Below are 213,557 nucleotides of genomic sequence, written 5' to 3'. Positions count from 1 at the left end.
AAAAATCGAATACACGGTTACCACCTGCTCGTCGTTAAGGTGAACGAATATCTTTATCCTCGCGAATAGACGAGTTTTTTTGGTTCCTCAATCGTCTCCCGACTCCCTGTTCCTTCTTCGTCTCGTTCGCCATCATGCTGCGACGAATGTGGAGACTGAAGACGGTGAGTACCGAGTCTGGATCACGAATACGCTTGGCGTGGATCACGCGGATCCTAAGCGTGTCAGAGTTATAATAAAAATACTACTAGAACAGCGACGCGTTGACGCACGAGTTCCGTTGTTTGTATAGCGTCGCGACGTATTTTAATATATACATATTAAAAAAAAAAGAAGCATTAACGAAATAAAAAAAATAGCGCGGGAGATTCTTAAAGCGCGAAGGTTCTTTTTTTAGACGAATTACCTTGTCCTAGGTTGTTTAAGAAGAAAATCAACGACTATCGGATGATTCCTCTGTCTAATTAAATATAGCTAATTGATAAAAGAGGCGAAACAACAGGAGGATCGACCATTTCGACGAAGCGTCGCGACTTTTTTTACCAACCGGTTAAATGTTCAGAGGAGTTGTGTACACGTTAAAGGTGCAAAATAAAAGTCGTCGTAAATCCTGTTTGATTACTTATTTTTGCACGACCTTTATGCGTGAACGATAATAGGTTTGGTTTCAGTAAAATGGAATTTCCTGTTTCACGTAATCAATAATGGTTCGAACAGTTTCGAAGTTTTGTTCGTCAGCTAATGTTTACGATACCGATAAGGGGATCGTTTAAAAAGCGATATGTATCTGAAATTTAAAATTCCGACATAATTTGCACAATTTAAAACTCTGTTTAAATTTTGATTCTACCGATCGAATGATTGCATAAGCAATTATCTTGTTGTGATCAAATCGATCCAAAACACCTTAACAAAAATAATCTTGCAATCTTATCAATGGTCGTATCTACCGACCTCAGTCATTCCAAGCGAACATTTGGCAAATAAGAAGAATATGTCATATCTGATCGTACCTGGGTGAGCGCTAATCAGGAATAAACAATTCTTTTTTTTTTTTTTTTTTTTTTTAATTTTTCTATTGGCAACTTCAGAAGTGCCGCCACACAATCACCACACTATAATCGCCATCTATCGTCGACTAGTAGGAAACAAAATACGTCAAAGCCGCAAAAGCTTGGCTGTCGCGGACAGTGAGCGATCGCAGGGTTGATAATCGCGTGCGAACGATGCGAAATTATGCAAAAGCAGAGAAGAACCGGGCGAGTTACGGCGGCGAGAGGTGTGCATAGCGAGAAATAATCGTAAACGGTATACCGGAAGGCGCAATAAAATGATTAGTGGCATTCAAATTGCCCTGAAGAATGCCATTGACGTGGTGAGTGTGTACGACAATCCTGATAAGGCTCGTCATTCCTCCCGTCCTCGCCTCTACTCTCACTTATTCAAATTTATTTTCAACCTTCGAAATGTTTTCTATTTCTACGCTCCTATCCATTTTTCTATTTTTTTTTCTTCTTATTTTCTTTCGACATGATAATCAACACGAGACTCGTTTTTAAGGCTGTGCTGATCGATCGTAGCGCTGCGCGTGTTGTATATATATTTCACTATGATATTTCTTTCACACCGTCACACGTGTCATTGTATTTATTTACATACGTTCTATCCGTCGATACGTCATGCAATTTGGAATAAATTAATTATTCTTTTATTTCTCTCTGTATCACGTCGAAGAGGGTGCGCCCACTCAGTATTCCAAAAATATAAATAATAAACGTAATCGAACGTTTGACCAATTAAGGGGAACACGTTCCTGTTCATTTCTATCGAATCGCGTATAGACGTCGTCAAATCATTCGAACATGTACGTCGTTATATTTAGCCGGTTATATAATTATTCAAACTAGCCTCGCACCTACGGACTCGTCGAACCACGATTCATTAACATGTGTACATTCAATAGCCTCCCGTGTTTTGCATCTTATTTGTTTTTCCTCAATAACGATCGGGCGGATGTAATACCATCTCTGACTAGAGTTACAATTGTCACCTCTAATGTCCTGACGATTCATTGTTTTTATCCAGATAGCACCGCCAGCCACGCCGCTGCAAGACTTTACCTACCACTGGAAGCAGCTGATGAACTTCTACGTGAACCATCTAACGAACTGCAAGGTCCCCATACAGTCCACCGGTATACCGCGTCACTTGGAAAGATTGTTGGAGATTCTATTAGAGGAAGAGAAGAATGAGAACGAGCCAGGATCCTGTTTGGAGTACCTATTGCAGCACAAATTGCTGGACTTACTGGCCACTTTGGCCAGCGCTGAAACTCCTCCCGGAATGAGAACAGTCTGTCTGTCCTTTCTGAGAAAATTACTAGGGAGATCCAAGTATCCTCTGATACATCACACGTCCATCTACAGTCCAGTCCAACGGCTGATAGCCTTGTGCAATGGGAGTCCACCCTCGCCCATGGAGGCCGAGGAGATCCAGTTCCTCCTTACAATTTGCTTCCTGGTCTGCAAGTATCCCCACGTGACCAGTCTCATAAACGACGCCCCATCGGTCCCGAGGCAAAGCACGGCAGCGAATAAGAGCATGGAACGAATAGAAGTGGAGAAGGTCACATACGTGCCGGACAGAAAGAAGAACTTCAATCCGTTGTTCGAACCGCTAGATACTCAAGCGATCACCCTGATAAATCCTAATTTGTTCAGCTCGGAGCATGATAGGTGGCGGTCCCAAAAATCGTCCAGCAAATCCGATCCAGCCCGTGGGTCTTCTAGTCAATCGAATGGTTCGATATCTTCCAGAGGGACCGAGAACGCCTCGCAATCTTCTAGTCCTGTGACTCCGAAGTTGATTAGCGATAGTAGTACCAACGTGTCGGAGCAAGTTCCTGATACCCAAGACGACGAGATCTCGCACAAGTGCGAGGACGTGGCTCTGATGAACGAAATAGACGCGCATCTGCAGAACCTTCAGGATCTACGGTTGGACGTTGAGTATAGCGGAGTTTACGAGGATGCTAGTTGCCCGGAGAACGATCAGAGTTCGCTTAGATCGAGGATGGCGCCAAAATCCAAATGCCTTCTACTAGATGCCTTGCTGAGTTACATAAACACAGCGGTAAGTACTGTCCACCGATGACAAGAGGCAAGAGGGTATACTACGCATACATCGACTGACCCTCTTGTTTTACACGAGCCTAATTAGTAGTCGTGATCATTTCGACAAATCATACGTCACGACCGAAAGTACCGTGTGAGCTGAGGTTGAGTCCGCAATAGGGAGAATGTTTTATTTTCAGGACAATACCGTAAGGATAAGAGCGTGCGAGGGTATAATGGTTCTAGCATCCTTAGACGATCCACCCTTCGCTCAGATGATAGTCAACAGTGATCTAACGAGCCTGATATCAAATAGACTGGAGAATCTCTTCAACGCGATTCCAGCTCATGTTGATCCAACGGAGATCGACGGGGTGGATGTTACTTGGGGCCTGGATTCGCCAGTTTGGACGAAGGAGAAGAAATTCTCTGGATGTAGACAGGTGGCCGCGTTTTTCATGTGGTTCGACTACTGCAATCAGCTGATAAGGGAAGCGCATCCGGACGTGGCTGATGCGTTGGCGAAGAGTATCAGAGTGAATTTTTTGGAGAAGATTGTGACACCGGCCCTGGCCGATCATCACGTTGTTCTTATCACTGCGCTGATTACTAAATGTTTGAAGGAATTAACCTCGACTACGTTGTGTACAGGTACGAAGATTTTCATCGTTTAAACTTTAGACTCCGAAGACTTTCAGAACTTTAAATTCGTGATATGTTAATTCTGTACGACATTTTTTAGAGATGAGTTACTGGCTTGTGGGACAAGACAGAGGCCCCGAAATACCAAACGTATGGACGTCACCGGTTTTGCACAGGTTGATAGACAACTGTTTCACGGACAGCGACGATTTAACTTTGGAAACGTTGAAACTGTTTGAGGAAATGATAGAGAAACGAAACGAGCATATATTACACTGTCTGGTGTTGGTGTACTTATCGACGCGAGGCTATTACGATAACACAGCGGCGGATAGCGCGATTGCGTCTTGGAGCGACGAGGAAGACGAAAGAGAAAGAGAGAAAAAGGGTTCGCTGGATCTATCTTACGAGCAAAGTCACAGTCGAACCCTGGCACCCAGTAATATTCATAGAATTGTAAATTGGTGAGCATTTCACTTTAATTTCAGCTAACAGTCTAAAGGTGTCTCAAGTTTTTCTTGACAAATTGCGAAACAATCTGCTAGAAAATGACGAATTTTCCCTAACGTGGCTGAGGAATTTGTTCAGACAAAATCAGAGTTTAGTCAACGTAAACCCGCTTATCTGCTAATTTGCATAGCGGATGTACGGTGACTGAATCTTTTTGTTTCGCCAACACGAACAGATATCATCATCGAGCTGCTCAACAAATTCTTTTTTGTTTTTTTTTTTCCAATGCAACAAGGTGTTTCGCGCTGGCTCAATATCAAAACACCGTTTCAGCTTCCTGTCCCTGATTCCGCGATATCTACAAACGGACACGGACGTGAATAATTACGAACGATACATGGCCGACCTGGAGAGGCAATATTCTACGGTGTTGACCGACTGCTCGTTAATGGCCTGGCCGTTGGAAGCGGTGAGCGTCGACGATACGGCCAGTTCCGACTCTAGACCGGAAGCTGACCACTGTTCCGTACGGTTCTATGTGGGACCATTTATGACGATGCTGTTCGAGAAGGTTGCCAATATACCGAGACAAAAGTACGAGATCAATCTACAGTTAACCGTGGTGATCTCGAGGCTGTCACTTCTGCCGCATCCGTACCTGCATGAATTCTTATTGAATCCTTTGCTACCGCTGGCACCGGGCACAAAAAACTTGTTCACCTGCTTGCAAAAAGTCGTCAAGCAGCTGGTGAACGAGGTACCAAAGACGCCGGATCACAGACAGATGCTGAAGGAGACGCGAGAACGATTGCTCGAGGATTGTTCTCACGATGGGTACGTAAGAAATGAACTTGGCTCCTATCTTACCGATAGCTGATTTTCTGTTTATTATGTTTCAGAGAGAAGGAGAATATACTGTTCGAGAGCGTGATCGTGACGGAGGAGTTTTGCAAAGAATTAGCCGCGATAGCGTACGTCAAGTACCATCATTCTATGTGATAAACCGATATCAAAGAGAATAATGTAAATTCTAGGTGTAATTAGATGTAACATTACGGCCGAGTCTTTTACTTAAAAGTCGTTCTAGATACGCTTAAATAGAAAATTGGTTCTTTTTCTTTTCTTTTGTGATGAATATTTGTAAGATACCTGAAACTATTGATAAGTAATAGCGAATATTATATACATATGTATATGTTAATGTTAATATTTGCAATCGACTTATTTGCACTATTCAATTTGTGACTCTAATAAAGAAAACATTGAAAGTAATTGTATTTTAATGATCAATCAGAAATTCTGTGAATTTCTTTCCTTATATTTCATTGTTTTGTAGTGTATTTATATTGTAATAGAATGTACTTTTGAATTCATTCATTTTGAGAATTGGAGCAAACAAAGTCAGCTGAGAGGCAATTCAAGGTGGTTCATGCTATAGCAACTTCTCACATATGGAGTTTCAAATGGAAAATACATCCATTTGTATACAAACTCTAATTGACAACATAACACTGTACCTATGTGGTAATACTAGTAAAAATGTTTCAGTCATAAAGGTAAATTGTGATAATTTAGCAACAAATGGTGAACTGTATTTTTTACCTAGCCTTAAAGTGTGGAAACACTTGCTGCAAGGAACAAATAAATGTGATGGGAAATGTACAACAATTTTGCAACATTTTCTACATATTCGGGGCTGTGAAATGAAGAACAGAACTGATGAAGATATTACAAAAGAGGTAAAATGGAGCAGAAAATACCAGCTTCAAGAATACTCACATAACCTAATTTTAAATGGAGTACATTATTTTCTACAGGTCCTACAGTCACTAGTATCATCTAGCTGCAATTGGTTAATAAAGATACAAAGGTACGTGTTGGAAAAAGAACGAATTTGTTTGTTTCTACATCGTACTCCACTCATAGCAAATTCAATAAAACTAGCTCTCACATCTCAGTGTAACTTTGGAAGGACTTTATTATTGAACAAAGTGTTTAGCTTTAAATCACATCAAGATGGTGAATCAGAAATCACAACAGCAAGATTAAATTTAATACAAAGTGTTACCGAAAAAATTGTAAGGCTACATGGAGGCAGAATATCAGATGAAGGATCAGATTACAGATTTATGTTCACCACTAAGTCACAAGGAAAGGTGGAAGAAAATTATGAAAAATGTGTATGTGGTGTTGTGAAAAATGCGGAAAAAAATTGTAAGGAAGTAATGTTAACCTGGGAGAAGTACATTAATAATAAAATTAAAGAACTAAGAATGCTCAATGAACACAAATATTTTGAAAATGAACATGACATAAAGACAGATGATTGCTTCATTGAAAATGTTGCAAAAGCAACAGCTACATTTGAATTACTCTCTGTAAAACCAAGTCGTTCTGTTTTTATTGGATCCAACTCTGTACCTAACAAAAGTACTACCAATACAAAAGGTTCTTCTCATTTACAATTTGATATAAATTCCAAAGAATTTCTAAAGGAACAATTTCTATTATTATCAGTTTTTAGGTGCAGCTTTTATATTATATAATACTGCTAGAATCTCAGCAATTATTAAGAAATACAATGACAAAAGATTGAAAGGAGAATATCCTAATTTACCACACGTTTATGATGTAGATTTCTCTTTACTAAATCAACAGGTATTTTATTTGAAAGCTATTTAAAATTAATCATCAGCTAACAAATCTGTATTTACAGGATGAATGGGAACTTGTATATAACTTCATTATTGGGCACCAAGAAGTGATCAAAGAATGCTTGAAATGTGAATCAGTATTTCAAACAAACCCCCAAGTAATATGCATATTTTTATCAAGACTATGCAAGAAATTTAGTATCTATTATCGTACAACTAAAATTTTAACTGTAAGTATAATCATGAATTTAACACAAAATTATTGTTGCTATGTAATTTGTAATTGATTGTGTGTATATTATTTTATTACAGGAAGGTTATGATCATTTGATTCCAACAATGATCGCAAGATTGTATATGTTGCATGCATTACAAATTATACTTCAAAATTCATTGGCATTACTTGATATAATGCCAGTACCTCGAATGTAATCAATCAATTTGCAATTTCTCAAATAAAAAAAATCATGTTTTCAAGAACTAAATAAAGTTAAAAAGAAATGAAATTCATAACAGCAAATGAAAAACTATTTTCTTATATCTTGTATCTCTTAATTTTCTACTTCAAGAGGTTATTTTTGTATAGATTTTGTATCATTTTAGACGATTTAACCCTACTTAATCGATATGAAGAATGCTTTGTTAAAAAAAGAATATAATTAGAAAATGTAATTATTTTCAATTATTTTTCAACGTTTAAATTAACAATTCAATATGATTTTTTGTGATTTGTGTAACATCATTTTGTACGTGCATCACTATTTGCACACACACGAAAAGTTTTTCAAATTAATATTTCACTTACATATATAAAAACATTTTATATGATACGTGTGAATGTTTTTGAACATATCAAATGAAAATATGTAGCAACATAAAATACGATACAGATACTTACAAACTTCTCGATAACGGTCGTAACAAATGAAAATCGGCATACCTTAATACCAATACAAGAAAACGATAAAAATCATAAAAGTACACACATTTATAAATATGCTGCTACAATTTTTCAAATGTTATGTTCTTTTGTTGCAATTAAATAAAATTTAGAGAAGAAACAATAAATTTCATGCAACTTACTTTTTAGTCAGTTACGTCGCGTACAAGCACCTTCGAAGAAATCCATTTAACCTTTGGCGAAAATTGCAGAAATCTGCTAGATTTAACGTTCTTCGTTTTCTCCACACGTGTTTTATTTTCCACAAACCAAAAAGTTATTGTTTTTCGAATCTTAACTTGAACATGTCACATTCAAACGCCATTCTAAACACAGCGTGGACCACGACGTACTCGGAAGTACCGATTTGAAAAAGTAATGGTTGACAGCAACCGGATGTACAAAATGGCGCGGTCGTATAAACTTTCAAATGTATTTTTCTTAAAGTATCCGAAATCAGAAATTATTAATTGACATTTTCTCATTCGCATGCATAATTAAATATACATATCAACGTATAATCTATTTTTGTTAGAGATGGAATAAATATAGTGATAAAAAAGTATATAAACAAATATAAAATAATTAAAAAATCGATAACATCAGATCGCAAACGAAATCGGTAATAGCGTGTTTTAATACATTACTTCGGCATATGTAAATTCTTACCTTTAACACATTGTAGAAAGAAAAGGGGATATTTATTTCAGGCATATCGTGCTCGAAAAGTACACGCACGATAGCGTGCAAGGGAGCGAGGCGAGGAACACAGCCAGCTGTTTGTTTTGTTTTCGGGCATGAGATTCACGTGACACCGCCGGTGCTGGTGGCGGCTCGTACGGCAGCGCCGTGTTATCAACGCTGATTGGCCGAGGCAGTGCACTCGCGCACCGTTCGGCCAATCAGCGATCCCGTAAGAAACTACGTCTGGTGCTTCTACGGTGCAGAGACGTTTGACATCGATAAATGCGTGAGAGTGCTCGCGAAGTGCGGAGGTATCAGGCTGTCGCTCGTTCGTCGGCTTGTCGTAGTCGTCGTCGTCGTCGTCGTCGTCGGGGGCTCGTGGGCTCGTCGTCGTCGGTCAGTTCGAGCCTCCTTTTCTTTGTCCTGACTAGCCCCCCCACTCTCTGCTCCGCGAAAACCTGTGCAATAGTAGTGTTAGGCAGTGCCGATCCACAGTGACCGTCTTTCTTTACGTCGTCGCTCAGCTGCGCCTACTTTAGTGTGCGAGCGAACGTATCCGGCGTGCCAAATGTCACTAGGTGGACGATAGGGTCGAAATACACTCGATCCTCGACGTCGTACATACGCACGCGTTTACCAGTGCATGTATACAACGTAGAGGTATCAGATCCGCGTTCGAGTGTTGTCAGAAACGTACGTTAATGTATTTGTCAGATATACGCGGCACGAACCTCGTTATATGTATTCTTAAGGCTGCTCCGCGTATTACGTATCGCTACTCTCGCGTACTGTGCTCGTGCAACGTCTTATACAGTCCGACGTGTGTATGCACCACCGTGCTGCCGTTGTTACTCTCTCGTATGGGAACCACACTCGTTTCCAATCACATACCACGTATTACTCCGTGGCGTTATTAACCGTGTTCCTAGGCGTGTTTGTGCGGTGTAATGTGCATGTGTGCTAAAAGTCGCTTGCTCGCCACTCGTGAACGGAGAATCAAGGGAGCGCCTTTCTGTGTGTTCATCGTGAACGGGAAACCAGTACAAACATTACCATGATCGGACGCGTATGACGCGAGTTTCTAGAAGATTTTACCGTGTGTTTTGTGCGTGACAACGTACGTTTTCTCTGACGAGGAAATTGCGGTTTTATTGGCACACACACAGAACCACCAACACGGTAGCATTACGCGTGTGTTCGTGTTCGTCTGCCATCGCGAACTGCATATTGCGTGAGTCTGATGGAAATCGTTGACCTCGCGAGAAGTTGACCGAGTTACGTGCGTGAATCACGAAAAAGGACGATTGCTTGCTACGCGTCGAACGTTCCTTTTTTCTCTACTCCGTTATTATACGTTCGGTTCCACGCGTAGTCGTTTCGTGTACTCTTCCCTATTCAAAGTCCAGTTCGAACGCAGAAAAACAATTCGTTTCGTGGTCGCGTCGTCTCGATAGCACGTCTAAACAGTCGAAATATCGTAAAATCTAGAGACATTCTCTTTGGAGTACACCCGTGTACACGGCTTCGCAAAGCTGTGTGCGTTCAAGGTCGCAGTAGAAAACAAGTAGCCGGCACGTAAAGTGGTCGCATGCACATGCACGCTGTATGGGTACTACCGTGTCCTGACCAAAAATAATAGAGTCGGTAGAAAGCGGGTACGGGTCTAGAGAACCGGCCGCTACCGATCGAGGTCAGGTTTTTTCGCGTCGGTTCGTTCGCCCGTTCCGAGTTGACGATAAATTACCAGCGACACGCGTAATCTCTCAACCCTTTCGATTCGCCTAGTGACTTTGCTATAGTCTGCCTCCTTCCAATTGTACCGTTTGCACACGCACGCTCTTCTCTTTCTCTCTCCATTATCACGAACACGGTCCGGGTTCGCTCGCACGCGACTCCGTGTATGGAAGTGTGGAGCAGCGGTGCGTCGCGTAGTATTCTCGCTTCGCAATACGCGTCTGTTGATATTTTTCTTTCACGTGGTTTGCTGTGATCCTAGTGAATGTTGTGAAACGAAGGTGAAGAAAGGAAGAACCGACGAAGTCAGGCGGAAAGAGAAGGGAGAAGTAACCTTACGAATCTAGTGAAACGTCGTTGAGTAAAAGGATAAGAGAAAAAAATATAAGTAGAGAGGGATAAACTGGCTTGTAAGCAGACCAGGCTAGCAGAAGTTACGAGTAAGAAACAGACGCGAACGAGATACTCCTAAATCGAAATTCTTTGCACGTGGAACAAACGACAGAGTGGAAACGGAACAGGAAGAAAGATCAAAATAAAAAAAATAAAAAAAACACACACACACACATATATACACAATTCTTGATGCGTATCACGGTTGGAGAAGTCTGGCCATCGATTTGCCGTCCGCGAATCTAGTGCGCGTTTGAAATCGTGCTAGCCTCGTGTGTGTTACGTGCACATAAGCTAACGCAGCCAGCGAGGCGCGTGGACGGTCGAGAAAAGGAGGAAGAGGTGGCGGTGGAGGAGGAAGAGAAGAAGGAGTGGCGGTTGAACAGGCGGGTGGAGAGAAAAGTTCGAGAAGCGGCGGTAGCGCCAACCAACAACAACATCAACAACAACAACGTAACAGAGGGCCGCGTTGTACGGGGCTGTTGGTGGTGCGCGTTTCTGAACGTTTCTCTCGCGTTGTGTGTCGTTGTGAGTGGCGGGATTGCAGGGAAAGAGGTAGTGAACCGAAGCCGCCAGAATTACGCCAAACCGGGGAAATATGAGCATTGCTGCCCTAATACAGGCCGCCGAGTATATTGAACGAAGGGAAAGAGGTGAGTACTCGAAGCTATGCATTACGTATTTTTCATCTTCTTTTGAGTCGCTCTGAAGTTGTTCATCGCTCTGAAGTTCCGTCGTTGCTCGTGAGTGTACATACGCCATGTCATTGGCACATGGCAACGAACGCGCGTGTGCTGTAGTTGGATCTCGGAACGCGAACGTTGTTATTACGCCTTCCATCGCTTCGTTACTTCGTTTAAATAATACTTTATAGAGAACTGACATTGTTAACAGATATTTCAGGTAAAAATCTTGTATTACGTTGTAGTTTTGATTCGGAGCAGGTTAGCTTTTAGATGGCGGACCATGGAGAGAGTCCCATTTGTATTACACATTATTTTCATTTTCTAAATTTTACACGGTTAAAAATTGTGTAATACATTCAATTTTAGGTTAATATCCTTGTTTGGGTCACGATTCAGGGGTTAATAATTTGGGTAATAAAAATATGTTTTTTTTCGCGGCGTATATATGTGCGAGTCGAGTGTCGTTGTGACGCGTAGGTTGCATCCGTTGCTGCGTGTGCGTCAGAGAAGCGGTAACGATGATCTCATTTTATCACTCCACTTTATAATGTTGCTACGTCGTAGCCGTACTGAATTCGCGTGTTATCATTTTTTCACGTAACGTCTCGTTGAATTTCGGTCTCGATTTCTACGAGTTTCTGGCGTTCGATCACCATTTTGTAACCCCGCGACGCGGTTACCCCCACCACGGCTCCCGCCACTGACGCGGCGCGCTTCCTAGAAGGATTCGAACGTTAATGGCGTTTTAATTGGGAGCTCGTTATCGACACGGTATATTATTAGCCACGTTTGCATAAATATCTCATCAACCGTTCTGTTCGCGATGATTCATCGGCACGTGGTATTTTTGGTAAACAACCATTCGTATATTCCACGATTTTCAATCGGATTTCAATATTTTTTCTTTTATCGCGTTTTTCTTGCCCGTTACATCACGTGACTTTCTAGTCATAACCAATACTACCAACCTTACGGATCTGTTTTTCACCGGTGCGTGACGTAAATAACGAAAATACACACAGATCACAATAAACGTTTGTCGCCTTGCATTTTTCCACGTTTCGCTTTTGAATAGTTGCTCGAGATTTACGCTGTCGTAATTCTTTTCTGTTTCTCTTAAGATCCCCGTGGTACCGGCCTCGTGTCACGTACATAAAGCGCGCGCGCACACGTGCGTCCATGTTCAAACGAACACCTCGAAAGAATGGTTTCTTTGTTTTCTCCTTTCCCTCTGTGCTGGTGCATCGATCTTTCCTTCTACAGCAACTGCTGAGCTTCATTCAAACGATAGCTCTTATATTTCTTTTTTTTTTTTTTAAATTAACGTCATGTAAATTAAAATCTTCAAATATTAGTAACCTCTTGTTAGACATAAAAAGGGAATTAAAAATTTCACTCCAATTAAGTCCGGATCAGAGAAAGAATAGAAGTCTGTTCACAAAAGGGGTGGAAATTAACTCGTAAAAGGTCAGAAAGAGGTCCCGGTTTATTGGCCATTCTTCTCGTCGACAAGAACACGAGGGAATCACGTTGATCGAGCATTAACTATTATTGCTCGAGGATGCGCGAGATAAGGCTGTTACGTTATTTTAATCGGTCTATTTGGCACGGTTTCCCTGAAAAACGTTCCCGAACGACTCGACTCGGACTCGACTCGACTCGACTCGACTCGCCCAGAGGAACGATTATTATCTTTTTAGAGTTCGTTATGAAACACGCCACGAGAAGGTTTTGAATGTTTGCAGAGGTCGTCCCGAATCGGTCGTTAATCGGCATCTAGACTCCTCGTGTTAATCCTTCTGTTAATAATCCGAAATAATCAACCGAAACCTTCGTGTTCCATTCGAGGATTTAAGTACCTGGCGAAACAACAAAGCTGGTGATTTATAATTTTAAATCGGTAGAAGTGGCTCGCAAAAAATCATCGACAATTTGCACCGTTTCGTAAGGCTGAGTCACGATTGACCCAGCCGGCAATTCCTTATTAGGTATAAAATATCGTCGAATCGTTTAAAGTACGGATACAGGTTGAATCTGCAAATTAAATTCCCCTCGAGTCGAAGCACCGTTTCCTTCGTTTCGCGATGAATTGCTCCGTTGACGATCTCGTCGTCGACGCGTTTCCAATTCCTCCTTCGTCTCTGTAAAAAGACGACACGGATAGAGGAAAGGAAAGACAGTGTTCGAGAAGCTGTAGTACGGTGGGAAAGAGGAATAGAGGGATAAGGGTGAAGGAGGTGGTATAATAGAGAAAAGGGAGTACAGAAGGGAAGAGTGGAAATTTTTATTCGAATCGTACACCTACGATGGGTACGTAGCTTTGGTAGGAAGGGTTCTTGGTCGATTCAAGCCCGCAGAAAAAGCTTACACGTGTTCCTGCTGCTTAATGAAAGGATAGTCGTTCGTGTGAAATACACGTGACCGCTAACGAGCGCAGTGCACACAACGACATAGCAGATATTCGGGAATGTAACTCGTTCACACCGTTTTACTCGTTCCTTCTCTTTACTTTCCAAAGGGACAGAGGAACGTTTTGTTAATTCACGTTGACTCTTGTCTCATTTTGTTGCCAGTCGAGATGCTTTGCGATCGTTGAATCTCTCCTCTCAGTTAAGTGCCCTTTGGACTCATTTCGAGTGCCACTAACGCACGCGAGAAAATGAGTAATTTTCAAATTAAAATTAGTATATTGTACAAACGAAGTGAAGTAACTTACCTTTGCCATCGTTCTCGAAATTAGCCACAGGGCTGGCGAACGTTTATTAATTACCAGTGTTGCCCGCTACTTCATCGAGAACTCTTCAAACTATTTATTTATAGCCGCACAGACTCTCGTTCAAGTCGATCATTAAACTCTGCTAATGAGGAAAACGAAACACTCGGGAGAGCCTCTTCGTCGACGTGGTAGCAGCTTCGTAAAATAAAATAGAAAAAAATAGTCTTCCACGAAGAAGAATAAAATCAGGAGTATTCTTCTTCGGGAACCTTTGTTCCACGATTCCCATGTAAAACGCAACTGCTCTTCCAGTTTTGCTCGAATTTTGGAAACAATCGTTTGCCGCTGGTAACCCTTTAGCTGGACGTGAAAACGAGTTTCATAAGGTCCTTTCTCTTTCCGTATATGCAACTTTGCTACAGGTTCAACTGGCTTTATATGGTAGTACAATTTGCATAAACTAGCGTTATTGAATTTCTGCAGGTTTCTAGTAATTGAAACTAGTAATTGCCTCGTTTAGCAATTTCTTTAACTCGTCGACTACCACGCCTCTAATTTTAATCCTCGAAATGGAGGCTTAAATTTGGAAACGAATTGTTCTTTTAATGATTGAAGCTTCGAGGTGTCCGACTAAACGCGTCCACTTTCACTGCGCCGCGAAAAGGCGGCTTTATTCAGTAGACGAAATTTCTCTTTTGCATGACGCGAACTATGCTTTATGGTCATGGTATGCGAACGAGACCAGACGAGACCAGACGAGACGTTTTTCTTCTTTTACGAGGACAGATGGTCGATGTCGCGGGTGCGCCCGTTCTTTTTCACCGGTTGCCATTAAGTCCGTTGTACGATGACGAGGATCGGACGAAAGACGAGGCCAAAGGAGGCATTTATAATTTACACCACTCGTTATGGCTGGTACTAGTCTCTCTCTCGTTTCACCTCGTCCACTTCTTTACCCGTGTTCGTGTTCTTCACTTTGTGACTTCTATCTACCTTCTTCGTTCACCTTACATAATATCAATTTCTCGACGTGACGTCGGACAGCAGGACGAGTTGTTTGTAACGCTCGTCGGTTGCCATTTCGAGCGCAATTTTCGTGATAAATTACGGCCGGTGCTATTTTTGTAACGTTGTTTTGCCGGTCAACGTCTACCGGAACCGTGAGCCACGAGGAACGTTTGTCCTCGCACAGATTTCACCTTTTCTAAGCAAACAGCCTTTGGATTCCTACGTAATGCTAGTGGTGAGAGTTTTCATACGGCAAAATACTCCAAAAATGATAAATAATTAATTTTTTAAATTATCCGTTCAACCCTTTCACTGCTATGGACTCACATATGCGTTCATAATTTGCTTCTTGTGTATCTTAATCATAATCAAATAAAAGTTATCAATGTATATTACTAATTAATAACACACAATATGGTATCAGATTACAATGATAAAATAACGAAAAAATAAATTAAGAATTGAAATGAAATAAAAAATAAAAATGATAAATTCTAGTGTACTCAGCAGTCAAAGGGTTAAATAATCGGGTGATTTTTAAGTCCGATTGGAAGATCGTGAAAATTCGTGTAAATTCGTGAGGCGCGAATTACTTCGGAAAATTTGCCGAGGCGAAGATTTCGGGTCAACTCGTGTCCGTTCGCGACCGCCGATCCAGAATCGGAAGGTAAATATCGTACGGAAAGTTCATTCGATCGCGGACGTTCGGTGAGCGCGCTCGTAAACATTTAGTGTCGCAGTAAGTTACTCTCCGAGGGCAGAACGTGACTTTATTCCGTCGTGTACCAGCTTTAACGAGCTCCAGTCGTGTTTCCCGCGTGTTAGTCGCGAACGAGTGCCGGCCTTTTTATCCGTCGCACCCTTTTGGAATTCGCACGATGCCATCCGTCGACCCCGTCCACTGACCGTCGATTGGTTTGTCATTGCAGAAGCTGAACATGGCTACGCTTCAACGATGCCGATGCCCGATGACATGCGAACGGTCACAAAAAGGCCCAAGACGAAAAAATCCCAGGGCAGCAGGTTAGTACGCTCTTTTATTTATAATATACTTTGAATCGTGTACTTGTTTTACTTTAGGTATGTAGCATTGCAAAAATGGGTTCGTTAAAGTAAGTAAACGTTAACTCTTGGACGGCGGACCATGGAGAGAGCCCCTCTTAAAAATGATATACTTCATTTTGGATTGATACCTTCGTATACCTTCCGTAATTACGGGTTACTATTGACCCAGGCTCCGCTGTTCAAGGGTTAAAAAATGGAAAGATTTCTTTCGTTTTGTTTCTCGTATCATAAGAGAGTTCAACGATCCATCAGCAAGGTCGTTCGACGACTCAGAAACACCTACTAACAAGAACTTAAAAATACGTGTATCTTATCAGTCGTTCCAAAGACCAACACCTGGAACAGCTGTCTTAAAACAATAACAAACATCAAGGTGTGCTTTTAAGATCCTCTAATCGTGTATCTGTTACATACGATTCGCATAGATAGGTCATCGAACTCTTTCAAATAGAAATACCAAAGTCCTTTAAATGTGTACCTTTCGAATCATTGATCGTGTATTTCTTTCTCCCTCTAATTTCTAGCTAATTGCGATGACTAATACGAGACTAAAAACTGTCTCTATATTTTTAAATTATACAGCGCGAGTAGTCATTAAAGCTAGACAAACGAGTAGCGTGTTTAATGTTCATGCATTACATTCAGAAGCGAAAAATAATATCAAATATGCAAAAATATGCGAAACAGACATTTGAGTCACTAGTATATGTGCTTTCCTCTTTACCTAGAGGTAAAGAGGTTTCTTTTTATTTTCAAAAATCACAGGCGCTTCTGTTTAAAAATTGCAGGTGTTATGATCGGTTTAAAATGTTAAATATCCGGTTGAATCGAAAATTGACGATGGAGTATTGCCATTTATAAAACAACGTGTAAAAGTTTGATAACTTTCGGTGGAGTTTGATAAATTTTCATCCGTGTTTATTATACGTTATCCTTTGAAAGCGGATTTGTTAATTAAAATTTTCAATACGTGTTCAAATTTGAATGAAATCATCAATTTTTCAATGTAAAACGAATCTGCATAAAAGCAGTTGAAATTTTCAATCCACGTACAACTTCTCGGTAAAAGTTTTTCAATTTTCTTGTTTTTCCTTATTTGTTCTTCGTGCTTGGTTTAAAAGAAAGCTTTCACGTGTAATGGAACGCTTTATTTCCCTCCGACAGTTTTAATTTTCATTTGTGCTTCGAACCACGTTCTGTTTTCCTCTTCTTCTTCTTCTTTCCCTCGTCTCTTTTTCTTCAACGTCGCAAAGCAAACGATTTCACCGCTTTGAAGTCTAACAAGAACGTTCTTTTTCCATTGCAGGACGACTCATAACGAGCTGGAGAAAAATAGGTGAGTACTTCATTTATCTCATTATCTTAATCCTATTCAACGGCCTCTCGTTTTGTTTTTACTCGTACAATTAGAGAACGTGGCGTGCGTAGAACACGCTCAACGTAAACTCGTTCAACCTTATTTTACAGATTTTTATTTTATAATTTTCAGTAACAAAGTTTAAATTCATTTCATTACACGTGGCTACACGAGCAAACATAGTTTAACCCTTAGACGGCGCAATTTCAATTTAATTTTCACACCCCTTGTTCCCTTTTTATGGCGTTCGAAGTGTTAATTTTATTTCTCTACGAAAACAGGACGCGTGTAAAGTTTTTTTTAAACGTAACGTTTGTAACGCATACAATTTTCCTGATCTCGAGTCTGTTTGAACGTTGTTATTTGCAACAGAAGGTCGTTGAAGAGGCGAAGAGATGGAGAATGTGTTTCGCGATCTCGCCGGACAAACGATCGTCCATCGCGTGTTAAATTGAAAGCAATTCACGCTTATCTTCGCGTCGTTGCTCGCCACGTACAAAAGGGCTCGGTGTTGTTAATTAACATGCGTGATACGTGTGATTAGAGCCGCCGACCCTTTTGTACAACGGGGCGAGGAAAGTTCGAAACGGAGAGCTGTAGTACAATGGCCGAACGGAGATGGTCCGTTCTGCTTTCCACAGGTTTCCAAGGGTTGCCTGTACTAACCCCGATTGTCGACGTGATTTATAGAAGTCGCGAGCCATACCGTTCTTGCTCTTTTCCTGTTGTATATAAAGGAGAAACGGTTTACCAGATAGTCACCGCGAAAACGTGGAACTTTTGATTTGTTACTCGTTTAGGACCGTGGTCGAGACCTTCGCGAAGACTTCGAGCAGAGGAGAAAGGGTATGGTTTATGGCTGTTTACATCGAGGATTTTCGGGGTGCGGGGGTAATTGAGGGAAGGGTTTACAATTTGGGAAATAGGGAATTTTATTGGGATTGGAAATTTGAAATTTTATTGGGGTGCAGGATATGAGGTTTGGAAGAAAATCTCTCGGAGCTCAGATTTGAAAATTGAAAATTGAAAAATAGGGTAATTTTAATGGAAGTTCAAAATTGAAAAATAGATAATTTTAATGGAAGTTGAAATTTAGAAGAATTCTAGTTCGTGAGAAGTTAGAACATAAGAGTGCTATACCGGATGTTAATAATCTTCTTTTACAATTCTGAACAAACAACCTACTTACTAGGCTGAATCGATTAACTGCAAATGATCATTACTTATTCACAGATAAACTATGGAAAATATTGATTACATAGTGTGCGTTTACTACACTGATATGTACCGAATGAATCATAGTAAACACCTTTGACCTGTAGTAAATGGAACACACTCTGTATACTGAAACGCTTTTCTTGCACCAAGCAAACAGTAGTTACAATGTTTTTCTTTTAAATACCCAGTAGTCTACAAGAGAAGATGTAGATGGTAGTATGATGAAAAATTTGTTTGAAACTCGGTTCACCGAAACTGGTCAGGTACGAGGAAGATTCCCAAGCGCAGTCCACGTCTTCGTTCTCCTCGAATTAGAAACAGAAGCCACGGACGTGCTTAGCCGACTAACTCGGGGGCAAAGGGAAACAAACATTCGATAAACGGTGCGGTTACTCTGCAAAGAGCAGAAACAATTTCAACCGAAAGGATACCCATTAAACTCTGCTACCATTTCACCCTTCTCTCCTTTTCCAAGTATTTCATCTCATCTTTGATTCTCTCGATTGTATAAGCATCATCGATTTTTAATTTATTTCTTACAATTCAAGATAATAAATGTTCAAGAACGACCGCAGAGGATTAAACTTTACCATCCAACTGGAAAATTAGTCATTTTAAAATACTCTGAGTGAATGGTTAGAACAATTGATCTAAAGAGGGCAGATGTGGTCTTCCGAGAATGATGTGCTCAAATACTCGGGATTATTGGAATAGTTGAACTGTTGGAAGTTTTACAAGGGTGGGTCCGGTGTGTATAAACGTAAAAATAAAAAAAAAAAAAAATCGAGGCTTTGTCGTCGGCTTGTAGAGCTTTTTGTCAGAAACAACGAGAGAAGGAGAAGTTTGCATGGTAGAGAGCATACGGGGACAGAGAGACGGTTTGCAGCAGGGGTTACGGTGGAGAGACGAGGTGAAATAGAGAGAGGGTGAGAGTGAACCACCGTGGGGAGAGAGAGGGTCTATCGATTTTTTTTGTCCCCAAGCGACGAAACCATGGACGGGTGGGAGGGAGGGAAGGTGGTGCGTGGCACAGAAACGGCCAATGTAAAAGCCCACATCGCCGACCAAAGAGCCACGTTACACCACGTAGTTAGGTTACATAACGAAACGCAGGCCACGAGACGTTCATGGAATCCGTGGCACACGAAGTACCACGCTTCGTCGACCTCGCAACGTTTAACATCCGCACGATTTTGCTATTTTCGAACTGGTGCCTCGCGAAATTCGCTTTTCTACCAACCGGCCTGATCCGTCTTCTTTTCCAAGCGTTTTCGATCGATCCTGATGGGTATTCAGCTGAAAATGTTACATTTCAAAATCCTTCGAGCGGAAATCTGACCACCGCCATATTCGAATCCTGAAACTTTGTTACATCTGATTATTATTTAGATGAACTACAGGTATGAGGTAGTTAGAACGGTACCACATGGCCTGGAATAGGATAACTTATCAGATAGGAATGAAGGAAACCGAATTTAATCCAGAACTAGTCCAGATCTATTAGCTCCAAGTGGTGATCTAGCTACTGCTCGCACGAATGTAGAAACTTTGTTACATTCGCCGATTCGTTTGCGAAAATACCAGTGTGCTGCTTCGAATAGTATCGTGTATAATATAGAAGGGGATAGGTTATCAAGTAGGGACGATGGAAACCGAATCTGACCTAGACCTAGTCTACATCCAGCTTAATAAGTAGATGCAGATATGTTTCATCCTTGAAGTCCATACATCAAACTCTGCTCAACGTATTCGAATCGCGAAACTTAGCAGTGCTTAGAAAGCAAATGTAACTCAGATTCACTTTCCTAATAAACGGATCGAAGTTCGTACCGATACAATTATCGATGAGATTTCTCAGTTGGGATTCAAGTCCCTCGCGTTTTCTCTGTGGAATTAGCAGGCGAAACAGGTCGGGTAATCATACTCTAGGAAACCGATCCGCATTCACTGCAGCTCTTGATTTACGTTTCTTTAAACCTCAAATAGAAGCGGTCTTTATACTCGATAGAATTACAAGCAAAATGGGTCGAATAATCACGCTCTCGAGGACTGATTCACGTTCACCGCAATGGACAACTGTTCGTCGAGCTACCAAGCGTTATTTAGACGACAGAGAATAGTTGAATTTCAAGTTAAATGAAAATTTCTTTTTCAACCCCTAAGCAAAATTAAAACCTCTGGAATTTAGTTTATTAGAAAGAAAAATTCTAATCGCTCAAATGTGTCCGTAGAGTGATAGGCGGGGAAATTTGTGTTCGAAGGGGTTAACAGGTTAAAACGGTATGTGTACGCGGTGTCTGTCGATTTAACGGTGTAGGAGAGGGTGGACGTGTTCGGTTTGCGCACGTGGTTGTTTTAAAGCGTTCTAGCTGTCGGTGTGACATGCGTGGACGGTAATTTCCAATCGCAATAGTATGTCATCAGGAACACGACAGAAGGCCTTTGCGGAGGGTGCATGCAAAGTGACCGCGTCGCGGTTCACGCACGGTTTCAGGTCTGCGCCGGTACCGACGGATAATGACAGGAATTTTAATTAATTGCTATAATAACTGCGCGTCGTGTTCACCGTTGGGAGGGTGAATTTGCATTTGTTTTCACCGGTAACAACAACAGCAACAACGATAACGAACGGTTCGCGACGATTGTCTCCCTCGTGACGATTACCGGAAGCGTACGGAAGCCCGGCAACGAAATGGAAATTTTCATTTTCACCGATCCGTCGAACGATAAATTATGCTCTCACGGATATTTCCCTGCAAAACGACCTCTTAACCGTCTAATAATCACTGTAATCTCGTTACTCCGATCAGGGAACGTTATTTATCGGCTGTCGCTGTCGTCAGGATTGTTAGAGACGAGCAATTCAGTTAAGTTTATGCGTTGTTGTATTTTAACGGACGATTTCGTGGATCCTGCGGAATCGTAAGTGGATGGGATGGTTGGTATAAAAGGACCCACCAATTTAACGCTTACATTTTATTTTTAATAAATTTAATTTATTATCTAGCTTTATGGTTGAATAAAAATTTATACACTCGCGTTTCATAGTAAAAACTCGACTCGTCGAAAGAACGATAAACTATCGTTCGATACGTTCGAAATGACGAAGTTGAAATAACCGAGAACAAGCGAGTCTTCGTGCGGATATCTCGTTACGCCAACTTCCGTTGGGAAAGATTCGTGCTCCGTTGATACGAAATAACTACATGATGTCTGCTGCGTGTTAACGAAACGATACGAACGGAACTCTTTGTCATGGATCTTCATTTTCTCGTTTCCTGGCACGGTTCAAGTCCACTTCTATGCGTTTTGTCTGATCGAACCTGTAAAATTCTTCTCATTTTTATAATTCATTATTTTAAGTTACAACAATCATTTTTGGGGGCTTTTGACTTTTATATAGTTCAGGAATGATTAAAATTTTCCTTCTTTTCTTTGGAAAGAAAATTTTGAATAAAATTGACAAAACGATTCGTTTGCGAAATCACGAGTACGTCTAGGGACACTAGGCTTAATGTTTTCTTCTCGCGACCGATTGATTTCGCCCGTATGACGGGGACGTCGCGAAAGTGGGACGTCGCAGGTGCATATGTATGCAACTCGCGCGGCAAACGCGCAAACGACAGGGCCAATGACACGTTGTCCTAAATTTGGCGCGTTGCGCCGCGTCTAAAATAAATCCGCGGTCAAACTTTCCACGGGAACGCGGTGATTTGTTAATCGACGTTTCCCGTGCACCGTCACGCCACGTTCTTCATTGTTCTCGCTGGTAGGTCGATGTTTTCAAACGAATACTTAAACGGAGACCTTGATTCCACTTTGATTATTCAATTTAACCAGCAATCCTTTTTTCTTCAATATTGAGCATACAAGATGCATTTGCAGTAATGATACACAAAATAGTTGTTGTCATTCTAATTTTATTTCATTACAAAGCTTCTTTTTCTTCGAGATAGAATAGAATTGAAATAGAATTATTAGGATAATTATTGACCCTTAGCTGGCACTGTGGGGTACGAGACGACCCCAGATAATTCAGCCTTTTTTCATTTTTGGTTAAAATTCGTTCCTTCAACTCTCCAAATAAACACCTTTTTTGAAACCTCGATTTTTGTACTATTCTTTCCCTTAAAATGTTCAATCTCAAGAGTGTTCAGAAAAAGTTATGAATTTTTTTGTCAAGACTTTTTCGTACTCAATATTAAATTTTACTAAAATTAACTATGAAAAAATTGGAGTAGAATTATTAAGGTATTTATTAAATTGGAATAGAGTCCTTTGATTCTATTGAATTCAACTAGAATTGTTTTTATGAATGATGGATGGTAGTTGAGGATGTAACTTCGAATTTTCAAAACAAAAATGATACACTCCAGAAATCATGCCATTAGTAAAATATACCCAAAGATGATGATGTGGCCATTCAATGGCCCTGTACAGAGAGGAACAACGGCTGTTAATAAACTTAATGCCTACCTGCTGTATCGACACGGTGGTTGCATAACGATAAACAGACACTAATGTTCGTAATTGTAGTTAACCGACGCCTAATGCGGGCTTATTAGCTTGCAGACACAGAAAGGATCCTCGTTACAACGATTGACGAACAATGCCTGTTCCCTGGCCCGTTTCGATCCTCGATTTACGCTCCCTTTTATTACCCACCCGATTGTTCATCATTCTCGTAAACACGAATCTTCGTTTATTTACTTTATAATTGGATTTAGCGATAGACGCAGTTAATCCAATAAAAATTTAATGATTTTAACGCGTTATGATGGCAACCGTAAAAATGGAAAATTCGTGAAATAAAAATACGAGTCTCGAGTAATTTTCCAGATCGAAAGGGTTAAAATAACCACTCGTACAGTTTCATTATTAAAAACGTGCAGGAAAGATTCTCAAAAAGCAAACAGAACGATAGCAGGCTGTTCCTATCTCGTTTCTCGCAAACACTCGGTGCAAAATTGAAGCCCAATTTCGAAACGCGTTCCTTCTTCTTTTTTCTTTTTATTGTGACAAGATACCACGTTGTACAAGTAAACGAAACTTTAAGTAACGGTAATAATTCTTGTTGAAGTTGTTCGCGAAGTAGAACGCGTAAATTTTGAATGGACTTAAAAAGGTGGGAAGGAAACACGGAATCGCGCGGAAGGAGGAAAAATCATCGGTAGAGGCGAAAATTAAGCGACGAGCGGGAAGTACAGGGAACACGACAACCAGACAATTCCTGGCCAATTTGAAATGCATTGAATTTTTAAGCGGCCTCCCCTTTGTGTCGTTCCTGGCCGCGCTTTGCAGTCGACTTCCGGTTAGGCTGCACCGTAATTTTTGGCCGAGCGAAAAGAAATAACCGTTCGAGACGATTCTTTTTCCCCCTCTTGTCAAATGATTCCAAGAAGAGGATGTATCGAGATGAATAAGTCGAAGATTTATCGAGAGAAACCTTTGCCCTGTGAGATATTGAAAATTCTTCGAATCGACTGCTTATTTGCGATCATACTGTCTTCGATTGATTTCTGTCGCTCGTTGAGAATGATTTCCTTTTTTTTCGTCCTTTCTTGAGCTTTTTTAACAACGACACTGTTGCTTTTCATAAAAACACCTAGACAAAAAAATTTATGAATGAGAATAAAATTTTCTTTTACATCCAAGTGCCATTCGGTATATTTTATTTTCCTCCGTTAGCTGTACTTTCAAGTACTTAACACAGTCATTCATAATTACATAAGTAAGATGGTTCTTCATAAAATGGGTCAGCAAAACCGTGGCTGACACGGCACTCAAAGTATTAAACATCGCGTTTAACTGTTCCTTCTGTTAAAACTGAGCGTTCGAGATAAAGAAGCGTTCGCTGGGAAAGAATGGAGAGAAAGTACCTCGTGTCCTATATAATCTTACGACAGAATTCGCTTCGTTATGCTCTCTACGTTTGCGTTACAATCGGATACCATTTTATTTAAAACGATTACATTTTTCAACGCAGACGATTTTTTCCCATGGAATACACATTTGCATGGTTTGACAAAAAATAGGAAAAAAAAGAAAATAAAAATCCTCGGTTTATTAATTTTTTTTTTAAATTTTCATTCAGACATTGTGTTGGAAAAGGAATGAAAAATTTGTAAGTTAGCTTATAAATTTCGATTGGTGTGCACGTTGGAGAGGTACGATTTCGTTGCATGCATTAATGGCGAGTAAGCGCATACATAAGTGCATGCATCTTTTAAATCTGATAAATGCATGTACTTAGGCGGAGCATAGTGATGAAGCAGTGTAAATGCACCGCTCTGAACCGTGTACGTAGTAGCTATATAACACGTATATGGCCAAGAATAAACGATCGATGTTATTTGCGCGGTTGGCCCGATGTTAAATTAATTATTTGCCACACGCCACGATACCCTTACGCGATGTATTACGTTCGATGAAAATCGTTGAATGAATATTCACTACGGGATGACGGGGACGAATTGTACGTTTTAGACGTTTCGATTCTTTTGATCGATCGCCCACGTGGCAATACAAGAATTCTCTATTTTTTCATCCAATTCTAAAGGAAAATTCTCGTTCGCGTCAACGTTACGTTGAAAGGCTATCGATAAAATATATAATCGTGGGAGGTTTGCCCGTAAACAATAAAATGAAAGAGAGTTTTGATCGAATTTTCTCTGACGTTGTTACTCTCCCTCTTTGTTTCTCGCTCTCCGCGATACTCGTGTTCCATGTGTATGCACTTCTCTTTATCTAACTTTCACATATTTTACCGGCTATCTTATCTTTCTATTGTTAACCACGTGATGATCACGTTACTGTCAATTCTCGACGTTCAATAACGCTTTCGAAAACAAGTGACGCGTTTTCAGCGTTCATCGCCTCTTGTTAATCGTTGTTGCAAGCGGGTTTCGTGTTTTTCGTTGCAAAAATCGTATCTTTAGGAATAAATAATGATAAATAACGATAAACAAAATCGGTGAATCGCGATGAAATAACGTTTCTTTCTGGTCGATTGAAAATTATTGAGAGAGCAATTAATTTCAGTGAAATTAATATGGGTATCTATCTATTGGTAAGATATTTATGGATCCTAGTGATATTAGTTTCGATTTTGGATATTATAATATTCACGAACCCAGCGAAATTAATATCCATGCAGGGGGGTATATTTACGAGTGCTATCGAGATTAGTACCATCCAAATACAAAATTATCGTGTTTGTGAATATTAAGTAAATGAATATTTAGAGAAAAGGCAATTAATAATAACTTTCCGATATCGAGTGATACGTTCGCGTTAATGGCATTGACCTCCAGCTTTATAAATGCAGAAATAAAAAAAAAAAAAAGCGCCGGCTGCAAACGCGTTAACAGATTGCTCGTCCATTCTTCGATTCGAGCAGCTGGCAGTTTTCGTCCGAGTGCTCGCGGGTTCGCGAGTTCCATCGTCGATTATCGAGCGACTCCGCTGCTCCGGCGAGTTGCTGAATTTAATCGTGATTGACATTCTCATTTATTTCAAGTTTGATCCACGCCAAGTACTTTCTGCCGTTCGCATTTTAATGCGTTCGCTGCACTCGTTGCCCGCCACCTCGTTGAATCGCGGGATTACCTGACTTTCCCTGTCGCGATATTCAACGAAACGGTAAATGGTTCCATTTCGGTCAACCGTCGTTTCGATTAGCGTTTTGACACTGTTTAGAAATGAAATGATTTTACGATCGAAAGTTGACTAAGAAAAAAAAAATAATTAAAAAATGGGTATCCAAGTTTGTTACTTCAGGCAATCCTTCGAAATTCGACTTTTCATTCTCCTTTCGGGGTCAGAGTGCATGACTCGAAGGATCCGGACTCGAAGGGAAGGAGGCAGGGGGGTACAAGTTCCGTCGAATCGTCCTTGACCCTGAAGCCCGGCTGCATCCTGTCCCGTGCAGTTCGCGTAGGACGAACTCTGCGCTTGCGTGCAGCCATTTTCTTCCGTCTCTTTCTTTACCAATGCCGAGTGTCGTTTCCCTCTTCCTCCTCCCCCTTTCACCCGGTTCTTTCTACCCTTCTCCGTCTGTCGTTCTGTTACCTCAGTCACCCTTGCTTCCTCCACCACTCGAGCATTTCGGGTAACCGTGTCCGTTCAATCGATTCATTGTCATTTTATTACCTACCTTTGCACGACAGGGTATCAAGAATTATTCTTACTAGAATTTTCAATTTTCTATCACGCGATCGTTAGGGTGTCCCTCTTTCCTTCGAACGAATCGAAAATTAATTTATATAAAATTGAAAGTAACGCGCGTTCGCGATGATTTTTCGCCAGTATGTTAGCCAAACGTTGCTTGCGTAAGGTCGAACGGTTGCGCTGTATAAATTACAATTTCCTGCGGCACAAATTGCCCGTTTGCGAGCGCAGTACGGAAAGGGTCGCGTCTCGTCGTACGCTCGTGGTACATCGTCGAATTCTAATTTCTTTCCATCGGTCGACTGGTTTTTTCGTGGCTGGAACCGTTCCAGGTTTACGCGGCGAATCTGCAACCTGTAGATACTCGGGGGAAACCGTGCAACCGGTGCCTTTCCACGGGGGGTGTGTTTGAAAACTTCTCTGAATCTCGAAACGTTTCCATTCTGTCTTTCGCGTGTATCTTCATTCTGTCCTGCCTATTCATTCATTTGCCGAAAAATAGCGTGATATCCGACCACTTCTGTCTGTTTCATTCAGCTTGACCATCGCCACAGTGTGACGTTTGGCCAAAAATATTGCATCAAAGATGTACTAATTATCTTCTTTTATTAATATTTACATTTTTTGATGAAATGTAACTGTGTCAGTTGCAAAATTGATTCTTGTTCCGCTAGATTGGCCAAACGTCACACTGTGGCATCGCTTTAAACGCGTGTCCTGATTGTTGAAGATATTTTACCCGATTCTCAGCGCCCACTTGAAATACGACGGACAGATATTGTGATCGGCGAGAAGAGCGTCTCGAGGCCGTGCTCTTGGTGATTTCTCGTCGGGCGTGAAATATTTTTGAAAATATCTCCGTTCCCGCCGTTCATCCGGGTGGGAATTCAACGACTCGAACAATGCGACCTTCGGGCGACTTTTGAAAGGAGTTGATTTCTTTTTTAAATCGACTCCAAGGATCCTTGGAAGTTGGGTCTACATTCTGATGAACGGGTTCGGAATCCATGCTCGATTTCGAGCAAAAATATTTCACTCCCGCCCGTCGTTTCTCTCTTATTGCAAGAATAATCTGGTGACTAAATTTTTTTCGTAGAACCACGTTTCACGCAAATACCGTTTAAATGCGTCGCGAATTGTTTTTCAACCAGTTTAACTTAGCGATGATACATCGCACCTCTTATCTTTCTCGTTAATTCTCTGTATGCAGATTACTCGTTAATTAGATAGGTCTGGTATCAGACACGAGGTTTTCTCTTCTGCTTCTTTTGTGATTCAGTGGTTCCGACCTTCGTACAGCGGATAGTATCGGGCGATAAGATCGACAGATACGAAAATAAGAGACTAATTGCTAATGTAGAAGGTTTTGATAAGCTGCTCGTGGGATTTGGAAACACTAGAGTTTGGAACCGTGTTTACTAACATCCTTGTGTTTATTTTGATGGTCGCCACACGAGCGTTACGTAAGTGTTATACGCCTACTACACGCATGTTACACGAGTACTACACGTGTAGTAGGTAGGCCAACGCTATTTGAATACTAGGCGAATATTATTCGAGTATTATGCGAATATTGGCACTGGTATCGCAAGAGTACCGGTATTCCTTAATTACCACTTGAGAATTACTCGAACGTTGCTCGAATATTTCACGAGTACCGGTACTCTGAAATTATTACCCGAGTATTACGCGATTAATATATAAATATCTGTATTCCAGCCTCGCTGTCCGAGTATCGCATGAATTTTATATAACTATCACAGAATGAATAACGCGTTTTATTCCAGAACCTCTGGCACAGTTTCCGATCAAAGTTTATACGAAATTCTAGCGTTCGTCAACGTGACGAGAAGAATACGCGAGCGTGTTCTTGGCTCGCACGAATCCCGACCTGCGTAAACTAGACGTTTACGTAAGGCGTGAATGGAAAAAGAATAATTCTATCGTTCCAGCGTACATAGATATCACAACCGACGCTCTCGTATTTTCGGAGCCGGATGTATTTATCCTCGAATATCTCATCTGACCGATGCGATGGAAGAAGATTGAATTATGTAATGTCTTTAGGAACGTGTTTGTTACGTAAATTGAGCGTTTGTCAGAAAGTTAAAGAAAGCTTAATCATCCTGGCAGAATCGATTGTGTTCCCTTTTCGAATACCGTGATTCGGAACGATTCGTTTATTTATTTATTAACCAACGAATCGTTCGGTTGAAAAATAGGAAGTATTTTGTAATATCGTATGAGTTGCTTGCGAGACACCAAGTATATGGGAAGAGCGATGGAGGCATCGCGGAGATGGTTGGTGAAAGAGGAGAAGGGCAGAGCGAGGCTGGCATATCTAGCGTGTGCAACGAAAGCGCAGGCATTAGGGACGTTGGACCCTTCGAGTCTCTCCCTTCGCACTGCTCACCATTGCCACTTTGAATCTCGTTCACCTTGAGCTTCAACATCAGTGGTTCTCAATGCGAATCGTACACCTTCTTCTAGATAACAATTACCTTTTCCACGTGTGATCAGGTAATGATGTATAGGTCCTTATATTATAATTAGTATTATCATCTAGACGTCCTTTAAATAATTGCTATAATTTTTATTCCACTCCAGTTGTACTTAAATAGGGTCATTGACACTTATCTCTGAAATTCTTAGAACTCGTCCTCTGAAGTTGATGTTTGGTACAGTATCAAAAAGATGCGAACGTAAGAACAGTGCGGTAGGTCACGCACGTCGTCGAGCATCGTATGCAAAAATCCAAGGAAAGACCTCTCGTCTTTCGTCTCTTCTTCCCGCGAAACAGCACGATCATCGTCTGAAAATAATTCTTCCCGTCGCGTTATCAGGACGCGCTCTGGCCGATTCTTGCAGTCGCCGACAGATTTTCTCGTCCCTTCAGCCAGATGGCGAAACGGATCCTCTTAATTCCCACAGTGGATAAAAAATGGTGGAAGAGCGGTGGTGGTTGGTCGTGGTAGGTGGCGAAGAAATCGGAGAGGAAGAAAAATGGTAATTAAAACGAGAGCGGTGTGCAGGCCTCGGTTCGAGTATCGGCTTTCGGGCCGGTCTGAAAACGATACCTTGCCACGCCGACGACGTCCACCGCCTCTTTTACCTTCTGCTTCTGTTCCTCTCGCGATTCCTTCTCTGCTCCAACAGCGAGGAACACGTGCCGGACTTTTAAATTCGCCTCTCTTAGCCGGAACCTCGTCGCCTCCTCCTCGCATCCTTCGCTTCTACTCTTCGCGGTTTTTGCAGTTAGCCGCGGAGGAAACGGCCGCGGTTTCTATATAGGGTGGTTCTTTCTTTCCCCAGGGGTGTCTTGCCAGTGTCTGTTTCCGCTATGGGAGTCGGCGTTCGATGCCACAGGAGAACAGGACAAGTGGTAAAAGACATACTGATACCTCTCGAATGGCGGACCATGGAGACGGACCGCGAATATTTTTCATTTCATTTTGGATTTTATCTTATCTTCGTTTTCTATATTTTTATCCTGCTCCTTTGAAAATTATATATCTAACTTCAGGATCCGTAGTTCAACGATAAAATAAATTATCTGGAAATATCTTGAACGTCTTGAAAATTCCATCTAAGGATGGCTTATTTCAGAATAGAAGGAACCAGGTTCACCCACACCCTTCTTACATAAACCATAAGGTCATTGTCTTTTTCTTTTTGCAAATGTCTATATCAGCATCACGTTGATAAAGGTGATCGAACGTGTCGGTTCTGGTAGATATTTCGAGGTCTTTTCTCAACGAAAAGAGAGAGGGTGAGGTCTTTTTCAAAAGCTCGTGTACCGCGTGTATCGATCGGGGCTCTCGACAGCCGCCTACACGCGAACGCATGCGATTCGAGCTTGCACGGATCCGCTACAAAGGTTAGTACCAGCAAGCATGAAATAGAATGAAGCAAACGATCAGGGGATGAGAGAAGAAAGAGAGAGAGAGAGAGAGAGATCGGTAGATGGAGGTTGGGGTATGCTCGATGCGGTCTCTAATTGGAGGCTGTTAACGCATAATTAACGTGGCGTTGTTATCCTCCTATTTCGCTTGCCCGCTTCCCCGCAGGGCCGTACCCTTCGACCATCTCTGTCGCCCTTGGTATCCCACAAACCCATCTCCAATCACCGTCGAAACTGTCGATATAACACGCTCCTACGAAAATTACACCAACTATTTAACCATGAAAATATCGAACCCCTTCCCCGGCACCCCTTGAATCTGCAAATTTTCATTTTCTGGGTTAAGGGGCGCGTTGCCATGTCAGCGGATGAGGCAAGCTGGAATTAGCTGTTCGTTGTTTTCAATAAGAGCAACGGAATGATCGATGAGATTAATTTATATATGGAAATGACGTTAGCGATTACGTGTATCAATTTATCACGATTCTCGATCGATCTTGTACCGTTTTTCTATGGAACTTGTGGTAATTCATTTATCTCGTTCAGAATATCTGGAGATTCTCTAGGTTCGTATTTATCGCGAAATTTTTGCGATATTTTCATTCTTTGCGAACTTAATTATGATTCCTTTCCATAAGATCAAACATCCCTATGAAAAATCACTTAAACTCTGTGCAAAAAGCCCGTGGCGAACGCGAGAAACGTTGAAATAGGATATTAATCTGTCTTTCAAGATCCCCGAGTTAGAACGAGTCGTTTGATCGATCCATCAATCCTGATCCTTCCTTAAGCTCTCGTGTCTCTTTTCTTCCACTTCCTGGACTCGTAGGACTCCGTTGATCCCTCGTTCATTAATCAACACCCCGTTCGGCCGAGGGATGGGCGCAGGGGCAGTGTCTGGATTTGTCGACAATTAAAATTAATCAGAACTCGGTCGACCCAATCGTCTTTGGGTTCTGGCTAATATTCCATCAGCTGAAAAAAAAGAGTCTACCGCGCTTCCTAGATCCAACAGGATCTAGAAAGAAACGTCCTGGAAAGGGGTGCATTAATCATAGACGAGCAGGCGTGGGATATAAATCCAGCAAGGATGAATCGAGAAGACGTTTGCTGCTGATGTTGCTGAAAACGCTCGTCCATTGTCCGATGATTAATAGCGCGAAATCGTTTTTCAGTCGAGACTGGGTTTTGTCAGGGAATTGAAAGTGGTGTTATAAGCTGACGTTGGTCTGTTTATCCTTTTTTCCATCTCTTGTTTTTGGAGAGACGGGTTTGTTAGAGATAGTTTATCGAAGAGTATCGGGCACCAATTCCTTTCGAAAGATTCTTCCGGAGAGTCGGCGACGCACGGTATAATAATTGAAGTAAAATCCACGGGACGCAACGTCAGAGAGCATTTCCCGTCCAACCCGGCCGCGACAGGCGAAAAGTATAATACCACAATGTGGAACACGATACGTTAAAAGCTTTTGAAATTTTGTATACAACGTCGCGTTCGTTTTATTCTTGCCGCGAAAACGACGACACAAGACAACCCTTTAACGAATTCTGTTTGCGTAGGTAAATGAGAAGGATATTTAAGATTTAACTTTTCACGCTTTTACAAGCAAAGATATTGTATTATGGTTTCCTAGAATTTAATAAGAGGAAAAGTAATTCTGCAGGTTGCTTTCGCTGGAAAAAGAAGCTGCGATATATATTAAACACCGGGTTTCATTCAAAACTTCCCGAGAAACGGGAAAGTTTTCTCTGAATCGTTCACCTGGTTATTCAAAACTTCCGAGTAAAGATAACTTTGCCACCTTGAATTCTTTTTAATAAAAAAATGCAACATGGATCGATCTGAACGACGATCATTCTATTGCAGGTAGACAGGTATGTTGCGATTGAATAATCTAATCAGAAATCAAAGAGCGTTCTTTAGATCTCGATTAACGTCATTATCGATTATGCCATGACGTCAATAAAATCTATCACTAGCCAAATGTTGTTTGTATTCAACGTGCTGCGATCACACTTTCCCATTAGCTTTAAAGGATCGTTTGATATTCAACATGTGCGACCATGTACGACCGTGAATAATTTTTATTGCTCCATAATTTTACTGTATTATTCCAAACGTTGTTATTCCCGTTTTACTCCAGATATTATACGTGTACTACTTTTGAGCATAATTCAAAGCTTGTGACACAAGGATTTAGGTAGAGATAAAAATCTCGAATCACACTCACTTATCTAATCTGTTAACTCAATTTCGCAAACGTTATTTAAGACCAAGGAACGATTCACGGTTTATTTTGCAATTTTATCGGACAGGATGCAACAATAATCTATCGTTTATCAAGCACGATCAAACGTAGATAAACTGATGTTACACAAGTATATGGAGAGTACGCTTGCGCGAATCTGGCCACGATTTCAAGGTGGAGGTCGCTCGAGCGTCCCCATCTCGGTTCCGGACTGGTTCCAGACCCTCTTCGAGAGCCAGCCGGTTCGATCGAGCTCCGCTTCCATTTCCATCCGGAAGTGAGGCCTCGATGAAGGGAAATCGAACGTTCTAGGGCGTACAGTTATCTTCGTTATCCCGTTTCGCTCGCCTCTACGTGTGTACCACGTTCGAGAATTTCAATTTCTCCGTTCGGGAAAAATTCGAAAGCGAGAGAGGAAACGGTAGGCAGATAACGAAAAAAAGAAAAAGAAGAAAAAATAAAATAGAGGAGATTGCCAGCGACGATTCAATTTTTCCCGCGTGAAATTTGATGAAAAATTTGAATCGCCGTCGAGCTATTTCTTCGTGGAGGTAATTAAAAAATTACCCGTTAAATGGATCACCCTCGCGGAATATGAGGGTGAATATACAAGGGTGGCTTGTAAATTCTGGTACAAGCGGAATCGGGGTATGTTCTATGGCACGAAATGAATTCAAATGAAGCTTCAATTTTCAAAATATAATTAATTTGTAAATCATTAGCGAAAATCTTAAATTGATTGGAAAGATCCTTACAGTGTAACCGTATTCTGACAGGAGAAAAAGAAACGAAGGGTAAAATGAAAGTTGTCTGGGGCCACGCTGATTGATCATCCGTAATTAATCTCAGGATTAATTGAAAATTGAACATTTCCCGCCTCCTCCGGCTTGTCGAGCGTGTGTGTAACTGAATATTAAATGCAGCTGGCCTGAGGTAATTGGTCCGCTCTGACGTTTATATTACGCCGAGGCGAGTGTTATCGTTATCGGGCTGTCGCTAATTTCTCAGCTGTTCTTATCATTCGTCCTCCATGCTTTCCGTCGGGGGTTGAAATTCTTTCGCCGTTTGACTCCTACTTCTCCAGGAAAAATTCATCCATTGTACGTATCGTAACATCTTTTTCTTTTTTAGCAAAATGGTAATTTATTAACATTTTGATTGATATCACCGATGAGTATCTTTCGTGCAACTGTTTCTGAAAATTTCGTCGACGTTTTCTGATGAAAAAGAGGGAAGGAAAAATTGTTTTTCGAGTTTTCCCCGAAGCCATGTCTGGCGCTTTTGTCTCCTGTATTTTCCCTTTACTTTTTTTTTCCATTTCCAAAGACCTCCCTTTTATCATAACCGCCTTTAACCCCTAAAATACATAGAAACATTGGAATGATATTTTTCATAAAAATATTCTCGAAGAGTAATTATCATCGAGGGTGTTCGATGATTGTCCTCGAGCTAATGACGAGGTGCATTTTCATGCTTTCTCGCCTCGTTTCGAATAATCGATGCTCGATGAGTACATTGGTATTTTCCTGCTGATACAGCGAACGTGGCCCTTTGTGGGTCTGTTCACTCGATCGCTAGAATAGAAACGGGTTAAAAGAGCGAATGATATTCATTCGCAGCGCTTTTTGTCTTTGATTCCGCATCAAATGTGTTCCTTTGTTCCGTTCGGCAAATTGTTTCTGAATTTTGAAATTCAACCGTTTCCATGTTTCCTCTGCTCGTGTTCACCTCTTGCTTGTCCGGTAAACAGATTTCAATGCTTTTGTTCCTTTTTGTTACTATTTCCTGTTGAATTTATTTCGTAAACCGGTTACAGTTCAATAATTTCTGCATGAAAGAATGAAGAAACTTGGAGGTGTTCGTAGAAGGGTGATAGAGATCCCTAAAGTGCACCAATTCGTCTCCCTCTTTCTTCTTTCTTTTTTTACTATCTCGTGGAATTAGGAGAAGCTGCTTCAGACGGACGTTGGAACGAGAGACAGGGGGTTTCAGATGTGTATAGGGAAGGTGGTGGAAAGAGGAAGGTCCAATTCCTTTCGCCGATCGGGAGAATACCCCTGAGGACGACGGAGGTCGTCTCGTTGTCGTTGAGAAAGGTAGCCTCGGACCAGATCCATAAGGAAGGAAGGAAGGAAGGTGGATGATAAGGGCAAGATGGAGGATCAGTCGGTGAACGAGGTGGTAGAAGGTGGTGTGCGATAGGTGGCTCGAGGAAGGAGGAAGAAGCCTTATCCAATAGCTCGGACCCGAATGTCCCTAACGAGCACAATAGGTCAGGTATTGCGCAAGCTTTCGCTGACTCGGCCCGATCCCCGATGTAGTATTCGAATTGGCGTGTCTTGAACCCTCGTATACAGGGTGTCCGTGTTATATCATTAAAAAATATATTACAAAATTCGCATAGTAAAATAAGAAGAATAGATTTCTGGAAAAACTATTTTCCAGGCTATTTTTGGCAAAAAATTTATCAGGAAAGCACAAGAATTCTCGTTTCCCGACGAAAACATTTATTTTTTAAAAACGAGAATTCTCATTCCTCGATGCGAACGTCTTAAGTTCTAAAATTGAATGCACAGACATTGCATAAAATATTCTATATAGAATCCCCTCGTTTCTACGTTCAATTTTTGGTATCATCAGTGATAATGAAATAATGAAACTGTATCAATTTACCATGGGCACCCAGTATGGGTAGGTGTGTGGTGGCGCGCGGCAGCCGGTAAAAAACGACCCACCCGCCGTGTGATTCGATCGTACCGGCCGGATATTCTCAGGCTGAGCATATCCACTTAGCTTCAAATTGCCTGCTGACCTGTGAAAGAGATTCGATCTTGCGGCCAGATACGTTAATACCCCCCACCCTTCAACGATCTTCTATCCCAGAGAGTTTTATTACCGGATCGAGCGTCGTCGGGGGTGCATTCGGGGGTAATGTCGAAGGGTTGGACCGAATCATCGCTCATAATCCTGGACCCTTGCGATCAGTTTCGCGGACGGGTCTTCCACGTACGCAGGGATTTCTTGCTTCGCTTCAGACGGATGCGAGGGATAGGGTGAATTTCAAGGGTGGTTTGGGTGCAGTCGAAATTCATCGGAAATCTTATCTGAATTTATGTATACTTAAGATTTATAGTAACAATAATTTTTTTTTTTTTTAATTATCTGATTAGTATTCAACCATTAGTCAAACTGAAATATTAAATAACTGAAGGGAAGTATTAATGTCAGGAAGAGATGCAAGCAAAAGAGAAAAGATCTTCAACAAGTAGCCAGCTGGAGAACAAACGGCCACGTCGATTATCTCGCGTATCCATCTGCAACCACCCTCTGTATATCGGTGATCTTTGTTTTCATCGATCCTCGGTATCAGGGGGTAAGAAAAGAAGAAATGAGATGGGATCAGGGATCGGCGAGGCTCGAGGCGACGTTGGCGAAAATCGTGAATCTCCGTGATCGGTGCACACACGTGCATTGGCACGATGCCATTTTATTTTTGCAGCGATTCTAGCCGAGGGAGACACCAGGGAGAGAGATAGATAGAGAGAGTAGAGGCCAGGAATGCCAGCCTGTAGCTCCCCACTCTATATCTCCCCCTATCTCTGTGTATCCCCTTTTCTCCCTCCTCCATTTCTATTCGTGGCTGTAGATGGCATCTCTCGCCAGCTTGAACTTGACCTTTCGAACCCGCATGTGATTGCGCCCGGCCGCCTTTCTTCTTTATCCGCCTCGACCAAAAGCATTATCCTTTAGCTGCTCCTTCGAGGACACCGACCAGAAACGTTTCCCACCTTCTTACCATCCCCTTTTGTCGACCGTCTTTCCTCGGAGCTTCTAATCCGCCAAATTTTGCGACATCGCTTTGGAAAATATACAAATTCTAAAATTTATACCGTATTCTTACCTCTCGTGAAAATGCAAAATAGAAAAATGGTTACACGGTCCCGCCACTTTAACCTCCCGCCCGTTATCCCTCCTAGAAATGTTAATTTTCATTTATAGCTTAATATCGTAAAACCGTGGTGTAACAGTTAGTTATTTCGAGTGTCTTCAAATATTTTACGAGCCTTGTAAGTTTATTCGAACGATTTAATCATTCGGAGAGAAGAGAGAGAGTAGGTTGGTATCTTTAGAAGTGACTGTAAAATGGTGAACGATCCTCAACGAAACGTGCAGTCGTCAAAACGCGTTAAATAAAGTAACATCGTTTACGTTGAAACGAAAATATCGTACAGATTGAAAATAGACAATTGTTAGTCATGAGATTGTGGATTCTTTCAAATAAACCTCTATAAATGACGCTAATATCGCATTGAATAAACGCGAATGATCCAGGAGCTACCAGGCAATCCCGTTTTCGTGCCAATCAGCACGCGATAGCGTCATAAACAAACGATAAAATCAACATGAAAAATGCATGCATCTATAACCATCCTTACCCACGAAGAAGAAGAAACGCTTGTTTACGTAACGGATGCGGTAATTTCTCGATTCGAGGATACGCTTCCACGTCATTAGACCGGAGAAAAATACGAACGATCCGATTCGCCGTTTGTAGAGCCTTGCTTGTTTTCACCGAACGGTGGATACTGGGAAAAATAACAGCATTTTTCAATTTTGTCGGTCATCAATTTAATGATAAAAAATTGATTAAACAGCGAGACTAATTACGGCTCAGGGTGAAAAATATAGATTCTGTCAAATTGAAGCTTAATATCTGATGAAAAGGATACGAACAATCCAATTCACCATTTATAGAGCCTTGCTTGTTTTCACCGAACAGTGAGAATTGGGAAAGATAGCAGCATTTCTCAATTTTCCCGGTCGTCAATTTAATGATAAAAAATTAATTAACCAGAGGGACTAATTAGGGCTCAGGGTGAAGAATAGATAGCTATAAATTCTGCTATTCATGATAAAATATCACTTGTAGTATATCAAATTAATGCTTAAAATCTGCTGAGAAAAACTGCATTGAAAATTTCTTAATATATTCAATACAAAATGGCCGATCGATTTTTCAATCGCTCCATATGTTAACAAGAAGATTTGAAAATACGAGAAAACAGGATCGCGAGATTATCCTCAGACACGTTAATCTTAGGGTGGATCGGGAGTTTCCTCTGTTATTCCGGAAGTTGGGCCATTCAGCCGGGACGGGGAAAAGGTTGGAGAGTAACAAGAACCTCGTAGACCAGTTCGGAGTTGTCGAAACTCCGATCGTTAAATCATGTTCGACCGGCTGTTTTTAATCTCGCGAATAGGTTTTTTTTTTTTTTTTTGTTGGACGATCAGCGCAAGGATAACCGTGGATTTTTCCAGCTCGTCGCCGCTTCAATGGGCCGTGCCGCGTGTCCGTAAACGAGACTTTAAAGCACGATGAAAGTTTGATCGTGGAGCTGCCACAACTTCCTTCTCCAGCAGTTGCAATTTTTACGAGCAGTCCCTCGCGAAAAAACGAAACTCGCTCCTCTTTTCCCCCTTTTTTTCCTCGATTCAGGCAAGTCTTCGCGTTACCGCCCCGTGGATGAAGTTTTGAGCAGATGCGTTTGAAAATCGTGAATGATGCGCGGCTGTGAAAGAAAGTTGGAAATTGTGCTGGTAAATTTTTCACTCCCTTCAAGAGGTATTAGGGCTGTGATTGTTTCTTCGAAAATAAATTCTGAATCAAAATTGATTTCGAAGAATTTCACTTATTTTAATAATTAAGGTAATTAGAATATTCTAATTTGAGTAGTAGATAAATTGATAATAGGCAATTCGTAATTTGTAAACTGCAAATTTGGAAAATTCAGAAAATGAAAAGCTACCTTTGCAAAATCAGAGCGTGTTTGGTACTGTTTATTAGTTTCAGTCAGTATAACGTTTGATCAAAGTGAGAACTTGAGCTTTATGATAGCAAATAATTCTAATTTTAACTATGGCTGTTATTAGATAGGAAATGGTACCATTTCCTGGTAGTGGTTGCTACAATTCCTTCAATTTATATTTATAATGTGCCCAGAGCGATGGGCGATATTTTATCTGTAAAAAAAAAAAAAAGAAAGAAAGATCTTTGAACTACCTGGGTGGCCACATTCTCTACTTTTACTTCCGTGTTAGTCGTGGTAAAAAGTGTGCTGAAATCGCCAGCGGAACGAAAGCTATTCGAGAAACTATAGATCTCCTAGTGCGAATACGAATAATATAAAAATATAATTAAGGAAAAATGATAAATTGACGGTAGTTGAAAAAATAAGAATTTTATTTGATTCTTATATCGGTAAGTCGTTAGTTCATTAATTAAACTTTAAGTGAAATGTGTATTTCAATGTTTTATTGGATAAACAACTGCGTTTCATCTTTGCGAGTCGACAATGATTTAGAGAAACGAAGAGAGTTATCTTTCTAATAATAACAATAAAACTCGCGGGGACGATAATGAGAAAGTGGCCAGTTTTATCGGACCAACAGCAACGCGTTTCGCGTTATCAATGCGATAAGGTAGAAAATGCGCAAGAATGCAGTTCGTTCGTGATGTTAAAACAATGAAGTAATAATTTTTTTTGGAGATCATGTTCGTTCGAACAATATTAACTCGAGTTGTATCTTTCTACGATAATTTATTTTTATTTTCTTCCAATTCTGCAATTCTCTGAGAAAAATGTAGGAAAATCTCGAGAAATTGTGGAAAACTTCGGAAATCATGGAAAATTTTAGAAAATCTTTTCTCATAAATTTCAAAAATTCATCTTCCACGATATCAGTGAGCGCACTGAAAAATTGATCTAGTTCGAATCGGGTAGAATTGAAATGAAATCGCGTCAGCCACGTCGAGATACGAGCGCCGGTGTCAAAGTGGTAAACGTGGAATAAAGTTGGAATCTGACTCATTAAATCTTCCATCGAAGCAAGTGGCACGGTCCGTGGCTGAACAATCGGTCGCTTTGAAGGTCCGGATCTCACGGAAATCGGATTCAATAGCCCTTTGAGAGGGCGGTCAAAGGGTGAGCCTGTTGCGGTCTTCCTTCGACGCGACCTCGACATCATAATTTATCGTGTCTGGCTTTGTTCGAAGCAAAACGGCACGCGAAATGGAACGACGTGTGTTTGCATCCTAGAAGGTCGACTATTAATCGCCAAAAGTGCATCCATTAAAAGTGCATCTATAACGGGATACAGATTTCTCCTGAAAACTTTCAAATAAATGGCAAACACGTTGTTTATCAGATTTTAGATTTCGAATTTTTTACTTTTAAATAAAAATAAAAATCAAGACTATTCGAAGCCTTCAAATTAATTAATAATAAAATTTATCACCTAATAGTGTATTTTTTTTATTTGTTTCAGGTGAGTCTTTCATTCAAATTTCTTGGAATATAAATTGATCAACATCGACCAGGTTAAGGTAGTAAAATTTGTTATTTATCATATTTTTCATAAAATATATTTGAGGTCACGAGTACCTCGGCGTTCGTACATAAAATCGTACGAGTGATTAGAAGTTTAGTTGAGAAATGAAAGTAGCTCGTTTTTCTATACCTTCATTACACTCTCATGTTAGAAAGTATCTAATTCATTTCACCAAACTGTTAATATGTACAAGGTGTCTCGTAATTTTTCTTTAAAGAAGTATCTTTTATTCATTTAAAGACACTATCGCGGAAGATTGTAATTCTAATTTATAATCATGAAGTGACGTTCGAAAACAAGATTCCCCAGCAACCGAGAAAATTTCTCCGGCAAAAGTTGAAGCCGTAATTGCAACATATCCGTTCGATTGCCGGCAAACACCGTCTCGTTTCTTCGTCAAACACGACGATTCTTTTCTCGTCGACGCTGTGCCTTTTCAAACGGATTTCCTCGAAGCATCGCGAGCGAAAGCTAAGAGGGAAACCCGGCGAGCAATGTTACCTCGTAAAAATCGTTGCTCGAATTCGTCAGCCCGTATTTCTCGTTCGTCTTTCCTTCGAAAAGTGTTCGCGATCCTTACTTTCTTTCTCTCCCTTTGGTGGCACGGAAATGCACACTGTCTTCCTTCGACCGGCGACGATTGCCTTAACGAAACGGAAGGTCGGCTCGCGTTCTCCGCAAATCCTGGCCGGATTTCTTCGGGGATGACGACGATCGTTCACGAGGATATTGGAATTTTGAAAATCCCTCGATGCTGCTACTCCGTGGTCTATGCATTTCATCGGACCGAGGGAAATCCTTGGAAAGAACCGTGTCCTTCCTCCTCCTTATTCCCTTAAATTCTTTCCTATCCACTATCCTCGCGAATAGCCTCGTGTGTATTTTTTTAAATATTTCAAAGCCAGTTAAACCGATGGTGTATAATAAATTTGATTTACCGATTAGATAAGTTAAAGAATTTCTAATAATATGACTGATGGATTTCTGTGGAGTGACTTGGCAGCTTTCAAGCAATTTATTCGATGAATCATAGTTTATAATACTTGCTTATCTAATTGATAAAAATAAATATTTTCTCGTATCAAAAGGGAAAACGGTTAACTGAATTTCAAACTCGAAGAAATAGCTGTAAATGAGAAAAAGTTTATCATGGTTTCAACGGGAGTGGTGGAATTCGCTTTCCGTTTGGTCGTCGATTTCTGGATCTAGGACGATTGAAAAGGTAGTCACGAGGATCGATAAATAGATCCTGGACCAGGGGTGTATTTGATTTCTCAGTCACGTTGCAACTGCGGGAATCGCGGCGAATTCGATTAGGCGGGAGCCGCCGTGCTGCTTTTAAAATTTAATTCCCCGTTCGAAAATGAAATCGGCAGAGAGACTCGGCTAGACGAAATTTAGGTCGTCGAACGACGGAATTCATCTACGTCTCTGGTCGAGTTTTCCGTTCCACGATTGTCCGAGGTAATTTCTGTTTCGATGATACTTCCGCGAGCGAACAATGAGAGAGTAGCATTGAATTTAAACTTCGTTGTAGGAGACGACGATTAATCAGTTTTATGAGTGATAACGAAATTTATTTCACACCTCTTTCAGCACATTCTCTGTTAAGAATATCTTAAACCCTTGAAATAGCTCTTCTGGAACGTCTCCCTTTTATAATAACATTGTAGGTCAGTGGATCCAATAATTCCTTCCCTTACAAAATTCCATATTACCTTCAGTATTTAAAAACATCCACTTGAATTCAAACAAATAATTTTACCATGGTTTAATACTGAATTAGATTTTCAAGGTGTCACCCCATCAGCCCTTCAAACAGCGTCGCTCTTATCAGTTTCATCCCCCAAGACCCATTCAAACATGACATCCTAGAACCCTCTCTGTCCGATTTCCCTGGACGATGCAACCCTGCCAAAAGGACGAAACTTTCTCGTCTGTGGAAAGATCCTACGATCCCTGCTGCTCGAGCAAACCATCTCCAACCAACGCGTTTCCTTTTTATTCCTTCATCTTCTTCAGCATTTCAGATCGATCGTTGTATTTTGATTTTCAAATACCGCTTGTTCCTCGAATAATGATCCACTCGGTCAGGGAACTCGTAAAAACCTCACGGTTTGAATTTTTTTAGGGGGTAATGGACAGGAACGATGGTTCGTCTCGAGTTGTACAAGATTGTCCGGGAATTTCGTGCATTGCTGAGTAATTACAGAGTCTATGGGACAGGAAAAGGGGGGAGGGGCAGAGATGGTGTTCTTGTAAGAAGGAAACAACCCTTCGGGCTAAATAACGCAATTCCGTGGCACCCTCGAGTCTGCGACGTTGGTGAATGAAAATAAAAGCGCGGCCAGACCTCTCGAGGGGTAGTTAAGGGAAATGGCTCGCTATGGTGGATGAATCTGTCCTCCTGTTCGAGATACAGGGGGTTGGAATCGTTGGTAACGGTTCTTTCTTGAGTACCGCTGAGTTTTGCTTCGAAGTACCTGTCTAGATTCGCTCGGGTTGGAAAGAATCTTATCTTTTTCTTTTTATTTCAATTTTCTTGTAAATTAAAATCAGACTTATTGTTTATCTCGATCGAAAGGCCGGTTATTGTAGTATTAAATAAATGACGAGAAAATTAATCGGACAAAGAGCGACACTGTAAGGAGTTATATAAATTAAAAGAACAAAAACTGTGAATCGCTTTTGTTACGAGCTGTACTTCGTCTAATACGAAGGTAAATTAATTACACGGCTATTGTCACTTTCGGAGAAGCATGGAATCTGAGAAACGTTCGATCGATCAGAAACACGAGTTTCTTACGCAAACAGGTAAACGTGTGTGTACATGAATTCAATAGACGGGTAAATATAGTAAACGTAACAATGAATTCACAGAAACGACGATAGCGATGAAAAGAGAAATGAAATAAATTAAGAATTTTTTTTTTTAATTAAGAATCTTTTCATTACCTCTCTTCTTTTAACGTTTTTCGGTCCCAAGGAGAGAAGGGTAGTCTAAAAAAATTGCATAGTTCCTTTGTCGAAGGGGGCGATTAAGTTACATATGCAAATAAGGGCGAAGCGAAACGTAAGCGGCTACGTTAAAAGCAAATTTCACGAGGTGGCGAGAACTAGCGAAGCGGTGATAAAGCTCGCGTGTTCAGCGAATCTGAATTAAGTAAACATAATTCACCGAAACCGTACAGGGTCCGCCGATACGTGATAGAAGCCTTACAGGGAAGCATTAACACGCTTTGCTCCTGCTATGAACTGACACCTTTGAAGCGTAGCGGAAAGCTTAATGTCTCTGATTCTTCCTGACAACAGGAACTTCCTTCGTCCAGAATTTACACCGGTGAAGCTGAATTTCAAAAAATTAAAAATACCAAAAATTTTTAATCGAATTAAATTTCTACCTTTCGATACACAATATTTCTAATCGCTTATCTAGCTATCTTTAATTTAATTTCTTGATTAAATTTGTTCGTTATGTTTCATCGAGCGTTTCGAACACGTTCGTTTTTCTTCCATCTCGCAACACACCTCTAACGTTTTCCCACGAACGTTGATTACATCGAACGCTCACCTTTCCCCACGCACACCGGTGTTCCGCTTCTGCAGAAGCGCGTGTAAACCGTTGCTGCAACCTGCGCTTCGTTCGTTCACTCGGCTTCGCCCGCGGATTCAGCTTGCATCACACACCTGCGAAACGCTCGCCATCTTCTCGCTATTCTCAATCATTTTCCACGTTGTTCTACGCAACTGCACGGCAACGTTTCTTTACCTCCTGTTACGAAGAAGACCGCAGTGTCATTCATGCTTCGATGACACAGGTGTTCCTCGCCTATATTTATTCAATTATAAATAGTCTGAACCGTTCGTTTCGGGATACCCAGTCACACTTGTGATGCAATCAAGAGAAGCGAAATATGCATATTTTGCATTTCTGAATCCTTGACTTTGTAAAATTTATTTATTTGTTATTATTACACGGGTAAAGGAATATCATATTTTTTAACGATCCAAATCACGTATGGATTGAAAGGTCGTTAACCCCTTCGCCTATTTTTTCAATTTTGAAACAAATAAAGAAAAATTAAATATCATGCATATTATAATTAGAATTAAATTCAAAATTCAATCATACTAAAAGCACCAGCCAAAGTCACAGTTGAACTCTAAGTTGGTTAATTGATTAAAATGAATAATATGGTATTTGCAAGCGTTGAGAAATAGTTTATTATTAAAATGTGCATTAAATGGTCCATCGACGTTTTACGGTTCCGGTTGAGAAACGTTGGAACGGAAATGGTCAAGCTTGTACGGCTGATGTACGGATGAGAACGGGGCCTAAATATTCGAAGGATAGACGATGCCAGGCTCCGTACGTACAAGGACCACCTCGGTACGTACGAGGGCGTAAATTAAAGCGGAGTGGAGTTTCATGAATAATTGAAAGGTCCGGTCGTCGTGCGTGTACGGACGTGCAGCAGACGAAGCGAAGCGTGCATTGCACGCTTTGAACACAGCCCGAAACCGAAATTTCATCCTTTGCATTCGGTAAGCGAAAAAGAATGTCGCTTTTAGTTAACAGAAGAATTAGATTTCACCGACCTGGAAAAGAATATGGTTTTTATCTTGTTTTCGCGAGCTATTTCGTGCAGCTCGGGTTTCTTTCCAAAAATGGAATAGAATTAGAGTTACGTTATATTTGAAAGCGGACGAGTTTATCGAACGAAGTAGAATAAGGATTTTCCACGGTAATTTCTTCGCCACTGTCCCTCCGCTCTCTTCTCCCGGCGTTTCTTCGATCTCGAACAAGATGAAGAGACCAAAGGGAGGCCCCTGGTACGGAATATACATAATGAAATTCACGGATGCGAGGAGATTGTGCGGGTGAATCGGAAATACGAGGAAGAAATATACCGGAGGATCCTGGTGAACCGCTAAGAGACGTCTGCGTTTTTGAATTTTACATATTGTGCTGCGAGCTGGGAAGAATTTCCGAGTATGTACATTGTGAAAACCGCGAGCAAATTCATAATGGCCGAGGAAATTGAAAAGTCTTTTACTTTCTCTATTACGATATGAAAATTCATTTATAAACGAACGTTGGACTTTCGACAAAAATGAATGAAATTGAATAATTTCTACAGAATATTGAAAAATGAAAGAAGTAACGAACAAATAACGAAACAGCCCTCTTAAAGAAACAGAGTATTGGAGAGAATCGAGAAAAAAGCTGATGAAGTAGCGAAAGAAAAGAAAAGAAGAAACAGACGATACTTAGGTACATGTGTTTTCCTTTTCCTTTAGATCTCGTGCCGCTTGACGAGCTTAAGCGCTCTTTGATTTTCAATGGAAGTTACTCCCTTTGAGAATCCTACGCCGAGACAAAATATTGTTTCGCGGGCTTCACTAAATCTTGCTCCCAATATCCTCTTCAAAGGACACTTTTGTACGCCATCCAACGAATACCGTTCTACTAAAACACTGCGTTGAAACATTCAGCTGCAATGTAAACTCCACGGGAGAGGATAGGAATAGATGGAAACCGTGCGTCGCCGACCTTCCGGACGAATTCTTGGTACCTCGATACAGAGGGAATCATTTGTAATTAACCCCTTTCGGTACGATTTAATAATGAAAAACTGTGCATGAAATAACTATTTAATTTTTATTTCATATTCAACAGTAACTTTAGTCGCATCACGAGTGTAGCTAGTCATTCTGCGATATGGCATGAAAAACCAATGACGAGCTAGACTCGTCATTTTACCGGAAGGGGTTAATCAACTGGCGCTACCCGTGCTCTAAGAAATTCCACTTGAAAAATGGTATAAGAAGGAGAATGCACGATTTTCGGTCGAGATTTTGCCGTGGACGCAAGTGGAGCGTGTTGCACGCATCCTGTCCGTTCTGCGAACGAGCGTGGACAATGCGTCCGCGAGCGTAACGCTCATTGTGTCGATCGCATCGGTGCGATCGTTTCATGGAAATTTAATGCTCGACACGCAGCTCGTTTTTCCGGTTGCGACAGAATCGACGAAGAACCGTAGATACACCTGTTTAAAGTACAACAAAATGGTACCCAAAAGTATTGAATCTCTAAAATAATGAAGAAGAAAGGAGCCGTATCTGAAATAACAGTTTAAACGCGTGAAAAACATTGAAGATCCGTTGAAAACATGTACGTTCCGGTTCTCGCGACGTTAGAATGGCCCGTGCCGGAAGTCGCCGGAAGTGGCAGCGTGTAAGCTTCAATTCTCCAACTTCCACGCGACTTTTTCCCATCTCCTTTCATCGCGAACGATTCAAAGAAACTTGAGTAAGAATTTTCTTTCCAATTTCTCTCGATCCTCGTATCTTTCTCTTGATTTTTTATAACATGTGATATTCTTGAATTGAAAAATAAAAAAAAAAAGAAAAGATCGAAGTGGGCGTGGGACACGGTGATCCATCACGGCTCTCATCAGCCACTGTTAACTGATCCACTTCAAAAGGTACACCAATACCGACGCCCGATTGTGCAACTATGTGAGCCGCTGAAGAGAAGCAAACGAGCAGTCACGACAAGATTGATGTGCATTTTCGGTGCACCGACGAATAATTGATTTTCGAGTCGACCAGCGATCTCGATCATCCTGCCATTCGAGAGATGAACGGGACTCGCGATCTGCATCGTATATTATCACGCTGGTGAAGAGAGAAAAAAATCGAGGGGAGAGGCAGGAAAAAATGACAGGATGTTTGTGTACTATCACTTCCTTCCTTTCAATTTTTCCTTTTTTTTCCCCCTTCCTGTTGAGTGGATATCTATTCTTCCACTGTGAAACACTTCTCGGGTGTTTGATGAGCCTTGTTTGTTCATTTGGGCGAGAAAAAATAGCGCGGGGGATGAGTTGATGGATGGAAAAGCTTAAGCACCGTGCGTCGCCGACCTTCCGGACTACTTGGTATAATGCAAGAAATTTCCAAGTCCCTATTTTATCAGATTAATAAAACAAAGGTTGAATATCGTGGATTCCAAGGTTCAAAGTCAATGTCTCGTATGTTGTAGATCCTCTGGAGGAATCCGTTCTACCGTGATAAAGAATGGTAGAAAGGAGAAGGGCGTTTAAATGCAGAAGTAACGATGAGAAATTGAAGCGGTAGAATCTGGCAGAGATCTACAATTTTCCATAAAAGTTCCATCGAAACGAAGTTATCCTCGTTTCACTGAGAGAAGAAGGAAGTCATAGAATAGCTGATAAACCGTCCTCGATAACCATACAATTCGCGGATTTTCGGGGCATGCTCTCGCGTATTCATATTTAAATTCAATTTCGTCTAGACGCTACGGCTCCGAATAAAAGGCCGGCCCAAGTGTCGCTGGGACTACGGTAGAAGGGAACTTTGACGAATGAATAACGCTTCGCCAAAGAAATTTGCCCTTTATGAATTAGACAACTGCGAGTCGACGACTTCGCCCTTTTCCCTCATTCAGAATGGAAATCGTTGAGACTGCGGAGGCTGTCTCTCTTGAAACAGCCAGTCGACGGAATAATGTTTGCCTTCTTCTGGATGAGCTGACTTCAATAGTCACGCTGTTTCTCCGATTCCAACAGTGAACTCTGCTTCTGTGAATCTTTTAAATCATCACTGACATCTTGGAAGCTCGCTTCTTCCTTTTCTATGATAAATTAACTATCCTTTATCCTCAACGAGATCGAGGAACGGTTTGAAATCTGAAAAGCTTAGAAAAACAAATATGCTTTTACGTATCTTCTCAAATAATTATGCTTTAGTCAGCAGAAGGTCAGATTCGCAAACCAAGAATTAAACAAAAATTTCTTTTCTCTTAGAACGAGGAAAAGACGATTCAGGGAAAACGATTCTATGTCGATAATGCTCGTTAGAGTTCACGGTTGGGTTGCTTTGTTTTAAGGATTTCGGTTTTACAGTCGGCACGTGTTCTCGACAGAGGGATCCAGGATGGAGGGAAAGTGAGCGAGGTTTATCGTTGGAAGTTTAGAATTTTCGTTTCTGTCTTTTTCAGCCTCGAACAGAGCTGTCGTAAAAACCGGGAGTTTTCGACGGGAAAGGAGAGATTCGTTTTAATGGTTCTTGGAATCGAGCGAACAGTATTGCGGTGAAAAAATTCCACTTGACGAACAAATGACCGTTCCGTGGAAAATAGGATGACCAGAAGGGGAAAAATTCACGGTTAATCGTTGGCTTAATCGGTGATCGTTGATCATCCGTCGAGACACGGGGAAAAACGGAATCGAGCTCTTATACACTGATACACCGGTGTGATTTTGGCATTTGGACCGTAAATATTCAAAATTGTTAACAATATTTCAATTATATTGTTCCAACGATTGAACAATGGCACTTTGTTGTTATCCTCGTGCTCGGTGCATGTGCAATTGCATTCTACAAATGCATCGATGAATTCGTGAATAAAAAAAGTACAATCGGATTGTAAATATTGTTAAAGAGTTATAAAATAATAATATAATTCAGCTGTATGATATTCTTTTTTACGAGTGCATCGGTGCATTCATAAAATGCAACTGCAATTGCAACTGCACCAGACGCGTGAATAACAGCGAAGTACCATTATTCAGACTTTAAAACAATATAGATACTTGGAATATTTGTAATAACTTCAAGCAGTGATAAAAATTTGTATTTATAATGGAGCTCGTGCATTTCTGCATGTCTATATTCTTCTACATACGTATTCGGTTCTTGTTTGGCCGAGATTCGCCGGATTTCTTCGTTCCATTTTTCATCGTGCAGATAAGACCCAATCCAATTGGCACAGCCGTGCTTCCTACCCTCACATGAATTATAGAAGCTTTGCAATTTACGATATCGCGACATTACGGAATTCTGATGGTCCACCATGGGGACCTAGGAATCAGCTCCTGCATTAAAGCAGTAACTCACCGGTAATACTTCTTTTTCTGCAACGATATTTTTCTGGCATCGTTGACCCCTGTTCAACTCTATTAAGCGAACTATATTCTAGATATCATTGCAAATTATACTTTCATGATTTTTTTTACAAAATACCAGTCGTTTGTATATAATACTATTTTATTATTATTATAAAATTTGTAAATTAAAACGTCCAAATTTTAACTTAGAGTTGAACGAGAACAGTGAAAATACATGGTCAGATTAATTCCACTTTTCATTCCATTCTTGCGCGTTTTGAAATTCAATAACAGGTGCAAACAAGCGGAACTCGTGGTCGATTGGTCTGAAAAAAAGCGTTAATTACGCGAGCAGTTAAAAACAAACATTTCACGTAACTTCTTTCCCCTGTTACTTCGTTTTTTCGGAAATACACATCAGTTACCCTGTTCGAACGAGCGACCGTGAACTTGCGACCGATCGCTAATTGCAATCAAGCTTCGCGGCGGCAATTAAGGAAACCGTTCGATCCCAGCCGTCTTCTCTCCGTTTGCGTCGTTCGTTTTTCCAGCTGTTTGTTGTCGCGTGAAACAAGAATTCCATGGAACGAGAAGGATTGTTTATTAACACTTTCGATCCGGTTACTGTTTTCAACCTACCAATAGTCGCTACATTTTTCTAACAGATATTTAAAAAATTTAGAAATTTCCTTTTTAAAAATACACAGATCCGGTTGTGTTAATTTTATAGAGTAGCAAGTGGAAAATTGAAATTGGAAAATAGCTGTGTCACGCCGTGTACGTCCGTTTCCACTGCGGCGTTTAACGTGTTAACCAAAATGATTCGCCCCGAAACATCCATCAGCACTCCATCAGAGACCGCTGGTACAAGTTCCGATGGAAAAAACGCTCATAAACCGAAGGGGGATTAAAAACGTCGGGATTGAACGTGTCCATTTGAACGCGATCTCTATGGATCGACCTGTACACGCGATTATCGGACTCTAGCTAACGGTTGAACGTGCTCTAGCGAGTAACTGTATCGAAAGGGATAGATAGTCGCTAGTGATGGGTTCAAGTTTCAATTTTAATAACAGAAAAATAAAATAATCCTCGCACAATCGAAGAATAAAGAAGGTCGTACACTTTAAATGGTCGGAAAACAAAAATATTGTTGAGAATCTTTTTAATATTATACAAATTTTTCGAATTTCTTCCTAAATAGGCATATTTTTGGGATATCTATAGATCGAAATGACAAACTTCAATTACAGAAAATACTGTTAAGAAATTGTACAATAAAATTTGTAGCTCGTATCCATCGCTATCAGGTACGTGCTCGCGATGAGATTACGTGCGTTCAGCCTCGGACACGTACACGTACGTGCGGAACGCGCGGCGAGCCCGCAAGAAGACAAACGGCCGCAGAAATTACGCCGGGCGTTACGAATGCCAGCGTCTTTTACTCCCGCTAACGTGGAAACCAGAAATTGCGCGAACTGCTCACGCTTACGACGAATTAACCCCCGACGCTGCGTTTTTCGGATTCCTCGCGAGCCTGCCCTTTACGCTTTTTATCCCCCTACACGCAATCCCGCTTCGTAAAGAATTTGTTCTTCCTCTACGCGAGATTAACCCTTTCCTAGCGTATCGTACAAAGGATTGAATCAGTGTAGGATTGAATGGTGAAAAATGTGAAAAATTAAGAAGGTATATAGAATAAATGCCATCGCCATAGAACGCGTTATTTCTTGTGGCCGGTGCGCGTGTTTCTTGTAAGTGCGAAGGGGGATGGTACTAAAAGTCGTGTTCAGTCGTGAAAAGTTGAAAAATCGAGCTCACCGGGCACAAAGCCCTTAAAAAGACCGTCAGCCGTCTGAAAGGTACAAACGCGACAGCGATTTCCGTCGCACAGGGTTGCTTGGGGAGCGTGTCTGGACGTCTGCCAGCAACGACCCCGGTATCGTGCCTGTTTATTTTAATTTGCGAAGCGAACGCCGGTCATAGCAGCTTCTACTCCTGCAATTGGCTTAAGCGGTTCTTCCGCGGTTCCGCGAACCAGAAAGCACGGAACGGGATAGCGAAGAGGATGAACCGACAGTAGCAAATTTTCACGAAGGTTTGATATACTTGTACTTGAAAAAGGATTTGTGTTATATTTTTAAAGGATTCTCAGAATTGTATTTCTATTCCTTGGGATTCTCTAAGGGAAGGAAATTTACTATTATTATAATAGTATTTAATTTTTCCGCTCTCCGTGGCTGTAGACGCGTCGAAATAAATGGGAAAGTCTATGCTCTATTAACTTGTCGATTCCACGTGAATCGATCGTGGTAGGTTTCAGAAGCAGAGAATCGAGTAGGAAGAAGCTCGATGTTGGCATGGTCGTGTGCACGATCTCTAAACGTGACAAATGGACAGGAGATCATGGCTGTACGTCATCTGGAAAGATAGGAAAATCGATGAACCAGGCCGGTAAGGTTCAGATTGCGAAAAGAAATATTCCAGTCTCCTTCCTTCCGCTCTTTTTCTCCCGGTTAGAGGACACCACCCTACGGTATACAGGGTGTCCTTTCATCGGGCGACACGCGATGCCAGAACGTTTCGTGGCTATAAAATTAATCTTGCGTGCAAAACGGAGATGGAACGGAGGAAAAGGAGCAGAAACAGATGGAGAAAGGGACGCGAAGACGGGTTGAAGAGATAGAAAAAGAGTGGTAGAGAGGAGAGGAGTCGTTCGAAACGATTCTTCTTGCACCCTCGCCAATACTCGCACGTTTCTTTTCTACACCTTCGCCCACTTCTTTTCTTCTTTCCCTTATCCGTTCCAGGGATCTTCCTCTGGTTTTTTTCGATTTCTTTTCAACAAAACCGCGAATTTGATGGTTTGCCACCTGGTGCCAAAAGATACCGCGATTTATAACGCGATCCTTTCTTATACCTGGTACGAGAACACCCCCTTAATGTGTCTTGTCGTTTACAATTTCGGAATGTTTAAATCGCGTTACCGATTCTCGATTGGAAATTAATAACACGGTGATTCGATGCTTTCAAATATCTACTTACCCGAGTACATTTCATAAGATACATAGCGTCATAAATATTCCATGGATCATTATTTATGAACACGGTAAAATAGATAGAGAAATAGTTTGCGGCCAAGAAAGGAAGAATTCGAGCAAAGCTTGAAGCGTGGCACGTCTTGAATTCTTTCCAAAACTAGATTCCCTTGAAATCCGCTGGAGCAAACATCTTCTCCGACAGGATTTATCACTTGTACCCTCTCAAAATGTACGTACTTCGAAGAACACAACTTTCTTCAGCTTATATACTTTACATCCTCGCTCTACTATTCAATACAGTCTACAGAATGTATAAAAATCTAGATTCTTTTTGCTGAAACAAAAGATGTTTCTTGGAGGTTCTACATTTGGCTTTTCTTTGGGGTTTGGGGGTTTATCAGGGATTCTTTCTAGGCCCTTTTTAGATTCTCCTTAGGTTCTCTTTAGGCCCTCCCTAGATTTTCCCTAAATTCTCCCTAGATTCCCCTTAGATTCCTAGGCCTTTCTTAGGGTCTCCCTAGGCCACCCTCATATTCTACTTAAATTCCCCTTAAATTCACCGTAGCTTCACCCAGCAACCATCGAATCTCCGAAAATTTGTAATGCAAACCGAGTCGAATCCAGAATCCACGAAGACGAGTGAAATCGAGGCAACGATCGTACAGACCGCGGAATACGATTCGAGTGGTTTCGTCCAGAAGTGGCCTCCATTGTACATCTTTGTAACCTCCGGTAAAATTCGTGACCGCCTAACCAGCTCGGCGTGCAACTCGCGCGATCGTGACTCGTGAACGTCGTGCACTTTAGACCTCCCCCTTTCCGCTCGGTGGCCGCGAGCTGGCCAAGAAAATCATCCGTCCAGCAAGAAGCGGCTGGAATCAACGAGAAGCTTGGATATCGTTGGCCAGGCCGCTCGTTCACGACTGGATAAGCACCGGAAATAAAATGCGCTTCAACGAGCCAGCTACATTTCGTTCGAACTTCTTCTGCTATGTCTGTCGTGGCTTTTTTCCCCTCCGTCTCCTCTCTCTCTCCGCGTAGAAAACAACGAGGTAACGAGTGGACGAAACAACAGTATTTCCCGTTATTGTTTTACGTCCGACAGTAAAATGAACTCTGCTCGGTGAGTAATACCTTCGACCCATTTCCGTTTCGATGCCTCGCTTTCTGTTCGCGGCTAGAGTATTCCAGTCTCTTGCGTATATTACGCGCGGTTCAATCCATCGAGAATTTTTCATAAATTCGATCGCACCATCGAGGTTTCGATGATCTTAGGAATCATGAAAAATCTACGTTGCACTCGAGTACACACCGATATTCGTAAAGATAATCTATAAGCTATAAAGAAAAAAATGTTCAAATTCCTATGACTCTGCGACTGGGTTCTTAGATTTGATTCAATGTATTCGAAATCTCAGCGGGAATAAAATTTTACACGCGTCGATTCGAACGACTTCATCATCCTGTCTGCATAAAATTTCTATTACGTTGAACGGGAAGGAGGATCGCGAAAGCATTTGCCTGGCAATCGTCGGAAAGAATCGTACGCGTCCACGATTCAAAGAACGTTTCTCAATTATCCTGGCTGTCATCTGGAGGATGGAAGTTCGCATTGACGGTAATCGGGAACGCAACGGAGGATGCATCGAATCGCATTGTCTCTTTCTCTCTGTGTGTGTATGTGGGTGTTCGTCGAGTTTCCAAGTTTTCAGCGTCAACTCGAAGGCACCTTTTGCTCCTGCCGGCTCGTAAACTGACGCTAATAGTGTCTTCGAACCATCGAGGCCGCGCAACAAATTGGTCTTTCAATTCGAGAACGTCTCTTATTATTTCCGTTTCCCCTGGCACCGTCGTCGCGTACTTATCTTTTCACCCGAATTGCTTCGACGGCCGTCGACCTCTCCGCGTAGTCGTCCTCGGTACACGTCTGTCGATTTTTTCAGTCCAATTAAAGTCGAGCCTTGCCTCTTCACGTTCCTCTACCCTGTTCCCTTCCTTTCGCGACCTTTCGTTCCCTCTTGGATCCTTCAGATCCTTGTCGTTCGATTTCATCCGCGCTTTCCTTCCTTTTCCTCGAAATACCGATCTTCCTGTCCCTTAAGAATCGCGACAGGAAAATATTGAACCGATCGAATTATCGTCAAGGAATTTGCTTTTCAAAGAAGCACGATCATTCCTTTGACTGTTGCGATTAAATATAATTATTACTCAGAAGGAAAATGATAAGGTTTCCACGATAAGTCACGCGTTACTCGGCTAACCAGCGATCAAAGTGCACGTAAGTGGGTCGACATCGAATATCCAGAAGAAAATGCTCATCCTCTTTCTTTCCGAGTGCTGTTTAAGCATGCAAATGCAGAAGCGGCTATAAATCGGCCAGGATAGAGCACCGGGCTGCTCTTTGTCCGATTAACAGTCGGGAATCCTGGTTGACAAAAAACACGGGACACACGGCACTGTCGTCTGCCCATTCTCGCCCATAAAACTCTTGTATCAGCTGATGTACACGGCTATTATGCGATCCGGCTCGCCGCTTTATCCCGGATCCTGTAAACCGGCTGCGGAACAGAACCGCGAAACCAGGATGAAATTCCTGTCTGCCGGTTCAACGCTTCAATCCAACCCTTTCTGCCGATTGTTCCCCTCTGTTTTCCGTTCGACGGTGTTCCGAAAAATTTAAGAGACCTCTGCTTCTTCCCCCTTTAATTTTCTTTGCATGGAAGAGCTGGTTGAATTTCGAGATAGCAAAGATTTCTGGATCGCGATACGACGGGTCTGGAATACTGCTAAGGACACGGTGAAATTTTATCTAGTCGTTGAGACGAGGCACGTGGAACATCAAGCTTCACGACTTTTGTCTTGGCCAGGAATCGTGGGACTTTCTTTGTTCGACCAACTTCCGCGAACCGATGGTTCATTGGACCTTGGGGCTACCAAGAACCGTGAAGAGGAACGACAGTCCGCTTGACGGTACATTACACGAAAGGATCACGATCTGGATCGACGAGGATACGGAGAAACCTCGAGGATCGATGATCTTTGCATGCAACCTTGTTAGAGCATTAGAACATCGTAGAATCTTTTTCTGACGAACCGATGTCGAATTCAAATGGTTAGAGCAGTGGTTCTTAACATTTTTGAAGTCACTAATTGTTTAAAAGATATTAATAATTAAAGTTAGTTACTACTTACATTGAGAAGTATGACAAACTCACACATACAACTCGCAATCTAGAGATCCGCGGTTCAAATCCTTGGTTCTCAACATTTTTTTTTTTTAAATGATAAGTTGTCTCTTTTTGAATAACTATTACATAAAAATTACCATAAGAAAAAAAAAAAAAAAAAAATGTTGGGAACCAAGGATTTGAACCGAGGACCTTTAGATTGCGAGTCACGGATCCGCTCCGTGGTTAAACAATCTGAAGGTCCTCGGTTCAAATCCTTGGTTCCCAACAATTTTTTTTTTTTTTTTTTTTTTATGATAATTTTTATGTAATAGTTATTCAAAAAGAGACAAATTATCATTAAAAAAAAAAAAATGTTGGGAAAATTTTCTTGGCAAAATTCTTCATTAGAATTTCTCAAAGACATTTCTATAGATCAGGATGTAACAAGATTCATCCACCTACTTTCCATCGGTTCGTCGCGCTAATTTATCCTCGGAGCGATCGTCTAAGATCCTTGGAGTGAAGAAAATAAAAAGTCGATCCTTGCCTGTTTTCTTCGGCCAATAAACTAACCGTAAAAGCGAGTTAAGTGATTACAACCGCATCGAGGGAACTGTTTTTTATTCCCTCCGCCTCCGTTTCAACCTTGCCCGCGTTTTTATTTATTTATTTTTTTTTTTTTTTACTCCTGCCTCTTTACGTTTTCCACGTAGGATATCGTGATGGGTTGATTTATCGATTCGCGGTAAAACCGCGAGAGGTGTTGTCGTTGGCGCGTAAAACGCCGATCATGGATCTATTTAACGCGGTGCACGGACCGTGACGGAAGATAATTGATGAACTTAATTTCCAGAAGATGGCTAGGATACTTGGCGAGCTGGAAATCTTTTTGCTCGATCCCCCGACGAAATAATATCCTCCTCTCACGCGAGCTACGCGCTTTTGTGTCTTTAAACGATTGAGCGATTGGAATTGAGAGAGAAACGAAATAGGGAATAAGAACAGTTGGCGATGGATTTTCAAAATAAAATATTTTTAATTTCTTAAACCTTTGAGCAGTGATACCACCTTGTATCACCTTTTTGTTTCTAGTTTTTTCTTCATTTGGGAATTTGCAGATTGTGTAAGCTGTGTAAGTTGACGATTATTCAGCAGGTTGTTTCGAATTGATTCTGGTTATTTGAAATGCAACGAATTAGAGACAATGAATAGTTAATTGGAAGATACAGGGCGGCCATTAATTCTCGTTTGAATTGAAAGGAAAAGAAAACAGGATTGGTGATAAGCAAATTGACAGTGCCGTATCGACGGCAATCGTGTTTTCTGTTGTCAGTCAAGTACATTAGCAGCGGTGCGCGTCGATAATTTAATGATCGATGCCATTTAGATTCGATGCAAATTACGATTATCTGGTGACTCGTCGTGGACAGGTTTCATCGTGAATTCAGCCGACGAAATCGTTCGATAACTGTTGCAAATACACGAATGTTTATTCTTGGAATTACCAGCCCTTTCGTCGTTTCCGTTTTCTATAGAATCTCTCACGATGATGATGGAATCTCAGCTCCCTATAAATCTAAAAGACTGCTAATTTTATCGAGTTTCTATTCATTCCTGTTATTAGGCGTTATTGAAAAACTTTCTTAGAAAATATTGAAAATGTAACTAGAATATAGTGAAAAGTTTCCCAGAGGATATTGAAGATGTTACTAGAGGAAACTGAGGATATTACTAGGGGAGATTGGAAAAATTCACTAGACTGCTTCGAAAGTCCGCTAATTTTTATAGATTTTTTATCAATTAATGTTGATTAAATGGTATTGGAAAAGTTTACAGAAAATATTGGAAAATCTTACTAGATGGTACTGGAAAGTTTTCCAAGCGATATTGAAGATGTTACTAGGGAAGATTGGAAAAATTTACTAGACCGTTTTGAGAGTCCTTCAATTTTTCTTAATCAGTGTTATTAGACGGTATCGAAAAGATATTGGAAAATGTTACTAAACTTGGTGTATAATTGGCTCGATATCTCGGGGCTGGAAACCGCGAAGTGTCGTTCGATGCGGGTGTCGACACCCGTAATGGTAAAAACAATCGTATTCCCTTCTTGTTGGCGGCCGAGTCGAGAGGCAAAGCGTCGCGACGCGACGCGTTTCAATCGAATATAACCCGGGTGTCGCGGAGCATCGGGATCGATCGATATCGATTGTCTTTTTATTCGATGGCTGACGGTGTGTTTTTCAATCGGTCTTTTTCACGGAACGCGATGCTCGTTCTCGGAGAGAGCTGAACCCTCCTCTAGACACGGTTCGTTTTGTTGATCCTCGCGAAATAACATTTATCTTAGCCATCGAACAAATGGAAACTCGACCGAAAGGCGTACTCATCGTCTCTTCAAACAAATTTCTTTTGTCGATTTAAATACGCAATAAGAAGAAAGTTCGATCGAATACATCAGCTCGGAGGAAGAGAAGCGGAGAAAGAAATAAATAACATTATTTGGCGGGCACGCGTATAGAATCGCGAGGCAAAACAGTTGCTCGTGATTGCCGATCGGCTTACGAGGACGAGACTTAAAAGCTCGAACGAGAATCAATTGCATAAGCCTGTGTAAGGCGTTAGAGGAGTCAGCCGAGCGTACGCGAGGCACGCGTGATATTGTCGAGCGGATAAGCGAAGCGTTTTCGCGTGGTCACGACAACGCTCCGACCACAGGACAATTTTACACCACCTTTTTCATCGATCCATTCTTCCGTCGAAAATCTATTAGCGATCGAGTCAACGATAGAGAAATGATTTTTTTCCAATTTTACCGATCGCTCTGCGACTGCGTTACACAACGGATATTACAGGAAAAGGGGTTAATGAAGCGAATTGCATAACCGGCTGACCTTAGATTATCGGGGAATTGGTTCGTGGAAATTCAGACAAAATCGAGGCTTGCCAACGGAAAAATATTTTAATACGTCACAAACGTACGATATTTCTCGTATTTCGTATTCCATCGTCAGTATGATTATTTTTAGATGGTAAATGGTCGAGTTTCATAGAAATACTGACGGTTGTTGAATACTATTCAACGTTCAGCTGCTACGCTACTGTCGAGCTGCATCGATATGTACACCGTGCCGTTGCAATTGCACTCCGGAGTGCATCGAACCCGTGTAGGTGAAAGTGAAGCAAAGCGGTTCTCGTACGTTCGTTGGTTGGTTGGTTAGTTCGTTTGCTGGGTGCTCGCTTCTTTGTTAAACCATCGGTCCAAAGGTTAACATCGAAATACACGGGGACCGGTTATCGCGATGATCGAAATCATTCGACGTCCCATACGGATTAAATAAAAATGTTGAAAAAAAAATTTCAGTCATTTTTAAAAATTTTGCTAACACAATCTTAATTAATTGAAATCAAGACAAAATGACAATAATTATAGTTTGTAAGAATTTTGCAAAATATTTCTCGATAAAAGTAATTTATGGAAAGTATTCGAACGAATTAGCCTTGTGACGTGAACATCTGCAGCAACGAGTAAATCAATCGAGGCGACGAGCGAGCTTAATTACGATTAAGTGAGAAGTACTCGCGTCCTCTTTGTAGCGATATTTGTGCGCGGACGTCATTGTCCGGATTAGAAGATTAATACGCACTCGTGACGCCGTCCCTTTGATAAATATATTTACCCTAATTGGAGGATTCGCGGTGACTTGGCTGCTCGATCGGTCGAATTTAATTGCGTTCGGCTGTTCCCGTCTCTAACGCGTTTTCCCCGTCATGTAACAGCCCATCAGGAGAAAGATATTATGGCGAACCTCTCCGAAGGGTGAGCGATTCTTCGTGGAAAAATGAATGGATATTATTAGTCGAGGGATGTGCTTTCAATTAAGAGTACACTTTTGGAACTTTCAATTATTTAACCTACGTTGTGAAGTTAATTAATTATATTTCATCACTGTATTTTTCACCCCCTCGATTAACTCATTTAATTCGACACTTCATAAGTCAATAGAAACTTTATTATGCAGGATGGTTAAGCGGTGTAAAATAAATAATTTATTTAATTTATTAGTACAGACGCTCGTTTTCGTCTCGTTGCAAATTGCGGCGTTTTATTTTTTTTTTTAACAACGAAAGTCAAAGGGTTAAATTCGATTTTCTCGGAAGCGAAGTCTCAAATATTTTTGACTTTTAAAAATATTTTTTCCAAATATTTTCGATATAAGTATACCGAATGGTTAATAGCCGACTTTCGAGTGAAAAAGAGGCTTAAATAAAAGGATCGAAAACGCGAATACAATGCGAGGATAACACAAAAGAATAAAAGAGAGCCGGGACGAAACTGGCAGTAGCGGGTGGGTAACAAGGGTGTAGGTCTGGCACGAGCCATCTTGTTCATCGAAAAATCAAGCCCCCAATCCGAGAATCGTCACGATGCCCTGGCCACAATAGTCGTTTGCCCCGTACCCCTTACGCTATTCTCCGGGTTCAGTGTGTTTAAACTGGCGATGCTGTACGGCTGAACGATCCGGCACACGGTCAAGCAACGTGTGTGCAGCTGCCAGCAGGCAGCGGGACGTGTACAGGGGTTCGCGTGGGTGTTCACCAACACGTGTACGTACACACCGGCGGCGTAGCGCTCTGGTTTCGCTTAATTAAACTGTGTCTAGCTGGTCCAAAGCCCTGGCGTGTCGCGAACGACAAAGGAGCTTGTCCAGGAGAGAGAGAGAGAGAGAGAGAGAGAGAGAGAGAGAGAGAGAACAGTAGCAGCACGTGCCTTCATTAGGATCCCAGATCCCACAGCTACACCCGTATCTTGCGTAATCCAAAATAACGGGCCAACGGGAAGCAGGAGGAGCGGAGCAACTCTTGGGAGCCTCTGGATAACCAACCGGCACGGCGGGATCCAGGATCGCAATCACCTCGAGGCTCGACCAGACAATTTTCTCAGTTTACGCGGACACGCTTTTCTATCGATTGATCTTCGCCGAATATGGAAATACGGTTCGCCGAGTTTTGTACGTCCGAAGGGGTGGGTTAAGTTTTTAGGGTAAAGATCGATTAAAAGGATCTTGATATCGCTTCGTGTACCTCGATGATTATTAAATACCCGATCATCAGGTATTCTTGTTGAAATCTCAATGGACAGGGTTCGGGGGTTGAAGGAAGCGGGCGCGAAACTCGATTAATAACTCCGGAAGTCGGCTTATCGCGATAATTATTCACGATCAAAGGGCGACATTTAATCGGGCCTCGCTTAAAATCCCTGGCTGGAAATCGTCTCGCCTGGCGAAATTAACATCCCCCTGATTAATTGGACGTTTCGGAGAGTGGCTGGTCGTGGAACGGCTTAGCAATTTATTACGACGACGGATACCTCGAGAGTCCGTGGAGGCAGGCAACTTGTACGAACCTACGCTTCGCTTAAACTTGCCCATTCGTAAAGCGAGCCGGACTTGTCGGAGAGAAGAGACGATGGGTAGCCGGCGAACGGGGGTAGTTTACCCCTTTTCGCGCGCAACTACCGTTCCGGTCACGAATACATTCGGTCTCCCCTGTAAAGCCGGCTCTACGTTCCTAATCAACCTTAATAATCAAGCAGAGACGAATTATCTGTTTTAATAAAAATTTTCAACGACTCGAATACGTAACGGAAGAAATGGTCATTCTTCGGACGTCCGCGATGAATTCAGGGGTGGACAGGAACGTCACGTGTGCCAAACGCGCGCCGTTACGGACATTTAATTATAAGTTTATGCCCGGTTTATTGTTCCGTCGTGGAAAATGGAGACAACTGGCGTCGTCTACGAGGACGAGCAACGGCGACGCTGAAACGGGGATGTTGTTGAAGACCGCCGCGACGTTGTTGGATACCGTCGAAAGTACCAGCCAAGACTTGTACACACGTACACGCGTAGCTGAACGCTTGCACGTACGTTTTACGAGAAACAATAAGCCCGTCGCGGCATAATGACATCATCAAACGGTATTATGTCTTGCGGGCCACAAAGTGGACGCTTTCTGCCACGGATGGATGCATTCTGTCCGTGGAACGCGTTATGCACCACCGTTTCTCCACGATGCTGCATTTAAGGTGTTGATGACGAGTAGAAAAAAGGAAACTAGTTCCAGGGAGTACTCGACAAGTTTTCCAGGGGTAGTATTCACCGGAATACGATGAGATTCCTGGCTTGAGTTTCACCGGTGGAATAATTGGAATGAAATGAAATATTCGTCGGAATTTGACGGATTGAAAACTAGAAGATCGAAGGATATTCAATTTAACAGCGTTCAACTGTAATTAATAATTATTCTTCCTCTGTGTACATGGTTTTGTAGCAGACACAAGGAAGACCGTCAAACGATCCACCGACGACGCGTCGTAATTACAGTAATTGCAATTAGTTTTATCGTTCGGCCAGCAGCTACGTTGGTTCCACCAGGGGCCACTAAATCACACGGCAACCAGCGAAATTAATTGCAAGCATCGCGTATCGTGTGAACACGAAAGTCACGCGGACAAGAGGCGCTCGATTATCTAAACACGAGGCACCGTTTTGTCGATTCGTACGGTGCGCAAAGTTCCGAGGGAAAATTAGTGAACTTCTATCAGGAGTATCAATAAATCACTCGTCCGGACATTTTCAAGCTTTAAATTTTAAATTAATTTATCGTGATCGAGAAGAAACGATAAGGGAAGAGACAAAGCTTCTCATCAATTATCAAATCTTTCGAAGCAAACGCGTTATCGCAGACGTTATCTCATCGCGGATTCGACGTCGAATTAATAATCGTCGATTGAAACGTTCAGCGACACGCGTCCCGACTGATATCCGAGTATCGAAACCCTTTGAAGTCGAAGGGTTCCGGCGAGTATTCGCGAAGCACGCTAAGCTGACTTCGACACGCTGAATTCCGCGCGAAGTATTTATTCATCAGGCTGCCGGTACGCCGAACAGGCGGGACAGGAATTTCATAATGCTGATGTCACACGGTGGTATCGATTGAAGGGACGACACCCCCGCAACGCCCCTTACATCCCCGTCGGACCAGGGTTGGCCGACGGTAAAAATGTTGCAACGAACATCGGGAAAGGATGTCAAAGAACGACGAGATTGATAGGGATAGAACGATGGGAATTTCTGACGTGCCCCCCCCCCCCCCCCCCCCCCCCCCCGTCCTTGTTTTTCTTTAACCCTTTTATCGCGAAGGGATCATCGAGTCTAATAAATAATTTATCCTGTCGCGGGCAATGGCGATAAATTCTAAAGGTGCGATTCACCGTCGTACGGAATGGTTATCGTTAGAGTCTAAACGAGTTTTTCATCGTATTAAACATTATTCTAATTAAAGTTCGCCCTTGATTCTCGAAGAAAACAAAGCGCAGTTAGAAAACTAACGAGCCGTTTTCTTGTTGCGAACGGTCCGCGCTCTCCGGTTCGTTCACCCTGTAAGTGACATTATCCGCTCTTACCGTAACGCTTCAGCTTTTACGTACTAATTATCGGCATCTACGTTTCCTCGTAGTCGACGGCACAAGTCGTTCGCCGGCATTCCAGGCCGCGCTACTTCCGTGGGAACGGCTTTGTTCGTTAACTTCGACGTGGCTGTAAGTCTTCCTTCGACGATCATCCACGCTTACGCCAGCTTCTCTCGATCCTCTATCGTTACAACGAGATTATCATTTATTGAAATTCGAAGATTTTTAGAATATTTAAACTGAATTTCTTCCGAGGTTAGTGAATTTGAAGAACAGTTGGCTGATAGAAAAGAGGCGAAGAGAATCATGGTACACGTGAACTCTGGTTACAGCTGAGGAGGAAATAGGCGAGCAGATGGAGAAACGAATATGCTACAGTGGAATCTACCAGATAGAAGGGGTGCTGTTGAAGAGGGAGTGGGTTGCCGAGGGAGGAGAAGAGGGAACGGAGTTCCGAGGCTGTTTACAGACCGCTGTTAAAGCGATCTAACTCATAGCCGGCCAATGCACTCGCGTACTGCATCTTGCTGTCTACAGTCCCGTTCAAAATTGGATCGATTTCTTATCGAAATCAATCTCGTCTATTTTGAATTATAATATAAAATTATTCGAAATATCTTCGACACGATCGTTGAAAAATAAAAACATGTACTTGGTTAATCGTTCGATCAAGAGAGGTCGAGAGCACGCAACGTGGATCAGCGAAGCAGAAAGGCGATCAGAAACGTTGGAAGAGAACGTTCCGTGAAAAATCACCGTGGCCCCTTATGAATTATTAAAGCATTTTCCCAGTCTCGCGTAATCGCGGGGAATAATTTTCTCTTTCTTCGATAGGCAACAGCCGGCTGGCAAGATGGTCGTCGACTGTTGCTCGCGTGATGTTTTATCCCCGTTCAGCGGAATATTATAAATCGCGAAAACCGAGGAAAATATGAGGAACACGGTTGGCTCTCGGGTGTTGCTCTCGATAACGCTTCGACACGCACCTCCCGTGACGACAATATCTGGAAAAGTCTCCGGATCGATTCGATCGTTGGGACAGCTTCGAGAGGAGACAGCAGCAGGCCGATCCTCCGACCGCCTCTTGGGGCTCCTTGTCCCTCGAAAGGGTAGCGTGTCGTGAGATTCAACGGATTCGACGGGGATAAATTGTTTTGGGAAGGCTGCTCCATCGGTTTGGATATTGTTTTTCGTCGAGATCCACTCGAGGGAGAGCCTCTTCAAATTCGTTCCGACGTGCTGGATTCTGGAGGCATCGTATCATACCAGCGACCGGTTTGTTAGGGGTTTTCGATCGAATTTGACAAGGGAAGTTCGGTAACCCGAAAATTCCCATTTCTTTAAAATTTTAACAAGTTTACTTTTCTCAAAATTTTGATTAAAATTGTTCCACTAATTATTCAATGATTAATTATAATAAAGATAGAATTAATTATGGAATATTAAGCGACTTTTGTGTAAGATCAGTGTGTTTTACTAGATCAACATTTTTCCATTAAATAATCAATAATTAATTATATTGAAAGTAGAATTAATCACACCTGGCGATCGAAAGATTTACTACTCAATCGAAAATCGTGCGGTTCGGATAGGGCGAATTCTCAGGGTGTCACCCTCGGCTACGTTTTCAACCCTCTTTAACCCAGTGTTCGCCGCAGGACATTACGTCGGAGGGAAATAATTCCCGCGCGTTTCCTGCTTTCGTATTCCGGTTGTATGTTTATCGCGCGATTCGCTCGGCTAAATGGCCCGTGATCGTCACGATAATCGGAATCTTATCGCTTTTCCCCGATCGCGAACCGTCCAACCTTTCGTTGCGGTCGAATTCTTACAGGGCGCCACAGGGACCGTCCCTTTCCATCCTGGATTTTCTTCAATTTCATCCTTCTCCTACGTTTGCGACCAACGCCGCCGGCTGAATTCCGCTCCATTCATCGCGAGGGCTACGTGACGCGAAAAGCGGATGCTAGAGAGATTGTAAGGGGTAATCCGAACAGCTAGGGGGTGAAATGAGAGTTTAGCGCGAACGGTTAAACCTCCCGTGTCGATTCTGTTCGTTTAATTGAACCGTGTCGATTCTGTTCGTTTAATTGAACCGACCGGTGCAGATTTTTTACAAACTTAGAAAAAGAAAATCGATCAAAGTGAAATTTATTAACATATTCGTGTTTGCCTTTTTGTTACAGGAGAGCTCATCTCAGAAATTGCCTGGAAAAGCTGAAAGTATTGGTTCCATTGGGTCCCGAAACGTCAAGACACACCACGTTAGGTCTCTTGACCAAGGCCAAGCGTTTTATTAAGGTATGTTGTTTATTATAATAAATATTACATCAATTGCACTGTAATAATTTTTGTAACCAGATCGCTACATTTGAATTAGGTAATTCTGTTTGCCTTAGTTTTATAATTTTATATCTATTTTCCTATTCTTACGATAATTTACCCCTAAAAATATTCTTATTACCCATTAACGAAATACTTCTCTCGTGGAAACGTTTATTGCCTCGTAATCTGCACGCAGCGAATCGTGGTGGACGGATGCGAGCAGAAAACCGTTCCATAAAAGTTAAGCGAGCCTGGATGGGTTTGAATATTTCATGGGGGTTTTCGCGAAGTCGCGATTCGCGAGAAACCCGTTCACTTACGTGGTGAAGGAAGGGGTTGAAGCGAGGGTGCGAGGGTATAGAGAGGGAAGAACGGAGATTTCTGGCTTGGAAAACGGGTCGGGTAATTAGCGAGAAAGATGGCGGAAAAGATGGCCGAGTGTGAAAAGAATATCGCGGTCGAGAGCGGTTAGGGGTGGTGGAAGGAAGCTGGAAGACGAAAAGAGAGTCCAGGGGCGGACAAATAAAGTGTTAGAAAACATCTCGTATTTTTCCCTTTCTTTTTAATAAACAATATTTATTTTACATTCAAACATTCTCTTTCCATTTGGAAATGTTAGTTTTCGGTAACTTTCTATCATTGATCTACGAACGAGTTCTTTTCGACCCATCAGTGGTAGCCACCCCTTTCCCGCGTAAACTAGAAACGGACTTCATCCCTTGCTTTCGAGCCCCTTTAATTTTTCCTTTGGCTCGGCTTCTTTGCAGCCTCGACTCGCTTCATTTCCTCTTCCAACTCTCCTCTTCGTTGCTACCCTCTCGACACCGCAGCCCTTCATCCTCTATCCACCCCCGTCTGTCGTCTATCAACTCGAATCCCGTCGTTTTCGCGGCCGTTTTTCGTCTTTTTTCACCCTTTTCGTTGGCCAGAGGCTGACGATAAATCGCCATGCGCTGGTTAATGAGCGAGCCACTCTTAGACGGTTCTCTAATTAGTCGAACTCTCGACGCCCAGACGCTTTGCCCTTTCTGGTCGGGACAGAAAATTTGTCCGATATTCAATTGGAAAGCGTTTTGAAAACAGAAATAGGGATTCAATAAAAATTTTAGTCAATTATGATTTTCTCTGGATACCAATGATCCGTACGGAAGGTCGGCGACGCACGGTAAATTTTGCATAATTACGAAAGTTTCGAATCGCTCGAAGAAACACGAAATGCCATCGGTGTCACGTTGATTTCTCGATCTCCAGAGAACACGGTGGTCGTTGTAACACATCGATGGTCTCGGAAAACAGGAATGGAGGACAGAGTGAAATCTTGGCGCGGGTATCTAACGCAGCCTGGTATAATGTACAGGTAGCTGAAGCAGAGGTCAGATTGATGTATACCAGGAATCTCCCACGCGGCCTCTGTATGCATGGACGAACGGTGGATACGCGCTGCTGCACTCCGGTCTGTGCAAACCGTTGCGTTGCTGCACACAACCTAGAACAAACACACGCGAGCGAAACGCATACGAGTAACACACGCTGCTACATATGCACGCATGCACGCCATTGTGCCAGCTAACCAGCCAGGCCAGCCAGTAATTTACTAACTACGCATCCATTGTCCGTCGCCACTCTCTGTTTGCGACGACACCTTAGCCTGACTTTCCGTCGACTTACAACGATCCTTACTCCTCTTCTTTATATTCATTTAATTTATGCGTTTATCAAAATTCATGATTCGTTCCATTGGGTTAGATAAAATTAAATCTGTTCTTAAAGGTAAATAGAGGTATATACATTCCCAGTTAAATTAGTGTTAATCATTTTTCTGTATTCTTTCATATTATTATAAAATAAGCTAAAAACGTTAGCAGCTCTCGACCTAATTTTTCTTTTAAATTAAACGGTATAAAGTGTCTGATTATGTGGTGTATAAAAAATTTTTCTTAAAAGGCTACCATGGAGTCATTTTTTTTTTATTTCTAAGGTAGGATGCTGTACTATTTTTTTCTTATTTAAGTAGCTTTTATCAATCTGGATAAAATCAAATCATTTTTCCTAATCAAAAAGAGAATAATGAGAGCAAATACGAATATCAAAAAATTGTTTGAATAAATGTTATCTAGTCTTATAGAAGCTATTTAAATAAATAAAAAATAGTATAACATTCCATTTAAAAAAGACGACGTTGATTTATTCTGACCCAATGGTAGCCATTTTACAAAAGTTTTATATGCAACATGCAATCAAGCACTTTGTATTATTTAATCTAGAAGAATACTTAGGTCGATAGCTGCTATAGTTAGCAACACTTTATCTGTCTCACCCTGTAGAATTATAAATCGAGCCGGGTACAAAAAGAATCCCAGAGCAATTGATTCCGAATGCGAAACGAATAACACTGAACGTTCCCATCCTCAAAGAAACCTCTAAAATGGAGACTCTTCTTCGTTCACCGTCCACTTCCGTCTTATTGCAATCACTATTGCTATTGTTATTGCTGGTAGTACTCTCGAAACGCGGAAGACCGTTTTAAGGATAGGGAGGAACGTTAACGCGGTTCGATCACGGAAGGAACTGGTGCCACGTCGTTTCTAAAACGGAAGTCGGTCGTTGTCGTGCTCCTTAACGCGATCGCGGTTCCCTGTTTTTCCTTCTTCCGTGACCTGCGAACACCGCATCGATCCCTTAAGGCAACTACTGTAACGCGTCGATGCATTAATGCGAACGACGCGACGTTACCAACGTAAACGATAGAAAAGGTAGCTCGGTTCTCTTCGAAAGAGACGAGGGAAACAAGTAGAAAGGAAAAATAAAGGGTCGCGAACGAGCGCGTAACATTCGCGACGAGCGAATAAAACCATCGAAAAATGAAAAGAGGAAAAACCAGGGGAGTAGCGGAGGATGAAGAAAGAAAAAAAAAAAAAAGAAGAGGAAAGAATGTCCCTTCGCGTCGGGAATATTGCTGAAAATAAAAGAAACGGAAGTAACACGGGAAGGAAGATAAGGGTGGAAAGATAAATAATGGAAGATGAAAGAGGGTAGAAGGTTGAAAGGTGAAGATACGGTGGAAATGATAGGGTGAGGTTTAACATCCCTTCCTCGCGAGGAAAATAATAAAGAAGGAGCTCGGGAAAGGGTGAGAAGTGGGTGAAGACAAACAGGAGAAAAATACTCTTGAAATAAAGGAAGATGAGAACGTGTTACATATGAGGTACAATGTATCGTTCAATGTTTGATATTTTGTAAGTGGTTGTTACAGAACTAAAATTTAATCTATCCTATCAATCTTTTTAACTTTTCACACATTTATTTATTTTTCTTTTTTTATCAATGTTGCGTATCGGCCCCTATATGGAGACGCGCCTTAAGGCGCATGGGGGGACGCGCCATCTGGGATGATTTTTAGTAAAACAGTTCGATTGTCGCGTGTCATGGCGTCGAATGATCTCGATAAAGGTTATACGCAGTTATTAGTGTTAGATATTTTTGTGAAATATTTTAATCTCATCGTTAATCAAACGTCGAGCAACAATCCATGAAACGCAACAGCCTTCCCGTTGGTAATGTATCCTCTTTTTATACGTACGTTTTCATTACCGGGGAAAGTGAAATGGTTTGTGGCGAAGCGTGCGTCTGCTCGATTTAAAGAAGCAATTTACTTGGGTGAAATCAGGTTGCACGGGCCCGTTGCCTATTAGGGGAGACTTTTTTTTTTTTTTCAACGGGACTAAATTCTTCCGGCCGCCTGTCCCGAAGGATTCGTTTTCGTGCACTGGCCGGACCACCCTTTCTCGCGGGGGATATTTAATGTCCGGAAACGAAACGAGTGCCGCTTAGCGACAATTGTGTTTAATTGCCGGGAAAATAGCAGTTACGTGCTGCGTCGAATTTTTCCTTTTTCTCTGTCAAAGGTTAGATAATTAGGACGCTCGTGAAAGGACCCATTAATCGCATCGATTCAATCGGACAATCATTTTAATTAATTTTCTAATTTTCTGCCTTTTTCCTCGTTCAAATATAACTTTTGATACGTTCACCAACAATTTTCCAAATTTTCTCCATAAAAACGCGAGGGCGTTAAAGAAAAATCCAAGGGACGAGGTCGTCAGAATCGAGCGATTCCAGATAACGACCAGCCACGATACCAAATGTCGTTCGATACACGCGTCCTCCTAGAAAAGTTGCTTTTGCCCGTGCTTTCCATTCCTTCTGATACGAGTTTACAACGGAGATAAGAGCGAGTTGCTTCGAGACGCTCGTAAAACGGCTGGTAGCCGGTTTAAACGCGACGCTGCGGCTATTTCGTGCCGGGAAATTCTAATCGCGACGCTTTCCACTCGCGTTACAACCCTCTCCGCGAGTAAATTACACGCGCGATCGAAGATGCGCTTACGTAACTTATCTCTGGCAAGTTCGAGATAACGGTATACACGAATGAAAACCAGATAACGAATGCATCTTTATTATAAACAATTTTTATAATGAAATATCAAAAATTTAATTTATGTGCTCTTTTCCTTCAGCACCTTAGAGATTATTGGATTGGATCTAACAGGCGTAAAGTATTAATACAAGCAGGCTCATAAACGCTATAATTAAAGAAATCCTCTTAATTAACTTGGAGTTTAAGGCTTCGTTCTAAACGTTCTATCAAAGACGTTCCCTGTTAAATGCTTCTGTAGGTTTTCTTACAATTTTTTTTTTTTTTTATCTTACATGTTAGCTTTAGACAGAGAATACCAGGGTAGAAATTGAATTGTTGATTTAACAAAACTGGTAAGAGCTAATGGAACGTAATTAAGATCGTTCCATTAGACACAATAGTATCCATGCGAGTCCATATTATCTTTTTCTTCCCCTTTCATTAGCAGTATACCGCAGACGTGTTTTTCTTTGTTCCGTAGCACCCTTAAGTACGGGGAGAATTTTGTCCCGCTTTCTAATCGGTTCCCTCCATGTCGCATTATTCGTCGACTGTTCCACTGCTAGCGCCAATTGCTTATCTTTGTATCACCCTCTGTGTTCGGGTCTTACTTTTTTTATCCGGCCTTCTTATTCCGAGACGTGGCCCTCTTTCGAACAGAAGAAGTGATTACAAAGGACCTACGGTGCTTGGTGTTCTGGAAGGGTGTCATAAATCGCAGACAGCTTCCACCCCATCTTTTCATCGCTTTCTACACCCCCGATCGTTCTTCTTACTCTGCTTATTTACATGCAAGCCTTCTGTTCTTTTTTCATTCTTCGATTTTCTTTTCTATATTATTCTAGTAACGTAATCTGTTTATAAAAATTGAGAAAAAAAAATTCAATTATTTACACTTTGATTTATTACCCTTAATTCTAAATGGTAGATGGTAATCCATTTGATGAAAAGCGGGATTCAAGTTTTCTTGTAACTTCTCTGGTAAATTGTGCGTAAGAGGATTCGTTTTACGATCAAAGCAGACAATTGACCGTGCTTCGGTCGCTTCAAAGCCGGCGCAAATGCCTTTTATCTTAATTATCATTCATTTTTTTTTCTCTTCTAACTTCATTTATCGCGAAATTCATTCCGCGAATGGACAATGGTTTAAAGCGAGCAGCAAACCAGCGAAAAAATTACAGAACTAATGGAAAACGAGGTTTGCTAAAGCTGGAGGATTACGATGAAGCTTCGGTTAATTCGCAAAGTCCAACACGCGATTCAGATAATTTATACTTCGAAACGTTCGTTACTCGCTAATGAATCTGGCTATATTGTTTCCATCGTTTCGAAAGCGAATTCGTCAAAATCGATCGGTCTACCCTTTTTCTTTTTTCTTTTTTTAATAATTGGGAGACGTTTCTGTTTTCAGAGCCTGGAGGAGCGCGAACGCAAGCACGCGGTGCACAAAGAGCAGCTGTCCCGCGAGCGGAGGTTCCTCAGGCGACGGTTAGAGCAGCTGACAAGTCAGACGGGTCTCCACGGGCTCCACGGGCTGCACGGGTTGAGTTCGAGCGTCCCGACCGGTTCCTCTTGCGGGTCAGGAGCAGCCGCGGCCGCGGCTCTCCTCTCGAAACGTCGAAGCGTATCCGAATGCTCGCTCGGCACGGCCTCCTGCACCAGTTCCACCGCCAGCTCCAGGAACTCCGACAGGTCTGCGGGCAGTCCCTCCGTCTCGGAGTCCGGTGAGTACATTTCACCCTTTTATTTCAAAAACACAGGCGCCATATATGAGAGAAGAAAAATTAATTACGATATCGTATTAAATTTCCTTAACGAGGGGAAAGTTAATTTCCCTCGTTTGAACATTATCTGTTTGCAAAACGTGACGAGGGTAATCGGCGATCGCGTGGGTGAAATTTCACGGGGTGCAACCTATTTCCTGCAGGAAGTTGGATCCTTGCATATCAATATTTAATTTAACTTTATAATTAGCTGGCCTATCTGCTCGCGTTCGTTTAAGAACACCCTGAATCGATGGTTACGAAGGGTATCTTAGATTCATTGTTTAAATGAAAGTTTCTTGGAAAAGATAGAAAATTGTGAGGTACGTGGGTTTCTGATTTTTGAAACGGAGAAAAATTGATGTGGTTACGATGTCGTTAGCCTCCGAAAGACGGCACGTGTACACGTCCGAAGCCAGTTCCGCTCGTGCCCTGCTTCTAATCCCTTTACGGGAAAATTTGAGGGTTAATCGCGTTACGGTGATACATCGTTGCTTGTTTTCGGCGGCAACGAAGCCTCTGAAAGGATTGAAGCCCGGCAAAAATGAGCGAACAAGCGGAGCACTGCTGAAACGCTTCCACGTTCCGTGTCGCGGAGCTTTTTTTTTTTTTCTCTCCTTCGCCAACCCTTTCGCGACGCCTCGTAAGCCGACGCGTTTCTACCAATTACAGCTTGAATCGTTTCGCACCCCTTATTCGATTCGATTTTTCTTTCTTACCGTTGAAACTTTGTTATATATTATATCTATCGTAACTTTATGATGAATTTCGATAGCGTATACATCAATTTACTGTTTCAACTAGATAAGGAAAAGAAGATTGAAGGAAATTTCGCGAGATACCCGTCGTAGGAGGATTCGGAAAGTTCGTATCGACGAACGAAAAGAGTGATTGAAATGAAAAGAAACGAGAGATTCTTTGGTCGATCGTAAGGCTGGCACGTCGTCGCTTGCAAGTTTTTATCGGTTGCCCTGCAACTTTGCGGGCCCCCGTCTTACCTAGAAGTTCATAAGCGACAGAGACCGAGCCGGAAGTTTGCTAACGGGCTGACTCAGCCATTTCTCTCTCGGCACCCGGGAAATTCGCGGTAATACGGAACGATTCTGCTGAACAATCGTAAAAATGTCCGGTACTCGAGGTTTCGTCAAACTTTTGACACGCGAATCAACATACGTACGATTTCGACCAGCTTCCCTTTAATTTTATTTCCATTTTCTTTCAAAATTTATCGCCTTTCCGTTTAACTTATCGACATTTTCCGATGTACGATATAATTCAGACTCTCACCACTTTGATTTAGTTATCCAATATATTAACACGTTCTGGTCGGAGAAAGAAAGCAGATGGAGGGAAGAAAGGGGGATGCTGTATACGTAGTCTCTCGTGCACCGAGGGGGGATGATACTTGACGGTGTTGAATGAAGTTTTAAGGCTGGACGACACGGTGATTTATCGCGTCCCCGTTTCGAAGGCTTTTCATTTTGCAAGGCGAACGCGACGCACTCATCGATTATCGTGCTGCTCCCGTTGCTCCCGTTGTCACGCGGTGCTTCATTCGGTCAACAATGCTCCGTACACGTAATTTGCCTGCTATTGATCATCCATTTGTCACCCCGTGCATCAACGCTGTTTTCCCGCTGTTTTTACCCGCCTCCCCACCGCCCCGAACGCCCGTCATTTCGTTTCTGCTGAAATTTTTAGAAAGCTTCTCCCCGGTTTCGATTGCCTTTATCAATTTCACCAAACGATACTCAAAATTAAAATTCTCAATAATTAACAGAAGCTTGTTCAAAGTATCCCATGATTTATAGACAAGGCTATGTTCTTTTTTCTTTTCATTTTTAACTCTTTCCTTCGGACGATCCGTGTCGATTTTCACTACGTAGATCACGATCGAGTCTGGCGATTGAGGGATCATATGGGCAAGAAAGGTGGGGTTAATCAGTGCAATCATGAGATTAGCGTGGCAGGGGAGAGTAAAGGCTGGCACGTAGCGTTTCGCAAGGGAAGAGAATAGAGAGGGTTGAGCGAGGGAGATTCGTATATCGATTCGATATCCCGGACCTCAAGAGGTTCGCTTTGATGCATAATCACTTTGGTCTCACGTATCGGCTCGTCAGAGAGCCCTGTTCATAGGATATTCGCCTTTTTCACGTCGCCTCGTTTCTGCGGCTAATATGTATCTCCCTCCCCTTTTCTATTATAATACAAATGGAAAACTTCATTACTATATAATTGCAATTTATATTCTATCGTGTAAAATAAATGTCGAGCTTTCGATTGTAATTGCTAAAAAATTGCAATTGAAATTTTCTTTTTACCAAAGAAAAAATTGCTAACCAGTTATAATATTTAGTTGGTATTAGAGCAAAGGTAGATGCAGATGATTATAGTTGAATTTCCATCGGGTCGTAACCAGTTGTCCATAATGAAAGCTTCCGTGGTCGGAAAATTGGGCCTCATAAGTGTAGCCAGGGCTGCTTATTTCGACGCGATTTGCACGACGAAGCTTAGCGCCTGGAAGCTGGTAGTCGAAGTGATTAGGCGAATTACTAAACACGATAAGGACCATCCAGATAAGGTTTCCATCCCGAGGCGTTGCTAATAGTTCCTGTCGTCTTCTTGATGACTTCTCATCACCACCCCTTTTCGTTCAGGAACATCCACTCGCCATGTAAATTGATTTTCTTTTATAAACCAACGTTCGTATTCAGAGATGAAATTCTCGTTATTTTTGGAAATGAAATTTAAGGAAGATCGAATAGTTTCAATTTTCACGTTTAATAGCGGAACGCGGGCAAGGGGCTCGCCGGGGACGTCCATTAAATTTCGCGATTCGGTCGACGTTGCTTTTAAAATTACATTCCCTTATCTCACGGTATACTTGGCCAACGCTGCAACTTTTATCCTTCATTACGTGACTGCGAAAGGACGCATGAAAAATTCACGGGCCACGGGTTTCCGGTAGAACGTCTGCGGTACACCGAGAGACGTCTGTAGGCTGGAATTAATTCTCTCTGTCGCATTTACCTCTCTTCTCGTGGATAGTGTGTCGCGAGGAGGGAAACTGAAGCCGCAACGTGGATCTTTCAACGCGTCGACAGGATCGCAGAAATTCCGATTTCGATACAAATTTCATAGCCGAGTTGAACTTCCATAAATCAGATATCGATTATTTCAAATTATTAGAAATTGGAATTACAACAAATTTGTTTATTCGTCAATCGAAAGTGAATATCCCGAATCAATCATTCCTATCTTCTATCACCTCGAACCGACGGATAACCGATACACCGTCGAACAAAAGGGAGAGAATAGAAAAAAAAAAAAAAAAAAAAGAAAAAAAGTGGCGAATCGGGAGGAAGTGACACACGAGCATCGGGAAAATAAAAAGAAGGGCCGAGGGGTGGGGTAGAGAGAGTTCGTTCCGGCGTGGAGTGCGACAACAAAGCCGAAAGATCATCCGGAGCGAGCTTGGTGACATTTATACCCGAGCTAATTATCCTGCGCCACCAACGGATCCTTTCTTCTCCGAAACTATGACAATAGCATCGAGAGATGGTGAAAGCAGGCCCAGCCGCGTAACGACGACATGTCTGCCTGCCTCTCTGATACGATGAAACTCAACCTCGTCGTGCATTTACGTCGACGTTAGTGTTTTACCCGTGGAACAAAAGCCTTTCGCGGACGACGACGACGACGAAGAGGAAGAGTGTATAAGCAAAAAAGAACGAAGGGAATCGGATATGCCGTAATCGATACACAAGGGGTGCCACGGAACGAATGCTTGATGTATACGTAGCCGCAAGAAGAGTCGACGGGGATGAATTAACCCGCTGGCTTCGAGGAAATCGATGATGGTACCTCCTTGCGCCGGCGAACATCGTCCTCGAGGCTGTCAGCAGGATCCGGGATTTCGAATTTCTTTCTACCGATTCGTTTCGTCGCGAGTATCGCGTTTCAGGATGTTCGATTGAAATTTATTAATATTCAAAACTTTCGAAAATTATTCTTTCTCCAATCGGAACAAGTTTCGCGGACGTCGATGTACTCGGTATCGAAGTTGAATGCGGACACGTTTCACGAGGCTGTAAAACGTACACCGCGATATTTCAACGACAATAATAACAGCAACAACGAGTACCGCAACAACGAGAGGGATGAAAATGCCGTGGTAGTTTTCGTCGGTGTCGACGACATGCCGTAATGGTCACGAGGCGTCGTTTTCACGGTGAAACGATGCCGCATCGTCGTCGTTCCTCTCGCGTGTCACCGGCACTCAGCGAGGCGGATTTCAGCGCGAACGTTACAGAACAGCCCGAAGAGACGGCTTTATTGGGGATGCGAGTGGTGAATGGGGTGAAAGGGGAGCAGGCGGAGGGAAAATTGAAAAGTAAGAAGCGGTAAGCCGTGATGGAAATACAGAGGGTGTGAAAAATATTCTTATATCGGTTTCAAGTAAATTAATTTATTAATCGATGACATAAAAGTTGATCGCAATTTAGAATAAAACGGACCCCATAAAAACGCTTAAAAAATGTCTGAGAGTGACTAGGAACAGTTCAGAGAAAAGAATGAGGGTCGAAAACATTGTATGGAACGTTTCACGAAACCACTATTAAACCTGTTCGCGTACGGCTAGGTGGAACAGAAAGAACGAAACGGTTTTATTAAAAAGTCTAAAAAGAAAAAAAAAGGAAAACAAATGTGCTAGCCAGCGAATAGACATAGTTTCAGTAGCGAGAGAGAAGAAGACAGACGGGGGGGTCGAAAACAGCAGGAAACATTTCGCGAAACCATCCTCCCTGCCGACGTTATCCAACACACCCCTCCAAACTCTCTAGCTCACCCCATTCCATGCCATTGGCTGCGTGCAAAGTGATTAAAAACATGGGAACGGGCAACTCGCACCCATACCACCATCGCTCGGGCTTTCCTCTTCCATAGGTCTGCTGCTCTATCGGCCTTCCTCTGCTCCAACCCCTGTTTTCGGTCCAACCGGGATGGCCACCGCAAATGCCCGAGGGATTTGCTGCTCTCCGAGTATTTTATCCCTTCGGAGACAGAAACGGTGCGGCGAAGAGAGGCGAACAGATAGATAGATAGACCCGAAGCTTGGATATTTGAGTTTTCCATCCCGTGACCGAAGGATTTTTCTCTTCTTCCTCCACCGAAAATTTCGGAAAATCATTTCTCCTTTCGCCGTTCAATTTAGCTAGATTTCATTGTTCTAAGCGGAAAAGAATACAAGTTTTTAGCGATCTTGCAACAATTTCCTCTCGAATAATCATCGAATGACTATAGATTCTGAAACCACCCCCTCGTTCCACGTGTAACGAAAGTTTCATCGACTTCGACTCTGTCTTGTAGCATCTTTTTCACCCCCGGATATCCCGGTATTACTTGTTCTTCGCGGTGACAGACGAACAGAGAATGGTTCGTCTAGGTGGAAGATTGTAACGTTGCTTCCCTCAACATCCAGCTGGCCTCCATCCCGTCTGTCGGTTTGCGTGGTGAACCGTGCCACTGATTGCCCATGGGAATCCCGTCGCAATTCCACGGATGAGAATAATGCTTGGAAAAGTTTCTCCTCTCGCGACTCCGAGTATCGTGTAACGTGGCTTGAATGATATATAATCTGTCTGTTTAAGCGAGCCTTTTACCTCGTCACGTTTCCCAGCCTCATCGACGTTTGTAACGCGATCATCTTCCCTATGGGGGTGGTTACATCGATAAACTCGTTCATTGCGAACGTTTATATTCTATCTGATTCATTTAGGTAGATTTCTTAATTTCTTTCCATTTTTTTATTTTTAATATAAAAAGTTGCAAAGAATAGCTAATTTATTTTTTCTAAATGGGCTGCTATACTAATTTTTTAATTATTTTATAACCTTTTATCAATTTGGATAACATTTATTCGAACCAATTTTTGATATTCTTAATATTTATTTTTAGATTCGTAATTTTTTCTCATTTAATTTACTTAACGATTTACAGTCGTTAATTCCTTCGAATTTGTCTGTACGTTCATTCAATTTGAAGAACAAAAGAATATCAGAATTTAGCATCTCAGGTGTCAGGTTTTCCCGTGCAATATTTGAGGTGGATCCCTCGAAACCGGCGTTGTCCGTCTTTCCTAGTATCGCCTTACACAAGCCTGGTGAAAAAGAGAAGACAGGAAGGGATGAGGCCCTCGTGGGATTTTAAAATGCTGAAATAGTTTCTCCTTACCAGTTACCCAACTTCTGCCCTCCTCTTCTCCGAGCAGAAACGCGTCGTTCTATCCACCTGTGTATCATCCACGTTGCTTTTCAGCGACAAACTCCGACCTCTTCGGCAACGTGCTTTGTTTCACGATACGATGATCGCGAGAACGAATTCTACGCATACGAACGTTTTCGTTTAACTCCGAGGGGATAAGGATTTTTAACGTCGCGAAGTTAGAGAAAGCCACGGAGTATTTTCCGAATCGACGTGAAAGTGCATCGTCGGTTTACCTCGAAGGCATGGAATAGTGCGTCGGGACGCGTCGCGTCGTAACGACACGCTTTCCCCGAGTTTCCGTCACGGTGCGCCTGCTCGTTTTACATCGCGACAGATGTCACCGTCGCATTATGCCGTTTAATGATCACCCAGACGCGGTACGTCGCTCCGGATGAGAAGTCACCTTAAGGGACGAGCCGCGTAATGTCCATCAGCGAAATGCCTTTCAGAATTATCGTATCGCGTCGTTCCGTTTCCGGGAAAACTCTGCGTTAACCATCGGGAAAATGTTCCTTCCGTCGGATAGTAAGAATTCCGTGAAAGCACCGCCTGCTTCCGTTGCGACAGAAAGTCGAATGCATCGCGTTACATCGAGTATTTTAAGCACGCGCGAAAGATAACCCTATCGCAAGCTCGCTTCGCCAGGTGAGAGGCCAGAACCCCCGAACATTTACCTCTGGAAATATTCTTCCTGGCATGAGATATCCTGAGAATGAGAAGGTCAAAAGAATTTTGAACGAACGTAGAAATAAGTTAGATCATAATAGCAATTCTATTTAACCATGAATGCTTCGCAGCCTCGCTTTTCTTCCTCGTTCTCGTTTTCTTCGTCCCTTTCATCGAACGGTTGTTTTCATTGCAAAGCTCGACTCGATCCATTAAACGTCGTTACCTGCGTCAACAACCGATCCATTAGGTTTTCTTCATCGAATAGCAGGCGAGTTTCCCGGGATCGATCGAAGCCGATTCGACTTACTTTGCAAACTCTACTTGTTGTCTAGAATTTTCAAATTAAAAATCTCGCCGATTCGACTCGAAAATATAGGTATCGAGGAAGAAAATCGCGTAACCTTTGCGGTGAACTTTCCCCTCGAGCAACCAGCTCTACTGACAGTCGTTTATTCTGATTGAAACGTAGCACTCTCTCTTTCACCGGCTGTGATATGCACTCTGCTGGAAGCAGATGAAAAGGTTAAAAAACAAGGCGAAGGGTGTGTTGCAAGCGAAGGGGGTTGATAGAAGACGAGAAACTCCGCTCTTTGCCCTTCTTTTCACAAAGGTTCGCCGGAGCATCCTGCGGTTTTCAAGAGTCTGCCCTACGTTCTCGCACGCGTCTTCAATTCTTCTTGAAATCTTCACGCGACCGGCTGAAGCGGATTTCTGAAAACGCCGTCGCGTCGGGAAACCTTTGAACCTCCTGCCCATTATTCGTACGAAGACACGGGCTCGTTGTTCTCCCCGTGCCTGCAGAGTAATTAATGAAACGTGTGACGTAGTTTCGGCAAGATGAACCTTGGATACTCGCAGGGTAGTCGGGAGTTTTTTTCTCTTTCAATCCTTCTGCACTTTGCAGAATTTCTTCGTTATTTTAATATTTTCCGATGTTTACAATCGATCTCTATAATTACCTACGTATTTCTTAATAGAAAATTACCCACAGCTATAATTTTCATACAAATTCATTAGGTTCTCATGGAGTCTATCGAACTGGGGTATCTGAAGTTTATATACTTTTATTACGCGTGTTTAGATGCAGGAAAAGATAAAACATAATTTGCATACAATACGTTATATTAACTCGAATCTATAAAAGGAAAATTTTCTTTTCATCGAAACTTCCCCTTTGTTGTAAGATCGTTGTAATTTAATTACAAGGCCGTGTAATTTTCCAGGAAATGTTCTTTTAATAATGGCTATTATTATTCGACCCAGTAATAACCTTTATTTATTTTACAAATATCCATAAAAATCTTATCATTCTACTCGATAACACTCGTCGTCCCTCTGTTTCTATAAGCATCACAACTACCCTTACACTCGACACGTTCGTCGCACGAACAAAAACCATCCCTCCGCAGTACATATTTTTCACCCTTCGAGTTAAAGAATTAAAGAGCCGGCAAAATTAATCAGCATGCGATTCCAGTTCCGTTCGTAACTGCCGGCTGATCGATGTAATTAATCCAGGGTAATTAACGATAAAGCAAGGCACAGTCGAGAGGGAATATTGTCGTGTATTCCCGTGCACGCACCTGGCTGCGTGATCCCGCGTGTCGAAGCTTTTAATCACCGAGAACGAGGTTGGCGAGGGATGAAGGGGGTGGCAGTCGAGGGGGCGAGGATTGGGAAAAGACGGCGCCGAGGACACACCACCATTTTCGTAATTACGAACGAACGTTGCGCGTCGGATATTAATCGAAAATGCAATATACAGGGTGTTCCTTTTCCACCAAACGAATTGTCAAAAAGGAATTCTAGGAAAATGAATAATTTTCAATTTCTAATTAGCGCCCGATTGAGTTGATAAAAATAAAAAGTAGATACTGTATAATATCTTAAAGATTGAAATCACGAGCATTTGATAATGGTTGTCAAAGTATCACTTCACCGCGAAACACCCTATAGAGACGAGGGGGATGAAGAGGGTGAACGTGCTCGCGGACAGCGCGAACCCTCACGCGATTAGCCGCGCATTTCCCGAGACCGGGCGACTTGACGAGGGTTGTCGATACACGCTGAATAATTGGGCCGATGTTCGACAGGCCTAATTTCGCTTGACAAAAGGGGTGGTTGTTGATGCGAATCGCGGTTTAGAGGATGGTTATGCTTCGTGGTTATGGGGTGGTAAATCTATCATAAATATTTGATGTTTGATGGCAACAGTGATTTGAATATTAAAAATATAAATTTCTTCGTTAATCGCGAATCGAGAAGTTCTTGAAAAAATCGAAGAAGCTATTAGTTTTTGAAATATGAACATACGTTGGAAGGAATTTCAGTTGGTTGGCCACGGAGAAATATGAGCAATCGCGATTGCACGATGTCGAGTGCCAAACGCGATCGACAAATTACCACGATAACGACGTTCTTCCGTTTCCCATTTATATTCGACCGGTCGTGCAGCTTCTGATTTCCGATGTGCTCACCCTTCTTCGCTGTTCACCGCGTCCGAGAGAAGCGGAACGTTTCTTCTTTTGCCGGACGAGAGCGGCGTCTAACGAGAGTACGGAACGATATATATATATATCTCTAGACGGTGGAAAACGTTCGGTTGTCTCCGTTTCTCTTCACGACCATCGAGACCTCGATATCGGAAAGGGGCAACAGGAGGGCGATTTCGTAGCCTCGATTTATCGTTTAATAAAAGGTGATACATGGCCTCGTCGAGGCGGCGTTTTTATTTTCCGTCGGCGACGACCGACCGCGATCAACCACACCCTTTAATCTTCGATACACGTGTCGAGGCTCGTTATATGAAATTTACTCAATTCCACCCCTCTAGAAAGAGGGTATTTCTGCCAATGTAGATATCCCTGCAAGAAATACAACATAAGAGATCATCTATTAAAAATATCATTCAAAGATACCATACTTCTTTTCTTAAAATCTCCGTCAAAAATCGTCGAATCAACTCGCCGACCGGTTTTAAATAAACAGCAAACATCCCTCTGTTATACTTCAAAAGCAAAAGGTACCCTGTCAAAGGGATCCGAAAGAAAGAAAGTTAGATCCGTGGCGCGAGCGAGAGGTTCCGCCGGTGGAAGCAACAGGGTGGTCCAATCGCTCTAACTCGGTGCCGATATTATCGCGTCCCTTTCTCGATAAGGAATCGACTTCTCCGGTGGAACGTGGACAATGCATTCCGTTCGTGTTACACGACGGCTCGAAGTGTTCGCGTGTCTTGACGAACATCCAGGCCGGGACGAAGGGTGGATAGAGGGAAGAACGAAACGAGGAGGAATCGACGTTTCGGCGCTTCGTGTTGCCACGACTGACGCGGATTGTCGCGAGGCAAAGAGAGAACAACGGGGCATAGGGTGAACGCGGAGGGTGTGCCGAGGGGGATGAGAGACGAGGTATTACTATGGTCGATGTCGGACAGTACGAGACAGAGGCGGGAAGAAGAACCCCTAAAGAGACGCAAAGGCAGGCAGAAGAGGGCGACACGCGGGGCTAGAGGGTGGGAAAAGCTCTTTGACAAGTCAAACATGCGCTAACGCCCTCGTAAGATAGTCACTTTCAACATGGCCGACGAGCATCAGACCCTTTCTGACCCTCGGCAAACGAGAACAGCCTCGGGGGGGATGGTCGTCGAGGCAAACGAAATATTTGATTCCTCTCTTCTTTTTTTTCTCTCTCCTCTTTTTCATCGCTCCTTTTCGGAACGAGCCGCTCGATTTTCGTTTAATTGGCTTCCTTTCGAGCCGTTTTGTCGCGGTCGGTACACCGCTGGTCGAAACCCTCACCCTCGTACGCGTCGATAGCGGCGTACTTCACAGAAATTCCTTCTTCGATTTCACGAAGGATCGGGATTTTTCGAGGCGGTTGAAACGCAACCTCCAGCACGTTTTAAACGCGTAATCGTTCTTTGTGACGTAAGCCAGCGGGTAATAGGGTCCGTAGCTGTCCTCCATTGCGAGCCGACGACGCGTGGCGTCGTTTTAATTGGATTTGCAAAGGATTATTAAACGGCTTATCCTTCGTAGACGGTCTGTTGTTGACTTGTCGCTGTTGCACCGCTATCCGCGATGAAAAGTGTGTTTTATAACAAACGCAGCGACGTAGGAACAGAAGTGATTGAAATCGAAAGAAAAATACTAAAATTTCAATTCTAAATATTCTAAATTTCATTTTAATCGAATCCTAAGAAACTATTAACGTTCACCTAAACGTATCACCGTGTCTACCGGCAATTTCGTCGAAAGTAAATCCATCCCCCGGGTTATTTCTCGTCGTATCGTTAGCCGATCATCGTCCACCGATCGATCCTGTCGACGCCAAGAAAGTCCAATTTGCGGGTAAGCAATCGGTACGCGGGACCGTCCGCCGGAAGTTGGATGGAACCGAGGGTGGGAGAGTTATTAGGCGGAACGGAAAGAGGTCTCGGTTGCTCGCGACGAAATGTCAAGCTCTCTCTCGGAGCAATTACGCTCGATTCATTAAGCCGGTGGCGGTTCATTGCTTCGAAGTTTCGCCGCGAAACGCTGCACCACCGCTAATGACGTTCCTCCTGTAAGCGAAGCGGACTGTGAAGCAGAGAGACGAGCATCAACCCACGGCACCCCAAGGAGAGACGATCTTTTACCTTTCTTTCATTCGTTTCTTTTACCCTCCTCTCGACCTCTCCAAACAATGGCCGATGCAATTTTTACGAGAGACTTCCGTCGGTTGAAACGAGACGGTGATATCGTCTGATTGTACAGGGTGTATCATAATACGTGACTATAATCTCAGTAATGGATTTAGGGAGAAGATTATAGAAAGGATTATGAAAAGAAAGGATAGTTACATTTAATGGAGTCCATTTTAATAATATTCATTTTATTCGTGTGGAAAATGAAAGAGTTTGAAAAGTCAATATTTGATGGGGTAGGAATATTTTCGAGCTCGCTCATCCTCTTATTTCATTTTTTAAATTAATTTTTTAAATTCTATATATTATGAAACAGTCGGTACACTATGGATGCGAGTCTGAGAGGAGCAGAGCACTTTGATCGTTTAGAAAAATTGCAGTTTGCCAAACAAAACCGGCCTTTCGAGGGGGTGGCTGCAAGACGCCAAGTGGAAAACCGGCGAAAAGTTCGTTAATTACAGGAGTTCTCTTCGAGGTGGACGGTAGCTTGAGGTCGATATTCTTCTTCCTACTCTTACCCCTTCCTTTTTCCATCAAGCAGACCAACCCGCTGGTATAGGGTGTTCCTTGTCGGGCTCGGTGTGTTTCTCAACCCTCTGGAACAGCCCCCAACGGTATCCTGCCTTCCTTTTTCACGGCTGTTCCTTCGCTTTCTCCGACTCCGGTGTGTACCCCTTTCGTAACTCAGCTAACGACGGGAAATCTCTTTAAGCACGGGTCCTCGTGGTTTTAGCGACAGGACTGCACGTTAACTCGAGCTTTAAGCCGGATTACCAACAGGCTTGAAGCTTGGAACATGGAACGAACGAGAGTGATTCTCTTTTTTTTTTTGTTCAACGTGCTTCATCTCTTTTCGTTTCAATTGTTCTGGCGATTGGTACGGGTATAATATTTGATGAGGTATTTTCAAGTTGGGGGTGTTGAAGTTTTTGACGAAACAATGGAGGGTGAATTTTGATTCGCAGGTTAATAATTTTTTGATGACCAGACATTCGTGATTTTTCTTGGTCGATGGGTTGTTCGATGAATAACACCTTTTATCCGATGCATAATCGAGAAACAAGCGTATCAAATGCAAAAATGAAAGATCGCCGTCTATCTTCGACGAGTAGAAACCTGCAATTTTCGTTTCGCATCACATGTAGCAAAAATTGAGCCGTTCGCCTCTGGCCGGACGTACCATTTACTCTGAAGAGCTGCCGGAAACCGGTCAATTGTTAGGCGTGTACCGTTGCCACAATGTTAAAACAGGATGGATCGGCTAACCGAACATTAACTCGACTTATGTTGCATCAGTTGTTTCTACCCGGGGATATAAAGATATAGTAGAACAGCTTCGGAATCGAAGATCGATCGGAAAACTCCGTACAATATTAATCGCAAGGGAGTAATTACGAAAAAGACGGCGAGTACCTAGAAGCAGGAGAATTTTTCAATTTTCCTCGCCTCGTTTCCACGATCCATAAATTGCACCCGACCAAACTCGAACCTTTTCTATTCGGAGAGGATATTGCTCCCGGGACGGACGACACGCGAAAAACGAGCAACGAATTTCCTTCGAGAGTAACGAGTCCCTCAATAACCGTGTGCACCGAGGAAATTATGTTACCAGTACCGTCGTGTATTCTCCGGGGATAGTTTCAGATTTTTCAGACGTCGTTAATTCTCTCAGTATCCTCTACTTCTGTATACTTACCGTCTTTATTATTCGACGGATGGGCGAATTTCCAAGTCTACAACTTCGACGGAAATATTCTTCCGTAGAGTCGGCGACGCACGTTACTTAAGCTTGAAAATCCCAAACTGTGCTTCTCTGAGATAAAATACTTAACGCTTCTGGTGTTCGAATAAATATCCAACAATCCCGAATACTACTACCGAATTCTAAACATCGATAATCCGAATATGCATACCCGGTGCAGCCGAAAGCTGTCGTTTATCTTGCAGATCAGTGAAAAACCCCGTGCCTCGGGTATCAGGCGCGAATTGAAATTCGAGACACGTTGAAAGCCTGGCCGCGTTTTATCCTTCCCGTTGCCTCCTCGAAAGCTCGCCTCCGTTTCGTTATATTTAAACAACGTGGCACACGGGCAAACCGAAGGGAGCGAGACGGGGGTGGAAATACTATTTGTCAACACTCGTGCATTTATACCCGTGCCCGTCGTCGGTAAATCATGCCCGCGAGCGGGAAACAATTGACCACGATGCTCACCGCCCGTGTTTCTACGTCGACCAACGAGATACGGGACAATATATGTACGGCGAGGGATGCAGCGAAATGCAGGCGAACGTGTGGTAGTTGCGAGCCAGGTGAGCGAACAACTATTGACCGGTCACGGAGTTGCCATAACTAGCGGTAATGGTCGGCTCGTTTCGTCTCGCGTCTTCTTCGTCGGCCTGCCTTCTCGTACGGGTTGTCCCTTGTTCGATCAGAAGGTTCACCTGGTTGCTCGTTTCTCTCTTCTTCGTCGTGTCTGACGTCACGCCTCGTCATGATAGGATCGCAGGTTCTGGAAGCACCGGCTGCTTCGGGAATTAAAAGGAACCACGGGCTTCTGTACGATCTTGGAGAATAGGGGTGGTTTTTTTGGGTGCTGGACGGTGGTCAGGATATCAGTGGTTCCTTTTATGCGTTACGTAACGGAATATTGGAAACGGATATTATTTAAAGCGTAATTTTGTAATATTTAATTAAAAGGGTGGTAGGAGTTTAACCCCTTTGGTCCTGTAATATCGAGTCACACTCGTATGGTACCTTTGGTATGATTAAATTTTCAGGATCGTGAAATTACTTTATTTGTTTTAAAATTCGAGCTATGAATAATTAACTCTGATTGACGAAATTATCGAAGAAATTATAGAAGAAGGGGTTAAGGATCTGAGGGTTGAAATGATATAAAATCCATCGTAGAAATTTATTATAAAGGTATTTCATTTAAATCGTTAAAAATGTTGCTGGAATACAAAGTTTAAGCATCACGGTGTCCCGTTGTTCAAAATTAACCAAGTTTCCTCGAGCCTGTAATGAAAAAATACGAGGAAGAAGAAATCTCGGTCCCCAGGAAATTAATAATCCCCGGCTACGTAACGCGTTACGTCTTTTATGATATTCCACGCTTCTCGACGCGACAGAAAATGAGAAGGAAAAAAATGAGAGAACCGGAAATGATGGTTACGCTTGACGGTAACAGGGTTGAAAAAAAAAGTTAGTTAGTCATCTTTTTAACGGTCGGTCTCGTGTCCAAGTACGGTGAGTTTTGAGTCAGCTCGAATAAAATCAGGATTAATTACCACAATCCTGAGGAACATTATCGTTATCTACGGTCACCCGACCCACCCCTTCTTGCCCTGAACCTTGCTTTCCTATCTTTACGATAAATAGTATAACGCGGCGAACACGCAACAGGGCCTCGTCACACTGTTTATTATCATCTTGATAAAACAGCTTGATTAATCATGAGAATGAAAGAAAAGCGGAGAAAAAAAAAAAAAAGAGAAAGTAGTGTATCAAGATCGCACGTCCATTGAACACGCGCGATTCCGTTTATTCCTGTTCCAAGAGAAGCGAAACAAGTTATAAAGAAACTTTACGAAAACAAAAAAAAAAAGGAATAATTATAAGGATTTTTCAAACCCTTTTTTTATTTTTCAAGTTTTCTTTAAGTTTGCGTATTCATAAATATCTGAAGGGTCAGTGAAGGAAACGTTATCGATCAGCCTGTATATTGATATGAATTTTTGCAATTATTCCAAAATTTGGAAAACGAAGTTGCGCGTAAGTTGGAAACGCGAATTTCGATCGTCGCCAGGCGTCGAATGTTTCGGCTATTTTTTGCACGACGTTCACCCCCATTTTTTTCTGCCCCATAAGAGGAAGGAAAAAAAGGGGTGGCACCGTCGATTCGGTGGGGTCGGGGACCAAGCGGGGGTGCACACGGTGCTGGTTTTAATGAACTCTTTCACCCGCCACTCGTGCCACCCTTAAACCGCCGCTTTCGCCGACGGTTCTCAAAGCGTGCAACCAGCGTTCCGCGCCGCGATCGATAATCGTGCACGTGTGTTTTCGTGCTGTCCCTTTGCAAAAACTTGTTACCAAGCGGACTCGGGATCGTTCCAACGTTCGTTCGAATTATTTAGACAACCAACATTTCTTTTAATCATCGACAGACTTTATTGGAAATCAATTAATTGTGTCAGTAATTGTATCTGTACTTCCATTATGTAAAAATAATTTATTAATTATTTCAAATGGGAGTATATCTACCATGGCACTCATTATCAGGAATTCTTTGACTTTTCTAATTTGAAATATTCCTATTAGATATTTGAAATTATGAATAACAAAAATTACAAAACAATACGTACAAATGTTAATTAAATATTTGAATTAAAAAAATTATCATTGAAAAGCGTCCTATTAAGTATCATTTGATTTCGTAACAAAATAAAGATTGGAGGAGAAGGAGTATATTGAGCGCCACTGTCACCTGGACAGGTTGGCGATGTCGAGAGGGTGAGAGGGTGAGAGAGAGAGAGGGTTAGTGGTGAGGGTAGAACCGGCTCGCTCGGTGTGACGAGAATAGAGGCATGTTATTGATTATGGAAAAATACCCTTGGCTCAGGGGCGGAAAGAGAGGGCCGGTTGAGGGTGGGTTTGGCTGGCACCCCCTCATCTTCGAAGCATACCTCCCAGCCGGTGTCATGGCTACTGTACACCGTGCATTCTCTGTCTACCATCCACCTCTGCCCACCCCTCTTTGTGTCGTGTTCTTCGCTCGCCACAACAGCCCCCTGCCTAATCACCCCTTCTGTGTAGGGTCGTCTGACAGTATGACGTCATAATAACGACACGATACGTCCTTGTCGGTTGTTACCCTCTTCGAACGCCAGTCGATAAGCCGGATCGCACTTATCGCGAGGATACGCGACATTATCCTATCGAACGGAAAAGTCGATTTCACGAACGGTTGCGTGGCATCGCTTCCAGAGTTTCGCGCGGATCCGCGGTCACCGGCTAGGGGTGGGTTGGTTCATTGCACGCGTGGAATCGATGGTAATTTCGGTGGTTAACGTTACGGGGGTGGTTCCGTGGCGTTTTCCTCGGTTCTCTCCTATTGCAACGTTGTCTCGTATTATATTATATTTTTGAAAAAATCATATCCATGGCAAAGAGTCTTCTGTAATTCTTCGGTTAAAATGAAAGTGAAAATGAAAGTATCGATATCTAAATCCGTTGAGTCTAAAAAAAAATCGCTCTTTCATGTGCACTCAATGGACTCGTCGATCCCATCGGTCTATCGTAATCACATTAAAGGTCTCCGCGTTAAAAAGACAAGCGGGCAGATAATATTCTTAGTTTCTTAGGCCACGCGACCGGCTCCGCTGAAGCGTAGCCTCGTCGAGAAAAAGGGAGAAAAACAGGAAGATTATTCTCGCAGGTTTCCCCGTAAACAAAACCACTTGCTTAGAGCCATTAAATCAGATCTATAGTCTCATAATAGCCGGCAGATTATGAAAAGTCTCGTTTGAACGTGAATCTTTTAGTCTCTTCATTTTCTCACCACTTTTCCTTCCCTCCTAATTTTCTTTCATTGAAAAAAGGAAACTAGATTTCAATTTTCAAGAATAATTAACAAGAGATATGATTTATATTCACGTAGAAATAAACCGTGTTCGTTTTGAAAAATAATCTCTACCCCTGTTGACCACATCTGCACTAATAATCTATGTTCCACCCTTCCCTCGTAAACTGGTCTCCGTCTTGGGGGATGTTTTCTCAGCCGGTGAAAACGTCGGTCTACAATACCGGCTCGAACTCCCGGCGGAGGGGTTGGAACGCGAGGGGGGTGTGTTATGACGTCAGAACTGTCAGGCGACCCCGAAAGGGTCGACGAACACCAACGAGGGTGTGTGTAGTCGATTAAACAATGCCGCGCACGCAAGCTTTTAATTCTATTTTAAGGAATCTTCCAAGAAACATTCCGTTTCGTGTCCGAGGGTGCTTTTTTAAACAGACTCCTTGTTACAATTTCCTGCTGCGAAGATTGATTCCTTACTTTCACCTAGATATTTTTTTTGAATACGATTGCTGGAACGCTTCCTTTACAAATATACTATCGCCATATTATTTCATCCGGAAATGAACGATGCAACAACACGTGGGAGGGCGGTAATCGCGGAAGACGAACCCTCGAGGAATCTGAGTTGGCAATTGAAGGTTGGCAGAATTTATTAGCTGGGCTACAATGGCCGTGCAAATTGTTCGACACGGTCGTAGAACGGTAGGAAGTCTCTGGAAACGGGCAATTTACCCTTTAGAAAGGACAATTATTATTCGAGCGTTCGTCGTCCTACGCCGGTGGTGGTTTTCTCGCACGAGAATCCAAGTCCAATTTCGCGTCCCCTTGATAAGATCCGACTAGTCGGTGGAACTGCTCCAATTTCGAGTTCCTCGTTATTATGCGTTGCATCGTCGAAACCGGGTGTCGGCAAGCGCCGTTCCCAACCACCTTGGACAGTGTTAAATCTATTTCTGAAAGGTCTTGCGAAACGACCCCGTACAACCCATCCTATCCCCCTCTGTTCCCCTCTCTTCTTCGATTCGCCTCTTTCTCCTTTACGAAATCTCTTCCCTTCTCGTGCGACGCGCGTGGCTTGTTCGCGTGAAAGCTGGAGGAAACGAGTCTTTCCCGAGAGAAGAAGGGATGAGAGGAATAGGTGGCGAAGACGAGTCACCCCTTAATCTTCATTAAGCGTCCCTTAACCGTTCGCGGCTCCCCGAGCGATAATTCTCCGCCGTTTCCTCGCGACAAATGGACCCCCTTCCGACTGGAAGAAGAAGAAGAAGGGGTTGAAAAAAAAAATAGAAGTCTTGGTCGGGTCATCGCCTTTGAACCACGGCTAGACATCGAGCCACCGGTGAAAACAGGGATGAATGAATAGGGGAGTGGACTCACCAGCAGCAATTTCCGCGTTCGCTTTAACGAGTTCGCGATGCACCCTTAGGTGGTTCGCTGAAGGACAATCACCATCGGGCTTGTTCCGTTTAAGGAAGGATGCTGAGGATGTTGTGGTTGAGTTAAGGGTCGTTGATAGGGGGGATTCTTCGATTTATTTCGATGAAGGAAATTGGAATATATAATGATTTATGGATTTGTATGAGACATTTGTCGGTTTATTTGTCTCTTCGAGTGGTTGGATATCAGAGGAGTGATTTTCAGACCTGATACGATTCCATGATATAAAAGTATTGGGAAATGATAAAAAATGAGAGAGAGCCTTAATTTTAATTTATTTTTGTATTTCATATTATTTTCTTTTTCTAAATTTCACACTGTTCCTTTAAAAATTCCTCTTCCAATATTGAAGTTTTTTTATTTAAAAATTCAGGTTAATATCTTTACATATATTTTGTAAGTTTGGGTCCGCTGTTCATCATTAGTTCACCTTCTACAAATGTACACATAAAACTGTACGCCATTGCATTAGTATTGGGAATTCTCAAAAGAGAATTTCACTACGATTTCGAGAAGAAACACGCGATATCCTGGGCAAATAATTCAACTGTACGGTAAATAGGGAGGAAATACGAGGAACGGCTAAAGAATCCCGTTTCCCGTGATTTCCTTGCCGCTTATCATAACGTTTACCACCATTATCCGAACAGCGTGGCGTGTTCTCTGAAAAATCTCCTCGACAACAAAAAGCAGAGTAAGGGGCTGGTTTCATCCTACCATTCGCGAAACGAAGAAGGATATTGCTTTTCCATTTTCGCGACACCGTCGTCTGAAAATAGCGGCCGTTCGATCTTCGCGTCGCGACTCGCTCGCTATTTGTCGCGGTTCTCTTCCCAGATTGGATTCTCCCTTTACAAATTACGCTTCCTTCTCGACGCGAATAGAGATTCATGCCGTAGCGAGCCAGCCTTGGCCTGGTCGTCCTTTTAAAAGCAAACTACTCCTGGAACACGGAAATCGTTTCACCCTGGAAAACCGTGTTCCCGCGGTAAGCAGACGATACTTTTCGTCTCGAATGAAATCCCGTTTGTCGGATCGATATCGACGAATTAAATGGAATCGTGAACATTTGGATTTCTGTCGAAAGAAAGTGATTTTATACATTGCTATACTTACTGTCAGTCGAAGGTATAATTTGAATTCTTTGATCTGGAATTTAATTGGGACGAATAAAAATAATAGAAAAGACAACAATGTCTGTTAACCCTCGATTGGATCAAGGCGGTATCCTTTGGAGGGTTTGCAGGTGACATAAAACGAGGTGTTCGAGGGTAAGAAACCGATGGAATTCCTTAAGAATACTCGGAAGGAACGTTTACCGACATCTCGAAGGCGAAAGGAGAAGGTCCTTTCTTCGTGGCTCGATCTCAACCCCCTATCAGCTGGCTTCCCTGTTTCTCTCGGGGTCGCAACAATGGTGAAATGGAAGAAGGCTGCGGAATACAGCAGCGGGGGTCTGTGAGTGCTCGGTTGCTGGAAGACACTTTCGATGGAGTGATACTGGCGAGAGAAACGTGTGCTTTTCCGAGGAAGGCAGTAAGGAGGGAGTAAGAAGAGATGCACGTTTCGTCGAACAATGTGCTTTTCGCGGCTGCAAATAAAAAAAGAAAGAAGGAAAAGAAAAAACGAAAAAGGAGGGACGATAGAGAAGAGGGTCCCCGGAAAAAGGGGTAAGCGAGATGGAAAGGAACGGAAGGAGAAAAATGAGGGCCAACGAGGAGAGTGGAGGACGAGAGGGATAGAGGAAACAAGGGTGGAAAGAAGAAAAGGCGACGAGAGTCACCGAAAAGGAAGCACGGAGACGCCGGGCGTCGCGACGCCAGTTTCTCCACCATGAGTAAAAACCCGTACCAACCCCTTTCCTTTCGACTTCCCTTCGTTTCGGCCCTCTTACGCTTACCGCTCTCCCCATTTCCTCGACAATTGCCTATTTGTCTAGCCGAGACGAGAGACTTTCTTTCCCTCTTCTTTCATTTTTTCTTTCCTTCCCTCGAATTCCTGCTAGCTTTATGATACGCTCCCTGAAAATTCTATTTTCATGTCTAATTTTTCGTAAATCTTTTTAAACTTCAAATTCTTAATAATTTGACTCGCGAGTCAGCCAGAATTTCATCACATAAACCTTGAAATTCAAGAAAACTAATCGCATAAGAATTTCTAAAATATTCTCAACACAAAATAGCTGGATTTATAAATTTTCCAAGCGAAGAAATCGCGTCCTTTATTTCGCACTGTTTTCATCCTGATGTTGTTAGAGAAGTCTGGTCGTTATTCCACGGAGGCAACAAATCGTTTCTATGGTCCTAAAGAATCATTAGGAACAGCATTAAATACGTACGAGTACATAGCTAAGGGGTAGAGAAGACGTCCTCGTTAACTGTCGTGCACCGGATAAAAGAACGTCCCCGTCGCATTGGCGGACGGATCGTTACGTCGCCGGGGAAAAAGCGATCTAATGGACGGAGCGGTTCCGATAATACGGTCGACGAATTAATTCGCCGTCGTCCTTCCCTTCCTGTCGGTTCGTCCCGCAGTTTTATGGCGACGCTCGTTGCTGTCGTCGTCTGCCATTACTTCTGTTCATCCTGACGACACGATGGAAATGAACCGACTGACTTTACGCCGAATCACTCGACAACCAACCATCCTTTTAGGGTACGATTTCGTTAACGCGATCGTAAATCCTCGTTGAAACGAGAAATCCCGTAGTCGTTGAAATAGGTTTCGTTTAAACAAAAATTTTCAGGAAACGAAAGGATGATCTTTGTTCGAAGGAACAGGACGACGGATAAACGTACGACACGGTCGATCAATAAAGTTTATTGTTTTCGCGTGTTTACGATTTCGTTGGCAACGTTGGTCATGTTTGTCCGGGGACTACGCTACGGTAATTTCCGGTTGCTGTAAGACGTCGATTTCGATCGAACTTTAACATATTTATCCTCTGATTCCATTACGATTAATACTTCGAAAGGAAGTATCGATGGTTTTCCTTACGATTCGTGTTTGCAAAGGATATTCGTTTGAGGTAAATATAACTTGTTTACAAGACAATGGGTCAATTCAATGATCGTAAAAAATAGGACAAAAATGGAGAAGCGCGGAGGAAATGAATTTTTTCTCTCTCCACCCCATGCAGATTGCATCGAAACTCATGGGGTGCATCACGTTCCCATCGGTCGTAATTGCGTCTGCCATGTCTGGAATCGCGTAAACGCGGTTACCAGTTCGCGGTGGAATTCGTCGACGGAATTTATTCCTCATTTATCGTCGGCCACTCGGTATATTAAACGACGATACCCCCGACGTTTTTCAACCACGCAACAATGATCTCGTCGACGATAACTTGCGCAATCAAAATCACGATTTCAGCCTCGTTTCGCGTACAGCGTTTACTGGCGGACCGATATTTTTCTCGCGTGTTCCCAAATTTTTCTATCGCACCCTTTTATCAAACTTTTTACGATTATTGTCACACGCCGTTGAAAGTTTCAATGGAAACGAAGGGGTGATATTTTTTTTACAGATTAACAGAGATATCTATAGAATTTCATCCCATAACGATCTATCTCCAAATTTTATATCTGTTTTCGTTTCGAACCACCATTTTTCTTAATAATCGGCAAGGTGTAAAAAATATGGTGACACTTTTCTCTATGTATGATTTACACGATCGAGATCAAAACCACCGCCATCGATCTGTCGCGGTGGGCGCTGTTACAAACGGCTCGGTCCCAGCCAACACCATAAGGATTAACAGAAATTTATGCAGCAACATCTGCCACCGTTGTCGCGGCGTTCTCCCGTCGCTGATTCAATCGGTGCAACCAGCTGGGCCAGTAACACGCGGAGCGTTAACATCCTCCAACTTGCCAAACGACTTAACATTTATCACGCGAGATTAATTAATGACACCGAGACGCGAGCGTAAGTGTACCTGACGAGAGAAGATCGTTCGCAGGTTCCTCTTCTCTTCTGTCCTTCCTTTTCCGTTTCCGTTTCCGTTTCACTTTTACCCCACGTCACTCCCCTGCATTTCTCTGCAGGACGACAACACTCGTCTCTCGAACATCTGGCAAACTCGATTAACCCCCGACGACGTATATATACGTTCCTCTTTAACGTTTCCTGAGAATGGAAACGGAAGGAGCACAGGTGCGCGAGTACGTTTCGATCCTTTCTATTAAAAAAATATTTTTAAATTCTTTTTCATTTTCACCCTTTTCTCCCCCTTTTTTCATTTTTCGACGAACTTTCCCCGAGCTAAGACGCCACGGGAATAAATTGAATCATGCGGAAAGTAGAATTAGAAACACGTTACCCTGTTGGTTCCGTTGATACTGTTGGTAGTTTTCGAAGGAGGGGTTGGAAAATCGAGGAGAGAGACTGGTCTCTTGCAACTTGGACATTCCCGGGTATTATCTATCTCGGAAGTTCGTCCCTCAGGCTGGGGGTGTTTCTGTTCGCGATGACGAAGACGACGAGGAGCGAGAACAGTGGGGGAGGATGGTCACGCTAATCGTAGCCGCTTCGAGATTGCCTTCTACCGTATAGTTCGGGCAAACTTGTATCGCCAGGAAATCGCTCTTCTGCTTCTGTTGAATTTACGAGATGATTTCACCTATCCCCGTCTCTCCTCTGTCCTCCCCCAGCAGATTTAAATCCCTCCTCTTTTCCCGTGGAAAATAGAAGTTAGATGTTTGCTTTTGGTCGATGCTCGATGTATCCTTCCTTTAACATAATTCACCGAAGCAATGATCCTTTAAAAAGCGATGCAGAATCTCGTGGAATCAAAAAAGGAGATAAGAAATCTTTGTGAAAGATTTCGTTTGAAATAGTAGCACTCTGGAACGATATCGAAATCAAAGGATGGCTAGAAAACACGATCGGAGAAAGAGAAAGGAATGAAAAGAACATATGTGTACGTGTGTCGATGGAAGAATGGTGGTAAAAGATGTTTGGAACGTTGCCAATTTCCAGAATAACTTAACGTCACCAATACCTATTTCCAGAGGAGTTGTATATGTGTGCGAACGATACGGTTGAGGGGTGCACACGTGCTATCGGCGTAGACTATGTGATTTAGACCACGTATATACCTGCATTTTATAGGGAAATTTCCTGGCATCGACGTCTGACAAGGCTATATCGTGAACTTACCCCCGGCAAACGTTCGGTTCTACGTTGAACTTTAGTCACGCGAAAAGTACCGAGCGGATTTAGACGGCGACATTTATGCCGATCGCCACGGTTATTTCGCAAAACGCTGCAGGGGGTAGTCGATCGCACTCTCTGCCAGAGATTCACGCGATTTTTAATATTTATCAGGCTCTACCCCTCGCCACTAGACGACGCGTACACACCCCCCGCTGTCTTTCCTTCGGGGTGCACGACGCAGGCGACCGCCTCGTCTCCTCTTTCGTATTTTCATATTGGAAAATTTTGCAGGAAAAATTCGGAATTATTTTCTGGGTATTATAAATAAATCCAGAATTATTCTAATTTTTCTATAAATATGATTTTGAAAGATCAGCAACACGGATAAGAATCCAGTGAAACTAGTATTAAATAGGATTGAATCGTCGGCTTTCGTGGAACTTTAAAGCTCCCCAAACTGTAGACCAACGGAGTGAATAAGATGATTAAAGACTGACTGTAAGATGATTAGAGTTTTCCAAGAAAATTTAGAACACTTTTGGTGTCTCCCATAAACATCCCCATCGTTTTGTTGATTTTTTGATATACACAAATTATAGTACAGATGAAATGAATTTCAAGTATTATTCTGAAATATATCGGCCTATGATACATATATAAGTCAGTGATATTTCAAACATATCTGAAATATATTCACGATTCTCGAAAACAAAGTAAATAAAATCGAGAAGTTACGTACCGTCTACGAATATATATATACCCGTGACAGCGTGTGATGTAATACCATGAAGAGCAAATATTTTTCTGAAAAATAGAAACGAGTCTGGCCGGTCAAAGAGATGGCTAAAATATGAGAGGGTTTCGACGCGCTGGTTTGACGCTTACGTATACGCAGAGGAGACGATCAGAGACGTTTACCGTTTGTTTTTTACTCCCGGCAAAATAATTTCGAGTCCCTTTGAAGCCAGCTGGAAATGTTTTGCAGCCAGGGTGTAAACGTGTGTGACAAACATGTTTGTTCTAGTTTTTTACGCTCTAACGGGGGAAACGTGTTTTGAATCGAAGTATCACATAATTCTCGTACGCTCAACTTCACCAACTTCCCGATCCAATTTTTCTCCTGTTCCAGCCAAGAATACACCTAGAAAATTGCTCGATGTTTCATTTTCGTACGTGTTGAAGATTCTTACTTGAAATTGAAACGATACTTCGATTATTAGTTTCTTCCGGATCGTGCGGTTCATTTTGAAACGTTTTACCAAAAGTTTGATACAATTTCGTGACATATAAGTATCATGAAATATCACTTGTGATACATCAAATTAAAGCTTAAATTTTCATGAAAATATGCAATAATAGCAATGATGAGAAAAATGAAAGTTTCATTTTTTAGAAATTCGTTCCACGATTATACCCTTAAATCATAGATTAATCGAAACACCCTAGGCGAAAGCAACCCCATCCATCAGCAACCCCTAGTTCCGATCGATACCCAACAATTGAAGCCGAAAGCGTCAGGTAAGAACGGTAAAACGCGAAAACCTCTTAGCGACGCTTAATTACCGGCTAGTGCACGTGAAAGAGGGGGTGGAGGAGCGAAAGAAAGAGGGATGAAAAGGAAAGAAGAGAGCGGAAGACGGGTGTGGGTGGAAGGAAAGGGACACGGAGATGGTTGGGTGGTCGGTCTCGAATTTGCATACAAACGAGTTTGGGATTTCATTCGGATCGCACGCGTGTATTTGCACCACTATAAACATTTCATTGCGGCTCTCGATGGTCCCGTGGGGACGAACGGAATACTCTGTCGCCGTTTCCAAATGGAGAAGAGATTGTGTTCTGATTGGAGCACCGAATCGCACCCAAAGACACTCGTTTCGTCTTCCTGGTATCTCCGGTGAAAATTCTATTAAACCACGGCGATTATGTTCATCCAGTTTCTCCCCTAGTAATTCACGTTCCTCATCTAAGGATAATTTTGATGGAAATTAAATGACGACTTTAGATTCCAAATTTTATAGAAAATTGAACCTTGATTTCTCCATTTCTTGGAAATAATCGTAATTTATTTTTTTAAATATATAAAATGAATTTCTGTGATATTTCAATCTTTTCTGATCCACCGTAGATCAATAGGGTTGTCTGAAAATCAGGGATCATTCGGGGTTACCGTTCTACAATTAAAGTAGGTAGTCGAAACGACCGATTAATTACTACGAAACGAGGGCTGATCACGGTTAATTTCACTCTAACGAAACCTTTCAATGTCGTCGCATCCCATAGGATCCAGCAATTCCCGTTAAGTCCGCGAAACTCTTTCGTTCCTCTTTTTCTATTTTTCGTCGTCTTTCATTTCGTCCCTTTTCCCTTTCCCTTGTCTCGAAGGGAATCCTTTCTCTTGATGCTCATTGTCCTCTGGCAAAAGAGAGAAAGAAATTTCGCCGGGACGGAATCAGTCGCGGCAGAAATTTCCCCAGGTTCTCTTTCTTGATTTTTCTTGATATTTCTTTTACTCCCCCTGTTGCAACATCCTACTAGCGTGATTTGTTTCAAGTCTCGTTTCGAGGGCAACGAATTTCTTGAAATTCAAAATAGAAAGAAAAATGAAAAAATAATTAAATTAAGGAAACGAATTATGAATTATTAAATATAAGTTTGTTATATGCAATATAACACTATAATAAACACGTAAATGACAATATTATTATCATGGATTATATCTTGTGCTATAATAAAGGGTTGATTTTTTGTTTTTATTGTACAATCCCTTTGAGGAGTAAGTAGAACATAGTAGGTAGCTCGTAAAGAATGCTTCTTTTATTCAAGAAAAAAAGAATTATTTGTTGCATCACAAAGGGTTGCACAGTGCAGTGCACGTATAATGAAAAAACTACGTTTTTTGTTTTATTTTCAAGCCGAACAATATAGCTGGCACATTGTTGCTGGACGGTTTTGTTCCCACGCATACGTCACATTATTGAAATTCCTATTTCGAAATCTATTTTTCATCCGTATAGTTGTTTTTCCCCTATCTTTAGCGAAATAAATGTCGCGTGTAAACGCACCTACGGAGTTTGGCGGTCTCCCAACCTATAAATTAGTCAAAATGGGAAGGAGTTAATACGTGTTCGGTCCAAGTCTATGCGTTATCCTATAAACCGTGGAAAGTGCTTTTTCCGATCATTTGCTTTGATTTAAAACTCGTACACAGAGGAAAATCGACCGCGTGGAAACGTTTCGAAATTGGACTATGAAAATTTATGTTCCACCGTGAAAATTTCAATTTCCACATTGTTCGCGTGTTTCGTTAATTACATAAGAATTTTGGGATAATATATTTTACATAAATTATTGCAAAATTCGTGCCGTTAATTAAAAACCTCCCACCTAAAGTTGAAGAAACCTTAATTTAGAATTTCAAAGAATTTCACGATCCTCGTTTATTCTCGCGCGTGCAATCCTCGGGGGATTCGAAGCGTGCAGAAATTCCGCGGGTATTTCGCAAGCGGGTGCGCTCGCGTATTCGCGAGGAATCAATGGCGGATACGGCTTGTCTATCTTTAGCGTGTGGCGCTTTGGCGGATGGTGGCGTTGGTTCGCGTGGAGAACGACGACGAAAATAATTGTAAACAACCGGAGGCACTCCTTAACGTGGTGACGCAATCGACGTAGAGCGTTTGTTTGGCCAAGTTGTAGCGGAGGAATTATAAAAGGGGCAGATGAGAGAAGCGTAATGGGAAAAAGCGAGAGGGTATTACTCCTCTTCGTCCCTCGCTGATATCTGCCTCTCTTCGTTTCTCTGCCTCGATCCGATTTGTTCGCCCTCTTCTCCTACCCAAGGGAGGGAAAGTGTGTCAGCGACCGAAAATAATCCCCGCTAGTGGTTCGTTAAAAATATTTTCAAGCGGTTCTCGCTCGAACGAGCTGCCAAGGCGTCGTCGCGCGACGCACGCCTCCGTAGGAAAACACCCTTATGTCAGTGTTGATGGCAGTGCAACAAAAAGACATTTTTTTAGAACCGAAAAAAGAGTGCGAGTAGAGGAAGGTAGGGGATGACGGGGAAGTTGAGTAAAAATGCAAAGAAAAATTTATAATTATACCTTTTATTCAAGTTTTATTATAAGTTAATACTTTGATTCATGTCTTGAACAATATATACATATAGAAATTGGAAGTTATTAAATTTAGAAAAAAAAGTAATGAAAAATCGATGCTACCCTATTATGCCCCTCACCTCTCCTATTGTATAATATTTGTATTTTATTAATTTTGCAAGGTGACAAAATTGAGGCTCTCCCTGTCTCTCCTCGACTTTGTTTTTATGAATCTTACAAAATTAGATACAGTAAAAATTTGCTAAGACAAAAGATTGACACATCGCTGGTAGTTGACTCGAATCGAATGGTTGATTTTTGTCCCTTGGCCAACGCTCTCTTTAATCGGTTCCCGTTTAATAGAAGGAAACTGGCGTTCTGTCGTTGGAACGAGGCAAAAAGGAGCCTCGGTTCGCGAAGCAAAACGCCTTTTACCGAGTTGCGGATGGTCGTTGCAAAAAAGCCGTGGCGTGGAAAGCCGCAGCGTACAGCCATTCCGTAATGGCGTTATCGCGGTCGTGTAAATCAGCAATTTATAAGTATGAGAGCGGTGGACGTCTAAAAAGCGCGCCGATATTTCGAGGAATCCAACGCTCCGTTCGTTCTCTACAGATCGTTGAACTTCTACCGTATCTGATGGACTTATGTGGTTGCAATTGATGGTGTTTTCGTGGGATCGTAAAAATAACCGATGTACCATTCGAAAGGAACGCGTCGCCGTTATCTGATATCGAAACAATAAGTAGACGATTTTTTGAAAAAAGGTCTAAAAATCAATCGATCGATGAGAAAATTAATTTCATTTTTATTTTAATTGCAATGTTGATTACCAAATGTAATTGTGAATTTGCATTTTAAAACAGCAAGCATGCAATAGGAAAGGAGACTTTGATAAAGGTTCTTCCCCCGCGAGTTACGATTCATAAAATTCCTTCTATCGCGCCCTTTCTTTTTTTTTTTTTCGTCGAACGATCGAGGAAGGTTGCTACAGGTCAAGGAGGCAGGCGATAAAGGGTCGACAGATTTTTCAGACCGCAGACAAAGCTCGCTCTCTCCTCTCTCGGAGCAATGTTTTCTTCCCCCCTTCTCTCGGTTTACCCGGGCTACCCTTCTTTCCGCTACGGCCCGAGAAAATAAGGTCTCATGGTGATACTTTATGGATATTGCCGGGTGGATATTTTCGGAAAAGACCGTAAGATAATTCGACGATAAATTGATCATCCGGTAGGAAAGTTTTCTGTAGTCGAGAGGGATGACGGGATTTTTCAGGTGAAAATAATAGGGGAAGTTCGGTTAATTCTTTTCAGCTGACTAAGGACTTTAGTTTGAACCCGTTTATGCGGAAGAAGTTCCCTTTAGACACGGTAAAGTAGTATTTTCAATATTTTGTTTAAGTTTCCTGAGTAATAATCTCGTGAACCGTACTATAAGGGTATTCCTCGCTTCAACGAATAATTAGCCATTTTGTATTAAGAATATCGATGAAGCATTTATACAGGCATTTTCAGTGAACCTTAAGCTTTAAATTGATGTATTACAAGTGCCATTTCATGATACTTTTATGTCATCAAATTTGAATAATACAGTAGGGTAATTTCTGTCTGACCAATTATCGATACGAATCACTGATTTATTTATTATATCACTATAAACCTATGAACCCTTTAATGTACCGCCATTAACATATTCTATATCACTTTTTCAACTAAAATAACTTAAATTTATTATAAATAAACGGTCCTTGACATCGAAGAAAGAAATTACCATTCCACTTGCAATTCTCTACAAAAAATTCATCAGACAATCGCAATATTTTCTATCACGATCAATATCCCAGAAAACCTTTCTCCATCTAACTTTCCCAAATTTCTCTACTCCGAAACCGGTTCATTTTCACGGGAAATGGAGTCTGGGCGTCGTTTCGAGTAACGATAGCTCGCTTCCCACGTGCGCGTTAATTAAACGGCCAGATTAAGCGTGTCCAGTACAAGACGGTCGAACGAAATCAAAGGGAATTACCAAACGCATGAAACGTTGTTTGACTGTAATTTTTCCGCAATTATGTCGAAATTTGGGGGGGGGGAGGTGGTAGGTGTTTCGTTGCGAGGATTACGAGAATCGACGCGTTCGAAGGCAACAACGAGGAACGGCGTGTGCATATTCGACGAACGCGTTTCATGAAATGGTAAAATACGAAAATTGGTTGGCATTTCGAACAGGGATTATTGGACAGCCAACAGAGAGAGAGAGAGAGATGGTACACGTGTGCAGGAAAAGCCTACGGCACGTGTGTACCGTCAGAGAGTTTGAAACGGTGTGCGGTGTATCGATTCGACAACGGAATTTGCGAACCAGTCTCGAATTGTTGCCGTGCTTATATTTATGAGCCACAGCTGTCCAATCGCATCTACAATTTACTACTCGCATCCCGCGCACCTGCGATTTTTAAATTATCTAACGAGCCACCGTATGACGCGAGATATTCGACGGCTTTAAACGAGCATCGTGCTTTATTCGCTTTTCGTCTCTCTCACTGAAATAAGAGACGATAAATTCATCTTATCGTCTACTCTATCGAATACCAATTACAATTGTAGGGATATGAGAGGGATGTAAAACTATGTTTAACACTAGAACTACCGACGTTTGATGCACACTTATTTATATAATTAGAATCAAACTTAAAATTCAACTATAATAAAAGTAGCAACCAAATTGAACACATTTGAACTGTAAATCACTTTATTAATCATTTTATAATGGGCGTTAAATGAAAACCTGAAATATAATTTATTAATAATTTCCTGTTTGGTATAGAAAGAAATGTAGAATTTCAAAATTTATAGTGCTAATTCGACTGTTCGTTTATTTATTTACAGATGAAATAGACGTGATCGGTGAGTCGAGCAACCAGTCGGACACAGATGATCACAGCAGCGTGCAAAGCAGCAGTGACAGTGGTGTCGCAATGTCCACATCCAGGCTGACCCTTTCCGAAATGATGGACAATCTTTAGGTACGTATCAGGTGTGTATCCCTTTCATGATTTTCTATTTAGCTTCTCGAACAGAAAAATATAAACCTTTGGGAATGAAGCGCTTCAGAGCTTCGGGTTAATCTAAGTAGTAGAAGAAAGAGTGTCTTATAATTTGAGAAGATTAAACATTTTGAGAAACGTGCTGGATTAAAATTTTTAAAAACAAGTAGGTGCTAGATGAATTATTAGAACTTGCTGTTATTCCTTCAGCCAGATTCCAACGAGATAATAATTTATAATTTCATTTGTCTCGTTTTAAGATAGAAGAGCGAACAATTGGTAGAATGAGGCTCAGTTTTCTTATTATTCAACGAAACCTGATGGTAGCTGAATAAATGACATCTATATTTTCCTATTTTTCAATAAAATGAACAAAACATACACTTCATCTAGGTGAAACAGATGATGCCATTTGGTTCGACTCGTTGCCTGTCAACCGGTAATAATTCAAGCTTATCGTGGCTGGTGACTCAACCGTTTTGCACTTCAGAAAAGTTAAATATTAGATCGAAGATAGGGTAGAAAAAAAATTCGAATATTTTAACCTCGTTCCACTAATTTAAAATCAATTTTCAATGAAACTTAATCAGTTTAAAATTTCATGTCTGATCAATTTGGCTGAACATTCAAATTTTCCACGTTTCCAAAGCTTTGGAAACTTTCAAGATTTCCATATTTTCAAAACTAACGAGAAACAAAATTGAAAGGTTTAAATAAAAATAATATTATCGGTTGATAAATGGTCCGTGATTCATCCACGTGAAACGTCACTTTGTTTCTCGAAGAATTTTTTAGAGAAGCAATCTTAGAAGCAACTTCTTAATAAAAGGAGAAACGCGAAACTTTATCCCGAATCAGCACTTCGTGGAACGTAACTCTGAAAAGTCGCTGAAAGTTTCTAAAACGAAGATCATACAACAGGGGTATCCGAGGAAGAGGAAGATATACGTTTGTTTTAATAGCAGAATGTAGCAAAAGAACGTTTAAAAAGAAGTACGAACAATGAGGAGCTCTTTTGATAGTGGGGCTGTGTTTTATAGGGTACGAGACTACGGGTCTTATTTTATTTTCTCCTTCCTGAAATCTACCTTCCTCCGCTGTAAATTCTGCAGAGATAAAGATTCAAGAAGAAGCTTCGGTACTGTTTCACTGAGAAGATTAAAAAGCAAGCCCCGTATTCTGCTTCATCTGCATTTTTTACAATGTTGAATAAGTTTACCATCTCACGTGTTCTGACTAAAAGTTTCAAAGGACAAAGTAACATTCTTTTTCTTCAGGATTGATATACGCACATTCTTTCTTCTACTCTTATTTAGAGTTTCAGATATTAAAATTCCAGAATTTCCATAGAATTTCATTATTAATATTACATGAAATTTCCTTAACTAATCAAAAAACGTGAAAAAATTAGAAAACCACAATATTCTCAGCAGCTCAATATTGTCGAAAACCCCCTAGAATGTAAATCCCCCGTTTTTTCCACAAACGCCATAGGTTGTAGAAAGAAAGGAAAAAAAAAAAGATAGAGAAGCGAGAAAAAAAGCCACAAATCCCCGACAAATAAATTTTCACGTCCGTGCCTTCGGGCTGTTTGCAGACAAAGAAGAGATGGCGCGGTGGCGGCGGAAGAAAGCGGAGGTGGATCGTTCGAGGGCGAAGAAACGTGGGGAAAAGGGTTTGGAAGAGGGAGAAAACACGTGGAGGGCGAAAAGTACGGGCGAAGAAGCGGAAGAACAGAAGAATATCGGCTAGCATGTACGCGGATACGCATCCCCTGTCGCGACGCTGAAGAATCTTAACAGGGTGTGCAGCCGCGTACTCGATCAGCGAGATGAAGAAATCAAGTATAGAAGAAACCGGGCCAATGGCGCCAAGTAAATGGCAATTAACGAAACTGACCAATGCGAACGGAAGGATACGGAATTATCATCCTTGATCGAAGGATATCGTCCTCGAGGAAGAAACGTTAGAGAAGTTGAATTGGTCGCGTGTAAATTGAAAGTTGATCGAGAGCATTGTACATATTTTTAAGGAAGACTAAATTCTTGAGAGAAGAAGCAAAAAAGAAGAGAAAATACAGCGTGAAGAAGAAGAAGAAATGAATTTCAAGCGTTTCTTTCTCGACACATAAACGAAGAAAGCTGTCGATTGGAACTTCAGCCTGTCGATTTCAACGGATCGACCGACAAAGAACGAGTCGATCAAGGGATATCTCGATCGGTGATCGATCGATCGGACCTTAACTAATCTACACGGTTGGTCCGTTGTGTACAATTCGTGGAAACGATCGGTGCGAACCGATCGCAGTATCGCGAAGATCGTCTCTTTTATCTGATCTTTCTCGCCCGTTTCTTCGTGCCGAGTTTCATCGAGACGATTCCAGCTGACCCCGGGAGAAGATTCATCCGTTCTTGTCGACCTGTTCGACTAAATTTCACGCCGCCGTCGTTCTTGCGATCGTTTTTTGTCTTTTCATTTGTCTTGCTTGCTTTTGCTTTCGAAGAGGGTAAACACTATTGATGGGATCCAAGTAGGTTCGAATTTAACCGAACAGTTTCGAATAATTCATGAGTATTTGAAAAAAAAAAAAAAAAAGAGAGATACCTGTGAGTGTATTAGAATCTAGAAGAGATAGATTTGAGTTTTTCACGAGTATTCGAGTTCACAGAATGAAACATCGCTGTAGTAGTCTAATTCCACGAAGTCAAACTTTGCTTTGGGACTCGACTAGGATTCCTGAGTGCCCTCCAATGCGAGATGAACTTCTCTTGGTTAAAACTTGGGAAAATTCTGGGGAGAACCTAGGGACAATCTAGGGATAGCCAGGGAAAGACGGGAGATCCCAGGGAGAGTCTAAGAAAAGCCTCACCTAGAACCTCCCCTCTTGAAACATAAATAACATGAAGAAATAAGGCGAACAATGGGTCATTCCATCCCCTAATTTCTAACCAAGGGAAGGCTAAATTGCAGATATTAAACTTGATCCCATCTCTGGTCCACACAACGTATCTTTCTGTCTTCGTCGTTTTTCCATCCCCCGGCCAAAGAGATTCGATCGGAGCAAACCTCTCGTCGCCCGCGTTGAAGAAGGACCGACGGTACGCGAAGAGAAAACACTGGAGAAATGAAAGTAACATCGCGATGTTTTCGCTTTCCGAGGGAAATCGTGTTACGAGCGTGGTATCTTTGCAAAAGATGAGAAATCTTTATTTCGCGTGAACGAGATTGAAATGGTACATGGAAAGATGAAGAAGAAGAATCTTGCTGAATGAAATGGAACAGGCTGGATGAGAAGGCATCAGTCATTCCGGGAAGACCCTGTATATCGAATTAGCAAAATCAAGGGTGAAAAAGGGGGATGAAGAGGGAGCGAATGGGATTATTATCGTTCCAGAAGGGAGGAACAAAGGGAGTTAAATCGCGAAAACGAGCTTGCGAAGACGGATTTCTTCGGCAACCCTTACGTCTAATTAACAAAGACGAGTACACGCGCAAGGGAAAGGGGAAAAACTCGAAAGAACACCGACAAAAAAATAAACAATCACGCGCATGCATGCATACACACACATACATACACGTACACGAAGAAAAAAAAAATAATAAAAATGACCGAAAAAAAAATGATGGATAAGAGATAAAACGAAGAAAAAAAAAAAATAATAAATAACACATACACAGTACGAAACCCCGTCGTGTGTGTGTGTATGTTCACTTGCACACGATGGCACACGTAATTAGATTCTTTCTGTATTAATTAAGGGAGGGTTGGAGGGGGGAGGGGGGTTGCGCCGTGATATATACGGGACGAGTAATTCTTAAACGTACGCTCTATTGTAATTAAGTGAAACGTGTGTTTAACCTCGTTTCGTTGTAATACACGCATTCAAAGAGTACAAATTCTGTAAAGTCCCTCGTTGCTTGTTCGAGGATGTAACAGGACACCACCCACCACCTGTTGTTGTTGTTGTTGTCGTTCCTTTGAAAGAAACGACGAATCGGTTTTACTTTGAAACGGCCAGGCAGAAGGGAAGAAATGATACACGCAGAGACAGCTGTCAAGTGTTAAACAATGTTTCTGGTATGTGTGTGTGTGTCTGTTTGCGTGTGCATGTATGTGTGAGAGAGAGAAAGAGAGAGAGAGAGAGAGAGAAGAGGTGGGTATAGTGAACGCAGAAATATATCTTGATTGTTGAATCGATCAGTTTTGAAACAACATGCGTTTAATGATGACACAGTCGTCTCTATTTAACATTTGGAAATTATTTGTAGAATTTATTTTCTAAATTGTGTACAAAATTTTGTAAATATTGAAAATTGATATTGTACGGCCGTTCTATCCGTCGTGTTTGTCGAATGATCGTATTAACGATCCAAGGTATATTTCTGCGGTTACTAGAATTAGAAGAACGTCGTGACAGAGAACGTTTCGAAAGAAAATAAGGTCGTACATGGGTCCAAAGAGTTCCTTGAAGGGAAGATCGATCGACGAAAGAGCCTGTTACACAAAACAAAGGTGAACACGAAAAGATCGACCGCCTGGTTAGAGTTTCCACTTTGCGGCTCAGGAGAAATCTAGATGGTTAGGGTCCGGTGACTCGTCCCTCAGACCCTTTCGACTTCGTCCTTCGACGATGAAATCGTTTTAACCCTTTCGATCCAATACCGGTATATCCTGAGGTTCAAATTCCTTATCTCCTAAACTTGACTTATTTTACGACCACCCTATATTGCTTCTACCAACTATACACCCGTGTATAGTTGGTGGAAGCAATATACGGTGGTCGTAAATTAAAGTGTCCGTAAACTTTGATCACGAAACTTAAATAATTCAATATTCTGACTATAATTAGGAATCAAATGTAAATATTTTGAAAGTTATAACAAAATTTCTATCGAACGTGGAAGGTATGGGGTTGGAAGGGTTTACTTCGATCCAGAAATCATATTCACCATCGCAAATGAATGCTCCAGAATCACTTTAAAGTGTAACAGGTTAAAATCGAAGATCGGTCGATCGGGAAACCTTCTTGGATCGAAACAGCGTGGCAGGAATCGTTCGAGACACACGGAGTCGAGTTTTCCGGCTAGGTTTACGCAGACCAGATAGACTGATTACCAAACGTAACGAGTGATCTCTGAACAAAAAAAACAAAAAAATAACAAACAAACAAATAAACAACGGTTTTAAACGGCGTTAGTTTGTAAGAAAATGATAACAAACGAAAAAAGAAAAAAAATACGGAGGTTAACCATTGGGGATATACAAGGATCTCGGAAGTACGTCAAGGGGGTTGGGCGAACACACTTTTTTCGGACAGTTTTCTCGCACAGTACCCATCGATTGACCTTTGGAAAATGGATGCTGGGTTATTCAGATCCTACACATTTTATTCCTAACATTTTTCATTCATTAATTTTCTTCTAAATTAATCTTAATTTAAAAAATCTTCAAAATTAGAATTTCGAAAATTATTATCTTTCCATTTATCCATTATTTTAATAATATTATTAGAATATTTATATTTAAATTTTTCCATAAACTTGAAATAAATACTAGAACTAGGTATAATGATAAATGTTTTTCCTCTCGTTCTGCTGTACTCGATGCTGTACAAAAAAAATATTATCATTGGGTCACGTTTGACCCAGGATCCGAGCCGAGGGTTAAACGAAACGAACGGGTGGTAGATGATTCTTCGACGAACAACGCAGAAATCGAACAGGGACGACGGAAACGATGTTCTCGTCGATTAAATTCGAGGAGGGGGTAAGAAGAACGCAATCTTTTAGAACGACAGCCAACGTGAAAAAGGAGGAGGCAGTTTCGAAGATTGATCTTTCTACAGAAAAAGAACAAAAAAAAAAAGAAAAAGAGATGAATTCAACTCGAATCCCATCAGGAAAAGCGACCAAGCCGAATGAAATATTTTCAGCAAGGCAAGCCGCGAACTTTTTAACGTTAAACGTAAACAATTACTCCCGCAGTCGTTGTTGTATCAACAATCGACCATATTCTATAGTTGAAACGCAATCATATTGGTTGTTGCAGAAGATTAACCGCGGCCGAAACACATCAAATACAAAATACGGTGGGACTCGAGATAAGCATTGATCGAAAAGAGACGATCACGTTGAAATAACAGACGCATTGTCATTTCAGAAAAGTTCACGCGATCGTATCTCAGAAGAAACACTCGAAAATGCCTCCTTCAACCTTCCCTCTACCTTTTTTTTTGAATTTTATTTAAAAAATGTATAGGGTCGAGCAACGACGAAAACGGGCAAACTTTCATTTAATTTATTATGTATTTATTCGAGGGACGAGGAAATTTTGAAAATGAATTTTGTACATAAAAAAATGGCAGTTGGACTGTTCTCTTCTTTTAAAGAATATAATCATGGTTCAGTTTGAAATTTCTCTGATTTCGATTATGTGTAATCGTTCGAATAAATATTGTTGGCTGTCGTTCGCCAACGCTGACGACGAAGGATAGGATGAAAAGGTTGATTTTCAAAAGATGGGGAACGATTTTGGGATACAGATGAAGGGATGAATGGAAAGAAACGAGGGAACCACCAAAAACCACCACAAACCAAAAAAAAATACACACACATATATATATATATATACACAAAAATGAACAAAAAAAGATGCATAGATTACACACAAAAAGTCTACAAAATTAAAAAAAAAAAGAGGGAGAGACCTGTTTGAGTTAGGTCTAGGGAGGACTAACGAGCAAACAAAAGAATAAATGAAAAAAAAAACACAAAAATAAAAACACACATAATTAACATTTTACAAGTAAGTGGTTTCATTAAGTGATTAATGATGAATGTCTCTTGAACGTGTAGATCGTTGATGAACGCACCTTTGTAAGTTAACTATTCATTTTCTTTTCTCTTTTCATTTCTTTTTTTTTTAATCATTCGTGACTTTTGCTTTCGTTTTCGTCGTTGCCATCCAGTCGTTGTACGTGCCGTATATCTCTTACGACAAACAAAAAAAAAAGAAAAAAAACAAAACGAGAAACGATGAATTTTATCGTTTTAAATCTGGGTTCGTAGTACCTTGTAGCGTGATAAAGATGTATGTATTCTATATATTAAATAGGGACACACTCGCCCGATGTATTGCAAAAGGGAACGCAGAAACGAATCGAAAAAAGAAATATTTTAAAAATCATAATTGTAAGATGAATTTTAATTTTTTTGTTTTAATGAAATTCAGAGAGGCGATCGCGTATTTTTAATGCACCCTTAACGCGTCGACCGTCACAGTAGAATAAGTCAATGTTTGGTCAGACTTACTATAATATAGATTAGTAACACGTTGATTTTTAGTTTGTATCATAATATTGTTGGTATATCGCTTCAGTTTGAATAGTTTTAATCATAAATACGATTTTAGCAATATTAAAAATCATGCTACTATTTTAATTAAAATCCTAACGACGGTCAACGTGTTAACACTTTCCCTTCGTTTCTACTAAAACAAAAACCAGCCACCATAATTCTATCTTCTCGATTCTCGTGCAAAACGTGTAAACGCCTCGCGTCTTGAAAAATAATTGAACCAACGATCGATTCGCGTTTTCACACGAGAAAAATTCCGTTGTTTCAAGGATATATCGGGCCGGTATGTTTCCACGAAAATGTGATATTAAAATTAACACGAGAGGGAAGCATACGATGAAGCGTAGAGAAGCGGAGGATTAAGTTGAGAGGGAATCGACGAGGATATTTAAAAATAAAACAAAACGAAAAAAAAAGAGAAGGAAAAAGTGAGAGGGGAAGAAGCAAGTTTTTCGAGGGTTGGGGGTAGTTTGGAGAGGGTGTAACCGAAAAAGATCGATGCACCAACGCGTGAAAGAGGGTCAGACACGTGTGTGTATGTGTTTTTTTTTTCCTGTGTGAAAGGGACAGAGAGAATGAGAGGAAAAGGAGGAAGGGATAAAAGAGGGATTTTTGAAGAAGGGAAGATATAAGAGTATTGAATGGATGGTTTTTATCGTGAATGACGGTTTGGGCACAGATCACAACAGCAGCAATATGAATTGATGCAGTATTGAGCTGACAAAACGAATGACAAAAATAAAAAAAATACTTGTTACTCCAGCCGCTAGAAATATATGTAAGATGTATAATTCAACAATGGATAATGCAAAAAGGCTGCGTTTCCGTTCTGGGCTCAAGTGTCTCGTGTTATTATTAAACCGTGCAATTTGTTGTAGAAACAATTTCGCCGAATGCGTCGACTTGTTCTGAAAATATTTCTTTCATACATATTGTTTTTCATCTGAAATCACGAGGACCTTTGAGCTCATTTCGTGTATCACGCGGCCGTCAGTCTAACGTTTAAGGAACCTTTAAGTAATAACTTGATGATCGATAACTAAAGTAAAAATAAAAAAAAAAAAAAAGATAAGAGAGAGAAAGAGCTAGGGAGGAAGACGAAGAGGAAGAGGTGGATGATGATGATGATAAGGAGGAAAAAAAATACAAATATGAAATAATAATATTGAAAAAAATGGGTGTTATTTTTAGATGTCTATTAGATTATCAGAACCAGAAAAACTAAAGGATAAAAAAATGCTTAAACATATAAAAAAAAATGGAATAAAAAAAAAAAATGAGAAACCTACTATTAATACTACTACTACTACTACTATTACTACTACTACTACTGCTGCTACTACTTCTACTACTATTACTACCGTAACTTGTAATAAGGATTTAAAGAACATAGAAACTTAGTTGAATGCGATTTCACAAAATGATGCAACTTTTTGAGAAGAGCGTCCCTTCTTTTTACGAATACCTGCTCAGGACGAATCACATGTACAGAGAGAGAGCGAGAGAGAGGATCTATTTTACATCCTGAATGTTTCTTTTCGACCAAAATAAAAAAAAAAAAATAAAAAATGGAACCAAAAAGCGCGACAAGAAAAAGAAAGTAAAATGAAAATAAACGAAACAATCCTTCAATAGTTGGAATCATTTTCTACCAAAAAAGAAAACTGAACGTGTCGCCCAGTCCTGTGCAGGTGCGACTAATAATCGTGGGCGTGAAAGAGACGAAGACGACGAAGGGCGACGAACGTGTATCTTTTCCTTTTTTTTTTTCCTTCCCTCCCAAAGAAGCAAAAAAAAAATGTCGTCGTCTCCCTTCGTCGCGCTCAGGGACACCTTTTTCCTCGAGACGTTTTGCCGCTTTCATTGTTTAGATGATTACTATTTAACGACAAACAAAGAAAAAAAAAAATACATAAATAAATAAATAAATAAAAAAGATGATCGTACGAGGGAGAAGAGTTGTAAAAGGGAAAAGGTCGACGGGTACCTTTTTTTAAAACCGTGTGCACGTCCCGTGAACGCGTGTTGTCATTGTGAGGTGGGCTTTTCTTTTTTCGAAGAGGAAAAAAACACATCGACTACCACGAAAGAAAGATAATGAATACACAACAAAAAGACACTTTCAAAAAAAAGAAAAAAAAAGAAAAAAAAAAGAAAATATACATTTGTAAACGAGAGCACGAGAACGTCGTCGTCTCTTGTTGCGCTCGAGAATTGTCCATCGCGGTTGCGTCTGGTCAGTTCGAATCATCGATCATCGGTTCTCGATTCCAAGATCGTTTGCAATAATCGTTGATGAGATTATTACTAATCTTTACAACTGTAGATAAAATAAAAACGATCTCTGTTAATCAGATAATCAAGAGTAGAATCGTATTTTTAAGGGTTGTCCAAGAATCACCCCCTCGTGGCAGCGGTTTTATCTTTCACACGCAGTGTCACCAAAGCGAACGAATCGATATCCGCCGCTAACTTGAACAAAAAATTGCTCCGTTTAACACTGAACGCGAAGGCTTATCTTCAGGGTAGACTATCCGGGTCGACCTTTGGGTGTACTCTTGGACAGGACTATACTGGAAACATTTCCAAGCTGAAAGAGAAAATTACTCGAGGTTTCTCGAACTGGTTGCCCTTCGACTGGTAACCTCGACTGTCGGGAATCGATGATCGCAAAGAAATACGCGGGAAAGTAGCCAGAGACAAAGACGAAGCGAAGGCGAAAGTGCCAGGGTGGGTTACGAAGAAAGGTTTCACGGGTGCCGACGTTGCAATCGCGCAATTGCCGCGTGGCGATACTCCTTCAGACGAAAAGTGCGGTCCTTTTCTCGGTCGTTGTTGAGCCACGGACAAAAAAAAAAAAGAAAGAAAGAAAGAAAGAAAGATCTCTCTGGCTAAAGGCATGGCAAGGGGAAAGAGAATGGGGTAAGACGAGGCCACGTAACCGGCGTGGGCGATCCTCGAGGGGTTCTAAACCGACGGAAACGGTCTTGAAACGAAGGGAATAAGGGAGAGAGAGAGACAGAGGTGAAAATTGGGTGGACAGGTAGTAAAGAATTTTTCTGACGGTGTGTGGGTGTTTGTGTGTGTGTGTGAGTGTGTGCGTGAGAGAGAGAAATAACTGTTGAGAACGATATATATCGAGATAAAAACGATCCTCGAGATGCCACGTTGAGCTCTCTTTTCGCAATGAGCATTTAATCAACGGTAGGGATTGCTTTAGCGGACTTAATCTTAAGAACCGATGAATCGCAACGAGTATATAAACGATGAGAGATAAAGATGATGAAAAATTTGAGGGAATGGTATTGGAGTTTGAAACGAATTTTAAAAAAAGGGAGGGGGGGAATTTTAAGATCGTGGATAAAAGGGTGTGAATGAAATTGTATCGCGATGTGGGGTGTGATTCGAAGATGATGACAAAAGATAACGGGAGAGTGAAGGGATGGATTGAAAAATTGAAAGATATAAAAAGGCATGTTTTGTCAATTTGTCAATATTTGTCACGATTTGGTATGCCTACGATTGTAGCCTCCGTTTTACCGGATGGATGTAATATTAACGATTCAGTACGATTCTTATAATTATTATGATTATTCTTAATTAATTGATTAATTGATTATCCATTAACACAGCTCGCGAAAGTAGGAATAAATACCGGACAGACAACATGAATCAGATGATTAAAAAAGAAAACAGATAAGAAAATGAAAAAAAAATAAATAAATAAATGAAAGGAAAGGAAAGGCAACCACTTATATTATTGTACATATTTACTTGTAACTGCTATTCGTATTGCAGAGGTTTTGTTCTCTCAGACAAATGATTTCCTCGATTCAGCGGGAAGAAACAGACAAAAAAAAGTGAATAAAATAAAATTTGTGTATTATTAAAACCCGTGTCCTGGTTCCTTGAGTGTTAATCAAACCTCCCTTCCGGTGAAACAAATTTTATTTTACAATATCAATTCATTTTTTTTTTCATTTTCAACGATAGGATTGCGCGTAAAATTTGTACGTGTTATCTCTTTTTCAAATTTAAAGATCCCATCGAGGAAAATTGAATTGGCCACGTTTTACGTTCCCAAGATACTTTCACGACTCCGAAGATAAGTTATCTGTCGGTGGTGAACGTCGATCCACCCCATTTTTATTCGTCACTCGAAGAGATTCGCCTCGTATCCCGCGGGAAAGATCAAACGCCAAAGATACCCACGTTCTGTCGCCATCTTGTGGATTTATAACCGTATCAGAGTATTGATTCTCTTAGTTTTGCGAGGACAAAAATTACGGTGGCGTCGCTCGTTCTTTCTGAGAAACGGGGTGGTTTTAATTTATGATGAGACGCGATCAAACCACGATCAAACTTCATGACAGCTTCTCTCGACCTTGCCAAATTAATGAAGATGATAATGCCAAGTAATCGACGATTATAAGACTGCAAGTTTAACAAATGATCCATGGAGTACTTCAAAATCCACCCTGACAGAGTAACCAGAGCACGGTTTACCTTCAATACTGATGTCCTCGTCATAAAATTCTAGAACCATTAAAATGGCAAGAGTATATGAAAGAGAATTTCAAGAGCTTTAAAATGACACATTAGTTGCTCAAATGAAACGTAAAACATCAGTTCAGTTTGAAAATGAATAAAATAAAAGATGGAGGAAGTTTCGAATCATTCCCCGGTATTTGAATACTTGCAGTGTACGTGGATCTCTTGGTGACGCAATACAATTTGAAACACACGTTACCACGCACTTCACTAATTACGAGCACCTAGTGCAATCGATCCCTCGACGCAAAATTCGGCCAACCTACGCCCTTATCCGAGCTTTAACCTCCGGGCGACCGAGTTTTGCAGAAGCGTGCATCAACGACACGCAGCGAGTTTCCGCATGGCCGATACATGGTGCTTCATCATCTCAAGCACCCTTCGACCAAGGACGAATCCACCTGGTTAAGGGTGCGAACGGGCGAAGGGCGAAGAAACGAGGTAAATTAGGTCTTGGCAAAGGTAAGACGAGCAATTCAGATGATTGGATGAAATTTATTTGAACAGAGAAATGTTGAAGATTCCATGATTTTTCAACCAGATTTTAAAATGTAGTTGTAGTAAATTGAATTTTAGATTCGTCTAATAGAGTGTTTGATAGAGAGAAATAGGACTGTTTGAAGTTTTAAATTAGAGATTGAATTAGTGATGACCGCAACCTCATGATATGATGAAGGTCTTAAATATTAAATATCATTCATTTTGAAATGTTTAATGAAATTCAGGCAATATATATGAAATGAGTTACAACAGATTCAACGATGGACATGCTTTTGTTTTCGAGTAATCTTAAATTTGTATTTAGATACCTCAAGAATCTAGAACGAACGCCATCACATTATAAAAATGTGAAACACTTCGTACTCCAGCTTGACGGTAAACAGATTGCTTCAATACCAACGATTATATCTCATTATTCAGTATTTTGAATTCAACATTGTCGTATCTCATTGTCAATAACAAAGGCATTTTCAGTCTTTTTGTATCTGTAGTCACTCCATAGATCATATACAATAAATCATTTTAAGGTGATGCTAGCGTTGAAAACATTACCGACAGTCCGATGCGTGAAGTATTACCATTTAATATCTTATGCATTCTTCTATCTTTTTTCTTATATTTCAGTGCTTTAAAGTGAAAAAAGTAATCTTGATCATATTTCAATATGGCGTTGATAATTTTCAACGAATCTTTTCATTCTTTCAATGTTAAATTTTCAAAGCAATTCGAAGTTTCTGCCAATGCCTGGGATTGGTCATTCCATTATGGCGTCCTCCTATTTCGACCAATCAGCTTCATCGTTAAAGGGAGCGTTGCGCAGAGTCTGGCGTAGTGCATCATTCCTCTTCGAAGCTTCGTCCGTTTAGCACGTGTCTGCAACAGGTAAGATTAAATTATTTTTAAATATTTAATTAAATTGTCTTTATAGTGTTAGAAATACAAGAAACAGGAAGAAAAATTGAAGAGCAGTCTAGATTCTTGATTTTTGACATTAATTCGGCGTTTTCTTCAAAAATACATGAGTTGAAAACTTTTGCTCTTGTCGTGAATTCACAATGAGATTGGAACAGCAGAATCTGAATTATCTCCCCTTTATATCAATAATTTCTTGAACGTTATTGCATTTTTTCATATTTTCAATACATATTTCCCATAATTTATTGTTATAAATCGTTATAATTGATTTTCCTGTTCTTGACTATTCTGCCGATATAGATACGAAATAAAATAATATTTCCTTCATTTATTCTGCTTTTATATCGATAATTTCTTATGTACCATTGATATCTTATGTTATTTTCTGCTTTATTTTCTGTATTTTGGTGTTTTAAGTTGAGAAAAGTAATCTTAACTTTATTTCAATATGGCGTCGATAATCTTCAATACTTTTTAGCGGGAAATTCAAATGTCTCACTTATTCTAACCAGTGTTTAAGCTTTCGTATTTGATTATTGATGATCTCAATTCAAAATTAACTTTTATGCAATGAATAACACGTATAATAATATAATAGGCATGGAAATTTGATTAATATTAATGATTTTAAAAAAAATTATTAAAGAATTTCTTTTGAGTATGAGTAGTTTTTTTGAAATATTAATTAGTTGAGTACACATGATGTATCATTGAAGCACATGTTTGCAAAAACATGTTCTTTCATTTTACAGAATTATATTTGGATAAGAAATAAAACACTGTTAAATGAATCCTTGCCAATGTAAATGCAGTGTTATTGCTTTAATAATTATAGAATGGTCGACCAACGTTAATATATCATCCAACTGAGATCATGAGCAGAGTGTTTCCATTTAACTACCATTCAACATCTGCTTACTAGTTTGGTGAGTAACAGAATAAAAAACTTTACTTCTTTTTTATAATTAAATATACTTTGATTAGAGTCTGAAATACATAACATAATTAGAATGCAAGTAGTTTTTACATAACGACTACATATGTATATTAGCATTTTTTATTATTATGATTAATAGTATCAGTATTTATGAATAAATATTGAATATTTTATTGTCCTCATTGAATGTAATTTTATTAATATAAAAAAAAAAATTATCCCAGTATAATAGTTTCTTACATAATAATTTGATTGAAGAATAAAGATACTTATTCTGTTAGTTTTTTTACACTTCATTATTATTTCTCTGTATTTATATTTTATGGTTATTATATTTATGCATTTTGCTTAACATAATCTTTACTTAAATGTAAGGGTAAGTACAGTGTTCATACTTATGTCAGTTTTTTTACAATTACCTGTAACCTTCTAATATTTATGATAAGGCACAGATATTTTATATAAATTACACTAATAGAGGAGACCGGGGAAATTTATAAATTTAAAAAAAGTAGCATTTTAGGCAAAATAAATATAATTTCAGTAATCCTGTATTAGGCAGTCAAACAAAGTCAGAATAATCACTCATTTGTTCATATCGATTGACAGCATTTTATAAAATAACATACAGTTTTCTATTATACACTAAGCAGATAATACAAGAGTATATTAAGCTTTCCTATCCTCCTCTAAATCTATGTTATATTTAATACAAAAGTATTAATACCATAGTATTAAATATAAGTTTGATGCCAGAGAGAAACATGGTAAGACAATGTTATATTTCATTGATTAATTGTAAGGAGAAGCTTTTTCCATTTGCTATTTGTGTACGCAGAATGTTGTTAATTTTTATTTGTTCTATATCTTCCTATAAGATTTGCATAATTTTTAATCAAACCATGATTTATTTCTCTTGATCTGTGCCTTATCTCCTTTTTTTATGCATTATTATCCCTAATCAACAGACCTGTTTCTTCTACTTTCATTTTACAAGTTTTTATTGGTACTTCAGTCACTGTTACTGAAGTTGTTAACATGTTTAGATATTGATTATACTTTATATTATACCAAACGAGTCCTCCATTCACTATGTCAACTTCATCTTCTGCATTGTCCTTCACTTTATTGATTTTCTATTTGATTTTTATTGATAAATGAAATTTTCATTAATATTATTTAAATGCCTGCTTTTTTTTGAACCATGATTGTATCATCTATGTAGTACTATCAAGTCAATTTATTCTATTGTTTGTCATAGCATCTTCCTGTACAATTTAGTGCAATATCTTCTGCTTTTCTGCTGTGTGTTACATTTGATTTTTCTGTTACTAATTCTTCTATACTTGATTGTGGTTATCGATTTGCGAGCTAAAATCCCCACCCACTATTATGGGGATTGAATTCTTCTTTATCTTCGATCAGTATTTCCTACAATGTTTTCACTAGCTGGTGAGAATTCTACGCTTTTTTGATTGATTATAATTTTTGTACATATTAACATTTCGCTTATGCATACATTGTACATAAGTGTCCAAATTTATATCTGAAATAATATGTTCTTAAATATTTCGTATCAAAATCACGCCATAGGAAAGTGTTATTAAAGCAATATTCCCCTTTATTTATTACATAATTACAATAATATAAAATATAATACAAGACGGGTGTTGCTAAAAAAAGTACATTATTCGATTTTTTCGCTGATATTTATTGTATGAACGTTTCCATTACGATTAGCATTACAGCTTCGAAACTTCTACCAACGGCTGTGGTTGGTCGCGCCATGTTGGCGTCCTCTCATTTCGACCAATCAGACACGTCGTTAGGTGAGCGAGTGCGTCGATTTGTAACGCAGTACAGCATTCCTCTTCGAAGCTTCGTTCGTCTTGCACGTGTTTGCAACAGGTAAGATTAAATTATCTTCAAATATTAAATTAAATTGTCTTTCGGGTGTTGAAAATACAAAAAAGAGAAAGAATAGCCGAAGAGAAGTCTAGCTCTTTGTTTTTTGACATTAATTCGAGGTTATTTTTAAAAATACGCGAGTTGAAATTTTTTGCTCTTGCCGTAAATTGACAATGAAGTTGGAAGAACAGAATCCGAATTATTTTCTCTTTATATCAGTAATTTCTTGAACATTATTCAATGTTTTTCGTATTCTTTCACACAATTTACTGTTTGATATTTAATAACGTTCTTTCTTGAGCATCGTAATATTCTGAGATCTGTTCGTCTACCGGCTTCGGTTCGGCTGGGGACGAACATTACCGAATAACACCGAACGGTGCTAATCGGTCTTCGGCAAGAAGGATGGTCTCGTCATTTCTCTCGCGAACGTCGAAGTGACAAGATGTGTTGAGAGCATCCTTCCGTATAAGTAGTAGGTGCGCACTCTACCTATTAAAATATTTGGCATAAATTATAGTTCGGTCGTTTATTAGTAATAATTTTATTATTGTTGATTAAATTTTATTTACATAAATTGGTATTTCTTATTTGTTACAGATATTTGATGAATATTGAAAGGACGCCATGACATCTGATATAGGTTTAAAATAGAATTTCGTAAGAATTTATTGTTTTAATTTATTCTAATCAATTATTAACATTTATTATTACTTGTTTTTTATTGAGTCGTTGTTAATTATAAGCATTTTTGATAATTACTTGCTACCAAAGTCAAGAAAGAAAAGATTAAAGACATTTTTTTTCTTTAACCAATTCATAGAAAAAGAATAATTAATTTTTCATTTTATTGAATAATTTCGTCCAGTATTTTAATACATTTGTTTTAAAGTAGAACTAAATTGAAATAATTCGTATTCTACTGCAAATGATTACTTCTCTTCTGCAATTATTAATTATTTTAAACAATCTATTTTTGTTAAATAGTAGTAATTATATTATAATATCCAGTTTTCGATGCAAGTTTAAATTAAAATAGTACGTTTTTAAATCATATGCTGTTTAAGCATGGTTAATTATTGGACTTTGCTTATTGAAAAGAATTAGATAATTTATAAACCATGCCGTAATAGAATTTCCAACAATTTGTAGTATGCTTATAATCTTAACAACAAAAATCCTCTGCTTTATTACAGTAGTCTATTATCTTTATTACAAAATGATTTTCTATCGATGTAATATTCATTGAAACAATTATCAACAATTATTTAAAACATTTCATTTCAATCTAGGATCAATATTCAGCTTTAACAATATTTGTGCTCGTCGAATGTATTTCACGAACATAGATATTTTCATTTACAAGTCATTAATAACCGTATTTCTGTTACGAATGCTCAATAAGAAGAATGTTGTTTTGTATATTTCCACCCAGCCCCCATCCCTGCTCACTAAGTTTTTCTTTCAGGAATTGTTGTGGCCGCGCGCAATGCGGTCGGTAGAGTCAGTGTTTATACGATCATACTTCCAATGTTTTGATTTTTGCAAGGGCGAACTGGCCCTGAATAGTGTTGCGTTTGTATGATTAGGAATCACGCGAAAGTAGAGTCAGTGTTTGCTACGTATTATAATATATTTTCTAGAGCATCGCGGCTCCGATTTTTCTTTTTCCATCGCGAAAGTAGATTCTACAATTGTTCGCCGGAAATTATTCACGGTCGCGTTACTAGTACTTTATATCTTTATTTTTATTTTTAATTTTTTGTTTTTTGCTCGATATATCCGGTGTTAGAGTCACGGCACCACTGAAGAGGAGTCTTGGGCGTTACTCCATAAGGAAAGAGTGTAAGTATCTTATTACTTTATTCAATTAATTTTAATTCAAATAGAATCATTTACAATTTCAACACTTAATAATTGAAAATTCCTTTTAACTGCTAATATTTTATTAAATCTAAATTCATATATAATTTTATTATATCAAAAATTGATATAATTTGCAAAATTAACCGTAATTCTTTTTTGTTTTGTTACAGATGAATTTTTTGATTTAGCCGAGTTCCTGGATATCCTGATGATGGCTTTCTTCACGACTTCCGTCTTGGTACGTCACTTAATTGCTTTTTATTAAAATAGAATAATTAAAAATTTCAACACATGATAATTGAGATTTCTTTTTAATTGTTAATATTTTATAAAATTCAATTTCATATATAATTTTATTAGAATAAAAATTAATAATTTTCAAAATTAACCGTAATTCTTCTTTTTTTGTTACAGATGAACAGCATTTTTCACGACTTCCGTCTTCTCCTACAAGGCAGCCTCCTACCTGGTGTTTGACTGTCGGAAGAAGAGTATATCTGCGAACGGTGAGTCGCATGTTTTATGGTCCCTCTGGTGCCCAAACATGTCGTAGGACGAATGGTCCGAATCGACACGGGCTACTAGTTGTATACGTGGTTAGCAAGCATAGTGACCATGGGTATGATTATACATACCCATGAGTAGTAACATTTTTATTGTTTCATTTCATTTAGTTAGGCTAGGTCTTCTTGTACTCCGCGTTTTAATATCATTTCAATTCCACATATTCCAATAGATATTTATGAAATATATGAATGTTCTTAAATGTTCTTAAATGTGGAATTAGAATATTTGTAATAGAGAAGTCAAATACTATCTGACTTAGTTATTGCGATGGTTCAAAGCAATATAATATTGATAGTATTATGTAATATGTATACTGGATATACATATTAATGATGTTATTACATTGATTTAATTACATTTTGTATATTATAAATTTAAATATAATTTGAGAATTTTTTACGAGTAGTTTAACTTATTTACACGTTCATGAAAAAATGAACAATTTATGTGCAAGAAGACAATTCGTGACGGGTAGATTTCCAAGTCAGAGTGATCTATTTCAACACATTTTGCGTATTCTTGAAAATTCACTCTGAGGAGGGAGTCGCCCGAGGATGTTCTATTAATTTTCACAATAAATTCTTTTTTCACAACAAAGAATTCTTAATTAAAGACATTAAATTCTTTTTTATTAGAGATTTGCAATTATTAAATTAGTGTTGCGAAAAATTTCCAGCGCGAGAGTAAATATGACGATGCACTGACTAGTATTCGGTGGGAATCCTTTTGGTTCTTAATCTCAATCCTATGTATTATTTAATTAATCAAATTAGTTACAAGGATTCCGCGGCATAAGACCGTGAACACCATCTCTGGGAGATATACCCATGCATTACTAGGCCTTTGCAGGCGCAGCTTTAGAATACGGAACATATGAAAATATGTTACCATATTCTAAACTGTAGTCCTTTTGTCTATACTATGGGCGTCCGTCAATCTGACACCGTTGGATGCAACGTGTTGGACGGGCGGGTAGCGCTCTTAGCGAAGGGGTGCACTCTGTCCTGGCGTTACGACGTCCAGGCGGGGTGGGTGGTATGTAGCGTCTGGCGTAAGTCTAGGGGGCGTGAGACCCTTCGTTGCCAGCTGATATTAGCAGTGCACCATGTTTGCGTCATAGTTGCTCTATTATACTTTTCTGTATTTGTTATTAAAGCTTTATATTTACAAAGTCGAGTCACTTTTATTAAAATAGTGAAATATTAGCCCGTTCGATGTTTATGTACTAATCATGTTTCTAGATCAGGATTTTCAGATTTAACCCCTTCCGTGTTTATTGTCAAAGCCCATTCACGTGCCCAGGTGCTACTTGGATGGGTAGAGACAATGGGCACGATGACCTAGTTCATAAGAATAATAATTAATAAGCGGCTGGCATTGTGTTAGTATATCGTGCACGACGTAATCTCCACATATGGTGTGTGTGTTTTTAGGCTGTGGGATTGCGTCGGTTTAATAACCTTTTCATTTAACTTTTAATTTGAAATAATATTTTATTCAAATAGATGTACAATGAACGTACAAACCAAATAGTATTATTACCATTACTATTACCATGATTATTACCATTATTATGAAATATTCTATATCAAAGTAGTTAATTAAATTTTGTAATTATCATTATACGCAATGATTGCTAGCCTTGCCAGACGATTTCAGTGAAAAATGGTACGTACCGTAGAGTGTGATGTGAGATGAAACTCGGGTGTCGGAGGCGTCCCGGGACGTTCTCCCTAGTTTAGGCTCTTGCGCCCGGGTGGAGTGTATGGGGGTCGTGGAATGAATTTTTGTGAGAATGTGATTTTGCCTTTTTTAAATATAGCGTTAGGTAGGTAGGTAGTATACCTTCTGGTGTGTGTGATAGATTGTAAGTAGGTAGGGCCGGGACAGGTTGTCTCAGTCTCTTGGTTGGGTAGGCGCGATTTCGCGTGATCAACCTGTACCTGGAATATATTTGAAGAATTGACGATCCAATCGATACGAACGGAGTATGCCGTTCGCCTTCGATTCTATCTGTACAGTTTTTCAAATTTTTGGCGACTTCATAAGTCGTCATACGCGATCGCGATGGCACGAAACGCACAAGTTCTGCTCGAGCACGGCACGTGTGCACGAACAACGACTTATATAAAGTCCTTTTTCGTCCACGTGTCAATTAGAGTTTCGCGATTTTTCTTTTTTGTTGATTGATTTTTTTTTTGTTTTGCGAATTTGCAAGTCTCGAGCTTTAGATATAAGTTTCAGGTGGGTGGACCGCCCGAAGAAAGAAAAGGCTATATGCCGAAGCGCCCCGACAAACTGTCTTTCAAGAGGGGAACTACTAATGATTTTGCATCCTTTTGCAAAAAAGGATGGGAAATCATTATCATTACTACTTTGTCACTGTGCTTGCCTGTAGTTGTAGTTTTGTGATTGCAGGAGAAGAGGGGGCTCGTGACCCCCATGATTTTGGGCAAATCGCGTTTTCAATTTAGTGTTGCGAATATTGTCCACGGTTCAATTTAGTGTTGCGAATGAATATCGATCACGGTTCAATTTAATGTTGCGTATGCATGATTATCGCGATTTTCATTTAGTGCTGCGAACTTTAAATACCGCGTTTCTTTCTTGCATTGCTTTAAAATAGAATTTAACTTTTCAATGTTGATTGCTTTAAGATTTTTGAGAGTTTTGCTTTTTCTAATGTTCATTGCTTTAGTGTTGCGAGTAAAAGATTCACGGTTTGAGAATCCCCTTTTTTGCATTTTAATTGCATGTCTGTTAAAGATAGCGTTGCGAATGACATTAGCGCGATTGTTTCCCAGTGTTGCGACTTATAAATACGCGATTGCTTTGCATTAGTTTATAGAGTTCCCTGCTAATTAGTGTTGCGGTAATGAATATTCGCGTTTTGCATTAGAGTTGCGATATATGATGAAATGCCCAAAAACGATCCAGTGGAGTTGCCATGGTCCATAAGGCAGCTATGGACCAGCTGCCATGATACAGCTTTGGATTGGCTGTACCCCTTTTTTAGATTAGTGTTGCGTCTTACAAAATTCGGTAGATTTGAGTAGTGTTGCGTTACAGTTCGCGTTTTCTCTTTTTTTCTTTTTTTCAGCTTAGTGTTGCGTATAATGGAGCAGCCTTCACGCGTACGCTTTTGTACATATTATATAATTAATAAAATTAGTGTTGCGAGTAAAAAATTCACGGTTTGAGAATCCCCTTTTCTGCATTTTAATTGCATGTCTGTTAAAGATAGTGTTGCGATAGACATTAGCGCGATTGTTTCCCAGTGTTGCGACTTATAAATACGCGATTGCTTTGCATTAGTTTATATATAGAGTTCCCTGCTAATTAGTGTTGCGGTAATGAATATTCGCGTTTTGCATTAGAAATGCCCCAAAACGATCCAGTGGAGTTGCCATGGTCCTTAAGGCAGCTATGGACCAGCTGCCATGGTACAGCCTTGAATTGACTGTACCCCTTTTTTAGATTAGTGTTGCGTCTTACAAAATTCGGTAGATATGAGTAGTGTTGCGTTACAGTTCGCGTTTTCTCTTTTGTTCTTTTTTTCAGCTTAGCGTTGCGCATAATGGAGCAGCCTTCACGCGTACGCCTTTGTACATATTATATAATTAATGAAATTAGTGTTGCGAATGAATTCGCGATTGTTATTAAATTAGTGGAAGTAACTATGACTCACATTCGGTGGGAATCCATTGCTAGTCAAGGATTCCGCGGCCTAAGACCGTGAACACCATCTCTGGGAGATATACCCATGCATTACTAGGCCTTTGCAGGCGCAGCTTTAGAATATGGCGCATATCCGTATGTTCCATATTGTAAACTGCAGTCCTTTTGTCTATACTATGGGCGTCCGTCAATCTGACACCGTTGGATGCAACGTGTTGGACGGGCGGGTAGCGCTCTTAGCGAAGGGGTGCACTCTGTCCTGGCGTTACGACGTCCAGGCGGGGTGGGTGGTATGTAGCGTCTGGCGTAAGTCTAGGGGGCGTGAAACCCTTCGTTGCCAGCCGATGTTTTGTCATAGTTCAGAATGTTTGCAATTTTACAATTAGTGTTGCGTGTGATTTCGGTTTGTTTTATAGGGTTTGCTTAGGGATTGCTCTTATGGGCAGTCAAACTTTTCTTTTCAGGTTCCCCTGTACCCTCCCTCCCACTGCCCCGCCCTCAGTCTTTTTTCTTCCCTTTTTAAAATTTTGAAAATTTTGAGCATTCGTTTGTTGGAAATACTGTTAAATAATATATGAATTTAATGTTTTCAGGATATTATTAGTTACGATAAAGTGTTAAAGAGAACTTTATTCAAAGTTTTATTTAAAATGGAAATTCATTTTATTTTGTGATGATTGGTGATAAATTATTTCAAGGAAGATTCATTTGAAATATTTTATTAAATTTTAATTCTACTTTATTTAAACAAAAGTAGTGGACAATTGTTGTTCGAGTTGTTTAATTTTAATTTTTGATCGCGATGTTTCGTTTCAAGCTTACGGAGAAGCTAATTAAATTACTTTTATAAATTTTCAAATTCTTTTCCTGAGAAGCAAAGTCCACTCGTGATTTTCTTTTCAGTTTTTCCATTTACAATAAATTTGCATTGAAAGGTGTATTGAATAATATAATGCAATAAAGTCGAGTAGAGTCATGGTTGTACGTATATTGCAGTAAAAGACAGTTGTTTCAGTTAAAATATTGTGTACTATTTGTCGCGAAATGAACGAATATTAAATACAATAAAATGAAATAATTAATGTTCTTAACTCAAATCACTTAACTCAAGTATATATTTTTCTGAATTTTTTTCTCTTTATTTTGGTAGTGAAGTTTGCTTTTAATTCATATTTCGCATCAAATTGATTTTAAATTATGAACAACCACTCTGACTTTTGTAAAATTTTATTGTTACTAATGTATCTTCTTTCCAGCTATTAATTTTTCTTTGTCTTTTTTTGGATTCAATTAATTAGTTTCTGTTACAGAGAAATATCTTTATAGGAAGTGTGAATTAATAATATCGGATAATAGATTGGAAGAAATGTAATTTAAAATCTAGCATCCATAAATGGAATTCAATGCATCCAATTAAGTAAAACGAGGTGAAAATGATTCTTATGAGTGGTAATATTTGAACCGTACTATTTTCAAAAATTGTATTTAATCTTTTTCTGTTTGTTTCAGGCAGGTTGTAAATTTATAATTAAGGCTACATGAGCCTCATTATTTTCTTAAATTATGTTTAATCCTTTTCAGTTTTATTTCAGGAAGTATTCTGGTGAGGACAACAAAATCAACAAATTCATTGGACTTATTTATGTATATGGTCATCAAGATATAATCATCAAACACTGCAGTGTTTAATTAGGAAGCGTTAGATTTAAGCGAATTTTTAGTATAATTACGAGCGCTCGTAGATATAGGTAGCTATTCTTAGTAGTATAAGTATGTCGGAGAAATATGCAATTGCATATTTATTAATTACAGATCTGTAATCAAAATCAAAATTAAAAATTGTTGCGATAGGAATAAAAAGCAAAAATCTACGTAAATATATGTATAGATAAGTAGATAGGTAGGTAGTGAATAAAAACAATACTCCTTTTGTTGTTCGTTTGCACAACAGTCGAAACGTTTTGCAAATGTGCACCAAGAGGATGATGTTATTGAATGAAAGTAAAAATTTGCATAAATGGAGGGTGGATGGGATGAGGTAGGGCGGGTCTCCAGCCGCAGCAACCTCCCCGTGGTGAGACCCGGGCAATCGTTATTATTTGATGGATTATTAATAATTGCATCATTATTTCAATGGTACACTTATTAATTATGCAGCAAATAATACGAGCGAATTGGCTGCGGAATTTATGGTTTTTTTTTCTATTTAATCTCTGTTATATTTTTTTCAGGAACTATGCCTTTGAGATTCTGAAGTTGCAAATACAATTATACCAAATACAGCCCTCTTACCATTTTTATCTCACATACTATATTATCGGTTCAGAATAGAATAAAATAGCAGCGCTATTGAAACGATAGATGCAAAGAACTTATCGGCTGATAGTTACGAGCTAAGTCGGTAATAAAGTAGCTTTATCATAATTCAACTCTACATTATTAGATGGCGTTGACTGAGCGCTCAACGATGACGTCTCAAGATCAGCTTCTTTCCGCTTCCGCTACGTATATGATTTGGTTCACCGAGTATGTGACCACAAACTGAAAAATACCCGGTAAAGAAGTAGGTACTGGATTGATGGTAAAGAACTTTCCAAATTCAGCTGAGATTGTAGTCTAAAAAATCTTAATCGCCGGCAATTATCTTTATAATTAATATCTTTTAAGAATGGATTAGTTAAAAGAGCGTCTATAGGACATAATGTCCATTTATAAATGCTACGCATAAAAAATGAAAATTCTTTCTTATCAGTGCTAAATTTTGCAGTATGAAATGTTCATGTAATTTTATTATTTATTAATTGATGTTTATGCTTAAACTTTAGCATACGACCATAATATTTTCCATCGCGTTGATTATAAATCAATTAAATTGATCGATCTGGTTATCGTTACAAAACATATGTCGCAACGATACCTCAGGGGGTCAGGACCAACGGCTTTGCGAGCGCGGGAAGCTAAAACATTCAATTTAAAGTGAAGAAACATAAGATGGACGTAAATACCCCGAATAGTCGTGGAATTCTTGAAATATAAGGATAAAAAGTACTTCTACGTATGAATTTAAGTTATCTTTGTGATAAATATAATGTTAATTATGAAATATTTATACTTATAAGTGTTGAACTCTAAGCGCTCGCAAATGCCTTGAATAAGTATTGAACTTAACTTTTTTTTTTACGCGTCACAAGATAACTTCGATTAAAATACGTGCGAAAATTTATGCCCCATATCGTTCCATATCTGCAACCGCATATACGGTTGTATCCTTAATTCTATGATTACCAATTTCAGTATAAAATATACATTTAAGAGCGACGAAGAATAACATTGACATTGAAATTGACGTAGCGTACAAGTGGGACGTTATTCTTACCCTCACCGGAACAAACACTCTTTGGCATACGTCGTTTTCGTAACAGAACTTCCTGCATAGTGGGCAGTAACGCTTTTTATTTGTGACTGTGTATGCGTTCATTCTATATGTTCAATTATTTGACGCGTATCTAAATGTAGCGATCGAATTATCCTGAATATTTGATACAATGTTGAACTTACGTTCAATTCGAATAACATTTTAAACAGCTCGAAATATTACAAATTATTTGAAAGCTCGTGAAAAAACGAATGTTCATTGTATACACAAAATATAAAATCTAGAATTATGGATGTCAAAACACATACGTCGCTTCTTTCAGTCGTTCACCGCATGTTTTCTTTATTTTTCATCTCTTTCTCTCAAATCGTTTCATTCGTTCAATCCTTCCAAGTATACTTTTAACATGCAATAATGTACGGTATGAGTAACGATAATATTTGTGATAATCGACTACTAAAGAATATCAAGAGGTCTACAATAACGACCACTAATGTTACATGTAGTTGAACCGATCACAATGGGATTACAAAAAGGTTACGCTTCTTCGACGCACGAGGACCGGTAATTTGTGCATTTAAAAAGTATGAAATTGTTCAGAAAATATACAAGGTACCCAAGGATTCGCTCTTATATTGAAATATATCTGATATAACTTCATTCTATATCCTATGAACATTAGATACACCTGATGTATATTTCTTACAAACATAATCGATTCTCTCCCGCTCTCCTTTTATCTAGTTATTAATTATTCTTACCGATGTAGTCGCGAACAGTAATTCTAGCAGTAACCCATTACCGTGATCGATATGTTGCAGTTATGTATTGGACGATCTCTGCCTGCGTCGATCGAACTGCACGTTCCCTTTTTTCGTTCGAAGGTAATCGACAATCGACGAGGATAATTCGCTTAAACCGTAGGTGATTAGAAAAACAGTACAAATACGAGAAGGTCTTCTAACGATTCGAAGAAGCTGTAACCTTACTCGTCGAAGGAAAACCGAATAGATGGAGGGGAGGATACGTTGTCGAATAATCTTATAAACGATGTAAAAATTCGCGTTGATTTGTGTAATAATAGTTTACGGCTCGAGAGAGGTTCACGTACGCTGTCTTATATCCTTACATAATTATATATATATACCGCTTAATACTTTACGCTTTACTATGAACTAAAGCTATTGCTCGTTTTCTTCAGTCTAACACGCATCGATAGAATTACGCCGATCGTTATCGTCTGTTGGAGAAATTTTTTGCTTCAGTGGCTCGTTCTGATTTCAATGTTTTGTCACCTTTTCTATATCCCTTTTTTACTTCGTATAATAGTTTGCAAAATTAGAATTATAGAGAGAAGGAAAAAGAAAAAGGTAACAATAATTATCAAAATGGTTAATAATGTCTGAAGCTCTTGAATGTTTTCAATGCTTTCGAAACATTGAAACGTTGTTTTAAAACACTATTAACCCTGAAAGCCTGAATATTCTGAACAGTAACCGAAGTAATCTGTATATATTTCACGTGATCAAAGTAGACGAACAATTTAAAATATTTCCATTGTCAGTGTCAACGGACAATCAAATGCAAGGTATTCCGAAGAAAGCATACCGTCGAAATCGGCATCGTAACTCGTCTTTTTCTCTTGCGTTACACACGAGGAAAAGATGTTGAAACCTCTCTTTCAGATGGTCAATGTTACGCTTGATGGTCTGTCTAGTGGGTAACGACGAGTTATCAACAAAAGGCACCAGCTTGTTTTTCTTTAAAAACGATGGACGTCCGTTAGGAAGTTACTTTAAAAAGGATTACAGCAGCTCGACAACGTACAAGTATCAACGATAAGTTCGCTTAACGGGAGCACAGTGTCGGTATTACCTTCGTTGGAACTGTGTTCGCATAGAAAAAAATATAGCCTCACCGTGTATCGATGTTAAAAAAATCTACGCTTTAATCGAGCGTATCTTTTTAGGGAAGAAAAAAGAAAGAAATATGCATCAAGGGTGAGACTCTCAGCCCTGTTGCATACGAGAAAAATGGATAAAGAACCCGAAGCCTGTTTCAAGTACACACAGGCTTCATCGTGGTACACTTTAGTAACAGGTGTATACCTTGTATGTGCATTAGATCATTGTCTTGTCAGCGTATACCTTTCCTTAAGTATAAATCTGTAGCAGTATCAAAATAGTAAAAATGGTGCATATGAAGACCATGAGCACAGGTAGGACCAGAATGAATCTGACCGAGCGGCGTATGCCGCTTGGCTCTTGTCATACAACCTGGTCACCAGATTCTATGGATGAATCGAACAGAGGTCGTTCAGCTTGTGGATCGTTGTTCGCCGACGATGCTGTGCCGCTACCGTTGCTGGAACCTTCTCTTCTCGTCTTGCTAGAGCCAGAGAAGCACAGACATCCGGACTGATTGCGATTCCTCTTCAACGTCGGTTTGTTCTCGCGGTCCCGTTCCGCCAAACATTTTTGGTAATAATCGTAGTCTTTTAAATACCTATTACAGAGAATATATAATTGAACATTTCAAATGTACCAGGGTATATTGAGTGAAAACGCGTACCATACTGGAGGCCACCGATGCTCGTTCAGATACTCCTGGTTCTCCGGATGAAGAAGACGGACACTCCGGGGGGACATCTTACACAGTTTATTGTAATTCACGCACAGATGGTTCATGCACCAATCTGCCAGTTGATCAGCGTTGTGTAACTGCAACCCGGCGATAAATCGTAAATTATTAGACTCGTCGTTTATTGATCAGTCGATGAGTGATCGAAGACTGCGCTGACCTTGCACGGCTCCAGTAGCCTCAAGCAATTCTCCACAGCCTCGTTTCCCTCGTTCTGCGACAGCCTCTCGAGATCTTCGATTACCCTGCTCTCGACCAGGTTAACCAGTCGTTGCAAACAGAGGCGATTCGCCAGTTCAAGTAGATTCAAGCATCTGGCAGAGGAAATTGCTGGCACCTCGTCCGTGTACAGATAGCAGAGCAGTTTGTGGAACGTGTACTCGCGTACTCCAGGAAACACTATCTGTTATTTGAATTTTATTACAATTTACAGGATACGATGAAATGGTAGAGGGGAAAGAGTTTAACTTACCACTTTTGCGCTACTTTCGCGGAAATCGCCAGAGAACATCGCCTTCATAACGTCGCATCGGGCAGTAAGAATCGCCTTGTGGGCTGGCACGCTTCCATCGTCCAACTCGAACACCACATCGGCGAACAGTCCTAAAGAAGTCGTATGTTTAATTGAAAATTCAAGAAATCTCTATTTAATTAACGCTTTACCGTGTTCCAGGCAAATATCTTCAAGTCGCTGCCTCACTACCTGCTTGTACCGATTATTGAGGTCACTGTTGAACTGTTCTCTTGTCTGGATACTTCCAAGTACCATCAGTAACTGCGGAAGCTCCAAGAATTCGGCTGCTTGCCTGATTTCCTGTGACCGAGAAATATGTACAATCACCAGGAATCCCTTCGTCACGCGAGACGGAGATGATCGATATGAATCATTTGGAAGTCCTATTCGATGATCCATGCACCCATGATCGTTACGAATGTTTGTTACATTTATCAGATGATATCCTACGAATACGTCCTTTACCTGGATTCTTCCCTTCTATTACATTTTGATCTAATGGATAAGAGGACATGCTAAAATAACAATAATTGCGACAATGACCTAACCGATCGATTCTCTCCGAATCGATAGAATTCAAAGCTAAATGGCTCTACTAGATGCGTGCGTGTGGTTTGTGTTAATACGTGTCTATATTTTCTTATGTGTTTGTGTATGTGTGCTGGTGTCAGCAAACGTATCTCACATTGTACTAACCAGTAGAAGCCCGATAGGAGCTGTCTGAAAGAATAGAGCCGCGTTAGTTACTGTATACAGCACTGTTAGCATCGGTTAAACTCATTGCTTAAAGAAAGTACATCGATATTACAACAAGACGTTTGATTATTAAGCTCTCCGTAGCTGGTTATTCCTATTCAAGATCAAACTGACGTAACCTGTCGACATAATTAACTTGCTCTCTTTATTCGTTTGCTCATACCGTAACTACACTTGCTATTAAGAAATCGGCGTACGCAACTTGTTACGCCAATTGAAAAAAAAACGCAAAGGATAAGATTTCGCGAGAGTGCTGGACGGGTGTACCTGGCTGCCCGCATAGAAAATCTACCGACGCAACGTACTTGTAGATCATGATACCGTTTATCCAAACTGCCCGTGTAAATGAACTGCAGGCATTGCTGCATTGCCTGTGGCGTGATTAACTTGGACAGCGTCACCACGGTAGTTGGTTGTTGCATTCCGTTCGTATTCTCTGTCTATGATTCAATTGACAAAAATAAAGAATTAAATTTCTGTTAGACGTTCATTAATTCATTCTTCACCGTTACAGGTACCCACCAGGCACACACGGATGTTCTGAAAGGCAGGATGATTGAGTTCCCTGGTCGCACCGTTTGATTTCCTCTGGTTATCCATCGTGGGCAGTACTTGGAAGCTCGAGCGACGCTTCAGTTGTTCCCAAACTCTGCAACGTTCGTTTACGCCCATTGAAAATGCTGATCGTTGCATCGCAACCGGATTTCCGGGCATTAGAAACATCGCTTATTTGTCGGATAAACTTACTTTGTGGGTTTTGATTGATCGATACGTATCAGGCACTCGGTGTCCTCGTTGAAATCACCCACCGTTGCTTCGCCAAATGTACTCACCTTAACAATGTGAAAAAAAAACATATTTTTAAACCCATCCAGGCAACGACTTTCAAAGAGTTTAGATAATTATAACGACTGCTCGACAATACCATGCTGGATTCGCTGGAACTTCTGGGTGTCTGTTCCTGGATCAATTCCGTGGAGAAGAGTCGATGGAACGCCGGCGATGCGGCAGCTAGAAGACACCGATGAGCCGAGAACGTGCAATTACCGGCTATCAAAGTCACGTCGGTGTGAACCGGCTTCGTCCACAATGTCCTCATGTTCTCCTCGTAGGTGCTTACCGCGAGACATACTTCCGGTGGGACTGGTTTCGGTGGACAGAACGGTGCCTAAACGCGATCATAAATATTTCTTTCAATTCGAGACACTGTAGGGGTAACTTATGAAATTTTCAGCTTTCAAGGTACCTGCAGCAAAGGTCTCTGCACCCTCTTCAGGTTCGTCATCCAGAATCGTTGTTGGCGACGAGCGATCAGAGCAGCACGGATCGAGTTCTCGAAGACTTCGTTGACCCCGTAATAGGTGAAGACGCTGGTCTCGTAGTAGCATACACCGAGTTCACGCGCTACGGCGCGAGCCTGATCAGGCATCACCAGATCGCTCTTCCTCGTCGCCCTGAAAACAGCATCGGCCTAGAGTGAAATTGACTCGAAACAGAAGCAGAGAATTCTTGAAAGTCGCGCTGAACTTTGAGGATCCCTCGAGAGCCCAACGTTATATGTCAAGGTTCTATTAATCCCGTTCTTTAATGTTGCCATCCAACCGGGAATTCGATATCTCGATGGTTAAAGGCGTTCGAAATGTCGTACTCCGCGTCGATGATCTTCAGAAAAAGGAAAATTTTCATCCGATAAGAGGTGGAAAAAGTAGCGACCGATTGGAAAGGCACGCGGAGCCAGCGAAATCAATACTTTGACACAGTTTGCCAAAGAGGCCATCGGTGAAGAAGCATCGATGCATTTGAACGAGCCATCGTATAGGATGGAAAATAAATCAATCTCAAAAGGGGTGTGTTGCTTCTAAATACGGAAGAAAAAGCTAGCTAAATATAGCCAGCCGGATAACATACCTCACGAATGGACTGCGATCTCGAAAATAGCTGAGATAAGTTTCGTCTCGATACATGTACCGCAGGTCGTTCTTGCATCCCACCAGCAATACCGGTGTCTGAGGGCAGAATCTTCTTATCTCCGGATACCACATCGCTTTGCAGTTCCGCAGGGAAACGGGATTCGTTATGGAGAAACATAGCAACACTACGTCTGATCTGTATAAATAGAGTTGAACGTTTTAACCTCGTGAAGAAATCTAACGAAGGTTGCACGTTGGTGGACGAGTAAGATTACCTTCCGTATGCGAAACGTCGGTCCTTCTCGTGGTCGCCAAACGTATCCCAGAGACGAAGAGAAACGTTCACGTTGTCGACTACCTCCCAGGATCGTTCTAAGACCTGGTAAACGAATGCAGGACATTGTTTTCTATCCCATTTCTTTAATATGGTATATTAAATAAAAATGCCATTTTCATTTGCACGAATAGCAGTCTAATTATATATGCTCTAACGTGCTCTAGACAGTTGTGGAAAAAGAACTTACATCCTTGTAGATTCTATACTGGTCGATGGCCCAGACGGTGGGCACGTGAGTCGTCAACAGTTGCGAGAGAGACACGTGTTTGTTGCAGGCTCTCGCGCAGATCAGTCTGGTCTTTCCAACTGCGGTGTCGCCCACGACCACGCACTTGACCAGTTCCTGATGCGGCTGCTCATTGTCCATCACCGACAATCTCCCCTGTTCATCCAATATAACCTTTCACGTGCCAGCTCGTCTGTACACGCGGCTACCACCGATACTAGCACTGTCGTACCTCCAGCTAAACGGCACGTCCACCACATCCGATCTTCACTGTGCACCGATCTCGGTATCGGTTCGCTCTACGATCCTGGAACGAAAATAACGAAAATTCGAAAACGTACCCCGAGTGAGCCGTTGCCTGTATGCACGCGATGCCCTTGGTGAAATTCTAGAAACGATTTAATCATTGCTGGAATAGCAACTGGATAGAAAAATATCGCGCCGACACGTGGGAGGAATGGTATGTCCTTACGTGATGGCCTAATAAGCGGGTCGCGTCGCGTGACCGATGAAATTTTGTGATATATTTTATGCGGCGAATGCGTTCGATTTTGCGTCTATGTGCTTTACCATTTGTAAACGGTACTTTATCACTGTTACAAGTATTTGCATAATTGCCAGGGCGAACCTGGCCCCCTCCAAAATGCGGATTGATTCTCCCTACTCTTCAGCAATGATCGGAATTGGTATCAGGAAAATTGTATCTTTCAAAGAAATTAAGCGATGCTGTATTGGGGCCAGTATTCGAAACAGAAGGACATAATGGAGCACACACGTGGGGACGGGATGTTTCTGGATACGATCACGAGGAATGGATATTTTAAGCTTAACTGTGCAGACGTTCAGGCAGTGTGCATATACATACATATATACGCAGAATGCCTATTGATTTGACCCCGTAAGCGCCTTCTCTATATTTAGTATCGAACCTTCGCAACTTCAACCTCAACCTCTGTATCACCTTAACCCTGAACGAAGGCATGGACACAACCCATTCCTCTCGCGACCAGCTTTCACCACGGGATGAGACTACCGTTGTTGAGATTCGCCGCTTTTAACCGAACTTCGAGCCTTCGATTACACCGGTTTGCACCGATTTTCACTGAAACTCATCGCTGTCTATTTATATCGAGGCCGAAAGTTTGACATTTCTACGACGACTCGAGCGAATTAACTAAACGTTGCTTTCTAAGATTCTTCATTGAGAAGAATGTTGAATATCAATTTTGAAGAAAATAATCTTTATAATATATTTTCCAGATTTCATCGAACATGGTTTAGAACTGCACCCATCGTTTGCACGATACCGTTGACGTATATTTTATCTTCATGAACGCTATAAAAAGCCGTATTTCAAACGGACACGTCGATAATCGGTGCTTGCTAGGTGACAATATCTATAGGTGTATGCAGAACAATCAGTGAGTCACTGAAAACCTTCGCTCGATACATAGCACCGTATTCTTGGAAAAGGTCTGTGAATGAATCCGTTCCAACAATAAGAATCCTCGTATCAATCAACGCGGCAAAATCGATCAGAGCGGACAATGAAGTAATAGGAATCTTTGGCTGACGGTAGTGTCTGGTCGCAGAGAAATTTCAAACACCTCGTGAATCTTGCTTACATGAAAAATTGCATAGAAACAATTTCAAAATACTCAGTTTATTTTAAATCTTACTTTTCAGCTGAACAGCAGAGAGTGTTAAATATACTTGAGAAGAAGCAATGTCCAACAACGGAACGACCAATTTTAGCTAAACTATCGAACGATCACTCTAGCTTGCGTTTCAGAAAGTTTTTAAAAAATGTTTCCAATCCACAGGAAAAATGAAAGTAAACTCCTTGTTGAATTGATAAGCGGTATGACCGTCAAACGCATTATTGCTTATGCAATTGATCAGAAATTTAGTATGATTGGATGGTAAGAAAAATGTATAGCAATTGCATTAATAACACGTTGACTGTCGTAAGACTTTTTGTTAAAGTATGACAGACAACGTATTAACGACTGTCACTACATGGTCATTTCTATTGTGACAGTCAACTATGATAATTGCCGACTTCGGACAAGGTCTTATTGATTCCTGACACTTGACGATTACGTGGTTCAACGAAATTACCGTTGTTTAGTGTCCACCAGGTTGGAAAGTGAGCAACGATTCAGAAAAAAGGAGAGCACGCTCGATGGCGCTGCACTTGAACTTATCGCACGATCGTTAAACGTTCAATATCGATGGGAAACGTAACTTATAATAGGCTATTCGATCGGACGTATTTTTACGATCAATTTACGATTGAAATTACCATCCGTCGTTTGTATCTAAAGAAAAAGTAGATTTATCGTTGTTTGATTATTCGAGCAACCGATACTCCAATTTATTTTCAACGATGTAATTGAATATTCATTCCACTTCCATTTCTTACACTGGAATCTTGAAACGAGAGTAGATTGGCATAGTGTATATTACGCTCTTACAGCAACGTCCTCTAATTTTCGTTCATTTAATTTTCTAGGGCAACCCGAGTTAACTCTGATCCCAATTCATTCACAAGGAGAAGCACTTCGGATATTATGCACCAAGTTTGAATGAAACTCAGCAATCGGATCAAGCTTGAAAAGGTTGGAAATGATCTTATGGAAAGGTGATTAAACCGGATGGTTTAAGAAAACGTGTTCAACCGTCGAGAATGATGCTTCGTTTACTTGATAGATGAAAGATAGCATTAGTGGCTCATCGTTTATGGCGAAGAAAAATTGCAGGGCAGAACGCGGTGACGAGTTCTTGAATTAATGACTCAAAGAGGCGCGAACGATGCGACGGTAATTGCGTTTCTCCCGCTGACGAGGGGTGCAACGCAGAGAAAACAAATTACTCTCTCATTGCTGCTTCCTGCTGCCTATTTGGGACTGACTGAGTTTATTTTTTCACACTGTTATTCATTTCAATGCAATGAATTCTAACTTCAATCTCTCACAAGATTAGCTAACTTATTTATAACTCGTTAAAAAGCTGACGACCTTATATTTTTATACAGAAAAGAAACTGAAAATGTTCTAATCAAGTCTGTTCGCTCGTATTCGACTGGAAAACACCGAACGCATAATCTTGTTTTTGCATCAGAAGGCTTCCTTAAATACATACATCATTATTACCGAGCCTCGCTTTTAAACCAACATTTAGGTAAGGTATACTCAAAACAATTATTTTTTCCTCGATACACATTATGAATTATTACTCGTTTGACAGGTGTCACGGTGGGTTGATTAATTTAGTCACGAAACGACCAGTGTAGAAATGAACCAACCCATAATGGTGACACTAATTAGTTTTTTTATCGATTTTAGAACAGACGAGCTGGTCGACCAAAAAATTTACAGACGCGTGTTGCGTGCGGAAGGTGGTCCGTTGACGCATTGCAGAATAGGAACGGTAGGGAGGTGAGCGAAACGGGTAAAAAGGGTAGAGGAGAGCAAAAGAAAGATGCAAAAAGTAGCTAGAGATGGTGACGCTTTTTTAGCCGAATAAGAAACGCAAGTTGGTCCGTGGGTTTAGTAAATCAATTTCGTCGAAGGACGATCCAAGTCCGAGCATTGCGACGGGGTCAACGAGCCGCACGGCGGCCGCATTAATTAAGTAAACGCTGCTCCTATTGCCGACCTTTTTCAACGGTTAATCGCGAATGGTACTAGCGGGTAAGCGTACACTATTGTTCCGTCTCTTGAAACTAGACCCTGAAACTGCATACTTCAATCAGTCAGGGATTAATTAACCGATCGGTTAACCGGATATGCTCGCTGCAGGTGTCCAGAATTAACGCAGCACGTGCGGCTTCGATCAAGATACCCTCATCGCTCCTTTCGTCGAATGACGAAACAAATGGAGATGGACACAAAGAGTTAAGATGCACTAAAGAAAATAAGCACGTGATCGCGCGAGGCGCATTATTCGCGTCAGGGACAGGCGTTAGTTGCGCGTAACGCGATCTCTTACATAATTTCAAACGATAAACCGGGTTTGCGGTGAACAATTGACGTTGCGTGACAAAACGAAGCACTGACAGGTAATCCTAACGAAACACCGTTCGTTAGAAGCAACAGTGAACGATCGTCGCTCGAATGGTTGCGTCGAATACTGTATCTGCGTGCGCTTTGCGTTGTTGCGTTCAATCGACCATTTACCGGAAGACTGACGTGTCCTATGGGTGAACGATTCACAAAGTTGGCAGTACTCCGTCGCTTCTTGTCGCACCGGCTCGTCACACCGACGTTTCGTCGACGATTGCCACTGAATCGAGGAAAGGCAGCCTGGTGCCGGTCGCTAACGATCACGCTGAAGCGCGAGAACACGCGACAGCCTGGACGACGATCGAGCGCATCCGCGATGTATCGGTTACACGTAGATCAGGATAGTCTTTTTTCGATGCACAAAATCACGCTTGTTCACACTGGTTGCGGTTCAATCGAAGAACGACGTGCTGATTTAGCAGGGACGGTCCATGAATTATCAGTGTACTCCGTTGTTAATCGGTCCAACGAAACGCGATAACGATGACACTGTCTGACGAGGATACAGTTTGATAATGGATTGCTTTCACCGTTGACTTTCCTTTTCTCTTTCAGTTCCTATCGTCTTTCGGATCGTGACAATGGACTACAGAAGCTGCAGCGGCACGCTGCACACCCAGAACGCACCACGCAAGTTCCAGCTGACGTCCTGGCGAATCGAAGAAGTGGGGAGGGGCATACCAGCGCGGGGAACGGAGCAGCCGAGCGTGGTGGATAGCCCTCATGGATTTAGATCGGCCCTCGTCGTGCTCGTCGCTCGACAGTTCGCGCAATACTCCGTCACGTATCCACCTTTTTCTTTCTATCCTGACCCGTCAGACACAGGCTCTTCTTTTCAGGTCACTCGCCCCTTTATCATCATCTGTCACCATGAAACGTGTCCGGAGCTGTGTATACGCCAGGGAAGAATAGAATTGTCCACCAGACTTCAGGATCTTCGTGGACGTTGACGAAGATTCGAGCAAAGAATCCGCGCACCACTCGTCAATGGTAGTTTGCTGAGCGTCGACCCAGCTCTGGTACGTCGATCGAAAGCGTCGCGGCGAAACCAGACCACGTTAAGCCGCCTAGAAACGCGTCTCGTCGCCGTGACGGCGCACGTGTGCTGCGGGTTCAGCGCAAACAGAGACAAGTTCGCGAAGCTGCTTAATCCTCATCGACCAACCCGTTCCTCCTGGTTGCTTGGAAATCACCTCAAAGGAGGAGGAGAGTTCAGCTATCGAAATGGAGGGGTATAGGGGTTAGATGAAGAAAGAACAATGTGTAGTCGACCAACCACGCGACACTGAATGAACTCGTCTCTGACCCCGACACGTCCTGCTTCGTTCTGAAACCCCAACTCCACCACCCTGTACCGTATTCGTCCCCTCTGCTAGGTCTACTTTATCATCAGTTTCTTTCATGACGATTCGAATCGACTTTAGTTTAGAATTCATGGAATGTTTTCTAGAGGTCTGAATTTTAAAATTACACCCCTTATTGAACTTCTGACTCTTGTGAATGTTCCACTGTTTGAATATATGGAATACACCCTTGTAGAAGTCGATGCTGTTATTACGAATTAATCAAGTCGGCCTCCTTTTCTTTCTTTTGTCTTTGAAAGAAACGTGGCCTAAAACTATGCCGAGTATAAAGAACAGAATGGAGGTGTGTTCAGAAAGAAAATTGACTCATTTTTAAGATTATTCGTTATAACTGTAGATTAGAGATGTAGGAAGGTGGACGACCTCGAGTTTTTGTTCGTTCATAAAGATGATAGGAATTCGATAAGGGGGATATCCAGTCGGTGATTAAGGAAAATAGAAGCCGAGACGGGGAAATAAAAGGCGTCGGGATGCCGCGTTCGTCCGACACGCGCATGCTAGCCCCGTAGTGACGTCAGGGGGCGAAAAATCAATCCACCCTGCCGTCGTACTGTACAGTGCGGCAGGACAGGGACATTGTATATCTGGCCAGCACGGTCACCGTCATTGAATTAGTCGAATTAATTGCAGTTTGCGTAATCGATCGCACTACGGTTCATTTTCTTTCAACGGACAATTTTATTTGCCATTTGATTCCATTCAATTTTAATGGCATCTAAAGTTCGAATCACTTTCAAGAGTATAGGAAATGGTCGATAAAAGTTAAATTATGGTTGATGGGTCAGGAAGTTATACCCAGTTGAGAATCGTTAAACGTGTGTAATATTTGCTCGGAATCGGTATATTGTCCAGATTTAAATATCATGAATGGTTGAAGTTGCTTGAACCGAGAAAACGGACGAAGTGGACGACCCAGTTAGATTTCTTTAAATTCCTAAGATTTTCTGATAAGTGTATCAAAAAGTTAGTATTTTGGGGAATTTAGGCGAAGCAGGACAACAATTTGCAAAGACGAATTTATTTAGGAATGTAAATTTCGATATTTTATTTTTATAAGTCTTATAAAAATATTGCACGAGTGGATATTTATTGTAAAGCGATCGCTCCGCGGTTCATTCAAACGGTAGTCTGTAATCGATCAATTAATCGTCTGTTCCAGCTCGTTAAGAACCCGTACGCCCGTATAATTGGCATAATGCTTACGTAATGCAAGGCCCTCGTTCATGAAGGCTCGATTCACGCGCATAAAAATACCGTTTCGATGAATTCTATATTACGCGGGTAAATAATTGTCCCATTGCTTTATCGATCGTTCCCGACCCCCCACGACGTTTTATTTCGTCTCGAATTATCACTTGGTTTACGCAGTAGCTAAACAAGATCTCTAAAGCTGTTAACACTGCAAGTAAATGAATCGCGAACATGCTTTCGGTCAATGATTAATAGAATCTTAGAAGCTTTGAAAGCTAAACAGTATGCGATGGTTAATGTTAATTAATTAGAAATAATTAAGCGGTTACCTGTTAACTGGGCGTTTCACTGTTCTTCGCAGAAAAATACGCGGTTTTCTGGTCTCTTTCGCAAATCACGCTACACCTTCGCATGATAACTGTTTTTTATGTCTCGTCAAATGTCACCGAGTATTTTATCAATACGTTAGAAGGCTGACACTCGTAAATCACGAGCAAACAATCGCGCTTATAACGAACAGAGCCAAAAAGAATTTCTGCATTGCTGTTGTCCCATGACACGACTTGGGTCATCATTAGCTTATCAAGTCTGTTAAACGAACACGAAAGAAGATGTACTTACGTACGCCGAACGAGGCGGTCTTAAGCTTATGGAAGTAGTCGGGCAATGCAATTGCTAAGTGTAATAGTTTAGATCGTGTATAGGCTGATAAACGAACGCAGCAATTTGCTGCACGTTACTTGCTTTAACTCGCAATCAGTCTGGACTGAGGTACAGTGTTGGCGATTATTAATTGTGATTAACGGTTACAATTGAAATGTTTGATTATCAATAGTAATTAACAAAAATTATTATAGGACGATATAAGGGCAATAAGGACAATATAGGACAATACATTGCAATTGGAAAAATATGTTAGAATATCTTTAACAACATCAAACAATATAATGGATTAGAGTTACACAAACATTTATTGTACTTTCTACAAAATATTACAATATGGAACAGCTTTGATGCGACGCGTTAGATCGTTAGATTAGATAATTGTAGCTTTCATTCAGCGAAATTACCCTGGATGATGCTTGCCTGTGGATTTGGAACTGTTCCGTGGCGCTATCTAGGGGCGGACTTCGCAAAATGTTGTCGGTTATCGCAAAGTTAGAAAGATCCAAGATAATTGTACATTTATATCCCAGAGAAAAAAACAGAAGATTCTTATTTAATAAGAATTCTCTATTTATTTAATCGATGTTTAATTGTCTGAAGGAACCTTGCAATCCTTCCAGTTCAATCAGCAGCCTTGATTTAGATTTAGGAAGTCTCGCGTTTTCGTTTGTTCGACTGATCTTCTCTTCACGAAGGAACCAATCTCTGTTCTTCTCAATTTTCTTCTTCCATGCGTCTGAAAATAATATTTATGAATTAGACACTATGCAACAGAGGTTTAATTTCGTGTAAAGGGTGTAAGAAGAAACCATTCAGCTGATCAAAGGTGCCTGCATGACCACCCCATTCGTTTGGCAGGATCTCTTTGTCCATGTAAGGATACAACTCCTCTCCACCACCAGTATGGACGCGAAACTTAAAAATAATGATAGACCATGAAATTGAATAAAAAAATTCAGTTTGAAGAACTAAATATAAGTACCTTTTGAACGAGTCGTTCCTTGAGCAAGGGGTAAAATATGTTAAGAATATTCTCTATAAACGCAGGTGCATGGAGGAAGTGAACTCTGTGAAGACGCAGTGGCATGCTATCCTGTACCGCCAGCATCGATTTCCTCACGATACTCTGCGTTGGACTGCATTTCGTGAAGTGGACCACGCTGAATCCCTGAAGAGATCATTTGTAAATACAACTGTACGATTAAAAGTAGAATTTCAATTTCAAGAGATCGATACTTGGAGATCGATGACCATGATGTTCGACAGACACCGTTCTTCCATCAAACGTGCATCTAAGACCATAAGAATTCTTCTGGAGATGGCCTGAATAGAGAACTTCTCTATCGCGGTGTTTCGCAGTCGTAAAACGCTCACACGATGACCATCCTTTGTCAACGACGGTAAAACGAAGTAATGTCTGTTGATACATCAAAAGAAACCATACCTTAAAATCTACAAGCGTATTAGAGGTGTCAAACACGGTAAAAGTTACGCTAATTACATTGCTTCGCAACATTCCTGGATCTCCTGTGAAAAAGGATCACGGATCGCGAAGAACTCCGGTATTGCTGTACGAACGCTGAAGTATCTTTCTAAAATCAATTTGCATCGTTCCAAACTGTTTTTACAACCGAAGAGGAATCTCTCCAGCCTAACGTCATCTGAAAACGAACGGACATGCTTGATCATCCGAAGAATAATCGTGAAATTCTATAGGAATTCATTTGTTTAAGAGTAACTATTGTATTCTTAATCTTAATATACAAAGGAATTTTAGAAAATTATACCCATGTGATTAGGCAGATGAGGTTGTTTCGCGAGCCAGCCGCGTATCGCGGCGATATCGCGTTTCCTCATTTCCGGCTCGGTCGGAACTTCCTCGTTTATGCGTTTCTGTTGCTCGACCGTCGGTGGTAACAGTGTCATTCTGCGCTGCAAAGGTAAATTTCCTTTTTTTAACCGGAACTGAGATCCTTGGAAACATTGGCAACACTTGCGAAAGAACTGAGCGTAGGTACTCTTCTTTCTCAGAAGATTATCAGTTTCAAACGTAGATACGATGCTCGAACGAAGGAAATAATATCAAATATTGACACTAGTTACGCATCGTTTTTCGTTCGAGGAACTTGTCTCTGCCAACGATGTGCGAAATTCGAGATCTCTTCCATTTTTCTTGTAATATTATGTCTGTAATTCTATCTTCTAAACGTTTCTAAAACCTTTTATATCCTCCAAGAGTTTTAAAAAGATCAAGAATTTTGCGAGAGTTTTATAGGTTCTTGAGATTGAAGATTATAGAAAATTCATAGTTTTAAGATAATCGAGCGCTAATCTGTAATCATAATCATCCATGCATACGATTTATCGGTGTCGTGCTTCCGGAATTCAGTTCTGTGACCTTAGACAAGTACCATTTACGCGTAAATCATCAGAAGCCCGAAGGTGAAACGATTTTTTTCCATTTGTAAAAGAGCGAACACCACGGTGAAAAAGAAGATTCTACGTGAACAGAATTCTACGATGATTATGTATTGCATCACCGTTGAATCCTGGGTGCAGGCGTTTTCTGTATGTCGATCGGAGAAAGCTTGTTTTCGGCCGAACATCATTCGGTGTTATACGTGATCGCAATTGATTAGATTCGGTGTGAACATTGAGAAAATCGCCGTTCGAAAGGAGAAAGTGTGATAAATGTAAACAATGGAAATCGTAGGTGCCTTTTCGACTGACAAATTCAATTCGAAATCTTCCTGGTCTTCTTTGTTTAGTATTCAAAACTACCGCTCGTACATTGAAAGTAGATTCTACTGAAAATTAGAAAATTTTAAGAAGTTTTATATTTTAATAGTATTTTGTCTCCAAATGAAAAGTCTTTTTTTAAATATGAATAGTATAGCAGTAAGTTCAATGACTTAATTACCATATTTGTACTCTTAATTCTGGAAACTGTACAGGTTTCTAATTGGGAATCGATGGAACGTGTTGGAATTTGAAATTCTAAGCATCTACTTGTTTTAATTAAAAACTCTAGGAAATGAGAGTTTGAACTTGAACATTTAGTATTTGCACTTACAAAAAAGAGATGTTAATCGTTTATATCATGAAATACAAAGATGATTTGGCCTTCTATAGACTTTACCTGCTAATTTCACATGATCTTGTTATTGTTTATTAAATGAGAACAACAAATTTTTTTCCAAAATATCAATTCACATTTTTCATATAACTTGAAAATTAATAGTAATTAAATTGTATTCTTATTATATGTTGTATTTTTATTTTTATATTATACATTTACCTCTTCTAGATGACAGATGATTCAACACTGAACTTCAAAAGAAAAAAAAATCACAAGTCTAGATTTTTGGATAAAAAAATTCTTCCAAAAACGTTGTGTGCAACGCATGGAGGCCAACGTTAAACTGCAACATCAACTCTGAGCAAAGGATTCTCTTGGTGTGGTCTAAGTACACACTGTTCCCCACTATTGAGAACCTGAAGACCACTGTAATGGCGTTATCCAAGTAGAAAACTTGCCAGATACGTTCAATATTTTTTATTTTTGTTAGAAAAGGGTTATACCGCTCAGTAACTATAAATTGCAAATTAATATTATTACAGAAAAACAGATTTCATTTTTAACACAAAGTGTGCTCCTTTTAAATCTAGTACTTGAAAATGTAAACCTAATATTTTACTAAAGATCCATCGTATTCAGTTTGTAATTTTCATTCAAATTATTCTTCAAGCACTGCTTCATACACAGTTACGGATTCAGGCTCAGACTTTTCTTCAAGGATCTGTTGAACTTTCTTCTCATCAGTATGGTGTTTAGGGTTCATCTCTCTAATTGCCATCCTCGTGGCAGATAAATTCACGTCGTTGTCTAAAATTTGTACAATCTTTTGGACAGTCGAGTATTCCATCACAACAGCTGATCTTGCTTCATTGGCTGTTTGAGAAGCCTCTGACATTCTTGTCTTCTCTTCGAGATCTCTACTTCCATATCTAAAATTCGGAAAGATCAATAAATAAAGCCTTAACACTATTTCATTGTAATTTTTACATGGAAGACACTTCTTCACCGCTGGATATCCTTTCCTGAAGCAGATACTTCATGTTCGACTTTGATTTCTGTTTCGAGTTTCTCTTCGAGCTCTTACTATCTCTATAAATAGTGGAACTAGATCTACGATCACTTCCATTCACAATACTATCTTGTCTATCACTTCCATTCACTGTACTATCTTGTCTCCCATTCCCATTTTTCTTCGACGATCTTCCGGGACAGGTTGTTTTCATCCTCGACAAGTCGTGTCTCATTGAATCCTTTTTGAAACAACATCGATGATTCCGATATTGCCACCTGTCGAGTATCGATTCAGTGCTGAACAGAACGAGGCTGAGATCATTTTGATAATATTGATTACCATAACGCGCAGGTTGTCACTGTTGAGCTGAACATGAAGATACAGTTCAATACTGTTAGCACGATTAGAGGTTCGAGCATGATAAGCGTTTCGATGTTCCTAATGACGGTAACGATGTCGAAATCATGAATTTGGATTCATGGTCTGTCAAACGATATTCATCGACGACGACGCGTCTGCGCTCGTGAAATAAATGACGAATCGGTCGAACCAATTAAAAATCATTCTAATTTTTCTAGAAATCTTTTCTATATTCCATGAAAATCTTACGTTAGACATTCTAACATAGCTGCACACCATGGTACCCCATGATCGATACCGGCTACCCTAACGAACCACAGGCAAATATTATCTCAAAAGGATCACAGCAATTTGTCCCAGATCCCAAACGTCCTTTCCCTATTCATAATGGTTGCATATTTTGCAGGTAACAGTGGTGTCAGAAGGGAAACAGGAAGAAGCATGCGAGCGAAAACGTGTACAGATCACCATAGCTGTCGACAGGGGAAGCAAGTCGGTTAAACAACCCCGCAGAGACGTATACCTTCTCTCTCCAGGGGTTCTCCCTTTAGGAAAGACAGAAAGATAGCACAAAAGCTACGTGACCACAATATAAAAAGGAAATCTCGACGCATCTGTGTGATATAACGATGATATTACGTCCCGTGAATGTGTCACCGCGTTTTCAGTTGCGGTGGTTTTCGGGACAATGAAGCAAACGTAGACCACCCCTGGCGAAGTCGCACGTTCTTTCTACCTGCTCTCTGTTTTGCTGCGAATTTATTTCGTTTCTCCCTAAACGCTTCGACGATTAATTTTATTAATGAACGAAGGATGAATGTGGAAATTGAATGTGCGAATTTTCATTCATGCATGGTTTACACCCTCCGATAAAAGTGAACGACTGAACGTTTATAAATGTAGAAATTTTCTTTATTACTCTATTTTTTACCATACTCTATAGTTGTTAAGGATAGAAGCGTGCGAAAATGTTTGGGTCTAGAATCGAAACTCATGAATTATCGCCACTCTTTCATCTGAAAAACGCATCTTCAACGTTTAAAGATTCTTTTCTATCTTCTGAAGAGATTCGTCCCACGTATAATATCCTGGTCACTTGTCGTTCTATTCAGTAGTGACCGCAGACTTTTTCTTTACGAGACAGCTCCCGCTTGGAAAAGGCGACTGGTTTTCCACCTACGGTCGTGATAATAAGTGCCACGACTATTTCTCCTAGATCGAGAGCCTGTCTTCCTCGTGGATCATCTAATTTATTGGTCACCCTCTTTGTTGAACAAGACCACACAACTCGAACGACACCTTTATGAACTTCTGTATCCCCATGACTTTTCTTTTCATTTCTTCTTCTTCTTCATAATTCAGTCTCTGTCAAACTTTATAATATAATATAAAATTTATGAAATTAAATAATTATTCGTGACAAATAGCTTCAAAAGTCTTCTGGAATCCGATTGAAAAGCATCAGAATGTTGCATTGAAGTAGTTTGTTTAGGAACAGGTATATCCCATAGGACACGACAGGTGTCCATCGCGCCCTTTTCTGGGCGTGGCTGCCTTAACACTTAACCATTGATCAATTTCAAAGTAAATATCCTCCCTAAGAAGCCACCTAACGGTAGACCATCGACTTTTCAATTTGTTCCTCCTAATTCTATACATAATTACTTGTAAAGCTTATTAATAAGGACACAAGGGACTCCAATTTTTAAGAAACAAATGAACGTAGTCTTTTCTTTGTAGAAAAAGGAAAAGAAGAACCTTCCGTTCTGATTTTTTCATCTTCCAAAGAGCAGGACGTCAATTAGGTTTGGAAAAATCTCTGAAGCGATTCTCACGACCAAAGTCAGCAGTCAGGTGCGTGTCTGAATGGGCCTGAAGAAGATCGAACCATTCAGTACTTTTTTCAAAGCATCGGGAATGACCACCCGCCCACTGAAGCCCCATTTTTTATGTCAGAGAACTAAGAAAAAAATTCGGAGCTGAACAGACAAAAGAGTTGAGTGAATTTCACGAACTGTCATCGATATATTTAGAAATTTTCGATGTTCCGAGTTGGCTCGATGAAAAGTTGTAATCCTCAATAGTGAACGATTATGGGCGTTACTGGAATTTATCCTCGACGGTGCAGGTATGTAGTATATTAATTTATTCACTTAAATCTTCTAGAAATTGAAATTTTAAATCTCCTCAGCGACCGTGTTAGAAGATTATTCTTCAGAATTCTGTGAAAGTTTTTCAATGGAAGTCATGAATGATCATTTCTAGACTAAGTTACAAACGACAGAGGAGTTAGTGGCAATTACAAGGATTTCTTGAATGGAGAGAATAGAATCCTCAGGAGAATCGCGTCATCAATCGTTTCGAAGTTCCCTCGTTTTCTTCATTGAGAAACAGCAGGTTTCTTCAGTGATTGGACCATGCGGCTAGAAAGGAGAGGAAGAACTTGAAGACAGCTCATCCGGCCGGAACGAAGCGATTCTCCATGGCTGGTCTAGAGGACGAATGAGCAAACAGCCTGCTGACTAGTGTACAACTCGTTCTCGTCTTGAATACTTCATTCAAGAATTTCGCTTCTGGTAATTCATTGAGCAGTGCTACCAGAAAATCTGAATGCTATGCAATGATAAAGAACCTTGATAAAGAATGCTTCCTGGCGATATATTTTTTTTAAAAAACTGACCCAGTTCATTTCTGAAAATAAATGAAATAAACAAAACACCTTGATACGATATATTTACGACGTTAATATGTTGCCTTAAAGATTTAATGATAATGGAAAGAGATTATATTTGTTTTTAATCAATTTCATTTTCTTTCTTCTGATTTTCTTTTAAAGATGTAGATTCTACTGATAAATATTCCAGATTGCGTTGATCCTGGTCACATTGATAGCGAAGTTGCAAATCTTGGTGTTCAAATCTCAGCATCGAAGTTCTTCTTCGGCTCCTCGATCGAATTATGACATAAAAAGTCATAATTTTACAAAAATGGTAAATGTAAATCATTTTACTGATAAGTTTTCCTGGTCACGTTGATGGCGGAGTTGGAGGTATCGGTGTTCGAACCTCTACTTCGATGTTGTTCTTCGGCTCCTCGATGGAATCTGTCTTCTTCTTCACTTTCAACATGAACACATTTTCATTTCCTTCAGTAACACGATCTGTATGTACTTCCTGCGCGTCTGTTGAACTATTCATCACAGGATAAATAGTGAAGGTTCTACACTGATCATTAGTGTTGGGACCACCACTGCACCGACCCATCTAATTAAACAGGAATATTGAAGAAAATGATTAAAAACATAGCAAAACACGAAAAGTCATAATTTTACAAAAGTGTCTAATAAAAGTTATCTAATGTTACCTCGTAAGTAATGGCTTGAGCCTTGTCATCGTTATCAGTTTTTTTCGATATTTGTGACTTGGATTGTATACGAAACACGATTCTATTGTTATTGCCGCCTTTCAGTATCTTTGGTCCTTCCTTATTCGTTGGTCTCTGGATCTCAATCATATCACAATCGCAAGGAGGATCCCAGTCTCGATTTCTCTTCGATTTCGACTTGTCTCTTTCTATACGAATTATCAGTTGGTTACCAATCATGGCTGTTCCAATTTCTCGGTAATATTTTGATGAAGAATCCCCAGACGATGGCTGAGGAGGTGGACATGGTGGAGGACAGGGTGCAGATGGCATAGGAGGACAGGAGTACATGGTGATCAATGTTAATTATGATTATCAGAGAAGTAATACAACACTTGCAATTTAGAAATGAGAATTTGTTAATGCATGTTTAAAGAAGAATATGGGTTAACGGAGTGCACTGGAGGACACTGATGGATCTGAAATCGATTGCTTTCTGCCGTCATTCATGGTATTCAAGAAATCAGATATCTTCACATCGTAAAATCAACCTTACCATCATGGCACTTTTACAACCATCAGATAAATTTCCATAACTTCATCATGTTAACCGTAAAAAAAGGTAAGATATTTATATTGCAGTTGATGACACCATCGTATCCTTGCCAAAATTAATCTCACGTCTCTTTTTATTTTATCAAGATGAACGACAGTAAGAATGATCCTGGCAACAAACAAATGTGGATGTCCACCAAAGAAAGAAAAACCTCCTTGTTCACCTTGTTGCGCCTCCAAAAAGGTCTCCATCAAGTCAGCCCCTAAAAAATGTCCCCCACCAGATCCAATAATCGTCGACCCTTCGACATGTTGTCCTGTAAAACCTTCAGAGACAAAGTATCAGAGATCCAGCAAGATTCGTTCGGAGATTGTTGAGAAAGGGTTGCCCTATAAAGAGATCGAAGCTATTATTAATAACAATAGAGTGGTAATTAGAACACAAACAGAACCTGGTAGAGTGGAATACGATCCTCCGTGTGACTGCGTCGAGGATCCTCTTCCTAGTAGACGGGTCGAAACAGAAGAAAGTCAAGTTCAAAATTCAGGAAATAGAACTGTAATGCTGTATCCTCGATCTCGAGAACAAGATCGCAAATCAACAGATTTTCAGTACCATCACGGAGATGAGGGTTTTAAGTTGAGGAAGACGATTGATCTCGCAGAGAATCCGAATATATTCTTGTTGAAGTTGAAGAGGAAGAGCAGCGCAGGTGATAAGAAGTTCAATATCGATCTGGAATTTAAAACTCCTCGTCCTTGGTCCACGAAGAAACGATTGGAGTACAGTCAACAAATCAAACCACCACAATCTGGTGCTGCGACGTTGAAGAAAGATGTCGAAGAAGAAAGAAAAAAAAAAGAGGTTTCGAGTCAAAGTAGAAAGGGAAAGCGACAGTAAATGAATCGTTCTTGAAAATAAAATCGACATTTCATTTGTATGATAACAGTTACTTTCAATTAATAAACATAATTCCTGAAAGATTAAAATAAAAGATCTTCAATTATTAGGTCAACAGCAGTGATAAGATTTAACTAAAGCTTTTGGAGCTCTAAATAAAAGATAAATTAAATATTAAACATGTTCAATATTTATAGGGTTAATTGTGAAGCTTATTTTGATATTGTCTTCAACTACTAAATAGTAATAAGAAGGTTCTCTATATGGAGCTGTAAATTTGAAAATTCAGGAGTCATTTTCAATTCGACCTAGCAAGATTACTTTCATTCAACCGATTTGCCTCGCAGCAGGTATATCCTGTAGGAGATATCCCGTAGAAGATTTAACAACACAACAGGTGTCGAACGCGCCCCTTTTCTGGGCATAGACGCCTTTACCATGGATTTATTTCTTACTAAAGTAGATATCGAATAATCCTATCGACCTTCAAACACTTCTATCGATATAAAAATCATGATACGTATATCGTTATGAACTTTGGAATTTGATCAATGAATTTTGAACGCAATAACTAGGAAAAGAAGAGCGATTAAGATCTCCAAAAGTTTCCAAAACCATCCCCACGACTAAATTCCAGGGTCAGGTGAGAGTATGAATGGATCTATTCAGTATTTTTTCCAAGATCCTTTTCCAGGAGTAGCCACCCGCCTACCGTAGCCCCATTTTTTGAAGTCAAGGGTCAAAAGAAGTACAATAAGATATTTCAGTAAAGTGCGTAACTTTGACGTCGTTAAAGAACTATTTTTATCACGAGGAAAAAACATGCTGGTAAATATAATTATCCCTCGCCTTGAATATATCTTGATAATTTGGTCATTTTGTAAAGGAGTTTGTTTTGCAATATTTAAATTTACCAAGGTAATACATAATTACATAAATTTACAAAGAAATTGCTTAACTCAAAGATTAGGAGTCTATGATTTAAAGAAAAATTAAAAACAGACGATAATTAAAATGTGTAGTGATTCAAAATAATTCTCTCAAATTAAAAAGAAATTAAAAGAAACAATTGTTTCTTTTAAAAACCCAGCTGTTTCAATACAAGAGAATGCGTTCAAGTTGTAGTAAAAAATGCTTGAAGCTTAGGAAGAAAGGGTGGGAGGAAAAATGTGATAAGGAAAATTGTTATACTAAGAAATTCACTGATTTTATGACTAAACTGATAAGGCAACAGGTAAATATCACCGAGCTCGTTCTCCGTATTCTCATATGCATACCGACAGTTGTAGGTGGCAATAATACAGTGGCAAAAAAGAATTCAATTATGAAGAGATTTCTGGGTATCGTTATTGTGATTGCACTTGCAGTAATTACAAGTTCGGCTATCAACTGCAACAATGATAAATGCCGGGAAAGTGGAACACAGCACACCATGTGCAAATATCCGGTCAGTATAAACAAATAAATCTGGAAACGAAGTGTTTTAAGTCCCTCACATTTTGTAGAATGATTTTACGATTTTACAAGAACGTTGTTGCTAACAAAAATATCTTTTGCTGATTCAGAGTTCGAATCCAGCAGCAGCCTGTGGAAGAGTAATATCCGTGGGTTTCACAGACGATGAGAAAAGGCAAATAGTTAATGCACATAACCAGCGTAGATCATTCGTGGCTCAGGGTTTAGAAAAGAGAGGAAAGCCCGGGCCACAACCACCGGCATCAAATATGCAAACGATGGTACGATTAACAAATTTAAAAAAAAAAAATATTTTTAATTATAGTGCGCTATACTACATATCGCTCTCAACGTTGTAACTAACTATATTTATTGTTAAATATTTGTTCAGAGTTGGGACAATGAAATAGCGGAAATAGCTCAGAGATGGGCAAATCAGTGCAATTTCGGACACGATTCATGCAGAAACGTTGGTAAGACACAATTAAATTGTAGCCTTCCAGAATTTTTTTTACAATTTATTAATGATTTTATTACAGATAGATATTATGTCGGGCAAAACGCGGCTATAACAATGACTACTGGAACTGTGGCTACGACACCATCAGAAATAGTGGACATGTGGTACAATGAAGTAAAAGACATGGATCGCAATCAAGTATCCCGACTCACGTAAGTCTTTGTCATTTTTTCTTTACACTTTTGTGACTGGAGACGTAGTTCTACGTCATTTGAAAGTCTTTGACTGAATACGTGCAACATAGTCCTACGTTTCAATAAGCGTTTTTCATATTTGATTTTTTTAAATTTTAAACTACAAATGACTATAAGCATCACACTGATAAGTAATATTTATATTCACATTCCAACAAACAGCAGAACCTTGCCGTGCTCAATTACAGATTTTTGGAAATTATACGCGATATTCAACTAAACGTTATGCCGGCCATCGCCCGACACGAAAGGGTTTATATTAAAAGAAAACTAATTTTGTCTGTTGATTACAAACAGAAACATCAACGGTGTGGGTCATTACACTCAATTAGTCTGGGCCAAGTCGAATAGACTTGGTTGTGGTAAAATAGTACATCAAGCAGACCAATGGAAGAAGTACTATGTGGTATGTAATTACGGTCCAGGTGGTAATTATATAAACGAGCCAATATACCAAATCAGGAAATAACAGGAACAGTTACTGTTCCTCGATTAATCGCAATGTCTCGATTATTATAAACTAATAAAAGGAGAAAATAATGTAGCTCCGTAAGATTACACGACAGCTTATCAATTTTTAATTACCAATACTTTTCCCTTGCAATGTTTATTAATATTTTCCTATTCACACCTAAAATACTTTTGGGACCAGCCCTGTTACCTTCTTCAACAACGTTCCTTTCTTCCTGCACAAAATATCTTGCCCCTGATACGTTTGTTAGAACGTCATTTGCGAAGACGATTCCATCAGCCTTTTCCATTGTGAACGTATCGACGAATATCGATATTCATCCCGATCGAAAGACCTGCGTGTCCATATATCAGGAAGTCGACCCACTACGGGTGAAGGCTTAATGGCAGCTGACGACCCTTCATTAGGTATATTATGTAAAAAAATTGACGCAGTTCATTTCTGAAAATATACTGATCGAATTAAGTAACCTCCTCCTCTTTTTTCTAAGTCGGTTAATTAAAAGAACAATTAAACAAGGTCGGATCAACCAGGTGCACGAATGAACTCCGTGGGTTCCTAGACAGCTGTGTCTTTGTTAATCTCACCTTGTTTACTATTAAAACTACGTACCAATGTCAACTATTTAGGAACCCAAGGAGTTTATGCGTGCATATGACGTGCAAGCTGTTGCACCTTGTTTTCACATGTATCTCTACGAAAAGTGGTAAAATCTCAATATCTTTTGACCCTGACCATCTAGAAACACAAACTCAACGATTTTCAGCATTTCTCATCAAGACCTTTCCAACGGTACCAAATTTGTATCTCTATCATATGTAGTTTTGTGACTATGCTTATAAGGCAATAGGTATATATAGGCGAGCACGTTTGCCGTATTCTCATATGCATACCGATAGTTGTGGGTGGCAGTAGTACGGTGGCAAACAAAGAATCAATTATGAAGAAATTTCTGAGTATCGTTATTGTGATTGCTTTTGCAGTAATTACAAGTTCGGCTATCAACTGCAAGAATGATAAATGCCGGGAAAGTGGAACACAGCAAACTATGTGCAAATATCCGGTCAGTATAACCACATATATTTGGAAACGAAGTGTTTTAAGTCCTTCGCATTTTGTACAATATTGTTGCAAATTTACCAGAACATTTTTGCTAACAAAAGTATTTGATGCTGTTGCAGACTTCGAAACCAGCGGCAGCCTGTGGCAAAGTATTAGCTCAGGGATTCACAGAGGAAGAGCGAAGGGAAATACTTGAGGCACACAACATGCATAGATCATTCGTGGCTAACGGTTTTGAAAAAAGAGGAAATCCAGGACCACAACCACCGGCATCGAATATGCAAATATTGGTACGATTAACACATTGATTGCTTTGTTGATTAGCAAACATCATTATTCTGAATAATTTTAATTATAGTGTGCTATACTACATATCACCCTAAACGTTTAGCTATCTATATTTATTTTTAAATATTTATTCAGGTTTGGGACAAGGAACTGGCGAAAGTAGCTCAGAGATGGGCAATCCAGTGCCAAATTGCTGCCGATAGGTGCCCACATGTTGGTAAGACACAGTTAAATTGCGGCCTTCCAGAATTTTGTTTATAATTTATTAATGACTTTTCTGTAGACAGATTCCGTGTCGGGCAAGCCGCAGTTGGGATGAAGACTACTGGAACTGTGACTACAAAACCATCAGACATAATAGACTACTGGTACAATCAGGTAAACAATATGGACCGCAATCAAGTACCCCGACTCACGTAAGTCTTTGCCATTTTTATTACTTTACGCTTTGGTAGTCATTTCAAACTCTTTAGCTGAATATACCTGCAACGTAGTCATACATCATTTCGAATGCTTTACGACGTTTCGATAAGCACTCTTAATATACGATTTTTTCAAATTTTAAACAACAAATAACCATAAGCATCACATTGGTAAGTAATACTTATATTCACATACCTACAAACAGCAAAACCTTTCCGTACTCAAAAATAGATTTTTTGAAATTATATGCGGTATTCAGCTAAACGTTTTGCCGGTCATCACCCGTTGCAAAAGTGTTTACATTAAATGAAAACCAATTTGTTTGTTAATTATAGAAATAACCAAGGCGTGAATGATTACATTCAATTAGTTTGGGCGAAGACGAATAGAGTTGGTTGTGGTAAAGTAATATATCAACCAGACGAATGGAAGATCTACTGGATGGTATGCAATTATGGTCCAACAGCTAATGTTTTCAACGAACCAGTGTACCAGATCGATTTCCAACGGATTAATTTGAGAAACAATGTCTCAATTGATATAAACGAAGAAAATGAGAACAAACGATAGCTTCATAAGATTACAGGATAATTTTTCAATTTTTAGTTCTCAATAGCCATCCCTTGGAATGATTATTAATATTTTCCTATTCACACCTAAAATCTTTTTGGGATCTGCCCTATTTGCTTCTTCAACAGAGTTTGTTTCTTCCTCTACTAAATATTTTACCCCTCATACGTTTGTTGTAACGTCATTTGCGAAGACGACTCCACCAGTCTCTTCCATTGTGAATGTACCAACGAATGTCGATATTAATTCCGATGGAAAGAACTGCGTGTCCATATATCAGGAAGTCGACGCACTTCTTGTGAAGGCTTAATGGTTCCTGGTGACTCTTTATTATGTATACTATGTAAAAAAATTTATTTAAAAGAATTGATCCAGTTCATTTATGAAAATAGATAAAATAAACAACATCTTGATAAGATATATTTATGATGTTAATTTGTTATCACGTCGATGGCGAAGTAGGAGGTCTTTGTGATCGAACCACAACTTCAATGTTCTTTTTCGATTATCCAATAGATTTGAATGTCCACTTGGAAGTAAAATGTGTTTCATGTTATTTGATAAGAAATGGCTTGAGGTTTGTCACGATTATCAATCTTTTTGCTGATTATTATAAACTTTGGAGCTTGATTATTGAATTTCGAAAACATAATATGGAAATGGAACGCGATTTAGATCTCCAAAAGCTTCCAAAGCGAATAAATTCTGACGATTAAATATCAAGATCAGGTGAGAGTATGAACGGTTCTATTCAGTATTTTTTCCAGACTATTTTTATCAGAGGGAAAAAGCATGATAGTAGACGAGGCTATCGCACACTTTCAATATATCACAATAATTTGGTCACCTTGCAAACAAATTTGCTTTACAATATTAAAAATTACTGAGATAATAGAAAATTACATAGATTTACAAACAAATCGATTAGTTCAAAGATTTGGAGTCTATGATTAAAAGAATAGTTAAAAAACAAAAATAATTCAAATGTGTAGTCATTCAAAACAATTATTTCAAGCGGAAATTAATAGAAACAAAGTACTTCATACAACAGAACTCATCTAAATATAAGATATGAAGATGGATTGATAAAAGAGATGAAAAAGATAAAACAGATTATAATGCTAAGAAATTAACTGGTTTTGTGGCTAAACTGATAAGGCAATAGGTATATATCGGCGAGCACGCTCGTACCTTCATATTCACAGCAACAATTGCGAGTGGCAATAGTACAGTGGCAAACGATATTCAATTATGAAGAAATTTCTGGGTATCGTTATTGTGATTGCATTTGCAGTAATTACAAGTTCGGCTATAGATTGTAGCAATGATGACTGCCAGAAAAGTGGACAACAACACACTATGTGCAAGTATCCGGTCAGTATAACTAAATAAATCTGGAAACGAAGTGTTTTAAGTCCCTCGCATTTTGTACAATATTCTTGCAATTTTACCAGAACACTTTTGCTAACAAAAGTATTTGATGCTGTTTCAGACTTCGAGACCAGCAGCAGCTTGTGGCAAATTATTAGGTCTGGGATTCACAGAGGAAGAGCGAAGGGAAATACTTGAGGCACATAACATGCATAGATCATTCGTGGCTAACGGTTTTGAAAAAAGAGGAAATCCGGGACCACAACCACCGGCATCGAATATGCAAGTATTGGTACGATTAACACATTGATTGCTTTGTTAATTAGTAAGCGTCATTATTCTGAATAATTTTAATTATAGTGTGCTATACTACATATCACCCTAAACGTGTTAACTATCTATATTTATTTTTAAATATTTATTCAGGTTTGGGACAACGAATTGGCGGAAATAGCTCAGAGATGGGCAATCCAGTGCCAAATTGCTGCCGATAGGTGCCCACACGTTGGTAAGACACAGTTAAATTGTGCCCTTCCAGAATTTTGTTTATAATTTATTAATGAGTTTTCTGTAGATAGATTCAGTGTTGGGCAAGCCGCAGTTGGGATGACGACTACTGGAACTGTGACTACAAAACCATCAGACATAATAGACTACTGGTACAATCAGGTAAACAATATGGACCGCAATCAAGTACCCCGACTCACGTAAGTCTTTGCCATTTTGATTACTTTACGCTTTGGTAACCGGAGACGTAGTCATTTCAAACTCTTTAGCTGAATATATATGCAACGTAGTCCTACGTCATTTCGAATGCTTTACCCGAGTACGAACAATGTATTCCGACGTTTCAATAAGCATTCTTAACATACGATTTTTACAAATTTTAAACAATAAATAACTATAAGCATCACATTGGTAAGCAATACTTATATTTACATACCTACAAACAGCAAAACCTTTCCGTACTCAAAAATAGATTTTTGGAAATTATATGCGGTATTCAGCTAAACGTTTTGCCGGTCATCACCCATTGCAAAAGTGTTTACATTAAATGAAAACCAATTTGTTTGTTAATTATAGAAATAACCAAGGCGTGAATGATTACATTCAATTAGTTTGGGCGAAGACAAATAGAGTTGGTTGTGGTAAAATAATATATCAACCAGACGAATGGAAGATCTACTGGATGGTATGCAATTATGGTCCCACAGCTAATGTTTTCAACGAACCAGTGTACGAGATCGATATCCAACGGAATAATTTGAAAAACAATGTCTCAATTGATATGAACTAATAACATGAGAACAAACGTATCGCTTCATAAGATTACCGGATAACTTTTCAATTTTTAATTGCCAATATGCTTCTCTTGGAATGATTATTAATATTTTCCTATTCATGCCTAAAATCCTTTTGGAATTAGCCCTGTTTGCTTCTTTAACATGGATTCTTTCTTCCTGTACTAAATATTTTGCCCCTCATACGTTTGTTGCAACGGAATTTGCGAAGACGACTCGACCAGTCTCTTCCATTGTGAATGTACCAACGAATGTCGATATTAATTCCGATGGAAAGAACTGCGTGTCCATATATCAGGAAGTCGACGCACTTCTTGTGAAGGCTTAATGGTTCCTGGTGACTCTTTATTATGTATACTATGTAAAAAAATTTATTTAAAAGAATTGATCCAGTTCATTTATGAAAATAGATAAAATAAACAACATCTTGATAAGATATATTTATGATGTTAATTTGTTATCACGTCGATGGCGAAGTAGGAGGTCTTGGTGATCGAACCACAACTTCAATGTTCTTTTTCGATTATCCAATAGATTTGAATGTCCACTTGGAAGTAAAATGCGTCTAATGTGATTTGATAAGAAATGGCTTGAGGTTTGTCACAATTATCAATCTTTTTGCTTATTGTTATAATCTTTGGAGCTTGATTAATGAATTTCGTAAACATAATATGGAAATGGAAAGCGATTAAGATCTCCAAAAGCTTCCAAAGCGATTAAATTCTGACGATTAAATGTCAAGATCAGGTGAGAGTATGAACGGTTCTATTCAGTATTTTTTCCAGACTATTTTTATCAGAGGGAAAAAGCATGATAGTAGACGAGGCTATTTTGCTTTACAATATTAAAAATTACTGAGATAATAGAAAATTACATAGATTTACAAACAATTCATTAGTTCAAAGATTTGGAGTCTATGATTAAAAGAATAGTTAAAAAACAAAAATAATTCAAATGTGTAGTCATTCAAAACAATTATTTCAAGTGGAAATTAAAAGAAACAAAGTACTTCATACAACAGAACTGATCTAAATATAAGATATGAAGATGGATTGATAAAAGAGATGAAAAAGATAAAACAGATTATAATGCTAAGAAATTAACTGGTTTTGTGGCTAAACTGATAAGGCAATAGGTATATATCGGCGAGCACGCTCGTACCTTCATATTAACAGCAACAATTGTGAGTGGCAATAGTACAGTGGCAAACGATATTCAATTATGAAGAAATTTCTGGGTATCGTTATTGTGATTGCATTTGCAATAATTACAAGTTCGGCTATCGATTGTAGCAATGACGACTGCCAGAATAGTGGACACCAACACACTATGTGCAAGTATCCGGTCAGTATAACTAAATAAATCTGGAAACGAAGTGTTTTAAGTCCCTCGCATTTTGTACAATATTCTTGCAATTTTACCAGAACACTTTTGCTAACAAAAGTATTTGATGCTGTTTCAGACTTCGAGACCAGCAGCAGCTTGTGGCAAATTATTAGCTCTGGGATTCACAGAGGAAGAGCGAAGTGAAATACTTGAAGCACACAACAGGCGTAGATCATTCGTGGCTAACGGTTTTGAAAAAAGAGGAAATCCGGGACCACAACCACCGGCAGCGAATATGCAAATATTGGTACGATTAACACATTGATTGCTTTGTTGATTAGCAAACATCATTATTCTGAATAATTTTAATTATAGTGTGCCATACTACATATCACCCTAAACGTTTAGCTATCTATATTTATTTTTAAATATTTATTCAGGTTTGGGACAACGAATTGGCGGAAATAGCTCAGAGATGGGCAATCCAGTGCATTTTCTCTTACGATGGATGCAGACACGTTGGTAAGACACAGTTAAATTGTGGCCTCCCAGAATTGTATTTATAATTTATTAACGATTTTGCTGTAGACAGATTCCCTGTTGGGCAAAACGCGTTGTGGATATGGACTACTGGAAATTTGACTACACAACCATCAGAGGTGGTAGAATTCTGGTACTCTGAGGTGGAAAATATGGACCGCAATCAAGTACCCCGACTCACGTAAGTCTTTGCCATTCTTTCTTTACGCTTTGGTAACCGGAGACGTAGTCATTTCAAACTCTTTAACTGAATACATGCAACATAGTCCTCGAATGCTTTACCTGAGTACAAACAATGTATTCCGACGTTTCTATAAGCACTCTTAACATACGATTTATAAAATTTTTAAACAATAAATAACTATAAACATCACAGTTGTAAGTAATACTTATATTCACATACCTAGAACAGCAAAACCTTTCCGTACTCCAGAATAGATTTTTGGATATTATATGCGGCATCCAGCTAAACGTTTTGCCGGTTATCACCCGTTACAAAAGTGTTTACATTAAATGAAAACTAATTTGTTTGTTAATTACAGAAATAACAGTGGTGTGGATAATTACATTCAATTAGTTTGGGCGAAGACGAATAGAGTTGGTTGTGGTAGAATATCATATCAACCAGACGAATGGAAGAACTACTGGGTGGTATGCAATTATGGTACAAAGGGTAATATTTTCAACGAACCAGTGTACGAGATCGATATCCAACGGAATAATTTGAAAAACAATGTCTCAATTGATATGAACTAATAACATGAGAACAAACGTATAGCTTCATAAGATTACCGGATAACTTTTCCATTTTTAATTGCCAATATCATTCTCTAGGAATGATTATTAACATTTTCCTATTCACGTCTAAAATCCTTTTGGAATCAGCCCTGTTTCCTTCTCAAACATGGATTCTTTCTTCCTGTACTAAATATTTTGCCCCTCATACGTTTGTTGCAACGGAATTTGCGAAGACGACTCCACCAGTCTCTTTCATTGTGAATGTATCAACGAATGTCGATATTCATCCCGATCGAAAGACCTGCGTGTCTATATATCGGGAAGTCGACGCACTTCCTGTGAATTCTTTAATGGTTCCTGGCGACTCTTTATTATGTATACTATGTAAAAAAATTTATTTAAAAGAATTGACTCAGTTCATTTCTGAATATAAATAAAATAAACAGAACATCTTGATAAGATATATTTATGCTGTTAATATGTTACCTTGAAGATCTAATGATAATGGAAAGAGATTATATTTCTTTTTAATAAATATCATTTTCATTGTTTTAACTTTTTTTTAAAGTTGCAGTTTCTGCTGATAAATCTTTCTGATTACCTTGAACCTGGTCACGTGGATGGCGAAGTAGGAAGTCTAGTTATTCGAATCTCAGATTCGATGTTCTTCTTCAGCTCCTCGATGGAGTTATGACATCAAAAGTCATAATTTTACAAAAATGCTAAATATAAAACATTTTACTTGGTAATAAAATGCGTCTAATGTGATTTCATAAGAAATGGCTTGAGGTTTCTCACCATTTTGATAACATAACACAGAAATAGAAAAAGATTAAGATCTCCAAAAGCATAATTCTGACGATTAAATGTCAGGGTCAGGTGAAAGTATGAACGGTTCTATTGAGTATTTTTTCCAGACTATTTCTATCAGAGAAAAAAAGGATACTAGTAAACGAGGCTATCCCACACCTTCAATATATCACAATAGTTTAGCCAACTTGTAAATAAGTTTGCATTACAATATTCAAACTTACAGAGATAATAGACAACTACATCGATTTACAAACAAATCGCTTAATTCAAAGATCTATGATTAAAGAATAGTTAAAAACTATCAGTAATTGAAATATGTAGCGATTTAAAATAATTCTTGCAGGTGGAAATTAAAAGAAACACAGCTACTTCATTCAAGAGAACTCATCTATTTGTAAGTTATGGCGAAAAATGCGTGAAGCTTAGGAGGGAAAGCTGGGAGAAAAATGTAAAAGAAAAACTGTGATACTGAGAAACTAACTGATTGTGTAACTAAACTGATAAAGTAAAAGATATATATCGGAGAGCACATCCGTACTCTCATATGCACAGCAACAATTGTGAGTGGCAATAGTACAGTGGGAAACAATATTCAATTATGAAGAGATTTCTGGGTATCGTTATTGTGATTGCATTTGCAGCAACTGCAAGTTCGGCAATCAATTGCACTAATAATATATGCCTGGCAAGTGGATCGCAGCACACTATGTGCATGTATACGGTCAGTATAAAAAATAAATTTGTAATCGAAGTGTCTTAAGTCCGTCACATTTTGTAGAATCCTCTTACAATTTTACAAAAACATTGTTGTTAACAAAAATATTTCATGTTGTTTCAGAGTTCGAAACCGGCAGCAGCCTGTGGTGAAGTAATATCTGTGGGATTCACAGACAAAGAGCGAAGGCAAATACTTCATGCACACAACATGCATAGATCATTCATCGCTCAGGGTATAGAAAGAAGAGGATATCCCGGACCACAACCACCGGCATCGAATATGGAAACAATGGTACGATTAACAGATTGGTTATTTTTTTAATTAACAAGTGTCATTATTCTGAATAATTTTAATTATAGTGTACTATGCTACATATCACGCTAAACGTGTTAACTATCTATATTTGTTGTTTAATATTTATTCAGGTTTGGGACAACGAACTGGAGGAAATAGCTCAGAGATGGGCGATCCAGTGCGAAAACGGTAACAGTGGATGTGCACACGTTGGTAAGACACAGTTAAATTATTAGTAGCCTTCCAGAAATTTTTTTATTATTTCTTAATGATTTTATTGTAGATCGATTCCTTGTCGGGCAAAACGTAGCTAGAATGTATTCTGGAAGTTCGACTTCAACACCATCAGCCATCGTGGATACGTGGTACAATCAAGTACAAAGGATGGACCGCAAACAAGTTTCCCGACTTACGTAAATCTTTGTCTTTCTTTCTTCACGCTTTTGTGACCGGAGACATAATCATTTCATACTCTTTAGCTAAATACGTGCAACGTAGTCTTATGTCATTTCGAATCCTTTACCTGAGTACGAACAACGTAGTCCGACGTTTCAATAAGCACTCTTATCATTCGATTTTTTAAAATTTCAAACAACGAATGACTATTATCGTCACAATGATAAGTAATACTTATATTCACATACCTACAAACAGCAAAACCTTTCCATACTCAAGTACAGATTTTTGGAAATTATATGGGGTATTCGGCTAAACGTTTTGTCGGTCATCACCCGTCGCAAAAGTGTTTACATTAAACTAATTTGTTTGTTGATTACAGAAGTACCAATGGCGTGGAAGGCTATACTCAATTAGTTTGGGCTAAGACGAATAGGCTTGGTTGCGGTAAAATAGAATATACAGCAAATAATTACAAGTATTATTATGTGGTATGCAATTATGGTCCAAGTGGTAATTTTTTGTACGATCCAGTGTACGAAATCGACATGCGACGGATTAATTTAAAAAACAATGTCTCAATTGATATGAACTAATAAAAGGGGAACCAACCTATAGCTTCATAAGATTACATGATAACTTCAATTTTTCATTCACAATATTTTTCCCTTGGAATGTTTATTAATATTTTCCTATTCACACTTAAAATACTTTTGGGATTAGCTCCGTTACCTTCTTCAACATGGTTTCTTTCTTCCTGTACTAAATATTTTGTCCCCGATACGTTTGTTGCAACGTAATTTACGAAGACGACTCCACCAGTCTCTTCCATTGTGTACGTACCAATGTCGATATTCATCCTGATCGAAGGACCTGCGTGTCCATATATCAGGAAGTCGACGCACTTCCTGTGAATTCTTTAATGGTTCCTGGCGACTCTTTATTATGTATACTATGTAAAAAAATTTATTTAAATGAATTGACTCAGTTCATTTCTGAATATAAATAAAATAAACAGAACATTTTGACAAGATATATTTATGACGTTAATATGTTACCATGAAGATTTAATGAGAATGGAAAATAAAATTATATTTTTTTTAATCAATTTCATTTTCTTTCTTCTGACTTTCTTTTGCGGACGCAGTTTCTACTGATAGATGTTCCTCATTACATTGATCCTTTTCACATCGATGGCGAAGTTCGAGGCCTTTGTATTCGAACCGAAACTTCGATGTTCTTCTTCGTCTACCCGATGGAATTATGACAATAAAATTGATAATTTTACAAAAGCGTTAAATATCCACTTGAAAGTAAAATGTTTTTCATGTTATATATAAAAACCAACAATAATTAATATGTGTTGTGATTCAAAACAATTCCGTCAAATGGAAATTAAAAGAAACAAAGCTACTTCATACAAGAGAACTCGTCTAATTGTCAGTTACTGTACAAAATACGCGAAGCTTAGGAGGAAAAGGTGGGAGGGAAAATGTGATAAAAAAGATTGTGATACTAAGAAATTAACTGGTTCAGTGACTAAACTGATAAAGCAACAGGTATATATCGGCGAGCACGTCCGTACTTTCATATCCACAGTAACAATAATTGTGAGTGGCAATAGTACAATGGCAAACAAAAATTCAAGTATGAAGAGATTTCTGGGTATCGTTATTGTGATTGCATTTGCAGCAACTACAAGTTCGGCTATCAATTGCACTAATAATATATGCCTGGCAAGTGGATCGCAGCACACTATGTGCAAGTATAAGGTCAGTATAAAGAAATAAATCTGTAATTGAAGTGTCTTAATTTCCTCACATTTCATAGAATGCTCTTAAAATTTTACAAGAACATTGTTACTAACAAAAATATTTGATGTTGTTTCAGAGTGCGAACCCCGCAGCAGCCTGTGGTGAAGTAATATCTGTTGGATTGACAGCCAAAGAACGAAGGGAAATTGTTGATGCACACAACAAGCATAGATCATTCGTAGCTCAGGGTTATGAAATAAAAGGAAATCCAGGACCACAACCAGCGGCAAAGAATATGCAAAAATTGGTACGATTAACAGATTGATTGCTTTGTTAATTAGCAAGTGGCATTATTCCGAATAATTTTAATTATAGTGTGCTGTGCTACATATCACCCTAAATGCGTTAATTATATATAATTATTGTTAAATATTTATTCAGGTTTGGGACAATGAACTAGCGCAAATAGCTCAGAGATGGGCAATCCAGTGCGACAACATTGCCGATGGATGCAGACACGTTGGTAAGACACAATTAAATTGCAGCTTTCCAGAATTTTGTTTATAATTTCTTAATGATTTTATTGTAGATAGATTCCTGGTCGGGCAAAACTCGGCTAGAAGAGAGACTACTGGTAATGTGACTGCAACACCATCAGATATGGTGGACCTATGGTACAAGCAAGTTGGAAATATGGACCGCAAACAAGTTTCCGGACTTACGTAAGTCTTTACCATTCTTTCTTTACACTTTTGTGACCGGAGACGTAGTTCTACGTCATTTGAAAGTTTTCGGCTGAATACGTACAACGTAGTCCTACGTTTAAGTAAACGTTATTCATATCTGATTTTTAAGAATTTTCAACAACAAATGGCTATAAGCATCACAGTGATAAGTAATACTTATATTCGAATATCTACAAACACCTTTCCGTACTCAAGTACATAATTTTTGGAAATTATACACGGTACTCGGCTAAACGTTTTGCTGGTCATCGCCCGTCGCAAAAGTGTTTACATTAAATGAAAACTAATTTGTTTGTTGATTACAGAGGTACAAGCAACGTGGGTAGTTACACTCAATTAGTTTGGGCCAAGACAAAGTTCATTGGTTGCGGTAAAATAGCATATAATGTAAGTTCGCGCGAGTATTACTATATGGTATGCAATTATGGCCCAAGCGGTAATTTTTTGCCTGAACCAGTGTACGAAATCGAATTACAACGCAAATAATTTGAAAAACTCTGTCTCTTTTGTTATGAAGTAATAAAAAATATTTTTAAGAACGAAGGTATAGGTTCAAAAGATTACAAGACAACTTTTCAGTTTCTAATTCCCAATATTTTTCCCGTGAGATGTTTATTAATATTTTCCTATTCACTTCAACAAGGTTTCTTCCTTCCTGTACTAAATATCTTGCCCCTGTTACGTTTGTTGCAACGTCTCATACGAAGACGACTCCACCAGCCTTTTCCATTGTGAACGTACCAACGAATGTCGATATTAATCCCTAGCGAAAGACCTGCGTGTCCATATATCAGGGAAGTCAACGCACTCCGGGTGTGCTGTACATCCCGTTGAGCACGAGGATGCTTCGTTGTCGGTCACCTGGAATTGTCCAGAAAGAGGAAGCTGAGATTCCTATTAGACACTAAACGGTTTTTAAGCGGCACAGGAATGCATCGAATGTCAAAGACGCAACAATGACGAGCGCAAACATTCTGATATACAGGACTACCCGTAGCTTGCACCGGGGTGCAGCGTAGCTTTATGCAGGCAATGGCGAAAATTGAATATATCCAGTGGACCGGGAATTTCAGAATCCACGAAATGAACTTAAAAAGAATATTCAATACCAAATAACAGGAGAAATTCTAAGATTGCTAGTTATAAGATTAAGTAGCAAAATTGGAGATGAAATCTCTTCACTCGCGTAGATAAATATTGTTCTTTCTTTAACTAGACAAGAACTGTCGTCACATTTTTTTTATCTGTAAAAAAGCAGAGCGTGAAAGTGTTAACAAGCGAAACGTCAGGAAGTATTCTATTCACAAACCGTTGTATCATGCGAATTTTATGAATAATGTTACTGATGTTGCAACCTGTCATTCCAGAACATCCCTTGGGTTTGTGATCAAATGTAAACAGTAGTAAGAGGTAATAAACGCCTTCTCAAATCCTATTACCCTGTCAAACCACCGAGAAGATTGTCGTTCTAATCCAGGGTTAGAGAGGCTGAGGAGCGTTGTAATCCGGGAGACGTTCAACCGAGTATCCTACCCTATTGAACCAATGTCATCCTCTTAGTATTGACGTCTGGGTGACCCACGATTCGTAATGACAAAAGAGGGGAAAAAGCGCCTACACCGGAGTGGAAGGATAATATTGAACTGGAGGGGAGTTATTGAAATAACAAACTAAAATTAGTTATAAAAAAAATGAAAAATAAATGCATAATTTTTTTAATTTTTATCAGATTAAATAGACAGAGGATTGAAAACTAGGTGCAGAACAAATGTAATAGATGAAATGGGAATTGCAAGAGAGGAAACGTATTGGTATGAAACCTTGAACACGACTGATTTAACAAACTTCACCCCAGTGTTATATAGAATTCGTGGTTGCCACCCTCTGTACAGGATTGGATCGTTCGGTAGCGAAGGTAGCCCTCGAGAGAAGCTGAAGAGGAAGTAGAAGGGGCGGCCTTCTGGGTAAGGGCAAAGGTGGGTTTTAGAGGGGCCAGTCGAGGGCTCGCTTAACCGATTCGCAGGCCCTTTTGTCGTGAATTAATCGGTCACCATGGCCACGGGCCTTTGGCCCTTTTGTCATGGGCTTGCAAAGGGTGCTGGAGAACAGATAGAGAAGGGAAGCGCGGCAAACGGAGGAAGCAAAGAAGAACGCCGAGGAACGATATATCTGTACTATTCAAGGGCTGCAACTCCTATCTAGTACTAAAAGGCAAACGCGAGCGTCGTCAGTTCTTCTTGTACCTCCGTCAATAACCAATGACCGATCGATTATTGCTCGCTCTAATTTTTTCTTTGGAACAGCAGTTTTTTGCCCAAAAATCTGTTTCCTACCATTACACGCGAACGATTCAAATTGAACGATCGTTCGTTCCAATGTCATTGAACAACGGGAAGATAAATTTCTGATTGCCACATCATGATACGATCGTCATCGATCATGGAAATTCAAGGAACTCCCTTAAAAAGATAATACTTCAAATAATTACAATTGTCCTTTTATTTTTTATCTCTCCTCACCGGAAAACAGTTGTTTTCTTTTTTTCTTCAGAGAAATATAATTAAGCTTTATTTGCTTTGATTGATGAACAGTGTATAAATCATACTAGGTTTAGCAATATTATCAGCAGATATGTTATCATTGATTAAAGTACATTAAAAGTACGATTATACGATCAGTAAATACGCCAACAAAGGTTTAAGTCATACTGAACATTTCATTGATCAATCGCAACAGGTGTGTATCAAAGGTGAATATACATTTATTTCGTAAACGTTTTACAGATTGTTGGCCAGAAATATTGCTCAAACGGCCAATAAATTCGAAAGCACATAAGAGATTTAAGTAAAAGGGTTAAGCATGAAGTTCACACGACACGTCGGATGCAATCCAAGACCAAGTTTCCAAGGGGTAACCAAAGGCAAGCCCTATAATAGCCCTCGAGCGAGACCCACCCTTCTGGTAAGCAGAAAAGCTTGGAAAGTGTGCACAACCGCAGAGTCGCCGCCCCTTGCATGGCGGGCTGAAATTTGATTATACTCCTTCCACGTGGATGAACCCAACGCGATTCATCGGCCGGTACCCGTCAATGATTTATGTCATTTTTCCCCCCCTTACCGCAGACAAGTTGTCTTTGTCATCATCGGTTCTCGCCTAAAAAGCACCCGCGTATCATTTGAACGTACAGTACTTCTTGCGGCTACAAACGACAGAGGAGTTAATGACAATTACAAGGATTTCTTGAATGGGGAGAATAGAATCCTCAGGAGAATCGCGTCATTAATCGTTTCGAAGTTCGCTCGTTTTCTTCATTGAGAAACAGCAGACTTTTTCAGTGATTGGTCCGTGCGGCTAGAAAGGAAAGGGGATGGTCAAGAGGATGAATGAACAAACAACGTGTTGACTAATTACTCGTTCTCCTTTTCCACACTTCATTCCTGACGTAGTTCATTTCTGAAAATAAATGAAATAAACGATATATCTTGATAAGATATATTTATGACATCAATATTGTTGCATTGGAAAAAGATTATTTTTTTTTTTAATCAATTTCATTATCTTTGTACTATCTTTTTTCTAGTATGCTGTTTCTACTGATAAATCTTCCTGATTACGTTGATCCTGGTCACGTTGATGGCGAAATTGGAGGTCTTGATGTTCGAATCTCAGCTTCGATGTTTTTCTTCGGTTCCTCGATGAAATTATGACATCAAAAATCATAATTTTACAAAAATGGTAAATGTCAATTATTTTACTTGGTAGTAAAATGCGTCTAATGTTATTTCATAAGAAATGGCTTGAGGTTTGTCACCATTATCAACCCTTTTGCTTATCGTTATCGACTTTGGAGCTTGATTAATGAATTTTGATAACAGAAAGCGATTAAGATCTCCAAAAGCTTCCAAAGTGATTAAATTCCGACGATCAAATGTCAGGGTCAAGTGAAAGTATGAATGGATCTATTCAGTATTTTTTCCGGACTATTTCTATCAATGGGAAAAAGAAGGATGCTAGTAAACGAGGCTACCACTCACCTTCAATTAGACAATTACATCGATTTACAAACAAATCGCTTAGTTCAAAGATTTGGACTCTATCAATAAAAGAATAGTCGAAAACTATCAGTAATTGAAATGTGTACTGATTTAAAATAATTCTTGCAGGTGGAAATTAATAGGGAGCAGGAAAATTTGATAAAAAAGATTGTGATACTAAGAAATGAACTGGTTTTGTGACTAAACTGATAAGGCAACAGGTATATATCGACGAGCACGTTCGCCGTACTCTCATATGCGCAACAACAATTGTGAGTGACAACAGTACAGTGGCAAACAAAAATTCAATTATGAAAAGATTTCTGGGTATCGTTATTGTGATTGCATTTGCAGTAACTACAAGTTCGGCTATCAATTGCACTAATAATATATGCCTGGCAAGTGGAACACAGCACACTATGTGCAAATATCCGGTCGGTATAAACAAATAAATCTGGAAATGAAGTGTTTTAAGTCCCTCACATTTTGTAGAATGCATTTACGATTTTACAAGAACATTATTGCTAACAAAAATGTTTGATGTTTCAGAGGTCAAATGTGTCAGTAGCCTGTGGCCAAGTACAATCTATGGGATTCTCAGACAACGAACGAAGGGAAATACTTGATGCAATCAACATGCATAGATCACAGGTGGCACAGGGTCGTGAAACGAAAGGAAATCCAGGACCACAACCACCGGCATCGAATATGCAAGTATTGGTACGATTAACACATTGATTGCTTCGTTAATTAGGAAGTGTCATTATTCTGAATAATTTTATTTATAGTGTGCTATACTACGTATCACTCCAAACGTGTTAACTATCTATATTTATTGTTAAATATTTATTCAGTTTTGGGACACCGAACTAGCGGAAATTGCTCAGAGATGGGCAAACCAGTGCCTTGGCGGTTATGATACATGCAGACATGTTGGTAAGACACAGCTAAATTGCAGCCTTCCAGAATTTTGTTTATAATTTTTTTAATGATTTTATTGTAGATAGATTCCTTGTCGGGCAAACAGTATATAGGACATCGGCTTATGGAAGTTTGAGTACGACACTATCACAGGTAGTGGACTGGTGGTACCAGGGTGTAAAAAATATGGACCGCAAACAAGTTTCCCGACTTACGTAAATCTTTGTCATTCTTTCTTCACGCTTTTGTGACCGGAGACGTAGTCATTTCAAACTCTTTAGCTGAATACGTGCAACGTAGTCCTACCTCAGTTCGAATGCTTTACCTGAGTACGGACGACGTAGTCCTACGTTCGAGTAAGCGATTTTCATATTTCATTTTTAAAAATTTCAAACAACTGACTATAAGCATCGCAGTGATAAGTAATACTTATATTCACATACCTAGAAACATCAAAACATTTCCATACTCAGGTACAGATTTTTGGAAATTATATGCGGTATTCAGCTAAACGTTTTGCCGGTCATCGCCCGTCGCAAAAATGTTTACATTAAATGAAAACTAATTTGTTTGTTGATTACAGAAGTACCAACGGCGTGAGTGATTATACTCAATTAGTTTGGGCCAAGACGAATAGGCTTGGTTGCGGTAAAATGAAATACAAAATAGGTTCGTACATGTATTTGTTTGTGGTATGCAATTATGGCCCAAGCGGTAAGTTTTTGACCGATCCAGTGTACGAAATCGAAATACGAAAATAGTTTGAAAAAGAATGTCTCAATTGATATGAACTAATAAAAGGAGAGCAAAGGTATAGCTTCATAAGATTACACGATAACTTTTCAATTTTTAATTCCCAATATTTTTCCCTTGCAATGTTTATTAATATTTTCAACAAGGTTCCTTTCTTCCTGTACTAAATATCTTACCCCTGATACGTTTGTTGCAACGTCTCTTACGAAGACGACTCCACCAGCCTCTTCCATTGTGAACGTACCAACGAATGTCGATATTCTTCCCGATCGAAAGACCTGCGTGTCCATATATCAGGGAAGTCAACGCACTCCGGGTGTGCTGTGCGTCCCTTTGAGCACGAGGATGCTTCGTCGTCGGTCATTTGAATTGTCCAGAAAGAGGAAGCTGAGATTGCTATTAAACACTAAACGATTTTTAAGCGGGACAGAAATGCACCGAGTGTCAGAGACGCAACAATGACGAGGGCAAACGTTCTGATATACAGGACTACCCGTAGCTTGCACCGGGGTGCAACGTATCTTTGGTAATGGCGAAGATTGAATGTATCCAGGGGACCGGGAATTACAGAATCCACGAAATAGACGAATGTTGCAGGAGATATTCTAAGATTACTAGTTATTAGATTACGTGACAAAATTAAAGATGAAATCTCTTCACTCGCATAGATTAGGGTGGAAGGATAGTTTTGAAGTGGAGGGAATTTATTGAAATAACAAACTGAAATTAGTTATAAGAAAAATGAGAAATAAGTACGTAATTTTCGTAATTGTTATAAAATTAAAAATAAGGTGCAGAACAAATCTAATAGATGAAATGAGAATTGCAGAAGTGGGAAGAGTATTGGCAAATGGTCCTGTAGTAAAGTAGGGAGAATTGCACCGTAGGAGAGAAGTCAGGATGCTGTCATATATCAGGCGATCCGTAGGAGGGTGTCAACGATCTCGAACGAATGGCCCAGCAGGGTGTCTACTACCCTGCTATGTCACCGAAAATCTGCGTGTCCAAGTGTGAGAATTTAATGCAACGAAGCCTGAACTTTCCTGAATTTGCGCAAGCCTATTCGTTTAGAAATCAAATAGTCATTTTATCATATAAACCCTTTTTCTTAACTAGTAGATTTGTGAGGGATCATTAATCCTTTCAAAACTGTATATATTACGCGAGGAAACATGTAAACGACTGAATTAACACCTCACCATACCTAAAGTTGCTTAGCCGATTTTTGGGAAAAAGGACTTTTCATAAAAGAAAAACGTATGATTTCTGAACATGTGATATGAGAAGGATAGGGCATGTTCAAAGGCACTGTGTGGAGAGCGACTGTAGTCGCCGGTCGTAGCGAAAGGGTTGAACGATTTTTGTCTGTTTCAATTAAATGTTGATATGTGTTTCTCATGCATATAATTACACCTAATAAAACTTTCATCTTTTAGTGCATTTCTGCAGTCATCTGATATTTGAGCGAAGAGACTAATTGAATTGGAGTTTTTTCCTGCCCTCTTGGAACTTCCTACCCCAAAATCAACCGACACATTTATGTATTCGACCACGAGCTGTTCCACAAGAACGTATTGCGAGAAGAGTGTAAAAAAGTCGGTAGAAGGGCAGAGATAGGTTTGCCTACAGTAATCGCCCCATCCGGGGAGCAAAAGGGCTCAACCCTCGCGTCTGTACCAGCCCTTCCCTGCCAGCCACCGTATAAATGGGGCAGGGGACTTCAAATAGGGTTTGCAGAGGGTTCTAGCGACGCCATCTTATATTTCATTGCTGGAAAAATGGAGGTACGCGATGCATCTCGGTTGAAATGAAAATCTTGTTAATGTTTCAAATAGACTTCAATAGATAAACTTTAATGAAAATTAACTTAATTCATACAATAATCTCTTGTATATAAATATTTCTCGCATTTGTTACGATATTTTACAGCCTTTGCTCTTGACTAGCATCGATAAAGTCACGGTATCAAAAATATATCAATTTTCATCGAACCTTCATAAAACGAAGGACCCTCCTATCAAGGCAACGATCATTTGTACTATATAAACGTTTCGATACATAGAATATAATAATTCTCCTATACAAAAATATATTAAATCTCTTATAACTAGTCAAAGTGTATAAAAATAAAATATCATAACAATTATATACATTACAAAATACGCCACGATTTTTTCACTGTTACGGTGTCAAAATGGATATAGATACGGTGGAAACGGAGAGCCTTGTGGTAGAACCGAGCCAAGGGCGAACATCCCTAACGCTGCTGCTGACACACGATATGGATCTCGATTCTCGTGCGTTCTCATGTGTTTCTTCAGATGATCCTTCCTTCCGAAATGCTTCCCGCAGACGATGCAACCGTGTGGACGAACTCCCGTATGAATCCTCTTATGCCTCGTAAGTTCTTCGTTTCTAGTGAACGATTTTCCGCATCCCTCCGCGTCGCATTTAAAGGGCCTCTCTCCTGTAAGAAGAAAATTTTACATCAAAATACCGTATTATTAAAAATATTGTTAATTTCATTTTCAGCCGTTCTATTATGAAACCTCTGTTCAAATCGGCAAAAGGAACTAACCTTTCCTCTTTTAATAAACACAACAGAAACTAGGACAACAAATTGAAAACACGAGGTGAGCTCGATCGTTTACAACAGAGTTTCTCAAACTATGTTCCGCGACAATTTTGAAAGTTTTATATTTAAAAATAATTACTAAATAAATAATGTGTTTTAATAACATTTTTTAAAAATTTTTACTAGTAGTAAAAAGTGTTCCATTGCAGAGATAGTTTGAGAAACCCTGGTTTAGAACTTGCTTTCTTATATAACAGAAAGTCAGAATATGTTTATGATACAATTGAAGGTGAAACACACCTGTATGTATACGGACGTGTCCCTTCAGCTGTCCGTTATTGCTGAACGCGACGTCGCAGAGTTCGCATCGAAATTTCTTCGGCCGCAATTTCTTCATCTGTTTCGCAGCCGCGTCTTGCAAGTGAACTCTCTCAACGGCCTGGTCCATGGACGATGGACAGTACATCCCCAACATGGCCGGAAACACTGTCGGAGACGTTGAAGAACTGGCCAAATCCAAGCCAAGATGGAAACTATTTGGGAGGTTCGTATTGTTTTGATGCAGAGTGCTCGCTAGATAATTGTAGTTCGCTATTTGAAACGCAGATTCTTGGGGTGCCATGGAAATACTCCTAATTGCACCGTCGCTGTACGCCGATACCATGGTGCCAGCCGAGGAAACGTCGCTGTCCGATGAACTTCCGGAGCTGACCTCTCCGGAAGTAACGCCTGAAGGAGCGGTGACATCTTCATCTTGCCGTTCTACTGGCCCTTCCATTTCGTGCCGGTTCTCGTTTCCTCCAGCCGACGCCGTGTTAGTTCCACCAACGGTTTCATGGATGTTCCAGGGTCGGAAGAATCTTGTGCTCCTTGTAGCACTCATTTTTGTTTTATAATTTATATTATTTAAACACTTAAAATATTATTCACACCACTGAAACGCACAGGTTCGAATCCTGTCGGTAGCTAGTTTCCAGCTGATACGTCAGTGCTTCGTTTCAAAGCTACCGACGGTTTCTTCTAGTCTGACGAGAACTTTTCGACGCGGAAATTTCTTCCTCTTTAGGAGGTGTTATTGGCATGGAACCTTGAGCACGACTGATTTAACAAACTTCACCCCAGTGTTATATAGCATTCGTGGTTGCCACCCTCTGTACAGGATTGGATCGTTCGGTAGCGAAGGTAGCCCTCGAGAGAAGCTGAAGAGGAAGTAGAAGGGGCGGCCTTCTCGGTAAGGGCAAAGGTGGGTTTTAGAGGGGCCGGTCGAGGGCTCGCTTAACCGATACGCAGCCCCTTTTGTCGTGAATTAATCGGTCACCACGGCCACGGGCCTTTGGCCCTTTTGTCATGTGCTTGCAAAGGGTGCTGAAGAACAGATAGAGAAGGGAACCATAGCAAACGGAGGAAGCAAAGAAGAACGCCGAGATATATCTGTACTATTCAAGGGCTGCAACCCCTCTCTTGCCTATCTAGTTCTTTGGTCTTTGCCTACTTATCTTGCCTTCTTCTCTTTGCTCTCCTCCATTTAGTTTGTAGGTTTTTAAATCTTGACTTTAATTTCATCTTTTTTCTCATTTATAGTATATTTTAAACAATTCATTGAAATTATTTCGTTGAAAATGATAACAGTGGACGAATAGTCGACGTATTTTTAATTGGTACATTTAGATGTTTCAATAATTCATTAATTTATTTTGAAAACAGTTAACCCTTTGAGGACGGCACTCTGTATTGGCGTACCTCAACCGTCCTCAACAGTTTGATAGCAAACGGTTCTATATTGAGTCAGCTATGTTGACATCGAATGTTTGTATCGTATAACGTACTCAGTTTTAAAGATACGAATTTATAACGCGTGTATAAATTTGATTATGATTTTTAATTTTTACGACTATTATGGCACAAGACGAAGTATGTATATCGTAACAAGTTTCAGTGGATATTTTTCTAAAAGCACAGCTAAACGTTCCTATCTGTATCGAAGCTGAAAGCGCATCTAAATAAAAATCTAATGTACCAAACACAAAACTAAGAACGTAGGAATAAAATAATGGGTTTAAAAAGAGTTTTACGTTGAACGTGTGTAAAACGAAAAACCTTGAAATTATCCGGTATGAAATTAAAATTCAATCCCGTGGAATATGATGGAATAATAAATTGTTTATACGAACGAGATGTACTTTAAACATAACAAAACGGACAGACGACCTCTGTCTATGGGGCTTTGTGTTCTCTTGAAGTTACGAGGGTGGAGTTTGCAAAAGCTCCTCGTTGATTTATTGTAACACTCGAGGTTAAGCTTCCCTTCAGAAACGGACCTCCACCTATTTCCACCTATTTCCCCCCGCACCCTTAGCAATACGCGGTACCCTTCTGTCAAAACGATACTCGTACAAAACCGGCTTCGGACCATTGATACCCGTAGGCCCCTTTGTGACACTCGTCAGAACATCATCGCCGTATTTTTATCCGTTTACACAATAATAAATAATAAATAAGTAAATGAATAAATCTTTAAACCGCGAACACGATCGTTGCTTGATGAAAATTTAAATAACTTTTGTAAAATAGATTTTGAGAAGAAACTACAAGGTACTCGAGAAAAATTCACGAAAATTTAATAATCAAAACGCTGATTCTTCCTTATATACACATTTGAACTCGTAGGATACGTTGATTTCGAAATTTACTTTTCTCTTTTCTACTTTGGCTAAACATTCGAGCGTCGTGATCGAACGAGTAAACATGTAGGTATTGATAAACTGACGAGAAGTTTTTGCATATTGACGATTAGTAGATCGTTTCAAATAACTTTCAACCGAAATCGATCTGAAATAAATAAGATTAATGTTCAAATTTTAGTAATCGTACTCAAATCGATGGATTTCAAGTTCCTTATTCCAGTAGTAGTAGATTAAAAAATTAATTTAGATGACTGTTTATACTTTCCTTTCAAAAATTCTTCATAAAAATGTTATGGCAAATTGTAGCCATAAAACGTAGACTCAAATTTAACCAGAAAACCATTCATGCTTTTATCTGACAAAAAGTTGCACAAAATTTGCGCAAACGTCTTTTCAAAATCACAAAACCCTGAAAAGGATTATTTCTGGAAGTCTGTTGGAAAAATAGACTCAATAGATTATCGAAAAAAGGAGCTAGAACATCTATCCAGGGAACAAGAGGCGTTTTCTTTGAGTCAGTAGAAAACGCAAGATTTCTGTCACTGTTTTTGATGGATCACTCGATTGAAGAAAACCCATCGATCCGTCTTATTTTTCCATTTAAACGTCATAACAACGATTTGTGGCTAGAGATCATTTTACGTCGAAAAATTTGTTCTTCGCTTCCATTTCTGTGTTGAACGAGCATTCAGAAAACTCGCAACAAGCTTAGGATAATAATTTTCTATAATTTCTAATATTTCTAAATTTCGTTAATTATAATTTCCGTTCCAATGTTATACATTCGACATACATTCGAAATATAATACACGGTATTGTTTTTTATATTTTGAAGAAGCTACAGAAAAAAAAGGCAAACGCGTGCCTCGTCAGTTCTTCTTGTACTTCCGTCAATAACCAATGACCGATCGGTTACTGCTCGCTCTAATTTTTTCTCTGGAACAGCAGTTTTTTGCCCAAAAATCTGTTTCCAACCACTACACCCGAACGATTCAGATTGAACGATCGTTCGTTCCAATGTCATTGAACAACGGGAAGGTAAATTTCTGATTGCCAAATCATGATACGATAATCATCGATCATGGAAATTCAATGATACTTCAAGTAATTACAATTCTCCTTTTTTTTATCTCTCCTCACCAGAAAACAGTTGTTTTCTTCTGTTCTTGAGAGAAAGATAATTCAGCCTTATTTACTTTGATTTATAAACAGTATATGAATGATATTAATTTTAGCGACATTATCTGCACATTTGTTATTATTGATAATAATAATACATGAATTACATCAAAGAATGATACAGATAAGATTGAATGATCAATGAACTCGTATAAGATAACGTTGATAAAGATTTAGATAAATGAAAAGAATCATACTGAACATTTAATTCATAAATCGAAGCAGGTGGCTATCAAAGATCAATATATAAAAGATTTAAGTAAAAGGATTAAGCATGAAGTTCACACGACACGTCGAATGCGAATATCAGCGTCACGTCGGATGCAATCCAGGACTCGCTACACGGTTGGATGCTCCTGGTGCCCCAAGTTTCCGAGGGGTAACCAAAGGCAAGCCCTATAATAGCCCTCGAGCAAGACCCACCCTCTTGGTAAGCAGAAAAGCTTGGAAAGTGTGCACAACCGCAGAGTCGCCGCCCCTTGCATGGCGGGCTGAAATTTGATTATGCCCCTTCCACGTGGATGAACCCAACGCGATTCATCGGCCGGTACCCGTCAATGATTTATGTCACTTTTCCCTCCCTTACCGCAGACAAGTTGTCTTTGTCATCATCGGTCCTCGACGAAAAAGCACGCGCGTATCATTCGAACGTACAGTACTTCTTGCGGCTTGTCGCAAAAGTTGCAAATGCGCAAGCGTTCTATTTTCAAACGTTAGAATTGCAAACATTAGAACTGCAAGTATTAGAATTGCAAGTGTTAGAATCGCAAGCATCGAACTTGAAGGGGTTGAATTTTCAAGCGTCCTAGTTGCAAGATTGCAATTGTACTTTCCACTAAAATATCCCGGGAAGCATCGGATTCAGAAGCTTCTATCGATCCTTTGATCGTGGTTGCGATGAAGGAAGCGGGACGGTTTATCTAGTCAGCCATTAATCAAAAGGGCCAGCAACTTCCACGCGAGTGATTCCTTCATTGAAGAAAGGACACGGGATAGATGATCCTATAAAAGATCGTTCTGCCAGATGGCCCGTGCCGACAACGAAGAGAGTAGCGTGTCTCTTCGTCCCTCTTTCCCATTCTTTTTCTCTTCCTTGCCTTTTCTTTCGATCGTTCCACAGAATAACGTCAGTCCGACGTTTTTCACACTTTCCTGTCTTACCACCGTGTGTGCACACACGTTCTGCGGTTTCACAATGCGCCTCTTCGACATCAAAGCGAAACCACAGATATATGTGTTTGGAAATAAATGTTATGTTAAGCTGAACATGAAAAGATTGACGTTGCAGGTTTTTAAGCTGCAAGCGTTCAATTTGCAAACGGCGAACTTAAAAATATTGAAATTGCAGAACAAACTACAAAACGCAACTGTATCCAAGTATTTGGAAACGCGTTGTAAAAAATGAAAGTGTCGGTGCAGCTGCATCGTTTCATCGGCACTTTGATGCCGAATAAACGGCGTCTGCCGAACAATTGAGATACAGCATCCCGACTGCGAATGCCGGTCACCACCACACGATTGTGAATTAGCATATTTACTGTCCGAGCAACCCTTTGGCGGAAATACTAGGCGTGCAAATTTAACCGCGGGACGCCTCTTTTCAGCTATCCTTTTTGACGCCTTCCTCGTCATCCTTCGACGCCTCTGCTAAAATAGATCCGCGTGAAAATACCACAACCATGCGACGAATCGATCCTCACGCTTGATTTTCGACATTTTGTAGTGAAAAATCAGCGGAAAATTTAGTCCAAATAGTGTGAAATAAGGGATTATAAAGATGCTTAGATTACATAATTAAAATTTTGTTCTGCTTGCTTATCAATTTTATATGAAATGTGAAGTATAGTATAGAAGATAAGAATAAATAGGAAATCAATTGGCATAATACGTCAAAATTCACAAAAATAAAATTATTGCAAATTTGATTCTAATGGCTAATAAATATGATGCTTTTGATATTTGATACATGTTGAGTGGAAACAGATTGAAACGTACATCATATTCCTCTTCCATAGAAGATACTTTAGTCGTTCACGGAAAATCAGACGATTGGTTACGCTACAACCCTCCGCCGTCCTTAATTTTCACGGAACCCTCGGGAAGACGTATATAAATGCTGAACTAGTCGGTTGGCTACTATGGAAAACCATGGCGAATTTATAGACCGCTTTACTTTGACCCAGTTATGCTTGGTCGACATCATGATACTGACAAGGCGTTACTAAATACGCAGAGACGTATCTCTCTTCTTAATGCGAATTAAAGTACAAGACTCACTTCCATCCATACAATACAAAACATTCTGAACTTCATACTGTTATTCACAATTTTATCAAATGTTGAAAGTGCTTACATTTGCATACTCTTTTTATCTTCAACCCTTTCATTAATAACTTTACTACCGATTGGTAATAATTCTTACAATATTTAGTGAAGAATTTCATTGTAATAAATTTGTCCTTGAAAACATGCATTGAACCCTTGCAGAATGAAAGGGTTAATAGATAAAAGTTTTAAAAAATTTGCCTGTAACTCGACGGGTACATCGTGGCTTCTTTAATGTAACAAAGAACAGCGAGAGCAAAAGTACTTGACTTTTCGGGACGAGAAAAGTCAAAAGTCGACAATAGAGGTACACGAGCCACGCCCAAGTGCCGATGATCGAGCGCGACCAAACGATCTCATTTTAGTCGAACGCAAGAAACTAGCGGCAGTCCATGGACAGGGAAGCAAGGTGTTGCTAACAACAGCTAGGTACAAGCAGCTCTCCTTTTCCACGAGTAAATTTGACGTTGACCAAATAAACACATTGAGGACGGCTACGTTTGAAGTGGTCCCCGTTGACAGGATAACCGTGAACATCGATTGTTCCGTCAGAGGTTGTCGGCTTCCTTTCAAGCTCCGAATCGTTTGCCCTCGTTTCCTTTTTCTCCTTCTTATTCACCGCGTCCACGTTGCCAATAACTACTAAACATTCCTTTCGGAAAAATCAGGATCATTGAATCGTGCGTTTCATCAGCTTCGAGCTCAGAGATTCCTCAAAGAAGCCCGCTCGTTATTATTTTCATTCTTCGCTCGCGATTCCTAGAGACGTTCCTCTTTTACACTTGTCACTGACACGCATGGTCTGCAATTGAACCGACTTATAATACAGTTAAATAAAAAAAAAACATGAATGTTATTGTTTAAGAATTTAATAATTCTCTACAAACATACACAATGATTTTTCTTACTTCATCACTGGCTGTGAATGGCAATTAAAATTTAACTTTGTACACATTATACAAAGGTTTCTGTATTCAGGAACCTTACCGATTAATACAATTACATCACCGTAAACGCATTATGATTTATACAAATTTTCAATATATTCGTCGCTGTATCTATGCTTCGCCGTGTGTTTTTAAATGTATTTTCAAAGTAGTTCTATTGATGAAAGCTTTGGAACATGTAGGACAAGAATGTGCACGGGACAGATGGTATTTTAAATGTTCATTAAGTAGAGCGGTTGTTTTAAACGCTCTTTTACAAATATTGCACTGCTGTTCCTCTTCGGTATCTTCTTCTAAGTGGGTCCTCGTATGTTTATCTACCTCACCCACGTTGTCAAACTCCATGGAACATACTCTGCAACTGAATTTCACCGCACGGAGGATACCAATTTGGCTACCAGTCAAAGGGTTAGGTACTGGAAATATATTATTAGTACTATCTCCGATGCTGCATCTTAAACCTTCTTTATTTTTATGGGAATTTATGTGATTCCTGAAAAAAATATATCTTTATATTATACTTCATAGAAAAGAAAATGTTTTTTCATATGTTTACCTATAAGCTTGTTCATTCCTAAATGTAATATTGCAACTGACACACCGATAATCCTGTGACTGAAGTACTTGTTGAGCTAAAGGTGGTGTAGTCACTTGCAAAATCGTGTTTTGTAATTTTATTGTAGGATGAACGATTAGATAGTGCTGCCTTATGTCATCCTTAATTTCAAACGTTTCTGTACATTGGTGACATTTATATGGATGTAATGGGTCTGTACTAACATGTAGCCTTACATGTTTATCATAAGTCACCTGTGAACTACATCCAGTCTGACACATATCGCATATCAAGTGAGTTTTAGTATGAAGGTTTAAAGATTGTAAAGATGGGAAAGTTTCATGACATGTATTACAAATATTCTTCTCTTCTTGATTAATGTTTTTCTTCATTACAAAGTATTTATCACAATGTTCGCATTGAAATGCTGGCTTTGAGTCATAAACAGACTTTTTTAACCTACAACCACCCTTTTCACAAATTGCTTTTCCATTAATTTTCTGTAGAGATTGATCTCTTTGGTCTATGTCAAATAGAACTCCAGGAAGCTGGCTTCTTTTCATTACTTGTGCCAATATCATGAGCTTTTTTGATCTAGGACATGGCTTACCATATATTTTATCTATTTGTATTGATAAACGATACACTCTTTTTCCTATCTTAACTTCCTGGTGTGACTCAGATTTTAAGTGGGTAGGATCATTTAATGGTACCTCACAATTAGATGATACATCCAATTTATCTTCTCCATTCATTTCTTCGGCCTGTAACACCATAATTGTTTTATACACTTTTACTTTAAGTACACAAAATATAAAGAAGATAGTAATATTCTACTTTTTCTATTAGTGGAATACAAGGACTTTGTGGTGGAGTCTCTATACTATGCGAATCATCATCCAATTTCTTTTGTTTCAATGGTGGAGTTTTGGGTGATCCAATTTCAAGTGTATCTTCTGCCTTGCGTTTTCTCTGACCATCTAGAAATATGAACAATAGTTTAGCACAGAACATAGGGTTTATATTAAAAATATTTAATAAATCAATGCACATACCATCTACTTTATTAAAAATAGTTGGAACAGCATCAGGTTTCAATTCCTTTGAATTTGTAAAATGCACTTCTTCAAAGTGCAGTTGACAGAGGGACAGAGGTTTATTGCTTTCAACATTTTCACTCAGTCCACAATTCCTTATCCACTGCTGCCTTCGACTAAAAATAATAAATAATAGGTAAAAATACCACATATCAAAATTGATAAAATTATAAATACAGTTACCACTCACGCAACGTCGTCAGGAAATGGAAACAATAAAATGTTTTTCCCATCAATCTTCGTATTTTCATTTGAAAGACAATCATGTGCTTCACAGGTCATCATTGTATTATCAAAATTAGTTTATAAACAATTGTGTTTTTTAAAATAAAGCTAATAATAGGCTTATAAATATGAAATTACACGTAAACAAAGCATAACCTAAAATCTCAAAGCTTTAATAGAAATACTGAATTTAGCACACCAAGTTAAAATTAATTAACAACGAGGGGTGAAGCTATATAATAAATAAACGGCAGTTGCATTTAAAGCGCGACAGTGGATATATTTTAAGATGCAATTGACTGCTTGTATAAAACTTAACCAATCACGCTTTCCTTTTACTACTTGTCATTATTCATGCACATCGATTGGTTACTTTCTTATGCAATTTACTTGCATTCTATATGAAAGTATAATCTATAGAGGAAAATTGTGATTTATAGGGGATGAATCTAAATGAAAATGTAAAATAAAGCTTCCCAGGAGGCTTCATTTCTGCGTAAATGGATGTTAAAAATTCATCAAAATTCTTATATTTTAAAACGATCATCACAACGGAAACGCGCGTGGTGCCATCTACTATTTGATGCTAAAAATGAGCTTTTTGATTTCGCCGATAAAGAGTGTAAAAAATACATCATTTTGTAGTTTTTTATATCAACATCAGAGGGCACCACGTCGCACCCTTTTTTATCTTTTGGGGGTACAAAATCTTTTTATTGCATGCAGATATCCTTTCCTTCCGACTACCGTCAGTAAATTGATAAGAGCTCTCTTGTTTGATTTATTTATGCAATTAAGTGCGTAATACAAGTAGATAAATAGTAAATAATTCAATCTAATATTTTTTAATTAACTTTCGATTATCACATAGCAATTGATAAAATTCTAGAACTGAATTATATACAGATTTTCTATAACTTATTGTAAAAGAATCTCATAGTGATCTCAACTTCAAAAATTTTCACTCAACTACATCATTACTTTATCGAATATATTCAAATTATTACGTTAACTAAACAATTTCATTTCTTAACTATAGGTCGGTTTTATGCCCTTGTAATAGATTTGAACTGGGTCAAAAGGTATTGGCTCCTTAATGTTTGCTGAATCACACTGATCGATTGATGGTTCTTGAAAAAACTTAGAAGGAAAGTAAATTTCTGTTTTCTCGGTACTGGAATCAATGGAAGAAGGGAAGAAACTTTATCAGACCATTTTAAACGTAGAACGTGGAGGTAATATAAGTTGATGGTGCTGAAGTCTTATTAGGATTCTCGTTAGGACTTTCTTTTTTTAATTTTCTTTCTCGATATCTCAGTTAATTCCATTTTCCTGGTAATATACACACATGTTAGAATTCCGAAAAGATCATTGCATGCGTGGTATGGGACCACAGTAAATCACAGAGAATACATCCATAGCGTAATCCCGCAAGGGGATACACCCTTTGGTTGATGCTAACGATATCATCCGGCGGTGTTCGCAAACGAAGCCCGTTCGCTAACAAATGGAATAGGATATCTTATGCCTAACTATTCAACGGACGCGATTACAGTCTGTCTGGACCCAGACGTAATTGCAAGGTTTGCTGAGAATTGGAAAATTGCCACGATGAATGGTGTCGAGCAAAGGTCTCTTGGGGCCCGTAGCTATTTACCATTCTAATTGCTACCTCTATCATCGATAAGGAACGCTCTCAAATGTTATTTTACTCCAAAGAACAGTACGTAACTTTTATCTCCCAAGATAAGTGATCTTTTATTTCAAGTAATCTTCTTTTACTCGTTACTTATCCAGTTTACTAATTGAATCGCTCTTACAATAATTATCTAGAAGGTGACTTGAACTCGTCGGCAGAAAAACGGAGAGTCCTTTCGAGATGAGTTTTCCTTTCGACTCGGAGGCAGGATGCGCTTGAATAGAGGAAAATTGAAGGAGAAAGATGCAATTTCGTTCCTCGGCTAACTTCTAACGCAGTGTTAGATGGTAAATCAAGTTAGGAAGGCATCTGGTTAATCCAACCGTTGGTCCGCTATGACACGATACCCTGGTTTCTACCACTTCGATTCGCCAGCCGAAGAGGAGCGTGTCATCGATGACGTAGATCGCCTTGGACCACGGTATTGATTCTGTGACGTCATTGAACACATCCTACGCAACAAGCTGTACCACCGAATTCATTATTATTGTTCCCTGCGTTTTTTATAATTAATCGTGTTTAAAAACAGAATACAAAAAACTGAACGTTCTCCTCTATTTCACTATCTGTAATCACCAGTAAATTTGCAAAAATTACATTTATCGCAAGGCACAAGAAGCTCGATTACGTGATGCATTTTGCGATTCAAGCATTTCTTGAATCTTATAAAAATCCGTCTTAGAAGAAAAAGAACAAATAATGACTAGTAATGCGTGAGTCGATTCAATGTGGTTTCCCCTTCTTTTTTATAGGGATCAATTTCTTCTTGCCTAAGGGAAGGTAAAAAAGGATTCCACGTTATTGTTTCGACAAATTGCGTCAGTTTACTTGATCGATCACTTTAATTGCTTGTTTTACAGGTTTACTTTTGGATAATTAATTGCGCGAGCCATCGAACTGGAATTTTGCCAAAATATTAATTCATTTTCCAGATGTACATAGAGTGAGTTTCAAATTTTTTAATTCTTTCAAAAAATGTTTTTTGTATTATTTTAAATTTATTTACAGTCTGTTTATCAACATTTCGTGTTGAACGTAAGAGGACAAAAGGAAATATGCACCTGGGCCGACCTGCGAAGGACTTGGAGGGATGCAAACCAATTCGTTGGTGTGTTTTTCTACTTTTTTTACGGGGAGATGATCTTTCACCCCTTCGTACCACGTTCTTACGCTTTGTCCAAGTTTCTGAAGTCCTTAGAGCAGAACCAGCTGCGGGATCTTTTGTGCTTCTACGTGGACGAACGAGTTTCTCGTGCCCTGCTGGTTCACGTGGGCAACCTTGAATTTTGCTTTTCTTTATTATCCATTAAAATTGTGCGCAGTGCTGTAATATTTGCAATTCAGAACTGAACGTAAAATTAAAATTTTACAACAATTTCGATAAGCAGTTCCAACCTGACATTAAAGCTAATTTAAGTATTTAGGTATTTAAGGAAGTTAAATTTCCATCTTCGATGCAATCCTTGAAGAATGTCTACAAGGGATGTATGATCTTCAAATGACTACAAAGATATTCTTGATATCCTTTATCGATATTTATTCTCAAGCTCATTAACAAAGAAATGATATTTGTAAATTGATACAGCAAAGATCGAGAATGACTCAGGGTACAATTAGTTTTAATTGAATGAAACTTCCTGGGATGACCGTTTGCGCATGTTGGATCTAGGAAAAAGAAGCGAACTGGAGTTGGAAAGGAAAAATCATGGGAAAGCACGTACTATTTTATAACGACTCACCATTTCCTCTCCTTTTCAAGGAACTTCTGGTTGTCGTTATCTTAGATTGCGTTAATCTCGCTGCTGGCGTTTCCGTATGATCGTTCCACGTTGAACGCGAGTAAAATTCATTCATAAATCCTTAACACTTTAACAGTTGAAAATTCGTTATCGAAAGTTCATTCATAAACGAGTCTAAACGATTCCAGACCAAAATCTAAATCTCAATGTAAACAATGATACTGTTGCAGATAACGAATGGATTAATAAAACACAGCTCGATCGCCAGAAGTTAATTAATTTTATCACAGTTTATGCAACAAGCGAAAACACAACTGTTCCGCCACGTCAAAGCGTAATGTGATTAAGTTGGCGTTCGATGCAACGCTGATGCACCGATCGATGGAATTTTTAGCAGGAAATTAAGTCGCTTTGATTTTGCAACAACAAGGCATTTCATTTCCCTCAGAGTGAAAGAAAAATACACGGAACAAGACTTTAATGGATCGAAAATGAGTGGTTCTATAGTAACGATAACTGGTGCACTTTATGTATCGTCGGATTAAGAACGGCTCATTGATTATGGACAACATAAAGATACACTCGACTACGGGTCGATTCCGTAAAATTTACCACACTAGCACATTGTTAAAAATAGGTCAATAAAGATTGCTGTGGTATCGTGTATTACACCACAACATCGGCGTGTGAAGTATTCAAATTCGTTTAGCCATTCTCTTAAGCCAGTAATTCGTCGTCCTTGATATTACCTCGGCTTTCGTGGGGTTATTCAGACGATATACAATTACCCCTTTTTTGCAAAGACTCAGTTGTTTATTAAATTGCGTAATGAACATGAATTACGTATAGAATATAAACATTTATAGCCAGATGGCTGATAGATTAATCGATAACGTCTGGGGGTAGTCGCGAGTCTCTTCATTGCCCTTACGCACCTAATGCACATACGCATTCAGATTCTCGTTGAGTGTAAGTACTTTATACGCTACATAAAATAACTTACATATATGTATACATAAATGTAATCATTTTTTTGTTTGTTTACAGAATTATTATCAATGCGATGATAACAGCTTCGTTAGTGGTTATCGTGCATTGCAACTGACCCATAACAAGTAACATACCAAATCTTAATCTACTTAAATTTGTTTACGAAGGTAAAATGGGTATTTGGGGGAAAATTCTTTATTTTTGCTACATCTAGTGAATTACAGTTGATTATGGGCCCACTACCCCAAAGAAAGGTCCTAGTTACGCCAATGGGTCCACCCCAGACAGGAATCTCAGTTATGCCAATGATCAGGATTCCCGCGAAATTGGAAGTTGGAGATTAGAATTTGCCCTCAAAATATTTCAATATCGTTCATTGTGGAAAATATTTAAAAAAACATACGATATTCCATAGGATACCTGCATATATAAAATGTTGGTTTTCCCCATACGATACTTTATCTACCCATCACTGCGCATAACAGAATCACATATAGCGGCAGACCAAAAGGAGGGACAGAGAAAGATAGACGGAGAAAGAACCGACGACATGCGCCGGTCCTCGTTGCCTCACGTTTATAATGCGCGAAGCCCACGAACGGAGCGGACCGTTCGACGACGGTCATTCAGAGCTCGACCAGTGTGCTGCACGTTTCGTGGCTCCTTCACGTCCTTGTTGTTTCGTCGTGTACACGATCTGTGCATCCGCCCTGCCTTCGTGATCACCTAAGTTGGTCGTGAGTGCTGGAACAGATCGAACCAGAAAAGGGAACTATGCTCTGAGGGTGGACCTCGTGTCGACGACGCTGGACCCTCGCTCGTCTCTCCGGTGATTTTTCTTCTGTGATTCGTCGACCAGTGGCAATATCAGGACTTGGTTTCATCTCCAACGAACCAACCACTTCCACGGATTTTCATAGATACTAGGTGAGTGATGCAATCATAAGTTTTCATGCACGTGTGGCGGTTTGGATGCGCCGTTCGAGATGCGGTTAATTATCGACGATGTTGAATGAAAAGTAGTTAAAGATTGAACGCGATCGATTGTAAACATCGAGATGATAGGACGTTAAGTAATCGCGATGCTCGATACGATTGAATCGAGTGAGTAATGTTATAAATTGTATTCGCGTATGTCGAGTAACGCCGCACGGAGTACGAGTTACGTTTCTCGAAGATCGAACGATACGATATGTCGATAGTATTTCCGTAATAATTCTATTTTTCTAATGTAATTGATGCGAAAAAGTCACCAATATTGAATTGCGCGTTGAATTGTTTTGGTTGAATGAAAGCAACCCCCTCTATGGAGACATGTTTCTATTAATAATGATTTTTCTATTGTATCGTGAGATTCTTTGTTTGACGGTTTATTCATCACTCCGTAGGGTTGTAGTGTGAACCGTTGAACGAAAACTGGGTACGGAAAACCCGGTCGGCGACCCACGTGGCCTATTGATTTTCTTGCCCGCCACGCCGCTGCGTTCACAGTGGTGAAAACTGGCCTTTTCTTCATCCCTTAGCGTCCCCTACGAATATTACCATTTTCTTCGTCGTAAATCAATCGAATGCGCACTTTTCTTTTAATTCAATTGCAATTTTTCATGTTAATCGTATATATTAAATGAAGTTACAATTACATATGTTTCTGATAGTAACATTTTAAATGTGCGCAGTTTAGGCACATGTTTAAACAGCATACAGGTAATCGAATAAAATGATTACGTTTAGGGGGACAATTCATCATTCTAGTGTTACTAAACACACTTTGTCACTTATCATAACGATTGGTTGGTTTTCTGCAAACGGATCGATAACATATATTCTCAGCGACGATTTGAAAACGGTTAGTTACATTTTCCGATAGACATATCGGGTTATTCCCATGCCCTTAACAAACAGTACACTGATACCTATGGAACAAGTATCTGGTAATATTAAATATTTAATATTACTATTTAGTGATATTTAATTTTTTACGCAAGCATTCTTCTGTTCGTCGTATGAGGTTCGAAGGTTACAAAATTTCTTAATGGTAATACTTTTTATTTATTTATGTTAGACGAAGGAATTGACAACAATACTTCATAATGCCTGATGCACAGGTTGTGTTACCGTTAGACGGTGAGCAGAGATGTCGGTACGGGATCAATAAAAACTGACGTAATGTTCCAGGAAAGTTTCGGGAGGTTCCAAACTCGTTGGAATTTCGTGCACGTGCACAGGAATAACTTCTTTTACAGAGACAGCAACGTTTCCGTTCTTACTGAATTTTCTGATCCACTATCAGCTATTTGACTTGACGCATACAGAAGAAGACACACGGAGAAATATTGACATTATTTCCATATGAATCGTCACTTCTGTTTTATTGTATTTCACATGTGCTCTATTGTTTATATCACAGAAAGAAAATAAGCTCAGTTACAAATTTCATTTCTTTTTATTAATATTTATAAATCATTAACATCAGTTTTTAAATGACTCATATGGTAATAAAGCACTGTATTGACAGCTGCAATTAATTTTCAAGAAATTTTATCGTAAATACGTAACAAATTCATGGACAACTTTGTTGATAAGGAAATACGTGTTTATATTTAGCGAACGATAAAGATTACGCTGTTCGACGTTTCAAATAATTCAAACGATTAACATCAAAGCAATCTAAACTGTCAAAATGGCGAATTGTAAATTTTCTATTTTAAATTACAAATATGAACAAGGTGCTGTTATTAAATCTTATGTTAACTTTCATCGAGACAAAGAATTATAATATATGATAATTTATTTTGAATTTTCAAATAAGCGTTCATTTGACGCAGGTTGTGTACTGTAAAGGAATCGATTATATCGAAGTCGTTACTCGAAAGGGGGGTTTCATAGATCGATTATGATGTTAGTACGAAACAAAAGTTTGAACGATATAAGAAACTAGGTTCAAAGCAGCTTCATAACGTGTGTGTGCGTATTGCGGTTCGAAGCAGTACGAGTGCCAGACTTATCGTATTAAGAGTTCGAATTAAAGAGAGGGTTGCTAGTGAGTTCCGTTTCGTGAGTGCTCCAGAATGAAACTGTTTCATTATCTATACTGATTTCATTGCAAAGTTCTCTTAATTTCATGATTATTAAAGCTTTTCGATTTAAGGTATGGCAGTGTTGGTATTAGGATCGAACCTGCATACCTTTTACAAAAAAAAAGAAATCGTATTGCATTAGATTTGAACAGATATCTTCTTTTACGTTTCTTTTTGTACAACGCATTTCTTTTTATCTCAGAATATGAGATATAAGGAAATTTAATATCGTGTTGTGACTCAAACGCGCCTCCATGTGTGATTGTTGACACCGAGACCCACGTGCTTGTGCATATACGCTTACGATTGCTCCTTTCGAGCTGGATGATCGATTATAGATTTTCGAGGGGTCGCTTGCGATACGGCTCAACAAGTAGTCGATCGTTCTAGGATATCTATATTTACTATCTATCTACCTATATGTATATATTTTTTCTACATATACGTTAGATAGGTATGTTATGATAGGAAGAGGAAACACCAAGTAAATATCGAAAAATATTCCCCCAAATTTGTCAGGCTTATCAACACTAGGAAGGTTCTAAAATTTCAAGAATTATTTCTATTCCAGATAATGCAGATACCAAAATTTAATACTATCACTAATAAATAATCGATTTAAAACCTAAAACGAGATGTTGCGTTTAAATATTCATTAATGCATTACAAGAAAAGGAAATCTTGCATGGTTAACAATGTATTGAAATTAATCTCTATATGAGTTCTACAATAACGTCCGTCACTTGTATACATACTATTATATCTTAATTACTACAATACGAAGAGCAACACACAAAAAAATAAATAATATAAACAATTAACAAATAAGGCAATACCAAGATAAGGAAGTGCTAATTAAACCACTCATCGGGCATAAAACACAATTATAATTATAAATGAATTTCACGGTAAAACTTATCGTCGCGTCATTGAATAGCAAAGCTTATTCGGACGTTCAGAAAAATACTTCCGAGAACGAATTCGTGGACATTTTTTCCTCGTTATAAACCAAGCGTGAATCAGTGCAGCAAATTCGATCGAAAACATAAACGATAATCGTGTTCTTTCTGTTCGGGATTGGTCAGGTTACAAAACGCGTATCTCGACCCGGTGGATGTGATTACATCTTTTTGCTCGATCCGTCGCGTCGTGTAAATAGGAGCAATACCGTGATCGTTCAGCCATTCGCTTGGTTGTTTAGTATCAATCGTGCTGTTTAACGATGCTAAATCTCGTTTACATTGTGTACGATCTTTTATTTGCTCTTTCCCTTAGAACATTCAGCAAGATTTATGTTACGTGTTTCGAACGTGTGTTTTCCATTGAATCGATGATTTTACGAGTTCAATAGGATCTGGAATTATCGGAGCAAGGATATACAAGATGCGGGACACGTATGGGACATTTGGTACGTGATAACATCATGAAGACTTATTGTTATATTCATTTTATTTACCAAATTACAGGGTATCAGTGAAAATGTTGTTACATTCAAACAGGGTCGGCCCTGAGATTTCCGAAAAAGGGCCCCTTCACATATATGACATAAAAAAAGTAGCTCAAATAAAATTTTTAAAATTAACATTAAAGCTTGTATAACTAATTTAGATTTGCATTTACATCGATTAATATTCAAGTAAACATTACTCTTCTTGCGTTCTTAGACGCAAAATCGTCTTATGCCCTAGGCGCCCGCCTAGTTTACCTAGGCCCAGGGCCGGCCCTGCATTCAAATACTAGGTACCTATAAGAGGTGATATTCTGTTTATAAGTAATAATCGAAAATATATGTAACGAAAGATAATTTATTGCTAGTGAAGTTTCATTAACGACTCTTTATCTGGACTTCCCGTCAAGGAATGATTTCACTGGAGACTTCACGATGATTCATGTCTGGAATCGCTCACTGTCAGACGAAGTATACGCGCAAAATATTCAAAAGTGAAAACAAGGTAGCGTGATTAATTAGGAGGAAAACTTGCGACTAACTTTCGCCATCTCCTTTCATCGTATCTTTTTTTTTTTTTAATAGATGAAGGATAGGTGTAGATATTTTACACCAACCTTTGCATCATCTTTTCTTGACTTTGTTAACAAGTTGATTCCCTCTCTTTCTCTATTTAATTAGTGCATCAATATTGAATCTGCGACGCGGACTACAAGTGACCCTCAACTGTCATAGTAACAATAAATCACAAGAAAGAACAACTCCCTCGATACGGCAACGATTTTCGCATTAACATTCACCTGTTCCCCTCGAGACACTTAACCAGTCGGCATTCGTTATTAAGCAATTAGAAAATTTATGGAATTCAAGGGATAAGTAGCGGTTAACAGAGGCGGATTAAAGAACTGGTTTGTCACCTTCGAACATGTTCACCAGGTGATAGAAAGGTGTGTATCGACGTTCGTGGATGCCATTGGCTGATTTCAGTCGATTTTATACGAAGGAAGGTAGAAGGAGTTGGGTACTATTAACGCTAGATCCGAGTTTGTTTCTTGATAAGTGATCTGGCGGTGAATCGATTACCATGAACGAATCGTGGATCTATCTCGATTGACCACGTTGTGGTATGTGGACGAATTATATCACAGTTAATGACTAATATAACTCCAATTATTTGGTCGAAATAACGAGCTTAAGCGTTCAGGTTCGAAGTGCAACATGCTGGTCAACGTGTCCGATTTGTAAAACGAGATTCTATGAGTTATGTGATACGGTGTCTGTTTATTCTATGCGTTTTTTTGTTTACGTGGACATGCTTCAATAATAGTAAGTTACAAAATAATTATTAACCATGCAGGTTCAATTCTATATTTTGTAATTACACCATGGATCTTGGTAGTATTTTTTAATTTATAATGTTATTGTTTCATTATCAGAATTATTTTCTTTTAATTGACCTCGATCAGAAGGAACTTTGACAATTCTTCAATAATTCTTCTTTTCAATGATTTCTAATCAGACGTCTTCAATAAACCCAAGAATAAAGTGAAAAATAATAGAAACTTGAGGAGTGCCACTTTGATTACAAGACTCGTACAGAAGCGTAATTAATAAATGATCGATCAAGAAACCTAGAATCCGGTAGATAACTTCTAGAATATCCGGTATGTAAACGCGTATTAACGATCGTAAAAGTCAGCGAACCGATCGAAAGGCGTGCATTGACGTTCGCGAACACCATTGGCCGATTTCGCGATCTCGACGAAGGAGTGTACTCGCGATCATTGAAATGAAAAAATTGCGATGACGCGAAACTCATGTTTTATTTAGTTTCTTGATCGGTAAAACGCAGAAAGAGTCGACGGATTTCCTTATCGTTTATTTTTCATTTTTTTCCCAGAATTTGTCGTCGCAAAGAGCGAACGTTATAAGGCGAAGAAAGTGGAACGTAAATAACAAACTATCTAACCCCTTGAATAATTACGTTCTCTTTCTGGATCGAATGTTTCTTGTAAATACATAAAGCCGCACGTGTTTCTCTTTAATGCAAATCCAATTCCAGAAGGCCGAGTCTTTGTTTCTTTATGAGGAAAAACATGACTTGATCTCGTTTCTCGAAAAATATTTTGGTGCGTAGAATTTTTTTCTTATCCAATTTTCATTTGGAATTTTTGCATATTTTTACACCTTTCGATTTGCAACATTGCTGAATTCCTCGCGCAAAAATCTGATGATCGTGAAACTCTTGACACCGTATATGAGTTTGCTAAAATGTGTCAGAGAAATTGCTTTATTGCGAGTACATTCGCGTCGCTTTCGATATCGAATGCTACCGGTCAAATTTCATTTTTTTCCAAACGAATGCAAAAAAAATCAACGCGTGTCTCTCGACTTAAAACGCACGCTATTTAAAGTTAACATAAAAATAAAGATAAAGAGGAGACCAAAATCTATATTTATCAAACTGTCTACTCGAGCTTCAGATTATTCCGAAGTTTATGGCCCCTCTAACTCAATAACAATGCAGTATTTCCCGCAGAGATTTTTAATAAAAAATACATAAATTTATATCTTTCACTGCGTCTCTTGATCACACTTTGTTACAAAACAGAAGCTGCTGATTCAGCAAACTCCTCCCAGTAGATTTACGCCGTAGGATCTTTTCTCAGCGAGAGTTGCATTATTCAAAGGGACGATGGAAATTCCAATTTCTCAACTAAAACAATGATAACGAAACGTTTCTTCGTAACGATGCTTTTATCTAATGAATCGGAGAAACTCGATGGAAGAAGTATCAAAACACTCCAGCCTTGAATTCGTTGATTCTTTTACTTTATTCAACAGGTGTTTTCGAGAAAGCTGATTAGCTAGTTATCGTTCGAATAGTTCAAGGTGGACACTCTTTGTATAATCAAATGCAATGCTATTTAACTATCTCCACTTGTTCTAAAAACATTATTTATCTCCCAACAGCTTTGAAGTGGACAATCTAAGCTAGTTAATAAATCTATTTTCATTTTTATCACGGTGTTTCAGTTTCCTGATAATAGATATACTAATTACCGGTTTTAACAAGCATTTGCATAACTAATGCTTTATAAATAATTAATAATTCTCCTTATAATCGGCACGTCGACGTTCCGCGTTTTGCATCAACTGATATTTAACTGACGTTTTTATTCTACGTTTCAGGGAGGATGTCGAAGTCGGGTAGCATCAAGGATGGCGAGAAGGGCCCGTACGACCCGGTTCCAATCACGGACAAAGGAGCAAACGACGAGATCAAACTCGAGGCGAAGATGTCCCTTTTAAACGGCATCACCGTGATCGTCGGCTCGATTATTGGTTCTGGCATCTTCGTTAGCCCCACCGGTGTCCTCAAGTACACGGGAAGCGTGAACGCGAGCCTCCTAGTGTGGACTGCTTCCGGTATTTTCTCCACGGTACGTAAAACCCTGTTGCGCGATCGATTCGCAAGCAGTCGTTCACCCGGCGAACAAGTTCAAAACTCTCGATTATTGTAAGTTAATTTGAGTATTAAATTAACATTTATATCATTTCGAAGCTTGAAGTTTAAGTAACAAGCATTCATTAACATTAGGTTTACAATTCCCACCTCGCGAACCGCTTCAGATTTGAAATATTGGATTCGAAATATTTCCGCTGCATTCTTTACTTTTGACATTTACTTTGCTTTTATGAGTCGAGCCGATTTACCAGGATTAATAGTCAATTTACGATTGCGTCAAATTGACGCGTATCCGTAGGGATTTACATTTTTATGTACGTTACATTTTTATATTTATCACTGAAGTAATGCTTTTATGAGTCCAGCCGATTTACCAGGATTAATAGTCAATTTACGATTGCGTCAAATTGACGCGTATCCATGGAGATTTTCAAGATTAGAAGGCCTGGATGAAAACAAATTTGTCTCGTTAATTGGATAAAAGTGGTAGGATAAGTGGTAGGATTAGCATAAGTGATCAAGTTTAAAATACGTCAAAATGACGCGTCTTGTAAATCTAGTGTTAATAACTCTATTATAAAATGCATGAGGATTAGAGAATCATCCTCTAAATTACTATGTAATAGAATACTGTTTGACTCAATCGGTAACACGCTGAGCCAAGGTATCAAAGGATTAATGTAGTCTACCGTAGCCATAAAGTATATTTTATCGCCAACAGGTAGGCGCATACTGTTACGCGGAGCTGGGATGTATGATCAGAAAGTCGGGCGCCGATTACGCGTACATCATGGAGACCTTCGGACCTTTCCTGGCGTTCATCAGACTCTGGGTTGAATGTATGATAGTGCGACCTTGCAGCCAAGCCATCGTGGCCTTGACATTCAGCGTTTATGTACTGAAGCCGGTGTTTCCAGACTGCACGCCACCAGACGATGCAACGAGGATATTAGCTGCCTGCTGCATCTGTGAGTGAACATAATTATTTAGAATTTATTTGCCGTCAGAGTTCATAGAAGTAAAAATGTAATAATAGAAAGCTAAAAATGGACTCTCCGTGAGAGTAGGAAAGGAGATGATTTCATTAGGCGACTGTTATGCTGGTGAATGATAGTGAACCGTCCTTCCAATTACAAGGGACAATTCTTGGAACACCACCAAAATCTGACGATCTCCTCTGATGAAACGATTATATTAATTAAATGATATACTCGATCATCTTGAGTCTGGTTGTAAATTTAGAGAAAAAATGGATTTTACATTCAATGAGATAATTTATAGATCATTTTTGTAATATATATGTTGTCCAGTCGTCTTTATAGTTCCATAAATTTCTTCTACTAAAAATGAAAAGAATGAAAAATTCCCTTGTTCTTCCAGTGGATTTAAATCATTCGAGGCTTCAAGCCTCCTACAAACACTCCAGAAATATTCTCATTCCCTGTGGAATTTCTTCGCGTGGGTAGGAAGATCGCCAATATTCTAATGGCCGACGGAATTCTATTCACATTGTCCTTGGACATTTTTTTGCCAAAGAAAATCCGACTTCTCTCTATTGTCGCAAAATGAAACACGGCTTAAGTCCTTCGAGAAGCTTTCACAGTTAATACCGTGACTTCTTACGAGAGCAATTTGTAATTCCCTCAATAATAACAGCCTTGCAATTGTCTGTCTTCTTGTTTTCATCGAGATGGAACAGTCCATCAGGATGTCTCAACAGCAACCATGCAATTTACAAGAATCTAACGAATCCCCAAGGGCTTTTTAAGCTGAATTTAATGGTTCAAAATTGCACTGCGATAATTTATAGCTCACTGTTATCTAGTCAAACCTTAGACACCGTAAAATATTTGAAATACGAAACAACTTCGTTGGGAAGCAAGTAATTCCAGGTGTACTTGAAGTTACGTTCATTAAAATTCTAGCAACATTCCACTCGTTTCTGAACGAGCAAAAAGTTGCCGATACGTGGATCGCCAGCTTGTCTCGATCCCGCAACACGAGCGGAAAAAGCGTATTTTTTGGGAATCCTTTTCTTCGTTGGGAAATGCCACACAGCAGAAGGATATCGCGTTTCTGTGGTCGCCGCTCTTCCGCCTGTCTTCAGATCCCTTCTATATATCGTTTTACAGAATCGTAAATAGTATATTTATATTATACGCTATTATTATAACGAGTATATAGGAACTTGAAAAATTTGTCCTCTGTTAACTCGTTCCTCGCACTATGCTTCCCTATGGATACCAAAAATTCGTCCGAAAAGTCGGCGACGCACGGTACTTAGACTTTAAAAATATCTTTTACGACCTTCTTTCTCAAATCATTCACTGTCTCCAGCCTTGAAGATGTTAATTAATGTTAAAATCAGCAGGTTTAAAAAATTTCCGTAAGATTCGTCTCACACCGTCGACTCTCCACAACGATGAATTATTCATTCGTTCATTCATTCACCTTTGCGATTATCCGCCACCATCTGGTAACCGTTTAAAATCTTCTATGCCATGGTAATTTTCCTACGTTTCTATTTTTATTCTTTGTAATTAAAGTGGTGCGAATGAATGGTAATTTCGCTCGCGTCTGCTTCACGCATCGAGCATAAAGAGGATTTTCCAACAAAGTATCACACTTTCCAGGGAACGTTCCGTTTAATTTCCGATGGATCGTTTCACGAACAAGGCTTCCTGCCTGTAAGAACGAAATGAAATCTCGTTTCTGTCGCTTTCATCCTGTCTACTCGTAATTAGGTCTTATTTTATATTTTCTTTCTTTCAACGAGCTTTCTTTTGGAAAAGTTTTGTTCTTGTAAGTATTCATCACAAACGTCGTGTAAGATATATGAAAAATTATAAAGAATTTCTATTGAGAAACATTCTCACTCTCGTCAAGAATCCACATAAAAAGCTGTTGATTAGATTTTAATTACCTATTTGTTCTTGGAAAAATTCGATTTAATTGATTACCCTTTACTGTTCGTTCTAATGTTTATCTACGGTAAAATACTGATTGATTGTTTTTTCTGTATTTTTTCGTATTACTGATTGCACGTTGCATGAGTAGTGACACCGAGGAAAATGATTTCCTGAAACGAGTTTCCAGTGATGAAGATCAATAATTACTAATCCCAAGGGAGTCTACGTGATTTATGAAACGTGCGATTATTCCTTAGCAGTTATTTTATCTACATATTATTTACATTTCAAGTGCTTCAGTTTCATCAGATTCATTAAAACATAATCCATATTGTTAAAAAATGTTAACAAGAAAAATCGAAAAGAAACTTGACAATAATCCGTACATCAGTGTGCCTGTATCAATTGATGCCATCACTTGACCATCTAATTTACGTTCACGTCATGTTATTCCTCCAGTGTTTCTTGCCACTTAAACTTAGGAGGGTCAATGGTAGACCTCACCTAACCCAAGTTAATTGGTTTACAATACATATTTTACATTCATTAATAATTTAATCTCTTCAATTTTTCAAAATACTACAATTTTCACTAGTCGATTAATTTTGCCTACCAACTATCGTTTGCGGAGTTGGACTTCCGGGTTGCTCTGGGTGAACATGGCACCCCGGAAGTAGAACGTATAATCTCTTGTATCTTGAAAACCAAAGAGTATATTGCAAAATGATAGAGAACTTTTCGATTTCTTTTGTCAAGAAAAATCTAATTACAGGATGAAAATGAAAAATATTTATATATATATATTTTTTTTAAATATTATATTGCATGTAATTCTCTATCGTTTCGTAGCCGTTTTTCATGGATCCTCCATGGGTTAAAGACACCCCACTGTGTAATTATTGCAATTAACAATATTTTTGAAAGATACTGTATATTTATCGATTTGATCGAAACGGTGTCGCGTCGTGGAGTCTCGAGGAGGCAGTGCTCTCGAGTGAAAAGAGACTGCGGTAGCAATCACGTCCCATTGCGATTAAATGTAATCTTCTAATAACGTGTCAACTGGCAGCCACAACAGCATAATTCGCCGAAGGGGGGCTCCCGGGGTGAGGGCGAAATGAAGAGCAGAATAGAGAAGAGAACGGATTGAAAGAAGACGAGCGAGGGGAATAGAATGGAAACGAAAGAGAACGAGTTAACCAAGCGTGTGCAGTGCTAGTCTCGCGATATTCTTCGAGATGTTGCATCAGTCGACATTTTTTTTACTTTTCTTCAACGTTCGCTAACGAATCCAGCAAGGACAGCCTGGTCAGACAGTCGAATCCAGTTGCTTATCTAAAAATCTTCCTCGATCCATCAATTTTATTTTAATGTAATTTTACATTTCCATTTCATTATTTAACATCCATAAGAGACTTTATAAATTCTCTATCTAGATGAGGATTAAAAGGGTTGTTTGGGTGAAACCTGATCATCCAAAGTCATCAATTATAGGTCCTCGGATTTTTCAATTCAATGTAACAAAATTAGTAAGTTAGAAAACTTCTTCCACGTGTTACAGTTTCCTTGAATATTGTTTGTCGTGATCACTTAAGTCACATTATAACCATGGACAATAAAGTTACCATTCTTAGAAGAAGCCTGACCGCAGGAAGTGCAAAATGTGCAGTAGGTTGCATCAGAACATTTTGTGGTGACAATTGCTTAACAATGAACGAAGTCTTTTAGGAGATCAATAAACAGAAGAGAAGAGGGTACGAATATGAGATACTCATTTTAATTTTCGATGTAGAGAATCTCGGAATAGTCATAAATAGAAAAATCAAACAGAAAGATTTGAGGAATTTCATTCGGAATGTGCTGTATAAATATAAATTGCACAACTTCTGGTTTTTTTTTCTACTTTCTCTAAATGATGGAAAATTTGGGCTAATAGAAATTCAGGTAGCAATATGAAACAGTGTTACTTTCGAAAAAAATAAAATTAGAAGCATTTATTTTATTATTAAGTAATAAATTTAAAAATATGATAGTAATATAAGATTGTCTCATATTGCTACCAATCAAGTATCTATTATCATAGTTCTAGTGTTAATAATCCTTTAAATTCTCGTTTTGAATTTTGATAACTATCTTCGAGATTTAGATGAAAGGGGCGAATTGATTACAAAGTAAAACTACGTATAACTTAGCTCACCTGGACAGATGGTTCTTAAGGTAGCAGGTCGATAACCATCCATGCTGGTTTCCACCCCCTGTGGTCGTCATGGTTGGTTGGACTGGTGCCAGTTAGTCTAAGACTCCCGTATGCAACCGGTTCCATGAATTAAAATGTTGGTAAACGTTAGTGTTATCGATCTGCCTGTTGTGGTTTGGAAACGAATCGACTTTTCAGCGATCCTTGATAAAATGGCAGAAAGTCCATCGCATCCAATGCTGATAATAATACGACGATGGGTCATGAGGATAAATTTAATTTCGACTTTGGAAGAAGACTTGATTACTGATTTTTCATTTATATCTTTAATCTCAACACAATTAGTTTCCAATTTTTAATTAACACCACTCGAAACGACACTTAAATCATGCATTTCCGTTATCACTGTTAATTAACATCCGTTAACCTTTCCTTATCACAATGAATGGAATCAAATGTTCCAAGAGAAAAGTTTCTGTAGTACTCGCGTGCCATCGTTGCGTGTCTCACCTGGAAAAGAATGACACTTCAGTGATCTAATCTATCTCGTCTGGGAACAAATGACAAACCCGATCACGTTGATAGGTTTCCCCGGTTTATTCCAGCGGCTAATGAATCTAATTAACGCGCGTCTAAATTCATCTAATTAACGTGCGTCTCGGTTTGTTTCTTAACAAATTCTGATTCTATGATTTAGAATCGTTTAGACGTAAGTTGCGTCACGAGTACGACAGGATGTTGTACGGTAAAGGGTTAATAAATTTAATTTATTTCTACTTTAGCGAAATTGTATTATTTTAATGAAACGTCTTAATGAGGAAATCATAGAGCTGTAAAAAAAATTAATTAACAATTTTGTCCAGGCATCTTGGCATTCATCAACTGCTGGGACGTAAAATGGGCGACCAGAGTGCAAGACGTTTTCACCTACGCCAAGTTGCTCGCACTCTTCATCATTATTTTCACCGGGGCTTATCAATTGTTCAGCGGTGAGTTCAATGTTCTTATTCATTTCTTCCATTCGTTATTAACAATTTTATATTAGAAACTGTATTATCTTCCTAAGTACCCAGAGATAGAAAATTATGATTAATTGAAACATGCGGGTGGGTCCGCACAGGTCACTGCGGCCAAATAGCTACCAGGATATTTCACGATGTCTATGAACTATTGTCTGACTTACAGAACGTCCAGTAACGCTCGAGGCTATATCATTTCGACAAAAAGAAGTTCTTGCACAATCTTTTTGTCTGTACCCGTGACAAAAGGAAACCTAACTTTCTCTCCACTGTAAATAGAGTTGATCGATCGTTATAGGATCTTTTCTGTCGTATCATTTTTAGTAAACGGCACGAAGAAAGAGTGGAACTAAATATTTTATGTAGAGTATCGAAGGTTTGAAAGTTATTGATGGTGCGATTGCCTTCGAGAAATGCCTGTAAGAAATGCGAGCTTTTTATTCTTGATACGCGAGGCCTTCCTGGCTAATTTATTTTCACATTTCTGTCAAGTTTTTACTGATTTAGCGTAGTTTAATAAAAAGAAGAAAGGGAAATAAATTGAACAGAGTACTAATAACTTTGCAAATTTTAATTGAATGCTACCAAATTGAAAAATAAAATTGCAGTATCGAATAGAAATCGAAAATTAAATCGGAGTATGCTTTCTATGTCAAGTGTAGCCCTGTTTGTTGTAAAGGCAATGAAAACGTCTTGGGCAAGAACGAGGAAGCTTGCGTTATAATGTTTCACCACCCACGCCCACCCTTGAAGCAGTATAAGACTGTTAGGCGTCTTTTCATTTGCCGGACGAGACAATTTGCCCAATCAAAAAGGTGGGTTAAAGACGCAGGAGATCTCGAGGTGTGTACGCTTGTTCGTGCACGAGGAATCGCTTGAATTGACCTATTCAAACGTTCAAATGCCTCTTCTTCTTCCACTGAACATCGACGTGAGAACCATTTTTAGCCCTCCGAAGACCAATCGTTCAGCCAACGACAATTTCAATTTAATTTCCAGTGTATAAAATCTTCTGGTTTAAAAATTAATAGGTTTAGCTTTAATTAACATTTTGCTTGGCTTGGCTGTCTAAAAAATGGAGATTGGGCCCCTCGCTATTCTAAAATTCTGAGATACTAAGATTCCATGCTTTATTTCCAGATAGAGTCAGCTCGATCGCCTTAGTTTCACAATTCTTTTATGAGATTCAGACGTTTGTTTTTGTCGGAACGTTATGAAAGATATTGCGAAAGAAACGACAAGTGCATACCTTCGAATGGCTCGCGTGTCTGATCGATTACTTTTATTCCATGTTGCAGGACACACGCAGTATTTCACGTTCGACAACACGAACACAGAAGTGACGTCGATAGCACTCAGCTTCTATTCGGGACTGTTCGCTTATAATGGCTGGAACTACTTGAATTTCATCATCGAGGAACTGAAGGATCCTGTCAAGTAAGCAATCCACCAGTCATTTCGCTAAACAGTGAAAAAAAGGGAAATAAATCAATGAAAATTCAAACTTCCAACTCTTCTCTTCTTTCTGAAAGAGGAGAAACGTTATCTCTGTAGGAATCTCTTGCAATGATCACACCATATGAACTGGTATGTCTGTTAATTAAAAAATACGGTCGCAAAGCCCGCCTTCTTTAACTTTGACACGAGGTCAATTAAAAGGTTCTTGCTCTCTGTTCTTTTGATTTTCGACACTCCTCAACTTCTTCTTCGATCCTTACCATATTTCTTTTCGTTTCTGTTTCAGAAATTTACCAAAAGCCATTGCCATCTCCTGTGTTCTGGTCACTGTAGTCTACGTTTTTGCAAATATGGCCTTCTACACCACATTGAGCCCTGTTGAAGTTCTAGGGAGCGAAGCTGTTGCAGTGGTAAATTGATAATTTGTTACTGTACTTAATTGCTATAGTGAAAATCACCATAAAATAATCAAATTCCTATAATTGTGATTACATAATTAAAAAGGGTTTTGTATTTCTTCCAGACCTTCGCCAACCGTCTGTTTGGTGTATTCGCCTGGACGATACCAGTATTCGTGGCCCTCTCGACGTTCGGCGCCGTAAATGGAATTCTTTTAACGTCCTCGAGACTTTTCTACGCAGGAGCATGCGAGGGTCAAATGCCTGAAATATTAACGATGATCCAAACTTCCAGACTGACCCCAACGCCGGCCGTTCTCTGCATGGTACATCCTGCCACTTCCGATATTTCAATCTCCCAGAAGTTGACCGTAATAAAAGAGAAAAATCCTAGAGGTTTTCTTTTATACCGTTAGTCGGATTTTCAAGTTTAAGAGTAATCTCGTAGAGAATGTTTGTGCAATCTTCTGGTCCAGATTGCGATTGACCGAGAATGTTCTGTACAATCGAGATCGAAGGAAGTGACAATTGCGAACGTTAATTGGAATGTTGGTGTTCAATTTGTTCCAGGCTCTGCTGTCTATGTTGTACCTCTGCTCCTCCGATATCTTTGCCTTGATCAACTACGTCGGTTTTGCTACCTGGGTACGTGAAATCATTTAAAGAAACTACATTTTCAAATTAACATAAATTAAGAAGGATATTTTTCATTTGTTGTTATTGATTTATGATGTAAGAATTTAAAAGTAAAATGAAAAGCAACGAATGGAGATCGTTAAAATATATTTCTAAGAAAAACTTGCCTTGACACAGTACAATTTTATTGGTTGTTCAGCAATGAAAATAAAATCGGGTAATTGCCTGTCATTATGTTCCAAGAAATGCAATGGATTGTTGTACACAGGTCAGGATATACAAGCAGAACGAATACCTGCTCGCCACGAATTATTAGCCCAACCGGACGAGTGATAATTCTCTAATTGACTCATACTGTCCAGTGTAATTGACAGTATTGTCCGACTTTATAGCCGGACATAAGCGTGCCCACCTTATTGCGACTCGTCTGACCGTCGTTGAAATCAGAAAAATTTACCAACACTAATGCCTCTATTAATACTAATACTTACATAATTGTTTTCATATTTGTTTGCAGTTGAGCATAGGTGTATCTGTATTGTGCCTGCCATGGCTCAGATGGACTCAACCAAATCTACCCAGGCCAATTAAAGTGAATCTCTTTTTCCCAATTATTTACATCCTTGCCACCCTCTTTGTAACCGTGGTACCAATGTACGCCAGTCCTGTGGAAACAGGTAAGTTTATCCGTTATAAATTATATCACACATCCAAGACAATTTATATTAACAAGAATTTTAATTCTTTCTTTTCTAGGATACGGTTGCCTGATGATATTCTCATCCATACCTGTGTACTTTATGTTTATCGCGTGGAAAAACAAGCCAAAATGCTTCCAAAAAGGAGTCGGTAAGTGGATTATTGTAATATTCTTATAATAAAAGGAAAACATTTGTCAGAGAATTTGAGAATCACTTCTGATTACATAGAAATTGAGCTTCTATTGTTCTTGTTTTATTCTTTTTATAATTTCATATTCATTTGAGTTTCTTAGAAATTTAGAAAGATTCTTGTTATAATTTTCTTCTATTTTTGGTTAACGTTAAATGTGTTCCCACAGGCGCCGTTACCAAAACTTTGCAGAAGCTGATGGTAGTCGTCGGACCAAAGACTAAGGTTCAAAAACACACTCTAACATAATTTTACTCTTGTCATGTCACGCATGCTTAATATTTATTTTATTTACATCAATTTAAAGAATATATGATTATAAGTTCTTTAAAAAATCAATCTTCCTTTCCCCTTCTTTTTCTTATGAAATAAAATTGTTTAATTTCTGTGATTACATTTGAATACTATGTTTTAAACGAGTTCAAGTTTAATTTTGCATGATGCACTCACAGTCAGCACCACACACACTAACTCGTACAGCTGTCTCACATGGTGCACCAGTAAAATTTGTGACTAATGTAATCTTTGGAATTAATTATATATAATGAAATCTGATAATTAACTTCTCTAATCGTGATGTCATATTTTGTATCGATAGGTCCTTGTTTGCATAATCTTTAAGAATATTATTTTTCTTTTACAGTAAGCGTCACGAAGTTCCTGCAGAAAATAATGCTGGTCGTCGGCAAGTCGAAACCCGCTCAGGTTTAATCAGTCAGAATGGATCCACAGGAGTGACTTCCGGTTCTAAGGCAACGACAAACGAAGCGAAGTTTCCGAAAACCTCGTAGAATCTTCTTTTCTTCAACAATTCGTAATTCAGATTAATGACTGGTAGACTTCAACAAAATACAGTTTGAAAATTTAGAGTTGACCTACCAAATCGTGTTCTAATATAGACACTATTAAATGAATTGCAAGATGTAAGGAAGCATTCTACAAGTGTAAATGGTGACCTGCCAAAAGACAGCCATATTTTGTAGCAGGCCACCTAAGAAACTAAGCAGAACGGAAGTTCCCTCTTGCCTGGATATCATCCCTGCTACGTTGACATCAAGATTTTCGCGAGATTATATCATGCTCGCGATTCCAGCGGAGGTATAGTAATATATAAGGGTGTTAAGACAATAATGATCCATTATACTAAGTTAATGAAATTAATTTGTAAAAGAAGACACTTTGGTGTCATATTTATGCCACTATATTTTTTAATTTTATTTCTAATTTAATAATTATATTATTGTTAAAAATATTTCCTCTGTAACTTATAGTCATTATTTCTCTAACACCCTGTAAATACACAAAGAAGTACCCACAGGTTTCTAGAATTAGCATGAAAAATTTCTTTTTTTTATACTGATTGTCTTTTTAATAATTCCATAAACTTTTGGGTACATCAACAGAAAATGATCATCAATAGAAAAGTGTATATGTTAAAATAAGGAACATAATATATTCGCCTCCGTTGAACACGCGACGTGTCCGATTCTTTGCAACGATTTAAACGTATGTATGTATTTTTCTTTCATTCCACGATGTATATCATTTCCATTCACGCGATTCGAGCCTCTTCCTCTTTCATCATAGGCATCGAATACGTCTTCGTTAGCTATCCCATAAAAAATCGTCAGCGATAATTTATTGTTCGATCACAGCAGACAGATCATTTGATTTTCCCTCGTTCTCGTTGAAATTGAGAAACAGACGTATTGTTTTACGTGCTGGCATTCGATTATTAAACATTGTACTCGCGTTATACATACTGCCATCGTGTTTTAAAAAATGTTCTATCGGAATTAGTGGAACTCTTGTTATCATTCTGCCAATTGTACGCTTTCCAAAGCGTACATTACAAATTTATCAAATGTATGTATTTGTCAAGCAATCAAATTTTGATTGTATTAACAAAATGTGTATTATCATTGTAATTTCGATGTCCGGACCTGTTGGCAAAGTATTAAAAGACCCACCGAGCAAAGAACCAACATTTAAACAGATGCAATAGCGATTCAAGTGACTAATTAATCAAATTCACGGTTTTTTAATACTTTTTTAAGCGAGCAACCGTTTTAGGATGATTTTAGTCACATTTCAAGCCTCTATTTCTTTACTTTCTTTTTATTTGTATTTTTATTCATTCATTCCTTCGCGAATGTATGCATGCGTTTGATGAGTGCGTTTATTGTTGCATGCACAGATACGATAAGGATTTGTGTTGAGAATTTTTATCCTCAACTGATAGTATAGGGTCAGAATGATTCATGTTTAACATTAAGCGATTTTTATATCCTTTTGTTTATATTGATCACTAAAGACGATTAAAGAAAGGCAATTTTAGGTTGCCATTCATTCTATAATCATTGAGTTCACAGTTTTATGGCAAGTCCGAAAGTCCATTTAATCATTCAATCAAATATACAATGGATCAAAAATGTATTGAAACATCTTGCTTTTTTGCAATTAGTTCTTTTTAAAGTACCAGAAGTAATAATAAAATTGTTGATAAAATTAATTATCAAGGTGCCAGATACTTTACTGATCCACTGTATAATTACATTTTAATTATTTGTTAATATCTATAAAATCTTGGTAGAAAATTGGTCCAAAACAAATTTTATAATGAATTTTAGTCAAAGTGGATCTCTGACCACTATGTGTGATATGCAGTGACTCACACAGTGTTCAGTTTAAATTTGATAAGTACTGATGTCTCTTATGAACAATTATGTGAGACACTGCATTTAATGGAGAGATAATTATGACACATTTTCTATATACGTTTTGAATTCTACTAATTCTTAAGAAAAATGTGTCATCTATGTTACAAAATGTAAGAGGTCGTTCTTAAATTTTGAACTTCAAAAATGAACGACTATTAAATGGCCCAATGATATTATTCATGTATGAATTGCGAGAGAAGTGAAAAAAATGAACAAAATTTTAGCATATCCTTAGCGAAACATAATCTAGGACCAAAAATATTTTCTATCGAGTGTTCTCATTGGAAAGACACATGGTGCATCCATAAGGATCCTGAAATGAAATTTTAATTATTGTCACGAATTCATCTGATACGTTAGCCTCGTCGACTCGTCTAAATTGAAACCTTCTCGTTTCTTAAAAGTATTTCGAAGTTCGTCGAATCGCTGAATGCTCAATTTTTTCCTTTTTCTTTTTTGATCAGCGATCGTCGAAGTTGGAGATCCATATCGACTGAACCAGACAATAATTCTTATTTTTCTTGCACAATTTAAAAAATTAATGGACGTATCGGCGGCGCTATCAATTAAATCTAGTTTCATGTTTTAGCTGTATCTGCCATGATCATATTTCGATCTCGAACTTTTGTGAAACAACCATAAATCAGGGTGACTGTCGATACAAGGCCTAGTCAATCCTTGATAACTCAGTATTTTTCTTAAAACGCAGACTTTTTTATGTAAATGCGTGAAAATATAAATGGAAATGTAGTAGAAAGAATGTTAGATAAATCTCTATCAAAATTATCATGATTCTTAAATTTTTGAAACAAGTAAGGTATGACACAATTCGCTGACATAAAAGTATCACAAAATACCATTTAAAAAATCGTGTATATTTTTACATTGATAGCCACTCTGATACACGTGACAATAATAAAGTACTAATTATGTAATTAGTAAACATTAGGTAAGGTAGAACACGAAGAAGGAATTATTAGAATTCGAACGTGTCTTAGTATTTTTCCTTTCTTCGCTGTTTTTTATGTTCAAACGAAGAGGAAGTTTGGACACTTTGCTCTTTATTTGCGTGAACAGTGGTTGCATTGCTCTTTTCTGTAAAAATTAAAAGATTTGTACATTGGAAAATGGTGATAAATTATTATCATATTGCAAATATAATATACAAGATGTTTGCGACCTGACGGCTCAACCAGAAACGGCATAAATTTATATAAAACAGTAAGTCAAACATATAGCGTGATATTTTTCGTAGGTCATTTTATTTTTGACTAAATTTCTGTCTTTAAAAGTCCCGCCATTTTCTTGGGGGTGCACGTAGTGCTATCTAGCGGTTAGTGCTAGAACTGCTAAAAATTATTCCTACTTTTAGTTTCAATTTCCGCTACTAGAAGGTGCAAAATTCATATGTTCGAAACTGTCGATAAACTTTTAATAATGTAGGCATTGCACAATGTAGACGAAAATTCGGTCCTGAGCGTTTCACTTTCATTGAATCTTTACTGTACAAGGGTGAAAGTAATCAGTGGTAACGAAAATCGGAACTGAAGGTAGGAATCATTTTTGTGCTATCTGGTGGTGGAACCGAGAAGCTCTATTTTTTAACACCAACTAATAGATGGTATCACTTGTATTTCTGAGAAAACGGCGGGATTTTTTAATAGACGAAAATTTAAAGTTGCAATTGTAAATTGAATAAAATAAATAGAAAATGCAATGAAATAAAAGGAATACAACCACTTTCATACAAGCAATTAGCAAATGCGTATTCTTGTTGAATTCGAATTGAAACTTATTGTTAAAAAAAAGGATGATGTGACATATAAATGTAGTAGCTTAAGATCTAAACGATGTAAACAGGAAAAAACATGAAACCAATAAATTATGACGATATATTATAATACCAAGATCGCATTACATGTAAGCAACTTTCAAAAATAGATACAACGCCTTTTAAATTGCGCTACGTGTTCATTACTCTATATGTGCGTATACGGCTTGGGGTATTAAGGACCCCGAAGCACCGGTGATACCCTGCATATCGACACCTACATGAAGCTAACCGGAAGGAATAATAAAGTATGATTATTTTTTATTTTTCTTAGTGTATTTCGTTTGTAAATCGTTTGTGATTGATTGTGAGTATATTTTTAACGTTTGTGACAAATTACTTCTTTTGTAATTAGCAATTTTATTTTAGTCATGATGTGAGCCGAAACTTTTTAGTAATTTTTTATAATAAACAGATTTTGCGATAACTGATAACTGTAATTGATTGAAAATCATTTGTGATTTACAAATATATCATTTTCATTGTTTGTGAGTGAATAATTTCTTAATTATGTATAAGTTTGTTTCATAATAAATAATTGTAGTGCGCATACGCGAAATATATTCAGTATAGCGGAAATCGTTTAAATTTTCTGTTTCATATTCTACGAGCAAAAGTCCTTTTAATTTTTTGGAGCAACTGCTATTATGCTGAAGATCTTTTATAATAAAATAACAAAAATAACAAGATAAATGATTTCATATATTTTTATATATTATATATTATTTATAAATATTGTAAACCGAGTTCCTTTTCTTTCTCTTATTCCTTCCGGCTAGCTTCATGTAGGTAGCTAAAGGCACACATACATATACCCTTATTTTATTTTCTGCGTTCATTTAATTTGCTGTAATTATCTTCTTATCTTATTGAATAAACTCCTTAGGAGGACGAACGTGTTGATTTTATTACTTCTGTCTGCACCCTTTATATCTCTGATTCCACTATATTTCTGCACCCTTATATCACTGCATTCCTTACATCCCAGCAACCATTACATCTCAGTATTCCTAACATCTCTGCATCCCTTACATCTCTGCATTCATTTCATCCCTACATTCTTTTCATCCCTACACTCTTTTCATCCCTACATTCTTTTCATCCCTACATTCCTTACATCGCTTCATCCCTTACATCCCTACATTCTTTTCATCCCTACATTCTTTTCATCCCTACACTCTTTTCATCCCTACACTCTTTTCATCCCTACATTCTTTTCATCCCTAAATTCCTTACATATCTTTATACCTTACATCCTTGTATCACTTATATTCCTGCATTCCATACATCCCAATACCTACTTGAAATTAAGTTGAAATTTTTGCGTCTATAAGGCCTGCGATTTTATACAAATTTAGTTCCATTTTTCGCCACCAGAGGGCGCTGATTCGACATCGAAATTTTAGTTCACATTTTTGCCGCCAGAGGGCCAAAAATGGAACCTGGTTTAGTTCCTTTTTCCAAAACCAGATGGCGCTGATTCGACATCGAAATTTTAGTTCACATTTTTGCCGCCAGAGGGCCAAAAATGGAACCTGGTTTAGTTCCTTTTTCCAAAACCAGGTGGCGCTGATTCGACATCGAAATTTTAGTTCACATTTCTGCCGCCAGAGGGCCAAAAATGGTGCCTGGTTTAGTTCCTTCTTCCAAAACCAGATGGCGCTGATTCGACATCGAAATTATAGTTCACCTTTTTGCCACTTGGGGGCGCTGTTTTTTCGAAATTTTTGCAAACTAACTTACCTTTACTTACCTTTACTCGAAGCAGTCTTTATATTATATTTATTATAACGGATGCAGAGATGTAAGGAATGTCGGGAAGAAAGGAATGTCGGGAAGAAAGGAATGTAGGGATGAAATGAATGTAGGGATGAAAGGAATGTAGGGATGAAAAGAATGTAGGGTTGGAAGGAATGTAGGGGTGGAAAGAATGTAGGGGTGGAAAGAATGTAGGGATTTAAGGGATGAAGAGATATAATGAATGTAGGGATGCAAGGGATGAAGCGATGAATGGAATGTAGGGATGAAAAGAATATAGGGATGATAATAATATAGCAATTTAAGACATAAAAAGAATGTAGGGATGAAAACAATGCAGGGATGTAAGAGATGCAGCGATGTTACGGAACGAGGGATGTAAAGGAATTCCGTAGGGGTCCGGGGCTGGGGCCCCGGTCTCCACTGCATGCGACCTGAGAAGTGCCGGCATCGGGTGTGGCCCCCGATGTCGGCGGAGCTTGGCATATGACGGAGGGTCTAAGGACCCTCCCTACCGCCCTAGTGCAGGCCACGGTGGTGGTTTTAGTGGGTAAAAATCCCACACTACCTCCAGCCCCTCCCCAAGGGGGCTGAAGGTGTCTTTCTGAAGATTTCCACCACGTTAAAAAAAAAAAAAAAAAATGGTTATTTCAGGGTTACAGGAATGTAAGGAATGCTGCGATGGAAGAAATGCAGGGATGTAATAGCTACTGACATGGCCATGGCCTATAATGAGGGATAAAACTTTATAAATAACTGGAAAAGTAAAGGGACAGAAGAGGGACATAATCATAAATGTTATCCGCTTTGATGAGCTTATTTAATAAGCAAAAAAAAATAAATGAATTAAATTAAATAAACTCTGGAAAAAACATATACTGGTTGTGACCTCTTCATACGGTCCTGATATCACCCGGGGTTTCGGAGACCCCAAAGCACCAATGACTCTCTTTGCATACCGACATTATGGTATCTGGGGTTTCGGAGACCCCAAAGCACCAATGACTCTCTTTCCATACCGACATTACGGTAACTGGGGTTTCGGACACCCCAAAGCACCGATGACTCTGTTTGCATACCGACGTTATGATATCTGGGGTTTTACAGACCCCAAAACCCAAGTGATACTCTACATATCGAGATTATAGCATCCGGGGTGTCGGAGACCCCAAAGCACCAATGACTCTCTTAGCATACCGACATTATGGTATCTGGGGTTTCGGAGACCCCAAAGCACCAATGACTCTCTTTACATACCGACATTATAGTATCTGGGGTTTCGGAGACCCCAAAGCACTAATGACTCTCTTTACATACCGACATTACGATATCTGGGGTTTCAGAGACCCCTAACCCCAAATGATACTCTACATATCGAGATTATAGCATCCGGGGTGTCGGAGACCCCAAAGCACCAATGACTCTCTTTACATACTGACATTAAGGTATCTGGGGTTTCGGAGACCCCAAAGCACCAATGACTCTTTGCATACGGACATTATGGTATCTGGGGTTTCAGGGACCCCGAAGCAAGTAGCGAAATATAAGACCTGAAAACGAACAAATCGTGGAACTTACTTGTTCGGAGTAGTGATGGGTTTGACCGGATCTAGCGAAATATAAGAACGAAAAACGAACAAATCGTGAAACTCACTTGTTCGGGGTAGTGATGGGTTTGAGCGGATCTAGCGAAATATAAGAACGGAAAACGAACAAATCGTGAAACTCACTTGTTCGGGATAGTGATGGGTATAACCTGATTCCATCCTGGGGTGTCTGGGACCCCGAAACATTAAATGTCCCTTTAAATGGGTTGTATCAACGAGCGGGAAGTTTGAATGTAATACTTTCTTTTCATGACAATCTTTTATAACTAAAAACCTTTTTGCATCGTCAATTTTTCTATATATTGTTAATCGAAGTATTTACATTAATTTTACATAATTGAAAAGTGGGAAAGTAAGAAATATAATTAAATGATTGTATTAGAAAATATATTTAAACATAAATTACACAATTATACAATAGTATGCAGGAAGGTTTCGGATAATATATTTC

The 213,557-nt window shown here is 39.5% G+C and overlaps 17 protein-coding genes and 2 long non-coding RNA genes across 39 annotated transcripts; 13 read left to right on the top strand and 6 right to left on the bottom strand.

Moving 5' to 3' along the window:
• The first annotated feature begins 1,125 nt into the window (after positions 1 to 1,125).
• On the top strand, positions 1,126 to 5,376 carry LOC117603670 (FHF complex subunit HOOK interacting protein 2A). Of its 3 annotated transcripts, none has more exons than XM_034323026.2 (6): positions 1,126 to 1,375; positions 2,086 to 3,132; positions 3,314 to 3,764; positions 3,856 to 4,219; positions 4,539 to 5,039; positions 5,105 to 5,376. In XM_034323026.2, exons 1-6 carry the CDS (start codon positions 1,331 to 1,333, stop codon positions 5,202 to 5,204), a joined length of 2,508 nt encoding a protein of 835 aa, XP_034178917.2. In that variant the 5' UTR covers positions 1,126 to 1,330; the 3' UTR covers positions 5,205 to 5,376. The 3 variants fall into 3 exon arrangements, with proteins under 3 accessions (XP_034178917.2, XP_034178918.2, XP_034178916.2); XM_034323027.2 differs by lacking the exon at positions 1,126 to 1,375 and adding an exon at positions 1,750 to 1,864; XM_034323025.2 differs by lacking the exon at positions 1,126 to 1,375 and adding an exon at positions 1,932 to 2,015.
• Positions 5,377 to 5,534: 158 nt separating this feature from the next.
• Positions 5,535 to 7,448, top strand: LOC117603674 (DALR anticodon-binding domain-containing protein 3). 2 transcript variants are annotated; one of them, XM_034323040.2, is made up of 6 exons: positions 5,589 to 5,729; positions 5,812 to 5,944; positions 6,023 to 6,653; positions 6,730 to 6,863; positions 6,922 to 7,089; positions 7,172 to 7,445. In XM_034323040.2, exons 1-6 carry the CDS (start codon positions 5,725 to 5,727, stop codon positions 7,289 to 7,291), a joined length of 1,191 nt encoding a protein of 396 aa, XP_034178931.2. In that variant the 5' UTR covers positions 5,589 to 5,724; the 3' UTR covers positions 7,292 to 7,445. The 2 variants fall into 2 exon arrangements, with proteins under 2 accessions (XP_034178930.2, XP_034178931.2); XM_034323039.2 differs by having other exon boundaries at positions 5,535 to 5,944; positions 7,172 to 7,448.
• A 1,285-nt stretch (positions 7,449 to 8,733) lies between these two features.
• On the top strand, positions 8,734 to 106,055 carry Mxd (MAX dimerization protein). Of its 7 annotated transcripts, none has more exons than XM_034323045.2 (8): positions 8,734 to 8,879; positions 10,480 to 11,263; positions 15,950 to 16,043; positions 17,392 to 17,421; positions 65,149 to 65,263; positions 71,116 to 71,428; positions 102,231 to 102,378; positions 103,986 to 106,055. In XM_034323045.2, exons 2-7 carry the CDS (start codon positions 11,209 to 11,211, stop codon positions 102,365 to 102,367), a joined length of 744 nt encoding a protein of 247 aa, XP_034178936.1. In that variant the 5' UTR covers positions 8,734 to 8,879; positions 10,480 to 11,208; the 3' UTR covers positions 102,368 to 102,378; positions 103,986 to 106,055. The 7 variants fall into 7 exon arrangements, with proteins under 7 accessions (XP_034178936.1, XP_034178938.1, XP_034178934.1 ...); XM_034323043.2 differs by having other exon boundaries at positions 8,769 to 9,176; positions 102,231 to 102,367; XM_034323046.2 differs by having other exon boundaries at positions 8,770 to 8,977.
• Positions 106,056 to 115,541: 9,486 nt separating this feature from the next.
• On the top strand, positions 115,542 to 119,306 carry LOC143305794 (uncharacterized). Of its 2 annotated transcripts, XR_013062945.1 has the most exons (4): positions 115,542 to 115,678; positions 116,547 to 116,637; positions 118,389 to 118,556; positions 119,157 to 119,306. It is a non-coding gene; the product is annotated as an uncharacterized LOC143305794 (long non-coding RNA). The 2 variants fall into 2 exon arrangements; XR_013062944.1 differs by having other exon boundaries at positions 115,652 to 116,637.
• Positions 119,307 to 119,580: 274 nt separating this feature from the next.
• On the top strand, positions 119,581 to 121,140 carry LOC143305838 (uncharacterized). Its single transcript, XR_013063035.1, has 3 exons — positions 119,581 to 120,401; positions 120,593 to 120,660; positions 120,837 to 121,140. It is a non-coding gene; the product is annotated as an uncharacterized LOC143305838 (long non-coding RNA).
• Positions 121,141 to 128,116: 6,976 nt separating this feature from the next.
• Positions 128,117 to 141,700, bottom strand: RhoBTB (Rho-related BTB domain containing). 6 transcript variants are annotated; one of them, XM_034324069.2, is made up of 15 exons: positions 141,378 to 141,700; positions 134,388 to 134,733; positions 134,139 to 134,242; positions 133,862 to 134,059; positions 133,200 to 133,407; positions 132,879 to 133,121; positions 132,701 to 132,786; positions 132,476 to 132,602; positions 132,259 to 132,393; positions 131,894 to 131,917; positions 131,347 to 131,497; positions 131,156 to 131,286; positions 130,844 to 131,086; positions 130,615 to 130,763; positions 128,117 to 130,548 (listed from the first exon to the last, which is right to left on the bottom strand). In XM_034324069.2, exons 2-15 carry the CDS (start codon positions 134,565 to 134,567, stop codon positions 130,311 to 130,313), a joined length of 2,217 nt encoding a protein of 738 aa, XP_034179960.1. In that variant the 5' UTR covers positions 134,568 to 134,733; positions 141,378 to 141,700; the 3' UTR covers positions 128,117 to 130,310. The 6 variants fall into 6 exon arrangements, with proteins under 6 accessions (XP_034179960.1, XP_034179954.1, XP_034179956.1 ...); XM_034324063.2 differs by lacking the exon at positions 141,378 to 141,700 and adding an exon at positions 138,608 to 139,709; XM_034324065.2 differs by lacking the exon at positions 141,378 to 141,700 and adding an exon at positions 138,420 to 138,595.
• Positions 141,701 to 142,031: 331 nt separating this feature from the next.
• Positions 142,032 to 145,131, bottom strand: LOC117604208 (alpha-tocopherol transfer protein-like). Its single transcript, XM_034324072.2, has 7 exons — positions 145,013 to 145,131; positions 143,502 to 143,646; positions 143,216 to 143,375; positions 142,951 to 143,131; positions 142,697 to 142,882; positions 142,524 to 142,629; positions 142,032 to 142,450 (listed from the first exon to the last, which is right to left on the bottom strand). The coding sequence occupies exons 2-7, from the start codon at positions 143,638 to 143,640 to the stop codon at positions 142,290 to 142,292; spliced, it is 933 nt and encodes a 310-aa protein (XP_034179963.2). The 5' UTR covers positions 143,641 to 143,646; positions 145,013 to 145,131; the 3' UTR covers positions 142,032 to 142,289.
• A 12-nt stretch (positions 145,132 to 145,143) lies between these two features.
• Positions 145,144 to 146,338, bottom strand: LOC117604213 (uncharacterized). Its single transcript, XM_034324078.2, has 3 exons — positions 146,145 to 146,338; positions 145,781 to 146,080; positions 145,144 to 145,722 (listed from the first exon to the last, which is right to left on the bottom strand). Exons 1-3 carry the CDS (start codon positions 146,222 to 146,224, stop codon positions 145,452 to 145,454), a joined length of 651 nt encoding a protein of 216 aa, XP_034179969.2. The 5' UTR covers positions 146,225 to 146,338; the 3' UTR covers positions 145,144 to 145,451.
• A 1,998-nt stretch (positions 146,339 to 148,336) lies between these two features.
• On the bottom strand, positions 148,337 to 150,447 carry LOC117604214 (uncharacterized). 2 transcript variants are annotated; one of them, XM_034324081.2, is made up of 3 exons: positions 150,308 to 150,447; positions 149,529 to 149,737; positions 148,337 to 149,428 (listed from the first exon to the last, which is right to left on the bottom strand). In XM_034324081.2, the coding sequence occupies exons 1-3, from the start codon at positions 150,333 to 150,335 to the stop codon at positions 149,192 to 149,194; spliced, it is 474 nt and encodes a 157-aa protein (XP_034179972.1). In that variant the 5' UTR covers positions 150,336 to 150,447; the 3' UTR covers positions 148,337 to 149,191. The 2 variants fall into 2 exon arrangements, with proteins under 2 accessions (XP_034179972.1, XP_034179970.1); XM_034324079.2 differs by lacking the exon at positions 150,308 to 150,447 and having other exon boundaries at positions 148,344 to 149,428; positions 149,529 to 149,879.
• LOC117604210 (uncharacterized) lies at positions 150,247 to 150,984 on the top strand. The gene has a single exon (XM_034324076.2). The coding sequence runs from the start codon at positions 150,247 to 150,249 to the stop codon at positions 150,982 to 150,984; it is 738 nt and encodes a 245-aa protein (XP_034179967.1).
• A 1,311-nt stretch (positions 150,985 to 152,295) lies between these two features.
• LOC117603956 (uncharacterized) lies at positions 152,296 to 161,686 on the top strand. The gene is made up of 10 exons (XM_076690999.1): positions 152,296 to 152,431; positions 152,550 to 152,720; positions 152,831 to 152,912; positions 152,979 to 153,111; positions 153,451 to 153,619; positions 159,838 to 159,984; positions 160,103 to 160,273; positions 160,407 to 160,488; positions 160,555 to 160,687; positions 161,049 to 161,686. The coding sequence occupies exons 1-10, from the start codon at positions 152,309 to 152,311 to the stop codon at positions 161,260 to 161,262; spliced, it is 1,425 nt and encodes a 474-aa protein (XP_076547114.1). The 5' UTR covers positions 152,296 to 152,308; the 3' UTR covers positions 161,263 to 161,686.
• LOC117604209 (venom allergen 5-like) lies at positions 154,499 to 156,390 on the top strand. Its single transcript, XM_034324075.2, has 5 exons — positions 154,499 to 154,688; positions 154,807 to 154,977; positions 155,111 to 155,192; positions 155,259 to 155,391; positions 155,734 to 156,390. The coding sequence occupies exons 1-5, from the start codon at positions 154,566 to 154,568 to the stop codon at positions 155,966 to 155,968; spliced, it is 744 nt and encodes a 247-aa protein (XP_034179966.2). The 5' UTR covers positions 154,499 to 154,565; the 3' UTR covers positions 155,969 to 156,390.
• LOC143305858 (venom allergen 5-like) lies at positions 157,152 to 159,080 on the top strand. The gene is made up of 5 exons (XM_076691089.1): positions 157,152 to 157,342; positions 157,461 to 157,631; positions 157,766 to 157,847; positions 157,914 to 158,046; positions 158,423 to 159,080. Exons 1-5 carry the CDS (start codon positions 157,220 to 157,222, stop codon positions 158,634 to 158,636), a joined length of 723 nt encoding a protein of 240 aa, XP_076547204.1. The 5' UTR covers positions 157,152 to 157,219; the 3' UTR covers positions 158,637 to 159,080.
• A 178-nt stretch (positions 161,687 to 161,864) lies between the features above and the next one.
• On the top strand, positions 161,865 to 164,061 carry LOC117603955 (venom allergen 3-like). The gene is made up of 5 exons (XM_034323596.2): positions 161,865 to 162,778; positions 162,896 to 163,066; positions 163,201 to 163,282; positions 163,353 to 163,482; positions 163,848 to 164,061. Exons 1-5 carry the CDS (start codon positions 162,656 to 162,658, stop codon positions 164,059 to 164,061), a joined length of 720 nt encoding a protein of 239 aa, XP_034179487.2. The 5' UTR covers positions 161,865 to 162,655.
• Positions 164,062 to 165,035: 974 nt separating this feature from the next.
• Positions 165,036 to 166,504, top strand: LOC143305857 (venom allergen 3-like). Its single transcript, XM_076691088.1, has 5 exons — positions 165,036 to 165,237; positions 165,356 to 165,526; positions 165,661 to 165,742; positions 165,809 to 165,941; positions 166,271 to 166,504. The coding sequence occupies exons 1-5, from the start codon at positions 165,094 to 165,096 to the stop codon at positions 166,449 to 166,451; spliced, it is 711 nt and encodes a 236-aa protein (XP_076547203.1). The 5' UTR covers positions 165,036 to 165,093; the 3' UTR covers positions 166,452 to 166,504.
• Positions 166,505 to 170,242: 3,738 nt separating this feature from the next.
• Positions 170,243 to 171,750, top strand: LOC117604212 (venom allergen 3-like). The gene is made up of 5 exons (XM_034324077.2): positions 170,243 to 170,433; positions 170,549 to 170,719; positions 170,854 to 170,935; positions 171,003 to 171,135; positions 171,504 to 171,750. Exons 1-5 carry the CDS (start codon positions 170,311 to 170,313, stop codon positions 171,679 to 171,681), a joined length of 687 nt encoding a protein of 228 aa, XP_034179968.2. The 5' UTR covers positions 170,243 to 170,310; the 3' UTR covers positions 171,682 to 171,750.
• Positions 171,751 to 173,862: 2,112 nt separating this feature from the next.
• Positions 173,863 to 175,131, bottom strand: LOC117603954 (uncharacterized). Its single transcript, XM_034323595.2, has 2 exons — positions 174,549 to 175,131; positions 173,863 to 174,140 (listed from the first exon to the last, which is right to left on the bottom strand). The coding sequence occupies exons 1-2, from the start codon at positions 175,129 to 175,131 to the stop codon at positions 173,863 to 173,865; spliced, it is 861 nt and encodes a 286-aa protein (XP_034179486.2).
• Positions 175,132 to 181,296: 6,165 nt separating this feature from the next.
• On the bottom strand, positions 181,297 to 183,670 carry LOC117603793 (zinc finger protein 532). Its single transcript, XM_034323274.2, has 5 exons — positions 183,227 to 183,670; positions 182,995 to 183,152; positions 182,777 to 182,919; positions 181,940 to 182,703; positions 181,297 to 181,876 (listed from the first exon to the last, which is right to left on the bottom strand). Exons 1-5 carry the CDS (start codon positions 183,319 to 183,321, stop codon positions 181,495 to 181,497), a joined length of 1,542 nt encoding a protein of 513 aa, XP_034179165.1. The 5' UTR covers positions 183,322 to 183,670; the 3' UTR covers positions 181,297 to 181,494.
• A 4,591-nt stretch (positions 183,671 to 188,261) lies between these two features.
• LOC117603705 (Y+L amino acid transporter 2) lies at positions 188,262 to 207,547 on the top strand. Of its 5 annotated transcripts, XM_034323106.2 has the most exons (13): positions 188,262 to 188,616; positions 192,042 to 192,174; positions 195,406 to 195,656; positions 196,404 to 196,650; positions 201,652 to 201,777; positions 203,106 to 203,244; positions 203,552 to 203,675; positions 203,789 to 203,989; positions 204,234 to 204,308; positions 204,817 to 204,976; positions 205,056 to 205,148; positions 205,360 to 205,415; positions 205,834 to 207,547. In XM_034323106.2, exons 2-13 carry the CDS (start codon positions 192,150 to 192,152, stop codon positions 205,834 to 205,836), a joined length of 1,500 nt encoding a protein of 499 aa, XP_034178997.1. In that variant the 5' UTR covers positions 188,262 to 188,616; positions 192,042 to 192,149; the 3' UTR covers positions 205,837 to 207,547. The 5 variants fall into 5 exon arrangements, with proteins under 5 accessions (XP_034178997.1, XP_076546913.1, XP_076546915.1 ...); XM_076690798.1 differs by lacking the exon at positions 205,360 to 205,415; XM_076690801.1 differs by lacking the exons at positions 188,262 to 188,616; positions 205,360 to 205,415 and adding an exon at positions 192,582 to 192,718 and having other exon boundaries at positions 192,059 to 192,174.
• Positions 207,548 to 213,557: the final 6,010 nt, after the last annotated feature.

The sequence above is a fragment of the Osmia lignaria genome, chromosome 11 (assembly GCF_051020975.1).
Source record: "Osmia lignaria lignaria isolate PbOS001 chromosome 11, iyOsmLign1, whole genome shotgun sequence".
NCBI lineage: Eukaryota > Metazoa > Arthropoda > Insecta > Hymenoptera > Megachilidae > Osmia > Osmia lignaria.
This window is presented reverse-complemented; position numbering and strand designations above follow the sequence as displayed.

Excerpts from the sequence above, each read along its gene's own strand:
- LOC117604213 (XM_034324078.2), bottom strand. The coding sequence starts at position 146,224 with ATGCTCGAACCTCTAATCGTGCTAACAGTATTGAACTGTATCTTCATG. Across the intron at positions 146,081-146,144 it reads GTGACAACCTGCGCGTTATG|GTGGCAATATCGGAATCATC; the intron begins GTAATCAATATT and ends GATACTCGACAG. Across the intron at positions 145,723-145,780 it reads GGTGAAGAAGTGTCTTCCAT|ATATGGAAGTAGAGATCTCG; the intron begins GTAAAAATTACA and ends TCCGAATTTTAG.
- LOC117603956 (XM_076690999.1), top strand. The coding sequence starts at position 152,309 with ATGAAGAGATTTCTGGGTATCGTTATTGTGATTGCACTTGCAGTAATT. Across the intron at positions 159,985-160,102 it reads ACACTATGTGCAAGTATCCG|ACTTCGAGACCAGCAGCAGC; the intron begins GTCAGTATAACT and ends ATGCTGTTTCAG. Across the intron at positions 160,489-160,554 it reads CGATGGATGCAGACACGTTG|ACAGATTCCCTGTTGGGCAA; the intron begins GTAAGACACAGT and ends ATTTTGCTGTAG.
- LOC117604210 (XM_034324076.2), top strand. The coding sequence starts at position 150,247 with ATGATCCTGGCAACAAACAAATGTGGATGTCCACCAAAGAAAGAAAAA.
- LOC117603670 (XM_034323025.2), top strand. The coding sequence starts at position 1,947 with ATGTGTACATTCAATAGCCTCCCGTGTTTTGCATCTTATTTGTTTTTC. Across the intron at positions 4,220-4,538 it reads ATTCATAGAATTGTAAATTG|CTTCCTGTCCCTGATTCCGC; the intron begins GTGAGCATTTCA and ends ACACCGTTTCAG. Across the intron at positions 5,040-5,104 it reads GAGGATTGTTCTCACGATGG|AGAGAAGGAGAATATACTGT; the intron begins GTACGTAAGAAA and ends ATTATGTTTCAG.
- LOC117603674 (XM_034323039.2), top strand. The coding sequence starts at position 5,657 with ATGGAGTTTCAAATGGAAAATACATCCATTTGTATACAAACTCTAATT. Across the intron at positions 6,864-6,921 it reads TCTCTTTACTAAATCAACAG|GATGAATGGGAACTTGTATA; the intron begins GTATTTTATTTG and ends CTGTATTTACAG. Across the intron at positions 7,090-7,171 it reads GTACAACTAAAATTTTAACT|GAAGGTTATGATCATTTGAT; the intron begins GTAAGTATAATC and ends ATTTTATTACAG.
- LOC143305858 (XM_076691089.1), top strand. The coding sequence starts at position 157,220 with ATGAAGAAATTTCTGGGTATCGTTATTGTGATTGCATTTGCAGTAATT. Across the intron at positions 157,343-157,460 it reads ACACTATGTGCAAGTATCCG|ACTTCGAGACCAGCAGCAGC; the intron begins GTCAGTATAACT and ends ATGCTGTTTCAG. Across the intron at positions 157,632-157,765 it reads CATCGAATATGCAAGTATTG|GTTTGGGACAACGAATTGGC; the intron begins GTACGATTAACA and ends ATATTTATTCAG.
- LOC117603955 (XM_034323596.2), top strand. The coding sequence starts at position 162,656 with ATGAAGAGATTTCTGGGTATCGTTATTGTGATTGCATTTGCAGCAACT. Across the intron at positions 163,067-163,200 it reads CATCGAATATGGAAACAATG|GTTTGGGACAACGAACTGGA; the intron begins GTACGATTAACA and ends ATATTTATTCAG. Across the intron at positions 163,283-163,352 it reads CAGTGGATGTGCACACGTTG|ATCGATTCCTTGTCGGGCAA; the intron begins GTAAGACACAGT and ends ATTTTATTGTAG.
- LOC117603705 (XM_076690798.1), top strand. The coding sequence starts at position 192,150 with ATGCGGGACACGTATGGGACATTTG. Across the intron at positions 203,676-203,788 it reads GGAGCGAAGCTGTTGCAGTG|ACCTTCGCCAACCGTCTGTT; the intron begins GTAAATTGATAA and ends TATTTCTTCCAG. Across the intron at positions 203,990-204,233 it reads CGCCGGCCGTTCTCTGCATG|GCTCTGCTGTCTATGTTGTA; the intron begins GTACATCCTGCC and ends AATTTGTTCCAG.
- LOC117604212 (XM_034324077.2), top strand. The coding sequence starts at position 170,311 with ATGAAAAGATTTCTGGGTATCGTTATTGTGATTGCATTTGCAGTAACT. Across the intron at positions 170,434-170,548 it reads ACACTATGTGCAAATATCCG|AGGTCAAATGTGTCAGTAGC; the intron begins GTCGGTATAAAC and ends TTGATGTTTCAG. Across the intron at positions 170,936-171,002 it reads TGATACATGCAGACATGTTG|ATAGATTCCTTGTCGGGCAA; the intron begins GTAAGACACAGC and ends ATTTTATTGTAG.
- LOC117604209 (XM_034324075.2), top strand. The coding sequence starts at position 154,566 with ATGAAGAAATTTCTGAGTATCGTTATTGTGATTGCTTTTGCAGTAATT. Across the intron at positions 154,689-154,806 it reads AAACTATGTGCAAATATCCG|ACTTCGAAACCAGCGGCAGC; the intron begins GTCAGTATAACC and ends ATGCTGTTGCAG. Across the intron at positions 155,193-155,258 it reads CGATAGGTGCCCACATGTTG|ACAGATTCCGTGTCGGGCAA; the intron begins GTAAGACACAGT and ends ACTTTTCTGTAG.
- Mxd (XM_034323045.2), top strand. The coding sequence starts at position 11,209 with ATGAGCATTGCTGCCCTAATACAGGCCGCCGAGTATATTGAACGAAGG. Across the intron at positions 11,264-15,949 it reads TATTGAACGAAGGGAAAGAG|AAGCTGAACATGGCTACGCT; the intron begins GTGAGTACTCGA and ends TTGTCATTGCAG. Across the intron at positions 71,429-102,230 it reads TCCCTCCGTCTCGGAGTCCG|ATGAAATAGACGTGATCGGT; the intron begins GTGAGTACATTT and ends ATTTATTTACAG.
- LOC117603793 (XM_034323274.2), bottom strand. The coding sequence starts at position 183,321 with ATGATGACCTGTGAAGCACATGATTGTCTTTCAAATGAAAATACGAAG. Across the intron at positions 182,920-182,994 it reads TATTTTTAATAAAGTAGATG|ATGGTCAGAGAAAACGCAAG; the intron begins GTATGTGCATTG and ends TCATATTTCTAG. Across the intron at positions 182,704-182,776 it reads GTATTCCACTAATAGAAAAA|GCCGAAGAAATGAATGGAGA; the intron begins GTAGAATATTAC and ends ATGGTGTTACAG.
- LOC117604208 (XM_034324072.2), bottom strand. The coding sequence starts at position 143,640 with ATGACACTGTTACCACCGACGGTCGAGCAACAGAAACGCATAAACGAG. Across the intron at positions 143,376-143,501 it reads TCATCTGCCTAATCACATGG|ATGACGTTAGGCTGGAGAGA; the intron begins GTATAATTTTCT and ends GTTCGTTTTCAG. Across the intron at positions 142,883-142,950 it reads TCATGGTCATCGATCTCCAA|GGATTCAGCGTGGTCCACTT; the intron begins GTATCGATCTCT and ends TGATCTCTTCAG.
- LOC117604214 (XM_034324079.2), bottom strand. The coding sequence starts at position 149,879 with ATGTACTCCTGTCCTCCTATGCCATCTGCACCCTGTCCTCCACCATGT. Across the intron at positions 149,429-149,528 it reads CTCAAGCCATTACTTACGAG|ATGGGTCGGTGCAGTGGTGG; the intron begins GTAACATTAGAT and ends CTGTTTAATTAG.
- LOC117603954 (XM_034323595.2), bottom strand. The coding sequence starts at position 175,131 with ATGAGTGCTACAAGGAGCACAAGATTCTTCCGACCCTGGAACATCCAT. Across the intron at positions 174,141-174,548 it reads ACACGTCCGTATACATACAG|GAGAGAGGCCCTTTAAATGC; the intron begins GTGTGTTTCACC and ends TTCTTCTTACAG.
- RhoBTB (XM_034324069.2), bottom strand. The coding sequence starts at position 134,567 with ATGGACAATGAGCAGCCGCATCAGGAACTGGTCAAGTGCGTGGTCGTG. Across the intron at positions 134,243-134,387 it reads AGTATAGAATCTACAAGGAT|GTCTTAGAACGATCCTGGGA; the intron begins GTAAGTTCTTTT and ends TTCGTTTACCAG. Across the intron at positions 130,549-130,614 it reads CATCGGTGGCCTCCAGTATG|GTATTTAAAAGACTACGATT; the intron begins GTACGCGTTTTC and ends TCTCTGTAATAG.
- LOC143305857 (XM_076691088.1), top strand. The coding sequence starts at position 165,094 with ATGGCAAACAAAAATTCAAGTATGAAGAGATTTCTGGGTATCGTTATT. Across the intron at positions 165,238-165,355 it reads ACACTATGTGCAAGTATAAG|AGTGCGAACCCCGCAGCAGC; the intron begins GTCAGTATAAAG and ends ATGTTGTTTCAG. Across the intron at positions 165,743-165,808 it reads CGATGGATGCAGACACGTTG|ATAGATTCCTGGTCGGGCAA; the intron begins GTAAGACACAAT and ends ATTTTATTGTAG.